Here is a 284,700-nt window from a genome sequence, read left to right as displayed (position 1 = left end):
AACATGTAATGTTTCAGCTGTTGTGAAATAATCATTTTTTACCACCTTTAATGTTTATCTTCTATACTTTAGTATATATATTTCAAAAGTGACTATTGAATAAGCATACTTCAAAGTTCAAATTCCGTTACCAAGTGTCTCAGGAACTTCTCTACTACTCTAGGAACTAACACCTTACAAGCTCTAAACTAATATGAACTTCAATAGTTCACACTCAAACCTTCAAATTGTTTAAAATTTACCATTATCCTAGTAATCTTAGTAACTTCATTAATCCATTAATTTCCTTATTAAGGTGCAGTAAAATCGTCTTCTTACCTTAGACAATACTCCAACCGATCCTTTAACCTATGAATAAAGTCGTTAATTGTCATCACCATTTTGTCATCGTTCACCACCGAGAATAATTTATCAGACAATATCTGATTTCGGTTATAAAATTGTATTTGATCACAAGTGTCTATTTTTGTCACAATAAAATCCATTTTGACACTTGTACTTTTTCAGATGCCATAAATAGAGGGTATTGCCCATTATTATTAACACGCTGTTATTAGCTTGGGTTGTATGTAGGTATGTATGTATGTATGTACGAAACAGTAACGGAATCTTTGAACTCGATTTCTATCCACTTTGAACGTTCAGTTTAATTCAAAATTTTGAAGAATTATCAAAAGCCGATGACAATACACGATTTTAATAATTTTGTACCCTTGTTTAATAATTTTGTGTTGTCCTTATTAACATCCTCAGGATTAACGATTTTTAAGGCGAGAGAAGGCGCCTTAGGGACAGTTCAGGCAAAGTTACTAGATTGATTTTTAGTTTTGAAAAATAATAATGTTACTTCCCTATAACTCAAATGTACTGGAACATATCTATAATGCCATCTTGTAGAATGATTTTTAGGGTTCCGTACCGGCTTTATCTCTTAAACCGTAATAGATAGACACTTGATTTTTTTACAGACGATGCATAATAATGGTCGCTAAAACAACAAATACTAAAAATTAATAAAATAAATATAGTTAAAAAAACTAAAAAACACGCTTTTATGATAAACTCAACTAAAAAGTCGAAAATGATTAGTTTTTGATTTTTATTGGTTTGTTGTCTGAAGGTGGTAGAACCGTTTGTGGTTCGACTCCGGCGGTACCACCGCCACACCTATTTCTACCTAATAACAGCAGTGTTAACCGCTGCTGCGTTCCGGTTTGAAGGGTGTGGTAAGGGAGACAGACTTTTCCCAGGTGTTCCAGCTTAGTCCTCAGGGGTAGCGGCGCATCTTTGGCCCACCTCAGGTAGGAATATGTAATCCTATCTGAGGTTGATTATAGATGTCCATGGGCGGCAGTAGCCTCTTACCATCAGGTGGACTGTATGCTCGTCTGCTACTCCTATATTATAAAAAAAAGTTAATGTGTTTATGATAACAGCGTGTTTTTTAGTTTTTTGGACTATATTTATTTGTAACAATAAAATCCATTTTGACACTTGTACTTTTTCAGATGCCATAAATAGAGGCTATTGCCCATTATTATCCTTAAAATACTTAAGCATATTCTCTCAAGAAATATTTATGAAATGCAAACAAGCAAATATTAGACTAACGTTATGTTAAATCTACGACGTATTAGTAATTTGGCGTATATAACAAGAAATTCCCAAGTGAGATTCAGTGCAACCTCTGAGGACTGAAATGTAACGGCTTATATTATGTACCTTATCATACAATTCATACTAGAATATACTAAGGCAAAGAAAGCTGCTTCATGGACTTATATAATCACCTAAAATAAATACAGAGATCTAATTGAGATTCGTCGTAAGTGTGTTATGACACTTGAGTGAAGAGTTAAAAGTCCTAGTTTAAATGTATTCTCACTGAACAAACAAAAAAGCTAAAGCTTTAAGTGAATTATTAAAACCGTAGAAATAAAACTAAATATAGCCAACAAAACAATAGATTAACATTTAGCTGCTAGTGAATAAATAAGCAAATATATACAAGAATCAGATCCCAAGTTCCAAGAAGCAATCGATCGGCTGAAACGTGTAACTTCGGCAACACATCGTTAGTGTGATTTATGTAAACACTTCCTCGTGCTTATTTGCACTCCGGTTGGGAGTAGTTTGTGGTACGGAGTTTTAGCCAAGTTACTCCTGGATATGTGTGGATACAATAAAACGGAACGCAGTGACACAAATCTACTTGTGCGCTGTTGTTGTAGCTTTTGTCCTATATTTTTTTCTAAGTCTATCAAGACGACTTTTGTAACCATTCACAAGTAAATTTTACCATTACAAATAATTATAATTTAGTTTTTTCAAATTTGTAATTATTTTTGTTTTTATGATTCTTTGATATGATAACATAGTGTTTTGTTTCTTTTTGATATTTACGACAGCAAGTTTTTGAATTTCTTTATTGATAATTACGATAGGTATTGTACGATGCGTACTTTTGAAAATTACTTCTTTATGCAATCAGTGTCCTCACAATTAAATATTCTTATCTATATAAAATATCAACACACTAGACAATGAAACTGAAAATTATATTAACGAATCTATTTAGTTACTTCGTCAATGGTAGTTTATTATCTTAAGTTCATTCACTTCAGATGTTTAAAATCTTTAATAATGTCAGAACATAAACTTAGAAATACACGAATTTTCAGAGCTGGCGAGAAACTTAAAACGAAAGATAATAAAATATTTCTAAACTCCACTAAAGCCGTTGCCTAAAAGTCAGCTTAAAAATTTAACTTCTACAAGGGGAATAACCTCGACCTGTTTCTGAAAGAATTATTGCTCACATAAAATTCTATACCAATTTGAAATTCACAAAACAAACTCGACTAACATAAGAACACAAATGCAAACAAAACGTTGCATCGAAGAAGTTTACGCCTTCCGGTCGTCCGAAAGCAACGATACCCATTCGATGGAACTGCGCACACAATAATGGCTCCTATCGTCAAAGACTTTGGCTTGAAATAGCCTGAAAATCCTGGAGCAACGATAAAAATTCGGGCGAACAATGGTACTGCAACTAACAATAGGATAGATTAGTTATAAGACAGAGTAAATACCATAAAGGAAGTTGTCGAAAAAGAGCATTTCCATGACGACATGATTTGACAATTTTTGAACTGTGTTTTCCAATTCTTTGGATCCTTCTTTATACTTAAAATAGATACAAATAATTTAAAATGATAATCATATAAATATATATATTTTTTAATTATTAACCCCAAAGTAGGATTTTTTCTGTCCTATATTATGCCAATGGACGCGATGAATACATGAACACCCGGTCTATTTGTATTTGACTGTATTTGTCTGGCCTGAAATTGAAATACAAGTATATATGTCAAACCCAATGCATGTCAAACCGAAATGGTGACGCTCCCTGGGATCGTCGTTATTATTATTTTTTTATTTACAAGCTAAAACAGCAAATACATACATAAGAAAAATCTTTGTCAGCTCTATAGAAATCTAACCTGTGTCTAAACACAGGCAGTTAGCAAAACAAAAGAAGTGTAGAGCAAACAGTGCTCGGCGTGTACACGATGTTCGCGACGCTAGCACTCGCCGGCTTGATCGCTCTCAGCGCGGCGCAGTACCAGTACTCGCTTTCCGGAGGTACGAGACCTTGAGGCCTCTCTAACACGTTGTTTTAGCATTGAGTGAAGAAGTGATTGATCCTGCATGTTTGAACTATTCGTGTTTAATCTACCTTCTTGTAGCGACCACTATATTAAATTTATAATGACGTCATGAAATTTACATTGCGTTGTCATCAAACTAAATATACATATATGCAAAATTTCAGCTCAATCGGTTGGGATTCATGAGTTTAAGATTCAGTTGCAATATTTAATCCTCACATATACACGATCTAACAAAGACAGTTAAACAAAAGCTAGTTAACATAATAATAAACGAATATCTTCAGAAATATCACTGAAGTTCATTTTATTCCGTCTATACCGTATGTAGATGCATTAGTAATGTTCGCTCTGTACAAAACTAATCTGTGTCTAAACACAGGCAGTTAGCAAAACAAAAGAAGTGTAGAGCAAACAGTGCTTGGCATGTAGACGTTTCTGTTTTATATGAACAGTGTTGATGATTTCCAGTTTGAAAGGTGTGATAAGATAGAAACAATTTAATATAGGTCAATATAATGATTAGGGGTAGCAGTATGTCTCATTGTTTGATCGAGATAAGCTAAGAAATAAACGTTGGAAGCAAGCAAGCAATTCACACGATGGTATATTAATAACCATGGTTGCTTATGTACATATGGAAATCGATACTAAATAAGATTAGTGTCATATGTTAGGTACGCTACAAAAGTGTTGTTATCCCTGAGATATTAATTGGAATAATACCTACCTAACCACACCGAATTTATGTATTTCACATGCCTCTTTTTAAAATAAAAACAATCCCATATTACTCGTATAAGCTTATATCAGATTTCCGACTAACTTGAATATTTTTCAGTTATTTTCCAATGTTACCTTCCAGATATGCCCCCTTACATAAGAAAGGCATTGCATTTGAAGAACACTTTCAAAATGAAACCTAAAGACAAGAAGAAGACAATATCCAACTTGACTTTAGCAGAAGTTTTTGATAAGATAAAGGACATCACCAAAGCCTTGAATCAACACGCGACACAAAATGGATACAAAGTTGATTATAAGTTTAGGATATTTGAGAAGGGAAATTAAAATGGATGTTGAAGTAAATAAATAAATATTACATGCACACTGGCGACCTGTAAACTCAGGTTCTTTTGACACCTATCACAGGCGCCAGGCTCTCACCAGGTACATTTGGATAACTGTCTGTTTCGCTTGGTCTCCCAACTGTTGTACCTAAGACCCTATAATACATTTTATGTTATATTTCACTGTGAGGGCAAATAAATAAATTTTATTATTATTATTTATATTTTTTTATTTAAACATTGTTTTGGTAAAACTACTCAATTTCGCGGGCTTTTGGCCAAACGAATATTGAGGTGAATAGAAAAATTACGCGTCTATTGACAGAAATTTTCTTACAATCCTGCATGTATTTAAAATAGCTGCTTTTTGAATAGTTAGAAATGTGAGTGGATGAATTTGTATTGCTTTTAAACTACTATGTAAGGATTTGGGGACGACACCGGTGGAAGAAATAATGATAGGGATGGTTCTAACTGTGTTTACTTTCCACTGTGTTTTGAGTTCTATTGTAAGGTCGGTGTATTTTGTGAGTTTCTCAGTGTAGGTAGTTTGCATGTTGTGAGTGTTAGGAATGGCTATATCTATTAAGTATACTATTTTGTTTTCTTTATCGTGTAGTGTAATGTCAGGTCTATTGTAATGTATAGTTTTATCGGTGATTATTGTCCGATCCCAGTATAACTTAATTTTAGGAGATTCGAGAATTACTTGAGGTATGTATTTATAGTAGCTGTTTTTTTCAGGGATCAGTTCATATTTATATGCTAAATATTGATGTATTATGGCAGCGACCTGATCATGCCTATGCTTATAGTCTGTTTGTACAATAGATCAACAAGCTCCTGTAATATGCTGGATGGTTTCGCTGCTAGAGTGACAATGTCGGCAATGATCGGTTACTAATGATTTGTCCCTAATAATGTGTTTCCTGTAATTTCTTGTGTCTATAACCTGATCTTGTATTGCGATCATGAACCCTTCCGTTTCCGGAAAGAGTTCACCTCGTCTCAACCATGCGTTCGATGCATGTTTATCAACGATAGGGTTATTCAAATCTGTAAGATGTCGCCCGTGAAGTGACTTTTGCAACCATGTGTCTACTTTGTGTTGAATGGTGACGGTTGTGAAATTAATAGAGCTGTCTTTGAGTCTAAGTGGTGTATATTTGTTATCTGCCTGTACTATTGCCTGATGAATTAGTGAATCACGAGCTTTATTGTGAAAATATGTGCGTAATGATGTTAGTTGTCTATTATGTAGGTTTTGTATATCACTTAAACTTCTTCCTCCTTCTTGTCGTGGAAGTGTTAATCTCTGGATGCAAGCTCGGGGATGGTGTTTTCTATATTTTGTCATTGTAGTGTTTATAATTCGCTGTAGTTTTTGTATGTCTGTTCGTGTCCATTGTATAATTCCAAACGAGTAGGTAAGTATCGATATTGCGTATGTATTTATTGCTTTTATTGTATTACGGGCATTTAGTTGGGTGTTGAGTATTTTGTGCAATCTAGTCTTAAAGTGTTCAGTTAATGCTGCTTTAGTTTGTTTTTGGTGAATTTGACGAGATTGTTGGTATCCTAAATATTTATATCCATTTATTTGGTCGATAGGGTCTATTAAATTCTGTGTATCGAGTGAGTACGAGGTGTCTTCTACAACACCTCTCTTTACGGATTGCATCTTGCATTTATCTATGCCGAATTGCATACATATATCTTGTGAAAATGATTGTGTAATATTTGTTAAACTATTGATTTAATTTAGTGTACTGCCATATAATTTTATATCATCCATATATATTAAGTGCGATATTGTTTGTTGTTTATTATTATCATATTTTATTTTAAAACCTTTTTTACTATTATTTAAAAGTCTTGATAATGGATTGAGTGCGAGGCAAAACCAAAGAGGGCTCAAAGAGTCTCCTTGCAATATTCCCCTGTTTATTGATAATAATTCAGATTCTATGTTTCCTGCACTGCTGTGTAACTTAAGTTGAGTTTTCCAATTCCTCATTGCTGATTTTAGAAAATGTATAATTGTTGGGTGTATATTATAGTGTTTCAGAATGTATAGCAACCATGAATGTGGTATGGAATCAAAGGCTTTTTGAAAATCTATATACATGGTGTATATACTTCTTTTCTTCTCACAAGCCTGTTTTGATATAACAGCATCGATGGTAAGCTGTTCCTTGCATCCTTGGCTGTTTTTGCGACAACCTTTTTGCTCTTCAGCTAATATATTATTTTGTTCTGCATGGATATATATGATTTCACTTATACATGATGTTATGATTTTATAAATATTTTGTAAACAGATAATTGGACGGTACTTTGCAGGGTTACTGGTATCAGTCGGGTCTTTAGGAAGCATATATGTGATACCGTGTGTAACATAATGAGGAAGTGTGTTAGGTGATTTGATAAAGTTGTTTATATGTGTATGCAAAAGAACATGCGTACAAGTGAACTTCTTGTACCAATAATTATGGATTTTGTCAAACCCGGTTGCCTTCCAGTTATGAGACCTAGCTATAACTCGTTTTAATAAATCTATGTCGATATTTTCAAAAGGCATTTCCGACAAATCTGTTAAACTGTCCTTATCTTTTTGGATCCAACTAGCCTCTTTGTGTTCCTGTGATTTGGACCAGATATTTGACCAAAAGTCAGTTAAAGTATTCTTTGAGGGTACAGGAAGTGTAGTGGCAGATGTATTGTTTGTGTTTTGTGTAAGAGTTCTGTAAAACATTTTTTCATTATTATGGAAAATCTTGTTCTGAGTTTTTCTCAAAGTTGTTTTTTTATATCTACGTAATCGACTAGATAATGCATTAAGTTTTTGTTTTAGAGTATCTAGGAAGTGTGATAGTTGAGTATTTGGTTGTTCGTGCTGTGAATGTAATTTGTATTTACGTTTTATTTCCTCTACCTTTCTTTGTAATCCTTTACTACGTATTCCGTTATTGTATTCTGTTAATCTTCCTATTTCTGCTCTAAGTTTTCCTATCCTTTCTTCTAAAACTACCTGCCACCTAGGTTTTTGTTTATTAAAATGAATGTCTTTTTGTATATCTCTAATTTTGGTTCGATTATATTTAACAGCTGCATACGCTGCACAATATATAACTAGTTGTAATGTTTCAAAATCTGTTTCGTTATTTATTATATTTGGTATTAAAGTCTTGTTTAAATACTGTACTGCACAAGTAAGTCTTTTGGTAATTTTTTGTTTGGGCAATGAGGGTCCTAATGTAGGCTCTGAATTTTTAAATACTTTTAACGCTTCTGAAAAATATTCCTGAATTTGATTTTGTGTATGCGATGTTATTTGTATTTCTTCCTCTTCGTGTTCTAGTATTTGTATTGTATGTGTGTTATTGTCTTGTGTGTTATTTTCGTGGGTTAAGGATTCTGTATGAATGTGTGAATATGTTAAATTTGTAGAAATATTTTGTTTATGAAGTTTTAATGATACTTCTTGCCGTATCTGGTCTATTTTTGTTTCCGGCAACATTTTGTTGTACATTATTACTCTTCTTTGGTCTGCAATGCGTTGTTCTGTAAGGTGTGATAGATGTGGGAAGTGTTCAATGAATTTATCGAAAAGTTTTTTCCTATATGTTGTTAAATTTGTTTCTAATTCTGTGACTTCGTAATAGGTTTGGATAATTACTTCGTTCATCTCAGTTGTCCATATCATTCTTCTCTTATTTGTTACATCTTTTTGCGGGTTAAGTACATTAGTTTGTGTTTGGGGTAGATGATTCGTTTTTTGTATATTTAATTTAATTTCTTCTCTAATATTATCTAATAACTGTTGTGAAAGTAGTTTGTTTCTTATTATTGCCCTTCTTTGGTCACCTACTCTTTGTTTCGATACATCCATATGTGGGAATTTTTTGCAGAATTGGGAATAAAGCTCATCCAAATAACCTCTAGTACAAGCTTCTATTTGTGTGATTTCTAAATATGTACGCCAGATGAAAATATTCATTTCATTGCTCCATTTCTTTCTGGCACGTTTGCTGTCAGTAATGGGTGGAGGATTTTCGGCATATGCCTCCTGCACAACATTATCCGACAGATATGAATTATTGCTTGATGGGGATGTAACCCTATCAACTGAATATGACTCTCCCGAAGATGTGGGTGACGAGGTGATATCGATTGAAGGTATGGGTGATGACGTATGAAAGTTGATGAATGAATTATCGACTACAACAGCGCGCGACCGGGTAGTCATATGCGAAGCCTTGCCCCCCCCAGAGTACGTGGGGCTGCCCGAGCTAGATGGCCCGGGGCGGGATTCTCCCTCTTGGGTACCCGCCTGGGGTAATTTCCTACTTCTTAAGTGCATCGCATATTTTATGAATACTAGAGCTCCGTTGGTCATTGGCTGACAGCAGCTAAGTGCTGCCAATGTCCGCCCCTCACGTGGCAACAGGTGGTCGTGCCGGACGTGGAGTTAGGTTTATGAGGGGCTTATTATTATTATTATTAACATTTTCAAAATGTTAGTATAATAGCAAGGTCATAAATATATTAATATTAATTGAAAATGCCAAAAAAATCTTGGCTCCTATTTATCTTTTATGTAAAATTTAATGCGCAAATTCTAGTGCTTACTAGTAGACATATATGACATAATATAAGAGGCGAACATTTCAGCAGTGCAACCATTTCAGATCCATTGGCGGCAGTAACCACTTACAACCAGGTGGACTGCATTCTCATTTACTACTTTCATCTTATAAAAATATATTTAAAATCCCAATAACTGTTATGTTTCTAAGTAATCCCATATTTCGTCATATAACATATTTTCATTGGACATTATGTTTCGTGAATTCAATACGTGACGACATCTATTTCTTACAAGCTAAATATAAGACACTAAACAAAATCCTACCATCATTTGTAACGCGAATTCGACAGATAATCACCGGGCGTGACCCTTTCGCAATAGAAATGTCATTTCGTCTCAGTTAATGGAGTGCGAAGGTTAGACGGTAATTCCTTTACGGAAGAGTTGACTTCCGCCAAATTAGAAGTCAACCGATCTATGGAGCTAAGTGTGTAATCATAAACATCGTATATACGTCGATGTATTTGGCAGGTTATATTAAATTAGATAGTTTAGTACAATTGCCAAGTCAATCCATTTACTTAAAACATAAAGATTTTTCAAATTGATACGGTCACCAGAAGATGTTGTTAGTTTACCTAATTACGTGATAACATAAGACAGAAGGTCTCTTTAGAAGGGACTGGATATTAAGCGACATGGATTTCACAACTTTTTACGGTATAAGACTTGTTTTCTTTATAAGTTATCTTTTTGATGGCATCTTATATGTATATCTAAAGATGAGTATCTTTAAGGTTAGACCATGGTTAGACTGTGACGATTAGTAACAGCTATTTTTGCACTTTTTCGTAACTTAACCTTCAGGATAGCAACATTTTTATAGCTGATTTTACGTTGGACATAGTTAAGTCCTTTTTTAGCCAATTAAATAATACATTTACCTACCAGATAGACCGTAATAAATAATTCTTAAAGAAATGTAACTTACAAGTCTAGGTGCATCTTAACTCCTATTTTGTAAGTTTAAATTTTGCTCATTTAAGTAACTACAAATATAACTCGAAAGTTACGGCATTCCGTCAATTATAAGTTAATTTCATTATTGGGTAGTTCACTAGATTTTTTATGTAACAACAGACCTTTAATATTGTTAAAGATGCCAAAACAAATGAATTGGTAAAACAACATAAAAAAGACAATAGAAGAAAAAAACTGAAACGTCACGCGTGACGCCTGAGGGGATTGTCAGTTCTCGATATTCCTAGACAAGTTACAAAAAATACAAGAGTTCAGTCAGTTGAGAGACCCGGTCAATATTTTTTTTATGAAGGTCGGGTGTGCACGATGGTAGTTTATTTAAGATTTATTGCCTTGCAGTGTCTGTCTCGAATAGAATTTTTCAATCATTTCAGATTTGGGGGTCGCCTATCTCTAATAGTAGATTGTCAAAGGCAAATAAAAGGAACAGGTATCCTGCTCTAAGCTGAGGTCAATCTTAAGTGCGTTGCTGCTTATCAGGACGTAAGTTGTTAATTTGCATGGTACGATTGCTTACCACAGAATATGCAAGTCCCCATTCAAATTCAGTAAGTGAAAATTAACCGACTTCGTTTTATCACAAATCTGACACAAGCTTCGAAATCTTGACTTACCCAACAAAGCGCGAAGCGAGCGATCTGTCAGCCCGACCGAGTATCCACGCTGAGATAAATTCTTTTCCGGCGTGATAACGTACATTGTTAGCATGGTTGCAAGGATTTTTTTATAATAAACAGGAATAGCATACAGACCAATTTAAGCTAAATGTCTATCGCTACTCATGGACATCCCAGATAAGATTAAAGGATAAGTTTTGTACTTTCGGAGTTTCGGAGTCAAACTAGAAAGGTTCCTAGGGTAGCATCGCACCTGTCATTCCTGACTTGGTAGAATTTGAACTTTTTTTACAAGTTTTTATTTAACTTATCCTCCCTTCTTATAAATCTTGTAACTGAATTCTAAACCAATGATTGTTTAATAATTTCATACAATGTATGATAAATTATTTGGGGTCATTTGTATGACAAATAGCTTAGTAATAGCCTAAGTGACGTCTTAGTGACGTCATAATCCAATATGGCAGATGCTCAATGAGTGCTGACAATTTAAGAACACACATACAAAGAATGCAAGAATACAAAAAAAAACGATAAAAAAAACTTTCATTAAAACAAACAGAAAAGCAAAATTGTACCAGCCACAGTTAACTACATTTTGGTTTCTTGATAACTTTCTCAGCCCCGCGGTACCTTCAACAAAGCGCGTAGCGAGCTATCTGTCACGACCCGTCGGCCTATACATGCCGAGATAAATACTTTCCCGTCGTGATAACATACTTCGGTTACAGAGGCTGTAAGGATTTGAAGATATAATACCTTTTTGTAACAGTTTTTGGGAGAAAGCTAAGTAAATATATTGAAATATTTATGTACAGTCAATCTTATGCATCACTATCTTATCCTCTGGGCTGAAAAAGTTACAAACTTAAACGTTCCTTTTAAATCGGTTCGGAAATTGAACTATTTTTTCTGAGTTTTGGCGTTACAGAAAACAAATATAGAAAAGCTACAAAATAATTGTGATTTAAGTCACAAAAATAAAAAAAAGAGTTTTTGGCTATCCTTATGTACAAATCAGAGCGAACACATTTCAAGAAATGAAAATTTTTGATTGAGGATCTTAATAATATTTTTAGCAATTATCATAGGACTCTCACTTTTAGGAATACATTTATTTTTCAGTACACAGAATAATGAATAAATATATTTTATGTAAAATTCTATTTTTATTATTATTATTTCAAAAAAGAAAACTGTTTTTATGCCTAAGATCAGATATTCCTTTTCCGGAAACTGGGTTGAACAAAGCAAGACGCGAGCGATCTGTCACAACCCCTCGGTCTATTCACGCCGATGTAAATATTTCCCCGCAAAGTAACACACAGTCATAGACGAGGTAACATATTGAATATATAGTAGATTCCCAACCATACCATGTAGTCTTATATGCATCATATTATAATATTAAGATAAAAGTTTTTAATATTATTTGTCCAATACTGTTAGTAGGTTTTCTCTTTCTGAACAATGACAGATCGTTCACCTAGCCACAAAAGTTTACCTAACGCAATTAAATGCTAGTCATTTAATTGAGTTACCAATACGCACAACGAGGAGTTATCATGGCAAAAACTGTTTTCTGAAGAACTCCATTTTTCTTAAACCTGTTAGTTGTGGCTATCATGTCAGTTCATCTCATGCTTTTAATTTATTTCATGCTGTTACTTCATCAAACTTACGTCATTCCTTAATCAAACAATCGTTGAACCTTATCATTTACACAAATATACAATACCAAAACATATGACACCTAACCACACATCAATTTGTAAAGGAAAAGAAACCGCTAAACAAACTCAATGTGACCCAGCGCAATCTATCAACCAGCTCAAAATTGGACGCAGGGCGCGCCGATATCAAAATGTAGTTACCATTGTCCCGTTTGATAAAATATGAGCTGTGACGTTGACAAATCGGCTCCACGCAAGAAATACCGAAGCTCGAAAGTCACTTCAGTACAGGTTTCTTATTGTACCTCTGATAGTTTCCTTGTTCCGAGTTGATATGTTTTTATTGTTGGATAAATATTAATGAAAATACTGTTTTTTATATATTTAAAAAGACAGTAAGAGATGTTTGAAATAAGCCATTTTATTTTAATGATATCCTAAATATACGAGCAAATGTAAGTTGTAGCTCCATCAAATATTTGGGAAGAAAGGCACAATAATCTTTAAATGTAACTTTTTAATGCAATAACTGAAATCAGACCGAAATATTCCTTTACTTTCATTGTTTTATACACATAACCTTAACACGTCATATCCCAACCACGCATCAATTTGTTAAGGTCTATTTTATAAAGGAAAAGAAACCGCTAAACAAACTCAATGTGACCCAGCGTAATCTATCAACCAGCTCAAAATTGGACGCAGGGTGCGCCGATATCAAAATGTAGTTACCATTGTCCCGTTTGATAAAATATGAGCTGTGACGTTGACAAATCGGCTCCACGCAAGAAATACCGAAGCTCGTAAGTCACTTCGGGCGTACAGGTTTCTTATTGTACTTCCGATAGTTTACTAGTTCCGATTTGACATGTTTTATTGTTGGTTACAGTTGAATCAAATATTAAATTGAATTGTTTTATTATTAATATTTTAAAATATGCCAGAACTATTGACGACGTGTACTGTGTAGTAAAAGTAAATAAAGAGGTAGAAAAACGAAATATCGATTGTTTTAACGGTTTAGACGGAAAATAGTTCAGTTAAGAAAGGTTCCCCATCCGCTTCCGTTAATCCCAACGCATCCACTAAATAATAAATGAATGTTTGTGTGTTGGCGTATTCGTTTATGGCGCCCAAGACTTGTATAGTATGAAGATGTTAGTGAAGAATCTAAAATAAGGCTTACTAAAACATCGTGAGCACGTAAAATAACTTTTAACAAGCTTATAATTATATTTCTAGCATGAAACTCCTTGCGTTTCGGTGGACGGGTGGGATAGCTACATATCTTAGTTCTCAGACGCAGCAACATATCTGTGATCGGATTCAGGTAGGACCCCTGTTCTGTATGAAATAACATACAAATTCACATGTTTATAGGTGGTATTCACATGTCATTCTAACTTATTAACTTGAGTTGTATTCTAACTTATTAACTCGAAAGCTTGAAAATTAACGTAACTCTATTAAAACGACCTTAGCTAAGTATATCAACAGATTATTAACTTGTTATCTTCCATATTACAAAATTTCGGTCTAAGGCCACGAAAATTGAAATTCATAAGGGTTCGCCATCTAAGGTTGTGGTCATATTAATTAACGGTAACGTTCACGATATTGGGGTATGCTTCGTAAACGCTCGGACACTGGATAAAGGGAATTTTATTATGATAATGCCTCTAATGACTTCGCTTTTGAAGACACACTGTTGTACAAAATGTACAACATTCAAGTGGAATTTAAGTGTATTTAAGTCAGAAGTTACAAGCAAGTGTGTCATATATGCATTTAGGATGCTTTCCCCTTACGGTGGGTAAGTGGTTACTTCCAGCCATGAATATCTCAGAATAAGTATAGAGACATTAATACCCTTGAGTATTAAGATAATACGCCTTGGATAAGTATGTCTCCCTTACCAAACCCTTTAAATTGGAACACTGATGGTATAACGCAGAATCTAATAGTTTAATTTAAAAATACTGCCCAATTTATACAAGAATTTAAAAATATTCCTTTATACGATTAGTTTGATATTTGTTATTGTTTGAAGAATTTTAAACACTTTTGAATACTCTTCATCCTTGTCGACATTGTGTCAATCTTCTAAGAAGGCAGATGGTGAGAATTGGACATTATACACCGTCCCCAGCTAATCTACTTTTCCACTCAATTAAGTCCATTATAACGCCTGTGTATTGAGGTATAAGCGCTCATTAGTACGCATTTTCCATGGTGTATAAAAATAGAAATTAACATAATGTTAAATATTTACAATTAATTTTAAAAGGTAACGATAATGATTTATATACCAAATAAAGTTATGAATATCCGAATTAATTAAACTGCTTAAAAACTTAAGTAACACGACTAAAATTGAATTTTTAGTATGTTACTATGGCTTACCGCTCCATAAAGAAAAATTGGAAAGACAAAGCATTTCGTCAGTTCGACTTAGCAGACAGATCACAGATGCGCCGCTCCCTCTGAGGACTAAGCTGAAATGCCTCGGATAAATATGTCTCCCTTACCACACACTTCACACCAGAACAAAGCTAAGCTACTGCTACTATAGCAGTTATTACGCTGAAATAGGTGTGGCGGTAGTGCCATCCGAGTCGAGCCATAGAGGATTCATCTTTATTTTTCCAGATCTAATTAAATGATAATTATATCAAATTCATGATAATTTATAGATGGAATTTATATCCAGAAAATGTAACTCTATAATAACTACTTAATTTAACTTAATTACGATGACTTTTTTTCGCGAGGGGGAAACCATTAAAATAAATAAAACATTGACATTAATAATAGAATGGCTCAATAGTAACAACTGTTGATTCAAAATATTATATTCAAGGAACGCGTTTACAAGAGGAAATTAGTATTAGAGACTTGGGGGTTACATTAGATAAAAAGTTAACATTTTTGCCTCATATAGATAATATAATCAAACGTGCATCCAATATGCTGGGGTTCGTCATAAGAAACAGTAAAATCTTAAAAAAACCAGAGACTAGAATCCTTTTGTATAATACTTTAGTACGAAGTGTGTTGGAGTATTGTCCTGTAGTTTGGAGGCCTCATTATGCGGCTCATATTCTTAGAATTGAACGTGTCCAGAAAAGGTTCTTATGGCATTTATCACACTCTGCTAATATTTCAAAAATAATGCGCACATACTCTGAAAAACTTGAACACTTTAATATGTCTTCCTTGAATAAGCGAAGAATACTTCTGGACTTGACATTCCTTTACAAAATTCATAATAACATCATAGATTGTCCACAACTACTTAGCAACTTTAAATTTAGAATACCCCGAACCGCCCCGCGCCATCCAACTTCACTTTTTGTTCCGCCGCTAAGATTAACAGTCTTAGGTAGGAATTCTCCAATACCTCGTTTAAGTAAAACCTTTAATGATTGGTCCATTGACGGACAAATCGATTTATTCTCACTCAAGCTTCACCAGTTTCGACATCATTTGCTCAAGAAAATCCCAAATTAAATTCCACCATTGCTATTAAAATCAGAATTACCCTACATTAATATAGTTATTAAATTAGTAAAACATTGTTTTAAGTCAAGCGCCTCTGTTACTTAGGTATTATGTTCATTGCATGCAGTGTTTACCTATAAGTGATTGTGCATTTAGCTATATTATAGGTTATGTTGTAAGAAGTTATTGTAAGAATGTAACAATTGTTGGTAAACCAAATAAATAAATAAATAAAAATAAATAAATAAAATAAACCTACAAATTAATCTAAATAAAACTAAAATTTTAAGCTTTACAAATAATAAGCAACCAATAAGACGATTAAACGTCAGCTACAACGGCGTAAACATAGAATAAATAGATAGAGCTACATTCTTAGGTATACAGATAGATGAGCAATGTAATTGGAAAGAACACATTCAATATGTTTCCAAAAAACTTAATCAATTTGTATATGTACTACGTCGTTTGTCGCAAACGGTCTCTTTAAGCACAGCCTTCACGGCATATCACGGGTATGTTTCCTCTGTATTAAATTATGGCTTGCTGATATGGGGGAACTCAGTAGATATAAATAGAGTATTTATTATACAAAAAAAATGCATACGTGCTATTTGCCGTCTCGCGCCTCATGAATCATGCAAACCGTTATTTAAAAAATACCAAATTCTTACTCTACCAAGCATGTATATTTTTGAAATAGGCAAATTTGTGAAAAGTAATCCAGATCAATTTAAAACATCTAAAGACATATATAACTCAAAGTCAAGGAGAATTGCAAATAGGCTAGGGTATCATAAAACGCCAAAAACAGCTTTTTATAAGAGAAATTGTTACTCTATGTGCATTAAAGTTTATAACGCATTGCCAACAGACATAAAAAACTTGAATTTTGATAATCGTAGATAATCGTATGAATCGTAGCAAGGACATTCTACTCTACAAATGATCTATTTGACAAATAATAACTTGTAACTATGCGAAAAAATAAGAATTGTAATGAATAATTGTTTTATTATAATATTAATGTACAAAATATCTATCGTGACATGAGTATAACTGTATATATTTTTTTATTAATAGATTCATTAATTATAATTGTACCTATATTGCACGTCTCAGCTTAAGGTGTGTTTATGTAAATTTAAATATTTGAATAATTATATTGACATGACATTTCCTATCTTAATACTATTAACTTTTTGATCATAGTGACTTGTACGTTATAATTACATATTACGTATGCTATTGTAATTTGCATGCCTCATTAGGTAAAATAAGAGGACTTGTATACATGAAATATGCCATCTAAATTGTACCTTATTTCTGCAAATAAATGTTATTATTATTATTATTACCTTCAAAGGGTACCCGACGCCATGTAGCGACGACGGATTATGTCGAACATTTACAGCACTAATACCTCCCAGTGACCGTCCTCGGCGTTGCGTAAAGGACTCCTGGATCTTTAAAGGAACGCAGCTGAAGTCCTCTTAGCGCGTTGCCCCGTCCGGTACCGCTCAGACGTCTATGAAGCTCGCCACTCCTTGTAGAGCGTATGGTGGTATGCAGTCACACATACCATCGTTCTTCCCGGGGCCGCTAGCCGGGCGGTTAGAGCTCCCACTCAGGCCACCCGCAACCTCAAAAGCCCCCTTTTAGCCGCCTCTTACAACAGGTAGAGTATACCGTAGCTCTATTTTGGTTCCGGAACTACAGGGACAACTTAACTATAACTAACCGCACATAAATTAAAACTAGCTCAATCTAAACTTACCAATTCACAAGTTACCATAACTGCATAACGCTAATAAATTTGATTAAACGAACGAAACTAACCATTAGATTCCACTGAATTGAGTGAGATGAACGAAACAATATAGACCGACTATATGTGAGGACGATACTAAATTTCTTTAAGCGGACCGTTGACCATGTTCATGCCTCATTCTATACCTTAACACTAGGACTCTATAGTTGAGTTTCGTACTCGTTGTTCAGTGTTCAGTGTTAGGAAATCTCAGTCGACTTTCGTGATAAGGGTCGCAGTTCCTAAGGCAGTGGTATCGCGTTTACGACTATACTTTAATTTGTACAATCAATAGTACTGGCACTGGAAGGAGAAAACAGGAGGATTAAATAAAAATACAGTTCTGAAGTTGGCTCCTTTAGGCTTTAGCGCTTAGGTAATACTCTAGTTTGTACGATTATTTTTGCGTATTTGAAGCTATGTTATCGGTTCTTGGTAACTCTTTAACATTCTAATGTATTGGCACCTCATGGTGCTTGTTTGTTTGAAGGATATGCTAAACGGAAGACACGTACATAGGGCAATACCTAATTAGCGCTCAGGCGTCTGTATCCCTTTAGGTAAGTCTTCAATTCTTTTTGGGATTACTATTTGTGTTAAGGCTAGTATGGTTGGCCTGACGAGGTCTTACCACCGCCATACTAATTTTAAATTATTTATTATTTATTTTTATACTCGTTTAAAGAAGTTTTGTGTTTTGTTAGAATAATGCCGGCTGACTTACATGAGAAATGATTATGGTCCTCAGGTCCGGCAAAGCATCTGTGATTGGCTTTAGATACAGCCTGTTATTTATGGAGTTAGACACAAATGTCAAAAATCAAAAAGTTACAATATTTATAAAAATAATTTTAAAACAATATATAAAAACTTCATTCTAATCCGGCCCTGTATCATTCTGTTCATAACAAAGTAACTATTATTTCATTATACCCTTTTTTTATTTTAACAATATAGTGCACAAAACTCTTTAATGTTTTAATGTTTTACTTACTGCATGCTCACTATTTGTTTATTTTAAATTAAGTTATCTCATAAAGTGATATGTTTATTTCTTTTGAGAATAAATGTCTTTAACCAGAAATGTCCACATGCAGTGACCTCTTATCATCAGGCGGACTGAGAGCTTACTTGCTACCCTATATTTAAAAAAACACTATTTCATATTTAAAAAACATGATGGTGACGTATTTCAAACAATATCTTATTAAAAATAAGTAACTTAATTTCCAATTTCGAATTAGAACAGAATTAGATCATGTTACGCAAGTTGTCGCTATCAGGCTGTATTGTTTCGTTAATTAACAAATGGAGACGAGGCGATATCCAATTCCGGAATGTCTCAACAGCACGTTTATTGATCGGGCCCTAATTATGAGTATTTTTCGGTTCCGGAGAATTTAATTTGTAATGATCGGGCAATGGAAATGAATAAATTAGTTTTACTGCAATATTATTTTGTATGTCGTTTACTCCTTATATAACTTTTAAAGTAGTCAAAGCTTTTATTACCCAATAAATAAGTTTGAACAATCGCCGAAAAAACTTAGTGGTTTAAAATTCGCTCTTCAAATCTGGGGTCCCGCGTTTTGAATCCAAAGCACGCTGAATCCATATCCATCTGAGTTTTCAATGTTTTGTAAGTATTAGAAACTAATTTTATCAGAAAAACATCATGCATGTAGTCCACATGTTGATAAGCTGGTACTGCTGCACATGGTCATGTGTATCAACCCCACATAAGATTTGATTCTTACACGGTCGGCACTAGATGTGCTGCTACCTCTGGGGTCTAAGCTGGAATGCCTCGGAAAAGTATGTCTCCCTAACCACACCCGTCAAACCAGAACACAGCAGCGCACACTGTTGTATATACAGAAATAGGTATACTGGTTTCACTATAGTCAAACCACTGAAGAATCACCTTCATTATTCTTAAAAAACATTACCTTACATTTTCTTAAAAGATAACAAATATCCGAAAACAGTCTCGATTGAGTTAACATCGAAGTAAAGGCAAATTAGATCATATTTCGCAAGTCGTTGCCATCGGTCCCGGATTGTGTTCCGTTTCGGGCCTTAATTAACGATGTCGTGAGAAAAATAAATGGAGGTACTAAGGGCATATCGAGTTTCCTGATTAAAGTACAGTAAATATAAATGTATTTTAAGGTAATTGTAAAATGTTTACACGTTTTTAGGGCTCCTTTCACGATGGGTAAAATGGAACACTATTGCTCAGCGCTGTCTGTTTGTCTGTCACGGGCTCTATCTTTTACGAAGATTTTTTACAAAGTATGTATTTTGTGGTCACTATAAAAATGATTAAAGGAGGGTCGTAATTAAAAAAAAACCATATTATTATTCGACATTTTTAGGCTGATTCATTAGGCCGTAAAGGGTCGACAATTTATACTTTCACAACGCATACCGTCGTACACACCAACGGTGTGGCGAGCGTCAAGCTCACCTGGGCAGGGCCCGACGGGGCAACGCGCTAAGAGGACTCCGATTGCGTCCCTTTGGAGATCCCGGAATCCTCTACGCAGTGACCAGGATGGCCACCGGGGGGTTTTAGTGCGGTAAGAATCCCACATAACCTCGTGTCGCTCCCACGGCATAAGGTACCTTTTGAAGGTTTCCCCTTTGTAAAAAAAAGTACCCTAACGGTACACATCTGAAGGTTGTAGAACCCTTTCTGGTTCGACTTCGAAGGCACCACTGTCACGCCGTTTTTCTGCCTAATAACAGTGTTACGCGCTGCTGTGTTCCTCTTTGAAGGGTGTGGTAAGGAAGTTCTGCTGTTTCTGGTACTTTATATTATTCTGAAACAGCAGAGCTTCCTTGTTACATTAGTTGTTACAAGTTGTGTATCAATTAATATACAAATTAATAGAAAATATCATACAAAAATCTTCATATTTCAATTTCACTAAAAAAGAGGTAAAATTCCAAAAACTGAGATGCGTAACAGTGTCTAATCTAGTCAATGTGATGTGTAGTCACGCGTCAGCGTCGCTTGATTAAATCATAAGCTAGTTGATTAACCGAATTAAATATGCATAGCTGTGACAAAGGGGAATTCGTACAGTATTCGCCCCACTTTGAGAATCACAAGTTATTCTGACGAATATAATTTGTGAATACATAATTCGTAATCAAAACATCGTTTTATGACGAAACACGGTTATATGGTAATATATATGAAGTGATAATAGAATAGTTTACTCATATTTATTTATCAGTAATTACCTGAATTGTACTATGACCAAACAAATTTGGTGGAGATTAATCTTCTTTCTCATTGTTCTTTTTATACAAACAAGCAAGCAGTCCATCTTAGGGTAAGTGGCTTTTGCAGCCCACGAACATCTATAATTAGACAAGATAAGAGTCCAACCTGAATTTTTTTTTTTTTTATAATATAAGGGTAGCAGACGAGCATGCAGTCCACCTGATGGTAAGTGGCTACTGCCGCCCATGGACATCTGTAATCAACCCCAGATAGGATTAGATATTCCTACCTGAGGTCGGCCACAGATGCGCCGCTACCCCTGAGGACTAAGCTGGAACGCCTCGGAAAAGTCTGTCTCCCTTACCACACCCTTCAAACCGGAACACAGCAGCGCCTAACACTGCTGTTATTAGGTAGAAATAGGTGTGGCGGTGATGCCGCCGGAGTTGATCACAGCGCTACACTTGAAGACTAATTTGGAACGTCTCGAATAACTTAATCGTATAAGAATGTCTCGGCTAAGAATCTTTTACCAAACAAGTGTGTGTGTCCGAGTGTGTCCGAAGGTCTGAAGACCTAAAAAAACTATATAGTAGTTATGATTGAATAAGATCAGCAGTATGTCAACTTCAATACTAAAATGGGCTTAAATTACTAAATATATGAATTATAGACATATAATTAGTGTAGTACACTGGAGCATCGACAACAACCGAAGCGAATCCAGCGATAAGACAGTGATGTATAGTAGCAATCAGTTTTTGCAAAATCTATTTTCTTTAGGAAACGCCTTTGTCTTGTATCGACTCATATATTTAAACTTTACATAATGTTCAGTACTAGTCGACTTAATGGCACGGAGCCCTTACTGTGGATATTATGGGAAGCACAAAGGATTTTTGATAAATCACAGAGTAATCACATACAAAGTCAAACTCAGCAACTATGACAAAAACCTTCTATATATGGGAGGCTTATGTTTTATAGTTGACGTATAAGGGCTGATAATTGGATAGAGTAGATGGCTAAGCCAGATGATGGCCAATCAAGGTGTTAGGGCTGCATAAGTAAGCAACGAAAATTAAACGAAAAATATACAAAAATATAAAATGACAAAAGCGAACAACTATATACTATACAACATACATTACATACAACTTACATTAACCAAATCATTCAAATCTTTGTAAAATATGTAGGCATTTAATCTACCGTTGATAAATTATTTCAGTTTTTTTAACCTAACAAAAACATAGAGTCAAAAATACCCACAGCGATACAAAAGAGTTCAATCGTCAATGACAATTGATGTGCAATTTCCACCGAATAGTGATTTATGGCGGCAAACGGCTTCCGTAAAGCTTTGAGGCGTCTTTTAAATAAACAGTTATTTTGGGTTTAGATTGATACAACCAATAATGTATTTGACAATAATATAATATATACAAAATGAAGAGAGAAAAAGACTGCCATAATCTGAACAATAATTAAGACATAATAAAGTTAGAAAGAAAATAAAAACAACTTATATTAAAGTATATTCCTAAGATTCTTGGCAATAAAAACGAGCATATACCATATGATACAGATATATTAGTAAATCTTTAAAATCTTTGCACTTATAGTAGTGTTAACTTTATAGCTGCTTATAAATAAACTTCTTTCGCATAGTAACACACATACATTCAAAAATGATAACAGGTAATCACACCAAAATAACCATGAGCGACAAGACAGTAATGTTCCGTCTTGAAATAACTTTAACTTTACAGTTCTAAATTTAGCAACAGCATATTTTTCATTGTAATTTTACTTATAGTTTTCTAAATTTAGGGAAATAGAAAATTATACAGCACAGATATACAGAACGGGGGATCCATCGACAATCGACGCACAGATCCACCGATAAGACAGTGATATATGGCGGCAATCGGTTTTTGCAAATTGTTCGTCTCACGTTCACTACTAGCGAATTTATGTGTGACAATAAAATTATTTTTACTGGCAGCGACAAATAAAATAGAGATAGCGTTCGATCAGTTACAAATTGTTTGGTTTAGATTCAAATGGTTTTGGCAGTTTGAAGCTTGTGAAATGAAATATTGGAAATATGTGATAGATGGACACATGAAACAGAAAGATGGACATGTGTACCATCGATTTTTGTATGTCACAGAAGTATTTAAGCCGGCAAGTGTAATCCTACATGAAAATATAAGAATAAAAATAGGAATGAGACAAAGAAAGAAAGAAACTATAATACTACAACCAAGATGTACAAAATAAGGAATAGATGAGTATGAAACAATAATAATTGTAATTCACAAAACAAAATTGATAACAGACAATTAATGATAAATATTCAGTATAGGTTTAAAGCAGAAACAGGTGTAGTACTAGTAGGCACTTTATTATTCAAACCTAAAATTCTGTCACATTAATTAGAAATATGGGGACGATTCAAACAAAATTCGTATATGAATTTCGATATCGAATAAATTCCGAAATAATTGCCAAGAGTCTGGATCTGATAACAGTTAGTTCGGTGCTAAGAAATGTACGCACAGACCATTTATTTTTATGATAATGAAGTACCAAACGGGCTAGTTCGCCAGATGCTTCGGTAGATTTGCTTTAATCTCATTCCGTGCACTCTATCTGCCATTTTTATTTTTACAATTGCTTTTATTATTATTTGCAATCTCTTTAATACTAAGAATAAAATTTAATTGTTATATTTCAGTTTCGTTAATAAGTTTTATTCATTTAGTTGCATTGTTATCTGTCAGTTTACCATTTAATTTCTAGCCTTATTGAAGAAGCTCACTAACATGTTTCTGCAGCATTACCATGAGTTGGCATAGAAACGCCACTATAGAAATAGTAAATAGAAAACTATTCTCATTTTGCTAGTGAATAACATAACTACTATCGTTACGGTATTTCTTGACAACGTCTGTCAAATTAATGACTCATGGGACCGAATTTGTATGGCAATAGATCATAATGACATTCGCTAGCGATTTGATTTCGATAGGTTTTTACCCGACTGCCAAGGAAGGGTTATGTTTTTCGCGCGTATCTTGTATGTTTGTCTTTCTTTATTTGATCCGATCTAACAAACGGCTGGATGAATTTCAACAGTTAAAGTGTCATTATATTTGTTTCAATGACCCGAGTGTCCTTAGATAGGTGTTAGTAAAAAAAAATCAAAATGGCGGATTTTTGGCGCGAAATAGTAACACATTTAAAAAAAAAAGTTAACCGAACCTATCGAGTAGGGTATCAAATGAAAGGAAATTAAATGGAGATTATAAAAACATATTTGTATATATATAAAACAGTAAGGTGACTGACTGACTGACTAACTAAATGACTTTTTCATTTTTCAGAAATCAACGTACAGCCTAAACCAAGGACCTTACAGTTCTGAAATTTTGCACACAGGTTCTCTATATAGCTTGAATAAGTAATAAGAAAGGCCTTTTGGAAATTCTACCCTTAAGGGGGTAAAATAGGGGAAAACAGTTTTTTTGAAATCCTTTAATTTTGAAGCAACTACTATAAAATTTTGTATTTGGCTTTCTGGATAGGAACAAGGACGCACTTATTTATCTCCCTCCGAAAAATCAACCCCGTAGAGGGTAAAATAAGGTTTAAAAGTTCATTTGAACTATCGTCAATTTTGAAGCAAACACTATGACATTTTGTATCAGGCTTGTTGGATAAAAATAATGAAATGCTACCTCTAACGAGGTAAAATAATGACCGAAACTTTGATTTACTGAAGTTATATATTTTATAGACCGTAAATGGTGTATTTTTTCGCGAAATAGTAACACGTTTTAAAAAAGTTAACCAAACCTATCGAGTAGGCTGTCAAAATAAAGGAAATTAAGAGGAGATTACACATACATTATATAATATATCTTATATATAAAATTCTCGTGATACCGTACTCCTCCGAAACGGCTTCACCGATTTTCACCAAATTTTATATACATATTCAGTAGGTCTGAGAATCGGCCACTATCTATTTTTTTACACCTAAGTGATAAGGGTTGTTCATCCTTAACATTTTTTTATTTATATGGCAACACAACGTTTGCCGGGTCAGCTAGTACGTATATACTCGTATATATACATCGAGATGACTGTCTGACTAAATGAGAGAGTTGATGTGCCAGAGATCAACGCAAAGGGAAACCGCTGAACTTAAGCGTGCTGGAATTTTACACATAGGTTCTTTATATAGCGTAAATGAACACTACGAGGATAAAATAAAATAGGATAATATTGTTTGAACATTTTTTGTTTTTGAAGCAGACACCTACCATGAAACTTTGTATTTGGCTTTCTGGATAAAAATAATGAAATGCCTATTTCACTGCTTTTGCAAATTCTACTTCAGCCTTTTTGGTGCAGTCGGGTTTTTGATTTTTTAAATTAATTACTTGTTTACGTATCGAGTTATGTCACTACGGATTTTAGTTCTACGAGTAACCACCAGAGGCGCTGTACAATTTTGACGTGACAACGTCTTAAATTAGGTTGCGGCTGGGAGTCACTTATGAAAAAGTGTAACGCCCGGTAACGTTACGATGAGTCACCGAACGAGAGAGAGGCCCGCCGAATGCCTTGCGTCTCTCTCCCACTCAACTATGATCGGTCTGCCGCGCGCGCAGCACTAGAGAATTAGGCGCATTGAATCGGCGCATGCTTGTGTCTCTGTCTTTGTCTTTCTCGAACGTTCTTGGCGTTGGAAAAACAAGAAAGCGTCACAATACAAGTTCACACGTGTGGTTAAAGTATCGTCAGCTGTGTCTGTAGTGAAAATATGGAGTGCTTAGATTCGTCATTTATCATTTACAACAACTACAACAATAAAGGTAAATAATTGTACACTGATATTTCATTATCGTAAACTATGATTGATTGATTAATTGTTAGATTGACACAAAAGTTGAGAAACTGAGTTTATAGGTTATGTCATACTATTGATAAATGTTGATAGTGTTAAGTAAATTATTAGTTTAAAATTAATTAATTAATTAATTATTATTTTACAAATTTCTTTTGAAAAATGCAACCATTCCATCAGTATTTTCATATGACGTTGTCACGTTCAACTATCGTCAGTAAACCGACTTTACAGACAACCGATTTTTTTTCATACATTTATTTTACGCAGTCGCTAGCGAGTAATACTTTTGTAAACTCATGGTAGTCCTACTGGTCCAGATTTTAACTTTAGTCTATCATATACCAAGCCAAGTGTTGATTGGCAGACTTCTCAGACCCTGTAGAAACTCTTTTTACACATTTCCCAGGCATACTGGTTTACTCGATATTTTCCTTCACCGTTTAAGTAAATGGTAATAATAAATTAATGAAACCGTTGAAAAGAACGTGGAAGTTGACGTGAACGTTTGCATGTATCAAGGAATTTCCATAACATTCACAAACATATGTGAAGTTAATAAACCCTAATCTATAGCATAACTTATTATTAGCTTAACCCTCTCATTAACCCGTCTCATCAGATTCGGGCATTTGAGGGATGTCAATGGGCGTTAAGCTTTAATTAATTGGCTAGTTTTAACAGAACATCCCTTTTTATGATCATCCCCTGTTTGTACCAGTATTACTGGATATCTGTGAACGTTTGTTTGTTACTTACACCGGTAAATTATAAAATTCACAACCATTAATAGTATAAGAAAATCAATTGCAACTGATAATTTGTTAAATGTACCTGAAGAGCCATACAAAACTATGCATTTGATCAAGTGGTGATCTTTAGCAAAGTTTTTGTCTATGAGCCCACGAAGGTTTCAGAGTTGGTACGACCAATTTTCGCCAGATGACGCCACTGTCATTCCAATGAAGGTACGTATTTTCAGTTAGTATGTCATATTATTTTCTTTTAAACGCGGGCGAAGCCGCGGGCAGAAACTAGTAAATAAATAAAAACAATTATTACGCTCTAAAATGTTTGCTTCATACATAATAAAAAATTGGACATAATGAGTTTTCTGCAAGTTTTCTTTAAATAACAGAATTTAGTAAATTGAAAAAAAACTCACTAGGATTGAATAAACACTTATATACAATCTCGATACAGACAAAGTCAGGAACAATAATGAACATAAGGGCGCTTTATTGCTGCTTCAGTACTTCGAACCTTAGTAAGCTTCATTCAGCAATTAAATTAGGGTTTGATACATTAGAGTTCGGCTTCCAGTGTCCCTTCATGATGTTTATACGGAATGTTTACAGCTAAGCAAGTCGTTACAATGTTTATTGTTAGGACAGACGCTGAGCCCTTGTTTCACTACCAGCGATTCGCTAAATAGAGTTAGCCAAATCAACAAAATTTTTTTTTTCAAAGTAGATTCTTCACAGAACTCTTTGAACGTCAATATATTATCTACCGCTACTTCACAAGGTGTTTGGTTATGGAGAAGAAGCGGCCAAAGAAACCTCATAACATACATCTTTTAAAAAATAAATATATCTACAAGGATGATTATCAACAATGTGGAGCTGAAGCTACTTCAGTACTTTATGTTTAAATATGTTCAGATCGAAGTTTATCTTGGGTGGAACTCTTAGTAGTTCGACTCCGGAGGCCACCACTACTACTACCACTACTACCACCACACTTCTGACTAATAACAGCAATGTTAAGCGCTAACGGCGCATCTATGGCCAACCTCAGGTAGGAATCGAATCTTATCTTGAATTTATCACGCATCTCCATGGGCCGCATTAGCCATTTACTATCAGATGGACCACATGCTCGACTTATATACATACACACAAATATTGTTTCGCTTATCGCTCCACGTACGATACTGAAACAAGTTCCTAATTTACGAGCTTAACTGGTCAATGCCACTTAAGCCTTTCAGTAAGATCTTTCGAGGGGCCTCAGGCTTAAGTCCCTGTTATTTTAGGGCTTTCAGAACTTTATGATGAGACACATCAGAATAAGGATTACAGTTTTAATGCCAATGTTAGGCAGTACTGTTATATTCAAGTACGTTAGGTATCTTATGAAGTGCTTTAAGAAGATCATTGATTGCAACTCTGATTGTGATATTCAAGTATTATGATATTATGACTTAGTAGGATTTAGTTACTCAGACTTATAGAAAAAAATAAATATATCTACAACTCTTCATTTGCAGTAATACAGTCGTAGTATAAAGAAGTATAATCACATTGTGAGACATGATTGTTTTGCATCGTAATTATACCTATTTGAAATATTAATTTCATTTTAATGATGCCTGAACAAATTAATTTTATATTATATCAAATAGAAAATAATCATGTCATCTTAATTATTTTTATTTTGGCATAAGAACTGGACGAACTATTCCGTGATTTCAATTCAATCATTCAAACATTAAGTCATTTTCTAACTTACTCCGCACAGAAAAACTGTTAACAACTACCTAACATGTGTTGCGTTGAAAAGCTATAAAAGAGACAGAATAATATATTATTTCAATTTCAAAATTTATTTTTATGGGTAAATTTGATTCCTGTTCAATAAACAAATTATTGAAATTTATTTCTAGCGATAATAAAGGAAATCATGACATCCACGTTACAGATGAACAGATAAGCGTCGATATATGGCAGCAATTTCCTTTGCAAAGGGTGAACGGAAAGGCAGAGATCGTGTCAGCATATTTTTATAAAAGTACCCTTTATTATATTTACCTAGTATGAATAGATATACTTTGACAACTTATTTCTGTACCGATTTCTGTTATATGTGTGATTTGAATATTTCCCTTATTATATAATACTGGCAGTAGCCGTGGCATCTGTCCCTGTAGTACCGGGACCAGAATAGGGCTACGGTATCCTCTGCCTGTCGTAAGAGGCGACTAAAAGGAGCTTCCGGGGTTGCGGGCGGCAAGAGTGGGAGCTCAAACCGTCCAGCAAGCGATCCCGGGAAGGACAGCGGTTTGTGTGGTCGCATATCGCTATAATCACCAGGTGTGCGGGAGGAGCGTAAAGTGCTCCCCCCACGGCAGAGCCCGACCGGGGCATCGCGCTCGAAGGACTCCGGTTTTGTTCCATCGGAGATCCCGGAGTTCTCCACCAAGCGCTGAGGACGGCTACCTGGGGTAGTTCGGTAAAAATCCCACATAAACCGTCGTCGCTCCCACGTCGTCGGGTACCTTTTGAAGGTTTCCCCCTCGAAAACAAAACAAAGGCACGGTTACCTCCTATGTAGGCTGTTTCAAAATATTACAAGGTAAAAATATATTTTAAAAACAATAACATTATAGCAATTGTTAGCTCATTATTCCTGAAATATTATTTTATATAATAAAAGATTCAATTACAACTCCATTATTTACTTTCTCTGACAATTCATTCCATTACATCTTATTTTTCTAAAAACATAATATCCTTCTTTCTTTTTATTTAGTTTCCCGCTACATTGCTTCTCACCAGCAATGAAATAGACTCTTATTAACATAAATTAACTAAAAAGTATTGTAATGAAAACATACCCTTACACAATATTACTGTTGACAAATTGTCAGAACCTATTAGTGTTTTTTTGTAAAAAAAACCTTTAACTTTCTTTTACGAAAGGAAAACATAATAACAAAACAGATAAATAAAATGACGATTCTGATAACGAGATAACGCGAAGGTAAAAAGGTAATCGCCCTTAAGGGAAGGTAGTAGGTATTTCTTATATTCAAGCAGATACTGACATTCGCTTTGTACTTCAAAGTAACAGCCCTGAATACGGTTTGATTGACATTTTTATATGAAATAGGTACCTTAAGATGTTTCTGAAATGTGCTAACAAAGGATATTTTTTCTTTGCAAATAAGGGACGTGACTGTGAAACGTGTTTTATAAATTATATCTGAAATATCGACATTTATAGAAGAGCGTATGTTATTTTCTGCCGCTAGGGGCGCCACTTTGTATGTATAGCTGTTTATAGCGTACGGGCTATTGTTATGACGGGTACATAATTGTTATTGTTGGCATAGACTATTATGGGCCTAATTATATTTTTATTCTCATAAAGTACATGTAAGAGACAAACAATTATATGGGAAGCGTTGCTATGGCCACGTATTGTCAAATGAAACCGCATGACGGTTTATATAAAGAACACTTTTTACTTGCATTCAAAGTTTGACAAAAAGATAGAAACCTAATTTTGTTCCGTCGATATTAGCACGTCTTTTATTTTATAATACAGGAGTAGCAGACGAGCAAGCAGTCCACCTGATGGTAAGTGGCTACTGCCGCCCATAGTCATCCGTAATCAGCCCCAGACAGGATTAAATATTCCTACCTGATATCCGTCACGGATGCGCCGCTACCCTTGAGGACTAAGCTGGTATGCCTCGGAAAAGTATATCTCAAAATGAAATATGTTCTATAGTTCCAATATTTGTTATGTATTTTATTATGTAACGGGTACTCACGATATACGTTTTTTATTGCGTTTTAGTTTGCGTTTTAGTACGGTGCGTAAGGATATTGTTAGTGATGTGTGTCGTGATATGAAACCTAGAAAAGAAAAACGAACTAGACGAAGGGTAGATAGATTAATCTACCACTAGTACTTGTCAACGGTTTCTCCCCTCCACCTCAGTTTTGCCGTGACCACGATCCATGCAACTGGGTCGAAATATCGGCAATAAAAAACGCATATCGTGAGTACCCGTAACATAATAAAATGTCTCAATTCCGCGATAATTTTAGTCTAAAATCATATATTTGTAATGTACTGGTAAATTAATGAACATACTCTATTAAATTCCTAATAGCTGACCAATATTAACAATTTAACCAGAAATTTGCGTTGACGAAGCAAAATTAAAATGAAATTAGCCGTAGGCGTTGTTGAATCAATTATGTTAATCGAATCAGGCTCGGCCCTTCCGATTTGGGCTCTTAATTGCTTATTATATAAGGAATTTCCGAAAAATATCATAAAATGGTACTTAATATTTATAATGTACATTATCGTTAAGAAAATTATGTGTAAGTCCGTAATTAGACTCATCTGCGGCCTCCCGGTCTTGGCTTAATATATTTCGTCTTATCAGATTTCGATAAGAATATTTTTAGACTTTCTTCACACCACCAATAATTTACATTGATTTGTTTGCTACCTCTTGAGCGCTTTGTCGGTACATATCTGACAGAATATGACACCTATTTCTTCCTAATAACAGCAGTGCTAGGCGCTGCTGTGTTCTGGTTTGAAGGGTGTGGTAAGGGAGACAGACTTTTCCGAGGCGTTCCAGCTTAGTCCTCAGGGGTAGCGGCGCATCTGTGGCCGACCTCAGGTAGGAATATCTAATCCATCTGGGGTTGATTACAGATGTCCATGGGCGGCAGTAGCCACTTACCATCAGGTGGACTGCATGCTCGTCTGCTACTCTTATATTATAAAAAAAAAAAAGAATATGCATCACGTATCGGTCGCGTTACGCAAGAACAGAAAATTATATAATAAAACATTCAACCTTTACACCTAACCGATGATACGTTAGTGCGTCGAGTATACGACGTCTGTTCCGTTTCCGTCAACGCATTATCAGTCGGTCGGCCACGCGCCACGTGTATTTCGACATTTTCGCCAATGCAACATCGGCAGAGATCGTTTGTGTACAGGCAAGACAAGACGCGTAACGTGGCAGGTCTAATTTAACCGAATAGACGCGACCGATGATACGCTCGACGCATTTTCCGTCAGATATGTACCGACCCTTAAACTTCATCATTTTGTAATCAGCAGAGTAATTAACATTTGTCTTTTGATAAGCTTTAATACTTGCCCTATTACTTCTTATGTATGATAGTAAAGTCTTGCAAATGCATTTAAGCCCAATCGTTTTTTTTTTCGATTTGTGTAGTTACTGTTTGGTCCTAGCGACCTGTACAGCTTCACCGGGTTTTGGAGGCGAGCTTAAAGCTCGGCTCCAAAACCCGGCAAAAAGCTAAAGGCTGGAAGGGAGGGATGGCTTTGGTCGCCGTTACCGGTTCCCTCGACCGTCCCCCTTCGCTAGAGGGAGAGAAGGTTGCGGACCCAGCTACTGCCGGAGTCCTGACCATCCACCTCTTGTCATATGGGGATTGCGGCTGACCCAAAGGCACCTCCTGTGAGGTACGGGCCTCGGCTTAGGTCAGTTACGCTAATATGGGGCACAGGGGCGACACGACCGACCACGCGGGGATACCTTGTGACGGTTGTACTGTAGTGGGGTCCTCGTCTCCGCCGGCGGGGACGGTGTGTGTAAAATCTGTTGTTTTTGAGTGTGTGTGGAGGCTGAGGAGAAGGTTCTCCTTGCCGGGGGGCGTTTTCTGATGTGATCTTATCATCAGGGTAGTCCCGGACATGTTTTGGGCGTCTGTGTAGGGCCTTTGCATCCTTATCAGGGATGTAACTGGCTGCCTTGACAACTAGCTGATTCGGGTGGTCGATAGCTGTATCAAAATAGCTTTTTGAAAGCTGCTTCATGTATTGAGCGATGGTGGGCAGCTCAAGATCTCTATGGAGGTCTACATTTCGCACATACCAGGGACAGCCCGTGGTCATAAGCCCAATCGATTGAGATGTAATGTTTTATACACGTTTGGTTCTAATTATTCTTAATCAAATGTGGTGGTGGAGATGGTGGACTAATCGTTTTATGTGTCCCTATTCCCTGAGATATAAGTATCAAATAAATGGAAGAAAAAAAATTTAGATATTGTAAGAATACTAAAAATAAGAAAAAATACGTTGCTGAGAATTGGTATGGATTTTAATAATAAATATAAATGCTTTATTAAAATTCAAACTACTCTTCTTATTAATGAAGCCGATTAGTCAATGCATCCTTAAGAATTTCACAAATGTACAGTACGTGAAAGTATTCCTAACGCCGTTGATCAAACTGTAGATATTTCAGCGGCTGTCATCGGCTGGCTCACAATACTGCACGAATACTTACGCCCATAAATCTACGGAACGGACGTTCAGATGTAGAGGGCGTGCCGGGGAGTTTGTTCGTACTATTGCGCTTTTCGGATGGATCTGGTATAGGTATACTAAATATATACCACTGGTGAAACTGGTCTGTTTTACCAGCAGGCGTCCTGACTGTGGATTTTACTGCAATCTATTTTTTATCCTGCAATATATATATACTCGTAATAGAAAGAAAGAAAGAAAGAGAGAAAGTAATAGGTAGTAATCATAATCTAAAATCTAATAACGCTAAGGTATTTTATTTCTGCCTAATAACAACAGAGTTAAGCTCTGCTATGTTCTGATTTGAAGGGTGTGGTAAGCGAGACATACTTTTCATAGGCATTCGTGCTTACGAGTACATTACAAATATTGGAACAATTGAAAAAAAAAATCAATTTCATATATACTTTTCCGACTCGTTCCAGCTTAGTCCTCAGGGGTAGCGCCATATCTGTGGTCGACCTATAGTAGGAATCTAATCTTATCTGGGTTTGATTATAGGTGTCCATGGGCGGCAGTAGCCACTTACCATTAGATGAACCGCTCGCTTGTCTGCTACTCCTATGTTCATTTTGTTCAGTTCTTAAATATGTATATGTTATTTACTTTAAAAAAAAATTAAAATGGAAACTCAATTTAAAATACAAGTAGAGCTATGTGCGAAAAGCCATTACAAAATTAATATTGGGAAGATAGAGTAACTTAAATTGAATAATAACATATACAATTATACATACCTATTGTTCTCACCATGTTCGCCATTCACAATATTGTCTTTAAATATAATCGTAACGTATTTTTATTTTCATGCTATCCTATTTTTGAAAAACTTCCCAATGCGGACGAAAAACAGGACTGCGAAGTTTCTAATAAAGTTATTTACACTACGAAAATAAATCAGACACGACAGGATCGGTGGAGATGAAACAGTTGGAAACAAGTAACATTTTGTTCAATATCTAATAAGATTTAGTGTAGTTCACTTCGCCTCATATTAATCACAATAATAGTTTGTTTTAAAAATAATTTAGTATTACGGCAGTAATTGGAAATTTTGTTTGCAGATTTGATTCATCATCATCATCCCATTACTCTCCCACTGCTGGGCACGGGTCTCCTCTCAGAATGAGAAGGATTGGGCCATATTCCACCACGCTGGCCAAGTGCATATTGGTAGACTTCACATACCTTTAAGATTTTTTTTAAAAATCTCTCAGGTATGCAGGTTTCCTCACGATGTTTTCCTTCACCGTTTAAGCAAGTGATATTTAATTTCTAATACGCACATAAATTGGAAAATCGAAGCGCGTGCCTGGGATTTGAACCTCGGACCCCTCGATCGAGAGGCCGTGTTCCTTAACCACTAGGCTATCACTGCTTTTGACGTGACAACGTCTTAAATTAGGTTGCGGCTGGGAGTCACTTATGAAAAAGTGTAACGCCCGGTAACGTTACGATGAGTCACCGAACGAGAGAGAGGCCCGCCGAATGCCTTGCGTCTCTCTCCCACTCAACTATGATCGGTCTGCCGCGCGCGCAGAATCGGCGCATGCTTGTGTCTCTGTCTTTGTCTTTCTCGAACGTTCTTGGCGTTGGAAAAACAAGAAAGCGTCACAATACAAGTTCACACGTGTGGTTAAAGTATCGTCAGCTGTGTCTGTAGTGAAAATATGGAGTGCTTAGATTCGTCATTTATCATTTACAACAACTACAACAATAAAGGTAAATAATTGTACACTGATATTTCATTATCGTAAACTATGATTGATTGATTAATTGTTAGATTGACACAAAAGTTGAGAAACTGAGTTTATAGGTTATGTCATACTATTGATAAATGTTGATAATGTTAAGTAAATTATTAGTTTAAAATTAATTAATTAATTAATTATTTTCTTTTGAAAAATGCAACCGTGTCATCAGTATTTTCTTATGACGTTGTCACGTTCAACTATCGTTAGTAAACCGACTTTACAGACAACCGATTTTTTTTTGCAGATTTGATTAGGTATTAGCTAATCTGCCCTATGGAGTCACTGTCAACCAAAGCTTTACCGTACCAAGTACATTCTACCTCTCAGAGTGGGAGCGGTTTGGACTATAATCCATGGCGCATTTTTTTAAGAGCTTTGATGCAGAAGATTAATCAATTTCGAATAAGAACATACATATCTTTGAAAAATCAAAACATGCCTGGATTTTAACCTCGGATTTCTCTATTGAGACGCCAAGTTTAGTAACTATGCAAGCACTAGCAGTGGGCTGCAAAATATTCCATCATAATATAAAATGTTATGTAGCATGATATCATAATCTTTATATAAAGTAGTAAGACGTCTGACTTACTACTTTACATAAGGGTAAGAATTACACAGCTAACAGCCAATTGCACTATGCATATAATTCGCTAAGACGATAAAAAGTAAAGTCACGAGCATAATCTAGCTACGCAATAAAACACGAAATATGTACACACGTATCGGAGAGCACAAATAATAAACTGTACTACCAAATCGAGTGGCTTGAGTTATGTGAAAACTTGCCCGATACAGCTCGAGCAGTTTGGTGTTTTGATTTAAAATTGTACAAGAAGTGACATACATGACTTTAGGTATAAATTTTTGCATTTCGAATACGGAAGAACGGATTATCGTGTAATTGGAAGGTGATAGAACCCTTTGTGGTTCGACTCCGGCGGCACCACCGCCACACCTATTTCTGCCTAATAACAGCAGTGTTATGCGCTGCTGTGTTCCGTTTTGAAGGGTGTGGTAAGGGAGACATACTTTTCCGAGGCGTTCCAGCTTAGTCCTCAGGAGTAGTTGCGCTTCTGTGGCCGACCTCAGGTAGGAATATCTAATCCTATCTGGGGTCGATTACAGATGTCCATGGGCGGCAGTACCCACTTACTATCAGGTGGACTGTATGTTCATCTGCTACTCCTATATTATTAAAAAATCATGACTTAGGTTTATTTCAGTTTAAATATTATGACTGATAAGTAAATAATTTTGGTTGAAAGAGCATACCTGTAAATAGTATTTTAAGTGGCTGTTATCGTTACCTATGTTACATTATGTAATTTAACGTCGGCTACATCAATTAAATTTTCAGTATTGAAGTGAAAGTACAACGTTAGCTATTGGATATAACTATTTCAAACAACTCCAATGATCGTCACTCTAAAAATCAAAGCAATTTTCACTTACTATTGAACTACTACTTTAATAGGACGCAATTCGACCATTGTGCTGAACAAATGTTTCAAAGCTTTGGTAGTTTTACACTTATTAAAAATAAAGAAACATCAAATTACTTAGTAGCTGACAGTAACAATTCACCTTCCCGGCGAGCAATAGTTATCTTCGTCAGAATTCGTCAGAAAACTTCCCAATGCGGACGATAGCAATAGTTATATTCGTCAGAATATAACTATTGGTAATCTAATACCTGATGATTACGTAAAACTATTTCTGCCACATCCAGCCCCACACGATCCACGATCTCGCTACATTTGCCGCCATAAATAATAAGTGAGCGAGCGAAGGCGCCGCGGATCCGTACAAAAAGTAACAAACAGATCTCTTAAATAAAGAAAACACGGGCATATGTTAACATCTGTCGGTGCGTGGCAGTGCATCCGATGGAGATAAATCGACGATTATACTACTGTTTGTCTCTTTTGTACAGAATAGCTAAGTAGCTAATGTGTAGTAATATATGAGGATATTTACACAAGGTTAAACTTAGGAAGCTAATAGGCGGGCAACTTTGCTGAGGCGATGTTTCATTTTGACGACTGTCACTGCCTGTTGTTTGTGACTGACGCTAAAGAACCTCATTTACTGCGGCATGCCATCAGCTACCATCGATTACTGCCATCGACTTCACCGACTGTCTTCACTTGGCATCAGCAAATTCGCTGACATCTTGCGCCTGTAAACGACAGACGCTAGCGGCAGCGAGTACAGTCGGCAACAGTCGCCGACTACCGCTGGCGACAGACGGCGACAATAGGTGACGATTACTTACAGATTACTTACGAAAGTAACAAACAGATCTCTTAAATAAAAAAACACGGGCATACGTTAACATCTGTCGGTGCGTGGCAGTGAATCCGATGGAGATAAATCGACGATTATACTACTGTTTGTCTCTTTTGTACAGAATAGCTAAGTAGCTAATGTGTAGTAATATATGAGGATATTTACACAAGGTTTTACTTAGGAAGCTAACAGGCGAGCGATTTTCCTGAGGCACAAGCGACGTTTCATTTTGACGATTGTCGCTGCCTGTCGTTGTGACTGTCAGCAACCGCCCTAAGTTTCTGCCAAGTTTCGTCAGCTACACATACCTTAACATACTGCCGTCGACTTTACCAACTGACCTCACTGGTCGTCAGCGAACGTGGTCGGTTGTCGGTCGCTGACATCTTGCGCCTGTAAACGACAGACGCTAGCGGACGCGACTACAGTCGGCAACAGTCGCCTATCGCTGGCGACAGACGGCACATACACATAACTTAGCTTACTGCCGTCGATGTCACCAACTGTCTTCACTTGTCGTCAGCAAACTTGGTCGGTTGTCGGACATCTTGCGGCGACTGAAGACGACAGACGCAGCGGAAACGACTACAGACGGCAACAGTCGCTGACAATTGGTTACTATTACTTACAGTCGTTGACGACAAGCGGCAACAATCAACGACAGCCGGCGAATAATGCTCTATGTTCATCGATTTTTGGTAAATTCGAATTATATTCAGTTTCAGAGCATTTAAGGGCTGCATGAACAAACATCCGTGTGATTCTTCCGTTTCGGATCGCTTCCAGTAAACAATGGGTTGCGTTGCTCCGAGCGAGCCCTTTGGATGTTTTGCGATCTTAGAATCGCATTGTCTGAATACTTTGACTGTTGTTGTGGAAATTCCCAGGAAAAAGTAGGAGCTTTGTTGCTTTGTCGCAGAATCGGGGAAATGAGAAAAAAATTGAGTATGTGACCTGTATGATAGTGGTGTTTTTTTTAACTTAAAAGTACGCTATAGGATATGTGTTGTGAATGTGGATACATACAAAAATAAACTCCCAAGGTCATTTTGTGTGTGCTTGCTTGGGGATAGAACCTTGGACCCTATGTGTCACATATATAGTGACCACTGTGTCATATACGTTGATATTCCCATACAGTAGTACTATAATATATATAGTAGTACTTTGGTAGTAATATAGTAGAACTTTGGTAGTCCACTACTTCATTAATTATATTACTTAAATAAAGACTGTTCTTCCAATAACTTTCAAGGAAGCCCTACCAAATTAAAATGTAGGAAACACGTTTTAGGATTACTTCCAAGGTCAAAACAAAGACAAAGCCCGACACATCTACTGTGTCGGGCTACTAAGATAAGATCAAAGCCCATGAGATAGAAATTGAATCTTTGACCTTTTACCAGATTCGTTGTATTCACTGATGTATCTATAGTCTCTGAATTAAAAAAATCGATACTTCAACTTTTTCTTCCAAAAATACATAAACTGCGATTTTTTATATGATATTTTTTTATAATATAGCAGTAGCAGACGAGATTCCACCTATTGGTAAGTGGCTACTGCCGCCAATGGGCATGTGTAATCAACCCTAGATAGGATTTTACATTCCTACATAAGGTCGACCATAGATGCGCCGCTACCTCTGAGGACTAAACTGGAACGCTTCGGAAAAGTATGCCTCCCTTACCACACCCCTCAAACCAGAATACAGCAACGCTTATCACTGCTGTTATGAGGCAGAAATAGGCGTGACGGTGATGCCGCCGGAGTCGAACCACAAAGAGATCTACCATCCTCAAAATTCCTAAATTCGTTCGTAAAAAATACATACTTCAACTTTTTCTTCCAAAAATATATAAACTGTGATTTTTTTCTACGACTTATGCAGACGTTACCGCGTGTTTCAGCCAGTCTACAATAATAACGAAATGCATTAAGATAACCGTTTAAAACTAACGAAATTACACACAGAACACGTCAAAAATAAATAAAACCAGCACAAAAAACGAAATAAAACACGTCTTTAAAAGTTTAATGTTTCTGAGAGAATTTCTTAGCTCAATCATGTTGCAACAAACTTTGAACTCAGTTACAGGGGTTTATTCTCATTGACTGGTTAAAACCTTTCGCACACACAGAACTCAAAGGGACAATGAACTCGAGATCCATCTTACAACTCAATCCGACGACCCGAAACTGCATTGTTCCATTTTTGGAACGAACTAAACACGAAAGGGTTTGGAGCTGTGGTTCTCAAACTTTTTGATTAGAATCTACGTATCGTAGTATTCGTAGTACAAGATAATATGACCCCCTGCGCATTAAAAGAATAAAATATGATAGCAATATACTAATAAATAAAATAAGTAAAAACAAAATATTATTTAAAAACAAAACTTTTTTATTGGTTAAATATTTTAATTAGCTAAGTAATTGAATTTTTATTTTATACTTTGAAACATTATACTTCTTATTCCCGTGCAAGAATTTATAGGGGTCCCTTAAGAAAGCAAGATTCTTATGGAATAAGATACGGTATGTTTATCCATTTACATTCTATAGATCACTAAATGTCATGTTCCTAACTCCTTACCCCTAAAATACTCAAGTCGGAAGTGACACTTGTCGATGTACCTATATTTCTTTTGTAATGAATTAGTTATAACTCTTTCTTCTGTTAAAGGTCTGCCTGCCACGTGGAGGGCATTAATTGAAATAGAAAATATTTGACTTAAATGTGGGGGATCAACATGATTCCTGCTTCGTTTATTATTCTTTAGGGGGTCATACCGATATAATGGTTGAGAACCAACGACCCAGACTAACGTATACAAGTTATATGGACGCACTTAATGAGAGTAGAAGCGTTTATTGTAGGAAACAAAATCCCAAATAGAACGTATAAACCAACATTTATCGTCTAATGATTTGTGGCACGCGTAAACATGATCCTTGGCGTAACGAACGCGGATTTCGACTGCAATATCATTTGAGTAGAGCACAAAGTTGAGAAGCAATGGACAATTGCAGGCGGATCGAAATAAGATAAGTTTTACTTTACACATTGTGTTAGTTTTTTATATTTTATCCACAGTATTAATAAACTATTGCAGGAAAGGTAGTATGTGTGAATATTAAAAAAGAAAATAGTTTTTGGCCAGTATTATTCAATTTGTTAAATTATATTCAATTTCTTACATGTCTTTTATCAAATTATATTTATTTTTTTATTACAAAACATATATGGTTTAAATCGGGTATGTAGGTAATTAACTATTTCCATTTAACCGATTAATATGAACGTTAGAATACTAAATTAGGTAAGTAACTGACAAAGCACTATATGACATTATTGAGTTCATCTGACGGATTTCGGGTGATTGGTTTTACTACAAGAATTAATGTTTTCAATTTATGAAAATTTTCTTTTTAAATTATGGGTACATTTATTTTGACGACCCGCTTAGCGGAACGGTCACCATACCGGTCTGACGCGCAGGGGGTCCCGGGTTCGATCCCCGGCCAGACAGACATCTAAATGATGAATTTAGATTTCTGTTTTCTGGGTGTTTGTGTATTTGTCTTTGTGTGTGTCCATGGCACCCACGACACAGTGAATCCAAGTGTGGGGCTGTGAGTGTAAAATGTGTTATTTTTTATACTACTACTGAATCGAATTTATAAAAAGTAGAAAAAGAAAAATATGTTATTCAGGAAAATGGCAACACGCAGTGCGATTGTCATTATCATTTAAGATTCACATATAAGATCCAGAATATCTCACACTCTTTAAATGTTTACCACAAGCGGAACTATCTGAATAGCTGACCGGAATATACTTTTCTGCCAAACAGGACGTCATCCATTTATGTCATATCCATGTCATAAGAGTGTATGATTTTAGAGTTTTTTGACATATGTCCCGTCTTCTATATTTCTTTCGTTTTAATACTGCTGTGTTCTGGTATAAAGGAATTAGTTTGGCTGCGATGATGACACGAAATATTCCTTTGTGTTTGTGACCGATCTTAGTTAGAAATTCAGTTCTTTAGCAATGTTCTTATGATCATTATTTTATAGAAGAAATGAGAACGCTGGTAAATGGCTTCTACCGTCCATGGACGTCAGTTTGTCATCAAATCTAGTTAAGATTAGGTTCCTACCTGATACCACATACATGTCGGCCACAGTGTTGTTACTACTGAAGACTAAGTTCGAACGTCTCGGAAAATTGTTTCCCTTCAACCTTCAAACCAAAACACAGCAGCTTAACACAGTTGTTATTCACCCGAAATAGACATCCTTAAACAATGTCTTAAAGCTTATCTTAGTTGATAAACTTCAGGACTTTGCCACGTTTTTCCTCCTCCGAAACTAAAGAGAGGTCAACTTTAATCCGTATCTTGATAAGAGGATTTGTAGTCTCATTAATTGGACGTAAATCTAGAAAAGGTCAGATGAATCAATTGGTAAAGGAAATTCAATTTATCTGTCCAAATGTTCCGGTTGGCTTAGCACGTTTATAATTACTAGATTCGATCCGCTTGTTAGGTTCGATTTTAGATATTTTATGTAGATAAAAATGACTGGTATAAATAGTAGGCATTGTTATAACCTTATTGACGACCCGCGTGGCGGAGCGGTCACCATGCCGGTCTGACGCGCAGAGGGTCCCGGGTTCGATCCCCGGCCAAGACAGATTTCTAAATGATGAATTTAGATTTCTGTTTCTGGGTCTGGGTGTTTGTGTATTTGTCTCTGTGTGTGTCCATAGCACCCACGATACAGGGAATCCTAGTGTGGGGCTGTGAGTGTAGAAAGCGTTTTTTTTTTTTATTTTTGGTATTTACCTTAATACAATCATATTAGGAATAATTTACTAGCTACAACGGCGAAAAAAATCGTCGCGAGGAAACTACACGTTCAAATTCTTTAAAAAGGTGTGACAAGTTAGACAATTCTAATAAAAGGCAATAATTATTTCGTAGGAAATCTCCTTTAATTCTGGAAGGAGAATGGTGTCTAGCATTGAGCCAGTAATAGGTTGGCTATTATCACAAATATAAAAAACCTAATATATCCTATAATTCGACCAATTAAATTTTTGACATACAAAAACATTACCTTTTTAATGTTCATAAAAATATGTTTATGACGCGTCTTCCTTATAATATATTCGTATGTCTTAAAGAACATTACTGCCCTAACTGCCTCTTATGTTCGAGAGCGCTTCTCCAAATAATTTCTTTACCAAAACCGAAAACCGTGATAATAAACTGTTGGTTTTACGGCCACCTCTCACCTACTAACATATTAAAATTTCCACCGTAGGTTAATAGAAGCGACAAAATACGAACGGACCTTTCCAGACCCCAACAAATTTAGTCCAAAGAAAATATTGGACAAGCAACGTATTAAGTCTTGGGGCAAATTGAAAACGGCGCGTTTCTTACTAGAATGAGAATCGATGTGGTAGACAATGCAATTATGGTTGTTTGTTACTGTGTATATTAATTACATAAAAATAATTATTCCATTATAAATACGTATAATTTGTTTTTTAATTCATTGAACAATTATGTTAGCCAAATACAATTTGTAGGTAATACGAGTAGAATTTACGTTATGGGGCTTTATAATGACTTCTTTTCGATGTTTTACTTTATACCATTTAAGTTATTATAAGGAACTTAAAAATTTATACCGACTACACAATTACTAAAATTCGTTCGGGATTCTTGAAGTGTGTAGTGTAGAAGTGCACTGATAGCCTAGTGGTTAAGAAACTCGGCCTCTCGATCAAGGGGTCCAAGGTTCAAATCCCAGGCACGCACCTCTGATTTTTCAAAGTTATGTGCGTATTAGAAATTAAAAATCACTTGCTAAAACGGTGAAGGAAAACATCGTGAGGAAATCTGCATACCTGATTTATAAAAAAAATCTCAAAGGTATGTGAAGTCTACCAATACGCACTTGGCCAGCGCGGTGGATTATGGCCTAATCCTTCACATTCTGAGAGAAGACCCGTACCCAGCAGTGGGACCGGGAATAATGTGTTGATGATGATGTTCGGGATTCGAACACCGGACTTTCTACTAACACGAAAGCACTCTCGTGCTATTCTATAATTCGAGAATTCGAGAAATTCTAATTTCGAGAACTTAAACAATGAAAAAACCTAAAATGAAAATGGAAAGACTTAAAAAAATAAATTGGATTATTTTAACGTCAACAACGAAAGTGAGGGTCTCGCAAAGGAAATCTGACATTAAATGAAATGTATATAGCATTCTATTAAAATATGACATCTTGAATGTAGGGTTTAACTGTTTTCGAAACACAAATTACTTATGTTTAATTTTAGCTATCTCAAAGTAATTAAGTCTTCGAGTTACGATACACATACGTATTAGTATTTTACAGAGTAAATCTACACTCGAAGCCACACTACACTAAACTATGACTGATCAAAAAGCAGATAGTTACCCATAAAAAATACTGCCACATATATTAGTTCCCCTATTGTAGCCCACAAACGAATTAAAAGAGCAATTCCGGTTGAACTAGGTAACGTCATTACGCCACCTAAAGCTATTACCAGAAGACAAATTGGAGAATTCTGTGTAAAATTTATAAATAGTCGAAATTCCAACAAATTCGACTTAAGTCCCCATTCCGACTTAAATTGGAAGAACTAAAATAACACGTCAAAGTTACAGGACGACGTATTTTTAACTTTACTTTTCTCCCCTGTTCGTTTTACATTTAGTTGGATGTTTCGCATTTGTCTAGATTTATGGGTAATTTGTTTTGTACCCTAAGAAGTGTACATACGTAACAGTAAACTATGTAAATAATACCTAATAATGTATCTCATAATTATCATACGGTAGATTTTTATCCTTTTTCTCAAAATAAAAGAGAAATAGTAAAATAAAATAATTTTGAAGGTGGTAGAACCCTTTGTGGTTCGACTCCGGCGGCACAACCGCCACACCTATATCTACCTAATAACAGTAGTGTTAGGCGCTGCCGCGTTCCGGCTTGAAGGATGTGGTAAGGGAGACAGACTTTTCCGAGGCATTCCAGCTTAGTCCTCAGGGGTAGCGGCGCATCTGTGGCCGACCTCAAGTAGGAATATCTAATCCTATCTGGGGTTGATTACAGATGTCCATGGGCAGCAGTAGCCACTTACGATCAGGTGGACTGCATATTTACGGTGCGATATTTACGTTTCTTTTTTTTTTAATATAGATTAAAAAAAAACAAACGTAACCGTAAACTATGTAAATAATACCTAGTAATGTATGTAGGTATCTCATATTTATCATACGGCAGATTTTTATCCTTTTTCTCAAAATAAAAGAGGAATAGTACAACATCGAAGTATCTACTGCTTTTCTTTTATTTTTACCTTTTCAGCAATTCAGTCCGTAGGGGATAAATTTTTAGAATTATTTTCATGTCAATAACGTTTTATACGAAACTTTCGAAAAATCATTCGCCTTAGTTCTATAAAGATCTCGAACATTCTTATCTTCGAAATAATTACAGAAAACAGTAAAAACGACCATTACATCCGCAAATAAAACGTTCTTACCTAGTCCTAATTTAAACTGCACTAAAACACAAAACACTAAAACTTTTAAGACAACAGTCATCAAATCGTGACGTTAATGTCAGTTGTTGATTAAAAACAGACGATTAATACATTAAATTCAGTGATTTTTCTGATTTGAGGGGTTTGTTTCTTTCGATCTTTCATACAAGTAATCGCTTTCAATCAATAAGGGAGGTAGGTACTCGTAGAATCATAAGCTGCTAACGAAATTTAACATACTTATCAATGTAAATTTTTGACTTCCTGACAGTACTCTATAGTTATATAAAGTATTCCAAAGTACAGTAAATACAGTCATTTTGTGTGACTCTCTAATTTCAAGGCGGCAAATAGCTAAGGTCAGTTAAAAATAAGTTAAAATCAATATACTGATAAAAATAATAAAAAAGTAATAACTTCAGATTATCATTTTTAGACTAACTACAGTTCTTAATAAATGCAATGCGTGAAACGGCCTTATGCTTCTATTATGTTTGGAGCTAGTTGCTAATGCATATACGAGTAGTACACCTTATACACGAGTCCCTAGAGCTTACAGTCGTACACATCCGCGATATCGCGCACCATGAGAAGTCACCATACGGTATGGTCGTTTCGTAACCCTGTCTTATAAAATACAAAACTTTATAACATATCTATTAAAATACGACTTTCTCTTCCCGACAGAAATAAATAAAATGACAATAACAACATAAATCAAATAAAATACTATGAAAATATCTAAACCGAATACCGGAGCACAAATTTCAACCCAATCCCACTCATAACCGCCCTTGCTATTAAGAAATTTTATCTTTCGAATGGCGTCCGAATACGACAGTTAATTTCACGTGACATAAATAAAAAGGGAACGCGAGGGCTTTCCCTCGGAGGGAAAAAATAACAAACATATCTCTCAAAGTAAGAAAACAAACAACGTATGTTAACATCTGTCGCGGCACGAGTCTGTACAGACGCCGACAGAGTTGTTAAAGTTATAGTTTGGATGTGTTTGGACTTTTACGGGCGATGTTAATAATCAAACTATCCTATGTTTTACCAAAGACCGGCGTTAGACAATTTAAATTTTCGATCTTTCGTAAAAAGTGATAGAATAAGCTTAATAACAATTCAATTAGTTTCGATAATTCTTTTGTATAAAAATTAATTGTCACTAGCTTGAGCGCCGAATGAAACTTCATAGTAAATACATGATTGACAATCCTGCAAAAAAGAAATCAAAGATGTGGAGTGAAGTGACGTATGAAATTAAGTGGAATAAAAATAGGCGGATAACAATGTTGCAGTTAAAAATGTTTAAAATAAAGTTAAGATAAAAATTAATTCAAATGAGACTATACTTCTGGTTACATGGACTGCTACAAAAAAGAACAGTTATTTCCAAATATTTTCAAATAATAAGTTAGAACGCCTTGTGTTTTGTCTATGCATATTTCTTACATTTCTTTTAGTTTTAACCTCTGAAAACTATATACTGATATACATAAATCACAAACGTAATGTATAGTGAAGAGCCAAAATAAATACGAAACGATATTTTGGTTGTTGGACAGATAATGGTATAGAAAAATAAAATCCACTCCAGAAAAATATACAACGCACAAATCAACCAAACATTTATCACTAGATAAACACGGTTGACGCTACGAGAATTGCGAAGACTATAAATCTTGGAACTCCATGGCCTTGAAAACGTGTTAACGTTTTTTCCGCGACTGTCCCACCCACTCGAAATTCTATCTGTCAGTGTTGATTGCAGTTAATTATAAATTCGTCTCCCTCGTATTGTGAACTATTTTCGGATCTTCTTCCAATCTTGATCCGTTAGACACCCTTATTTCTTAGACATGGAGTTCGGAATTGTAAAGCAAATTATATGACGATCGTTCTTTTATCTGTACCGATCCTAAATCAAACCGAAATCAGTGCTCAAAGCTCTTTGAAAGCATTACTTCCGCCAATAAAATACTTCGCCCTGTCCGGTTGGTGTCGTTGAACCAAAAAATCCTCTCTTTGAAATTGTACGAAATTTGAATTTATTAATCGTTCGATTAGTCCGGTGACTGCTCTGGTACGAGGGGAGTTTTACAATTGGCTGTAAAAGTTTATGTCACGTAAAATACTTTTTTATTATGATACCTATCTTTTTCTTAGGTTTATTTTTATTGAATTTCAAATTTGAAAGCTATTTTGTAATCACTCATGAATTTTATTAATCATAATAAGTATGATATTTCTAGCAATATTTATGAAGAAGTGCGTGGCATAAAATTGGGTTTCTCTCGTTGTGGTAAGCAGTTTCGAATCCCAGATTCTGATAAATCATTTTATAACAATCCATTCTTTCGTCTACCGTTAAACTACCGATTAATTGCTACAACGTGGAGTCGACTATACAATAGAAAAATGAATATTGCAGTTGCAACAGACACCACTGTTGGTTGTGCATGTTGGAAACAATAACTAACTTTGCAAGTAAACAGTACTGCATATCTACCAGATAAAACCTATCTATCTACCACTATTGGAAGAAAGGGAGTGATGCAGTTCTATGAGTAGATCTTCATTGACGTAATCATCATCTTCGGAATTTATTTCTGTAGTTTGTTCTACGGTTCTTACGAAAAAAGTGAGTAGTGACAGTCATCATCACATGTTTAACATCTTTTAGCGTGCATTTTAGTTTTCTATAACATGTCATCTACACCTGCGTATATATGAGTGCCTTTACAAATGAGTCCGTGAACGACAGGCTCTTGAAAGACATTCATAAATCCCACTTGACATTTGACGGTAGGATAAGATTTCATTTTAATGAAGACACGTCACTCTTACGTATAAATTGTGTTGGAAAAAGTGGAACAGAAATTAGAAAAAATATTTTTTTATTTTCTAGCAAACTATTTCCTTGTGACATATTTTTTGGAATTGAGGCTAGGTTTTTTTTATTATATGTTGTATTTTCGCCAGAGGTAACAGTAAGAAATTAGAAAATTATGCTTTAATTTTCACCATAGATACTATAAAAGAACTAAAACTTTACTGTATTGTTTTACAATATCTGTTTTATATCTTTAAAAAGATTTCTTTTTCTAAAACATAGCAAAGTAAAGTTAAAATTGTATTGAATATCGTAAGAACTTCATGTCGTATTAATATAATAGCTAAAACTAAATGAACATGACGTAGACTTAATACACTTACTTCTATTATAAATATTATCTAACAGTAAACACAACCTTTTAGTTTTCAATAGAAACCGCAGACGCATATGGAATATTAGAACTTCGCATACTTAATAAACTATTTGAAAGGGTTTTACTACACCCTTCGTATTTGTTTGTCAGTCAGAATATAATACAGACCAACAACCTGAACCAATATTATAGAGACCCTTGGTCTTCCGAATAAACATTTACCTTCCATTTTAAGAGGATTTTCGACCAAAGGTAAGGTCTAATTAATTTTATGCAAAACCTCAATTCTTGTGTTAGTTTACTTTGGTCACGAATGTCACTTCGAGATAATTAAAATTCAGGTTCTTTGTAGGCACTTACTTAGGTAGTAAACTGTTTTGATAATAAATTGAATCTACGTGATTTTCCATTACCGAAACATTTGCAAAAGGCAACTGACGTGTAGTCTGAAGAACGCTGGCACGACACGACACGGCACGGCGTCGGCATGGCATCTCCGCGACATTACGACTCCAGCAGCAATTTTTTCACATTACATCGACACCACCACGACACGACTCTACAATACTCTACTCTTCTCTATTTCAAATAATTTAAACTTATGTATTTATTTAGTGAAGGATGAAACTTAATGTGAACTAATATCTTTACAAATGGAAAATTACTTGTAAATGTACACAACACATAATATGTAAAAATGCCGTTGCCACGCGTAGTAAGTCGTCGACGTCAACGGCAAAGTCAAGCAACAGTGAGAATATCTTTCGGGAAAGTCTATGTACTTTACTTGCTATATGGAAGATTCTAGGACATGCAAGAGTAACAGTTAAACTTATACCGCATTTGCTGGTTATTGATTATTAGCAAAGCTTTAAAATACTTCTTTTATTTTTATATTTCTGGAATATTCAGTTTTACATTGTTATGAAATGCCATCTGATTTATGTCTTTTGAAAAAGAAGTGTTATAAATTAGTCGATAAAGATGTATTGTTAATGTTGATGATCATGGAAGAATATATTGTATTTTTGGTATCCCTTCAGAGCGTTCTAAAAGTAGCATGTACCTATATTATACAAGGGAAGCAATATGATTTTCACATACATTAAAATACTATTGCTAAGAGTCTGAAGCACGTACATTGCCGTTATACGTTAAAACTGTTCGCTCAACTGCCGTACATTTTCATTTGTAAATTATTCATGAGCCCGCCCCAAATGGCCGTAATTAAGAAGGGAACAATTGCAAATATTGTAAGAGGAGATAAGGCTTTGATCTTTCGATTCTACCGTTGTTACGTAAAAATTGAATGTTAGTTAAAATAAAAAGATTTTTGAGACATTAAAGAGTACATTCATATGGACGTTCGCAAGGTACAATTATGGTGGAAATTCCGTGTTGGAAATAATAACAATCATGTTAATAATTATTACAGTTATAATGACAAATGATTCCATTATTATTACTCTTACAAGTACATTGTAACACAAGAACTAACGCTGATTATGCTTACGTGTAACCGTGTGTATGTGTGAATGTGCATGTGATGATGTTAGAGTACAACAATGTTTACTTTCATAATACCACAATAATTATAAAAAAATATTTTCGTCTGATCCCATATACATGGGTTAATTTGGGATATATTATGTAAACCTATTTCGGAAGTACCTCAGACAATAATGTCTGATTGTAAAGTAATGTTTTGAAGGTGGTAGAACCCTTTGAGGTTCGACTCCGGTGGCATCACCGCCACACCTATTTCTACCTAATAACAGCAGTGTTAGGCGCTGCTTTGTTCCGGTTTGAAGGGTGTGGTAAGGGAGACAGACTTTTCCGAGGCGTTCCAGCTTAGTCCTCAGGGGTAGCGGCGCATCTGTGGCTGACCTCAGGTAGGAATATCTAATCCTATCTGGGGTTTATTACAGATGTCCATGGGCGGCAGTAGCCACTTACCATCATGCTCGTCTGCTACTCCTATATTACAAAAAAATGGTGTCTTGATTTACCTTCAAATACCGACGGTGCATATCATATAAAAAATCCAAAACCATACTTAGTAATACATGTAGAAAAAGTGGCTCGGATTATCGCTTATAATAAGTTCAGGTACAATTTCTTCAACGCCATTCCATCGCTTCCGCTGAAACATTTCAGTTCAAAATTATTTTCGGCCCACGTCGTCAAAGTAAAGACGCCGATTTATTCGGAAAATAATGGACTGGCTAATACAAATCCGAATTGAGCCTTTCTGAAGTTGAATGATTAAACGATTCTTCACTTTTTGTTTAATGCCAAGGATTAAAACAGTCGAACTGGGCTTACAGTTCAGTCTTGGGTTTGGTCAAACGAAGTAATTTGCGAGGAAATTGAAATATTTAGCAAGGTTTTATAAGCTTTTGAAGTTTTATCGCTTAGTTTTTGGATTCATTTATAATTACAGACATTTAAGACTTACTAGTTCCTACAAAGAGACAGAGACTATTTATACTTTCATTGCTTTTGTGTTTGTATATTGCAATGAATTGACTCTTTTCTTTTTTTATAATGTGGGGGTAGCAGACGAGCATGCAGTCCACCTAATGTTCATTGGCTACTGCCGCCTATGTACATCTGTCATCAACCCTAGATAGAATTGGATACTTCTACTTGAGGCCGACCACAGATGCGCCGCTACTCCTGAGGACTAAGCTGGAACGCCTCGGAAAAATATGTCTCCCTTACCACACCCTTCAAACCAGAACACAGCAGCGCCTAACACTGCTGTTATTAGGTAGAAATAGGTGTATCGGTGGTGCAGCTGGAGTAGAACCTCAGTGGGTTCTGCTACCTTCTGAAATTAAATAGTTCTAACTTTACGCAAGATACACATAATCTTTATGAATTTTATGTGTTTTGTAATCTACTTCAAAATTAATATTAATTTTAATTAACAAAGGAGATTTACATTTCGAAGCCACTTATTTTATTATTTGCGAAAGGACTTCATCTGTATTCACTGACCGTTTTCTTGTTATTTCAAGGGGTATAATCCCAAGGTAGTCCCTTAGAATAAGTATGCCCAAAAGTTATTGATCAAAAACCCTTTCTTTTCATACTTTAGGTATTTATTAAATGGCATGTTAAAATAAAGCAACTTGTTGAATAAAAATTCAAGTCCAAGTAAGTCCTTTATCCAACCAACCCAATCGACCTACGTGACGGTGGTCATACCGGCCTGATGTAAACGGGTCCGGGTTCAATTCCCGGCCAGGCATCACCTTAATGTTGAATTTATTTTTTTGTTCTGAGTCTTCGTGTTGGTGTAAAACCCTTTGTATATGTACATGGTAGCCAAAAACTGGACTATCGTGTCCCATAGCTATGAGTATGGTAAACAGTTGTGCGATATTTTTGAAATAAGCAATGTTTCACCAGAAATAAACACTTTAAACGCTTAAATGCTTCCTACACTCACAACCCCACACAAGGATTCCCTGTATCGTGGGTGCTATGGACACACAGAGACAAATACACAAACACCCAGACCCAGAAACAGGAATCTAAATTCATCATTTAGAAATCTGTCTGGCCGGGGATCGAACCCGGAACCCTCTGCGCGTCAGACCGGCATAGTGACCGCTCGCCGCGCGGGTCGTCAATGACATTAAACATTAAACAATATAACGCTTTAAAATACGTGTTTATTTGATCATCGATCGCATTACAAATAAAACATTATTGGAACGCATGACACAAATAATATGAGCAAATAGCAATTCCAAAAACACGGTCTAATTTTATTACCCGTCACCAATTTTATACTAATTACCAAATTTTACATATTGTGCTTTGAACAATTTTCATTCCAATGCGTTTGAATTTAGAAATCGAATAATTATTGCATGGTTATTGCTTTTACAACTAAAATGATACCACAAGTGGGCTTTAGTGTAAATTGGTTAATTATGACTTTCATTGCTTATAACGAAATAGCGTCATTGTTTAGTTTTATAATGTAGATTTATTTAAACTGCTGTACAATAGCATCTGAAGGTGGAACCCTTTGTGGTTCGACTCCAGCGGCACCACCGCCACACCTATTTCTACCAAATAACAGCAGTGTTATGCGCTGCTGTATTCCGATTTGAAGGGTGTGGTAAGGGAGACAGACTTTTCCGAGGCGTTCCAGCTTAGTCCTCAGGGGTAGCGGCGCATCTGTGGCCGACCTCAGGAAGGAATATCGAATCCTATCTGGGGTTGATTACAGATGTCCATGGGGGGCAGTAGCCACTTACCATCAGGTGGACTGCATGCTCGTCTGCTTCTCCTATATTATATAAAAAAAGAAACATTTTAGTGTATGCTCTAAATTCTATCGTTTAAGAGTAAAGATTGCATTAAATCCATAAACATAGGGATTGTCAGGCGCGTTTTGTGCGAAACAAAAATAAGTATCCTATACAAAGTGTATTGAACTATTTTTGTCTAGCGTAATCAGCCGTGCAAATGGGCCATGCCTGTCAAATATTCTATGGAAAAATATGATAAAGTCTGCCACGGCATTTTCTAACACGTTCAATATCTGATTCCTAAGACTTGACTTAACGCGAGATGTACAAGATCCAATTTATGTAGCAAAAGTATATTTTTTTATAATATAGCTGTAGCAGACGAGCATGCTACCACCTGATGGTAAGTGGCTACTGCCTCCCATGAACAGTCGATTACAACCCCAGATGGGATTATTCCTAACTGAAATTGGCCAAAAATGCGCCGCTCCCCCTGAGGGCTAAGCTGGAACGCCACGGAAAAGTATGTCTCCCTTACCACACCCTTCAAACCAGAACACATCCACGCAGAAATAGGTGTGGCGGTGGTGCCTTCTACCATCTTCAATATCTATAAGGATATCAAGAAAGGAATTAAAAATACATCTTAACTTAAGAAAGTCTCATGGGCGGTAATTGAACTGTAATAAAGCTGAGTCTAAACTCTATCAATAAAAATTCTCAGTTCTGCAATTTGTGCAATTTTGTAACTCATCGTCAATAGTTAGAGGAAGCAAAAAGATTGAAAAGGGAGAAAGGGAATTCGCTAAAGGTGAATAGAAATCAATACTCGGTTTTACAATTCTCAAGGGTTGTCACTTGATTGGAAGAAATTAATGATTTTGCCGACTTCGATATTTTGTGACCGAGTAATGTTTTAAAAAAGGCTATTACTTCAATTGATTGTAAAATCGGATTACAATCACAGTAGTGAAATGATAATAAACAAATAAATTTGGTTGATATTGTGTAGAGGGACAATAATTCAATTTTGCTTTGACCAGAATTAAACAATGATTTTAACGATCGTTAATTTTAGATTTAATAAAAGCACACACACTCACACAAATAACATTAACGTGATACTGTTTTACTAATATCATTTTACTTATAGTTTTTTTGTTGTCGTGAAAAGTGTCAAACGTACGTACGCCATGTTCCATTTGATGTCAAGTAGTTTTTGCACACGGATACCTACTCAAACTGAAATATCATCATTATCAACCCACTACTGTCCCACTGCTGGGCACGGGTCTCCTCTCATAACTGAAAGATAGTTGATATTTATTTCTGGATTTTAGGTAAGCTTTATTAGCTATAGCAGTGATAGCCTAGTGGTTAAGAAACGCGGCCTCTCGATCGAGGGGACCGAGGTTCAAATCCCAGGCACGCACCTCTGATTTTCAAATTTATGTGCGTATTAGAAATTAATTATCACTTGCTTAAAACGGTGAAGGAAAACATCGTGAGGAAACCTGCATACCTGAGAGATAAAAATCTTAAAGGTATGTGAAGTCTACCAATACGCACTTGGCCAGCGCGGTAGACTATGGCCTAATCCTTCTCATTCTGAGAGGAGACCCGTGCCCAGCAGTGGGACAGTAATGGGTTCATGATTGATTGAGGTAAGCTTTATTTACATTAATGAAATAGAAATAGCAAAGTAAGATTGCATACCTTATATCCATTGGCACATTATAATAAAGCAGATACAAGTAAGGAAGTATTACTGCTGTCGGAACACGAATTATACTACTTTCAAAATTTATTTCAACAAATTGTTCTCACTACAAGCTTCAAGATAGAACACAGCATCATACACAATGCTAACTGGTGATACCAATTTTACAAGGAATACAGTGAATATAGCAGATATTTTACAATGCTACAGTTGTTATTTCGTCTAGTCAGCAAAACTGCTAGTCCATCTCCACAAAAAGTTAATACGAGCTCCAAGAAAATTCTATCTGGAGATCTTTTTCAGAACAAATTGTTCGTATTTTGCTGATACTCGATATTTTCTGCTATGGATAAATCCAGCTTGTCCATTTCGACTTGAAAAGTGAAACGGTTTTTATGGATTTCAAAAAATGAAAAATGAATTTCATGTGTGAATTTTTTGCCGCTCCTCCGATTTTTACTTCTTTCATTTACGCTGGTTTCTATTTCATTTATTTTATAGTCAGCAAAGGTATAAGTATCTACGTTGGTTAAATTATTCCGTGTACGAAGTTACACAGAATTATTGTATGGTGACAAGTGGATTGAGCAAGGATATCAGAATTTTGATTTTACTCTTGCATGTCCCGTACTATCGATATTACATAGACTTAAAAAATATGAGTCACAGTAATCGCATCCACTCGCGGTCTTACGACACACTAATTGACTAAATGTCAAAATTGACGTAAAATGTACTATCTTCATTGAGGAACAACAAAAATATAAAGCGAAAATTAAAAACATAAGTGTTACAAATCATATAAATAACAAAGGCAAATTAGGTGAAATGTAAATAATTCTGTTGCGTACATAAGTGGACTTAATCCACCTCAAATAAGATTAAAGTATATTTTGAGGCATAAAAACTAATATAAAACGCTCCTACTAATAAATAACTAATATAAAACTAATAAAAAATATGTTAATGTGCCAACCAAATAATTGAGTCGGAGAAAGCATTCTTACTAAATAGTGATATAACTACGAGTTCATAACAGATGATCTGTAAACTTTAGCAATAAATAGTAAAGAGCTTTGTGAATTTCTATTAACGCCATTTTAAATATGCTTACGACTAAAATTCGATATCATTACATTTTTGTTAACAATTGTCTGCCGCCAGAATTAACCTAAATCCTGTCTAACTCCGAGCTTATTACTAGCACTTCTCATAACTTGTAGTCAAGTTCTTAATTAAAATTCAGTGTAAGTTACACGCTCCTAAAGTCTATATACTCGTACAATGAGACCAAATGTTTACTAAACTCCTATTTACATGTATCTTACAGCTTATGTATATTTTAATTGCTTCTTTACACAAGATTTCAGCGTTAGGTTCCAGTGGTCCACAGTTGGATGCGAAATTCTTCCATCTCTATCCACTCATAGAACAACCTTTGCGAAGGAATTCGCCGTCTCTGTCCCGCGGAGTCTACGCTGGCACAGGACGGGTCCCTTATGTAAGTCAGTGCTTACCATCCCGTCGTGGAGGAAGGACGTACGCGTTGCTTCCGAAAAAGCATCGAAATGCCGAACTGTGCTTTCATACGATCGGACCTTCCTTCGATATTCGTGTCAGCAAACTCGATCGGAGCGTGAAATAAAATGACAATAGTGCAGATAGTGTTACGTCCGTGGAATATGGGGTGCCAAATAGATATTTCTTTGAAAGTCGCGCGCTAAAAATTATCAAGAAAATATCTGTCTTATTTCAGCTTATAAAGCAGTATGTTAGGGAGTGTTATACTCACACGCGCTCGCACTAAAGTCACTAAACGATTTATGTATAATGATCCCTTAGAAAATAAAAATAGCTAAACGACATCCAGTAGAGGCTTATAATATATGAGCCGACATTAATTTTAAAAGCCGAAACTGTCGCTTCGTCATTTGTCACCGAGTTGATTAAGAACTAAAATAAATGCTGACAGATTTAGTGGAAGGTAGAGTTGTTAGGATAAGTTGTGACAAGATGCTGTTAGAACATTTTAAGTCGACGTGTATTTTGATGTAGTTGTAGACTAATTAAGAGTTAATCAAATTATAACAAATTGATATATGTAAGTTATATTAAGTGACGATGAAATGAAGAAGAGTGTAAAAATAAATAAAAATAGTTTTGTTAGAGTGGAAGCGAATAAAGTTGTTAAGGATAAATAAATCAAAATGGCTGAAGAAGTGAAGATGAAGAGGCATTCGTATATCTTGAATGCGATATTGCTGTTCATCTCGATGATATACGGTAAGTGATTAATTAGTATTATAGATCTAAGTAAGCGATAATTAGCTGTTATTTTGATTGTCACTTTTGAAATATTCGGGTGTATATTTTTATAAGTATATAGCCGTGACCTGGTATTTTAATGGGTAAATAAATGTTAAATCAAAAAAATATACAACAGGGACACGTTCATTTTTTTTTTAATTTACATGAAACTTATTTACATGAAATGTTTTATTAAAGTAAGAATTAATGATAGTCTAAAAATCCTATATCCATTATCAGTCATACTTCAATTATTTTTCAAATTATTAGAATTTAGCTTTAACTATGGAAGACTAGAATCTTGGAAAAACTTTTAGCCAAGATTGAAGGCAAACAATCCATATTTCGCCAACATCATGGACTGTGGCCTGATCCCTTCTAATTTTGAATACTCGTGCCGAGCTTAGGGATGGTACGAGATTGATGGTGACAGCTAATAACAATAATTATATTTTTTTAAATTATAAAATTTGACAACCCTATTTTACTGGGCTGTCCGGTATTTAATAAACGTGTCTAAAGCATTTATTACATACTATATCACAAGCCCAATCTCTGATCTCTTGAGCAATAAACAACTTAACGCTTCAACTGTGCTACAATTAACATTACAATAAATTACTACTGTCATATTATCTATGATTATACAGTGTACAAATCTAGTCAATATTGCTTTGAATTTATTGCTATTTATTTGTAATACTGTTATTACTTTATGAGTTTATATTTGAGAAAGAACTAAGATATGATTTAATAAATATCAACCATAAATTAAATTATTCGATAATTTATTACTTAGATCCACACACGAGTTTCGATAGTAATGAACGTTGAACTTCAAATTACCATTAATCTTAACTAAGAGCAAGTTATATGTACTTTATCAAACCAAACTCATATCTTCTTAGTAAAACTTAAACACTAATTAACAGAGACCGTCGAAAAATATAAAAGTTCCTTAATTAACATTGATGAAGACTAAAAAAAGATTTTCGAAAGTTTATCGCCAAAGGAAACTAAAACGAAGATCAAAGCGAGTACATACATATAACTTTTATACATTTCTGTAACCAATAATGAACTTAAGTTATAAATATAAGAAGTAAAAGCAGCAGACGAAAAAATAATGAAACCAAAATAAGAATTCATAAAATATGGTTTCCTTTTATAAAAATAAACAACCCTTGTTTACAAACTTATGATATATTCGAGGAAAATGAAATTAGATTTGATTTATGCACTCGCGTACTTAAGTCCCAATTTTTGTCCTGTACCGGAAACATTTCAATCTAAGGAAAAGGTTGGACTCGTATTACAGTAATTTAGGGTGGAAAATGAACTTTATAAACAAAGGGTTTTTCATTTAGAAGAAAGGTTTCGCTTTTGTTACGATAGTTTGTGATACATTCATCGGTTCCTTTTTTTTTAAACGTGATATTTTGTTCGTGACAATGATCGTAACTATAATGATGATGGTTATTTAGAACTGAAATATAAATATTGATTATGCAATAACTTTAATAAACATAATCCTATTGGAAATCATAGTTAAGTACAACATTTTAATGTTGATAGTAGTAATAATTTACAACAACATACTTATTTTTTATTTAATTTGAAGTAGCAAAAATGTTTCTTTCTTCTTTCTTTCCTTCAGTCCACCTGATGGTAAGTAGTTACTGTTGCCTATGAAGTTTGGTCACGTTATGAGAAACGATTAATATAGAACACTCCAACTGATCATCCAAGGAAAGATCGCGGGAAAGGAAGTGTAGGCAGGTGCGGCACTCATGATTGAAAAATCTTAGAGAATGGTTCAAAGATACTTATGTACTTACACGTAAAACATATGTACTTTACAATACTGGCGATAGTTATCCAAACCACTTTGAAATAAAAAAATATGTATATCTGAGCTAGAATTTGAAGTGAGATGAATTTGAAGCTACAATTTTTAGAAGATGAAATTAGTAAAATTCTTAAAAGGTATCTATGAAATACAATTAATTGGAACATAATAATTCTTGAAATGAAGTTTAACAAAATTTTTAGTTAAACGTAAATCCACCCAGCTAGTATTCCCAGAATAAAACGAATGCCTATAAAAAGAAAACGAAGGGTCTACTTCCTACGGACAAAATCCGAACTTTCGTCCGAAGTTTCGAGCGCCCACATTGGATTACACAATGATGTCTGTGTTAGACAAGCTTCATTAAGACTGAATAATGTTTAATTTTAATTAACCTCAATGGTTGTCATCGTACAGTTTGAAAAGTGTTAGAGCCAGTATAGCCCGACCGAGGCGACCGAGGAAATACTAACCATTAAGCGACGGCAGACTCCCATTTCTAGCTCGAAGCGAGTCTGTATGTCAGTGGAAGGTTGTGGTGGATGCCAATTAACATACATGACATGTCTTCATTACCTTTCATCTTAGTCCTCAAGAGTGGCAATGCATCGGTGATTAACTTGAAGTAGAACTTGTCATGGACCATCATCCATCATCTCACCATCAGATTGAGTGCAAGCTCGTTCACTTCTTAATACTTTTAAAAAATAATACGAATATTCAAGCAGACTTTTGGCTGGAGTCGAAACATCATATCTGTCGTACAGAGCCGGCCTCCAATGTTTAATTAATATAAATTACGTAGGAGTAAAATAGCGCGATAATAGTAATGTAACAATGGACGAAATCAATTTCGCTGCTAATAAAAGAGTTACTGACATTACTTAATTATCGCGACCCTTTTTCTGTCCGAGGCAATTAATTGTCGGAGAGAATGAGCGAAGTAAATAAAATAATAATATTATCTCCAGTAAATTCGTTATATTTGTACGTCATTGTTTTCTCTTTGTTTCTCATGACTCCGTTATGGATGACATTATATAAGATTGTATTTCTAGTGAAATGAGAAGACATAGATACTTCGATCTCACACATAAACATCTCAACATCTCGTATGTTTCCGGGTATCGATGCGTTGTTTATAATATGTACCTAAGTAGCAAAGGAGCATGCGGTCCATCTGACAGTAAGTGGCTGTAATCAACCCTAGACAAAATTAGATTCCTAACCGAGATGAGCCACAGATACTGATTTGCTACCCCTGAGGACTAGGTGGATCGCCTCGGATAAGTATGTCTTCCTTACCATACCCTTAAAACCAGAACACAGCAGTAATTGACACTTTACTCAAAGAGTTTTGCCACCTTCAAAGTAGACGAGGACTTAGACATGGTCTAAAAGTTACAGTGATGTTGTGATATGAAACATGCCCACATAGTCTTCAGAGACAGCAACTTATCTGTGATTCATCTCATTTTTTTATCTACGTTAGTTTTATAAGTATTAAATAAGCAATGGCAACTGGTAATTGGTAATTTTATTGAAAATTATACAGATGAACTACTTATACTCCAATACCCAGAATTTATATCCCAAATTGAATTTCACCGATTCTTCGGAAACATTAAAAGCAAAGGAAAAATGAATAAGGGAATTCTGCGAATTTTTACAAGAAGACAATAAAGTAGACGGCGATAGGTTATTGAATTCGACAGAATACAACACCTGCTGTATTTTTGGAATTTGAAATGGGGAAATATCTTCCACAGTAGCCAAAGTGCCCTTAAATCTTTGAGTACTGAAAAAATAAAAGAATAACAAATTACTTCCATTAAATGAGTGATAGCCTAATTGTTGTAACTCGACATCTCGATCGGAAGGTCCAAGGTTCAAATCCCAGGCACGCATCTCTGATTTCAAAAAGTTAAGTGCGTAATAGAAATTAATTTTCACTTGCTTAAATGCTGAAAGAAAACACCGTGAGGAAACTTGCATAGGTACCTCAGAAATGTTAACATAAATTCTAAAAGGTATTTGAAGCCTACCCATATGCACATGCCCAGCGCGGTGGTTCTTAATGACTGCTAGGACACTTGTCGACTGTCTGTGGCTCATAAATTAACTTACTATGGCTGGTATGGTGGAACGAAGTTCCTTGAGTGGCGTTTAGACAAAAGGAGCACAAGCCGTCCCCCGACCAGGTGGATCGACGACCTGAAGAAGACTGCGGTAAGCCGCTGGATTCAAAGGGAAAGGGACCGGTTGAGTGGCGGTCAAATAGAGGAGGCCTATGAACAGCGGCGGACCTTAAAAGACTGTTGAACGGATGGATGGTTTGTCGAAATAGAGGTAGCAATCTCCCTCAGCGACAAGGGATGCGATTTTTGCCGTTCTTTGTTCCCAGCGCTCTACGGACGTACTTCATATATTTTCATACATTTCTATTTATATCAATTTGTTTTTGTCGCTAGTAAATTTGTTGCGTTGAGTGCGTGACCAAATAGTAACGTAGCGAGTTAGTAAAAATGTATATTTATCAATATTTCTGAGAGGGAATCGAAGTTTGGGAACGAAATTCATTTCGCTTTTCATCCTTTGTCGTTTAGTCGGTTGCGGTCGGCAATTCAGTTGAGCGCTTTTTATTGTAACGATACGAAATCGACGAAGCAACGTTACCGCCAGTACGACATCGGCAGCATTGTGTTCATGTTTGGTCGCACCAATTGAAGAAGCCAAGGTTTTGGACTGTACTATTTTAAATAATTAATTTAAATATAGGATGAAGTATTTATTAACTAGTATAACACATAGAGGCTCAGGCTTAGCTGTTGGACTTGATCAATAAGATAGCGGAAAATACAATTTTCTAGAATTACGCGTCCACTTCCGTCGTTGCTGTTGCCGTGCCGGTGCCGTGTCGCCTTAACCAAAAGTATGTTACAGACGAAGGCTTATTGTGAAATACCTTCCATCTCATGGAATATAATTTTCATACCAGTTGTAACTGAAAATTAAGTGATGCAAATTGTTATGGATTATAAATATCTTCTCATTCTCATTCAGAAGCAGTAATTAAATTCCTTTATAGCTAATTGTATGGTTGAAAGGATTTACGTATTCTCCGGTATTTACTTTTGATTGTAAATTCGAAGATTTGTAATATTGTAAACATAAGTTTCAGTAAGATCTTATATAACTGTGCTATAGGTACATCTAATAGATTTTTTATTGATTTCATTTTATAGTGAAATTTGCAAATATAATACTAGGGTTAAAAAGGATTTTCGAAAGTAGTGAAACCCCAGATAGGATTAGATATTCCTACCTGAGGTCGGCCACAGATGCGCCGCTACCGCTGAGGACTAAGCTGGAACGCCTTGGAAAAGTATGTATTCCTTACAAAACGGAACACAGCAGCGCCTAACACTGCTGTTATTAGGTAGAAATAGGTGTGGCGGTGGTGCCGCCGGAGTCGAACCACAAAGGGTTCTACCACCTTTAATGTACGTACTACAACACATACGCTCGAAAAATAAAAAAACTCTCGGCAGCCTGATAAAAATGTAAGGTTGAACAAGTTCTTCTCTACGTCAATTCATTACGCAGACTAATCTTCTTGAGTTTGTGTAATTAATGACGTAAACAATATTGCTAAACATTCCGGCCTCAACAATTCAATAAAAACAAATCTTCTGGGAAATCGATCCTTTACTCGCATGAGAATTTGCATACAAAGAATCACTCTTGGTAATTCGTAATTAGATAGAGTGGTTACATCTGAACAAATTTTCCCTTGGCAACCGGTTGAAGGGACTTTACATTGGAGCACAGACATTTTACTTGGTTTTGTAAAGCTTCGCCATTATCATAAATGTTCATGACGAAATTTCATTTTATCCAGGGCTTTAAGTACAATTATTTTGTTTCTTTGTTGGCAATTACTAAAGTTTTAAATGGCGCTGTAAATTTCGGAACGGTTTGTTTGACATTATTCTGTATGAGAATAATTTTGTTCAACTTTTTCTTGGATGCGATCTTCATAAATTTTGAAGCATTTTTTCTCTCTGTCGCTAATAAGTTAAGTTTTAATAGTAGAACAAGAAACCTTGTAACTTTTACAAGCAAGCTTTTTTTTATAATTAAATGTTATCTATAATTGTCTTAAGTTATGTGTTATTTTTAGTAATAATACAAAAATATCACAATTATTATTGACGTTATAAAATCACCAGCACTGAACGAACAAATATTGGAAGCATAATACAGTTCACTCTAGTCCATCTATAACAATGAAACTTTCTAGAAGCGAAACAATTATTAGAATAGATTCTCTGGTTTCCCGAAGTGCTCCCGACATATAAACAATCCACTTCATAATATTTGTAAGGGATTTTCTGGGAACTAGCTTGCTCCAGAGTTTACTGTTCATTAAGCTTTCCTAAAACACTTTCAGTGGGATTTAAAGTGAGAATGAAAGATATTTCAACATTAAAACATTAAACACATTAATATTTTAACATCTATTCATCACGAATCAATCTGGGTCAGAGCTTCTGCATTTTGTTATTGCAATCTTTTATAGCCTATCAAAGTTGGGAATATCTGTCATTAGTCACATTTAACTTTTATGGCATATAAAATTCTTTATTGATATTCTGTTTATTGCTCTTTTGATGGATCAGCGAAGAGTAATATCATGTTTGTAATATGTAATCGATGGAACTTTTATTTCATCCTCAATTTTATGAGTAAGTATTTCATTGTAGAAGAATTCATTTATGATAAAAATTATAATGGTACTGTTTGATATGGATGTCCATCAACTAAGTATACTGCTAGCAAATGTAATGCTAGAAGTAAGAGGTGTGGTCGGTAATAAACTTAAAAAATCGTGCTGATTAATATAGATTTCGATGGATATCCAAAGCTTGTTGCATGTTTGCAAATTTCTGCAAAACATACTGTCGTGATTAGCCTAACGAAAATTGATTGCCATTGATTTTGCTTCAATTGATACATAGGCCTAAATAAATGTATGATCACTTTTAACAGAAAATTTTACCTTCAACTACAAAACTACTTACCTTACCTGCTACAAAATACATATTTAAACTTTTATATGAAATTTCTTGTTTATATCATTGATTAAATTTTGTAAATGTTACGCAGAAATCAGCTTTCGCCACGAAATACATAATTTGAATAGTTTCCAGCTAATATGTTTCATTGTACTACCACTTTCTATTTCTATGTTGTTATTGGACTATATTGTATTGTTCTATTTGTATGTCTGTTATATTAATGTTATCAACAATATCAAATTGCTGTTGTTATTTGTTGTATATACCTATTACGTGTTGTATGTATTTATTAGAGGCACAATATTTGATTTCTCTCTGGACGAGAGAAGTTTAAGTAATAATTTACCATGTTGTCCAAATGAACGTACATTTGACTTTGATAAACATGACTTTAAGATTACTTTAAGATTAAGGTATTTCAGCTTAGTTCTCAGGAGTATTTGAGGGCGACCTCAGGTAGGAATCTTATCTTGTCTGGGGATGATTACAGATATTCATGGGCAGTAGCCACTTACCATCAGATCGACTGCTTCATCTACTACTCTTATATAAAAAAGGAAATAGAATTTTCGTCCAATTTACGCTATAGAGACCATTTTTATTTGTAACGCAATATTTTTAGCTCATTCCATAAAACGTAGCCGAATGGTTTTTATTTTTATAGCATGATTCATGGGCTTCCGCACTCAATGTGTAAACAATGTAATTATATGAACACACAAGTTCGTGCAACGCTTGTGTGTGCCAGTGATTAATGTCGATGATGCACATGAAAAATGAGAATGGATTTTTATGCATATGGTTCAGTAATTCGCGTTTGAGTGGCACCTCACACTACCTTTTATTATGAAGTTTTTTTTTATAATATTGGAGTAGCAGACGAGCATGCAGTTCACCTGATGGTAAGTGGCTACTGCCGCCCATGGACATCAGTAATCAACCTCAGACAGGATAAGATATTCCTACCTGAGGTCGGCCACGGTTGCGCCACTACCGCTGAAGACTAAGCTGGAGCACCTCGGAAAAGTATGTCTTCCTTACAACATCTTCTTACGACTCATAACAGCGCATAAAGCTGCTGTTATGAGTTGAGAGACATAACTGCAGCGCTTAACGCTGTTGTTATGAGGCAGAAATAGGTGTGGCGGTGGTGCCACCGGAGTCGAACCACAATAGTACATTACGATACGCGTTACAAGTATCGAATACTATTTTATAGCTCGTGTGACATAAACCCGCTTATACTTGTGAAGTAATATGAAAAAATATGATAATTATTTTGAAACTTATAAATGATTGAAACTAAAAATTATGAATTAAAAACACAATAAAAATGTGACACAACCAAAATTATTGAAATTTGATATGAAGAAGTCTTGATTTAGAAAATTTAGTAATTATTCTGCTCTTGTGATAAAGACAAATCTAACACCACACATACGTCGAAATCTATCAAGCCATTTAGGCTCCATACAGGCGTCTAGACCAATGACTTATAATGGGAACTCCACCTAAACGTAAACATGATAAGCAATCACATAATGTACTAATACATGACTAATACTAGTGTTACAATAGAAAATCGATTATCCGGACCTCAGTTATAAATATTCGCGATTATTCGGATTGACAAACGTGAATAAGTAACTTTGTAATAATCCTTGCAAATGAGCCACATTTTGTGTGACATGTGCATTTAAATTCCGGAAAGTCGCCAAATCGCAACTAAAAAGTTACTGTAAAAAACAAAAACCCGTTTGCTAAAAATATAGCCTAGTTATGTTATCTCCACAATTTAAAGGAACCAACGACACATCATATGTCCAAATTAGTGAAGTCGTTTGAGTTTGCCAAAGAATGAAAAATACATACGTAACAAACATATAGTCGAAAAACATTACCTTCCTAAATCAGTTTAAATAGCTTTTCTTCATAAACTCAATGATCCAAATTTTCGATAATCCGAATGCCACAAATACGACAACAAATAGGTCGCTTAGTCGAGATTCTACTGGAGTAGTATTATGGCTAATTTTGATAATGAATCCTAATTTAAATATCTCCTACTATGGTGTGTAGCGACAATACACAGTCAAAACAAACAATAAAACTCGATAAAGCCCAACAGTTAGTCTTATAGTGATGCTATTGCTTAGTATATACACAATGGCAAAAACATTTATAAATACGTCCAAAATAAAATATTAACATAATTATAGCTTTAAACAAAATACTCATTACTCACTTATAATTTTTAAATAGCATTTTGCACTTTTTTCATTTTTTATTTCATTTTGGAAAATACTCTATCATCTGTCAGTAGCTTTAACGAGAGGGCATTGGACAATAAAAGTACTGACAACATAACTTTTTACCCCGAAAATATTTAATAATAAAGGATTTATGGGTAAAAAATTAAAATACATGCACGGGCGTGCACGGCCACACGCTCGTATTTTAATATAATATCGCTTACATTTACGGATCGTTTTCAATAATTCTTTTTTATCTGACAGGTCATAATCCCACGGAGGTCCCGTATATCCCATATCGTAATTTATTTTAAGTCCTGTCAGCAGTTTTCATGAAATCTGTGTAATCCACAAAAAATATCTCCGTATGTTTGTGTAACTTCAACATAGCCATATCTCTATACTGAATTGGCAATCTAGTCATACGATCAAACTGTTCCCAGTTTGATCGTTATTTGGGTTTAAATAATGGGCCCAAATAATAAATAATTGTTACTTAAGTAACTTTATTTGATAATTTATCGTGTGTTGATGATTTTCCTGTTTTACAAAATGAGTTAGAACGTACCTGTTTTCATAATTTTTCAGTAACAATTACCGATTTGAAGTGCAGCTATTTTCGGAACTTTCGGGATTTCCGCAGGATTTCATGGCGCTCTAAACTGACGAATAAGCAGCTGAGGTTAGACAGATGCTAATATTTTTCTTTTTGGTCATACCATTGTCATCCTCTGCTAGAGAAAGGCCTTTTGACTAGTCTTTTACAAGATACCTCTCGCGCTTTCCTAATACAATCTATTCCGTCACTCGTATGCTGTACATCTTTTGTCTAAGTATGTCCTCCCAACCATCCTAAAGTAAAACTAAACAGCATTTTATACCATAATGTTACCGGCCAAAACAAGTATTTCGACGATACTTCCTGAATTAATCCAGGAGGGATTCTGCCTCTAATTTCACCATTCATAGTCACAACAATAGAGTTCGTTCGACTTCCTTCTAGAATATACCCTATCGCTAATGTTATTACGCCATATTTATGTAGATTATTCCACAAATTTACCCCGATTTGACTTAATATGACACCCGGCGCTCCAATTCCAACATGTGACAGTAGCAGTATTTCTCAAACACGTCTGTTATTATTAAACTTTCTTGAATTGTTTGTTCTCTTACCGTCTGCTACATGTGAATTTATATTTGTTTCCGGCTTCATTGTGAGTCTTTGTGTATTTGTCACGAGTAATAATGCTAAACGAAGTGAATTTGGAGTTTTTACTGTTCACTTAGTGTTAATCAAGGTTTGGGTAAAGTTAGATTGGGGCTGAAGCTCTACCACACTTTTCTAATGCAATTTATTGGAGGAAGATATGGGTAAAGTAACTTATAGAAGGAAGATGCGTGCACCAATCTGTTTCTAATATTTATTTATTCGTTCATAGAGGCTTCGTGTTGTTTAAAGAATTCGTTTGTTGTAAGACTGCGGTTAAAAAAGTGATAATCAATTTATAAAACGCACGTTGAAAAGGCTGTGTTTGTGCGCCTGGGATTCGTACCTTGGACCATTCTGTTGAGAGGACGAGGTTCAACTACTAAGCTATCACCGCTAAACATAACTTTAGATCAGTTACGTTTCACTCAAGCCGGTACAAATGACAAAGCCACAATCGTGACAAACATTAAAATTTCGCATACGAAAACATCGTGACCTTAATAAAAGGCCAAACTTATTATTACCAACGATGTCGACGAAACTTCATCCGATAAGCGGTTTGCGACAAAGTTATTCAATCTCAGACAAACACACGACAAAATATCGTAACATGCAAAAGTTTTACGTCGCAGATGTTTGAGAATACGTGGAGAATAGCGCTAAGTTGTAAAGCGTAGCGGATTATGTCGTATATTATTATGCGATTTTTAGGGTTCCGTACCAAAAGGGTAAAACGCTATCTGTCCGCCTGTCCGTCTGTCACAGGGCTCTATCTCCTGAACCGTAATAGATAGATACTTGAAAATTTTACAGAGTATGTATAATGGTGAGCGCTATAACAACAAATACTAAAAATAAAAAGAAAAGTTGAAAAGAAATGGGGGCCGCCACACAAGAATCCGCTTTTTATCGACGTTTTTAGCTTCTATTGAACTGTAATAGGTAGAAAGTTCAAAATTTCACATTACATGTCCTTCAAGGGCTGCTTTAATAATAATAAATAGGTACTAATTATTTAACAAAATAAATTGGTGTACCGAATTTCCCGGATGCAAGTTCGACTTGCTCTTGGAAAATTATTGTGTTATACTTACTTTCGCTTAAAATTTTTTCGCTGGTGAAAAAATCTCTGTAGTGGTTACGTTAATCAACTATGACCAATATATTATATAGAAACACATTCTCTATTGTACACCAAATTGCACAGAAATGTATCCTTAGTGTTCTTATCATATTGAATCTAATAGGAATCGAGTCCATAGTTCCTATGATAAGTGATTACTTTCGCTCAATATGTAATTGGCCAATAAATAAGAATTTAAATCCTAACGGAGCTTAGCAACGTGTATTGCTAGTCGTAAAGACTAAGATGGAACTCTTTGTGTTTTTCTGCCACACACTCTTAGAAATAGAAACAGATTAGATAGTAATAGATTTAAAGGAGGTAGAACCATTTGTGGTTCGACTTCGGCGGCACAACAGCCACACCTATATCTGCCTCATAACAGCAGGGTTAAGCGCTGCTGTGTTCTGGTTTGAAGGGTGTGGTAAGGGAGACATACTTTTCCGAGGCGTTCCAGCTTAGTCCTCAGAGATAGGGGCGCATCGGTGGCCGATCTCAGGTAGGAATATCTAATCCTATCTGGGGTTGATTACAGATGTCCATGGGCGGCAGTAGCCACTTACCATCAGGTTGACTGCATGCTGCTACTCCTATATTATATAAAAAAAGATTAAGATGGAACGCTTTGTGTTTCTTTGCCACACACTCTTAGAAGTAGTTGTAGTAATACAGCAACACCTAATTTCTACTGGAATTAAGTGTTGCTGTACTATTTTGTATACTACTGTTCGATAGCTTTAGACGTGGTGTCCCCGTAGCCTAATTGCGAAACTTTTAAAAACCCTCATATTTCAATAAATTCATGTACGCCTTAAAAAGAACTTCTAAGCAAAATTACAAAACACTAAACTTATTAAATCATTTCTGAATAAAATTAAAAAAAAACTAGACTTAAAGTTATAAAGAGGACTTCTAGGAAAATTTCAATGCTCCTAGCTTTATCGGTACAGACTATAAATGCGTACTAAGTATACTCATTCAATATACAGCGTGTTTTAAAAACCTTTTTAGATTAATGTAGATACATTAGTTCACCTTTACAACATAAATCTTCAAAATTAACATTTCAAAATTTATTTCAGAACGAAATTATCTCTAAAAGCGCTTCAGTTTCCATAATCAGAAAATTCAAATCGGGTTTGTGTACTTTTTTCGGCCATTTGAAATGCAAATTCGTGACGGTGAAATGTTATTAAGGAATTCAAATATTTTTAAACAAGCCCGATGAAATATAACGAAATTGTGAAGTTTTGTTATTCGTGTCGAGTTCTAGAGGGTTGTTAAGATTAATCGTTCTATTTTACGTCATAATTATGTGTAGGACTCATAGTTATATAAGTTAGGTTAAGTATTAGGACAGTTATAATAAAGACATCAAGTAATCAAGACGCCTCTCAATACAACACGAGCCTGCTTCTTCTCTACATATGTAAACTCGTCACAGTCAAAGTTCAAAAAAGAACGACCTTCAGATGAAGGTCGTTCTTTTTTTAACGTAGATACGTGTCTCAATTTAATATTTATCATTATTAATTTGCTTATTTTTATTCTTCATGTTTAGTTCTTTATTGATTTTATTTATATAAGTAGTATTTTAAGTTTTCTTGCTGACGTATTCGTTTAGTACTTTTTTGATAATTGCTATTTTTTAATTTTGAAAGAACTAAATGAGCAAACAATCCGGGTAGTCAGAAGCTTTAAAAAAGGCAAAAATAGAAGACGTTAAAAGGCGTTTTAAACAAAATATCTCATAGATTATTACGTTAACTATAAAAGACCTGTGCTAGCGAATAAGGCTGAAATATCAGTTTAAAGATCCTAAAAACATTATAAACGTAAGGAAATCTTTAACAAGGCTACGAAACTTGTAAGCGACAAATTAAAATGTATAAAATAGAACCCCTTTTGTCAGTAAAATCGCTGACATTTCAGACCTTCAAATCAGATGTTAAAAATGAGCTTAAAATTACACTCGACACTAACGACAGAAAACGAAAAAAATGTCATCTTGCCTTTAATTAAAGTTCAAAAATGCCAAAGGATTATTCGGAAATAAAAAGCATTATCTTTAGCCGCCTAACCCACTTGCCCCACTGCTGAAAGGATCGCGAAAGGCGATAGAAAGATACAATAGAGCGTTATAAATAAAAAAAATGTTATGCCAATAATTTTTACTGAATATAATAGTAATGTAATTTCTAAGCTAAACACACGTCGATTTTAAAGGGCTTTAAAGGGCAAAGGCACCGAATGGTCTATGTGGAAAAAACAGACAGTTCTTAGACAAATAGCGATAGCGTTGATGTAGCGATAGCATTACGTTCGATAGAGATGGGAATGACGTCACCCAACTTCCGTACATACTAGAATCAATTTCCGTACATAATAATAATGTTTTACACTTACTCGAACCTCCTTGCATTTCATAATTTATTCACTAAACACCAACGCATTAAAGCTTCTTGCGTCTTCTTTTTAAAATGAATAAACGCAAACGCCCACTGGACTCGTGTCAGTCCTCCACGGTTCAGGTTGTACTTCCACCTGATGATATTCTTGAAGCGCTCTGACATAAGTCGAAAAAGGTGTCTCTCCTTCAAATCCCGTATTAGCGACTCTTCTGATGTTGTAAATATCCATAGGCCAACTACTTACCATCAGGTAGCTCGCGTGCCTCATCGTTTAGGTACAACTATAAAAAAAAAACATCTGTTAACAATCTACCCAAATCCTACAAAAGTTAGCAACTGTATCAACTTTACAATCCCTTCTAGTATTTCCTCGCTCATCATGTCTCGTTATGGGTTGTAAAGCAAGTCCCTAACGGGGTCTTGGCTTCTATCCAGGGGCCATTTCAATCATTCTTAAGAACGCTCAAACATTTTCAAAGTGTATAAGTGCTCTCACTTTGAGAGCTACTGGACCGATTTTATTCTGTACTAGATGGCAATGTCCCCAATCTTATTGTAAAACCGTGTTATAGCGGTCGAATGCTAGCCGTTGGTGTATCGAATGGAGTAAAATGACCGTAATATTATTGTAGAAATGTTTCAATTTACTTGAATTGGCATATTTGGCGTAATGTCAGTTCGGTAAAGACTGTGAAAGTGAATTGGTCAAATTGAGTCAGATTAACTACAATCAATCTAATCAATTTTGAAGCCATTTAACAACTAATAACGATCATAAGCCTTCATTAATTTACACGACATATAACAGAACTGCTTTCTAAGAATTGAATAGTTTTCGTTCTAGTAGAGGGTACCCTGTTCTTAAGTCAAGGTTTGATCGAATAAAAATTAATTTACTTGTTAATTGCCAAAATACCAGTTCTATTTTTTATCACTAAAAAGTGTATTAATGATTCAATAAATAAAGTTTTTACCGGATTGAAACATGCATAGCGGCACAGTACATTAAAATAGTGTCAATAAAACTAAGTATATACAAATAAAAACTAAGTATATATAAATATATTACAGGTATACCTTCAGTTATACAGAACTATCCTAATCAAAATATCCATTCGTTTTAACATAAAAAGACAAAAACAAGTCCAATCATCATAATAAAGCGATAAAACCTTACAATTAAAACACGAGAACTAACTGAGAAGAGTCGAGGAAACTAAGGAAACCGAGGAACTTTAATGTTGACAACCAGTTAAGGCAGACGGACAGAACTCCAATTAGGAGACTCATTTCCAAGTGAAGTCAACGCACTGGACAAGTTTCGAGACCCGCTTTGAACAAAACTCAATTTGAAAACTTAAACACTAAATGTAAAAGAAAAGTGTCATCTGACCTTATGGATGCAAATTTCTTATTAAAGATACAATTATAATATATCACAGATATTATTCCCATTGAACCGCGAATCAAGTGTAACAATCAGTCTAACAGTACAATACGACAGTCGACAATCATATAGACTAACAGTACAATATAACAATCAGAAAGTAAATATTTATTGGAATTCGCTACCAGACCTAAGTAGTCTGTGTGTGTGTTAGTATGTGGACTGAACTTCCTCCTGAAGTATTCCAGGAGCGCTATGACATGGGACTCTTCAAAAAAGACGCAAAAGTAAAGCTAGCGATGCAATTTCTCTGGTCGTGTAAATCTCCATAGGTGATGGTGACTATTTCCATTAGGTAGCCCGTCTGCCTAATTATTAGGCTTAACTATTAAAAAAATCAATCAACACAGACATTTACAATCAAAACACTATACTGCAACTTAAAATACTTTCATCCTATGCATTTACTTCCTTACGAATCTGCCTTAGCGAAGTTCCCGACTTAAATATGTAAAGTGTCACAAGGAGAGATTAACGACGGTATTTGGTACAATGAAACTTGCTTAACTCTTGAGTTTCGTCGTTCAGATTGTACCTCTTGATTACTATGACAAATGCTGGTATGTTTTACTGATAATCTTGTTCATGTCTTCTATAAAATGTGGATTATCTTTAGAAAAGGTTAGCATGTGAACTGTAAGTTCTTATGCTGTTACACGTAAAAAACTCAGTATGTTGTAACAAAACCTTCAATCTTTATGATGTAATAATAGATTAAGGTTAAAGTAGGTACTAACTGTAATAACTTTAAAATATGTATTTTTAAGAAGCTTTTGAAGTAAATACAACTTGTTTGCTTGGATATTCATTTACATTATCCGATTTCAGATTCTATAACGATATGCCTATTTCGGTCCTTTTCTGCAGGTTTTGCTTATAAAACAATAGAATATGATGTATTTATTAAGTGAATCTAAACGTTTGCTCAAAACCAATTATATAAATAGGAACACTGAAGAATTTACAACTTATAATAAACTTTCCATGTCTTGAAACAAAGTTCTCGTTTAAAAGATGTAAAGTGTCACCAGAGAGATTAACGCAAATGTTTGGTACAATGAAACTCGCGCGGACATCTCTAGAGTTTTGTCAGTCTTCAGGTTTCACTTATTTCTCTTGAAGTACTGTGATTTATTCACTTTTGCCTTACAAGCATTAACATTTTCTGTTACAAAGTTGCAAAATAGTTCATCAACAACTGTTAGTTCTGACAGTTCGTTATGATATGAGTTCCGAAGCACCATTTTTTTTTGTAAGAAAAAAACATGTTCTCTTTTTAAAGGTGATCATAGTGTATAAAATAAAATATTAGCGCGCCCACCTACTTAACTTCGAACATTGAATAATCTTAACAAGCCGCGCTATTCACTTTAACATTAAAGCGACTAAACTTGATTTGAAAACTTAAGCACTCAATGCGGAAGAATCGGTGCGTATTACAACGAACTTTCCTACCTCTCGGATTTCAAGTCGGGAAACTCACGTCTCAAACATGTAAAGATTAGCGTCAGCATTCGGTACAAAAGAACTCTTAGTGTCTTGAGAAGTTTTGAAGTCGTCTCAGATTGTAGCTTGATTTTTCTTCGGGTATCTTACCTTCATTTAATACTTATTCTTATCTACCCTACTGACAATTCCACATATCTTTTATTCAATAAATTTTTGGGAGTTTCACTAATTATTTAAAATGATAAGATTCAAATTATTTTTATCCACGTTAATGTTCCAAGAGTTTTAATCGTAGTCCATCTTGGCAGCAAAGATTTGAAAAACCTTCCATAACTTTTCTTAGGATTATTTTTAAAGACATGATTCATATGTGATATTTTCCTACAAGGTTCAAGTAAATCAGAAGTGTCTTCATGAGAATCTAAGTTCAAACTCCAAGCATGAGAATCTAAATATCAAAGAAGACATTGACATTGCTTTTATCTTCAAGTATAAAGTAGTAACAAAACCTCGCAACATTTATTTCGGAAGTTTGGAAAATGTTTACTTCATTTTAATTCGTCACAACTTCTTAAGAAATAAATTACTTTGTTTCTACAGAGAAAATAATGTACATAAAGTAAGTAAATAAATGAGACTTCGAAGCAAATTAAACTTTTTTAATAAACCTGGAAGCATACTCGTGAAGAGAACTTTATAGAAATGGTGATACCAGTTTTAATATACGTTCTTTTATTAAAACACATAATTCGAAAAATGAATATTTTGTACGAATTTAATAATTGTTAATGAAGACTAAGTTGAAATACTTTTAAGTATCCCTGGATTAGAACACTTCAAAAATAATATCACTGCAATACATACCAGAGCAATACTTTTTACTTCATAAAGAAAAGCAATGAAAAAATCGTTTAAGCATGTCATTACAGTTAAACACAGATTACTCCTGATGATGAAGTCGAATGACTCGTATAACCTCATAAGAGGTTTGTAAAAGGCCATACATTATTAGTTTACGTTACTTCAATAATTCGAAGGTATTTTGCTTTTACAAGTTCTCGTAAATTTCGGTCACGTCCAAACCTCGATAAAGTCTTCAAATTGTATCCCGTCCTTTCAACCAGAAATGCAAGTTGTAAAGAAACTACTCACATACCGAAGATGCCTTGCGAAACTCCAAGCGAAGCTTTTAAACTGCTTTGAGGAGGAACAGTAATGGAACATTATTGTAAGCGTTGCAACGTTTTGTGGTATTTGTTTGAGCAAGTAAATTGTGAGGCTTTGAATGTGTGTGTTGAATCCAATGCTGTGTATACTGATAGCATACACTTAAATTCAGTGACGTATCGGGTGTAAATACTTAAATGTTTTGTAGTGAACGAAGTATCAAAGGAGCATGCAGTTCACCTAATGTTAACTGATCAGCGCCACGCAAGGAGATTTGTAATCAAAATCAAATAGGGTTAATATCTTACTAAAGATCAGCAACAGCATGTACTACTCATAAGTTGAAATCTCTTGTTTAATCTTTAAATTCATTGGAATATCATCTTCGATCTCATTTCAATTGTCTCGTCTTAAGGATATGTCCCTGTAATCAGAACTATACAGAATATTACACTTTTTCAATATTAGATTATATTATGTGACGAAAAAATATGAGAAAATTGTAAGAGAAACAAATGCAACAAAATATAGTCTGGTGAAATGTTACAGCGCTGTATAAAGTGCTCTGTAAATTATGTATTCGTTATTGCTACCCGAGGTAAAGTCCCATATCTCGTCCCTGACCAAACATTTACATGATGTAGAACATGATAAATATTTCATGTTTTATTCAAATGCTTTCGGTTATACTAACAACTGTATACTGATGTATGAATGGCCCTTCGAACTTGTTTGAGTTTATGTTATGGCTAAAGTGTATAATCGGACATATTGTAATGATTAATTCGATGTTGTTGTTTACATAAGTTATGAATTGGGTTATATTGTAATGTGCCTAAATCGAGGAGTCGGAGAATTTCATGAAATTATTAAAATGCTATACAGTTTAAAATAACTTAAAGTACATCTATTTTAACATGAGACCATTGGTCTATAGATGAACTGAATAAGAAAGTAAATTATGTGACAAGGCAAGACATTAATGATGATTTTCTGAACTGTAAAAAGCTCTGTAAGCAAAGTTAAAATCAGTAACGCATAAAAGGATCGCAGCTGCACTATCAATATTTTCCGATCAACGTAGCAATTGAGATGGATGTCCAACATCTCGATAACACTGTTTGATTTTGGTTACGTATCGACTTCGAACCGCAGAGGCGTTTGTGTACAGAACATTTGTACACGATGCCGAGATATCAGACCGGCTGGTATTTTGATTCAATCTGAGCTTCACTTTGTTGATACAAACTAACTAACACGACATGTCACACAGTGTGGTGGTTAGAAATACCCTAACAATATTTTACCACATACCTAAGATGGAGTAGGTATAGTTTGAAGAATACCTAAAGGAAAGGTTATTTATAGGAGCAAGATTTATACTTATCAACTTAATATAGAAATGAAATTTTTATATCAATATGAGCTTGTTATAATTGACATAGTATAAGTGGAGCACATCATCATCAACCCATTACTGTCCCACTGCTGGGCACGGGTCTCCTCTCATAATGAGAAGGATTAGGCTTAGTCCACCGCGCTGGCCAAGTGCGTATTGGTAGACTTCACATACCTTTGAAATTTTTTTTTTTTTATAAATCTCTCTGGTATGCAGGTTTCCTCACGATGTTTTCCTTCACCGTTTAGCAAGTGATAATTAATTTCTAATACGCACATAACTTTGAAAAATCAGTGGTGCGTACCTGGGATTTGAACCTCGGACCCCTCGATCGAGAGGCCGCGTTTCTTAACCACTAGGCTAGTGGAGCACAGGAGATGCCTATCCAAACGCCTTGAAGAAGAATGGATATTAGTGGAATGTAAAATACACATAAACGATGCCCAGTGACAAATAAGTTTGATGTTCAAAAGATCTATAGATCTAATAAATTATCTTTTATACAAAGATGGTTTTACAAGAAATATCATAAGTATACCTACTTTTAAACCTACACCATATTAGATGCAAGAAATTGCCAATCCAGGATAAAGGTATATATTATACTCGGTTCTCCGAATGTGTATAGTAAGATGACCATACAAACACTGTAAACATGTATACATGACTCTGGCATATCAGACAAGCAAATATCCCCCGGTCCGTAGATACCAACTAATAACATTGCATTCAACGGAGCGTGTAAGGTTTAGAGAGTTAGGTCGGAGGAGCAATTCTCATGCACGGGAACGCTTTCGATTAGAGTTAAAGTGATAAATTCATACGGTAGGTACTACTCGTATTGCAGAATGTTCGAGCTTATGTTTGGAAAACGGAAATTTAAGAGCAACTGATTGTATTAAAGGATTTATTGATAGGAAAGACATCATTCTTCACTGGTTAGCATTAGAGAAACATGGTCGGTTACGTAATAAAATTATTCCTTTGAAGCTAATAGAATCCATTGAAGCACCATCGACATTCCTAGATTTTATTTGTAACAATAGTATTAAATGCTACTGTATTCTGGTTTGTTCTGGATAAGGCAGAAACATTAAATAAAGTGTTCGAAATTATGCTTTCAGGGGTAACTATGTCAGCTATGATATATTTTGAAGTATAGAAATATTATTTTTATACCTATATTTCATCGAACTTTCGAACTCAAACAAATATAGTATCAAAACGTGTCAAAGCGTTCCATATTGATCCGAAAACATCACTGATCCCAATATAAAATGGATTGCCACTAACATATTCGCAGAGATCCTTCGAAATAGCGAGCACGTGAAAAATAACCACTTAGGTACATTTTCATCCCGCGAAAGCCTCTCATATTTTTTCTAGATATCCATATTGAGAGAACTATTTGGAGGTTTCTTTTCGGCCGAGCTGCCTCTAAAGATGACAGCGTCCATTTATCCTCGACACTTGAGGGTTATATTTCGGCCTGTCTTTACCAGGCGCGGCCTAATTACTGGAATATTTTTATGTTATTCACGAAACTATGATAAGTTTACGATGAACAAAGTTTCGTACCCTCTGCAGGATAGAAGTTGTATTTGCCTGCTCATTTACTCTTTAAATTTTGTCGAAAGGTTGAATCTGGGTAACGTATTATATATAATTATATATATATATATACTCTATATATATATATATATATATATATATATATATATATATATATATATATATATATATAAAAACGAAAAGTTCCATTATCGTCAATGGTAACTATCATGACGATAGTGCGCAAACTAAATGACCATTGCTTCATGTATTTCCATTGCGGTAGAATTATTGCTTAGGACAGGAGCATAGTGTTGAACTAAGGTGTAGTAAAATGTTATATACTGCTGATAGTATATTGATTCTCGTTAAAGACTCATTCTATCAGTACAATCACGCTGTAACATCGATCTATCGGAAAGAATATGTGCAGAGAAAGCGAATAGACTCCGATAGTGTAAATAGTTCCTTAGTGTCTCGCCACACAAAACGAATTGCTACACTGCAACATTACGGCCAGTTTCCGCCCACTTCCGGTGCTATTGTCTCATCTCATACATCTCTTTCTCGCACACCATCTTCGCTATCCATCTCTCTTTCTGCTCCTATTTTAAACTCCATATTCATTGAACTTAATTCATTTCCTCGAATGCTTTAGTAAACAGGTAGTTTTTCTTCTTAGAATTGTTTGAACCGGAATTTCTTTGCGCGGTTTCTAAAGAAAGATACATCAGCCCCATTAATATGTATAGAGTAAGGAGAACACTGTTTTTCTTTGGTCAGTATAATTAGAGGAAGAAATTCAAGGATTTCTTGCAACGGAACTGTTTTGCAAGATAGATGTGTTTTTAATTTTGGTGCTTGAGCTACTAATGTACCTATGGTTAATTTTAAACATGATATTGTATTCAATTTTCTTATTATTTTTAAATGCGATCTAATTTACGGCAGTCAATTTAAGACATCCAAAACGAATATTTTGATTTGAACTAAACATTTTAACTGTATATATACATGGTAATTATTGCTTTACATCAAAATATACTCCAAGCTTGCTTTCTTCTAATTATACGAAAAAAGATTTAAAGTTCTTAAACAATACAGCTCATTAAATAGAACATGGACATCATAACGAGCTTCCTTAAGAAACCCTGTAAAGTATTTACGTTAGCAATTTTTGAAACATTTTCGTTGTACAAAAATACCTTCACAAAATTGTCTTCCTTATCAATCTACAAAATTGCCAGATCAATAACTGTCATCCACCTCCATGACATCCAATCAGCCAAAATGAAATCCTAATGAGGAACGAAATCAGAAAATTAAGCTTTGAGCGTAATTACAGCCACATTTTTGACGGAAATTCATTAAATCACCTTTAGATGCTGACACGTGTTCCGAGCCGGAAAGTGGAGCATTTTCCTCTTAAATTTTACAGTTTACTGCTTTGCTGCATCATAGTCGATTAATAGATAAGCTATAAGCGATACGATTAATGAAAGAATATAACAGATTGTAATTATAAAACTTATTGTTTTTCTAAATCGGGGGCATTACCGATACCGATACTCTATACATATATAGAAGTTATGTAGCTGGACTTAGAACCAATCCAATCAAAGTCTTTTAAAAAACTTTGATTATTTTTAACTTCATATAAAAATGTCAACAGATGGCAAAGTATACAGAAGTACTAACCATCAAGTGGACTGTATGCTCGTTGTTTATTTCACTTTTATTACAGATGTCAGTAGTCGATCAAAGAATGATGTGATATACTTTGCATGTGATTTTCAAAAGAAAGATAAGAGCTTTGAAGGGAATTTGGCAAATTGACATCTCCGAAGTGCATCTATTTAACGGAGATTCCATTAGAAGTATCTTTAATTAGTAGCTAATAATTACGACTTAGTTTCATCTAGCATACGATCTCGACCCTCAACCGCTTTATGCTTTGCTAGACACAAATGGAATACCAATAGACTTCTAAGGTTCAGCAGTGCGACAATTATGGCTTGCAGTTAATCAATTGCCTTTATTCTGTCTCACGCTGGTTTTGTCTGTTCCATTCCCAGTTCCTACGACAGGGTTAAACCCTCGTGAATAATGAGAGTATAGGTAGTTCTGTCTCTGAACTAGACGCATTTGTGTCTTTATGCATCGTTCAAATTTAAACGTTTAACTCACGTGTACATTTCTCCGAGTTTCACACGATTTAATCCTCTTGAATTTTAAACTTGTCATTAGTTATTCGCTAGTGGTCAAACGTATCCAGTTTTCTCTTTACGGTTTATTCCGGTATTAACCGAATTATTTGAGGAAATTGCACGCTTTAATTCTACGTTTATTTCATTGAGGTAAATGTCCTGAAAATTGCGGTAATGGCTTCGAAATGTACTTTTGAACGAAAAAGTCGATAATAATTTAGTACAGATAGTGGTGGTAGAGTAATTTAAATTCATTTTCTCATTTATTTATGAAAAATTATGTTTTACGTGACAATGTAGGTCGATTTTTAGGATTTTTTATATCAAGAAGTTCGAATAAGATGTTTAGTAGATCAAGTAGTTCAACAGTTTTTATTAACTATCTTTCCTACTTTATTAATTTCTACTGTATTATATACAATGTTCTATTGTAAATCAATTTTCCTGCTAATATGGCCATTTTTATGAGGATTTAGATGTACATAACATAAATGTGAAATAATGCATTTTTTAAAATTGTACATCAGATACTCGGATACAAAATATATAATATATATGATATGATATAGTGTAGAATGTGTATAATACCTTGTTCAAAAATAAAGTTAAGTTTGTCGTTTGTCCCTAGAAATAAATATACTTAATACGCTTTTTAAAATCGTTTTGTGCTGTAACAGAATGAAAATTCTCAAACAATTTTTCTCACGCATCACGTAATCTTTTAAAGAACGATCTCTCTCAAGGCAATTCGTCCGTAAGTAAGTAGGTTGAGCTGACAATTTGCTTCATTGAGTTCTATACACTCGTGACGATCTTTAACACATCATTCTTAATATACCCCTATATTGAACGTGGTTCTTCTTCAATTTCGCACCACCTATTTCTATCTTACAATAGCAGTGTTAAGCGCTGCTGCGTTCCAGTTTGAAGAACGTGGTAAAGAAGACATACTTATCCGAGGCTTTCCAACTTAATTTTCAGAATTAGCATCGCATCTGTTGCCAATTTCAGGCAGATTGATTACAGGTCTGCATGGACGGCAGTAGCCACTTACCATCAGATATAATTAAAAAAATAGATGAGTCAAAGTTTTGACTAACGACACCAAGTGTTTCCTCGCGTACGTTGAAAAACAGTTGAAAATTTCCCCATTTCACAAAAACATCCAGGTAGGGGGGAATCTAGGTCAGCCGGGAACGTTTTAAGGATTTTACTTTAGGAACTTTCCTCGGCCTTTTTTATTCGCTAAGTTCTTAAGTGCTGTAAAGAGAAACTTATTACGGTATGTGGAAATCCTTATTTAAGAGTTTTTCTGGTTTGTGGGCCTGAAATCTTCTGGAAATTAAACCTTTGCGTTCTTCGCGCCCATGCAGATATGTTTTGTTTTTATGTGAGCTTTTCTTGTGAATATATTTTGTTTAAATCTTTTTTTATTTTGTGGAGGATAGTTTAGGCGACTGATACATTTTCTTAACCGATCTTTATTCCGTATAGAAGTCCTTCATTCATAAACACGTCATTATAATTCAATCGCTATTCTAGCAATAAGATAAGATTTTGACTTTACCTACAGTTGTGTTTTTTTATGATTATTGATTATTATTTGTATTTTATTGTAACGACAAACTTGGTATATGTCATTATAATAGGTAAGGAACTTTATTTGAGAATATAGCTCAAGCATTACAAATTCTGCTGCAATTTGAGGTTTATTTGTATAAACGGATCTTCCGTCTTAGCTTCTAGTCATAACTAATACCTAATATCAAAATGATACTCCTTTAGCTAGTTCCTAGAAATTCCCAGGAATTTGCAGAGGTGATTAGTGTGAAACCTAAATAATTTCGTAATTTGACGAAGTTGAGCGAAGTAATCAGGACTCGTTAGCGCTTTCAGCGCTGAATCCAGCCACTCGAAACTTCATTAGCGTGAAGTGAAGTCGAATTAGTGTGAAGTGAAATTATTTTATTTAAATCAGAATATTTTAATATGTAGGTATAATTTTATTCGTAATTTCGAGATAAAATTTCGTAAAGCTATCGTGTTGGAAACTATAATTATGATGGTACGTTATGAAGCGCGGTCAGGATAATTACAGACAAAAAAAATACAAAAAAATGTCCAGACATTTTTTATCTTCAAATATATTTCTGGAAGAATATACTAATATAAATGTGTTGCAGTTTTGTATGTCAAATATAAAAGTTAAATTGTGTAAAGAATCTAATATAATATAGAGTAAATGATAAAGTTTATATATAAACCAAACACAGTAATAGTACACTTATAATAAGTTTGAAACAGATATATTTCCCATAATATGAGTTCCTCCGAACGTTTCCAAGCCCGCACATCATAATCTAAATAGTTTCGATTAGTTTAGCTCGGGTGTACTTCGTTCTTAATAACTTAATTTAGGTCCGATTAGTTCAGCTCAGGTTAGGAATATCCTCGAACTTTACGAAAGTTTTCAAGAGCAGGCACTTTCAGCTCTGTATCCTCTTGGAACTTAATTAACGTGCCAATTACTGCCGTGAAGCTTGATCGTTTTCTTTTGATCGTATCATTTTATGAATCTTTAAGTTGAAACTCTCTAAGAATTTTTTTCACAATATAGAAGTAACAAATAAGCATGCAGTTCACCTGAAGATAAGTAGCTACTGCCCATGGACATATTCAATCAATCCCAGATCACATAAGAGTCCCACCTGAGGTCGATCACATCTGCGTTGTTAACCCTGAAGAGTAAGTAAAACGCCTCGGACAAGTATATCTCAATTAACAACAGTGTGATCATCATACTATTTTTACCTTAACCTATCAAACTGTTGATAAACTACTGTATTGGACTTTTTACCGTTACTTTTATTCTGTAGATGAAATACTGGGATTGGCTCTATGCTCAAAAAATAGTTCTCCAAGTGGTCATCGATAGACTTCGCATACCTTTCAGAACTTTACGAAAAACTGTCAGGCATTGAGGCTGTACCATATTTTTAATGCACATATACCTTTGCCCAAAAGTCCTAGGACTCCTAGGATTTAGAGTCATACAAATAAATGGAGGATCATTAATATTATACTATTAAAAATATCTGTGTAACTCTTAAATTATTCATGACCTATCCTGATGTTGACGTTGAAGAGAATCTGATAGTCATTCAAATATGGCTATAAATTGTACGACGTGCATCCTATATTTTGATCCATCATTTTGACTCAATTGTAACATCTTACGCATGCAGAGACACTTGCAAGCTCAACTTCTTACTCCATTAGGCTCCATTTGATCCAAACAATCAATATTGATAGAAAGCCTGCTAAGCAGACGCACTGGTCATTAGTATACCTGATCATCATTACCTACGCTATTCAATTTAAGCCGCACAAACCTATATGTTGACATCGGCAAAGTGACCAGAGCGACAAAGGCGAGTTTACACTTGATGGGTGTTTGTAGGGTTAATCAAGAGGAAGCGAACTGGTGCCAACTTCATGTAATGTATGCTAAATTTTGTGTGCTAAGGCCGTCGTTAGTGTTGAATTATTATTCCTGCGAGAGGTGAGATTTTTTCTAAGCTTCAATGTGCGAACATCACTGCAACACCTTCTGCTGCTTATGTTTTCTGGTGTCGTGGGTATTTTTAAGGTTCTTGATAAAAAGCATCTTTAACTAAAATAATACGCATACCAAAGATACGTAATTGCTAAAACTTTGAATAAATAAGTTACCATCACATTCGAGAGACCTTGTTTAGTTGTTCGAAAGTACTTTAAATTCAGGAAGTTTCGTAGTCAAAGGAACCATGGCAATTGTTTACTGTAGATTGCACATCCTAATCTGCATTAGGTGGTTCGGTGATTCGTGCGAACTATAAGTATACGGAAACTAAGCAAGTATAGAGAAACAAAATATTTAGAAATTGCAAATTTTATCAAACATAGATTTCGACTTCTAGAAAAGAACATGCAAGTGCTTTTATAATATATCGTTGTTCTGTTTAGTTACAGTACAACAAATACAACAGGTACATCGCTAAAATCAAAGTTTCTTACATCTCTTGGTACCCTGAAAGTAATGTTAAAGGAAAACATCAATAAATACACTCTTTATCCGAAGAAAGAAAAAAGAGTATCTGTTTTCTATCATTGATGGATAAAGTTTAACGGAACTAGAATTTTCCCTTATTGTTTTTCATCTCGAGACAACGTTCCATTAAATAATGCTGCTCAATGATATGAAAATGGACTTAGTTATCTTTAATCTCTAGACGGACAATTTATAAAATGCTACTTAGTTGTTCAGCTCGCATCCAAATGCAGGAAGTTTCTTCGTCAAAGGAGCCACGGCAATCGTTTACTGTAGATTGCACAGCGCAAACTGCGTTGGAACATCGAAGTTTGTTACGAGTTGTTGTTGGTTAATCACATCGTTTATGCGAAAAGCTACTTTGGTTATGGGGTGGAACGCAGAATATATGTACCTTTCATCAATTTAAAACATATAAGTCATTCGCAAATCGGTAATTTTATTAATCAGTATGAAGTCGTAAAAACCTGTTATCTCATTATAGATTATTTATACTACTAAACCGACTTCGGGAGGATTTGATACAACTGGTACCTTTGAGGTAGGGCTATCGCAAGACCTGAAAATAGGAATAATTTAAAATTGCTAACGTTGTAAAAATAAATGATCTAATAATGAATTATTTTGCTAGAATATTAACATTAATACCTTTCGGATTCCAACAAAGCCTATAAAGCATTTTAGTAGGGCTAGCTGGGAGTTTACTAGAATCCTTACTTTTTCCAAAATACCACCAAATATTACTTCAGAAAGTTCACGAGACAATATTGCATTTCGCAGTTGGTTAGATCAAATCCAGACACATTCGTATTCAGGAGCGGTTCCCAGTTACATGGCAAAGTTTCTCTCATAGTTGCATCGCGCAATCATTCACCGTAGATTAAACAGTCTGGGACAAACGTTGCAAGACATCAAACTTTGTCACGAAGATGTCGCAATGTGGAAGTTGCTCCCAGAATTGCATCTGCGATGAGTAACGACTGTGAAATGTTACATGTTCCAAGGGTTACGCGACTGTATAATATATGATAGTTTTATATTTTGAGCACAGACAAGTTTTGTAAAAAGTATTTATCGTGAGAGGGTTAAACGAATTTGAAGTCTTTTATGAGAGTTCATAGTGTACAATGTTAAAAGCATTAAAAACAAACTAAAAACGCTAGTATAGTCGTGGCTAGTGTAGTATTTAGCAACATTGGAACTAAAACCACAGCCCGTGATAATTAACGAAATTGAAATGCATTAGATGTTAACAATAAATAATAATAATAATGATCATTAACTATTTCTCTATGAAGGTAAATTTTTGAACAATGATGAATATTGGCACGACAATCTCTCATAGATTCCAAGAAAATAAGTAGAATGAGTATATACAAATCTTTGTGAGAGAGTTGAGTCCGTACTAAGAAGCTAGGTATACAAAATCTCAGAACTAATTAGAAAATAAAACCATTATATCTTACCTCATAAATTCATAATTTTCAAGGAAACGTCGTGAGGCGTTCGCTGACCTGTTTCTCTTTCACCGTAGGTCGTAATGACGTCACGGCTGCCGCTCTTCAACGCACTTTCAGTTCAACTTCTCTTACAATCTGACACTTGACTTATTATAAGATTGACGTTGTGTATCTTAAGTATCCTACTTGTTAGGTGTTTACTTATTTTTTATAGAAATAATCACTAAATTGGTAAATGAATTTCATAAAATAAGGAAAATGTAGGCTTATGTTAGTGAAATTTTCAAATATTTGTACGTGGAAAAATGATTAATGAGATATATTTTGAGTTATTTATTATGATAAGGAAATTTTCATTAAAAATGTTTCAAATGAATGTTATTAATTTAAACAGTTCTGAGTCTGGTTCTGAGTCAGTTCTGAGTCTGGTACATAAAGCTGCAATCAACGCCGTATAGATAATAAATATATATTTAGAGAATAACAATCTCCCTATAGGGAGTATATAGGATATAGGGTAGGGTATCATAAAAAATCCCAAAGCTAATATTATAAATTAGTTAAGAAACACTAAGAAAAAGAGGTAAAGATTTAGATGCAGTTCGAGAAAGAGGGAAAGTGATAGTATTAATATTAAACTCTCTAAGGTTTAATTAGCTATTTTATAAAGTGTTATTAAAAACTACGAAGACAATATCAGAATCAAGGTCATGTATGAGAAAAATAAGTCCTACCGTATTAATAATAAAAAACTGCAATTTTATGAAAGCAATAATTAAAAGATCCAAATTAAAAGAATGTATCATTTACCTTAAGGTTTCTTACGAAGTCATTGAGGTACGAACTGGCCAGATTTCCAATTAATAGCTAAATGAAATGTATGTAGCGAACTTTAGCCATTACAACCCACCTTTATGGCCTGTTGTAAATAATGGATGAAACTTGTAACATTGCTATATTTCTTTATTAGGAACTTGAATGGCTTCTTCCTTTTAATTAATGGCATAAGTATAGGTGATGTAAACGAAATTTTGTACGTAGAAACAGCTGATTGGTTTTAAAGGACGCATACATGGATTTAAGGGAAATACGAATAGAATAACTATCGTACTGAAGTCTTGATCACTATACCAATCTAGTTCGCAAAAGGTTTCGGGTCTGATCCTCAAACACACATTTATAATAAATATATATTTCAGATCTTAGTTATCAATTTAGATTTCAGTTCCTAATCTGGTTGTATAATCAGTATGTACTCATATATATGAGTACATACTGATATTTGCGTACACCTATAAAACAAGAAATTTCAATGTCACAAATCTAACAAGTTTTATTGTTGTCGAAGTTACAGGGCTTAAAGACTTTTTGGGATGAATTTGCATATACAAAAAGTCCACACAAAAGTAAGAATTTATAAACTGGTTTTATGTTTATTTATATTTATTTATGCTATATAATTATAATATATTCAACACAGTTCTAACATAGTTATGTAGTTTGAAACCTGAATAAGGTCGTCCTGTAACCCAATTGGGCAGTCAGAACTGTGTGTCACTCATGATTAATGGAGACGAGGTAATGTAGCAAGTTTACGAACAATAGGGGAGTAAATTGCATAATCTGACAAGATTAATAATATAACAGACATAGATGCTGAAAAGGATTTCCTTGTATAAATTCATTTGAATTTATAATAGAACTAATTAATAAAGACAAGAAACCGAAATATATAAATGAAATACGTGAAAAATATGTATAAACATAAGAATATTATTAACCAAAATTCGAAAGCGCTTAAAATAGAATACATAAAAACAAAAGACATTAAACGCTGTAAGAAAGATAATGTGCAAATCAATTATTTACAAAACGATACTACTATTTTATATCAGTGACCATAAATATTAGCAATCTAGAAACGGTAAAGATAAATACGCAAAAAGTTTTCAAGATTGTCCAAATATTTTTTCAATAAACCAAAAATGCACAATAAAAGTTACAAATACTGTACCCAATTATATGAAGATGGCCTGTAACCATAATTACAACACAAATTAGAAGTAGAAGATTACTTAAAAGAAAACGAAGAGTCTCCATGTCATCGTTAAGAAAAATGTGAGTTCAGACATACTTTTATAGTTGTAAAAAACTTGCAGCTTCCAATTACGTGAAGACGTAGTAAATATAATACATCAGTGTTGACATGAGAGAGTACATGGACGATAAAAAACGGACATGAAAGAGGGTCTGGGTACAAAGAAAAATATCAACCTGTCAGCGAGTCCGCCGGCTACGTAACGCGTGGTTATATGAGTGGACGTTTATAAAGTTAAATCGTCTTGTATTATTTATTGTACTTTTTGTTTTTATGAAATAGAAGAAGTCGCAAAGGATCCTAGTCCATCTAATGGTGATCTATGACTCATGCACCTATAGAATTTTCTTCTCCCGAAGACTAAGTTAGAATGCGTCTTTGTCTTATTCATTTCCGAAGATTAAGATTGAACGCTACACGAAATTGTGTCTCTTCACTTCATCCTTCGAACCTGAACATAATATTTATTTATAAGGCTATACGCGTGATCATTCGCAACGACAAAGCTACGAAGACCTACCTGCACAATAGAACTTTTTTACCAAAATTGAATTTTTATAAGCACGGACAAAAGGTAAACGAAATACAATGAAATAAACAGATACCAATAGGTCCTTTTCCGTAAAGTACCTACGCAGACCCAAACTAAATATCATTCATCTCGCCAATAACTGAAAAAGTCAGGCAAAACGAAAAAATCGTTTCTCGATAAATTGGACCGCGTTGTCCCTTGAACACATTGAAATTTCGTTCACGTGGCGTACTATCCCGTAGTGAATAGATAGACATGTTCATTGATAGAAGCATTCAGGCGTTCTGGAATTGACGGGGCTTGACGAGGTAGGAGCTCCAACTACTGTTATTTTATCCAATATTTTTTCGTGGATCAATTTAAATTTTACCTCAGCTTTTTTTACTCTCCTTTCATAAAATGTTGATTTTGTTGGAATGTTAACACTAATGTCTGCAGATGTTTACATTTATGGAACTGGCAGAGGCATTATTGTAACTAAAAATAACTAATCTACTCCTAAAAAATACTAATTAGTAAATCAAATACTATCAATACTAATTAGTAAATCAAATACTCTAATGGATTACTCAAACTTGTCAATATTTTGCATAAAATTGAAACATTCATTGAAAAATACATAAATGCACGTCAGTATTGAAAAAATACACAACTGGAAATTATTATAAAGGCAGAAGAATCACGACTGTTTAAAATTATACCCTGTGTTGTTCCTGCAATTTAGACCGTTTTGGGCTGGAGAGCATATTAACAGAGACATAGGTACGCTCAAAAAACAATACTATCCGCAGTCGGGTAAAAAAAATCCTGCGTCAAGTCAATCACAGTTCTATTGTGAGATTATTATCCTCAGAACAACGAGTTAGACCTTAAAATACTCGGCTGTTACTTTGAAGTATTAAATCTTTGTCCAAATTCAAACAAGGTTGAAGCAATTTCGTAAAATTAGTGCTCCAAAATGTCACCAATGCATGGATGAGGTTACATGTTTGCTACGATGATTACTGGTGTTAATAGCGGAGCAAGTCCAGTGAAATAGACCTCGGAGAATTTCGAAATCAACAAAGCTTGTCCGATATCGACGCGAGTTTCAAATTTCAAATATGCAAAACTATGGACGAATTTCGGATTTTCGTTTATCAATAAATAATTTTAGATAATGATTGTACATTTTCAAATTAATGAGCTCCCTTGAGTTTATCATCAAGCTTTTGAATTTCATGTATAGTTTAAATTAGTAATGATTTTAGTTACAAGTATTATTTTCGCAGAAGTATTGATTTTCATGTAACGGATGTTGTGTTTCTTTTCTAGCTTCATTTTAAGGTTTATCTAATGATAAATTTCTTACTTGTGCTAGATTTGGGTATTTGATTTGTCCCTGTAGTTTCGGGACCAGAATAGGGCTACGGTATCCCCTGCCTGTCGTAAGAGGCGACTAAAAGGGGGCTTCCGGGGTTGCGGGTGGCAAGTGTGGGAGCTCAAACCGCCCAGCCAGCGGCCTCGGGAAGGACGGCGGTATGTGTGGTCGCATACCGTCGTACGCACCAGACGGTGTGACGAGCGCCAAGCTCACCTGGGCGGAGCCCGACGGGGCAACGCGCTAAAAGGGCTCCGGTTGCGTTCCTTTGGAGATCCCGGAGCCCTCTACGCAGCGCCGAAGACGGCCACCGGAGGGGTTTTAGTGCGGTAAGAATCCCACATAACCCTACGTCGCTCCCACGACACCGGGTACCTTTTGAAGGTTTCCCCCTCGTAAACAAAAAAGAAAAGGGTATTTGATATGACGAATACTAATGAAAATTAAAAACACATTTATTTTTACACAATACCATTTTTATCATATTGCTGTTGCTTAAAATTAGAAAATCGTGCTACTAGGTTTTTTATTACGGATGTTTTAATTTAAAATAATGTAATTAAATCAATTCGATTAAAAGGTACTAATTGGCGAAATTCACAAACATCGATGGAGTACCGCTTTGAACTGGTTCCAAAATGTGACGTCAATAAATTAATAGGTCCATACTTCTAGTTTTCAGCTTCCAATTTGGACTTCGTTGCTAGCTCGTAAATTACCGTCGTGCATGAATTTTGCAGTTGAATTTTCAAATTTTCTAACGCGAGAAATATTTCAAGGATAATTTTATTAGAGCTCATGAGAACATACAGTGATAATTGTTATTTTACTATCTATAATAATTTCCTATGTCGTTTCTTAACTCGTTTGATGTAGAACATTATCTATAACAATGTTCTACATCAAACGAGTATACATTTATATCGTTTAAATTTATTATAATGATGAAGAGGAAAAATAATTCAGTCAAGTTTAAATTTTCACTACAGTATTACTTTCGTTCTTCCTTATAACAACGAAGGTAACGTTCATGGCGGTAGTGACCACTAACCATATGGAATCATTATTTAAGTTAATTGTGAATTTTAGAGAACCTATGAAACTATTTCACGATCTCTTAATGAAATTCAACTGATATAACTTAAACAATTTACGATATTGTAACATAAAATAAATCAGTCTTCAATCCAATTCTACTGAATTCAATAAATCACATTCCACGTATCAGACATTAAAGACATAGTATGTACAGTAACCAATAATCGGTAATGCCAAGTCAAAGATAATCTGATAAATTTCATTACCGATATTGGTACGACAAATCTTTCGTTCGAAGATCGAGATTTACATTCTATTACAGAAATTTATGTTCCTTTTCTTCATCTCTGTTATTACCCGAATTCGTATAATTCAACGATTGTGAGTTACGTAGATCGGTAAAAGGTGAATTTTCAATTTATTGGTGCCACATTTCGGTTTATTCATCTTTTATGTTAGCACTGGGTTTAGTTGTTTAAAATTAGGGTATTTGCTACCATTGTAACGTGTTTTGTTATGTTAATTAGATTATTATATCTTTGATATTTCTTATTTTATTATAGGTAGTAACGCCCGCCCGCATATGAGTTGTAGTGAAAATTTATACTACGGCTCTTAATAAAATTTAAACTATAATAAATTCTTCAATTAACATATATTTAATTCACTCTCTAGTATAATGGGTAGATGAATTATAAATTGAAGTACACCAAATTAAAATAATTATATAACAGAACATAATTATATTATTATCTCCAAAGTAAAATAAAAAAATATCAATTACCGATCTACTGGCCTGGATCCGAAACACAATTCAATTATGAAAGTGGAAACCCTAGGGCAAATTGTAATATCAAATAAATCTAGAGGTATCCAATATAATAATTAAATTGGGATTGTTTAATTACTTATTGGAATAGTTGAAAACGTTAATGATATAAGGGTAACAACGGGCTACGCAATCATAGAACTTATTAGTTGTTTGCTTTAGGATATTTATAACCAGTCTCAAGCTAAACTGATGAAATCAGAAATATGTGTTTATGCCTAAATCAGGGACAAAAAAATGTACCTGCTGCTATTCAATTTATACACATATTAAATCAAGTTGTATTGGATATTATAACATTTAGCAGATCCCTTATTAAGAGCACAGTGTTGGATGATCTCAATATGTATCATTCTGATGGTACGTTAAAAATATGTAAGTATATTTATTAACATGTCGTTTCTGGTTAGTGATGTAATGGTTTTGGAATGGGTGGATGGGTGGGAAACAAGCCTACAAATCTTTTAGAGTTGTAGGCATTGAATGAATACTAATCCTATCATGTACGCTTTTATTGTACATAAAAGGATTATTGATCACAATCAAAATGCATCGTAATGCAAAGAATTTACTATTTTTTGCATAATTATATCACCGTTATCCATTTTATGTTGAGTATTATCTCTATCAATTCGAAAAGATTTCTAAAATGAATTATGTCATGTAGATGCGAATATTTGTAACAGACACAGTTTTAAGAATTATTATATCTAAATTGATTTCTTTCTTTGTCTTGTGCAATATCTTTGAAACTCCGCCACTTGTCTCTTTTTATTATTAACTCAATTATGTTGTATTTGCATGATCAAGCAAAGTCTGTTCAGTAAGTACGTATAGTCGTATAATCTTAATATAGTTAGTGCAGGTACTAATTTAACTTTGGCTTTACTTAACGTCTTGAAGAAGCAACACCAAATCACGCAACAAAGAACATTTCATTAACAAAATGTTATCCGCAATTTGGATTCATTTAAATCAGGATTTCACCCACACAAAGAAAATGATCAACAACGTATCAAGCAATCGCTGGCACAGACCGTCGACATTATACAGTACTTTGTCAACAATCACAGTAATTGCAATATCATATTGATCCTCGCATTCAGAACACAATGCAAAGTTATGCGAGGGATTTAATATGATTGATTCGTAGGATTATACCGGTTCAGCGAAAGTATCCCGTATGTATGTACGATAAGTCGGATAATGGTGCAAAACCCAGTGGCATTCACTCAGTTTTACAAAGTTATTAAAATTATTCGATTTCTATTTTGCTCTTGCTCTTCTTTGATTTTTATCAAATATGCAGAAATTAGTTAAAGTTAAAATATCCTTGTAATAATGTGTTTGAACTCACTTAATGTTTTCATGTGCCAAAGGATTATGCACGTTTCTAATGAATACCTGTGGAAATTTAATCAAATATTTTGAAAAATCATAAATGTAACAAAAATATGTAGATAATATACTTTTAGCAATCAATCAATGAGGAATAATGTGTGATTAATAAATAACGCTTTCTAAATTGATTTTCACTAAGACTTTGAATTGATTAAATTTTAACTGCTTTTATCTATTAAAATTATAAGACGTAATAAAGTAGAAAGTATAATTCCAACAAAATCACACTCTCTCTTAGACCCACTAATATTCACGTATCTACATTTCTGAAAATTTATTTATCAGCCTTCAATAAAACTAATGAAAACAGCATGAATTGAACATTAATTCTATTGCACGTGCAATTTCACAAAATCGCCTCTTACGTAGCTGTTTAAAGGAAAAGAAATTCTCTATTCCTCGGTAGTGGTGCTAGCAACTAAAGTCCATCCGCAAATACTTTGAGCAACAAAGCCCACATCAAAGATCTGCGTGGATGACCCAAATAGAAGAGCCAAGTTGAAATAAAAGCTGAAACCAACATTACGTCACTTAAACCCTGTTTTGCCAGACGGCCATTGATAGCCGAAGTAAGAAATGTTTTATATGGCAGTGAAGTGCCAAGTTGTAAACAATGGATGGAGTTATGGGGCTCTTAAAGCGCAGTATTTATTGAATAACCAGTGACGCAACGTGTATTGATTAAAATCTGAGAGACAAATGCATTTGATGAGACCCTGTCGCTCGATAGGTGTGATGGGTATGACGTTTGAATCCCAGGCCACTGATTTTTCAAAGTCGTATAAGTAAAGATGATTATATAATTATGACGTGGTTGTCACTCGAGGAACGGTTAGGTCATCCTGAAATTAGCCGACATACAATATTGACATTTTAGCCTACTAATTTTAGGTGATTTGGCAGTTGCGTTTGAATCCAGAGTCTGTTGTTATACATTTTGTCCTAATAGATACGATTAAACGTTCAAACCTGATATCTAATAGGAAATACCATGCTCACAAGCAAGACCAATTAACGAGACTTCTTTCTCCAGAATGAAAGAAAAGGGACAAAAGGCTATTTATTACATTATCTATTATATGGTGCTGTATATTTCCCCTTTAATCTCCAACGAAATAGAATTGAAATAGCAATACATGCATCTATTAAAGCTCTTATTTCCGTCTATGAATAACTTGGCTCCCGAGGGATTGGGCGGAGCCACATGACTCGTGATAAAATACTGCTTTACGATGCCCTAGGAGAATAAGATGTGATATATGCTCACATAAAATAATTTATGTGTAATGGTACGATGATAGCCGTTAGAATAATATGAAAGAGGCGGAGCACAAAAAATAAGCTATCAAATTACAATAATGTACATGTTACATTGCTATTGGCTTAGTAACGAGGCTCTTGAGCAAACGGATATGAGGGGATAAGATTGGACTTGAAACTTATCTTAGTAATAAATAGTAGTTTTTTGTAACGATAATAGTAGTAAATTATTCACTACATCCAATTAATTAATTACTACAGTCCATATGATTGTACATTAGCTCATGTACCAATTACCTTTTATAAGTACTTTAATAAGTACCAATTAATCATTTTAAAGTGCTGCACACCGGGACACATGTAGTTTAGTAGCGTTAGTTAATTTAAAGTGAATGAGAAAGTTAATCTTCCGAGAACGATAAAAAAATCAAAGAATAAAAATTCAAGCAATATTTCAAAAAGTAGTACATATAATTATGTTGGCACTTATAAACCCGCATATATTTTATGTTGACACGAAATGAACACGAGTGTAATAATTATGATTTAGAATCAATCTCAGCATGAACATGCAACATTAACTTTAATAAGAGGTTCAAATGATCCCTCGGGTGAGTTATTGTACGTCTTCTCTCAAATTATTCAGAGTAGCGCGAGCACAGTCAATTTTACTTCGCTAATAGACGGAAGCAAAACTTGTGATAGCTTAGTTATAAAAGCTCTAGAGATGTGTGAAACTTTTAAAATGGTTTAAGAGAAAATAATAATATACTTAAAATAATTACTTTTAGTAAGCAGTTACATAAAGTGAAACAAGTAATATTACAGGAACTGTAGATACTGTATTGTGTGAATTGTGTGTAAACTTTAGAAAAGCATGTACAGGATTAAAATAAAATACAACGTAAAAATGAAAAATTAGCTCCAAAAGAAAAAAATGAATTAAAAAGAACACAAGATGCGAAAAGAGTTTCAAAAGAAAAGGAAACAAAGGCAAACGAGTAAATAAAAGAGGATAAAAGAGCAGAAAAGACAACAGCCTTTTATTGTCTAAGCTAAAGGCCTATGTTCCATAAACTAGGATTTGGAGCACGACCCACTCCGCCCTACTCGGTTGAGGTTAAAATTATGCAACAAAATTGGCAGGTACACCAGGCTGATGGATTTTATCTTGACTGCAGATAGTAATGACAGGTCTCAATATTTTTACAAATTTAAAATATTTTTTAGGTTCTACATTATTTATATCGTAGCCTCACACAATTAAAGGAATATTTAGTACAGATTGGAATTATAATCAAACAACCCATTTGAATCAACACAATCGAAGTAAGTTAAACTCAAGACGTGATAAATTTTATTTTGAAAATAATTTGTATGTAAATATTTTCTGTTACTTTTTCTTGTAAAAATTTGAATTTAGGAAACACTATAACAGTCTTTGTTAAGTTCAGACTTTGTGGAAAATTTAGAAATAGAAAAAAATCCTGAATCTAACGACTATCTTACAAGATTTAAAAGAGACCAGGTTTAAGGCGAAATTCAGGTAAAAGGATGGTCTTTTGAACGGAATCTGATTTCACTCTGCAATTTACTCTTTTCTTGAAAAATTTGTGTCAGCATTTTTATTATAACCGAAACTTAGTTTCCCTCAAAATCCGTCTTGCACTAGAATACATTATTCAGCTAAAAATTGTTATGCATAAACTAAACATAAATTAAAGTTACTCTTTTGATATCAGCGCATAGAAAAATGCGCACACATGAAGTAAATTAAATGAAATTAAATGTACAAAAAGACTAATCTTTGATAAAGAGTATAAAATTATTAAAAGAAACGTAAAGTAGCAAAGATTTGTTCATCTCTTTGATACAACATCATCTGCAATAAATCATAAAGTCAGCATGAGGAATTAAGACGATTAATCTTAATTAATTTCCCTCAACAAGTTTTCTGTCAAAAGAAGCACGATTAGTATGTTAACGGAAGCTGGAGACGTGGCCATTTATATCGGCGACGGGACTTTTAATTTTGAAAGCAACACTCATAGCATCAATGACGAAAATAGCGGATTGATTCACTAAAGAAAAGTACCGCGCACTAAATAATATAAAAATTGCAGAATCTAAGATATATAAGAGATATAAAGTGAAACTAAATTACTTGTGATAAAATTAAGGATCCCGTCAAAGTAAAAAAATATTATCACTTTTTGGCAACTTACTGGTAAAAGCACCCATAGGGTTTACGTTAAGAGACCCCCTTAACTAAAGTACTTTAGTTTTACTCATAACAGGGTCCACATTATCCAAAAGTAAAAGGGTATCCAAAGTATCCATCTATTTTTGGAATAAAGCCCTTTTATGGACGGATAGACAGCGTAGGCTGAAATAGGGTAACTTTTTTATCTTTTGGATGCGGAATCCAAAATACATTAATAACAGCTATCAACAGTAATCTTATAATTGTCAATGGAAATAATTTATAATCTTAACGGAAATTCTAGAAACATCCTCTTCCTACAGGAAGAGATAAAATTCAACGGCAATCGGCGAGCGAAGATTTTATTGAGATATTTTAAATATTTTTAGTGAGCCAAAAATAAAAATATTGTTTTTTGAACGAACGAAATTTGTTACTCATGACATAAAACATTTTGTTATATCAATACATTTTCCACATTAAGAAAATTTGTATACATAATATAATTTATATATATAATTTGTATATTTTATATATTATATTTTTTATTTGTATTTATATTATATATATTTTTAAATTTTTAGTGTTAATTGTATTAGTTTTATTTTATTGTAAATAGTGTTAAATTGTTTATTGTTAAAATTTATATTTTTGTTAAATCTAATAGTGAATAAAGTCCTTTCGAATAACTTTATAAGAATGTAAAAAATAAATATGCTTGTAATTTGTATACGTATTTTTCGATTTAATTTATTGTCATCCAGGTGGAATTCACCTATTATTCATTCTAAAGTTTTTCAGTAATTTATAGGTTGGACATGTACTTCCGAGATACAGCTGAGGACTAACTTGAACGCCTCATATAAGTCTACCACTTATGACACTTCAAACCAGAAGATTAATACTACTGTTATGAGGCAGAGTTACGTGACGGTAGTGGACGATGGTGCCTCCGAATTTATTTGTATTTTATTAACACTATATACTATTTTCCTTAAACTGATGTCAAAGTTAAAATACTTCTTAACTATCTAGGACTGCTTAACGTGCGCTTGCTGAGTGTACATATAAAGTAATCAACATCAACTCAGAAAGCAGGAATCAGCTAAATGCACTCAAACACGATTCACAGAAGCAAAGCTCGGCACATTTCGGAGTTGCATCCACATATTGCCACATTCCTCGCATCCGTTTCACTCCGTTGCGGCCTCAGATCAAAATAATAGACTCGGTGCGAATATTGAAGTGTACCAAATTATGCCGATTGTGTTCAGTGCAAAACTGTTGCTTTGAAACGTTCCACGTTGTATTAAGATAATGAATTCTTGAAAAAATCCTAAAATCGTATGTTACTATGTGCTGATATAATTTGAAATAACATGATAAGCTTACACAGTCATTCCCGGAACGCTATGACAGGGGGCTCTTCAAAATAGATGTAAAAAGACTCAGGTGTTGCAAATGTTCGACTGCAAAGATGGAACCTTTGCAGTCGAACATTAGTCGAACAGTTACCTCGTCTAACTTATCGTTAGGTCCCAGTATAAAAAATCACATTCGGTGGGTCCACAAATTCTACATTAGCACTCAATTTCACTCATTTACGTGCAAAATTTACTTCAATGTAACGTTCCCGGTCGCTTTGTCTTTTGTTTCTTGATCAAAGGCCGTGGCACAAACAATGAGGTTGCATGGATTTAGCAAATGCTAATGCATGCTTGTGAACTAAAAGCACAGTGCCATGAATTTACTGTGGTGTCGGTTCAAATCCAGTGCTCTGATTTTGAAGGTATAACGGCGAAGAAGAATAACATAGAGAACAATAAAATCTAACGTCCTCCATAGGATTCAAAAATTGTGTGTATCACAAGACTTGATGAACTTCTCAAAAGATAGCCTAGTAGTGCATTTATTAATTTTCCTTTCTGATGGTAGAATGTGTATGAAACTTGAATAAAATCTATTTGTAATATCTTGGGCTGTATATGTGGTTTATGTCCTTTTAACTCCAATCTTATGAAAAGTGGTCGTCATCATCATTACGGTGAAATTAACTGTAAACCTTTTATTTAACATGTAGTACTTTAAAAGTACTACATGTTAAATAATCATAATGCTACGGTAATATTTAATGGATGCGGTCAATTTTAATGGTAAGCACTAAGCCAACCCAAACTTAATAATTCATTTTCACAAAAGCATTGTATTGCATTTACTACGAAAGTTCAATGTTTTATTGGTTTCCATTTAAATCATAGCTGAACCTCTTATATTGCAAATGCAGATGAACATAATTATAATAAGAGAATAGAATTTACTAAAACAAAGATTTCGTCATTCATTTATCGCTCTAGATTGTATTGTTCTATATATAAAGAGAAATAAACAAAATTTAGGCCCAGAACAGAAATCTGAATTCATCATTTTAGATATCTGTCTGGCCGGGAATCGAAGCGGAACTGGGATTGCTCCGCCAGGCGGATCGTCAATTGTTCTATAGAAAATAATACAACCCAGACAAAAATGGATATCCAGCATTTATTCCACATTCCTAGTAAACGCTTTAAATTTGACACGTCCAGCTTAGAACAAGAATGCAATGGATATGAGGAAATGCTATCAATGTTAGTTCCTAAAATACAAATCGGAATTACAGGGTCACATAATAATGTGAAATCACTTGTAAGTGTAACACATATAATTTTAAATCTGCTCTTTGACTAATGGTATATTCTGAGAATTATCTTTATTTATTTCATTATTATCTTATTACCTTAAAGACATGATTTTACCAAGAACGATTTTAAATATTTATGCTATCTTGACCATATTCTTGGTAGTCTCAGAAACCAATCTAATTATCTTCAAACCAATAACATTTTATATGAAGAAGTATAATTAAATTTACTTATTTCATGAATTAAAAAAAGATAATGAAATAATTTAATGTATAGTAATTAATCGATTAATAATTCCTTTCTCTTTACTAATATTGATATTATTTTTATAATACTTAGTTTTAGTAGCTATCATTTTCGAAACGTTTACTCACAAGCAAAATATATTTATGTTGCTTTCTGTAACATGCCCCTTCTACATACATTTCCCCTCCACCTATTCTTTTTCGGTGGCGTTCTCGAAATGCTTTCAGGACTTAAAAAGATTCCTGATGATTTGTGGCCGTGAATATTTCTGGCGAACAAAGCAGCCACTTGGCTTGGCAAACATTAGTCATTATAAGGAGACAGCTTTATCTGCTGAGACGCAAATATGCTATCCACATAAACATATTCAATTGTCATCTCTGTAAATATAAAATAAACATAACTTGTTTGCTCGTTTATTTCTCTTTTTACTGGATCTATTGTATGGTAAGCTAAATGTTTTTATTGGATATGATAACGATAGCAATTTGTACGAGAAAATTGTGAGATATAAATATTTCACTTTTTTTATTATAGAAAACCGCCCTCGCTTCGCACAGTATGTCTTCATTGCTGCCATTTATTGATGCAAAATGTTTGTAGATGTTCATATAAAATAAACTTAAATTTTAGATCAAAAAATCTAAAAATTAAGTTTTTTTGATAAGGATGACCGCTATAGTTAGTTAGTGGGATAGCGCGAGGACCCAAAACGAGTCTTGGCCTCCGACAATAAGAGCCTCCATTTCGGTCTGTCCTGCGCCGTCTCCCGCCAATCGTCCACGCGGAGGTCGCACAGGTCCTTCTCTACTTCGTCTTTCCAGCGATACTTGGGGCGGCCAACCGGACGGCGCCCACTCGGCACAGCCAAGTACGCTCGCTTTACAGCACGATCCTCTCCCATCCTTTCAACGTGGCCCAGCCAGCGGAGTCTGTGTGCTTTTATCTCACCGATGATGTTCGGCTCGGCCACTAGATCTTCCAACTCCTTATTCTTTCTTCTTCTCCATATTCCTTCTTCTGTTTGTGTGGGCCCTAGGATTTTCCTTAGGATCTTACGTTCTGTCACCAGGAGTTTGTTTTCCTCTTTTTGTGTGAGTGTCCAAGCTTCACATCCATACAACAGTATAGGTCGTATTACTGTTTTGTAAATGCGGAGTTTAGTGCGTTTACTGAGAAGCTTGGACACGAGCACCTTGTGGAGTGCAGCACTACAACGAAGAGTATTTTGGATCCTGGTGTCTATTTCCTCTTCCCTGGTGTTAGTGTCCGTTATAATGCTGCCCAAATATTTAAATTTACCCACACCTTTGTATGTGACAGCACCAACTTTTAGGTTTGTCCTCGGTCTCCTGGTGTCTTTGTGCCGGCGTATATGTAAATATTCCGTCTTGTCGTGGTTAATCCTAAGGCCCACCTTCATTGCCTCTTTCTCTAGTACTTGAGCTGCTTGCACTACTTCTTCCTTCCTCTGTCCTAGTACCGCAAGGTCGTCTGCGTAGCCTATCACCTTATGTTGACCATTGAGCGTTACTCCACCATCGAGCGCTAGGACTTGTCTGATGATGTGCTCAAGTGCCAGGTTAAACAACATAGGTGCTAAGGCGTCCCCTTGTTTTAGACCGGTAAGTACTTCGAACATGTCCGTTAACTCTGCCCCAACTCGAACTGCTGCCCTACTTTCCTGTGTTACTATTTCGATCATCCTGATGAGCTTGGATGGAATTTCATAGTTTTTAAGTATATTAATCAGGCACTTACGGTCTATGCTATCATATGCCTTGGCAAAGTCTACGAACAGCGAGTGAATGTCCTGTGCATACTCCCATTTTTTCTCCATAAGTTGTTTAAGGAGGAAAATTTGGTCCACAGTGCTACGGTTGGGCCTAAAACCACACTGGTAGTCGCCCACTAAGGCCTCAGCGTACGGCTCCAGTCGTTTGAGCAGCACATATGATAAAACCTTATACGCCGTCGGTAGTAGGGCAATCCCACGGTAGTTCGTGCATTTTTTCCTTGAGCCTTTTTTGTGTATTGGGCATATGACAGCAACGTTCCAATCGCTCGGTATTTGCTCCTTGTTCCAGATTTGAAGGAGTAGGTTGCAAAATCTCGTGTGCAAAGTATCTCCGCCGTACTTCCAGAGCTCACCTGGGAGGTTATCAATTCCTGGTGCCTTATTGTCTTTTAATCTGGATATAGCGTATCTTATCTCTTCAAAGCTTAGCGGTGGTACCTCTTCATTATTCTGGGGGGCATTGACTTCCATGGCCTCTTGGGGTGATGGACAAAGCGGTCATCCGTCATCTGAGGATGACCGCTATAATTTATTTATTTTAGTTAAAATTATATGACTATATTCTTATACTAGTTCCCATAAGACATTCAAAAATGTAAATCAAATTACTCATACCCACATGTTTACTTTCTATACTACTTCCAGTTCCATTTAAGTAGAATTTGAAAACAAACATCTCCAAGACAAGACAAATAGACTAGGCCAATAAGAAAACAAGTTCAAACATGAAATTATCGTAACACATATTTACTCAATAAAAGATTGGGGTTTTTATGGCATAGCGTAAGAGGCTATACCAATGGAAATATTCACCATCACTCATTTCAGAAGCGCTTCGAGCAAATATAAACACATTAGCAATCTCTTTGATGAACGAAGGTGGTTCTCCTCAGTCGTGCACAAATAAACAGTTACTGAAGTAATCTTAAGTGTTTTAACAAACACGCGATGAGTCTTTGTGGACTAATTGCCGAATGTCAACGTTTGCTTTGAAGCTCTCATGCTCTGTGGCGCCATATCTTGAGTAGGGAACTTCTCGTGTTCATGATTTAGAGAGTGTACTTAAAATGGTCTGATTTTAATATTAAACGTATCACAATGTAGAACAAAGTAAATTCCAATGCCTTTAGTTAGAACTTCAATATGAGGAGAATTAGTTTATTCTTTTATAATATCCCTTTCGAGACTGCTATCTGAAAAATTCGTATCTGTCTATAATCTATAAGACCTACTTTTGCTCTATACCTTAAAAAGTCTTTCTTTGTTCTAATTGTTTAATAACGTACCGGTCATAAGAAACAAGGAAAGTTAATTTTATCATAATTCATCCACTACTTTTCGACAACTGGATTCGGATCCTAAATAACGTGAGGCAATCTTAGTTTGATATTGGGTTGCAAACCTTGGACCTCCATGGATTTTTGTGCCAATACATTACGAAAGTATTAGCTATAGTATCTATCAAATGCGCAATATAGGCTGAACATTTATCTACCCTATAGACCCAAAACATTCGATTTAAAATTTTGTTCCCCTTTTGTCCTTTGTAAAACCCCGCAAATCGTGAAAAAAGCATCATTTTCTGGAACCGTTTCAAAAAATTCATCATAAAGTTCAGCTCTCCGGTGGAGGACGTCCGAGATGGCAAAAACTCTGTTTAAATTTAACTAAACGTCGGTTGGATTACTTTGCTCTTTCGGAGCGCTTTTTAAACTGCAACGGTGTTCCATTTCAAAATAAAGTTATCGGCGCAAGACGGCTTGCAAAAGCTTGTTTAGCCATTTAGTTATGAGGATATTCCGCGCGGGTTTAGTTTGATAAAATTGTTCATTTGGCTCGCTTTAGGAGACTTCAGGTAGTTATCTAAATTAAGCATGACCACTTAAAGAAGTGAGAGTATTTTTTATGGAGTAGAAGTAGTAAGCGAGTGTGCCCTCCTGATAGTCAGTAGTCTCTGCCACTTTGGCGTACCACCTTGTTTACTATCTAAAATCGAACTCAAATAGGATTGAAAATCTAAGGTCGGCCACAGATACTTGGGGACCCATGGGGACTAAGTAGAAACTCTTCGTGTTAGTGTCTCTGCCTTACGACACTCTTCAAACTAACAGAGCAACACTTACTCTTACAGGCAGAAACACGTTTGGAGACGGTGACTCCAGAGCCGATCTACTTGAAACCTACATATTTAAAATCTTAACTGAACGCAAGTAAAATAACTTGTAAATTATAATTATATTAAAGTCTGCAAGTGAATGAAGGTAAAGTAAATATAAATAAAAATTTATTAAACTCTCAAAGATCAATTCTAGAGCACTATCTTGTTTTTTTAACATAGTTAAATTCTGAAACTTTGCTTTCTCTAAACTTTGATATAAAAGCAAGTTTAGTGCCGTGTAAATAGTCAAGTTGACGTGCACTTTAAGGTAATGCCGGTGTTGAGAATTAACCGGAAGTTGTTAAATGCAAAGAACATTACCGTTCGCTATTACTTGGAAGTACTTGTTATAGTTCCAAGGCTTTGTTGCATAAACTTAAAGGAATTGTGTTAGGATCTATATTGGAGCAGCACTTTTGAGTTCAGGAAGAGGCAAAGGGTAGAATAGCATTAACCCTAATATAGTTGTTAATATAAACGTTTTATGTTTGTTATCTTTTAAGGAAAACCATATTTCGTAATCAGTGGTAAGGTCAATGTTTTAAGCAAAGTAAATATATAAAGGAGAAGAGTCATAAATAAAATTGCATTGATTAAGATATTATTCGATTTTAAGACAAGTCAATAATGAAAACAATATTTTTCAGAAGTGATAATTTTTTCCTTTGTAGTAGCGTATTTATTTTACCTCCTACATTATTTTTAATGGTACAAAGTATAAACGGATAAGTGTTGTTAGTTAGTTAAAACTTTTTGAAGAAGAGAATTTAAGAGCAATTTTACGACAAAACTACGGAAAGTAAAATCAATGTACGTGGTAGGTAAATTTTTGAAAAGATATAAATCATCCATAAAGCTCTTTAGGATCTTCAGAGCAAATATTTACTCTTATCGCTATTGCGGCTTCTTTACTACAATTGATGTAGTAGATACCGGTAATATTAAAGGCACGTAGTAAATTATAATATATTCCTTTGTGTTGAATTACTTGCAATCATTTATCAGTCTAATATATTTTGATTTTACTCTTAATTTAACGTTTATTACGACTTCCTTCTTACATTTACATACCTATTTCAAATTTCCTCGTTACTCATTTATGGTCCCGCTATTACACACACGATCTCAGAACACGGGTTACTTCTATAAGAAGTCTCAGGCAAAACATTTGGTTCATGAGATTTTCTTTCGCAGTTACAGCACATGATAACTAATTTGTTATACGCTCATGCCTATGAAAAATCCTTCGAACCACGCTTCATTTCTCGCTAGGCTATCATTTCTTTTTTATTTTCAAAAGTATTTTTTTCAAATCCTATAGTTGTCACCGAAGCGTTCTTTCAGTGTGAGTTCGTCCTAAATCCAGCTTTCTTCCTTCTGCATCACAATAGCTTTAGCACCGACACTCGACAAACGGATTTATCGGCTGACTAGTCAGACAGGATTTCGGAAGTTCGCGTTATTTATAGCGCATTTTGTAAAAGTTTCAGCTTAAATAGGGTTCCTCAGGTTCTGCCTGTACACGAGTTCATTATTTTGAACAAAAATAATGTTAACGGATTTTAATGAACTATCATTGTATTTAATATACAATCCTCAAAAATTAAAGAAAATGCTTCAATTTAAGAAAATTTAACAAATATTAAAGAATATTTATTCGTTTGCATGCCAAATCGTGAAAAGATACCGAGATAGAATCAAATAAATACAAAATAAAATGAAAACAGCAAAACAGTGAACAAAAACAGGTGGAAACACAAAACAAACAACAACATAATATATTCCTTTGCAACAACGTTAAAATAGCAATCAAATACCGTACAAACATACTGTAAGCGAACAAATACCACAAAAAGAGGAAACACCTATGTTTGCTGTTTAGTGAACGTTTGAAGTGGCTTTGCAAAATTCCACTGATGCTTCGGAACTACGGGTAATCAAACATACAATTGTGATTCTAAGTATGTGTTTATCCGCAACCGAACAAAGTTAGGCTTTGTAACACTACTTGCTTTATCCAACTAATGTTACATACAATTTTGTATCATTGTTTACTTATAAATTTACTGTTGACACGATTATAAAATTCTCGTGAAGCGTTTTAATTAAAAGATGAAATATCATGGCAAAGAAAGCAAATTTTAAAATTTTTTCAACTGATTTTATGGTTGCCTGCAACCACGGATCAAGAAAAAAAATAACAAGTGTATTTTATCGTTCTAGTCCTGTTGTTAGGGGATGTATTTTACATTAGAATATAATAATGTTTATATATAATGTTTTACCACCAGTAGGTACTACTCTAACCATAGTTAAAAACCGACGTGAAATTTTAATACCTATTGATAACAAGCTGATTATATTTAAATGAATTTACCGACTACTACTAAAATCGTGAATAATTCCCTTAAATGAAACAATAGGAGTAGAACTAATCCTAAAATATACTATGTCAGTATATTATTTTCCACATTTAATCGATACATTTTACATTTACATCAATCGAATAAATAACACTAACAAATAAAATATGGATAAGCAAAACTTAATTTACCTGAAACTTCTGTTTTTGGCAAATTGAAAATTTTAAATATTCCTTTTTCAGTATCGGCACTTCAGTCGGTCCCATTCCGAAATTCGAAACTTCAAAGAACTTCGCTGCTATTGGCAGTTTGCAAAAGCAATATAGTTAAATGAAAAGTACCGGAACTGGACGGTGCAAAAACTTGATGCTGTGAAAAATGTTTTGAACGTCTTGATCAAAGTATCTGATTGGAATTAGCTTCAGTTGAGATTGACCTCGCATTCTGTTGGTTTGAAAACAACATCAACAATGTTATTTATAAAAACTCTTTCTTTATTTTCTTAGAATATGCACAATTTACCGGGATTGAAAGTCTTACGTTAATCTTTGTAACAAAGATTACACCTAAGTCTGATAAAAATGAAGAACAGTTGATCCGTGAAGCGGAATAAACAACAATATATTGCAATATTTATAACAAAGTATCAGTAAGATATGAAATCTTGAGAAAGTCAAATAGAAAAAATGAAACACAAATAAAATGGAGGACATTAATTATAACAACAAATATTTCGGGGTGAATAATCTATTATTTAAACTGACCATTCTTATATTTTAAAATCTGACATCGAAATTTTTCATCGCATTTTTTGCATTGTCTCTAATAATATGTTCTTCTTATTCATTTACTAAAGTATTGTTAGTGTAATTTTTATGAAATTATTATTTTTCTACTTTAGAAACTTTTCGAAACTTTATACTTAAAGTTTCGCCTGCTCACGACAGTTTGAGAAATATACTTAAATAGAAATACAAAGTTATAAAAAGTACTCTTGCTATTTAAAATATTTTTGCCAGTGGTTATAGAATTTCTAAATGTCATCTTCAAATTAAGGTATTAGATTAATAATTTGAGAAGGTACGTACTTTATTAATTCTTTATAGACCTATAAATTAGTATTTTTTTTAACAAAAAAATAAAAACGACTTCTATGTCACTACAAAGTAAAAAGTAAAAAATAATTGAAGTAAATGTTGGTTTAGTACATATTTCTGAAGTCGGCGCTCAATATATTTCGTTGGATAACGATGTAAACAGCGTGTCTAATATGAGCGCCGACTTCAGAAATATGTACTAAACTCCTTTTTGAAGTCGGTTAAAAAGTTAAGTAAATCAATACGTGCTCAGAAGTTGCTCGTTTATTTTCATCAATTTTAGTATCATATTTGAAGGTGTCAGTTTTGTTTTACAACATAATTTTGAATATATTTCCTCACATTAATATTTAAGTCTAATGTTATAAGCGTTTATTCTTTTCGACCGTCATCAACTCATTGTCCTTCTGCTGGGTAAATGTCAATTCTCGGAGTGAAAGATTTAGGCCATAGTCCATCAGACTAAGTGCGAATTGATAAACTTCACACGATTTAGAGAACTATTTAAAAAACGTTGTTTACGATGATCATTGTTGTAAGTGATAGTATTAATTTCTTATACGCACATAACTTTGAGAACGTACAAGTCTCTAGAATTTGGCTTTCAAACCCCCCGATTGGGAAGCAGAGTTGGACCAGAGAGGGACCATAAGGCTATCACTGCATATATTATCTCTATCTCTCTCTATCCCTTCCATTTGCGCTGGCTAATTCAAGCAATTCGCCAAGTTAATCAACATCGAGAGCGGCCGGTATTTGGTACGTGACGTGGCACATTTTTGGCGCTTTTGTGCTTCGGAAAGCATGTTAAGCAGTTGGTTCTAGTTAAAAAGTATTCGACGGTGCAATTGGTCATTAGCCTTTATCTTCGCCAATTTTTAGTGGAGTAGCAACTACGAGGTTCGTGCCTAGTAGTAATATGATGATAGGTTATGTGGAACACTACCGTAGCGTCGTCTAAATCTAGTGTAGTTTCGTTGTAGTCAACCCATTACTATCCCAAGAGCATGGGTCATAGAGTGAGCGTTGTGAGTGAGAGGTTTCAGCCATTATCCACTGCGCTGGCCAAGTACGTATTGGAAGACTTTACACATCCTTAAGATTTATTAAGGAACACGTAGGCGCGCAAGTTTCCTCACGAAGTTTTCATTCACCGTCCAAGTCACTAATCATTAATTTCTATACTATTTCCACTTCTTTATTTTCTCGATGACAGTTCTTTGTAGAGTTGTGATAAGCAATGATATCGATCGCGTATATTTATTTTAATATGTATTTTGAACGAAGACAAATACAACAAATCTTACGCCTTAAGAAAAATAAGACAATTTACTGACTAAAACCTACTTATTTTTCAACAGCTTCAAAAATTTTAAAGAAGGCATTATCAATCAAAAATGTATACGTGTAACATCTTTGTAAAAAAGAACGGGTCTGTTATCGTGATACGTTTATCGTTATAGCTCCTATAGTAATAATTATGTGTGGCACATCACTACCTGTCCATGAAGTACAGTATTATCAGTGTGACATTTTAACGTAAACAACACAAAACTACATGGGCGAAGATCTGTCATCGAGAAAATAAAGAAATGGAAATAGGAATAGGAATATAATACGTACATAACCCTTGAGTGAAAGGCCGTTTCTAACCACTAGGTAAATACAAAATTTGTTATAAACACACTGTAATATATAACTTTTGGGACAATGATTTTCTGCTCCTTTTTCCTCGTTAAGTTGGAGTACGTTAGAAAGGACCACATATATTTATATTTCTTGGTGGAATTGTTCTAGCCATCTTATTGTTTTCATTTGTTACGTACTCGCATATTGCAAGCGAGTCGCGAATCTCTCCTCCGTGCCTGGCATTTCAATTTAGCATGTTCATCTTCAAACATATTTACATTTAGTTGTATGTTATGTTTGAGGTATTTTTTTCGTTTAAAGCCTATCGATGTTGTGTTTTACGGAGAACTCAGGCAGAATATGTTACATAAAAATGTTAAATTATTTTACAAATGCTTGTACTGTAATGTATGGAATACTTATAATGTACGCCACTTGTGACAGTGTAAATAACATAAAACAAAAATTTACCGCAAAAAATAAACTAAGAGAAATGTGATATTTTGAAAAAGTGCATAAAATATGTGCCACGTATAAACAACAATAGGATCGTTTGAGTCACTCTGAAATGGGGATGAACAATATGGTGACTGCTCCGTTACGTGGATAGTTGAATGAAAGAATATATCAAAAAGCCCCAAGAATAAAACGCAAACGGATATTAGTACACCGAACAAAACTAAAGAAGAAAAGATATCATCTGGATGTAATATAATTAAGATCTAAGACGCAAACGACACGCGTGCGATATACGCCACAAATAAAATATATTTTTCAATAACCAAGAAAAGATACTACAACAATAGTTTTCCTGGTAGCTTTCTATGTGCGCTCAGTGAATGGAAGCAAAGTAACGGAAATGATGAGGTAGAAGCTAGTAATATAGAATATAGACGGTGGGAGTAATAAATCATGTAGGTTGTGATATAAATAAAGAAAAAGAAAAGATGATAGATATCAACAGCTTTATCACAGAATGCCCGTTTATAATGTTGCAAAAACATTTTATCCTAGGATGTTGACATGAACGACAATTTTCCTAAAATAGATGGATGATTATCAAAATTCTATGATCGACACAACGTGAACCCACCGTTTCGTTAGTACCTTTCCCGTACATTGTAAGACATTTCAAGATTGTAGAAGCATTTGTGGTTCGATTCTGGAGGCACCACCGCCACACCAATTTCTGCCTAATAATAACAGTATTAAGCTGTGTTGTGTTCCGCTTTGATGGATGTAGTAAGGAAGACATACTCATGTGAAACGTTCCATCTTAGTCCTCAATGTCAAAGGGAAGACACTTCAGGCGTTTCCAAGATTATCAGGATTGATAACGAAAACTTACAGAAATATATGTTTTGCGTTTTATATGTAAATAAGCGTTGTCACATTTAAACACAGATGGACTTAACCAAATAATAACATCTGTTGAAAATAAATTGCTTGTCAAGAAGAAAATGTACTAAATTGAAATGCATGACGCACGGCGCACCCTCGCGTGTAAAACAACGAAAACAATGCAATCGCTTCAATAATTCCACGAAGGAGATATAGAAATACTTTCTCTGCAACAAAGACGACGTTAGTGTTGATGGAACAGCGGGCGCTGTAGCGGGAGCGATTTTAAGTCTTATGGTAGTTTTTATCAACGATTTTTGGGAAACATTTAGACGTTTGTTTAGGTAATCGGTATTTGATTTTTTTGAGGATTTTAAATTTAGTAACGGCTGTACCTATAAGCAACGAGTTCTTGCTATATGTTGTGACTTTTTACTTTTAAGTGATCTATTCATTTTTAGAATAATATACATAGCTTAAAATCTCGCTATAAATTGAAGTATTGAAAGTACCATAGCAATTTAAAATAAAATATTGGCGCTATCATATTTATAAATTATACTAATTTAATAAAGAAAATTTTACTATAAGAGGTAATATTTTTTTTTGATAAAGCAGACCCGAGCTCTAATAAGTGTTTGATAGATGATAGTGACGATACATTTGTAATACAAATAAAAAGCAAATACCGTAGTGTATCTACCGATAATATTATTATCTACTAAATTTTGTTTTCCAGGCAGTCAGGTTAATTGAATTTATTTTATTACGCGTACATCGAACCTTTGATATTTTTCCACTGCATACCTATATTAATTGCTGCAACATTTTATGCAAATATTTTTTGCAAATATTCTCCGTTAAAAACATAAAATTTATGCACAATTTCAATCTTTTGTCCGTTGAAAAAATATTTATTTTACTGAACAGTTTTCAATTCAGCTGCCAAAATCGGCGATAAATTGTATGAAAAATTATGGCTATGAAAATTTCAACGGGTATAAATATTCATAGCAATTTCGGCTAGAATAACATTCACTGTTTTAATTACGAAATTAAATTGCATTGTTTTAATTATAATTAAAAATACCTTTGTTAATCACTGCCTCCGTATTACATTGCTTTCCCACAGTTGGGCAAAAATTACTCTTCTAATTGTAAAAATATTCAATCTATAAACCGTTATCGATGCCTTTTTTTGGTATTTTTAAGGATTATCTATTTAAATTTTTACTAGGTAAAATATAAATAATTTTATAATATAATACAAAAATGTATCACGTAACAATTTATCTATCACCACCAAAAAGTTATACACCCCAAAACTGTTGTTACAGCCCAAAAGGTTCGACGGATTTTAATACACGAGTACATACGAGTGTCGTGGGATTTTAAATTACAGCATGACAAAGACTTTACTTCCTTTGTCAGTAATTTTTTTAAACAGTCGGAGTTTTTGTAATAATATTTTTTATTTATTTATTTTAAATTTATTGCATTACCTCTACCTGGGTGGATGTAGTGAATTTGCAGCAGGTTTTACTAAAGTAAAAAAGCGACAAAAAATAATAAAATAGCAAATACATTCATGCATATAGGAAAAATAATAACGAATGTACATAGTTTAATAACAAAAATAAATACATATATGTATGTACAAATACACACATAATATTAGCTTATTTCAAGCTACCGCTGCTCTTCTCACAAAAGCATTACCTCTAAAACAAGAAAACAGTGAATGCAGACAACGAAATATTGCGCCTCGGACCGGAGCAGGTGTGCGCACCAATAAGAACTCAGAAAATGCCCCGGACTATATTTGTAGCTCGGGAAGGCGCGTAAACTAACCGATTTCAACCCTAAGAGTATATCGTTAAGAACAGAGAAAGTTGAAATGAGCTGAATAAATTGAATATTAAGATACATGGGCTGAAAAGGTACGGATAGGGAAGGCCGTGGCGATAAATATCGAAATATCGATACAGTACTATACAATATAATAGTCGATTTATAATTCGATATTTTGCTAAATAATGTTTCGATATACCTAATCATCGTTTTTCTACGAAAATATGACACTAACGTATAGTTAAAAAAAACAATGATACATAGGTACCATTTTTTTATTGGAATTGATTTTAAATTTCGCCTGACATCATAATAAAAAGATGAATAACAATGACATTAAAACTGATCGAAACTCAAGTGATACAGTACCAATACGATATTACGATACAAATATATGCGATAATATCTCGTATCGGCACAAGAGCTGATACTTATGCCATATCGATACAATTCTCTTTCATGAGCGTCCCTACCAACTACATCTGTTGAATTTCGCTATTGTACAGGAATTAAAGCATTTTGAGTCTTAGAGGTTCGTTATAAGCCTCATCTTGTGTGTCGTCGGTAAATTAACCAGCTGCATTGAATTAAGTTATGGTTATTGCCGTGTTATTGGTTGGAGGAACGTTTAGTGGAGGATTTATTCGTTTCTTTATATTCCGTACTTATGACGGCACGTGTGGACCATGTCTGTTTCTTTGAAGATTTTTGGAGTTATTAGTACTTGTACTTCTTTGAACGTGTTAAACTGAATAGAGGTATAAGGTTCATATATGATTTTAGACTAAAACTATCACAGAATTGAGACATTTTATTATGTAACGGGTACTCACGATATGCATTTTTTATATTCAAGCATTGTCAAAGAACAATGACGGGGTTGAAGATAATTATGAATCTATTACAAAATTCATGCAAAAAACTTATTATAAAGGAAATCACTATTTTAATGATAAATACGCATCGTGTAACAATGTCAGCGTAAATTATTTTTTTATTAATGAAGTAATAAATGAATTAAATAATTATTTAATAAACGCTAATTTGCACTCGCTTTTTCTTCTTAATTGCGAAACACCTCCAGAAATTATTGACGTTCAAAAAAGTTCTATATGTATCAATTCTGAATAAATTAAATGACTATTTTAATTTGATATAGACTGCTTCTAATTTTATTATTTGCCTTATTTTAAGAAACATGACTTCTCATGTCTCCTGTGAATGTAAAAAGACGCTTTCTACATTCACAGCCCCACACTAGGATTCCCTGGGGGTGCAATGGACACACACATAGACAAATACACAAACACCTAGACCCAGAAACAGATATCTAAATTCATCATTTAGATATCTGTCTGGCCGGGGATCGAACCCGGGACCCATTGCGCGTCGGACCAGTATGGTGACCGCTCCCCCACGCGGGTCGTAATAAAAATAGCATTTCATATGGGGAGCCCACGTAAATAGCTATTTTTATAGGTATGTACTTAGTAACTAACAAGTGACACATGATCGTATTATTTGATAACGTTATACAAACATGGAAAATTATGAAACCTGATATAAAAGGTTTTTAAGCGATAACACAGTAATGTGAACTTTATTTTGTACTTGAACTGGATCCAAAGGGCATTTCACTTTTGAGAGTTAATTTTACTATTTTTCACATGATTGTTCCTAAATAAAACAATAAATCTTATATATACAATTCTCGTGTCACAATTTTAGTTACCGTACTCCTCCGAAACTTTACTGATTTTCACCAATATATGCATATTCAGTAGGTCTGAGAATCGGCTACTATCTATCTTTCATACCCCTATGTGATAAGGGTTGTTCACCCTCAATTTTTCTTATTTATATGGCACCACCACGTTTGCCGAGTCAGCTAGTAAACAAATAAAAGAAAGGCGTGTGGCGGTAATATCTCCATACTGGTTTTACCTTTGACATTTCTAATAAAATGTACGTTTTCAAAAAATTAAATATGATCAGATAAACTTGTTTTATACGCACCGAAGTCTATAAATACTACCTAACAAGTACAATTACTTACAAAATTAATCTGAATGGGCCTCATTTGAACCTAACTTAATGAGTTTTGGATTCGAATGTAGAATGCTATCTCCCAGGGATTAGTCTTATTGCTTTCACAATGATTTAAACCTTGGTTCATACAATCACTTGTCTGACGGCGCATGGATGAGCGACAAGCTCTGAACGGCTTGCTCGTAAAAGATCAAATTAAAGTACGAAATCAGTATACGTGCCTACAAACATGAAGGTGAACTACCTGATGGAGTGGCCACCACTGCACATGACCATGTTAACAAATCCCAGATAGAACCGGAGTACTACTTAAGGTTAGCAATAGATGCGTTGCTACCTCTGAGAACTAAATTAAGTTGGAATGTCTCAAATAAATCTCTCCCTTACCAAACCCTTCAAATCAGAATATAGTAGCGATTAACACTGCTGTTATAAGACAGAAATGCATAGGTACGTTGTTGTTAAGGAGTTGAACCACAGCAGATTCTACCACTTTTACTAAACATGATTTTAAACGTATTTATCCTTGAGGTCTGAATTTTGGAACATGAAACAAAGACGTTATATAAATTAAACAATTTAGTGATACACATCCCTGATGCAAACTTCTGACTTGAATAACTAATACTGACTTCTGACTTGAATAACGAATAATATTATAACCCATATTCCTCGTACAACAGTAGCCTATCTGGAGCATAATCCCCTAGGTTTCTCAGTGGTTTTGTAGGGATGAATAGAAGTGAAAGTAAATGATAAGAAAATAAATTGAACGATTGAGAATATCTGTAAGTATATAAAAGGAAAACACTATTTTATTCGGATGGATTAAATGGATATAGATATTCTGCAGTATACAATTTATTTTGTATTGGTGAAAGAAGAATATTCAACACTTTCATATGTTCAGATATTTTTTACCTTTTCTAAAAGAATGAAACAGCTTTATTGTCGTGTATTTTTAGAAATAGCTGACTAGTTTTCGCCTCTTTGCTACTTCCCCCAAAGATTTGTTTTTTAACTAGCTAATCAAGAGGATATTATTGATATAATAGGAGGAGATGGTCTCATTTCCCGTTTTAAAGAACATTAATGATGTATTGTGCTATCAATTTCTGACAGAAAATTAATTGTCCTGTATGTGCCTTTTAACTCAATCCAGAACGGCGAAATAATTGCTTGGAGTTTATTATTACTTTATTGATGAAGCACTTATTGGTTAAATTTGCATTGATATCAAATATCCGTTATTTAAGCAATTTTGAGTAAATTTTCATTTTGGGGCATTTCTTGGTAACAATACATAAATCAAGTGTAAAAGGTCGTTGAAAATAATAAACCTGATATTTCAAAAGAAAGACAAAGAGACTCCTTTTAAAGGACAAATTTTAAATTGAACAACATTAGGTCGTATAGAACTCAAGTTCACAATAGGAAACATGAAGTATGATTGCAAGCGGAAGTTTTATCGGTATCAATTTAAAATTGTTGTGAATGTTGAAAACGTTCCAAACTCAACACATTGGCAACACACCAATTTGATGTTGTTGGGCCTTTGTTGTTGACGTTTGTTGACAACAAATACATTATCGAGACGTTGTGTTGTAATAAACTTGGCGTATATTGTTACTTTTTTTTATAATATAGGAGTAGCAGACGAGTATCCACCTGATGGTAAGTGGCTACTGCCGCCCATGGACTTCAGTAATCAACCCCAGATACGATTAGATATTCCCACCTGAAGTCGGCCACAGATGCGCCGCTACCCCTGAGGACTAAGCTGGAACGCCTCGGAAAAGTCTGTCTCTCTTACCACACCCTTCAAACCGGAACACAGCAGCGCCTAACACTGCTGTTATTAGGTAGAAATAGGTGTGTGAAATAGAAATAGGTAGACAAAGGGTCCTACCACCGTCAAAACTTACTTGTAATTACTCCACCCAACTCCAGAGTAATGTTTTTGGTGTGTAAGTCTGTCTCATTCTTTATTTCGTCCTGCTGCCCAAATGGCTTGGTGGATTAACATTTGGATTTACCTAACTTGTGTAAGTGACACAGGCTGTATTTTTACCGGTAGTGTTTCATAATAATTATGTCCATTCATTCATTTTTTCTTGTGCTTTGTTCATCATTTGAGCAATATGTTCAAATGTTCAATTATTTTACAAAGTTTACTTACTATCTCGCAGTGTATCAAGTGATTATTTATTATTAAATGTTACATGGATAAGCACTTTTTAGTTAGGTTGTTAAGCACTTACAATTTGCAAATATTATAGTTAACGTTCATAATAATTATTATTACGTTATTTTGAATTACAAGGCATTTGGCAGTTAATCCTGACTTCATAAAATAAGACCATTTTTTAAAGATTCTTAAATTAGTACTTACATTATTTATTACAGATTATAGGCCATTTCCATAATCCATATTCAATGCGTACCAAATTCTTCCTTAGAGGCACACTAGAGACCTTGCTACCAAAATATAATTGTCTCATTGTAATGCATTAGATTTTATGAAAATCTTTCTTACTGTGCTCATATAGTGTATACGATAAGCGACTTCTTCATAATAAGATGAAAGTATTGAAGAAATGTAGATCCTCAATCAGGATTCAGTGAAGCTGAGATCAGTATCAATACTGGTAACTTTGAGAATCAAAGGGTACCTATTATCAAAATCAGGGTGCAATGTTAATTGTGACTTGATAATTACTAGTAAATTGGTAATTACTAGTGACTTATGAATTGTGAGGAAAACGAACTGAACCTTTTAAAATAAATTTTGTCATAAATTGGCCACTGCGATAAAGGTAGAACGTAAAATATATTTATGTACAATATCATCGCCATAACTGGTTCTAATACATTCTGGCAATAAAACAATTTTCATTTAATTTTTGTGTTATACAGTCGAATTCTGACTCAAACTTACAAAATACTACAACGTTTTAAACAAATAAAACTTTTTTCATCACCACGTCACTCTCTCGGCGGCAGTGAAACAAGAGCCTAAAAAGAAATTCGTTTTAGCAAAACGAGAACAACAATAAGAAATAGGGGATATAGTAGAATTACTTTTACTACGGAATTTGTGGATATACGAAGAGAAAAACTTTTACTTAATAAACGCTGTAGAAAGAAACACTGCGGAACTCTCAGGATTCTTCATAAGTTTTCTTTCGAGATAGAATATTAAAATATATATAGGAACTTACTTCTAGGGCTTTTATATATTTAGTTTACAAGTAATTGTCGTAAATTTATATAATGGAGTTGTTAAATTTTGTTTTGCTATAACTGGCTTCAGTGAGCGATGAAAAACAAATTTCGGTTTCTTAATTATAGCTCTAATATTTAGTTATTTAGTAGTCAAATTTGTATTGATCTGACTGGAATTCCGTTAGTTGTAATACCGTAATGTATATTCTTAAGAAAATGTTGCGTAGGTCATTATCTTATTTTTCATTGTTGCAGCTACTGACGAGCGATGTATATTTGATGTCTGAATTAATAAAACAATCAACTAAATAGTTGCCAAGCAACTTTTGACAGTAGCGTTAACCACTATTTAATTCCTAAAGCAAATAGTTGCTCAAGCGACTAAAAATAGGTACTTGATTGAGATACAAGAATCTTTTTTAACGTTAACATATTTAAACTTGTACAAGAATTATAACATAGACTATCAAAAAATACGCGAAGTATCAAACCAATAAAAACACTTTGAAACTACTTTTAAATATTGAACTATTTCTAACATTTCAACTCTCTTTGTCTACAGAGGCAGGCGGGCTCCGGACGACAGAGCTCCACATAATACCGAAAGTGGTACAGCGGGGCAGAAACGTCACGATGGCTTGCATGTATCAAATACATCCCAGTGATATATACTCCGTGAAGTGGTACAAAGGAACTCAAGAGTTCTATAGATATTCACCCCTGGAATCTCCTACTACTAGAGTTTTACCTGTAAATGGCATTAAAATTGATGTAAGTATTTTTCTCTAATGAATTGTATTAAAATTAACAAGATTCAAGAAATAGTTTTCGCTAGAATTACTGAAGCATTTTATTTATTTATTTTACAGTTCACTTGAGTTAAACTCCAATTTAATTTACATGACAAACCTTAGTATTAGTAAATTATGAAACGTTTTACCAACTCTTTAAGTTTCATTTGAGGAGTGTGGTAAAGCGTATTTAAAACTTCTATCATATCTTAGTCTTCAGGGTACTATCCTTACACGATTCGATCCCATTAAAAGTCCCATCTGCACTCACGACAATGTTTCATGTGAACCATTTATCACCAGAAGAAATGATACTGGTTAGTCCGGAACTTTGTTGTCAAAATACAATTTATTTAGTAAACTCATCCTTTATAACCTCAAAATATAAGCACAAGAGACTGCAACAAAATTTCATTATCATCAAATTAGAAGCTACACCACATCCAGGTAATATTTTCAACGATGTTAAAGCAACATGCCCTCCAAATTAATGTCTGGAGTACAATTTCTTTTGAGTTGACGAAGCTCCGCTGTCTCAATTTGCGAGGCGAGCGCTTGTAATTAAGTTAGTTCGTAATACTATAATAGTGCTTGAGCTCATTTATTGCATCTATTTTCTGTGTAAAGATATGCAAATCGGGAGCTCGGAGACATAGAAATGATTTAAGTAGACTGAATATAATTTCGACTAATGAGTAGGCGTGTTGAATAAAATTAGCAGTAAGACTGTGATAAATTAATTCGAATGCCATTTCTTCGACACGTAAAATAGGTTTTACCTTATAATAAAGTTAATTTTCTGTATTCTAGTTCGAACAATGTTATAAGGCACAAGAGGCAACCAACCTTATTCCTTAAAGATATTAAAATGACATTAGCCAATCTTAAATATATCTCTCCATCATAGGACTTATTACAAATGTCCATTATCTGATAATTAATTGATCAATATTGAAATCTGTAATCAGCCCTAGGTCATAATTATGCCTCTTAATGCAACTTATACTTTACCTTACCCATTGGGGAAGGCATACACAACGGCGTATACTTTTCCCAACAGCTAAATTCTGTTTATTTTCCAGAGGTTAAACTCAAACGAGACCCACGTGGTGCTACTTCGAGTGTCATCGATCCTCAGCGGGAACTACAGCTGTGAGGTGATACAGAATGCTCAAACCTTCCCACACTTCACCGCCACTGCAAGGTTGGATGTTGTTGGTAAGTTCAACGAATACTTCTTCTTCATCAAATACTAGCCACAGCATTATATGCGCTAATTTTGTGAGGTTGATATATCATCTGTGCAATTTGATTCCGAAAATGTTTAATTGTTGCATATTTAAATGAAAAAGCCAGACCTATTTTTAAATGTAGCAGGGCAACGTTGCTGTCTTTTAGTGTGATGGCGGAAAGCAGATTTGTATTTTGTATTTCCATCGTAGATTTCAGCTGTTATGTCTGTTACATTAAAAATGTATTTTAACGCGGTCCCTGGTACTTCAAAAGTCACTACTTATTTTTTAAAGGCATTCCATACTCCATAGAATGAAACTAATTTTGTGGTCCGATTGGTACTTAAAGATTTCGGTTTCGATCCTTAAATCTTTATGATTTTTTTTTAAATTCAGGTCCTTATTTCGGATCGGAGACTTTTATTACTGCATTTTGGGTGTATATATCACCGACGTAATAAAAAGTTTTAATTATTTACTTGATTAATTTAATCTTAAAGTACACACTATCAGACACTTCAATTGTATTTAATTTTATGGGTGCTTAAATAAAGGGCTCAATCCATTGTAGAATCGTTTAGTTTTCCTTTTCCTTCCTTTTATTCCATCGCTCTCAAAAGCATTCTAAAAAGCTGGCCATTACTGGGAACTAACAAAGTTTCTGCATTTTACCTGAGACACATTTGCAACTCAAAGCGCGTCCTCTCCGAAGATACATCGCCAAATGAATTCTATGAGTATCTTTTCTGAAGATACGGCATATAGATGGAAAAGACTTGATGGATTGTTAAATTTATAATGACAATACTTATAAGGATGTTGACTGACAGTACTTATAAGAATGTTATTTTTTTTTTGACGAAAATGAAGTAGTAAACGAGCTTGCAGTCCAACTGATGATAAGTGCTGAATAAGTACATTGTGCATGTACATGTGTAATTATAGATACCTATATTGGAATTTGGTTGTCAATTACTTGGTCACAGATACGTTATTGCTTCTCAGCAGTACGCTACAATTACGATTAATTGGAACGCTACAAGCAATAGCAATAGTAGATCTAATCGATATTATATTATTAGGTATTAACGCTATAATTAAAAGACAGAAATAAGTGATAGTAGTGGTACTGAATGACTGATAGCCGCTGACGGCCCAGTAGCATTAAATTTTGCATAATACTTAATCAGATAACATGGAAATTATTTCGAAATATCATTTAAAATTGGGGCTAAAAAGGGTACTAAAAAGTTGGTCAATTTTGGTTCTCACAACAACACATTTCCAATTATTTTGATTAGACTAATCAATTCCTTTTTAAACCAGGTATAGGCGGTCTGCGGGCTACAGAGCTGAGGATATCGCCCTCAGTGGTACAGAGAGGGTCAGACGCCACACTGGCTTGCCTGTACGAGCTGACAGACGCACCCCTGTACTCCGTCAAGTGGTACCGAGGCAGGCACGAGTTCTACCGGTACTCCCCCACTGAGACACCCGCCACGAAGATTTTCCCATTCGCCGGGATTAACGTCGATGTGAGTATTTTTTTGCTTTTGTCAACGCAAATTTGTTGTTGCTGAATAACTTTGTATGAGATTTAGTGGTCAATTTCACGCAATTCACAAAGTTGTGAGTGGTCTATACTGCTCATAGATTTTTATTGTCAACTCCAAGTAAAAACTCAATCCTATTGTGTTTTTACGTGAGTTTGGTCACAGATGTTATCCGTTAAACTAAATTGGAAGACCTCTAACTTACCATTTCCTTGAAATCAAAATATAATACTATTTCAAAGCAAAAAATAATGAAAACAGACGTAACGTTCTACCTTTTATAGTATTAATTGAATTCAGCTGCACAATATTATACATACATATCACGTACATACATACAGATAACGACAGTGATATGGCTGATACAACAGCGAAGTACATTTTACTTATATATAGACGTATAGATAATGTCATGGATAAGAACAAAGCCGAAGTAGGGCATGTGGGTACTGGTCTAGACTTACTAATCTCATGTACTCTTTACAACACAATCACAACATTAGGGCCAGCGAGACGCCCTACAAAAAGGTCACATCTCAGACTGGTTGCCCCACAAAAAGCAGATTGAAGACAAAGCCGTTGTCAACATCTAGCTTATCCTGTTTTTGCTAGGATTACTGAATAATACCCTTTGTCTATCAAATAATGAGTTGATAAAAACGTTTAGGTAGTATGATCTAGTAATCTAATTGTATTAAGTCTTAAGGTCTTGTTACCGTGTGTTGTCGGCCTAAATAACATTACTTTTGGTAAATGGATTTTATAAGAGATTAAATTTAGAAGAAGAGGTGTCTGTCTAAGAAATCATTCACCTATAGCGATCTTCAGTTCAAACGGAAATGCGATATTTGACGTAAAAGAGAAACTCTAAGACAGATTATAAACGATGTCTAGCAGTAGACTTCTAAGGATTGTAAATGGATAAGGTCTGAGTCTAATAATACACTTAAAGATAATCTAATGTAGTAATCTCGATCCTTTTGAAGTAGGCTAAGACGTCTTCATATAGGCAACTGAAGCCACTTAAGGTCCAATGAATAGCAGCACTAATGTAGCTGAAGTCTATTACAGATACGTTGCTTCCCTTTAGAGCTATGTCGAATGCCTCAATTAACACGAGACACAGTAAGACCATCGTTTTCTCTTTTTGTTATTTCAAAAGACCTATATAGACACAGCATGTAATAGTATGGAAAAAGTGTATTTCTTTCAAAATCATGGCTGAACAAGCAGAAACATCCTTAAATCAAAATATAAAAGATGCATTGAAAGTCACGAACTGAATCAAGTTTGGTTTAATATAAAACCTCAATAGAAGGACGAATCGACACTCTTCGCCAGTATGGTTTCCGTTCTTTGAGGAGTTCGGGGAAAATGCGTGAAATATTTTATGTAGTAGTGACATAGGAGTGTGTCTGATCGAAAACGACTGATAGGCGAATGTGACAAAACTATACAGGAGTAAATATTATCCAGCACTTTGGTCCTTGCATAGGAAATCATAAAATTTCATAGATTTTCCCGGTGGTGTGTGAAGTCTACCAATCTAAGTGCACATTAATATCAATCCATAGGGCAGCATAGCTGGCCATAGGGCCAGTGTGATAGACTATGACTTAAACCCCTCGCGCTCTAAAAAGAGATCTGTGCCTACCAATTGGTCATTTATAGATTCACGACGAGAAGAAGATTATTCTTTTAAAATTTCATCCCAATTGCCTGTCACTGTAGTGTATAACTGTAGTAACAATTGCATAATAAGACGACCTAATTTCACAAGGAGCCCGTGTCAATTTATCTGTACTAATACCTATTATAAAGAGGAAAACTTTGTTTGTTTGTTTGTTTGTAATGAATAGGCTCAAAAATTACTGGACTGGTTTTAAAAATTCTTTTACCATTCGTGAGCTACATTATCCACGAGTAACATAGGCTATATTTCATACAAAATATATTTGATAAATAGATTTTGAGGCGGTACAAAGTTTGCCGGGTCAGCTAGTTTTGTATATTTTTCTTATTAATATGTATTTCGTCCCGGAAATATGTATTTGACTTTTTACTGTTTCCATCATTCTTCTATTTTCACATTGACATGAATATCTTTAAATTATTTTGTTATTGTTGAGAACAACTTTTCCTTCCTATTGTCTATGTATCTCTAACGTTTACTTATCTCTATCAGACAAGTGTCTTAGTTTCGACCGAAAAACCTTTGGTAATACGAAATCTCCATAGCCCGAAATGTATCTCCGCTGGGTATTGACTTGAAGTTACCATATTTTTAGATTTATCACGAGAAAATATGCGCAGTCCAGATATACTCGTATTTCGAGCGCCGTATTTTCCTAACCTTTCCCGGTAAAAGCTGCTTCAAGAAAATTTATACCATTTATTATGCTCTGACTTTCTGGCCTTCGGATTTGGGATTATTATGCAAAAGAGCGATTGAACTTCGATACAGAACAACGACTTTTGAAGCTACTGTTTTCTAAATTGCTCTCTTTTAACGTTTACAATGGAGTGCTCAGAAAACATTTCACTTCATCTTTAGAGCTATATATAAGGCTTTATACGTAGGTTTTTGTATTCACAAGACATAAAAGTGACGTGTAATGTACGTGTTGATTCTTAATTTAAATTTACTTTTGTACTATATTCCGCCTCGATCTGTTGAACAGTCAAATCTGATTTAGTTACAAAATGAGATATACTATTGTATTTTTCTTCACTTTTCAACCGTTTTCGTCACACTAATTGTATATTAAGCAGTTTACAGACATAAGATGCTGTGAAGATCAAGTGGTTTTACTCTATAATAGATACGCTCTGAAACGAGGAGATGGAACTATTCTAAAAGTAATTTCGGATTAGCACTTATCTTACTTCTATTGTAAATAATCCGACACTAATTGTTTTCGGTCTGAGTAAGAACGTTCAGTTATTTCAGTGTCTTAATTATTTTTTATGAGTAACATACGCATGGATTGTGTTGGATCATGCGTGCATATTTCGGTCATAAATCTCATGTGAAATCGCATCGAAATTGGTATCAATTAGCATATAACGAAGCGACAGTAAAATATGTAGTAAATGTATACCATAATCCCCCAATTTTACATAATAATATGCCCCTATTTACATAATCCGATGATGCTCATGGAATTCAAATTTCAATAATATGGACCACGATTTTTTAAACATTTCCACGAATAGTAATTATGAATTAATTCTGTAACGGGTATTTGAGTAATAAATACAGTAATTATATTATTACATACTAATATCTAAACGGATGATTTTATTATTGTTTGATTGAAATTTATATTTAATATAAACGTTCCATTGCTAATTAATCTCATCAAAAACGTCAAAATAAATATTGGTCAGCTGAATTTTGCAAAAGACCTGCTTAAATAAAGCAGTTGAGCAATAAGAAATGTTTTTTGAAAATTCAATTAGTAGAGAATAAAATCAAATACTTTCATTTCTTTTACAGCATATTCAAATCAAATCAAATCAAATTTTTTTATTCAAAATAGGTTTTTTCGCACTTTTTGAATGTCAATACAATTACCACCACTTCACAAGGTGTTTCGTTATGGAGAAGAAGCTTTAAGAAACTTCGTCTTTACTACTTAGTCAATATTGAATTTTTTCCGCTTAATTTCCTTATTATATGTCTTCTCCGGGTTAGTCCATAAAACGGTTGCTTTAACTTTAGCCGGAATTTTAAATAGACATATAAACTTAACAGCATCAATGTTTAACTAAGCCCTACAGTAAGATTCCCTAAATTCTGGGCAATGGACAAATCCTAAGACGTAGAACATTTATCCTTAACATTTCCATCCGGTCTGGAATTTCGGGATTCACGGGAACAGGACCTTTGCGAATCGCTGGGCATTTTGTAAAGATTTGGTCCAATTCACTGGTATTTCAATCAACATAAAATTCCACATACCTCACTGAAGGAACAACAGTCTAAAGAAATTACTTCCGACGTAAAAGTAAAAGTAGATACTTACATAAAAGTAAATGTCCTAGAACTCTCTGTGGTTTGACTCCGGCAGCACTACCACGTCTATACCTGCTTAATAACAACAGTGTTAAGAGCTGCTGTATTCGTGTATGAAAGGTGTGAAAATAAGACATACTTTGACGAGACATTCTAGCTTAAAAGTGGTAGAACCTTTTGTGGCTCATCTCCTGCGGCACCACCGCCACACCAATTTCTGCCAGTAACTGTACTAGACGCTGCTGTGTTCCGTTTTGAAGGGTGTGGTAAGGGAGACATACTTTACCGAGGCGTTCCAGCTTATCCCTCAGGGGTAACGGTGCGTCTGTGACCGACCTCAAGTAGGAATATCTAATCCTATCTAGGGTTGTTTACAGATGTTCATGGGCGGCAGTAGCCACCATCAGATGGGCTGCATGCTCGTCTACTACTCATATATTATAAAAAAAGCTTAGTCCTCAGGGGTAGCGGTGCGTCTGTGACCGACCTCAGATTCTGGTGAGATTCTGGTCCTGTCTGGGGTTGATTACAGATGTCCATGGGGTGCTACCCTGATGTCTATATTAAATAGTACTGCTGTATTTGACATTAAGTGGACTGCATGCAAAGACTTGCATATGCAAAGACTTGCATTGCAAGAGAAATAATGTATTTTATATCTTATGAGCAGACGCTCATAAGATATAAAATACATTATTTCTCACGTAAAAGTAGGTAAAGGAAAGTACAAGCCGTTTAATATTATTCATAAGTTCTTCGGAACAGCGTGTTATAATAAAAGTGCAGAAACATCTCATAATTGGGATCTCTTTGAGATCGTGAAGAAAATGTCTCTTGAAAAACTGAAATCCCTCTTTAAAACACTTTTTAAAGTTTCTTTGAAAATTCTTTCAGCTTAAACACTAATAGTACGAAATCTAATGATTTTACATCTTAAGTATCATAAGTAGTCACCATTCCGCCACGTAGTATACTGGTCAGACGTGGTAAAGGTCTCGAATACGTTAATATTAGAATAATTATTTTTCTGTATTATAGCAGAAAAATAATGAGTTTTGTCTATCAAAGCAGTAATAGCTTTTTGTTTTGTTTTTTATGTTAACGAGGTGGGAATGACACGGGTGGGATTCCTACCGCATTAAATTCCCCCCCCCCCCCTCTGTGACCGTCGTCGGTGCTGCATTGAGGACTCAACTGAACGCAACCGAAGTGCTCTAAGCGAGTTGCCCTGTCCAGCTCCGCCCAGGCGAGCATGAAGCTCGCTACTCCATCTGGAGTATACGACGGTATGCGGCCACACATATCGCCGTCCTTCCCACCACAAACCAAACAATATTAACCTACATTTCCCTTTTAAGGTCCTACCTAAAAGCCCTTAATCTATAATTACTTGTTGCTAGGCCGATATAAGCCTATATTAATAGAGAATTGAATAGGATAATTATAGAGTAAGCCATTACCAGGCGATATTGCCTATAATCACTATAAATAAAGATAAAAAACAAAATAGACACTTAAATTATTCTGAAATTAAGACTACCCTTTTGAACTCAATAATTCCAGAGACTCGACCTGACTACTAATCTGTAGAATAAAATTAATCTCGGTAAATAATTAACTGGAAACTTAAAACAGACTGATAACCATTTATCATTTGCATAAACAATATTTACCTACGTTTCCCTTTTGAATTAATTAAATAATTAAATTCCTAACTAAAAGCCCTTGATTTAGCTATAGGTTACAAGAAGAGCGGACGAGGAAGCGAAGCGGATTGTATGTTGGTTTCGCTTCTAATTTGAAATGTTACAATAACGGAAATCATTTGTGACGTCACATGAAACATATATAGTTTACAGTTAATAATTTTCAATACTCGCTAGCTGACCCGGCAAACGTTGTGTTGCCATATAAATAAAAAAAATGTTAGGTTGAACCCCTATCGCTTAGGGGTATGAAAAATAGATAGTAGCCGATTCTCAGACCTACTGACTATGCATATAAAATTTGGTGAAAATCGGTAAAGCCGTTTCGGAGGAGTACGGTAACTAACATTGTGTCACGAGAATTTTATATATAAGATGAAACTTCACCATTAATAATTTACATACTCATAGTCCTCTAATAGCACATAAATATAAGTACACAAATACCCAGACCCAGAAAAGAAGAACAAATCTATTATTTATATATTTGTCTAACCGGGTATTGAAAACGGAACGATTTGCATGTAATATAAGTTTCTTTACTTGTTAAAATACTTGAGCGAGTCCTTGTTGTAAAAAATATAACTTTTAATTGTAGCTGCACTCGTATATATTTCTGCTTCTGACACAAAAAAATTACGTATTAAATTTCACAATTATTGCGTAAGTACTTTTTTCACAATATAGGAGTAGCAGCCGAGCTGATGTTAAGTGGCTACGGCCGCCAATGGACATCTGTAATCAACCCCAGATGATATTCCTACCTGGAATCGGTCACAGATTCGCCGCTACCCCTGAGGACTAAGCTGGAACGCCTCTGAAAAGTATGTCTCCCTTACCACACCCTTCAAACCAGAACACAGAAGCGCTCAACGATGCTGTTATGAGGCTGAAATAAGTGTGGCGGTGGTGCCGCCGAAGTCGAACCACAAAATATTCTACCACCTTAAAAATTAATTATATTCTTATAAATCAGATCAGAAGGGACTTTTTTTAAAAAGAAAAAGGCTTTATTATACACGTTTTCAATAATCGATTTAATTAATTTAACAAAAACCCTAAAATCTCACAAGTTTAATCAGCAAGGTTTAATTAACAAATAACTCTAATCGTATTAATTAGTACAAATCTGAACCTAACAACAAGACAATGACAAGCGTAATAACAATTTCTTAAGAACAATACAAGGGAACAATATATCGCACAGACCGACACCGAACCGAACGAACGCAAACAAAGGAATGAGCCCCGGCTACCGCTTGTGATCGCTTTTATAGCATTCCTCCCACTACTACCCTCATATCTTCCAACAATATTATAATTTAATTACACAGGAACAAGTGAACAGATAAGATTCCTTTCTGCTTACAATGAATTTTTACATGTAAAACTTTGCAGTTATTGAATAACTACTTAAATTAACACAAATAATAATAATAATAATAATAATTTCTTTATTTCAGACCTTTTTTTTTTACAGTCCATAGATTTGGTTAGTACATATTTTCTTAAATCTATGTTAGTGTACAACAAATAAAAACACGTAAAAAACACGGGGGTTAGTGTTAAAGACAACTTAGCCTATGTTAGTAAAGACAAAACAAAAAACTTAAATTCTAAGTACACACACACTTGTTGGCTCGCGTGTGTACATCATTCCAGCGGGCCCAGAGAGGGCTGTCTGGTTTGCATACCAATGTGCTAAGGAGGGCGTTGGTGCTCCCCACAACCCGCTTCATCATCGACGCCATACGTTTGCGGACGATTGCGTAAAAGTCATCGATACGAGCCTCCGCAAACATGGCAGACGCACTACAGAAACGCGGCTTCCCCAACACCACCCTCAGCACATTGTTATACTGCACACGCAGAGCTCTGAGGGTCCGCTGCTTATAGTTCGCCCACAGACTGCAGGTGTAAAAATTTTGGCAGTAAGCTCTAAAAAGTGACAGTTTTACCTGTTTACTGCAACGCTTAAATCTGCGGGCCAACATATTGCCTCGGACCGACATCGCCCTCCTCTCTCTTTCTATGTCCCTGTCGTCCCCAAGGCACTCGTCAACTATGTGGCCGAGGTACCTGAACTCAGCCACCTGCTTCAGTGGGAAGCCGCATAGTTGAAAGGTGGGTTTAAAGGTGGATTCTTTGTTTCTCCCCCTGAACACGAGAATCTCGCTCTTTTTCGCGTTATAGCTGAGTCCATTTACCTCGGCATACTCCTCACAGATTTTTAACAATCTCCGGAGGCCACTGACCGAGGGACTCAGCAGAACCATGTCGTCAGCATAACTGATGTTGTTGATAGAAAGTCCATCAATCGAGCATCCGACACCCGCCCCACTGAGCCTCTCTATCAGCTTGTTGACGTAGAGATTGAAAAGCCTCGGAGACGTCAGCCCACCTTGCCTTACTCCACAATCCAATTTGTAGGGGTCACTCATTGCGTCTCCCCACCTCACTACATTTGACTGATTGCCGTACCAGTATTGAAGCAATGATAATAGTTCCGGCCGTAGCCCTGTTTCAGTTCTGAGTTTGTGCCATAGAACTTTATAGGACACCAGGTCAAATGCTTTAGACAGGTCCAAAAAACACGCATAGACCTGCGTTTTTCTGTCAGTGTAGTACTGGACAGTCTGCTTGAGACACATAATCGCACTCTCAGTTGACAACTCGGGTTTGAAGCCAAATTGCGCGTCGTGGGTCTTCATAGATTTACTCAATTGTGTATCGAGCAAACTGTCCAGCACCTTCGCAATAATAGTCGCGAGGGAAATGGGCCTGTAGTTGGATCTGTCTGCCGCATCACCTGTTTTATCTTTTAACAGGGGTACAACCACCGTCTTCATCATTGCTTCCGGCAGATAACTATGGTCGATACACAGATTGTAGAGCTTAGCAAGGACCCCTGGAAGGTGCACACCCGCGTGCCGTAAATGCTCGACACTCAAGCCATCGTGACCCGGCGATCTCCCGCGCTTCATGTGCTTTAGGGCGTCATTTACCTCACATACCGAGAAACGCAACCGTTCACGTATGTCTACTGCGGTGCAAACGACATTCTCTGCTTGACAACATGCACTCAGTGGCTCTACTTTAAGATAGGACTTAAACATATTCGCTATGTTCTGACATCCCCTCACTTCCCCCACTTCCACAGGAAGGCTCGACCGTACATTTAATTTATTTGTCTGATGCCAAAACCTCCCGAAATCTTTGTTGTCATGAGCCGTAGCTAGCATATCCATTTTAATCTGTTCCTCGTGGTCCTGGCACCATTTCAACTTGCTTTTAAAGCACCTACGTGATTCACACATATTGTCATACGTGATTCCACTACTTGGCTTACCTGCATCAACCCATTCCCGGAAGCACAGACGAGCCCTCGCGTGCAGTGGCCCCACATATTTGTTCCATCCGATGACATACCCTTTTTTATTTCGACAAACAGCCTTGTGGCTTAAAATAGCCCCCTTCTGCAGTATACAAACTATCTCAGAGTACATGTTGTCAATCATTTCATTATGGTCATCTCTATGGCAGTTTGTGTCACAACATTCCATGAGTTCAACTGGGAAATTAATATTACCTAACCTTTCATTACAATAATCCGTAAAAAACATATTCTGATTACCATCCCTCTGTCCCCAAATTATCTTATTATTGATAGTACCTTTTCACAAAGGAACAAATTACACCAGATAAGATTTATTCAACAAATATTTAATTTTCAAAATTACGATAATAAGCAGCAGTCAAATTAGGGAATTCAAGTTAACCTATAAGGGGATCCTTATCAAAATGGCGTCTTATCGCGAATGCTTTCCGTAAAAGTGTTTCATTACCATTTCGGGATTAATTGTTCAGTGCCTTGCGGGCACCTCGGCTGGCATAAATAATGGACTGTATCCTATTTCCCTCCCGTTTCACACGTTAAGACTATTTTCTCGTGCTCGTGAATTCATTTATTTCCGCACCATTCTTCTCGTTTACTAGCGTTCAAATTTATGTTAACATGCGAGTTTTATAGGATTAATCGTAACAGTTTCGTTCTTAATTAGCTGAAGTAGAAACCGTCTATTATGTGTTCAGACACACCACACTGGTTCATGTAAAAACAACATAATTGCTGGTTCTTAATTATTTTTGTCACTTAGTAATTACTTTTTCTATTTTATGAATATTCGGTCTGGCTTTGAGTTATGAATATTCAACGGATTTTGTTCAATGTATTTTATAATGGAGATGGGATAAATTAGTGGATTAAAATGTATTATTGTAAACGTTAATGATTATCTATACTAATATTATAAAAAGGAAAACTGTGTTTGTTTGATTGATTGTAATGAATAGGCTCAAAAACTACTGGACCGATTTTAAAATTTCTTTCACCATTCGAAAGCTACATTATCCACAAGTAACATAGGATATATTTTATATGTTATATATTTGATAAATAAATTTTGAGGCGGTGCAAAGTTTGCCGGGTCAGCTAGTGGAATATATATTTATATTGTATTTCTGGAATTCTCTCTGAGTGTTTCCAAATATATTATTAAGATATACGATTTGTTCTTTACGCCTATTACCGTGTTTCAGATTGCCTATTGCCTATTAGATGAATACTCGATTTTATCTAATATCCACTGAGCCTATTCATTAATTATCATTATGAGATGGCAATGTGACTCGTGTAAATGATTATTTGTTTTGTATTAGTACAAAGACATGTCCTAATTTATTTTAAAGATATAAGAAATATATGGTCGTTATTTACCTATTTATATTTATTATGAATGAGTGAAATTTGGATTTGAATTTTATTCAAGTTTGTCGTATTTGTTACTTAATTATGGAGGGTAATATTTTTCGGTCCGTTCATTGATTTCTTCATTGTCACGACCAATGGAATCGTTGGGGTATATAATAATATACGATCGATGGGAGGTGAAATATGTTATTGAAAAATAAGATATCATATTTTATAATATAAATTTGTTATTATAGACAATAGGCATGACTGAGCATCACAATATAATAACAAATTTATATTATAAAACTAGTGGTGCCCGCGGCTTCGCCCGCAATCCTATGTGAAACATTCCAAAATCCACAACTACTTACGAATTAAAGATTAATTAAAAAATCCTTTTCCCACGGACTAAATTGTGAATCTAAACCATTCTCAAGTCCCCTTGAACACACACAATCAAATTTCATCAAAATCAGTCCAGTCGTTTAGGAGGAGTTCAGTGACATACACACGAACATAAGAAATATATATATAAAGATATGATGTTCTATTTTTCAACTATTCCCCTACTAATATAATTTCTTCCGCTCTCTTTTGCCGTCAAAACCAAGCCTTACGCTACACAAAGCAACATCGCTTCGTCGCCCTCGAATAATATTCCATAATACACCATAATTGTTATCTTTAAGTCCCTTTGTTGCAGTGACGTCAGAATTAAACAATTAATTGGAGCCCATTCTGAACGTAACACACTTTTCGGGGAAAATAAGATTTAATTTACAAGCCTATTATGCCAAAGGCTACTGAAATATTCATGTTTTTAACGATTAAGATTTTGGATTTGAAATATTTAGTTATTTATCTTGTTTAATTAAAAGAGATCAAAACAATTTAGTCCATAACACAATAATACTCGTACCTAAAGCTCTTTGTGAAAGACGAAATGTTACCTCAAAATACTGGACTAGAATCGTAATTGAATTCGGTCACAGACACAGTGGTGCTTCTAAAACTGAATTGGAACATCTCGTATGCTAGCTCGGGTTGATATCTATAACATTGTGACCTGCAGACACTTCAAACATCAACTGAGAGAGAATTTCAAAACAATGTGTTACAACCAACATTTTTTGTGACTTTAAAAATGGAATAAGATTCTACGAGTATCTACCATGTTATATTGTTCATATAAAGTGTCTTTATTATAAATCCTCTAGTAGCCGAGAATCAAAGCTTCCTATCTCTATTCATATAACTTCGTAGTTATACGTGTTTTGTATTAAGACAAAACTTATCAGTGGTTTTAATGAAACGAAACGTTGAAACATGAAAAACCATTTACTCGAGACATTTTCAAAGAGTTTTTAAATATGTGAGGAGCTTTACTATTACCTGACTAGACCGATGAAATTAATATCTAAATCACTCATATGATAATTGATTAGAAAAGGAACCCTTACCTCTTTGTTTCTTTCTATCATCGAATTCAAATAGGACGAAATGGGTGTAGATGTTACGGTAAATGTAAGCAATCGGTAATTATCTATAATTACCGGTAATTATAGATAATAACCAACTCACATGGTAAATGTAGTGAATTATCCACATTTACCGGTAATTATATAAAACTTCCGCGGGACCGTGGTAAATGTTGACATAAGCTTTGGAATGAAGAGCGAACGGCGCGGGCGGGGCGATAACTATTATCTCTGATCGCTTATAAATATTTTAAGTACATTATTGACTTTACATGATTTGGACCCACTAGCTCGCAGGGCGCTGCCGCGCCCTGCTCGCTTACTTTTATATTTTGTTTTATGTTCCAACCTAACCTAACCAATCCTAAAGAACTTCATACCGGTTTGGTATTGGTTAGGTTAGGTTGGAACATATAAGAAAATGGAAAACTCAGCGAGCAGGGCGCGGCAGCGCCCTGAAAGCGGTTAAGTCCAATTTTCGATAATTCGGACCTAAACTGTATGATTCATAGTTACTGTAATACAAACAACCAAGGTACAACATAATTCATCATTAATATAATGAATAATAGTAAGGAAGTAGTAAGGCTCTTTTGAGTTTTATTTTAATAAACATTTGATTCCGATGTTTGATTTCATTATTTACTACATTTACTAAAGGGGTATGGTAATTTTATATAATTGCCGGTAAATGTGATTAATTCGAATGTTTTTACAACCTTTACCACGAGCACTGGTAATTATGCATAGTTCCCGGTAATTATACATAATAACCGCACTATCCACATTTACCGTATCATAGATACTTACATAACAATAAAAAAGTTTCTGTTGTCATAAAAAAAATGTTGATACGAACGTAAACTTGGTCGAAATCTTGATCTATATCCGAAACTAGTATAAACAACAGCCATATTTCTAATTTAACTGCTTTCTGAAATACCAGGCGAACAGAACTGAATAGGAGTAACAGTGATGAATGATAATGGAGGTAATAAACCATGTTCGTGGATATGCATCTTCGAAATGTAAAGCAGGCTTTCCGTCGTAAGCCGATGTGTGTTTTGCTACCATACCTTTGTTTTATGTAACTAATAGATACATGCTCCTGGTTTTAAGTACGGAATTCTGTAAAGATGTCGAAATAGAACCAAATCTACGTTTAAGAAATTTTCGGCGTTGCTACACTTAAGAAATTATAAGACGCAATGCCTCGTGTAAGTCTCCCTTACTCACTCTTCAAAATATAAAATCATAAGAGATAGTTTTAATTAAAGTAACTACCCGTAGTACAAATTTACCAAATTATTTTGAATGTGCTACAACTGCTACACATTATTTTTACCACCATTGCCACTTTATTATTATCTATAAATTAATTTGATATCCAATTTCTTTTTAAATTTAGATTCAGAATTCGTAAACATAAACCTAATTAACATTTCGTTCCTAAATAAAAAAGGAAACTCTTTTAAAACATTCTCCAAGGTACGTTTTAAACGCCCGTTGTTAGCAGCTGTTCATAAATACCCCCTTTATCTCTAACCCGTTCTCCAGTCTGCGCGATATTAACCTGATGGGTCATTTTCTCCCCTTTTGTATTATTCCGTTGAACTGGAGCAGGGTTAACGGCTACATTCTTTGAAACAGCCTGTAATCTTCTGTCTTTTTTTACTTTGTGTTTGTTAATTTCGTTTGAAATTTGAAATTGAATCGAACGTGCCTACATCTCATAGATGTTAATCTTCGTTCTGTCTTCTATCCTTTTATATCACTAGTCTTGGTATGTGCGTGTATTCACAATATGTAAAATCATATTATATCTTTAGTATCAGTCCCGTCTTCAAGAATGCCACTATCTCATTTTATTTATCATGAACAATATATTATTTATTCCATAGGAACAGATCCATGCAGAAATAAAGCTGTGGAAATGTGAATTAGTAGACTTTTTACACATTTGAGATCTTTATTACTCTTAGAAACTTTTGTAACAATTTTTTCCTTCGATGTTAATGTAAGAAGACAACAATTTCTAACACACACGTAACTTTTCTATATTCATAGTATAGATTCCTTGTATTGTTATGTGACGCGGAGACATGAGTATAAACGGAGACATTTTACTTAAATATAACATGAATAGACAACTAAGTTGATCTGCTAAGCCCATAAGATTTTTGTGTGACCTATGAGATTTCATATAATTTTCGTCCACAGCTAGCCAGATCGAACCAGAGCCAAGTGGTGCTGACGAGGGTAAGCTTCGGGCTGTCAGGAAACTTCAGCTGCGAGGTGACGGCCGACGCGCCTTCCTTCGCCACGTCTATAGTCTCTAATAACATGGAGGTTGTTGGTAAGTATCACGTAGAAGCTAAATACTAGTTTACATGACTCAGTGCTTAGTAATGATGAAAATCTACCATCGATTTTTAATAGAATACTGGTTCTACTTGATCGGACTCATAACTTTTCCTTTTGGATGAATTTGAAACGCCTCGTTTAAGAGTCATATGACCAGGGTGCATTTACAAGAAAAACTATAAATGTGTCACTTTTAGACGAAGACATAAAATGTTAATCAAAATTTATTCAAGCTGTTTTGAGACAAAAGAAAATATTTCTGCGGTTATCCTTTACAGAATTCAATTCAGCATAGCACATTGAAGTTTATTTAAAGAACTACTTTCTAAGTATATTTTTTATATAAAAAATACATCAACGCTGAGAGTTATGACGAAGTTAAATAACTTCTGTTTTCTTCTCTAGTTAGTTTTAGAACTCTCTGTTTTGAAAGTTAATTTAATAACATTACTATTTTCTTAATCAACTCGTTCTCATGGCATGTTCTCAAGCTGGAATGCTTTCTAGTATTACTACTTTTACAATTACAATAACGTTATTATTTCAATAATAATAACAATTATTGTAATTAATAATAGTAATATTTATTACATTTAATCTCAAATATTTCTTTGGTTAATATTTATCATAAGGTTTCTTCAAGTTTATCTAATTAATTCATGTTTTAACTTATTTTTTATTTATCTAAATTTTTATTAAAAAATTGTGTTCTTTTATAGGATTTATCGCTGAACATAGACCGTTTTTGTCCACAGTGATACCACCAACATCTCCATCAATATACACAACGCAGCATTACTACATGCCGGGGGATGTTTTAAGAGCAAACTGCTCCTCCGGCCCCAGCCGTCCGCCGTCCGAACTTACTTTCTACATTAATGATATCCCCGTGAGTATTATTATCGTTAATTACACTTGTTTTAGTATCATTAGTAGTATTACTTATAATTTTACTATGTTATATAACAATAACTTTACAAAAACCATTATCTGAGACTTAATTCTGATTGTTACGGATGATAAAGTACTGTAAAATAAAATCTATTTTGAATATATTATTACGATTGATATTCTGTATCTATTTACACATTTACTGCAATTAGCATTCAGTGGACGGTGGTTTAATATATTTTTAGGGCTTATACCTTATTTTTTTTTGCCATATTCCTTAAGAACCTTACCTTACTAATCTATTTTACGTATTAAAAACATTAAAACGCAAATCTTAACCACTTACGAAACTTCAACAAGAATTTGCGAACAACAACCGCCATAATAATTCCAAAGCACCTTTAGTATTAAACGAAAATAAACACTTAAGAATTAATTGTTCCAACCGCAAAGTTTTCAATTTCGCATTTGCCTCCACTTTAATGTCCAATTCAAAACTCGGTTGCCGTGCGCGTCCAAGTTTCAAACCAGTTTCTAGAACTTATTCACTAACTTGCAACTTAAAAACAACATTTAATTAATACTTTATTCATGTGCATAAACGAAGTCCTGAATTTAAAGCTAGTCGCTGGAACGGAATTTCTGTTCCGTAAGTTCTACCTTTGTACTGTCTGATCGTTGAAGAGTGTTTCATAAGCGATAAACTATTTTAACAAAACCTAAATTGTTTCTAGCAAAATACCAGAATTAAGGTATAAATATTTATGGTATTGTCATCATAGTACTTATACGATGGTCCTTTCTACTTTTATATGTTTTTATAGTGTGTACCTTTTCGAAATTTGTGAATGGTGTTTTGTGTTTTAATTTACCATAACTGTTTAAGTTTTGGTTGCAGCGCACCAGCGCCATCTATTCTATAATTTAATATTATATTATTATAGTATTATTCATTAAAATACGAAAAATTAGTTACAATGATGCTGCTCTGACTTACTAGCACGACTCACATGATCATATCGTTATTGAATAATAAGTGTATTTCGCTTCAAGCAACACGCCAACGGTCGCACAATATCCTTAATCGTTCGTTTATTATTAAATCTTTCTTGAAACCATTCGAGATTTACGCCGCGGACCAAGTTTACAGCTATTGTTCTTGTTGCAAACCCAAATGGTCTGTTTCATTAGCGAGCACGGAACTAAAAACTACTTAATGAGGTGCAGAGTTATATTTATAAACCATGCTGTTGTTACCCCCATACATATAATTATGTGATAGTTACAGACTTACACTAACTGGAGACCACATATTAGTAACTTCACCATTTCAATGTGAATTTAAAATAATATAATTAAAGTTTATATTAAATTTAACTGGAAGCGGGTCGGACGTTACTCGTTAACCATACAGAGGGCGCTAGTGACGCCGGAAGTGTTCCGAAAACTTCCCTAGTGTGTAGTTCGCTTTGAAATTATTATTTTAAAACATATCTCATTATTTATAATTTGTATGTGAATGAAATATGTATTTAACGATTTACACAGAGTTAAACTAAAATGTGTTTTAACTTTATAAAGTAAAATTCTATAATAATTTTAGAAAAACATAAATAGACGTTTTCTACTTTATCTGTATCCACTAATATTGTATGTCTAGTGGATCACAACACACACACAGATAAAAACCTAATTAAGACCTTAATCCAGTAACGTCATTCACTAATTCACGTTACTCTTTGACTTTGTTTTCACATAATTTCAACTGTGTTATGTTTTTTTAACCTAATTCTACATACACGTGTATTTATGCATTTACGCACACACACGCACGCTCGCATGCACATATGCGTGCATATACACACTCGCCTTTACTATTACTTTTTTATGATTTAAATAATCACAATGAAAATTATCAACAACTTTTATTTTTATTGTGTTAATTTATTTTCAACACAATAAAAATAAAAGTTGTGTACTGTGAAATGACTGTCGTTCGATATCCAAAGATATAAAGAAATACAAAAATTTAATTAAACACCCATCAGTTCTTTTTAATTGGCACAAAAAGATACGCCACGCCGTCAGAAATAACTCGAATCCCGGTAAGTAGAGCGAGCATTATGTGAACTGGTTCAAAAACAACACACTTCACTTTTGGGTTAACGTTTGTTCAAGTTTAGCTCCGGCTTTATAAAGGACTTTCCATTGACGGGATGTTTTTCGTAATTCCATTGACCTAGTTGTGAAATTTTGGTGTAAAAATGACAGAATTAAAAGTGTTACAAGGGAAATAGTACTACAGGATGTTCCTATCATTGTCCCTAGAATAGACGAACATTTGACAGCAGTGATAGCTTAATGGTTTGAAATTCAACCTCTCAATTCGCGGTAGACTATGGCCGAAGTTATTGTCACTTAGAGAGGACATCCGTGTCCAACAGTGGGTAATACAATAATGGGTTGACGGTGCGACAGACATTAATTATATTGTCCCTGTAATTCCGGGACCAGAATAGGGCTACGGTATCCCCTGCCTGTCGTAAGAGGCGACTAAAAAGTGGCTTCCGGGATTGCGGACGGCAAGAGTGGGAGCTCAAACCGCCCGGCCAGCAACCCCGGGATGGACGGCGGTATGTGTGGTCGCATACCGCCATAATGCATACAGATGGTGTAGTGAGTTTCAAGCTCACCTGGGCGGAGGCAACGGGGCAACGTGCCAAGTGAACTCCGGTTCCGTTCCGTTGGAGATCCCGGAGTCCTCTACGCAGCGCCGAGGACAGCCACCGGGGGGGTTTTAGTGCGGTAAGAATCCCACATAACCCCGTGCCGCTCCCACGGCATAGGGTACCTTTTGAAGGGTACCTTTTTGTTCCCCCCCTCGTCAACAAAAAAAAGACATTAATTATATAAATTAATTGTGTTCTAACCTGGGAGCTTATGTACACTCGCGTTTTTATGTGTTCATAACATCAACCAGGTAAATAAACCTTCTATGAGTATGAGAGGTATAAGTGTAATTTCTTTGGACAAGTTCAACTAACAATAGCAAACTTATAGTTCAGCAGACTACGTTTCACTGTAAGATATATTGAATTTTTATAACAAATTAAAATAATAATTTTATATTAACTACCTACCTTTTCGCAGAAACAATACGAAGCCTTATTTTAAACTCACAACTCATTAACACAAACATAATCACTCACAATTTTCTCAAAATAATTAAAAAGCGAAATTTAATTATGAAATAAAATAATGGCTATAATTTCAGTGCGAGAATCGAACTGCTCTGTGCTATGCACTTTTAATTACGGGAATTAAATCTGAGCATAATTAATTTAACGGGCTACATAATTAAAGATTAAACTTTAATAATTGCACCGATTTAATCTAGCCATTCGACATGACTAACATTACGTAGAGATAATTGTTAATTTACATTTATAAATTGGTTCCATCAAGATTGGAATCGAAAATGACGGTTTTACTTGCATGTTTTGAAGAAAACAGGAACAGGAAAACAAATTATAAAAAATTGTATAATTTCAAAAACCGACATCTGACTTCTATATCTTCTATATCTCTATCATGACACAAACTGTGTCATAAAATACATATTAAATATGGAACCTTCTCCTTTTTGAAAGTGATTTTAAAACTGATTTTAACAGAAGTGCTCAAATGTAGAGTTTTACTGGCAACTATTTTTTTCTGAATATTTAGAATACTTCCCTAAAATCAGTAAAACATGACCTTATAAATTCAAGATTCTAACGAAAGGTACAAATATCGATATGCGCTGTCCTGTTGTTTGTAAAAACAAAGTATACACAAACAAATTTTCTACTTGTCTCCACTCAACATACATTTCCTTGGAGCGAAAATAATAAGCTGTAACTCCTACTAATACAATTTTGCAAAGAATGTCGTAAAACATGACCATATATTTCAAACATAACGAAGTATTCCGCATACCATCAGCTTCCTGTAAAGGGAACACAACACTCTCGTTCGAATCTCATAACAACAGCGAGGCACCAAAGTTATAAATAATTCCTTTGTAAAATATATCTGCGTTTGAAGGCACTTACAAATACTGAAATTGGTATGTTTTCAGTACAACGTCGTATAAAAGTAAATAAACTTACTTAAAACTTACTGTTGACCAGATCATGAATTCTACACATTTGTGTCATAGTTTTTTGTTTCTTCAGGGGACTAAAACTTAATGAAACAATTTGTTGAAGTCATAGATTAGTAAAGATTACTCATTCCTAACAATAAAATGTACCCAGTTTTGAGAATTGAAATAGTTGCGTAAAAAAGTTTTGCCACGTCTCCGTTCTAAAATGTCCTTTAAATATTTGATATAATTATTTATTTATTATGTAAATTACGCAGTATTAGTTATTTATTCGTAAATTTTCTCTAAAAATGTTTTTCTTTGTCAAGAATTCAAAAAAAGAACTAACTAATAAGCCATTTGTGGCTTCATTCAATTTCAAGGCTGCAAAGTATCTTTACTAATCTATGGTAGAAGTATCTAGAAACATTTTCTTTTCTCTTCGATGTCATATGGCAAAAGATTTTCGACGGCAAGCAAACATTAAGGAGTTATACCATTTTTTAAAGTTCCGTACGTAAAAACAAAAAACAGAACCTTTATTCAAAATTTATAAGCATATTTCTGATGCCAATTTGTTACAAAAATATTTGAATAACATATGACATACCTGGCTGTCAAACAAAAACAAGTAGGTATGTAAAGTACGATCCCCGTAAACCTGTAAAACGAGAGTCTGCGACAGTCACAAAACGTGTAATATAAACAACAATATTTATTCAATGTATGCTTTGTTGATATTAATGTACACTTACGGTGGTATTACACCCGCCGTAAAGTTGTGGTTCGAATTTAGCGGCACCACCACCATACCAATTTCTGCGTAATAAAACCAGTATTAAATGCTATTGTGTTCTGATTTGAAGAGTGTGGTAAGGGAAACTTACTTTTCCGAGGCATTCCTTGCGAGTAGCGGGGCATCTATGGCCGGCCTCAGGTAGAAATCTAACCTTATCTAGGGTTGCTTGCAGACGTTCATAGGCGGTAGTAGCCACATACCTTCAGATGAATTGCCCGCTCGTATGATTTATTCGTATTAAAAAAAAATGTAAAGTACGAACCCTTTAAACCATGAAACGAGAGTGTGCGACGTTCAGAAAACGTGCAAAATAAACAACAATGTTTACTCAATGTATGCTTTGTTGATATTTACACTTCACGGGCAACAGCGGTCGGATTAGAGGTCCCCTCGCTTTAATTGCGTCATCATTTTCTTTAACATGGACATTTTTATGGCTTATGCTGACTTTTCAGTTGGAGGAGTTTTGGGTCAGACAATTATTTTTGCCATGTTCCTGCATTATTGGGTGTTTGTCAACATTTGTGTATTAATTTTAAGGTGGCAGAATTATTAGTGGTTCGACTCGCTGTGTCTGTAATGTCTGACTTATGATTTCTGGTGGTAATTGGCTACTGCCATAGACATCTGTAATAAACCCTAGATAAGATTAGATTTCTACCTATGGTTAGTCACAGATGCGTTTCTACTTCTGGGATCTAAGTTGGAACGCCTCGGAAAAGTATATCTTCCTTACCACACTCTTCATATCACACACAGCAACTCTTAACACTGCCTCTTGGAACTAAGGTGACCATTTATCAGCAAATGGACTGCATGCTCGTATACTATTCAATTCATAAAACAAAAACCAGTTTGTGAGGTTTGCTTGAAATTTATATTTTACCAAATTGTTGAAACATAGTAGTCATTTATTCTGTTAAAAACGCACCAGCAGATTTCAAACACACACATATTTAATTTAAAACAAGTAGAATGGGTAACATCACTGAAATGCACAAAAGATGGCGTCCTTGTAATAATGAAACACACACATCCACACTGACATTCAGAAAATATCACGTGATACTTTGTTTTTACTCCTTTGTTGTTCTCTTGCAAGGTGTTTCCTCTAAAACTGAATATTCTGAGCGTAGCGGACGAATTGGAGTAAAATTTAAGAGACAGGACGCATCATAGAAATTGTATTAGTTTTGTGGAAGGATCCCGGTTTATATTATCTGGCTGTTTACTCTTTGCTTTGTTTGTAAAGAAATTGGGGATTTATAGAGGTTTTGTAAAGGAAATTTATAGATTAAGAACGTGTAATTTGAGTGTTTCACGCGATTGTTGTAACGCTTGGAAAAAAAATTGCACGCCCTTAGGGTATACAGTACACAGAGGAACTACCATTGTAAACACTATCATTTTAAGTACCTGTTGTTTTAGCATTAAATTACTGGTTACTGATTACTGCTTCTTAGTACTACTGCAGAAGAACACAATGTTTCTGAATGTAGAGTAATGCATGTCAAGCTTTTGATTTAAAGGGTGTAGGAACGTGAAGATATTAGATCACTAGGAATTCTATTTTTGAGTTCTGACGTGAATGTATATATGACCGACTGCAAGTCACGCGGACTCTTAGTTGAAGTGATATTGACGTCTATGGAGTACACGGACCATTAAACATCAGATAATCTGTTCACATTACAAATAAAAAGTTATAAGCCAAAGGAGTCTCGTAAGAATTAGTTTCAGCTCGCTAAGCTATATTTATTTATTTATTTATTTCTTAGGGATAACAACAGCGTACGCCAATTACAGTTATCCACAGATTAACATACATGTAGTAAAATAGACTAATATTAAATTATTTTTACCTACATACAATTGTTTTCATGTGGGTAGACAAAAAAGTAACTTCAAGACATAACTACGACGTTATATGAAAATAAATAAATCTATCAAATACAAATAATAATTATTAAATATGTTTTCCATAAATAGCAATAATAAGGTATATATATTAATATAAATAAAAATATACGTATATACATATATGAAATAATTCGAAAATTATTTTCATTGAAACATATTATTATCATTATATTATATTATAAATGACATCATGAATTTAATATTATTTTTACTACCTCATTTTTGAAAACATCCTTAGTAACTAAGAATGGGTCAACTATACTAAATTTTTTATTGTAAGTATTGAGCAAACGCGCTAAAACACTATTACTTCCATACCTTGTCGTGTGAAAAGGAACATGAAACATAACATTACTAGTGTGACGGGAGCGATATTTAGGGACGTTAAACCTAATACAAGCTAACAAATCGGGACAATCTATGAACCCTCGTAGAATATCATAAAGAAATCCCATATCCAAAAGAACTCTTCTTTCTTCAAGCTTAAGGAGATTATAGTGTTTACAATCATCATCATAAGATGAGCTTGACCGTTTAATTTTATGATTTAAATGAGAGATAAACCTCTTTTGAATTCTCTCAATGTTATGCACATGGATGGCATAGGCTGGTGACCATATCTGTGAAGCATATTCCAATATGGATCTGACGTAAGCAAAATAAACAATTTTTAGGCTTAATGTATCATTAAAAGGAAGGCAAGTTCTCACTATAAATCCCAGATTACGAAATGATTTACTACAACTGGAATTAATATGATCGCGCATGGTCATTCTGGAATCCAGTAAAATTCCAAGGTCACGAACAATGTTCACTCTCTCGATTACAACGCCATTGAAAGTATATGGGAAAATTATAGGACAAAATTTACGCGTAAATGAAATAATTTGACACTTACTGATACTTACAGTGATATTATTGTTTATGTAATACTTATATAACGAGTTAAGATCCTTTTGTATTAGCTCACAATCATTAGTTGAACGTACTCGCATATAGATTTTTTTATCGTCAGCATATAATAAGTGTCGAGCATTACTTATATGGTTATTAATATCATAAATGTAGGCATTGTAAAATAGAGGGCCGAGGTGAGATCCTTGTGGAACGCCTGACAAGACTGTAACAAAGTCTGATCTGTAGCCACCAAGAACGACAGCTTGAGAGCGGTTAGTTAGATAAGATTTAACCCATCTTAATAAATCACCATGAATACCAAGTGATTGCAGCTTGTATATTAGAATGTTATGGTCTACCCGATCAAACGCCTTCTCAAAATCGGTGTATATTACGTCGACTTGACCACCACCCACCATATTATTAAGAACATACTCAGAAAAACATGCAAGATTAGATACGGTTGAACGTTTCTTTAAAAACCCGTGTTGTGTATCAGGGATTCCACTTGAAATTATAGGATATAGGTGATGAAAAATAAGTTTTTCAAAAACTTTAGCGAGGCAATTCAAGATTGAAATTGGACGGTAATTATTTATTTGTGATTTGGAACCCTTTTTATGAATAGGTATTAAATGTGCCTTCTTCCACAGCAACGGAAAAACACATTGTTTTAAGGACAATTTGAAGAGTAACATAACAGGATAGCTAAGGCTTTTGGCACAGGATGACAGGAAAATAGGAGGTACACCATCACATCCAGCCCCTTTTGATGTATCAAGACTTTTTAATGACTTTAATATAAATTCCTCAGATACTAATATTTTTGAAATACCATCGTTACCCTGATCATCCATAGGAATACTGTGTGAATTATTTGATTTTGGAGATGTAAAGACACTCTTGAAAAAGTTATTAAAGGCTGAGCAAATATCTTGGGAATTGGTGTAATTAATATTATTATGTGTGAGGCAACTTGGATAATTGGATCCACCCTTTTTTGATTTGACATATTTCCAGAAATATTTAGAACAATGTTTAATATTTTTTTCAGTGTTACGAGTGAAGTTTTCGAAGCATTGTTTTTTAACTCGATGATGTCTTTCGCGGAGTAATTTAAACTCATCGTAGTCGCGAGGGTTTTTAAGTTTTTTCCATTTCTGATGAAGCTTAAATTTTTCTCTTGTAATTTTAATTAAAGCTCTGCTGTACCAAAAAGGGTAATTATTATTATTATAAGACACTAGTGGAACAAATAAAGCAAAACATTCATTTAATTTATCGTAGAAATTTTCGACAGCCTGATCCACTGTGTCCGTATGTAAAATCAATTGGTCCCAATCCACTTTATTCAAATAATTATTAATATGTTCATAGTTGCATTTGTAAAAATTATATTTAATATGAGAATTTTCTTTAAAAGGTTTGATAAACAGGTCATGTAATTCAATTGAGAACGGAGGATGTAATGAGTCTAACTTAGAGAGTGGATCTGATTTTGCAATTACTAAGTGTAAATTCGAAAAACATAGGTCAAGAATATTATTGCATCGATTTAAAATTAAATTAAACTGTTTCATACCCCAGAAACTCATATCCTCTGCAAATGCACAAGCAGTTTCTTGTGTAATAGTTCTACCAATATGTGATAAGGACCATTCCGATGTGGTCCACTGTAAACAGGGAAGGTTGAAGTCACCAACTACTAGGTAACTGTCAGTGGGTGAAGATTGATAAAACTTTTCAAAAGTGTTCCTAAACTCATTAATGTACTCCGATAACATAAGTTCATCTGGCGGTATGTATACTAAAATTATATTTAAGTTATTATACGTTCCAAGTTTACGTGACGACAAAGTCACACATAAAGATTCAAAATATTTACAACTCCACTCAGATCGTTTCCAAGCGCCTAGCTCACGACGCGCACAAACCATCACCCCGCCACCTGCATTCTTTTTTGTGGCTGCGAAGTCGCGGTCACAACGGAATATGTCAAACCTCCCGTCACACAATTCACTATCTAAAATATCGCTTTGCAACCACGTCTCAGTCAGTAATATTAAATTATAGTCACATGACAAAATGTTGTTGTATAGGTTTAAACATTTACTGCGTAGGCCCCGAACATTTTGATAAAAAATGTGTAACTTTTTGTTATTCATAATTATTAAGGAATAAATATAAACTTATAAAGTTTTTTCTTTAATTTCCCATGTATAGGGTCATTAATAGCATAAAACAAAAACAAACATTTAGGAAGGATTTCAAATATGAGATCACACTTATATTTAAGTGATATAATATTGTATTTTGTATTAGATGTATAATATACTACGTGTTTAAAATTTGACTCAGATAAATAATAACAAATTGTATGTATTTTTACATTCAGTACAATACAAGTTTTGGTTGAAAACGGTGCTAGGTAATTAAAATAAAATAAACAAAAATATAAAACATACACTATATTATTATAATATATATGTACAATGTCGCCCATCGACAAGTGACCGCCCGAAATATTCTGAATATTCATGAAAAATGATGGAAAATAAACTTCAAAAGGGGGGGTCTATCTTTAATATTTTTGAAGTTATTCAATTTTTTACTTTTTAAGTAGCGTTTGTGACCTTGGTTTACATTTTTTACCATATCTCCTACGTTTTTGGCTCGATTTGGATTTTGTTTATTGTTTCTAAAAGCTGATGAGTTACTTTAACGGATTTAGTAACATTTCTTTCAAAACTTTATAGACTATGAAAAAAAAGGGACGTTTAGCCTTTTTTTTTCAAAAAAAATATGTTGATTTTTTTTTAAATCAAGTGGAACTCCATAAAATGTCCCCATAAGAGTACTTTTATAACCATTATTTATAATTTACTACATAACAGCTACAAATTCACAAAACATTATTAATACCTATCTATTAAAAAAATTTAACAAATAACTTCTTGAACATTTGGCATGATTCAAATAAAAACGGTTCCTAGAAACAGTTTTTTAACAATGGGTCCACACCACGTGCGCATTGTTGTCGACTTATCGGCTAGCGTTACTTCATTTAGTTGCTTGTTAACTGTTCCTGTGACGCTACGTATTTTTTTATTTGTGCCCTATTTAATTTAGTGAAGAAAAGTTAATTTTAAGCTATTGCATAGCTTTTATCGCGGGCTTTAATTTTGGCTTATAATCCGTTCGGAAATCTTAAAATTGTGTGAAGTACATTTTATATTCCCATTATAAAATTCAAAATTATATTCCCACATTATCCAAATAGTATGTTCTATCAACATAAGCTATATTGAATTCTGGATTAATAAAATAACGTAAAAGAATGTTTGTAATTTTTAAACGTATAATTACAACTGACAGACTTGACAGTACAAAATCAAAACGCCATTATGATTTTTGGCGCCATTTTTGTTTGTTTGATAAAAAATGCTATGCAATAGCTTTACCGCGGCAGTCTCCGAGTGCCACACGTATTTTTTTATCTCTACAATGGTTCGATTGTGTGATCTACAGCCATCTCATGTGGCAGATATGCATTTTATTTACGGTGTTTGTAATGGGAATGCACGCGCAGCTGTCAAAGAGTACAGACGACGCTATCCAGATAGACCAGCACTTGGGTACAGATCTTTCATTGCCGTACATCGTAATTTTTGCGAAAGAGGATTATTTCCACAACAAAATGAGCCCGGCGTGATTATTGATGTAGGCGTGGAAGAGGAAGTGTTACGTTTAATACGCGCTAACCCTATGCTAAGCATTCGTCTCCTATCGATAAGAGTCGGTATACCGAGAGTAAGAATATGGAGAATTCTCAAAAAAGAAGGCCTGCACCCTTATCATTTCCGACGAGCACAACGTTTGGAAGGTATCGATTACGGTCCGAGATCTGTTTTTTGTAATTGGATACTTGCACAGCAAAGAACTTACATCAATTTTATGAGGAAGATTTTGTGGACAGATGAGGCCACTTTCACAAGGGCGGGTATAACAAATCACCGCAACCTCCACGTATGGGCCACTGAAAATCCACATGCCATTCGGGAAACCACTTTCCAGTCACAGTTTTCCATAAATGTATGGGCTGGAATGATAGACGATCACCTAATTGGCCCATTCGTATTACCAAACAGGCTGGATCAACACGCGTATTTGGATTTTTTTAAAAATACGTTACCAATGCTTTTGGAGGATGTACCGCTGGAAACAAGAAGGCGGATGCAGCTGCAATTAGATGGAGCTCCAGCACACTTTGCGCGTCTAGTTCGTAGTTATTTAAATGAAAATTATCCGCGGTGGATTGGCCGAGGAGGTCCCATTGCTTGGCCGCCGCGATCTCCCGACCTTACGCCCCTAGATTTTTATCTTTGGGGCTACATGAAACAGAAAGTTTATGCCATGCCCATTGAAAACCGCGAGCAATTATCAACCAGAATTTTTGCTGCTGCTGCGGAAATAAAAGAAAAACGTGCAGAATTGCGTCGTACTACCACAAGTGTAGCCATAAGGGCTTTAGTTTGTTTACAGGAGGGTGGGGGACATTTTGAACATCTAATCAACTAACATTCTTATTTTTTTATGTTCGTGTGTTTTTTTATGTTTATGTTATAAAGATATTTTTATTGATTGATTGTTTTTAATTATCATCCTCATAATTATTTTAAGCTTTTAGTACTCACTGCTAAGAGCAGGGATATTAAATTGACTCCTATTTTTTTCGTAAATTTTACTATTGACAGTAAACTGACAATAAACTCTAATAGTTTATCATTGGATTTTGTTACAGGTAGGTATTAATGATGTTCTGTGAATTTGTAGCTGTTATGTAGTAGATTATAAATAATTATTTAAAAAGTGCTATTATGGGGACATTTTTTGGAATTACACTTGATTTTCAAAAAAAAACAACATATTTTTTTTGAAAAAAAAAGGCTAAACGTCCCTTTTTTTTCATAGTCTATAAAGTTTTGAAAGAAATGTTACTAAATCAGTTAAAGTAACTCATCAGCTTTTAGAAACAATAAACAAAATCCAAATCGAGCCAAAAACGTAGGAGATATGGTAAAAAATGTAAACCAAGGTCACAAACGCTACTTAAAAAGTAAAAAATTGAATAACTTCAAAAATATTAAAGATAGACCCCCCCTTTTGAAGTTTATTTTCCATCATTTTTCATGAATATTCAGAAAATTTCGGGCGGTCACTTGCCGATGGGCCACACTGTATATATTTGAAAATATGAAGATATAATAAATAAGGTCATATTATTATTACTATAAATATATTGAAAAACATGATATATTATAAAATAAATAATCAAAATATAACATAGCAAAATTATACGTTTTACAAACTGATTGAAGGCAACAAAATACAGATTTAGAACTAGTCACATAATTTTCTCGAGATCTTTACTGTCTTTTATGTATATAGCAGGACTTTTATCATTTCTACGTACAAAAATCTTGCCATCCCGTATCCAGATAAACTGATACTGAGCGGCTCTCACTTTCTCTTTAGTATTTTTATACAGTAATTTATTATCTGGAGTCAGGTGTTCATTTATGTAGATCTTCCTCTCATCTCCGGGGAAACCAATGTCACATAACCTTATGCCTTTCTTAGCCCGAACTGCAGACAGAATTGAGTCTCGTAATAAACGTGATTGTAACTTCACTACAATTGCTCTCGGACGGTGTGTGACCGTATTATATGGACGAATCCTTGTAATATGTATGATGTCAGCTGGTGATGATTGTACCTCTAATGAATTTGTTATGTTATGGAAATGAGTGGATAAATCTTCTTTTAATTTTTCGGGGATACCACAAATCTCAAGATTATTAAGCCGGGATTGTTGTTCTGTACTCTGTATTTTCGCTTCAAGTACTTGTACTCGGGTGACTAATTCTGTGCATTGAGAACTACTGACTTCAAGTTTCTGTAGGCTATATTCAAGTTCTTCCTGCCTTCGCGAGTGAGTGATAAATGTCGTATTAATTTCACTTAGACGTAGGTTTGTATCAGATAGTGATTTCTTTATAACGGTGTTTTCCTCCGTAAGTGCGTTTAACTTTGAATTTATCTCCAATAGGTTAGAATTAAGTTTAGACAGTTGATCTGACAACGCAGTAGTAACTGCAGCCGTAACACTGGTTATGATTTTGTCGTTAAATATGACCATTTGCTGTTCAATCTTCTCTTCTAATGTAAAAAGCAAACTATGATATAGTTCGTCCTCGGGTTGCTTTCTTTTACGTGAATTGAAGTTTATATCCTTATCTGAAGACATGGTACTTATATCAGGGGATGATCCGAATTTACTGGGCGGTGTACGTTGCAAAGCCATTTGTGCAGTTCGTGTTTTCTTGTCAGAATGTCGTAAACGCCTTAGAGAATGTGTCACTTACACCTTTGTTCAAGTTCGTAACAATTTGTAACTTTGTTGGTAAAATGTTATGTTTAGGTTAACACGTAAAACTGTTATTTCACTCAATTTTAACATGCACAAAACGTTTTTCGTATTGTTTAACACTACTTTCACAACTTTACAGTCCGAAATGCGTATAATTTACCACTAAAATTGAATTAATTAGCGAGAGTAAATACTGCTGCGTCTACCCGCCACAAGATGCAAGGATATTTGATTTAGATATTTGATTATAGATAAGAAAAAACTTAAAGATAAGTTCCTCGAACAATGACAATATTGTTAATAACAACAGGCTTAAGAAAGAGCGCGAGAAAGTAAAAGCAGAATAAAACAAAAATGATGGAGGTGGTGCCAATTAACTTACCGGCTTTAAATAGACTTTTTTTGAAAAATTCGACTTCGCCTCCGCAAATACTTTAAAAAGAAATTCATAATATCTTAAAACGGCAGAAACAAATAAACCAATTCGAAAACTGAGACTGGATACTTTAAGCTTGTTTACAACCACGGTTTTAAAAGGAAATGTTACCTAAAAATAAACTCGCTAAATATAAACGCAATAAAGTTCAAAAGTGATAAACCAACAGAATTATCGGAAGTTCCGATCGGAACAAACAAGTTCGGTAAACAGGTCGTCGTGTAGTCTTTTGTACGACTATAATAAATTTCTGTACACAAAGACGCCCTGGGTCGCACATCAAACATTCCGCGGCAAATAGAGCGAATTGGTGGATTGGGTGCAAATAGCCGTTTTACGGAATGTTTATGACATAAATAATCAAATTATTGAATGTTCGTTCGCAATGGCCCGCTGATTTATATATCGGTATTGTTTAGCCCGAATACTGGATTTGATGCGTAATCGAAGCAATTGTTATTAGAATAATAACAATAAAGAGGTTTGATTGTCATACAAATTGAAATTGTGGCGTAATTATAGCAATAGTATTGTATAGCGGGTAATTTACAATTGTACTTATAATATTTTATACGTGTAATAATGAAAGAAGTTCTAAAGCGGTGAGAGAAAGAGTTCTATATTAATCAATTTAAATTTGAATTTGAACGATGTTATATATTTATGCGAAATTAAATCAAGAATCCTTTTATCTAGGAGATTATTGTAACAACTCTATTGTCGTAACGATGACATACAAAGAATCTCTAAAAAATAAAAGGTCGGTGTCATTCCAGAATTAAAGTTTCCGAAGCTAGTTGTATAATTTATTAGAACTTATGAGATTGACTATACGGCTGACTGGCATTATACTTTATTGGAATTTATGCTCACTGACCCAAGAAACTTGAGACGATTAAAGAAATTTGTGCATTAAAGCTTTGGTTCTCATTGTACACGATTACGTGATGGACGAAAGGTATAAACCGAATCTGATCATAAACCTGAAGAATCATACTAAATTAAGATCATTTTCCCAGACTGAAATTATACCAAGTCCTGAAGAGCCGATTTTTAGTGACACTTGTTTTACTAGCAGGATTAAAAAATACCTTCTTTAGATTAAATAATACCTTCTTCTTCTTTTTCTGGATTTAAAGAAATACCTTTTTTTCCTAAATATTTAGTCATACTGCTGTGGATCAAGTTAATTTTCCCGAAGACTTTATATTTCTGCCGATGATCTGTAATTAAACTTAAATTGCTGCCTGTTGATGATCATGTGCTACAATCACAATATGTTCAGATGCATTTTTAAGTTGGAAAGCTAAGATGGAATACGAAAGAAATATAACCAGTATGGCTCGACCAGGCAGGTAATAGGTGTGGAGGAGGTATCCTCCACACCTACTACTAGCATTTCCGTGGCAGGTCTTGAAAGCCAACTGACTTAACTGATGTGGAAACCTACAGATAAGATCGGCCTCAAGTAGTTCTACGTGTTTTAAATTATAGATGTCCATTGGTGGCAGTGATAAGTCACCAAAAATTAAACAAGGGTGTGGTGCACCTGATGATAAGTCATCAGTCGCACCACACCCTTGTTTAATTTTTGGACCTTTAAATAAAAAAGTAAACGCCATACCATCCAGAAAACAGCAGCGCTGCATTGTTTTTAGGAAAAAGAAATATCTGCGGTGATTTAAATTGATTTACAACTAGGTTTACATAAACGATACAGAACCAAGGACTAATAATAAGATATGCGAATTATGGTAACACAGCCATATCAGTTAAATAAGTCTACTGTATGTTACGACTGCAATACTCGCTTTAGTTCCATTCTGATTTACATGTGACTCGTGAACATCTTTGCTTAAGCATGTTTAACCTAGCATGCTTATCTTATATACGTACGTGATATGTCTCTGGCCTTATTTTATAGTTTGAAGGGAAGGTAGAATACATTATCTTGTATTTTTTGTATATTTTTGGGGTTACAATTATTTTTGTTATTTTCGTGGTTGGTCTTTTTGTTCTTTTGTATTTTCTACACTCTTAGAATACCCTATTTTATAGGATAACAGATAGATAAACAAAGGTGAAGGCACAAACCCTTAGATCGAGAACAGAAATCTAAATTGGTCGTCTCGGTCGTCCCGGGATTGAACTTTGAAGGTTCTGTTTCAGACTTTTCAAGTCAATTTCTTTTACGCTGTCCAGCGGTCTTTTCTACCTCGAAGAATATTCGGTAGGCTGTGTTCCCGTATTGTATTATCTCATACTGCATACTCGACTGTTTTCTAGTACCGTGGTGTATGTTCCAGGCTTTCCTTAATCGTGGAAAAAATCTGCACTCAGCTGTATTATTGTATACTTTGTACCTTATCCTGTTTAATAGGAACTAACAAACCAAATAATTCCAGGTGAAACCAGGCATCTACACGGTGCACCCGGCACCAGAAGGCCTCTTTCGAGCGGAGCACTTCGTGCAGTTCCAGCTCTGGCCAGCGCATTACGAGAGGGGGGCACCCATCCTCCGCTGCGAAGCAAAAGTTGGGGAGCTGTACAGAGAAAACTCGGCGATGGCACTCTATTCCGCGAATAGCGATCCGAAGATAGAACGTGGTGAGTATCTATGACATTGTTACAATGTGAATTGTGAAGGTAAGTGGTTGGTTCTCATAGATTTTAGAACTGAACACAAAATATAATTTAAGTTGCAAGTAACAAAGTATCACTTTCCAATCGTAGATTCAAACTAGGATTCTGTATCTTCGTTACGACAAAGGCGAGCACACCAAAAGCAATATCTAAGACGGGTATCTTAATTTTTAATCAAAATGGTATTGGAGTTTTATCTTTATCGATCACAAATATATTTATCCCTTAGGACTTTCTACTTCTCTAAGTTTTTTGAAAGGCAATATGAACAGTATGACAATATCTTTTAATTTTTTTCTTATGACGTATTTGTTAATTAATAATATAAAGACCAAACTAATATTAGTAAATCATAGCACAATATATATTAAATACAATACAAAACATAAATTACTTTAGTTATTAATCTATTCCACGGCGTATGACTAAACTAATTAGTACTACGTTCCTTTAGTCAATGTGTTCAACCAGCATGAAATATTACTCGAGTATGCATCAGGTACTTTGACAAGGAGCGCGTGTAATTCACCCCGCCTGCCTCTAAGCTAGGGTATGAGTAACTAGATTCGCCAGCTCTTTGCTCACATAATTGCTCCATTAAAGGTATCATTGAATTGTCTGCGCATTTCTTTAATATTCCCGCGGATATAAATGTATTACAATACACGCACTAAATAAAATGTATCTTATGACATGGAATATGGAAATTAGTACAAGTTTCTTTTCAAATCAAATTAAATCATTTTTTTAAAATTCAAAATAGGTTCTTTACAGAGCACTTTTTGAATGTCAATACAACTACTACCACATAACAAGGTGTTTCGTTATGGAGAAGAAGCGGCGAAAGAAACTCCATAACACACGTCTTTTAAAAAAACGTTTTTTACAATGTTAAACTTAACCTAATGGTACATGTGGAGCTGGAACTACTTCAGACCACACCGCTTTGTCAGTCAAATAATCACTTAGTTTATAGTACGCTTTTTTACATAGCGTTTGTTTAACGACATGTTTGAACTTTTTTTCTGTGAGGTTCAAGATGTGGTCGGGTATTTTATTGTAGTAGCGAATACAGTTACCCATGAAAGATGTAGCCACCTTTGGCCGCAACATTGCGATTCAACTTCCGAAGCGGTGGTTGATTGTTAACGTTCAAAAATAATTCTGTATGAATCAATTTAGAATAAAGGGGATTTTAATTTGAATTTGACTTTACAAAAGTGACCAGTACCCTTAGTATGAGTTTTTACGTTTTTACAAAAATGACTGTTTTTGTATTTGTTTACGTATTTCTCATACATTTCCAATCAGGCCTGATACAGTCCGCTAGGGACACTCATACTCCTTGGTATGGTAGTACTGTAACCTTGTGCAGTACCACCTTATACTATTTAATTGAAGTGAGAGGTAGGTAACTCTACTCATAAGCTTTTCATATTTCTAAGTTTTATCAAAACTCAAGCAGCGGCTCAAGAAGTTTAGTTTCCTGGTTTTCTTCCTTATTTATTATTTAAAAATTAACTTAAATAGAAGAGAGTTTACAAAAATTAAAAATATTTTATATTATAGCTACTCATAGAAAAATTGAATTCATATCGTGCTATGACGTCTCAAGGACCTTAGTCATATTTCCGTTTCGTAGCGGAAGTAGGTGTCATCACTATTCACGGTAGTAAACGGCGACACAAGCTCTAAAATACAATGTTGCAAACAAGTTACCGTGAAACATGTTTATTATTGGAAGTTCATTAGTTTCTGGCAACATTGTTACGGCTCGTCAAAGCATGAAGCTTAAGGCGAAGTAGCTAATAGTTCTAATAGAGGGTTGGGAGGATTATATGAGGCGATGTAATGTAATATTCGTAACTGTTTGTAATATATTTACTGGATTTAGCTTGGTGTAACATTGGTAACTATTACGAATATACTTATGGCTTATATATGGAGTGATAAGAAATTCACTCATCATAGGCTTCACGCTTCTGATTGTTTGAGGTTATGTGCTTATTACAAATTAACTAACACTTGCTTAAACAATAAAGAGAAACATTTTAGGGAGGTTGCGTAATTGACAGATCTGAAAAAAATCTCAAAAGGTATGTGCAGTCTACCAATATCCAATACGTACTTGGCCCACGCGGTGGACTATGCCTAATCCTTCTCATTCTGAGAGGAGACCCGTGTCTAACTGTGGGATAGTAATAGTTAATGACGATGTTAATGCTCATTGGATTCGACACATTTTAAAATTTTATACATGGTCAGTTGAAAAAAGCATACATCAATCTTATATAGATGAAGATGCCTTTTTTAATATCCTATCCGTCAGCACACCGCCTTAACTCGAACAAAGCACCTCTGACCCGCAGGAAATGGTCCTCGCAAATGAGTCGACGAGTAATAACTCAGTGGCCTGAATGAGCTCTTTGCTCCGAGTAATCTTATTAGCCCGGTTTCCTCTATACATTACGTATTGGTTAAGCGACTGCAATACTTATTGCGTATGGATACAGTAGTTATTACTCCGGAGTGCCAGATAATGGTCCTTGTTGATAAAATATTCATTTGCGTTCGAATCTTGGAGCTTAAGATACGCTACGCAATAATTCGATTTCATGGTTTTGTTACTGTTGCTAATTGCTTTTATGTTTAATGTATTTAGAGAACTTGTTGTTAAGGAGTTACTTGATGTGTTCTTAGAATAAAGACTTGCTCTAAGGATAGTGAGGGTGGTTCGACTGCAGAGGCGCCATTATTTCACCTATTTACCTAATTAGGGATTGTTGTGTTTTCTTTTGAAGTGTTTGGGAAACAATGTATGGTTGATTATGCGGAAGTTACCCTTTATCGTAAGAATGGAGTAGCAAATGCAATCTACCTGATGTTAAGTGGGATCTGCCATTATTATCTGGCGCTATCAGATAATATAAGAGTCCTATCTGAGATCAGCTACAGATTCGGTGCATTTCTGGACTAAGTTGGAACGCTTCAGCCCCTTATTACCCTTCAAACCGAAGCACAGTAGCGCTAAACATTCGTTATTAAGCAGAAATAGGTGAGGCGGTTGCCTATGGAATCGAACTATAAAGGGATCTATGATATATGTAAGCTCATGTGTTATGTCTCAAGTTCAGGTAACAGCTTCCCTACCACACTCCAGTAGGACTACCATGAGTTTACAAAAGTATTACTAGCTAGCGACTGCGTAAAATAAATGTATGAAAAATTGTACAGCGCCTCTGGTGGTTACTCGTAGAACTAAAATCCGTAGTGACGTAACTCGATACGTAAAAAACCTATCGAAATCAAATCGCTAGCGAATGTCATTATGATCTATTGCCATACAAATTCGGTCCCATGAGTCATTAATTTGACAGACGTTGTCAAGAAATACCGTAACGATAGTAGTTATGTTATTCACTAGCAAAATGACAATAGTTTTCTATTTACCATTTCTATAGTGGCGTTTCTATGCCAACTCATGGTAATACTACAGGTCTTCACAAATTACCCTATAATAAGGTACTCTCAGACCACCGGATTCTGTCATGATACGTCATGCATTGTACTCCGTTGTCATTTAATTACGTCTCGTATCCTATTGTACTAGAGATGATATCGTTGGCTATTGTGCGGCGTCATGGCGGTCGCGGATTTTGAACCCGGTGACACGATGGTCTAATTTGATACTTATTTGGTGTCTACGTAATATAACTGTATCATTAACTACCTTAGCTTATTGATCATTATCGGTATGATAAATCATGGGAATGTCTAATTATAGATCGGCTGGCCAAAGTAAATAGGTGTAGTACCTATTTACTTTGGCTTTTGGATTTTATTTGATTTAGCTCTGATCATCACCACCATCTATTTGCAGAAGACATAAATCATGAAATTCAGTAATATTGAATGTGAAAGGCTAAAAACACGAGGTTATGAATTCGCCATTGTATAAATATCATCCCACAAAAAGTGTATTATTACATTTACCCTCCAATCGGCTGTATAAAAATACTCATATTAAAAGACACATTCAAATAATATTTTAAAATACCAAATATTATACCATATTAATTGCTTGTCAAATAACATTAACCTATCGACATATCAGTTAATTTATATCATTCTCGTAATCGAGTCTTGGGATATGCTATTGTTGTAGATAATACAGTTGCTATTGTGTGACATGGTAACGCTTGTGGCGATCTGATTATTGACCCGTGAGATGATACTCCGATGGATTTATGTGATATGAACTGAGTTACTGAGCTACGTGTCCAAAATGTTGACGTAGTATTAAATCTTGAGACAGATTAGGTAATGAATTATGTTTTGTATGTTTCTGAAGGCGGGGTTCGACTACGGCGAAATCACCGTTATTCTTATTTTTGCTTACTAGCAGCAGTGTTAAGTGTTGTTTTGGTCGGCTTCGGCGAAGCTATCATTACAGGTCCTTTACTTCCCAATGCGATGGTGTGGTTCCTTAATTAAAAAAAATGCACAGTACATACAGGGTCGTATTTGTAAATTCATTCAGAGAGCAAGAGAATATATAAATTAAATCTGCAACGAGGTTTAAAGTACGCAAGGCGCGTGTGATAGGCGCTTTGTTTAGCACGTTATTTCGCCCGCTGTGCACCGCTAATAAAGGGGACCGTCGCCTTCGCAATACGTAGTTGTCAGGCACATTCAATAGCAATTCTTTTAGTACTACCGGATTACAGACCTTCCCTTTCAATAAGTTGGCCATATACGTAACCAATAATGAAATATCACATACATTCGCTTCCCATCCAACCATATTGGCTGTCCCAATTGTGTGGCAAATGATATTGTTGGGGTTTGTGGCAACATATCGCTTGCGGCAGTTTATTGGTTTGTGACGTTCTGTTTCCTAGAATATTAACTATTAACGTTTAGTTCCACTTATACAACTAAATAGGTTATTAATTTTGGTGGCGATAAATCAATAGGAACTTATTTTATGTTATGCGCCCATCATAAACAAAGTTATAGAAATATGGTAAGGTTGAAAAAATACTTTCAATGAATTGATCGCTGAGGAAAGAATTGTCTTTCCTCACCATTTTATTACATTGTACTCGTACTATAAATAATGAAGCATTACATGAAGAAGTACCTGCACTGGATGAGTGTGGACAGCAGCTGATATTCATATTACGCAAACATCTTAGTCCTCGGGAATCGCAAAGCATCTTCAGGTAGAATCACTGTTCTATATGGAGTCGATTCCAACTCCCCTTACCATGAGTTTGACACTTACCATGAGTTTGACACTTACCATGAGTTTTGAATCCATTATTCTGTAGCACTACCATGAGTTGGCATAGAAACGCCACTATAGAAATTGTAAATAGAAAACTATTGACATTTTGCTAGTGAATAACATAACTACTATCGTTACGGTATTTCTTGACAACGTCTGTCAAATTATGACTCATGGGACCGAATTTGTATGGCAATAGATCATAATGACATTCGCTAGCGATTTGATTTCGATAGGTTTTTATACGAATCGAGTTACGTAGTAGCTCACACTACGGATTTTAGTTCTACGAGTAACCACCAGAGGCGCTGTACAATTTTTCATACATTTATTTTACGCAGTCGCTAGCGAGTAATACTTTTGTAAACTCGTGGTAGTGCTACTGTTCCGTTTGCTTCAGTCGACTGAGTAAACGTAACAATAAGTAAGTGCCCATGTCTTTTTGTCTGCCTCACATGTTCGCAAAAAAAGAGAGACGAAACATAAAGCGCCATTTTGTCAATTTAGACATTTAATGTTACGTTACTGACTCTATAGTTCTGATACAAGCCGCAAGAGGCGTTGATTGAAATTTGTATGGGCAAATACGTAAACAAATACCAAAACAGTCATATTTGTCAAAACGTAAAAACTCATGGTAACATGCTCGTTTGATACTTCAAGGACAAGAAAAAGGAACAGTTATCGGGGCGGCTGAAAATTGTTTAAATCCTAATATGTATTCGCACATTTCGAATCTCACAGACCCAGATATTCAGAACCATCTTTGTTAGTTTAGCTAGTGTGCACATAAAATGCGTCTTCTAAACCAACTTTAATTCTTTCCACATCCTGCTTAAGTCAAAAACAAAGGAAGCAAAAGCGATAAGGGTTATTTGGGGAAGTTCGGAGCCAGGAATGCAAATTTTATGGGATATCAGCGCAAACTAGAGTTCTATGGAAATTCCTATCACCGCATTATATAAATCTGTTTTCGTATGGCAACGCGGTTTTGGATCTGTAACGTGCATTAGATTCTTTCATGGTTCCCCGAAGCGCGCTTAATGTTCTTGGTCTACTGAGGCTTGTAGGGAATTAGTTTGGTTTATGATTTGTTTTCATGTCTTTCGGTATTTATTATCAGGAATATTTTGAAATTGAACAAAAGTTTTGCTTTAAATATATGCTAAGTTAGAAAGGAATGTAGGAGAAATGAATAATGACATGTTATACTTTATTGAAAACTGATCCATACGTCTGTTGGATGGCAGAATGGTCTATAAATATTATTAATTAAATATATCATAATTTCTGTCTACTACGTTAACGCTATGGTTTCGGATTAATTTGGTTTTGGGCATAATAATCAAAGCATCAAAGCGATGGCTTACTATAAGATTGATTTTGGATAATTAGGTGGAGTATTTTTTATTAATTCGATACTATTCCTCATTTTGAAAATATATATATTTAATTGTGAATAATCCCCTACTAATATGTATGATGTTATATATTTTAAATAATGCATTGTGGGAAGGAGGGTGGTACATACTGCATGGTTTAAATAGTAGCGGAATGTTGCGAAGTAGTTTTAATACTAACTTAATGACATTTTATATCTCAATTATTACACTTTTAAACTCCATAAATTGTATCTCAATTTGTCCACTAACCGAAATCATGTAATTTTACAAAGAGGCAGAAAGATTTGGTGAGATCCATTTCCGTGCGAAAAAGGCAAGATTATGCTGTTCTTTGTTCATAGAATAATGTGGAAGTAGAGGCTTCGTAAATAAGATTACTCGGAGCTAAGAGGCTATTTGGACTAATTAATAGATAATAATGGAACCACTCAGGAAGGTATATTGTTGGTTATAAATTGTATAAGGAGGTAAAATCAAAGAGAGATGAACTATGTTGTTTCTAAAAAGAGATCATCTATATATTTTATGTGCAGAAAAATGACAAAATATAATCTCTACTTGCCTTACAGTGCGTAATTTAGATTTAAGTACAATTATCGATTGTCAGCAGAGCAAAAAAAAAATAAAATAAATTATGACCTAGAGAAAAACGGAGAGAAACTAAAGCTATTTTGCTACTAAATTTTAAGAACTTGTTAGAAAAATAACCATGGAAGATATTAAACAAAAATATATTCTGAAAAGCATTTTAAAATTACTATAAAAATAAATATAACACGTTTCCAAATTTAAATGAGACCAATAAATATCCAATCAAGTATACCGAAACGTAATGAACACTTTCATAAATAGGTGTTTTAGTAATATTACAGTGTAATAATCGTTTCAATTAATATACTGCTCGTAGCTCATAGTTGCATTAAACGCAACGACCATGGAGAGCTAATGAATATAATTACTCAAGTTGTCTCAGACGGTTTGAGCTCTAAACATAACATCAATAATCTAAATTGTAACTATATATGTTTCATGGCTATCAAAACTGCATTGCTAGAAGAAATATCTTAAGTTTTTCAGAAAAAATTGCAGTCGTGAGCTGTTTATTAACAGCCAAGAAAATATATTAGAGATTATTTGTCCTTTTAATTTGTTTCGATTCGATATTTTACTGTGAATTTTAATCCAATCGTCAAATTCATTTGTTTCTTTATGAAACATTTAGTTAAAATAGCGATTATTATTCAAACAAAAATCTGACAGTTTAAAAATGTAAGTTACTCCCGCAATTAAACAAATCCAACGATTCCTCATATATTAAAATCCAACAAGCATTTTGGGCTTTAGGACGTGCCAAAGAATGAGACATACATACATACCCTCGAAATACATTACCCTCCACAGTTGATTAAAAACCCATGGGCGGTAGTGAACGCCTACTAAGGTGAATTGCACGCTTGTTTGATACATCAAAAAAATACTTAACTATCAATAAGTGGTATACGTGATACATATTAGCTACGAGGATGTATAATATACTACAACGCGGCTGTTGCAAGATACACATATATAACATTCAAGCTAGCGAATCAAATTAGCAGCTAATTCCCTCAGACGTAGTGCTCGGATCTCACGCATCCCTTGTCAAAGTACCTGCGTCAGGCACGAATCGCTTCTGACGTCACGATTCCCTGACTGTTTGAAATATTTCACTGAAAGTTTGTTCGATTCGTATCACAGCTGGAAGTTGGCTTTTACAGCTGACTTTTATGCTGATAGTTCGTCTGGAAATTTTATTCTGACTGATGTACGAATTATTATTAGTAAACTAAACACAAGTGTAAAAATTTGTGTTATAAATTGGCGACGCTTTTTGATACGTCTTTATCTGTGCGTTATTTTAATTGTCGTTTCCTGTTGGATAAACAGATTAAAATTAGGCCAAAACGTCATTTATTTATTCATTACATTCGAGGGATAACTCGGTATTGTAGAGAGTTAGAATTTGTAACTATGTTTAAAAGAAAATGTTGTGTAATTAATGTTTTAAGTTAGTCAATTTCATTGTTTGATTTTTTTTTTAAATGTGACACGTATTTTATATATCGAAAGCAAGAATAACAGCCGGAATTATATGCCGTATGTATTCTATTTAGACAATATACAATTTTTACATAAAAGTAAATCCGACAAATTACTTTCACTATAACACTAAAATTCAACTTTTCTATTCCCTATGTTATTTATGTTTGTAAATATATTAAATCTGACTATAATAATAGATGCATAACTCCTGTATTTCAGCAGTTTAGTTTCAAATTCAGTTAAAAGTTGTTATACAAAAAGAAATATTTCGAGTCGCGAGTGTAATATTTTCAAACGTAAGTGCAATCGTACGAAATGTATTTCACGTAATAAAACTGAAAACAAGAACACTTTTCACACAATTCACTTGTTGGTCGTTTTGTATAACTGCGGCCGGAATTATTTACATTGTTTCTTTTTGAATTGTTTTAAAGGTGTATAGAGTGTATATTTCAACTACTAAGCTATAGTTACTAGGTATGATTGGAGTTGTGATACGTATTTTTACTCACGTAACATATTTTTCTTGTGATTATTAGTAAAAATTATGTTTTTGTCATATTGTGAAAGTTTAGCCATTTAAGCTAAACCAGTAAGGTCAAATGAGTTTTTTTTTTTTTTAGATTTTTTTAAGGATCTATAAATAGTCACAATTAAAAGGTACTTTACTATGTATTACTGCATTTGTTCGTTATTTTATTAACCTTTACCTTTTTCATTTAACAAACACATTTATTGTTCCTAAAGCGATTTACTTAGAATCGTTTTACGAAAATACAATATTTCGAGCTTCGAATGCACTACATTTCAAACGCAAGTGCAATTATAAAAAATGTATTTCACATAAAAACTGAGAGCAAGAACACTCACAACTCACTTGTTGTATTTTTTGTACTGCAGCTGTAATTATGTCCCGTATGTTTTCTCCAGGCTTTCCAGGTGTAGATTTAATGTTTCCAGGTGTAAATCGGGTTAAAGTATTTTTACACACAAATTCGTAAGACCAACATTTTCTATTAAAATTGTTTTACAGAATGTGTAAAAGCTGTATTTCGTAATGTTTGTCAAAGATGTGTTGATGCAAGATGATTTACATTTATTTGTCCATAGACGTTATTTCAATTGATGTTAGAATTATTGCGGTTTCAATTTTATGCTACTTTTACCAAACCAAGTTTTTCCTATAATGGAATTTTAACTGTGTTATAAAGACACGGGGCATTCCAGCGTAGTCCTCTGAGATACCTGATGTCGACAATAAGTACAATCCTATGTGAAGTTAATTATAGTCCGCATAAACCTGCTAGTCCGCTCTAAATAAAGAAATGAATCGCGTCGCCATAGCAAATTGTATGACTACACCCGCTCGCAACAACTTCAGAGCGGACTAGCAGTTTGGCGATAACTGTACCTATGTCCATGGACTGCAGTTACCACGTACCAACAGGTGAACAAGCTCGTTCGCAATTGACATGACGACAATATTAAAAAATCGAAGAATTAGTGATTTAAGTAAACACAATATATTTAAAGGATTCTCAAAAATGACTCGGCTTTAATAAAAAGTTTAAGATTTACTATTTTTTCAATGAAATAAAAGTATAAAATACTGCAGTCGGCCATCTTGTTTGAAACGCTAACGGGGCGCGACTGACGTAATTTTTGGGTATGTCACTAAATTGCTTGAAATTTTGTATAAGATGTTCTAACGTGACGTCACCAACGGTCGCCATGAAACTCGCGAGCGTTTTGGCGCTTAATTCAAAAGGGCTATAAACAAATGCTATTATTTTCATTAATACTGAGTTTATTACCGAAATGTTACGATTTTTGGAATCGGTAGACATGTACCTACGTTATCCAAGGAGTTTTCAAAATTTGTCATCATGCCGATTCAGGCATAAAGCTAAAACATTTGACTAAATCAGTTTTTTCTTCCACAGTGACGTCACCGGGATCCGGAGCCAAGTTGCAAGTGTGCCAAGTTCTGCTACTGCTGCACATAATAGTTTGGACAAATAACACATAGGCATATTGTATAAATATATAGATATACGATAGTTGTATTCAATTGAGAGGGTGCGGGAGATGTGAATTTAAGATAGTTAATGTACCTAAATCGAGCTGCTGACTTTACCAAAGAATGTAAAGACTAAGAGATATTGTTGATTTAATACAAATTATATGTCGATTTTTTGTTTTATTTTGTATCCCATACAAGTTCCATACAAGTCTGGCCTGAGCTACTACGCTTTAGGATGGTGGTGGAAAGGAGAGTGCACAGGGAGTGTGGCTAAATTGGATGAAGAAAATGTAATTCCCCAAAGATTTCTAATAACAACAACTGGTACTGATATAATACATAGACTTTAACATAATAGTCTGAGCTCTGGCTCCGAGCATATATAACTATTAACCTGATTATCTTAACTTGATTAATTCTTAATATTCATCATGATTTTATAAATAGCGCCTTAAATAGAAAACAGCGTTTGCATGCCAAATGCAGATTGGTAGACTTGAAACGTCTTTGATAACTTTATTCTAAAGAACTCTGAGGCATGAAGGTTTCCTCACATCACTGGCCTTTAACGCTAAAAAACTGAATAAAGCATGTCAGAATAAATTTCGAAAGCATGTCAGAACTAAAATTGAAATGACCGCTTCAGATTTGAACCAAACCCACAATATGAGAGGACCAAAATCACGTCAAAGCCCAAATCAATCAACTGCTCTTTCCTACAAACAACACAACACACGCTACTCTTAATTAAAATAAAGCTGTTTTCAGCTGAAACAAAACAACGAGCATTGAGCTCAAAGTAGCCAAAATTGTCTGTTTGGTGACGCGTGCAGACAAAGCCGATCACATGTTTGTGGCGCGGCAATAAACTTGCCCGCAAATGAACTTTTTAATTCCTTTTACTCGGACCGAAATCTGTTTGTATTTTCAGACCAACACATTTTTGGGACTCTATTTGATGAGATATATTATATAAGGCCTATGTATATAGAGCAAAAATCCCTTTTTAATTATAAATAAATAAATAAATTACTTTTTTTGTTAAAACCAAAGCAATAATCATAATTTCAATAAATGCATTCGATTTAATTTTTATTACTAGTTAATGGTCCGGGAAGACAATGTTGCATCCAAAAAATGTTCTTGACAAAATTGCTACCTATCGGGTTCAAATTTACATTATCTTTTGAGCTGAAAACAGTCTTATACACTCACAAAACAAAATTAAAATTGGAGAAGCAGTTTCAAAGGTTAACATGTATCTACAAACACATTGACACAATATTTATTGTAGTCAAATAAGGGTGTCAAAAGCATCGAGGTCAAAGTAGCCAAAATTGTCTGTTTGGTGATGCGTGCAGACAAAGCCGATCACATGTTTGTGGCGCGGTAATAAACTTGCCCGTAAATGAACTTTTTAATTCCTTGTATTCGGACCGAAATTTGTTTGTATTTTCGGACCTTCTGTCCTATGTCACTTCGCAGAATCTATTTTATGAGACATAAAAGGCAAAGTACATAAAACAAGTAAATATCTTCCAATATTTTTTTACTAATACGATAGCAATAAATATAATTCCAATAAAAGCAATCGAACCATATATGTAGAAAAAAAACTTTTTCATTACTATTTCTTGCCAATACAATAACAATACGAATAGTTCAAATAAAAGCGATTTGAATTTTAATATTATTAAGTAGGCTCGGGAAGATATTTTTATATCTAAAAAAAAACTTGCCGCCCAAAGACATCTGTAATCGACTCGAGATAAGATAACATTCCTACCTGAAATCGGCCACCGATGCGTTGCTAACCCTGATAACTTAGGTGGAACGATTCGGACAAGTGTGTCTCCTTTACCACACTCTTCAAACCAGAACAAAACAGCACTTAACACTGCTGTGATTTAAGTTTCATTTTATATTTTGGTCTGATTCACACTTGGATCCCACTTCCCAGAATCTGTTTGACGAGATTTACGATTTGGAACAAAAGCGCGTTTTTCCATGAATCCCTTTATCGCAATATGAAAGCATCGGGATAACTTCAATAAAAGAAATCCATTTCTACTTTATGAATAATTTCCAGAATCAAGTCATTAAGGATTTTGATGTAATTATAATATTTTACGCCTTTTATTTTGTTTACGAGGGGAACCTCCAAAAGGTACCCTATGCTGTGGGAGCGACACGGGGTTATGTGGGATTCTTACCGCACTAAAACCCCCCCGGTGGGCGTCGCTGCGTAGAGGACTCCGAGATCTCCTAAGGAACGCAAACGAGTCCTTCGGACACCCGTTGAGGCATAATCGTTCCACATACGGTTGTAAGATCTTTAATTTAATCAATATAATTAACATATACCTCATAATTAAGGATTATGTTCAAGTAATCGCCCCGTAATCACATGTTCCGTGAATTCGGTAAACCCGATATGTTGTAATTGAAAAGCTATTAGTGGTTTATCTCTGTTAATAATTAACTAATATATTATATACTTCAATTTAAAATGTAGTTAAGTTTATGATATACTTAAATATAGAATTCAATTTCCTATTGATGTTTTAAAAATTAATTAAAACTGCATACTTAAAAATACATAATTCATTTGTGTAGTACCTTTGTAGTTCCTATGTACCCTGATATTTTATATAAAAATTGTAATAATCAAAATTAGTAATTAACTTTTTAACACAATATTTTTGTTAATGTAAAACACTTTCTGCACTAGCTGCCACATTGTGCTGTGGACACAGACAAAGACGAATACACAAAAACCCAGACCCATAACAGATATCTAAATTCATCATTTAGACATCTGTCTGCTAGAATCAAACCCGGAACCCACTGCGCGTCAGACTGGTATGACCGCTTCGCCCTGCGGATCATCATAATAAAATGTATATGTCATGTGTAATTTTGTCAAGGTGGTAGAACCCTTTGTGGTTCGACTCCGGCGGCACCACCGCCACACCTATGTCTGCCTAATAAAATGTGTTAGGCGCTACTGTGTTCCGTTTTAAAGGGTGTGGTAAGGGAGACATATTTTCCAAGGCGTTCCAGCTTAGTCCTCAGAGGTAGCGGCGCATCTATGGCCGACCTCAGGTAGGAATATCTAATCCTATCTGGGGTTGATTACAGATGTCCATGAGCGGCAGTAGCCACTTACGTACCATCAGGCGGACTGTATGCTCGCCTGCTACTCCTATATTACAAAAAAAAGTTTTCTTTAATCCTAACAAATATGCTATTCTTGTTCACTTCTATGTTCTTAAAGAAGTTTAACTTCAAAAATGCTTTAAAAACCTCATTAATCAACGTGCAGATTAAGACGGAACAACACTAAGTGCTCATTAATCCACGACAAGCCAGCAATTAGCGTTGCAGCCAGCCGCAGCCACGATTTATGGAACGCTTTATCTATACAAACAAACTAGATTCGGAGTTATTTCCAAATAATAGGAAGTAATCGGTGTAGTAAACTACCATGCGTTCCAACTAATGGTATGTGGCTACTGCCGCTCATAGATATCTGTAATCAATCCCAGATGAGATGATTTTTATACCTGAGGTCAGCCACAGGCACATTACTACCCTTAAGGACTAAACTGAAAAGCCTCGGAAAAGTCTCCATCACTACACATTTCATAACTTCGTTCAAAATCTTAAAAACCTGTGTGCCAATTCGCATTTTACCAGGGCAGTAGAGTATGACCTCATCTTTATCAGGAACAGTAATGAAATTAAGATGAAAATCATCATCATCAACAACAAATTACTGTCCCACTGCTGGGCACCGGTCTCCTCTCATAATGAGAAGGATTAGGCCATAGTCCACCGCGTTGGCCAAGTGCGTATTGGTAGACTTCACATACCTTTAATTTTTTTTTTATAAATCTCTCAGGTATGCAGGTTTCCTCAAGATAAAAATAATAATTAAATATTAGTTGTTAACGAATAGCAAATCGCAATTAATCAGTAGTTTTTGAAAAAATCGCGGAAAAAATCGAGATACACATAGCGGTCGAAAGAATCTTGTTTTTTTTTGGAGTTGTTATAATGCTTTTTGTAAATAATAAAATTACCTAATTACCGCAACCGCAACACTTCCTGTATTTTGTAGAGCTTTTAATTGATCCGCGGTGAGGCCATCAATTTCATATTATTAACAATATTTCCATTATCATAATAAACTTACTACGTTTACGTTTAAATGATCTACTGGTTAGTTATGTGCGGTTTTCATTATTCCAGTTTTAACAAAATCGGCTTCGTTATTATAAACAGTAATAATTTGCGCTTCTTTCATGGTAAAAATGTTTTTTTTTCTTTATTTACTATTTCTTTGTATTTTGATGAGAACTGTTATAAGTTATTACAATTATAAGAAAATATTACAAGTCTGTATTAACATTTTACTTGATCTATTAGCTCAGGACTAGCAATAATGATATTAATCTCCTCTTCAATAAGGCCATGGATGTAGATACACATATATTTGTATACGTAATATTACGTACCTAAATATATGATATTTTCTCTATTCTTTGACTCATTCTTCCTTGATATTATTTCCTATTAATCATCATATTCTCTAAAACATCTCTTGGTATAACAATAGATAATAAAATGTCGAACATCCCCAAAGTCATAATAAATAAGCACAATAGTTACTTATCCAGATCAAGCAAACCATTATTCTCGGAAACAAAAAGAAATCCTCGTCGACAGACCAAAAATGTACAGCGTAAGATTTTATTCACGTCATTACGCTGATATGATTACGGTTACCATTGCGAGTGGTATCATTATGCGAAGAGATTCCCAAGTGGGGCACGTCTCTCCAAATTTACAGGTTCATATGCAAAAAAATATTTCGCAACACGGCCGCCTGATATCACAATGTGCCTGTAAACGACCATTTGTGGTTCAGAATGGATCGTAAAATGGCTTTAATGGGTGGACACGTTGGAACCCACTTCGTCCATTAATCGCTCGTTTTTGGACGAGAAATTAAATTAATCGTGCGAAATTTCGAATCTGAAGTGAGTGAATGGGTATTGGGTTTAGTTGAATTGTTTTCGCTCCCCGAAGTTTCCTATTCAATTTTATTCATACCTATAACTTTCGTGTTCTCGTCAGAGCGAACTTTTGATCGATCTGTAATCTGATTCTCATCAAGATATTATTAACTCCAATATAAATATTTGGCTCGTACCTAGAGAATACCTTTTGGAGTAGTGTTAGCGTTTAATTCAGAAAGTGTCCTATATTATAGACAAATGTTAATAATTAGCTTAAGTCTTTCCAATTCAAATTATTTTGTGTAAGCGGACTCTGGACTATAACTTGCTTTTTAAAACCAAATCGGATGGATTGATTATCAATAACGACGTTACATATGTAACTCCCATGTTAGTCCTCAAAAGCATCTGTGATCGGCTTGAGATATAATCCCTTCTATTTGAAGTTGGTTATAAATGTCTTGTTTGAGCGGCAGTGATCACTTATTATCAAGTCTATCTAAATACATGTATCGTTCGATATTTTAATCTTTTAAAACTATATCAGTTCTGAGAATACAATAAAATTATCAATGAGTACATTAAACAATTTCTTCTTAAGCTTAACGTCCATGTTAATTCAGTTCTCTATCTAGCTTATAGGTAAATCATTCGACTTGTACCTTAATGGAGAGGGATTAATACTGCGTTAATCAGCCTGATGGCCTTTGCTCCATTAATTATCAGATCACGGGTACTCGCTAAGCTAATGGCTTACAGATATGTCCAAGTCTCCAATTTGCCTTTGGGTATCTTGTGACATTGCATAGATAAACGTCTTATAACTGGTATGGCCATAGAACTGGGTATAAAGTTAACTTTCTCAATAATATTTGGGCATTTATTCTCCATGCCTTTCGGTAACCTCAAATATAATTTTGTAATTCGTATATTGTCAAACAATAAGAGAAGTAGTTTTATCAAAGTGGTGAAAAATGAAAAATTGAATTTAAAATTATTTTATTTGGACTGCCAGTGTTTATTACACCCGAAAAGATAAGTTAAAACATTGTATCTAATAAAAATTGAGACAAATATGGCATTGTAATTGTTAGGAATCAGTATTTCAGCGCTGATGTTTGCCAGGTTTCTTGTAATAGCCTCAGTTAGTGATTTAAGTTCACAAAGTAAAAAAAGAATCCGACGAATTCAGAAAACTCCTCTTTTTTAAGCCAGCTAATGAAAAAGAAAACGCAATGAAAATAAACAAAGTTGAAGTTTTAGTTAATTAGACATAACACGAAAAAATATTTTTTTTTGTAATACCTTCATGCAGTTAAAACAGTCCCACCGCATGAACTCAAAACTGAATTTAATCGGACTTTCGTGAACTGGGCTAAAGTTAATGCGCGTCGGAAAAATAATAAACAATATTCTCTTTAAAGTTTTCGCATTGAAATCGCTTTATTATTCACGAAACGACGAGTTTGACCGTTTATGGCATTAAGAATGCAAACCGTGTGGCGTGAGCGTGTTTCAATTATACGTTACTCTGGAATTAAACGGCAAACGAAAACAGAGGTGGGAAAATAAAGGCTAACACCGTTTTTATGAGGGTACTCTGAGAAAGTGTTAGCTTTACCCGTGGGTCTGGTAACTTAACCTTACTGTAATGACTTTTGCGGAATTTTAAACATTTCAAAATGGTCAAATTCTTTGTATTTTTGGTCTATAGTGACTAGATACTAATCATCCTGCGGCATACTCAATTTTTGCTTCCATTAAATAAAGAAACTAAAAGATATATATTTTTTTGCGAAATTCTTATTCGTTTGTATATAGTTATAAGTATTATATTAGTATGTATGTTAGTCTGTAATGTATATATAATATAGACCTGTGTATTCAATTATACTTTTGTATCTTTGTTTATATTGTCTGAAATAAAATATTTTATCACAAATATTTTCAACGCGTTCAAACAGACACATTGCAATTATTGCATAGTATAGATAAATGTGACATTGTTAACAAATTATTATTATCAAAATTAAGCTGGCCTTAAAACATTCATTTTTAGAAGATTAAGCTAGCAAATGTGCATGCAGTCCACCTTCCAGTAAATAAGATATACCTTAATCGCGAGAATAATAAGAAGCTAGCATTTAGCAGCACAAAATCATTTAGAAAACAAACTCCTCAACATAACTGGGGTGGTGTTCAAGCGATCACACTTGTATTCATCTCTCTTACATATTCAGTATATGCAAACCATCCATGAATCGATCTCCATTGTATATTTTTCTCGATCACATCTTCGATCGTAGAAGCGTGCTTAAAGATCGCAATTGCTAATGACATTAAAGTGGGCAGATCTAGAAAAAGCGAGATCTCGTTGAAGCTTCAAACTTAAATTAAAAACTTCGAGCAATGTTTTGCCGGACGCTGTTCAAAACTCCAGTTCCGTATCGGGAACACGTCGACATTCCTCGAAGCTGTTCTTGTTTTCTTCGATTCTTCGATCCACTTCGTTGAAGTTGGGAGAATCCGGTCCGTGTCCAGGTTCGACAAGTTTATAAAATAGTGCACGTTTTAGCTTCTGGGTCACTATTTTAAGTTAGCTTATAAATAAGGGTGAAACTAGTTGAGTATGGAAACAATGAAAAGTTTTCTTGAACATTTCTTTTAGGTTTTTGAAGGGACGAAGGGTTTTTTTTTACTTTTAACCTGAAGTTTTTTATAGGTTTTCCATTTTCAGCTATTGCACCTACAGCAGTACAATTATCAAAAGTTAAACAACTGAATTATAATGACGATCATACAGCTACTATTTGAACTGATACCTGCAAGCCACAAATAATGGGTAATATGCAATTCAGTATTTAATCCCTACTAGATAGACATGTAAATGAAAAATTTAGATTACCAAACTTTTTATCGCCTACTAAGGTAACTATTGCATCAGCAATTACAATTTGTACACAAATATTGTAATCGTATGACACTCAATTAATGACGGGTAAGGCTCTTCTTTCTTAATCTTGATAAGGATTCCTGAACGAATCGGATCGATGATTTAGTTCTATGACGATCTTTGAATCACAACTTCTTAGACTGTGAAAGATATTAAGACTGAATAACCGCTTAATGCTCATTAATTGTTCATTTCCCGAGAAACACGTTGAAAGTTTCCACAATAGCACTTGCAACGATGATTAAAATCCCGTGTTTATGCCGCATTTAATCTCTGCAAGTCCCGGTCCGGAGGATGGATCGCGTGACGGGATCGCGTGACCAATTTGATTTAGTTCCACGATTTGTAATCCTTTGTGCCATTTGTTTGTACGTAATAATAGATAGCTGGAGTAAACCGATGTACATATAAATTGCATCAGGATAATGGATGTCTGATTTGATGCTGAATTAACAGTGGAGATACGAGCTGTACAATGGATTAGGTGTTATTATTAATGGAATTTAACGTATTTCAATCAAAATCTGTAGATGCTTCGAAAAAATCGAATATGGTACAGTAAGCTACTATCATATAACTGATTCGTGTTGCGCTGGGATTAACTCATATAACGGCGTCATAGTCATGCGCTGGTTGGTAGACTTCATATACCCGCAAATAAATATTAATTTTGACAACTCGCGTGGCGGAGCGGTCCCAATACCGGTTTCTGTTTCTGGGTCAGGGTGTTTGTGTATTTGCCTCTGTGTGTGTCCATAGCACCCATGATACAGGGAATCCTAGTGTGGCCTGTGAGTGTAGAAAGCTTTTTATAATATTTCAAAAACCTTGTGGAAATTCAGACATGTATATAATTCATCTTCATAACTAACATCTTCAAAAATAACAATAAGGACAACTGAAAATCCTACTTCCGCTATGTTATATTACTGGCAAAAAAGCAATAATATTCTGGTTTAAGATGTACCTATGCTCCTTGGGTCATGAGCAGTTTAATGGAGTAATAGTAAAGAACATTAAATATCAACAACAACCCATTACTGTCGCACTGCTGGGCACGGATCTCCTCTCATAATGAGAAGGATTAGGCCATAGGCCACCGCGCTGGCCAAGTGTGTATTGGTAGACTTCACATACCTTTGAGATTTTTTTTTAATAAATCTATCAGATATGCAGGTTTCCTCACGATGTTTTCCTTCGCCGTTTAGCAAGTGATAATAAACCTCTAATTCGCACATAACTTTGAAAAATCAGAGGTACGTACCTGGGATTTGAACCTCGGACCCCTCGATCGAGAGGCCAAGTTTCTTAACCACTAGGCTATCACAACATTAAATATATCGTGTACCTATACATTACTATGTAACTATATTAGAACTGCATCAACGGAGATTCTAGTGTGCTCGCGTGTCTCACTACATAAGGCTTTAACGGACTGGCTACTTTGTATTTTATAGTCATAGGTTATGTTACAAAAGCTACCAACTTTCTTCCAACGTCTTGCTACATTGTTTGGACAGTATAACGTAATTCTGATGTGATATTCGATAAATTTACTGATAGTATATAAGGGTTGATTTGCAATAGTTTCAACGGTCTTAATCTGTATGTTTTAGAGCAATATTTTTATTTTTTTATAATATAGAAGTAGGAAACGTGATCAACTGTAAGCTACCCCAGATAAGATTAAAGTGCTACACGAGGTCGGTGCGAAATACGTTACTATGCCTAGGCACAAGGTGGAATGCTTCGGACAAAGATGGCTTCTTTACCCCACTGTTCAGTGTAACTGTGTCTTTATACAACAAAGACTTGGATTTGATATAAATAAAAAAAGCAAACATGATATGTTAAGTTAAGATGTTTATCGTCTTATTTTGTTTGATTATATTATTCAACAAATTGATAGTATCTTTGACATTAAATTATTATTTTAATTTTCATGTAAATTTAAACGACTAAACTACCAGGCTAGTTTAATCGCAACAATGTCGCCGGTTCGTTTACAGCCTTACACCGATGTCGGTAATTAGGGTCCCTTATTGCGTGCTCGAGAAACTCAGATGTGCCGCAGCACGGAAACAGAAGATTTGATTTGGTTTCCTGTCGTGATTCCTTTCTGTTCCTGTTCCTGTTAGGTAATGTTGTATGAACGTTCCAAGTTTGTTGAACTTTGTGTTATCCTTTCATTTTATAGTATAGAAGTAGTGAGCATGCAGCCTGATGGTAAGTGGTCACTCCCATCCATAGACATTTATGCTCAGCTCCAGATGGGATTCAAGTCCCACCTTGGGTCAGCCTGAGAAGTGTTGTTTCTCCTTAGGACTTAGTCGACTTCGAATTAAAGTGTCACCGTTACAACCTGCAAACCAAAATAGAGCAGCGATTAATAAGAATAATATCAAACAATTCACAGGATATAAGTCATCTTGTTACTCTCCATTACCCTAAATTCCCTACGTATTTATAAAACGTTAAAACTTGTAAAATATTGTAAAAAAAATTCGACACTAAATATGTGACGTTGACAACTAATAATAAAACATCAGAATTTCTTAGCCTCTTGTAAGTACTGTTAACTCATAATTAAATTCCCTACGTATTTATAAAACGCTAATACGTACACAATCGTACCAATAATAACCACATCGTCTGAGCGGATTGAGCTCTACGCTCTGCTGAGCTGCAAAACTACGTACATGACATTTTAGCTAATTAAATTTTAATAAAGGAAATGAAGTTAAAAGCAACGTATGGTTGTTTCAGTTTTATTCTCATAAACGTACATAAATGTGTTTGAGGTGATTGCAAAGTCTTGTGTTGTCCTGTATTATAAAATGACTAGCATTTTCCCGTGAATTCGATCGCGTAAATTATAACATAAAATAATACAATTTTCAGCCCATATTTTTACCCCAAGGGGTAAAATATCCAGCAACGATTATTTTAAACTTTACTATGACGACTGTATAGGGAATAGAGTAACAATAAAAATTCTGAATTTCGTCGCTATGAAAGGTGCCAGAGGGAAGAGTTAGACCGAGAAGTACCATCACTACTAACTACAATTATAATGGATGTAATGGCCAACACCATTCCTTTTATTGGAGTAGAGGGCGCCACAGCTCTAACTGCGGGTACATTCAAAATTATATTGCCCCTCACTATTTTCAAGATACTTTCTTAACACCAAATTTTACTACCAAGTGCCAGCCAATCATATCCGTTAGTGTATAAAAGACAAACTCACTGAGTTTCTTACCGGATCTTCTCAGTAGAGGTCGCGTTCCGATCCGGTAGTAGTTTAAGAAAAATATTGTACCTGACAATTTGTAAGTGCCGTCGTTGGCCTGTACAATATAAATATATTTCATTTCATTTCATTTCACTGTCAGTTACGCGATCTTCAAACACAGCAGCCAGGCAATCTTGTGGGAATTATTAACAAATACCACAAATACATGCTTACCAACAAGCCACATATGGGTATTGCGTTTTGTTTGTTGCTATGTGCGTAATTGCTTTATATATACTCACATACTGTATAAGGTTCTGCTCGTGACTATACGCTCGTACCCGGTGCCGTGGGAGCGACACAGAGATATGTATAACCTAGCCCGAAATCTACCTACCTACCACCTAATAACCTACCACCCGTGCACAAGCTGTTTCGTTATGGTAAAGGAGCGACGAAAGAAACTCCTATAACATTTTCTTATAAGTCTAGTCTAGTTCTAGACTTAATCTAATTAAGTATGTGAAGCTGGAGCTACTTCAGACCACACATTTTTATCGTTCAAGTAATCGTTTCTTTTATAATACGCTTTTTACAGAACGTTAGTTAAACGATCTGTTTTTAACCTTTATTTCTGGAAGATTTGCGATATAATCTGATAACCATTCATCGTGGCGGAGTGTAACCATACCGATTTGAGGCAGAGGGTTCTGGGTTCGATCCCCGGTCAGACAGATCTCTAAATAATTTAGATTTCTATTCTAGATGTTGATGTTTGTGTATTCATGTATGTGTTCATGGCACCAACGACACAGGAAATCTGAGGACTATGAGTGTAAAAAGCGTCTTTTTAAAATAATTTTAAATATGACAGTTACCAAACAAAACAAGAAAAACTATCTAACTCCACAAGAGAAGAGTATTTAAGAGAAAACAGCTGACTGATCCCGCAAAGCCAGTATTTTCAACTTAAATTTATAGCCGTTGAACCAGATTCCATACTTAAACCATAAAACTTTACTACCAACATAAAATAGTGGGCTAGTGATTTGTTTTGCACACTAGAGGAAACTGAGGCACATGGCACGAATAAAGTTATGTGTGAAGGGAAATTATTGGTTGAAAACTTTATTCTTGACGTAAATTCGTCATTTTCAGTTTATGCTTACCTATGCTTTACTTAAGGTTATGCGGAAAATGAAGAAACCGTGGATAAACTTTGTAACTTAAACTTTCTTTGACAAGAATTTTTGTTACATATATTTACCATTTATTATAATCCATGTTGAAACAGTTTTTTTATAAGATTTTATTTAACTTGCTTTGTTGGTTTATTGGTTGTGAGGGGCAAATGTTGCAAATGAATTTTAAACCAGCTGACCCTAACCGATTGACCGATGGCAATGGTGATTAGTTATGCGACGTCATGCTAAATCGAATATTGCAGTCTCCCTAAGATTGCGGACCAATTGTTTTTTATGCTCCCCCATAATACGGGTTTAATGAAAGGTTTTTCTGAGAAAAATGTGAGAAACTAAATGACGTAACTTAAAAATACTTGTGTTAAAAGTTTTTTTTTAATATAAATATATTTTCATCACGTAGTGTTTTCCGTTACATGAATGCGAATTAAGCCTTTCGTTTTTACAAATTTTGTAAAACAGATTTCGAAGTATTTTTGGACGTCGTGTAAACTCTGTGGTTGAGATATCTCGAGGTCGAGTGGACCAAAGCTGTAGGGTGCTCGCTGCGAAAGATTTAAACGTTCCACAACCAACAGCGGTTGCACTCACAGTTGAGAACCACTTGTGTATCGAAAATTACGTTTAACGGTAACTTTCAGGGACATTATGAACGAGGTATTTTGTATCCAGGTATTTTTGTTTCAGTTCAGGAAATGTGGAAAGGTATTATAGAAGTTATGTTACACTAAATTTGTGAAATACGTAATCCCAATGGGTTTGCAGTTATTAAGATTAAAATAAAGTAGGTAGAAAACCCATATTAAACAAATTTATTCTTCGTCATCAGCCCATTATTGTCCCACTGCTGGGCACAGGTCTCCTCTCAGAATGAGAAGGATTAGGCCATAGTCCACCGCGCTGGCCAAGTGCGTATTGGTAGACTTCACATACCTTTGAGATTTTTTTATAAATCAGGTATGCAGATTTCCTCACGATGTTTTCCTTCACCGTTTTAGTAAGTGATTTTTAATTTCTAATACGCACATAACTTTGAAAAATCAGAGGTGCGTGCCTGGGATTTGAACTTCGGACCCCTCATTCGAGAGGCCGAGTTTCTTAACCATCAAGCTTTCACTGCTTATTATGCTTTAGTATTAAAAAAATATATTATATTGTATAAATAGCAAGTAACCAATATTTTTATTAGATACTAATACGTGATAAGATTAACTTTTTATATATTTATCTTGCTGGTGATAAATTTAAAAGTATTTTAGGATAAATAATATCCTGCTTTAAGTGTACAAAACTTTTCGACCAGAATTGAGGCTTTCCTGTAGCATTACCATGAGTTGGCATAGAAACGCCACTATAGAAATGGTAAATAGAAAACTATTGTCATTTTGCTAGTGAATAACATAACTACTATCGTTACGGTATTTCTTGACAACGTCTGTCAAATTAATGACTAATGGGACCGAATTTGTATGGCAATAGATCATAATGACATTCGCTAGCGATTTGATTTCGATAGGTTTTTTACGTATCGAGTTACGTCACTACGGATTTTAGTTCTACGAGTAACCACCAGAGGCGCTGTACAATTTTTCATACATTTATTTTACGCAGTCGCTAGCGAGTAATACTTTTGTAAACTCATGGTAGTCCTACAGGTCTTAGTGTGTTTACTTAATATTGGGTTATATTAGATATCTTATTTTAACATACTTTAGACAAAGAAATAATAAAATCTTCTGTAAAATATCCATATATTTGAGTGAGAAATCGCTTGTCGCTTCTAACTTTTATCCAAGAAAAGCCAGTTACTCTTCAGACAAGAATAACAAATTAATTGAGTCACCAAGTCGGGGAAACATTTGAAGGCAAAGATTACGCAGTATTTTGGTCTGATATCTGTTTTTCAGAGAATTTGCCAAATGCCTGGATGATCGAGCTCTGAACCGATTGGGTAAACAGGGGTTAGTTGGGGGGAGATCTGCGAGAATCAAAACTTGGAATTGTTTAGACAATTGTTTGGATTTTTAGGGAACTGAAATGAGTAACATTTATTTTGTATAGGCCTGTGGAGGCACTTGTTAATTGTTAGATACGTTTTTTCTTATGGTACTACCTGATCAGAACGTGAAAACGGAGTTCACTAGTCCTATATCAAATAAGTGATTTAGAAATCAGAAATAGGGGCGTATTGTGCTTAGAAATTACTACAGACCATAAAATATATTTCATCGTCAGAAGTATAACTATAAATGAGCTAAGTATAAACAACTTGAGACTTTGAAATAGTTACGTCTCAAGAATATCAAGAATGCATGAATTTATTTCCACAACAATCTGGTCTTAATAACAATTATTCAAACAAGGCTTTAAATCAAAATTTCAAATTATGCTACTCCGGCCAGCCAGGGTTGTATCCGTGAAATCGCATTCATCAAAACTTGGGAATTAGCTCCCTTCCCTAATTAAACCTGTCGGTTGTTAACGTCGGCCCAACCTCCCCAGGGACCTCGAATCTTACGTAAATATTGAGTTTGAATAAAACTTTTATTATTATAGCTTTATTGGCGCCTAATATCCTTTTGTAGAACAGAAAAGTTGATTTAGAATTTGAATTGAGGTTTCTGAGAAGTTCACCTTACATAATTGTTTGCGAGATGAAGGGTAGGGACTTAAATATTTGAAGGTAGTCGGATTTTCAACGAAGTTCCTTTGTAAAGGGCTGTAATCCTATCCGGAACCACGGACGCGTTAAGTTGAAAAGTATTTTAGATCAAAACCTATCTACGGAATATTGTGGTGAAATGTCGTGTTACAAACAATATCATGTTTCTGATACGCTCAGAAAAACAAGGCGTCTTAAATATCATATCTTAAATGTCTTGAAGACACGCGTCGTTACCTCATAATCCCAACGTATGTCCTTTCTTATTAAAGTCACTGACATTATGTGTTACAGAAGGACACGCGCCCTACAATGCTATATTTCACTCAGTAGATACTTACATACAAGGTGAGTATGAATGGATCATAAATGCGTTGCTGCCCATCTTCATGATCAACCCATTGTCGTTCCACTGCTGGGCATGGGTCCCCGCTCAGAATTAGAACGATTAGGCCATAGTCCACCGCGAAGGCCAAGTGCGAATTGGTAGACTTCACATACTTTTGAAACCTTTTTTTATGATTTCTCAGGTTTCCTCATGATGTATTCCTTCACCGTTTAAGCAAGTGATAATAAATTTCTAAAGTAGCGTTGCTCCCAAGAAGAAAATTACCTTCCCAATATTTCTGCTTTACATTCTTCAAACCAGAATATGGTGCGGCAGTGATGCCGCAGTCAAAATATAATTATACAAACTTAACATATAATGATATACATACTCGTATTTCTTGTGTATTTTACTGAATGGAAAGTCTGTACGTGATATTTTGTAAAGTTGTTCTCGACCTATCAAAATAATCGCGCTTTTGAAAACGATTCAAAAATGTTGCATTTTAATTCACTAAGTCACCGTGCCAGCGTTTCTGCAACTAAGTAAATTTCAAAATGAGTTCTGCATATGCAGTGACCTAATTTTTAAAATTCGTTTACCAAGGCTAAACATTTACCGCTTACTGAGACTAAATGCATGGAGTATTTTTCTTAATAGCAACCGTTAGTTTGCTTAGCACAAACGGGTATAATGAGAGAGTTTCTAAAGAAGGTAAAATTGTTTTAAATTGAATTTTTTGGATGAATTTTAATTTTAAGATGGTTAACTCTTTGAGGCTCTTTGTACGGTATCGTTATACTCGTACTTATTTCGGTCTAGAGTAGCGTGGGTACGCTCCTATATTTTAAGACATATTTTTCGATTAAAATTAAAATAAAAATAAAAACCGCCGTATTAAAATTTTATCGTCCTCAAACTTTTGAAATTAAATAATTATTATGTGTAGATATGGGGGATCAAAAGTGTGTTTGAGCCTGAACACTAATTTTACTAATTTTGTCCCACACTCTAAGAAAATTAAGTAAACATTATTAGAAGTGAATAAGTAATTTAAACTCACAAATTATAAAATACAAGCAAAAGGCAAAGTGTACATAAAATGTATTAAAGATCCTTTAACGCGTAATTTTAAAAACCTTTAACAACAATATAGGGACATTAAATATGGTTTGATATTTATGAGAAAAATAAATATCTATTCATGCTTCTTAATTGGATGAATCATAGAAGTATAAGAATTTCGGCTCTTACTGAACATAAGTGTTACATTACCTTTTCATAAGTATTGCCGTATAATATATAAACTTCTAATATCAATAATGTATAAGGTATGAATCTTATTTTAGAAAAATAAGTAAAAACAGCAAATAAATAATATTAGAAGTGAATAAGTAATTGTAACTCACAAAATTTAAAATACAAGCAAAAGGCATAGGATAAATAAAATTTATTAATAATCCCGAAATATATAATTTTAAAACCTCTAACAAAAATATAGAAACATTAAATATATTTCATATTTATGAGAAAAAGAAATATCTATTCATGCTTCTTAATTGGGTGAATCATAGAAGTATAAGAATTTCGGCTCTTACTGAACATAAGTGTTACATTACCATTTCATATTGCCATCTGTAGATATAAAAGATTTTCATATCAATAATGTATAAGGTATGAATCGGTTCTTGATACAGAATTGTGATCAGTTCTCTGTGCTTCATACGATTGCTCGTAATGAAATATGTAATAATGTGTTCGTGGAAGAAATGTATATATCGCGGGTATTCATAAAATAGAAATCATAGGTGGTTGAAACGTTATATATCTTGTAATATAGGATGGTATTTCGGTCTAGTCTCCAAGCGATGTCCTTAGAAGTGACATTGAAATATTTTTTCAAGGACACTTCGAAAGTGTTATAATTATTATCATTGTCGTAGGATTATTGTAAACCTTTTTATCAAGTGTTAAAGGTCGCAGAACCAGTATGTTTTTCAAAACAAGAAACACGGTGAGTTTCTAATCAAATCTTCAATGTTGAGATTTGTTTTTCTAAGAAACAACATTGTAACTGACAACTTAGAAGTCCCCGCAGGACTTTATTTAAATAAATAAACTTTATTTACTTTCATACACAGAGCATTTTTCGTTGATAGCATCAATGTTTTGAAGGTAGTACCCCTTTTTGTCCGACTCCGGTGTCACCTCTGTCACACCTGTTTCTGTCTAATAACGCTTCTACGTTAATCTTTGTAGAGTGTGATTACGGCGACATACTTATTCGAGGCATTCCAAATTAGTCCTTAGGGGCAGAAACGCCGAACTCAGGTAAGAATCTAATCTTATCTGGAGTTGACGGTACATAGGCGGCAGTAGCCCCTTACTATTAAGTTGTTTTCATGCTCATTTCCTACTGTTTCTTATATTGTAAAAAATGTCCTTTTATCTACCTTTAAATACAAGACAAACTCAATAACTTATAATACAATACCCATAAGTCATATTATTTCACGAGGATCGCTTCCAGAAAATATGAAATTGTAATCTATAATTGGAGTTGTATTATTGAGAAAGATTTGTCGCGAAGCCAATATCTCGACCCCGTCCAATTCTCGCCTCTTGGAGCACTTTGTTCTGAAGGATAGAGCGGGCTCGTGTGTCGAATACTAAATTTCGCCGTATGATTTCGAAAAGTTCCCTCTGTTCCAGATCTTATTGTAATCCCCTGTTTTGTTTTGTGCATTTAGGTCGCACTAAATTCTTGCTCCATAAAATTCTTACTTATAGCAATTTACTTTTAAATTAATTCAATATTCCGTATGTTAATATGTATTTAGAAGTGATTAGAGTAGCAGACGAGCATGCAGTCCACCTGATGGTAAGTGGCTACAGCCACCCATGGACATCTGTAATCAATCCCAGATAGGATTAGACATTTCTACCCGAAGTTGGCCACAGATGCGCCGCTACCCCTGAGGACTAAGCTGGAACGCCTCGGAAAAGTATGTCTTCCTTACCACTCTGTACACCTAAAATTATCAATTTTCGTTAGGTTTGCAAATGCTGCTTCATCTTGCTGGTATTCATGTTTAAGCCCTTAGGGTGTTTTAACGATTTGATAATAAATGCGATAATTAACACAAAAGTAATCCATAGCTACAGATTCTATTGAACATCCATAACATATTCGACCGAACTCCATTAAACACTTTATTCGCAATTTCTTCCATATTGGAAAAATTCAATTTCATGCGGTTGTAGCAGTAACTCAGATCGCTTTTAATTTCTTTGACCAATTATATTGGATTAAAACATAATAAGGTTTTAAAATATCCCGTAAACTTTCGTCACAATGCAATTACGATCGCTGTTCGCTGAATGTCCAATCATTTAATAATAAACTGTTACAATGTACAATGGGACTGTTTCGTGTCCAATTTGACGGTGGATGACGTCAATTTTTCCAATAAACGTCATAAATGCGGGCAAATGTTCAAAATTGTCTGAATGGGGTTCAATGTTTATTGGTTTAACATGTTTTGGAATGGCGGTTAACAAATGTTAATTTAACGAATGGAATGGAATTGATGGTTATGTTTCTGTGATATTGTTTTTATTGTGTACGCCTGTTTGTCGTGGAACTGGTCCGGTAATTGGTATAGCTAAAAATTTCATAAAAGATTTAAGTATTTTATTGCTAATACTATCCGTACCGCTTCCGATTGACTCAATTTATGAAATCTTGACATTCCACGTTATTCAGTATTCAAATTCATTAAACTTTACGTGTTGCTAAATTTTACATAAGTTATCTCTTTACATTTTTATTTCTCTTTGAACACTTTTCCTAAAATAAGTAATTGTTCTTTCTTTTTTTAATATATTTAGTATGAGTTTAGTAAGGTTACTTTAACATTACGTATGTCCCTTACATTATAAAATTTCAATACTTCTTTTCCTTAGTAGCAGGATGCCGCGCCGCATACTATATACGAACAACCTCTACTTTCCATTCAACCCTTACCTTTACTACACCAAACACTTTACTATGATACTACTAGGACAAACAAACACCCTAAACTGAATCATTTTGAAAGAAACACCTATTTAATTATATATATTTATGTTATGTGTTTTGGGAACGCTTCCAAAGGACAACAGCTTAGGCGAAGCCTTTATTTAATTATAATTATTATTTTTAAGTATATAATAATTAATGTAGTTTAGGATAATATGTATAGCTTAGTTTAAGGCTTTTGTATTTAATGATGCATTTATTATCATTATATTTGAAACCATAAGCAAACAACATAATATTTTACAGACAGTATAAAAAGCAAATGGGCATTTACTGAAAATGTGCTAGTTTTTACAGTTTCAAATAACGACTGCGTAGGTGCACAGTGACACTCAAAAAGCTGATTTAGAAGCAGGTACACAGAAAGCGCATTTGCTAAGAAGCCAGATGAATAGAACCTGCCAGTATCGATATTAAACTCGGGGTTGAAGCTTGAATAAAAGGAGATGTTTTAAAAGAAAAGAATAAGCGCCATAAAATAGCAAAGTGTTCGTCATTAGTTATAAGAAATGAAGAAATATCAAATTGTGAAATATCTAGGTGGAAATCACAAAACTTTTAACAAATTAGGTCATAAGAAAACACTGATATTAGAATAATAGTGTAAAGCTTTACAAATAGTTATCGAACATTTACCATATTATTATGGGATAGTGTACTTCATGATCGTAACTCTATTAGAATATGGAATATTTTTTCATTATTACGAAAATATATTTACAGTTTTCATAGTACTTTTAAATTATTTCCACCTTATATGGGATTTGGAATCGCCGACGTGAATTGCTTAATTTTAATTTCACTAATTATCTCTGTATTTACAACCATCAATACTTCATCAGCATCGACATTATAGTAAACATGAACATCATTTCCATCAACATCATTACTCTTCCAATAAAATAAACAAACAAAAACTGGAAATAACCGAACGAACCGCCTGTCGGTAACCCCTGTCACGGTCCAGAGGACATTTCTGGGTATTAATGTCCCTCATTTGTCCCGCGCAGGTGTCCCCAGCAGGATTAGGTTCTTGCGGTCAGCCCGGGACAAAGACAAGCCTTCCCTTGTTCGGTCTGAGAAAATTCAGGGCGTAATAAGGAATTGGATCGTAATCGTCTTTTTGAAATGAATCGCGTCGCCATAGCAAATTGTATGACTACAACTGCTCGCAACAAATTCAAAGCGGACTATATAAGTACAGTATTAAGAAAAAGTGAACAAATTTAAATCATCGTAAAGTAAATTTGAATTCCAAAAAATGTTAGTAAGATAATGAATTTGCATTTTCAAAATAAACGTTTGCGCAACCCAAACAAATGAAGAGGAACTTGGCCGGTTTATCTTACGTGATAAAAGTTGGTCAAAAACTTTCTAAAAATAGACCGCCTGTCACACCGAATATTTTTGTAAGTATATTATTATCACTCAGCTTGTTTACAATCAATATTTCTAATTTTTTGCTTAGCAAATATTTGCCAATGTCTGCCTACTAGAAATTGTGAAATTTCGTTTCTTGATAGAAAATTTGAATATAAATCAAAAAATTGATTTTTTTTTCGAAATAGGTTCTTTACAGAACACTTTTTGAATGTCAATACATCTACCGCCATTTCAGTAGAAGAATACGTTGACTATGCATTAATAATGGGATATGATTATGGGTATAATTATTGTATATGCATTTATAATATACAGATAAATGATAGTAGTTAAACTATGCCTGTTAAATTGAAACCGACAGTTTATAAAAGCACTTCGAAACATAAATTCATATGTTATACGATAACAGTCGCCTATTACCAATTTGACCACACGTCGTGTAACTCCATAAATCGTTCCTTGGCAAGTAAATGCATCAAGTTACAACTATTAACCTCACGTATCTATAACTCTCACTGGTTCTATGTGTAATTAGAACTGCCTCTTTGACTACAGCCTTCTTATAGAACTGCCCGGAACGTGTCACTCGCTCATTCTTCATTAGCGGAAGCATGGAGCATACTAGAACATGCTTCTAGTATAGTAATTACTCAAGAAAGAATGAAAGAAAGAAAGAAAATGTTATTAGGAATTAAGATAGGAAAATAATATTGTAACGCAATTGAATTACAGACAAGAAAAAACATATAAGAAACAAACATGCCACAAAAGGACAATAATCCTTATCCTTACTAATATTATAAATCCGAAAGTAACTCTGTCTGTCTGTCTGTCTGTCTGGTTGTCTTCTTTGTTCTAGATAGCGATCTTAGATCTATTAATCAGAGAATCGATCTTTTTGACGAAAAAAAGTCTATTTTTTTAATCGGTCTCCAGTAATGGATCCTACCCACGTTTGTGGGTCTTTTGGCATACTCTAAGTAACCATGAGTTTAAAAATATCAATTCTTGCAATCGGAGACAGTTGCAACTTTATTTGTTTATATAGATTTATTGGGATTATATTAGGGGTGGCGATTCTTTCCGAAAAAGATCGTTTTTTGAATCGATTCGAATCGAAGTGCAATAAATCGATTCACAAAAAAAATTGAGGCCCTAAGAACCGATTCTATCTTCGATCTTTTTTCGAGGATAGCGAAAAAAATAGGTTATCAGGATCAAACAAATTATGTATCCGTCAGCAAATCCTTACTTCCTTACTAATCCTTACTAATATTATAAATGTGGAAGTAACTCTGTCTGTCTGTCTCTTCTTCACGGCTAAACCACTGAACCGATTTGAATGGAATTTTGTACAAAGATAGTCTGAGACCCGAGAAAGGACATAGGATAGTTTTTATCCCGGAAATCCCACGTGATCTACAGATCTGAGATCGATTAATCGGAGAATCGATCTTTTGAACCAAAAAATCGATTATTTTAATCGATCTCCAGTGATGGATCGATTCAGTGAGTCGATCTTTCAATCCAGAAGAAGAAATTCGATGTTTTCATAATTTACCTACAGTTACTTTACTTATCCATGTTAGTCGATCATCTAGCTATTTATAAAAAATGAATATTTGTCTATATACATTTTATAAAATCGGAAACTATGCATTTGATCAAGTGAAGATCTTTTGCAAAGTTGTTGTCCAAGAGCCCACGAAGGTTTGGGAGTTGGTAAGACCGACAGATGGCACCACTGTCATTCCAATGAAGGTACGAATTTTCTGTTTTATGTATGTCATATTATATCTTTAAAATGCGGGCACCACTAGTAATATATACTACTTAAATCATTACCTTTTCCAAAAACAAGTTGAAGCAGTTATCCGAAAAATATGGCGCTCACATTACATGAAATATTACAAAAACATGTTACATACAATAAAATTTAAAATAAATGTTACGTTACGGTGTCATAGAGAACTGTGTAAGGCGGCAAAGCGTTCAGCGAACACACTGCCCTGTGCAATCGAAACTCACAATTCACTTTTATTTAACTTCTAAATCTATGCATCTAAAGTAGTTAGTGGATTTTGTGTATGACTAGATGGGAGTACATATTATTATATATTTTACAATAACGCTCAAAAAATAATCCTCTGCAGTCGGAGAAAAATTAACGTTACATTACGGTGTAACAGAGAACTGTGTAAGGCGGCAAAGCGCTCAGTGAAAAGACTGCCCCGTGCAAACGAAACTCACAACTCGCTTTTATTTAAATTCCAACTGTTTACATCCGAAGTAGTTTTGCGGGAACTTTTTGTGTATGTTCAAGCATTAAATATTAAATTTTGAGCAAACTCGCCATTTTGCATACCAATTATTTCGCAATACGAATAAAGTGTTTTTGTTTACTTGCTTGGGTATTATAATGGGAATTATTTCGAATCTCCTTATAACTGACTATGTTTTTCTAGGTTCGATATCCTGGTATACAACTGAATGAGGAATTTACACATCTACTATGGGTCTGGGTGTTTATCCACTCATCTTTGTATGTATCAGTGGCCTCACAAGTATTCCTTGAAGTGTGCAGTTATAGGCCAAATAAGTGTCTTTAATTTTTTGGTTCAACTTCGATGATACCATTATCATCCTTTTTTTTCTTTTCGAGGCGGAAACCTTCAAAAGGCACCTGACAATGTGGGAGTAACGCCAGGTTATGTCAAATTGTCAAAAGGTTACATTTTCTTGTTAGGAGCGAGTAATCTTTACTAATCTATGACCTTAATCAATAAAGGTAGCAACGTAAACAACAAACAAACAAACGTAAATCGTAAAAACATTGGAATTTATAATATCAGAAAATAAATGTGAATAATTTAATAAGTGAAACGGAGAAATAAAATAAAAATATGTTTGCCTTAAAATTTACAAAGCAAAAATTCATATTTAACTAGAAACAATTTTATTTATTGAGCTTCTACCCTTTACATATTTGCATAGTCAATATGCAAAGTATGAAAAATATTATATGAGAAGGGATGTGCGGAAAATATAATATGTACATATTTAAGTAATAAAAATAACAGGAATTTATAACTTTTTCATTTTAATGTCATTACTTTGGTTTAAAAAAAATATCATATTTGCAGGAAAGGTGCAAAAAGAGTTCTCATTCAACGCCGGCGATGCATGGGAGACTCCTCTAGTGTTTTAAATGTGACGGTGACTGATTTCCACCAGATAGTCCGTCTGCCTTATCGTTAGGAATAAATACACAAAAAAAACAATAAGACTGAGTATTTTTTTTTATATTTTGTTGTAAGTCAAAAGCCTAGAATATTAAGTTTTATATGAAGTGATTACTACAGATCGTAACTTTTAAACCGTAAGCCAAAAAAAGCACATGTTTTTATATTATTTGCCGACACGAAAAACACGAAGAAAATTAAATTGAAGCGTCCTAGAGGATCCTTTTATTACGTTACAAGAAAAATAAAAAGTTTATTGTCGCGAAACTGAGCGTCACGATGTGTTGTATTTATGAGCTGTTTAATGACGCCCGCCCAAATGTCAGTACCGTACTATATGACCAGTCTCTTCTTCTGGGACGACAACGGCACGACGCGGCACTGGTCAGAAGTTCTGCCAGTTCAGTGGCGTATACACAAATCTAAATAGATAGTTCATTTATCACTCACTATCTATTTGAAACTCAGCGTGTTAGTATTTGATCTACAAAAAAATCGATATTAAGACCAAAACTAAATTCGATTTGTCTAATATAATATTATGTTAGACAAATCGAAAAGTTGAAATCGATATTCGATAATTAATCGATCTAGCGAACAGTTTTCTCAAGTTTTATCTAATCACCTAAATAAAGAAATACATAGAAATGCAGAAATCCGGGAACAAAAATTGTGTGGTATGCTTTTTTTCTAGTTTAAGTTACGTCAATAGCACTCGTAAGTTTCTCACCGTCCAGAGGAACAAGCGTACGACTACTTTAAGCTGGTTTCTCAGACCAAAAAAGATAGACACACATTTACCGAACATTTCATTGGACTTAAACTTATATGAATGACTTCACGGTAGATAACACGAAAATTGTGAATGTATTTTTTTATTATCGGTACAAAACTTTCGGCCACTTTGTGATCCAGGGTTGCCCTTTTCTGAATTTTTAATGTCTTGCAACGACGACCCAGTTACTTTACAACGACTAAAGATTTATCGTAATTAAGACGTCTGAACATAATCAGCATGATTTGTATGTAAATCTATGTATAACATAATCATTATTTTGAGCATTGACATTCTAACCAAAATAATTAGCAGAATTTGTTACACTTTTAATTTCGTTCAAGCAGCTTTATCTATTTTTTTAGTCTGAGACTAGCCCATAAAATTTATTTACAACTTCCTGTGAGTCGTAACGCGTGTGTCACGTTTTATTATTTATCGCAAGACTTCGCACCTAGTTCTTTAATAACTCCACGAATAGCACAGGATTATGTCTGTTTAATTAAATATTAAGTAGAACTCTTCTGAATATGAAGATGAAATAACGACCCAAGTGGCGAAGTTCTGACGCGCAAAGGGGTGCAGGTTCGATCACCGGCCGGACAGATATCTGAATGATGAATTTAGATTTGTTTCTGGGCTTGGGGGTTTGTGTATCGTCTGTGTGTGTTCATGACACCCACGATACAAGGAATTCTGAGTCGGAGGTCGTGAGTGTAGAAAGCGTTTTTTACCCGACTGCCAAGGAAGGGTTATGTTTTTCGCGCGTATCTTGTATGTTTGTCTTTCTTTATTTGATCCGATCTTAAAAAACGGCTGGATAAATTTCGACAGTTAAGGTGTCATTAAATTCGTCTCAATGACCCGAGTGTCTTTGGATAGGTGTTAGAAAAAAAAACAAAAGGGCGAATTTTTGGCGCGAAATAGTGACACATTTAAAAAAAAAAGTTAATGGAACCTATCTAGTGGGGTATCAAATGAAGTAAATTAAACGTAGACTATAAAAACATATTTGTATATATATAAAACAGCAAGGTGACTGACTGACAGACAAATTAAATGACTTTTTCAGTTTTTAGAAATCAAACTACCGCCAAAACCGCTCAAGTTAGAGTTCTGAAATTTTGCACAAAGGTTCACTATATAGCGTAAATAAGTACTAAGAAAGGCCTTTTGGAAATTCTTCCCCTAAGAGGGTAAAATAGGGGAAAACGGTTTTTTTGAAATCCTTTAATTTTGAAGCAACTGCTACAAAATTTTGTATTTGGCTTTCTGAATAGGAACAAGGACACGCCTGTTTATCCCCTTCCGAAATATTAACCCCGTAGAGGGTAAAATAAGGGTTAAAAGTTCATTTAAACAATCGTCAATTTTGAAGCAAACACTATGAAATTTTGTATTTAGCTTGTTGGATAAAAATAATGAAATTCTACCCAATACGAGGTAAAATAATGACCGGAACTTTGAATTACTGAAGGTATATATTTTATGGAGCGTAAATGGTGGATTGTTTTTGCGAAATAGTAAGATGTTTTAAAAAAAAAGTTAACTAAACCTATCGAGTAGGATATCAAAATAAAGGAACTTAAAAGAGATTACACATACGTTATATAATATATACATATGTATAACTCATCGAGATGACTGTCTGACTAAATGAGTAGTGTTGCTGTGATAAAGATCAACGCAAAGGGAAACCGCTGAACTTAAGAGTGCTGGAATTTTAATCATAGGTTCTTTATATAGCGTAAATGAGCGCTACGAGGACAAAATAGGATAATATTGTTAGAACATATTTTGTTTTTGAAGCAGATACCTACTATGAAACTTTGTATTTGGCTTTCTGGATTAAAATAATAAAACGCCTATTTCTCCGTTTTTGGAAATTCTACTTCAGCTTGTATAGTGCAGTCGGGTTTTTAGATTTTTTAATTAATTACTTGTTTTAACTTAGTTGACCCTACTCCACTCCTTTTGCCTAATGATAATAGTAGTGTTGCTGTGTTCGAAGGGCACGTAACTTATTAAAAAGAAGCATACCAATTATATCACCAGTGGTAGTTACTTGGTGGTAGAAGCCTTTATGGTTCGACCATGAAGGCGCCGCTGCCATACCTATTTCTGCCTACTAACAGCGCTACTGTGTTCCGGTTTGAAGGATGTGGTAAGGAGATATACTTATTTAAGACGATCTAACTTAGTCCTCGATTTTCCTTGTGCGATTTTAGCGTGGTTTTCATTTTTTAAATTATAATTATATAGAGTTGATTACAGATGTCTATGGGTAGCAGAAGCCACATACTATGGTGGACTTTATACTTTCTACTTCAATCTTACTAAAAAGCTCTAAGTATGTCATAGAAAAGAAAATAAATGAAACAAAAATATCCCATATGCTAAAAAAATTAAAGTCACGACCATTAAGAGAATTAGTTCCACACGATTTCCTTGTTTAGATGCCGTCAGGTAGAAAGTTCAGGATTAGTACCAGCCTATTTCACAGCCTCATAAATCATAAAGGAGAAAATAGGTTTCTAGTTTCTTTAGTATATATCTTAACCTTTTAGGACAAGTCTTTACGGATTGTAAACATCATTTAAATTTTAATTTCTTCATTTTATATCGATACATTTTGTTTATTTTGAAGTTCATATTTTAATTGCTTGCAAATAATTATTATTCTTACTTTGCTGTTATCATCGTCATCATTTATAGGTATCATTTGCACATCCTATACTATATTTAGATTTGATTTTTTCAAATGGGGGGCCAAGATTCCAATCCGAGACTTCTCGGATTTTTCAAGTTAAGTGAATTTTAGCTTTAATAGGAGTAGCAGACGAGCATGCAGTCCATCTGACGGTAAGTGGGTAGTACCGCCTATGGAAATCTGTAATCTAGCCTAGATATGATTCCTACCTCAGGTCAGCCACAAATGCGTCGCTACCCCTGAGAACTACTTGGTTCAAATGCTTCGGAAAAGTACGTCCCACTTACGACATCTTTAAAAAAACCAGCAACGCTTAACATCAGAAAATCATTGGACAGATCAATTATTAATAACAGGATAAGTCACGATCCGTCACTGTCGATCAGCGTGTAACGATCGTGTAAAGTATTCACAAATGGATTGAATTGGATTCTTTCTGTTTGCAATCTTCAAAAGGATTCGATGGAATTCGAAATGCCTACGTTTCGGAATAAACAGGTTTTTACTTCATTCTGTTCGAGTATAGATAAATGTTTAAGAAGATTATGCTTTCGCTCCGATTCTGCGCAAATAACGAATGGTAATAACATTGACTAAGAAAATACGATCAAACAAAAATTGCTTGTATATTTTTTGCAAATGTTTTACACAGTCTAATAGAAAAGTTTGGAAACTAAGCTCGTAAAAATAGCGCTCTAATAAATATAAAATAAAACAATATTCGTGTCTGAGTTTAGTGAGGTTAGTTTTATGTATTAACTTTTCAATATTATTTATCATGTAATATGATTTTAGATAACTCATAAGTAGATATTTTAATTAACATAGACATAGTGATGTTCACAGGATAGCCGTGGTTATATGCCATGTTTTTATACATTATATTGAAGTAGTAGTAAAAGTGGTAAATTGTCAACCGATTTTGTGTCTTGTTTTATATTACTATTTAATGGGCGTCCTTAACTTATATTCCTCATAAACTGTTAAATTTTCTATATCGTTTATCATATAAGTTAAATATTGACCAATAAGTGACAATGAGTTTCTTAGGTTAGGTTACGACTTATGGTCCTGAAAATAGGCTTACAAATTACAAACGACCTAATTCTTTCCACTCATCTCAATCACAATATTCATTTACGATTTCCATATCTACATGAAGTGACTTTATTTAAGATGTTATATAAAGTTACCGGCATGAAAATAAAAAAAAAACATTACCTTAATTACGCAGTGGCATTACGTTTTTACGTATATTAGGGTATCGCGTAAACGCATCGTAAACCCCTTTTACGAGTGTGTGAAAAGATTTACTGTTCCGTACATAGAATGAACGATGGATAGAAGTTCCAACCTTTTTTATGTGTGAGTTAAGTCTAACGCCATAAAACATGGCTACTCAAATAAACTAAGTAGGACTACAAGTCTCACTATACCGTAAGAAACCCAGCAAAAAAACGTTTCAAAAATGCATAATATTGACTCAATATCAATCATATTTTATTACTTTATTCATAACTTACTACTTCAATAATATGAGAAAATAATCTTTTTTTTTTAGTCACATGACTTAAATCTAATCGTTAGGCTTGTAAGGAGCTATAAACATTTTAATTGGCCTTAAAATTAGGTACCTATGTCGAGATTTCTTATCTCTTTTATTATATAAACCAATTACAGCCACTTCTATTTGCTATGTATTCTTTGGATCTCGACAGGTTTATTAGAGCGTGGTTTAGAAAATAGACAATTTACTAAAAGTTAATCACACATTGCTTCCGATAGATAAGCAGTAATAGAACGAACAAGCCAACTTAACACATCTGACAGATTTACATTTTTTGTATAAATGAACACCTTTTCACTCTCAAGAAAATAATAAGCAAATAGTATATTGTATTATTTAATTAGAACTTCGTTAAACTAGCAACAAAAGGGAATAAGATAGGAAATATAACACCTTTTTTTAACGAGGGGGAAACCTTCAAAAGGTACCGGTGACGTGGGAGCGACACAGGGTTATGTGGGATTTTTACCGCACTAAAACCCCCCGGTGGACGTCCTCGGCGCTGCGTTGAGGTCTCCGGGATCTCCAAAGGAACGCAACCGCAGTCCTCTTAGCGCGTTGCCCCGTCGGGTTCCGCCCAGGTGAGCTTGGCTCTCGCCACACAGTCTGGTGCGTACGACGGTATGCGACCACACATACCGCCGCCCTTCCCGGGGTCGCTGGCCGGGCGGTTCGAGCTCCCACTCTTGCCGTCCGCAATCCCAGAAGCCCCCTTTTAGTCGCCTCGTACGACAGGCAGAGGATACCGTAGCCCTATTCTGGTCCCGGAACTACAGGGACAGGGAACAAGGGACAAGGTGTTCCAACTTAGTCCTCAGGGGTAACAACGCATTTGAACCCGACTTCAAGTAAAACTAATCCATTTCGGGGTCGATTACAGATACGCGCAGAAGTGATCACTAACCGAAACGCTAGTTTACTTCAATTCTATAAAGAGATATAAAAACCTGAGAGTCAGCTTTACGGCTAAATAAGAAATATAAAAGCAATATGGCGGTAAAAAATATTGGTGAGATAAAAACAAGGAAAATAGATCACAACGTATTTCTGTAACCTGTCCTGTTTATCTAAGCACAGTAAATCTTACAAAACGGCGAGCTTTCATCCCTTACATAGCTCTTTTAGGGATGAATTAAAAGTATATTATAAGCCAGCATAATTTTAAACATTGCGTATAAATAAATGTCAAGTTTTATCAGAGATATGTTTAATTTCATAAAAACAATTCGCAAAATAAAAGTCAAAATCAATGTTCCTCAAAAGGCAAATGTAGTTATGCGGTGTATAAAAGTGCAAAAGGAAGTCAAACTTGCTACTTGACGAAGAAGAGGGCTAACAGTACCTCAGCTACACATCTGACTTTACATCGAACTCACTGAACTAACAGAACCGCTCTACTTATTAATTAATTGAAATTTGATAGCGAGGCTTGAGTCCGGCGCTCGCAACCGCCGGTCTTCTCAGTAGCAACGGACTCCCCGAGAGATTGGTAACCGATCGGCTATATATATGATAGGTTTTAAAAAATGTTGATACCGTGATTCAGGTTCTCGACGCTGATTGGTCGGTTTGAATGAAAGCGAGCGTGTTCGTTACGCTCAGTGCTCTTGCACGCAAAAAGTTGTTTCACATCGATTGATTAGTGGTTTCATTGTGTGTACTAGAGCGGTAAGAGTTTTTGTGTAGATTGTGTTGATAAGTAGCGTCTTCGTTCGTGACTCTGCATTTTAGAAACGAGTAGGTATCTATTATACTGATAAAGTGATAACATTACTTCGTTGGTTATATTTACAATATTATTTTCTAGTTAGAATTTTATTTAAGATTATTTTTAACAAAACTAACAATCCGGTTAATCGTATAACGGCAATAGATTTACTATTACATAGGTACTTCAAGTTAGAATTTATTTTAAAGGTTTTTTAACACAATTAACGAACTTGTTAATCGTAAAACTACACTAGCTGAAAATTGACAATTTGTACATATTGAGACAGAAATAAAATCATTGGATTAGAAATGTTCATAAGCATTAACACTTAATTGTAAGAATAAATTAGTCCTAACTTTTTTTAGAGTCGTTACTTTTTGATCAAGTGAATTTTTGAAACGGATAGGCGATAAAAACAAATTGTTTGGTAATTTTCTTTTAACGATACGTAAACACGAAAATGATTGATATCGGTGAAAACCTTTCAATGCACAATAACAACCATTTAATATTCTATCAAAATCAATTTCACGGGCACAATACGAGAAATAACAATTTGGTATTTGGTTTTATTCATAGATATATTTTGCAAAACAAACTGTTGTTTTGAAACGTGGTTTTACAAGTGATTGAAATGTTATCTATCTTCTTCTAAATATGTATAACTCAAAGGTGACTGACTGACATAGTGATCTATCAACGCACAGCCCAAACCACTGGACGGATCTGGCTGAAATTTGGCATGCAGGTAGATGTTATGATGTAGGCATCCGCTAAGAAAGAATTTTGATCAATTCTACCCCCAAGTGGATCAAATAGGGGATGAAAGTTTGTATAAATCTTCTTAGTTAATAATATTACTTCGTAACGCGAGCGAAGCCGCGGGCAAAAGCTCGTTAAGATATAATTCATGATGATAATTTATTTATTTGGGAAACAACCAATGCATAAAAGGAAGAGAAACACATACATTAAAATAAGGCATAAAAAATTATGTCAAAATCTATTTAAGTTTTTGTATTATCTGTTGCACGGAGTGTCCTGTAGATACCTTTCGAGTTACAGAGTTACAGTTACATAATTTCGAAAACGTGAGAAAATTTCACATCACGATGTTATCTTTCACGCTTCGCGTTCACAAGTGATATTCAATTTCCAACGCACATAACTTTAAAATCAGATCTTTGATTGAAAGATCTTATTATTATTATTATAAATATTAGCATCTTGCATCATGCGCGCGCTTCCTATAATTTCAATTACATTCATTTCATAACACTTAAAACTGTATAACTTCAACAAACAGTTGCATTTAATGCAAATCTTATTGGCACTCCGGCTAAACCACTCATTCCAAGAGTAACAATTAAAATAAAATCGATTCTTTCAATTAGCCAGCGCTTCTGCACCAGTTTTATAAAAACTCTCCGGCGAAGCGTAAAATAAAGCTGTCGATATTTGATCAATTAAATGTTTATTATAGTCTTTCTTGGAGTTACATTTACCTTGATCTAACTGTTAAATTTTGGACTGTATGTATTAGGATTCTTACTACCAATGTAAATAAGAAAAACTCCGGAGCAGTAAAAGGCGTGTATTCATTTTTTCGTGTCGATAACGGAAGGGGCGAGTGTTGCCACCTTCATTCCAAAAATTGAAAATAATTAGTTTACTGTTGCTAACAAATATTGCTAGCCAACAATAAAATAATCGTTTTATCATTAGTGCGACTACATTTTATCATTTCCATGTAATGATGATAAATGTTCAAATATTTAAATGTAATTATTTCGGTTTCATTATGCATCTTACATTTCTAATTCTAAGAAACACAATCAGACAATATTAGAGGAGCTGAAAAAACTGATTAATTAAATACGATTAGTTACAATTTGTACATAATTAAAACCAAAATCTCTTATATCTGTTTGGAATATGAGTTCAAAAATTAGCAACAACTTAGTACATATTTTCTAGATAGATAGTTCGATAGTTCTAAAATTGAAATTCTCATTTTAATCCCTACCAGTTGTCCAAGACGGATTAAATTAAGCCCGTTATTAATAATGAATCTATCCAATATATTTGCTATTTGTTTTCACAAATAACTCCAATCATTTATCAAGGTGTTGAATGATTTATAGTAAGCTAAAACTGCTGAATTTTGGTAATTGAAAGGCAAAAAAAGGATAGATAGATTAATATATTATATTAATTTGTAGGTGGTAGAACCCTTTGTGGTTCGACTCGGGCGGTACCACAGCCACACCTATTTCTACCTAATAACAGCAGTGATAAGCGCTGCTGTGTTCCGTTTTGAAGGGTCTGGTAAGGGCGACAGACTTTTCCGAGACGTTCCAGCTTAGTCCTCAGGGGTAGCGGCGCATCTGTGGCCGACTTCAGGCAGGAATATCTAATCTTATCTGGGGTTGATTACGGATATCCATGGGCGGTAGCCACTTACCATCGGGTGGACTGCATGCTCGTCTACTACTCCTATATTATAAAAAAGAAAAAAAACTAAAAGTAGTTTTATACAGATTGTCAGGACTTCGAGCCTAATCAAATTTGTCCTAATCACAAAGTAAACGGAACCCTTATTACTTACTCGACGTTCATCAAACAACTTAACGATAATCCATTAAGTCATCAAATTAAGTCGTTAAAGTTTTACGTCCGGCTCGTTTTGACTAAACTGTCGTTTCGATGATTGCGTTCGGTGGCGTTTGTTTTGATTTGAAAACTTACCAAATTACCTACTTTACCATTGAAAATTTACCTATAACTAATATCGTCAACGTGTAATATTCATTATTTAACAATTGATTTACCTTCAACTTATATCGTCAACCTGTACAATTCAAAGGCAAAATAATTAACAATGTAAAATGTAGCTTCAGATACTTTCTGAATTAGCAAGATCACTTCATACGCTATCAAAATAAATTCAGTAAAATTATGACATTATTAAAAATAGGTTAAAATCACTTTTATTTTACTTTATATCAACAAAATTTAATGTAGTAAAAGATTGCAAATATAGGAATACAGTTATTTACTTAACTCAATAATAATTCAGATCGTTAATCAAACATTGTACTTGTATTACAGTTGGTGTTAATTATTATCTTATATATAAACCAGTTTTAGTCTCGCTCAATTCTATGAAATTACTTATTTCGCAAAAACAAGTAAAATTACCAGGCATGACCTAGAAACACCTATATAGTAGCAATGCGTATTCGTTTCTAGTAAATCATCCACGAAACGACCTCTGCACTGAACTCTGAAAGCCCCTTAACGCGTACAAAACGACTATTCATTTGGGAAAGCGAGAGAAATCGACGCGTTAAATAACCATGTACCGCAGAAACCTTTACTCGAAATCGACAAATGGCTTCACGTCAAAATTTCCACACGAACGAAGGTAAAAGAAACGTGTAACCGCGCAACTGAATTTGGTGGAAAAAATGCTAAAACCACCCTCCGACCGCGAGGGCGGCCCGCAATATGTTCCATCGAAAGTCACTTAGGGCGCGGGTGAGCCGCATTGAGAGGTGAGGAATCACTAAACGTTACGTTACTGGTATTGACGTATTGAATTTTTTACATTTATAGTCCTGCGATAAGATATCTACTTCAATTATGGTGTGTTGTGGTGCTAGATATTTGACTTATTAGGAACCCTCAGCATGTCAGATCGGTGTGGAGGATGATGTCTTACTAATCTTTGAATAAATTGTTTTCAATAACTACTTTGAAATAATACACGGAAGTGCTTTTGAATTAAATAATTATCATTTAATTATATTTATTTTCTATTAAAATTTCATGTTTGTTTAAATACGTTCAGAAAATGTATAATTTGAAGTATTGAATTTCAAATGATAATAAAATGTATAAGCATCATAAAGATATTTATTCACCAAAATGAGCTATTTTTAAAATAGTAAAAACTCGGTATGTGTGATTTAAATGTTTTATTTAGGTTATTTAAAAAAGCACATAAAAGCTTCTGAAAATTCACAAATTTGTTTTAAAATGAGATGTTTAATTAATTCTATGTTTGCGGGAAAAGTAAAATATTCTGAATTAATAAAATGGCTTAAAATATTTATCACAAAAGTTTATTCAATGTACTTGTATTGCTGACGCTGTATAATGTCAAAATTGTCCTTCCATCTGACTGCGTCATATATGTATGTATGTATGTGCGTTCTTCGAAAGTATATATACACATATAGATGTGGATGCCCCGCATTCCGTATTCTTTGGTATACCCCGCAGCCCAAATGCCTTGATGGATTTAAAAAAATGAGATGTAATTGGGCTCGTCTAAATGAGTAGCATAGACTGTATTTTACGGCAGTTGGAGTTTTTTGTGTTTGTAATAATTCTCTAGTTTATAAAATTGAAGTAGCAATCCAAATCGTTTAACTAGAAGAATTCATTACATTCATACTGATACCAGTGACCTTGAGTCCCTAGCAAATCAATAACAGTAACCTAAACTCGTTTAGTAATTCCTCACTTGCCCTCAACTACTTAATGACTTAGAACTGAACATATTGCGGGTTTTGCAAAGAGCAATGTCGAAGGGTGAAACCATTTGTCATGAACAACTTTCATATTTTTCACGACGGCATAGTTTTCCACAGAATTTTTAATACATTTTTTTATATAATTATACATATAAGTGTACTTACTGTAAATATAATTCGACTTATTTATAGTTCTTTTTTTATACGCTACCTTGAACAAGAATCATTAATAAATAGTATGTATTATATTCATATCTAGGTAAAAAAAATAATAAGATAAAAAATACTTTATTTAAGGCTATTACTCTACAAGTAAGATAATGAATAATCACTAGATTAAACAGTAAATAACTTTAACATTACGTTAATAACTTTAAAATCAAAATAAAAAGTATGTTAATCATTTTGTCATACGTCAACATTGACTACCCTTGATATAGATCCTAAACCATTCGTCCAAATTTAAATCGATAGCAGTAACCCAACGTTTAGTGATTCCTCACCTCTCAATGCGGCTCACCCGCGCCCTAAGTGACTTTCGATGGAACATATTGCGGGCCGCCCTCGCGGTCGGAGGGTGGTTTTAGCATTTTTTCCACCAAATTCAGTTGCGCGGTTACACGTTTCTTTTACCTTCGTTCGTGTGGAAATTTTGACGTGAAGCCATTTGTCGATTTCGAGTGAAGGTTTCTGCGGTACATGGTTATTTAACGCGCCGATTTCTCTCGCTTTCCCAAATGAATAGTCGTTTTGTACGCGTTAAGGGGCTTTCAGAGTTCAGTGCAGAGGTCGTTTCGTGGATGATTTACTAGAAACGAATATGCCTTGCGTCTAAAGATTCTAGGCGATGTAATTGTGTTAGTTGGTACGTATGAATGTACTTGGTTACTTCAGTAGAGTAAATAATGGATAATGTAGCGATTCAAATTATTTTTATCCGACTGTAGAGGGTAAGGTTTTTCGAGCGTATGTATGTATGTGCCATTCTATAGCACTCCATACAGCCCAAACAACTTGACGAATTTAAAAATATGAGATTTCGTTGGATTTATCTAAATTGTGAGAGAGACCCATAGACAATATTTTTAAGCAGATGGTTTTTTGTTATTAAAATAATTGCTATTAGTATATCGCTATCAGGTCTATTAAAATATTCTTAATTGTGTGGTTAGAATGGTGACCTAAAAATTACGAATAACTGGAACAAAACGCCCACATTTAACACAAAATGCTTTTGATTTTAATACGATAACTTTGTATTTGTGGGAATTTTCGCGAAAAATAAATCGAAGGTGATTTAAAATGCACCAAGACAGAAAACTATCATTAAAATGTTAGAAAAACTTCAATGGTCTACGATTGAAGTCATATTCGAGTGACAATTTTCTCGCAAATGTCGCAAAAAGTAACAGAGTGCTTCCGAATTCACTATTGAATCGAATAAAAGAAACTATAAAAGGAGTGCTCCAGTCGTTAGTAAAAAATCCTAATATTCACGCCTTAAACGTTTTAGTGCATACGATCTTTTTGTCGTTATATGTTAGTCATGTCGTCTGCAGTAACACATCTATTGCAGTAGAGTACATATTATTTATCGGATCCTTTTTCTTTCGGTTATCTATTTATAGTTTGGATGGACAAAGATTGAAAGGAGCAAAAATACAAAGTACATTACTAACTTGAGAACAAGAATAGAGTAATATTCAGAATAGACTCCAAAAATACAAAGATATCACAGACAATAGAACAGATAATCAATAATCAAAAGCAGCACAATAGAAGATTAATCAAAAACAAAGAAGTTATAATTTTCTTCTATTTATAACAGTAAAATTCCGACTCATTGAGTACTTAGTAAAATGGTGAATACTTTAAATTGTTCTACAAATAGAACAACTGTCAATAAAATTAGCTACAAGTTGGAAAAAAATAGGTCCATTTATTCAAGTTACTCTAGCAACACTAAGCCGATTTGTTCCAATTTTATTCTATTTACTCCATAGTCCTAGCCATTTGCCTTACCGCTAAATAACTTATGAGGTAAGAGCTAAGTCGACCCAAGCTGTCAAAGTGCGGACTGTCAAATGATAGCGATAAATGTTTTATCACACATGACATGCTGAATAAAAGCTGCACTGCTAGACGGATGGTAGGATTCTTTGTAAAAGTTTTTTACATTATTTATGCTATAATAATGAATCTATTATCCCGACTAAAGATAAAAAACTTGTCAGTTTCTTATACGCAGACATTGTCAATTTTTCATCTATGACGCAAGGCATCTGCCATTATAACCTTAAACTTGATTGAGGAAATTTCAATAACTTTTATTTTTTCTAAAAAAAATAGTTCATTAAATACGGTTATGATATTTAAGCTTTTCAAGGTTCAATTAAAACCCTTATAATTATACAACCTTATCATATTAGTCTGTCTGACGTCAAAGCTATTTTAACCAAATATCGATACTAGCTGCCGATATTTTTTATAATACAGAAGTAGCAGACAAACATGCAGTCCACCTGATGGTAATTGTGTACTGCATAGATAGCTTGTTTTATTATTTGTAATCTTAAATCAGACATTGCTCGCTTCTCGCTCACAGTAGAACAAGTGCCGTCACCTGAGAGACAATAGGATTGTAATGATGACTGCGTAAGGCAAACTGCTTGTTTAGGGTAAAATATGGAAGCCGCCTTTTGTTACGCGTCTCGTTTGGGTAGATAAAATCTATTTATGTCCTAAGTTAAATGAAAACACAAAGGAGTAGCTTAATGAACGACTATGTCAACACCTTTGTTAATTAATTTTGATAATCATTCTATTATGCTTCTTATAAGTCCTAAATTATAACTTTAAGTTGTAATTAGCTGTAATGGTTAAGTTAATTTGGACACGATCATGTTTTCTCTAAATGTTTCTGGTTTAGAATGAAAAATTTTATTGTTGTAGAATTTAAGGGTGCAGGAAGCCCTATAAAACAGCTCAATTTATCTCATAGGAGTTACAATGAATCTATAAACGATTTCAAGGTATTTTTTATGTAATTTAGTAACTAAGCGGTTTTTATAATCGAATTGATACATATACATTCTCATAATTATGCTATTTAGGTGCCTTACATAACAATAATTCACACAGTACCTAATATGAATAATAATTCACATACAAATGTGGAGTAGAAGCAACTACATTTTTCTATGAGATTTCTTAGCAAGGACTTTTGCTAACAAGTATCGTAGTCGTTGTGTCGGAGTCGTGTCGTGAGTATTAAAGGGTGAAGTCCGATCTGCATTCGGAGTTCAGATAATAATATCGATGATTTTCAACGTTAACGATCCACTTGTCTCTGGAGTGCATTGTCTCCTAGCGAAAAGTAATGTGGACATGCTTATATTTGTTTACAGCTTTCATCTCTTATTTAACCTTTCACTTTCAAACCATTATTATTCTTCTATTGGGAAAAAGTCTACACTGGAAATAACTTTATGTGTCTGTTACTTAGTTACAGGGTAAACTAATATAAAGTGACGAATTGGACAATTATTATTAAAATAAAAAAGAGACTGGTTAAAAAACAACCTTTGCTACTCTCTCAATATAGATGAACCTAATGTCACCTCATATGTGAAAATCCGTCAAGCCATATCGACATGCCAAAAAATGAGACATACATTCATTCATAAATACATACATACATACATTATATATACATACGTTCGAAAAAAATACCCTCCGCAGTCGATTAAGAAATCGAAGCGTATCCACACAATTCTGCCGTAGCTCTACCAGCGAGGTGCTGCCTATCGAAGTGAAGCCGGTATAAAAATCGCTCCATCCCGTTTACGAGCGCAAATGAGTTACGAGCGGTCCCCCGGGAGCCGCTGGCGTACGCTGGCGATAGTCTGCGATGCCCAGGCTATATTGAAAGCATTAGGTTCGGTATCTGAGCATTAAATGAGCTACGGCGAGTTTTTGTAATGGGAATAGTATAATAGTTCCTTTGTTTGCAGAATATCAAATTACTACCTTATTATATTTGCCACAAACCCATTACAGTATCGGGCCGTATGTAATGTGTATCGACCACTTATTCGTTGCTACCCCTGAAAACTAAGTTAGATCGTCTCGGATAGGTAGGTCTGCTTTACCACACCCTTCTGTGTTGACATATTTTATGAAGCAAAAAGGATATGGCGGTTGTATCTATGAAGTTGAACTACCACTATGAGTTTACTATGAGTTGTGCTACCTTCAAGACTTCATTTCATTATGGCATTGAGCTCGTTTGTTAAGAGTGATGCTAATTTAAAACGTCTAAAAAATTAAGCGTATCCACACAATTCTACCGTAGCTCTACAAGCGAGGTGCTGCCTATCGAAGTGAAGCCGGTATAAAAATCGCTCCATCCCGTTTACGAGCGCAAATGAGTTACGAGCGGTCCCCCGGGAGCCGCTGGCGTACGCTAGCGATAGTCTTGCTCCTGTTATACTGTACAACGCCATAACGCTCAGGATGTATCGAATGCGTCAGGTTAGGTAACTGACGGTAGTAGGTACAAACGGTAGGTTTGGACAACATTTTTTTTATTGTAGTAGCAAACTAGCAACGAGCATGCAGTTCCAATTAATGACAAGTGGACACTGCCTGAAATGAAATGAAATATATTTATTTTTGTATAGGCCAACGGCGGCACTTACAAATTGTCAGTTACAATATTTTCTTAAACTACTACCGGATCGGAACGCGACCTCTACTGAGAAGATCCGGTAAGAAACTCAGTGGGTTTGTCTTTTTTAATTTTAAAAATAATTATTCTCTTTTTTTTTTTTTTTTAAATGCCATTATTTATACATATGCCTCGCAAGGACACCCGTCGTCAACCCCAGATAAGATAAAAGTCCTAACTGAGGACAGTCACAAATAATGTATTTGTGACTCTCCTAAGGACTAAGGACTAAGCTACCCCTAAGGACTAAGTTGGAACTCTTCGAATGATTATGGCTCCCTTACCACGCCCTTTAAATTAGAATACAAATTGACTAAACACTGCTATTATTAGGAAAAAGAGGTGTAGTGGTGGTCCGAATTCGAACCTCAGGATTCTATCACCGACTTATAGTGGTAATAGTTCCTTTTAATATATTCCCATTACGTTACAGTGCAGCTTTATTATTACTACGGGCTTGAGAAACATTACCGGCCATAATCGGATATCTTCGGATTTCTATTATTATAGATACGAATTATCCGCTATAGAGTTGATACAACATTTTTTTTAATAATTAAGCAAACAAAATTATTAGTTATTATATTTTTTCTATACAAATTATTTTATTCATAATTTCATTCAATGCAATGAAATTTATTCAAACAACCAGGTACATGTTATTTGAATAGAAAAGTCTGAAATCTAAACACAAAAGCATTGTTCACGCTACATGAATGTCAATTATCCATTTGTTCAAAACTGTTTAAAATTTCCGAAGCGTTTTATTTTCATCATAATATTTTTTTTTAACATAAAATGAAAATATTTTAACAAAGAGGCGAGATTTACAATGATTGTAACTATATTTAAAGCTTTTATTACTTGTCTAACAATCGCTCAACGTTAATTAAATATAAAACGTTTATTAATTTTTCCAGGAATGAAACAATAACTGAAAGTAATAATTTGTAATAATTTCTACAATAAACGAATTCCATAGAATTCGCTATATATTTACCCGTAGAAAGTTATATTTTTACATAGTATATGTAGGTATGTGTATCTATTTCTATAACTTTTATTACTTTTCTAACAATTACTCAACGCGTTAATCTAAATATATATAACTCAAAGGTGTCTGACTGACATAGTGATGTATTAACGCACAGCCCAAACCACTGGACGGATCGGGCTGAAATTTGACATGCAGGTAGATGTTATGACATAGGCATCCGCTAAGAAAGGATTTTGATCAATTCTACCCCCAAGGGAAGGGAAAAGCGAAGCCGCGTGCAAAAGCTCGTTAAACATAAAACGTTTATTAATTTTTCCAGGAATGAAACAGTAACTGAAAATATTAATTTGTAACTATTTTCACGATAAACGTATTCATTGGAATTCGTTATATTTTACCCGATTATCGAAGGTCATACTTTTATTAAAGAGCATGTGTATGTATGTCTGTGCATGTATTTCATATGTATGTATTTCTCATTTTTGGTATATCCTGAAGCCTAAGCGCAGTAACGGATTTTTTTTATATGTGAAGTGTCTTATTTTTTTATAGTATAGGAGTAGCAAACGAGCATGCAGTCCACCTGACGATAAGTGGCAACTGCCGCCCATAAACATCTCTAGTCAACACCAGATAGGACTAGATATTCCGACCTGAGGTCGGCCACAAATGCACCGCTACCCCTCAGGACTAAGCCGAAACGCCTCGGAACAGTATGCCTCCAATTTGTATTTGTCTAAATTATGAGAATGACGTAACATAGAATTTTAGGCAATCCAGTTCTTTCCACATTACATGGTTCCTACTTTATAAATTTCATAAGTTTGTTTAAGCTATTGCATAGCTTTTATCGCGGGCTTTGAGCGCGGCGACCGAATCGAGAAATTCCGTAACCAAAATTCCTAACACCTTAATTCGTCAACTTGAAAACAGATGGCAGTAATACACATTTTTTTTTAAATTTTATATTTTAACAACAATGTTGATTAAGACTGATGTTTAATATGTTTATGCCACTAGTGGTCACCCATCTAACATCCGACCTCGACCAACGTTGCTTAATTTCCGTTTTAGTAATTTGAATGTTGATTACAACTGTTATTTTAATGGTTTTGTCACTAGCGGTCACCCATCCAACATCCGACCTCGACCAACGTAGCTTAACTTACGTTTTAGTAATTTGAATGTTGATTACAACTGTTATTTTAATGTTTTTGTCACTAGCGGTCACCCATCCAACATCCGACCTCGACCAACGTTGCTTAACTTACGTTTTAGTAATTTGAATGTTGATTACAACTGTTATTTTAATATATTTTTGGCACTTGCGGTCACCCATCCAATTTTCGTCCGCACCCACCGTTGCTTAACTTACGTTTAAGGAATTTAAATGTTTATGTTTTTAAGCTATTGCATAGCTTCTATCGCGGGCCTTGAGCGTGGAGACCGAATCCAGACATTCCGTAACGTACAAACCTAACACCCCCCACTCCGACCGGCACAGCGGTGATACTTTTTAGTAGCGATCTGTGCGCCCCGGGGCGCACACGCCAGTTGACGGGTTAATGACTTTTTGAAATATCACGCTTGCAATTTATATAAGTTGATAAAAAATGCTATGCAATAGCTTTACCGCAGCAGTCTCCGAGTGCCACACGTATTTATTTATTTAATACCAAGTAACTAAGTATTTTTATTCCTACTCGTTCCTGCCTTGTCTTTGAACAAATTCATCTTTATGCACCCTGAAAGGTTAAAATTGAATCAAAGCTCGCAAGAAATTAGTTTTAGCACATAGTGGCTAGCAAAATAGTTTATCTACGAGCGAACAATGCAATTAATCAGGATAGAACTTGGAGACCGGAGCCACACCACCGATTACTCGGCTCATTAAGATCTAGTAAATAAATAAAGCTTAGTGATACATGGGAAATCAGAAAGGAACTATGCAGTAATGACGGACTGCAGTTATTAGTTCCTAAAGTTCAAACAAAATTAAGTATTTAAGAGGTAAGTATAATGTTCTTAAATTTTTTTATAACTTACTCCATCATCAACCCAGCGCCACGCTAACTACACGCTCTTACAACTATATTAAGGGAGAAGTAAGTGAGAAGATACCATGGCAATGTTTTGCCATTTTCAATACAGTGTCTATCTATTATTAGTCTATACTCATGTAAGTATGACCAATTAATCTCTTTACATAGATATTGCAGCCTGACAATTTAGATATTCGATTAATCATCTTCTGCGAGATCATTCATCTGCAAGCCTCTATTTCTAAAAGGGCCTTATGACGTCTCTTAGGACATCTTATGACGAGTATATTTGTTTCGACAGGTGTTAAAAATATAGCTAGGCATATAAATATAGCTAACCCCAATTTTTACCAACTAAAGTTCATAATTTGACAATTGTTAGTATAAAAAAATTATCAAATGTCGATCTTTGGAAGACAAAACATTGGATAGATTGATTAATAATAACGGGCATAAACAAACAGCCTTCCTCGATTGCAAAACCGCGCCACCATCATTTATGTGACCAATACATACACGTCACATAGCTTTTAACTTCAGTTTCGGTTTCCAAAGTTTGTTAATAGGCCAATATCCAATATGCCCATAAGTTTTGTCTTCGGCCTCTTACGACACCCACGGGACTACCTTAATTACGTATCGGATATTGGGACCCTTAATTCTAATATACGGGTAGTTCTGCTATACAATACTCAATCAAAGAATTAGTAGGAATAGTTATTCACACATAGGTACTTTATGTTTTGATATTTTTGAATCTGTTTCATCATCGTCATTCCTAACATATTACTCTGACGATTGCTGGGATTAGGCTAGAAATATATTTTACAAGAATCTTTTGGTATATAAATGTATTTTATTATCATCCCGATATAGGTATTACTGATGTTTTTTTTTTCTTTCCAATAAAAAAGACCTCAAAGAGAAAGATCTCAAGTCCACCATTCCTAACCTGAACTATTTGATAAAAACCGTTCACGTTCAGAATAGTAGACTTTATTTTTGAAAATATTATGTAGACGCTTTCTACACTCACAGCCTGATTAACTGTACCGCGGGTGCCATGGACGCATACATAGATGAATACAAAAGGTCCCAGGCCCAAAAAAATCTGAATTAATTATTTATATATTTATTTGACCGGAGATCGAACCTGGGACCCACTGCGCGTCAGACCAAAGAACTCTGAGAAAGGTTTTCTTTGTGTTATCTCCGACGTAATTGCAATTGTTAATGAAAATAGAATTTATGTGATAATGATTAAAAATAAAAGGTGCGTGCCGTAAATTGAGCAGCTAAATTATTGAGGCTACATGGGCGATCGCTTAAAAAGCCAGCACCACGCCACCGATTACCCGACTCATTTAAAATGATACAAGCCTCTCAGCGCTCTTGCCAAATACTCGTGTTTCCTGCATAGGACCCGAGGGATTATTCCGGTATCTGCAACGAAAAAAAAGTGCTATTTCAAAACTATCGTCGCTAGTTTTCGATTTTTCGAATAATTGCGCTATTTTTCTGATCTGAAAACTGTTGGAAAATCGCTTGGAATTTATAATTGATTTGCTATTTGTAATTGATAGAAAACGAGCATGTAATCCACCTGATGGTAAGTGGTCACTGTCAATTTTGAACAGGGGTTCCAAGTGAAGTCGGTCATAGATGAGTAGCCACTCCTGAAGTGTAACATTAGCCGGGGCCCACACACTTCCACCTAAACAGAGAACTGCTGCATCATAGAAATTGCTGTTGAATCAATTTAATATATGTTAATTTATGGATAGAAGAATTTGAAGGTACCTTTCATATCTTCTTAAATGTTTAAGTCTAAGCAGAATGCAGAAAGCTATGGCAAGTAGAAAAAATGTATTCATCAACTATACGAATAAAAGGTGGTAGAACCCTTTGTGGTTCGACTCCGGCGGCTCCACCGCCACACCTATTTCTGCCTAATAACAGCAGTGTTAGCCGCTGCTGTGTTCCGTTTAGAAGGGTGTGGTAAGGGAGACATACTTTTCCGAGGCGTTCCAGCTTAGTCCTCAAGGGTAGCGGAGCAACTGTGGCCGACCTCAGGTAGGAATATCTAATCCTATCAGGGGTTTGTTCCAGATGTCCATGGGCGGCAGTAGCCACTTACCATCAGGTGGACTGCATGTTCGTCTGCTACTCCTATATTATAAAAAAAAGATATCCAAAACAGCCAAAAATACGAAAGTACGAATGAAAAGGAAATTCCTTCCTCCAGAATAAGCCAGTCAGTTTGCTGGTGAGTTTAACCGAATGCATAAATAACGAACTTAATTGGGAGTGAAATCACGCTGCAGTTTTGATGAAGCGCTTGCATTTTTAAGTTACGCCATTGGGTAGTTGGCGCTGATTTACAACGTCGTGGTGTGTTGCGCTTAGTGGGTGCATTTGGTAATTGAATTTTAAGATATTGGGCTGAATGTGGTAGAATTTAGCTGCATCTATTATTTTAGAGTTACTGAGTACGGGCTTGAGAGGTGTAGGACTGCAACTCTCTTTCTGTTGCTCAATTATTCGTATCTTTTTTTATATTGGGTTATGCCAGTTTATTTCACTACAATGCTGCAATGGTGGAAGAAAAATAGTTATAGATAAGGGACCACCAAATCTTTTCAGCCCGGCGAAAAGCCGGTTTTTTTTAAATATAGGAGTAGTAGATGAGCATGCGGCCCACTTGATGGTAAGTGGCTGCTGCCGCCCATATGGAAATCTGTAATCAACCGCCTTTAAGATTAAATTTCTACCTTAGGTTAGTAATGAATGCACCGCTACCCCTGAAACTAAGCTGAAATGTTTCTAAAAAGTATGCCTTCCTTCCTTGAAAAAGTATTTCTTAATACTACCGTTATTACGCATGTGTGGCGGGGGTGCCACCAAGGTCGAACTAAGTATAGAAGGTTTCTCTATCACCTTCAACAACTTTAACGGCTACTGTCAAATGACAGCAACTCTTGATCGAAACCGATTTCTTGCTGGTTACAATTTGGGACTTAATTTGTTCATCTTACGCAAGTTTAACCATATACACTGCACTTTTCCAGCCATCCACTGTAATAAAATGATCATCAAATTTTAGCACTGAACTTGCCTTAATACTGCGTTAGATAGCTAGCAACTTTTTGAACTAGTTTCAGACAATGGTCCATAGTGGTAACATTAGGCTTGCAGGAACTTTGCACATGCGGTTTGTGGTTCAAGTCGTTTAGAACGTTGAAACTCCAATGAGGTTTCAATACAATAGTATCAAGGACGATTCACAGTTTCATTATTGACTGAGAACGAAGAGGTTAGGTTGTGGTTGACTTCGGGGCATTACGGTTCTCCAGGATGCTGTTTTTTAACATAGGAGTAGCAAACGAGCATGCTGTATACCATGGTGGTGCCGCCGGAGTCGAACCACAAAGGGTGCTACCACCTTCAAGATTTATGCTTTTCTTTCAACAGAAATGTGCAAGATGTGAAACAAATTTCTTCCTAAGGTAAGGTATTCTTGGAATGGTATGAAATATGATTCAAAAGAGCTATTCTTTTGCTAGCGATGTAATGAGAAATAGTGAAAGAGAATACTTTCGATCAAATTGTTTCAAGAGGAAATACTTATATCTACTATCATGTGCAATATTAAAGTAAAGCACCAATTAGTCACTGATGATAATAAATTCTGTAAAGTAAAACATTTCAGAAATCATGATGACAACTCAACAAATAGTCACTCACTCTGCAAACATGCAATTATTGGACAGTGATATTACACTGACTTCTCATAACTCATACATATTAATTACATATTGGTAGAACATAATCACTTTACGTCAGTCTGGTAAAAAGAAAACATTCTAATGTTTTTAAATGCTTTTAAAAGCGATGCAAATATGGACGTTGAATCAATAAATCATGGCTGAGCTGCTGACAATGACTCGTTTAACTTTATCCATTAACTTGGAACTTTTCTTTTTCTCATATAAATTCACTTTAACGTCGCCGGCAACGGAGTTAATTAAATGTTCAAAAGTTATCTTAATTAGTAACTTACAATATTCATTCTGTTTAGTACGAGGTAATAAAAAGATTGGAACTTGAAAGAAGTTATAGGTTAGGGGATGATTTTTTTCTCCCGTTTGTGTGATTTTTCGATGTTTTGTACGTGACTGCACTTTTTACGACCTTTAACGTCATCAGATTGTATGAGATTTTTACTTTACTGCCCATTCTTTCTTTTGTATGCTAACGAAGAATGCAATGACATAAGCCCAGGGCCTTCCTAGGATTACTGGTTGGGCAGATTGAGCTTTTACTCTTATAGTCCGCAGCTCCGGATGACCCCTTTCAGTCTCCTCTCACGACAGTTAGCTGGCGTAGGTTTATTTTAACACGCTATTTTAATATAGATGGACAAAGGTAAAAATAACCATCGAACATATTAGAATATAATAATATTATAGAACTTTATACATTAGGTACATAGATTCCAGTAAAAACATTATAATATCCTAAAATATATAAAAATCGGTGCGCCACGTCACACATGTGGGGAACGACGTCACAAATTGTTTTATCGAAAATTACTTTCCGAAGCGGTAGCGGAAAAAATCCATTTTTCTAATGGAATCCAACATCGAATGAAGGAAATCGTGGAACGAAGGATTGAACATTTAGGATTTCGTGATAGGAGGGAATGGTGTGAAGATTTAAATATGATTAGTAAAATAATTTCGGATCTCTAGCCGTCCAAGAAATCGGCAACAAGGACCAAAAGCATAAAAAATCGGTGTAGCTAAAAATGTCACTAGGCCAAAAAGCAACTCATATCGGAAAAAACAGTTCGGACTTTTATTAAAAAAGATTTTGTAAGTATTCAACATACGACTGACAAAATTATAAGTATGTAGCAACAAAGACACAACAACTACGAGTATCACACGCTCTATCATTTATTCCCAATCACATACACAGACACACTTGTACACACACGTAGGCGTACACGCACTCATGCACGTACATATACACATGTATTCACAGGCAACACAAATTTGAGTGGCATTTGTCGCTTTTTTCATAATGATTCCAACTTTCAAAATAATAACAAACAAAAAATATGAGTAAAATAGCTAATAACCAGTTAAGTGTAAATGGAGCTTGCACTACGGATCCCGAGATATTTTTTTTATATAAAGTGAAAAAAAATATATTGCTTGTGCATGGAACCTTTATTCGCCAATTCGACGGTATAATCAAGTAATATGTTTTAAAGCATAATGAAATAAATATTTCAAACTAATTATTTACTGATTTATAATTGAAAATAATATAAAACGAATATTAAAATTGGAATCACATTGGAACTACAATTCTCAAGTAATTAAAATGTTAAAACTTAATTTTATGTTTAAAATTCAGTTTTGAGCGCGCTTACAGCGCATTTAATTGTAAATTAAAATTATCGTGCCAATTTTGGGGTTCCGTACTGAATGGGTAAAAACGAGACCTTACTAACGAGGTCTCCGATGTCTCTCCGTTTGTCAATCTGTCGTTGGTAGAGCCATCATTCAATCCTCATGGAAAGACATTCCAATTTTTTACAGAGTACGTACTTATTTCTTCTTTTGGTGACAACAGGAAAAACTTTTAAGGTACTAAAAGGTACAACAAACTCATGGGAGAGGTACCGGATTTTATGGAATTCTTACCTCACTAAAACTCTCTTAGTGGCCTGTCTCAGCACTACATAGAGTTTAGAAAGCGTCTTATTTATTTATGAAAGGCGTGGTAACGGACACTTAATCGAAGCGTTCTAAGTCCTTATGGGTAGCATCTACAGCCGATCGCAGGTAGGATTCCAATTTTATCTGGGATTTATTGGAGATTACCCTGAGCGGCAGTGACCACTTACCATTATGCATATTTACTACTTCTTTAAGCATAATAAATTTTGTTTTCTAGAGGCATCGCTATCACGAGTAGTAAGTACTTAGTCCAAGTATCAGATATTCAAACAAAAACATCAACGTCCAGAAATACGAACAACAAAGTTAGGGAATCGATACAATAAGCGTCGAGTGGACGGCAAAAAGAACTTTGGGAATCGCTATGTTTTTCTTTCGCTGTCCAGTAGGTTGACAATGTTTTAAGGAAATCAGGAATTATTCCAGAATAATTGGTTTGTTGCTAATAAATTTGTATCGCAATTCAAAAGAATAATTCCTTTAATTAAATACTGTTTAATGTAACTGACAATTTAAAGCTATATTATATATACTCTCGTTTTCTTCTGAAAACTTGTAACTATAATGGTAGAAAGATGTTAAAGATAATATTCTTTAAAATTATATGATTATAATGCAATTTTGATAAGAAGTTTTATTATTGTTTAAAGGTCAAAAAGTATAGACAGACTTTTTCCAATAAAAAAAATATTTTCATGTATTTAGATATTGTATTACACTTTTTTCATTTAATATTTACCTTTTGAAAACAAAATAGAATTCTGAAGCAAATATTTTATAATTAGTGGCATTCTAGAAAATAAATTATTATTTACGTCCTCAAATGAAGATCTACATTTGTAGCTATTTATACAACACTAGTAAATAGTAATCATTTTTCAAATTGTCAACTATAATTTTATTTAACGTTTACTATACAATATTATAAATGGTTGTCATAATTTTACAGGATGGATTTCCGCAAAGTAACATTTCATACTGTTACTAACATTGTGTCCTGTTATCTAACTTTATTTATGGTAACCGTAGTCCGAGAAAACTAAAAAGTTATAGTTACAACTTTTATATGGCTGCCAAATCGTGACGCCGAACTATCATCGGGCGAATGATTGAGTATGTTTGAGTTTCTTCATGAATGGAATTTATTTTAGCAAGAGACCTACTTTTCAAGTTAACGTTATGTCTGCATATAAATATGTTTACAAGTTATGAAGACGGTAGAACCCTTTGTGGTTGGACTCTGGAGGCATCACTGCCACACCTATTTCTGCCTCATAACAGTAATGTTAAACGCTGCTGTGTTCCGCGTTGAAGGGTGTGGCAAGAGCGATATATTTGATCGAGGCGTTCCAACTTAGTCAACCTTAAAGAAAATTATAATATTATCGGGGATTTGGTACAAATGTGGCAGTAGCTATTTACCATTAGGTGGACTGCGTGCTCGCTTGCTACTTTAATAAATAACAACGAATAACGCATAAAAATAATATATAAATAATTGAAACAGTTAATAAATATATTAATAAAGATCCATACGATAAAAAAATGTTACGTCTATTTCAAAAATGTCGATGCCATTCACACATATCACCGTTACCATAGCAAATAAACTCTTATAACCAGACGCCCACAAAACAAATTAGAGCGTCATCGCGTTGCTATACTCGTACATATCAATAAGCGTTGCGCCCGTCTATATACATTAAGGGAACGTAACGCGGTCCACTGGCACGCCACAAATTCACTAAATCACTTGAGAAGGAAATTTGTGTGGTCAAGACTCTGAAGACACAACTACCACACCCAATAGCGTATAATAACAGCAGTCTCTAGTATTGCTAGGTTCCGGTTTGAAGGGTGTGTTAAGAGCGATATACTTGCTCCAGGCAAGCAACGAATCTGTGGCCGATCTCACAGAGGAAAAAATCTTATTTTATCGGGGGTTGATTACAGATGTCCATGGGCGGCGGTAACTTTTTAACATCAAATGGACTACATGCTCTACTACATGCTCTTTTCTACTTCCATAGTATAAACAAGTAGTAACATAGAAATTGAATAAATTAATAAATCGACAACGATCCATAGTCTTACATCTGGATTGACTTAAAAAAACTACACCCCTGTCAACAATGTCGATGCCATTCACACATATCACCGTTACCATAGCAAATAAACTCTTATAACCAGACGCCCACAAAACAAATTAGAGCGTCATCGCGTTGCTATACTCGTACATATCAATAAGCGTTGCGCCCGTCCATATATATTAAGGGAACGTAACACGATCCACTGGCACGCCACAAATGTCACTAAATCACTTGAGAAGGAAATTTGTCTCGTCAATTTATGCGCGAAGAATAAATCTGGGGGCTGGGTACGGAGTTCCAATAAAATGCGGGCATAGATTAGAGGATTGTGCAGTAGTGCTATTTATAGATTTTTAATAGTTGAGAAGCAGACGGGAATGCAGTTCACTTGATAGTGAATTGGTAAGTGGCTACTGCAGCCCATGGATCATCTGACATTAATCTAAAAAAATATAAAGGTTCTACCTAAGGTCGATAATACATGCATTACTACTGGGGAGTACCTAAGTTAGAACGCCTCGGACGAAGTAGTCACTCCTGAGTCCTGACCACGCCAATTGTTTTGAAGATAGTCCATTTTTGTGTGGATGGACTTCGGCGGCATCGCTACCTTATTCCTACCTTATATACTTAAGCGTATTATTTTATTTCAGAGTGTACAAAGATAAATATTCAATTTTTGCTTTGAGATTTCTATATATTTATACAGTCAGATGTCCATCGTGGCAATGACCAGATAATATTTCATATTTAATACTTTTATTATATGAAAAGTATAATCGAATCCTTTGCAGATTATGTTATTTTTAAATAAAGTATTTTTAGTAGCTTTTGTGACCTCCAAATCAAAGAAAGCTTTAAAATAGAACATCATTGTATTACACCAATGTATTTTACAAATACACAAAAGTATTCAAATATTTCGTGAAAAGTTTTCGTACATACAACTAATAATATTGCCAACGTAAATAAGTAATTCTAAAAAAACGTGTGGTGTAAATAATCTAATTTATAAGTAAACCACATATTGGCAAAATTTTGAATAGTTCCATTTAATTCTAAAGGCCTAATCTAGAATGGTTCTGAATGTTGAGTGAAAGCCCATCAGCTCGTCCAGCTGCCGCGCACGTGACCCGAATACCACTTACTCCAAAATTGGAGTTTTTCGATCAGTTCTACCGAGAACGGAGAATTAGGTTTAAGATTACTTTAAGATTGTGAGAATTCGTATTATATTATATGACACGTATTTAGCAGTTTACTTTGGTTAGATTCCGACTGAGGTATACATATATTTAGAATATAACATTTTTTTTCAATCTACTTGTATGAATTATGGTTGTAACTGAAAATGTGGGTAAAATGTGAAAATTGTTTACCACGTAAAATGTTTTTTTTTTTCTATTGAGTTTTATGTAATTCTTTACATTTTACTATATATTACCGCTACATTGGAAAATAAACGTAAGAAGTGATTGTAATTGATAGTACTTACTCGTATATTTCCACTGAGCTGTATTATATTTCTTTCAAACTGAAAAAAGATGACGTTACTCATTAAAATGAATAATCATGTTAATGAATAACTTAAACTCGTTTGGATAAACGTAGGCATAAAACTCCATTTGTGATGTATACCCTCATTCTCTTAATCTGTGACAGTGAATAAGTGTGTGTGCGTTTCGACATTTCATTACGGAAACGGGAATCTTTCGGAGGAAGTCCTCGTGTGAATTCGGGTTTGATTTCGGGAGGTTTTTCTACCTTCACTTTTTATGCAAGTCTATAAGCAAGTTTGTTGGATCGATAACGCCTTATTAATAAACAATCTACCAAAATATTGTTTACCAATGATAAAAAAATGATAATTTCTTTTGTAAGTGCTCAAAATGTGAACTAGCTACTAATTCGCAGTTAGACGTAAAAAATTATATATTTAAAATTCTGTTCTAGGTACGGATGTTTTTTGCAAGTATGAGTGTAATTGCAGAAAGCATTCAATTCTTAAGATATATTGTTAATTGTGGTAACTTTTTGAAGGTACTTACTCTATTTACATAACACGGATTATACATCTGCGAAGTACTTTTATTAGTTCAGGCTTAAAACACTTTCAATATGTACATAGTACAAAAATAGTACATAATATATATCTACTTAGTAACAATAATAAAGGTTATTCTGAACACGATCAAAGGAACTATTTATTTGCCGGTTTCTGCTCGGCTGTGCAACAATATTTGGTCAAGTTTCGGCTTTGTTTGATGTTGATAAGAAAAACGGATTACTTCCGGTCGCCGTGTACACTTGTATTGTAAATAATATTGAGTTATTTTTAGGGTTCTCTGTGTATAATAAAATAGTGATCCTTCATTTTAAACATTTTAGGGTTTTAATCATCCGAATTCGGTAAAGTGGTCAAAATAAATGTGTTACCTTTAAACTTAAAAATGTAGTATGTAATTTTCTGATACTAAACTACCCATTATGGACTAACGTAAACAGTATCTCACCTGTATGTTAATCGGATTGGGATTCACAGGTTTTAATTAATGAATCCTGGCGTTAATTTGTGGACGCGTCGGTCCTGAATAGTTGGTCATTGATTGAGTGCGGTGTTGCTAGACATTTGCATTCAATACATTGCAATTTTCGGTAATATGAAAATAGTGTATATTTTGGGATATAAACCGAGTTTAATACGCATTTTTTTAAATAAAGGAGTAGCAGACGACCGCCTATTAACATCTGTAATTACCCCCAAATAAGATTAGATTTCTACCTGAGATTGGCCACAGATGCGACACTACCCCTGAGCACTAAGCTGGAATGCCTCTGAAAATTATGTCTTCCTTACCACACCGTTCAAACCAGAACACAGCGGCACTTAACAATTCTGTTATTAGGCAGAAATATGTGTGGCGGTGGTGCCACCGAAGTCGAATCACAGAGGTTTATTGTACTTGGTATTACTTCAAAAAAATATTGCCAAATTGATTTGTATCATTGATAGTTGTCGGCTCCTTTTTACCCGACTGTCAAGAAAGGCTAATGTGATTCACGGATGGTTTTAAAATGCCTTATGTATTTTAAACATATTATATTAACAGCGCTTAGCACTGTAGTCGTTTGGCACAATTATATTAAGTTTTTAATCGTAGCGTTCAGTCGAAATGTTATTAATATATATAAAATTCTCGTGTCACAATGTTAGTTACCGTACTCCTCCGAAACGGCTTTACCGATTTTCACCAAATTTTATATACATATTCAGTAGGTCTGAGAATCGGCTACTATCTATTTTTCATACCCCTAAGTGATACAGGTTGTACACCCTTAACATTTTTTTTATTTATATGGCAACACAACGTTTGCCGGGTCAGCTAGTATGTTATAGATTTTATACAAGTTATCAAATAGCAATTTCAATTCATGCAATTCTGCCTTGAGTTACTAATAAACTGAAATATCATTATTTGGTAATAAATACAACTTAACAAACAATATCCGTTAATGATCAAAGCAAACAGGCCCTCGCTAATGATACATTAATTGGATCGAGATTGACAAGTTTTAATTAATGCACGTAGCCGATTTGTGGACGCGTAGATCGTATATGAATTTTACTTATCTAATTTAACGTTAAATACTGAATAGTTTCTGAGAATATGGAACTATTTTTTTTTATAATATAAGAGTAGCAGACGAGCATGCAGTCCACCTGATGGTAAGTGGCTACTGCCGCCCATGGACATCTGTAATCAACCCCAGATAGGATTAGATATTCCTACCTGAGGTCGGCCACAGATGCGCCGCTACCCCTGAGGACTAAGCTGGAACGCCTCGGAAAAGTCTGTCTCCCTTACCACACCCTTCAAACCGGAACACAGCAGCGCTTAACACTGCTGTTATTAGGTAGAAATAGGTGTGGCGGTGGTGCCGCCAGAGTCGAACCACAAAGGGTTCTACCACCTTTTTTGATTAGATTTGGTACATTAAAATAATTACACATAATTTACACAAAGCTTTCTGACGTTTTCTGTCCATCTGTCCGTTAGTCACATGGCTTTATCACTTGAACCGTTACAATAAACACCTAAAGGTATTACGACCTACCTAAAGGTCGACTGAAAACTATAGATAAACTAATAAACAACAACTTACTACACTACATTGAAAACAAATCCACTAAACACAGAGTAAAACGGTCTAAATCTAAATCTGTGGTTCTACGGGGATCGAACCAAAAGCCCTTTGCGTATGGTAATCACTGTGCCACATGGACCGTCGATACGAAAGCATTACATTTAAACATTACACGAACTCATTGAGTTGTAATGCTTAAATAGCACCAATTAATGATTAAAAGTAAACAGCCCCTCACTAATGATACATTAATCGGATAGGGATTCACAAGTTTTAATTAATGAATGTCCGCGTTAATTTATGGATGTCCGTCGTTAAAGTTTGTCATTAACATCGAAGCGAGGCGTTATAAAGTAATTGACGCTTCATTAACATGTAGTTGGTTAACAAAGTCATTATCAAATTAATATTACTCATTAATGACCCGCTGTGCACAAGGTATATTAAATTGATATTATTTTAACAGACCAGGTTTTTACCGACTTTGTAAAAGGAGGAGGTACTGTGTTAGTAGTTTTATTAAAGCTGAGTTTTATGGACCTTTTAAACCAAGTGTTTGAAACGCTGTGTAAAATACTATTTCACACAGTTATAAAGAAACAATTCTACTGCGGCGGCACCACATATTATATTTTTAAGAAACGAGTATACAGTCCATCTGAAAATAAGTGGCTAATGTCGAACCCATCAGGGCTATGCACACAGAGAGCAGATTATTTAGCTGTTTAAGCAAACGTAGAATTACTCATTAGTTAATACTAAGATAAGTATTACGGACGCTAGGTTGCAAAGGACTTATCGCTCAGTCTGTGCATACATACAAAACACTTGCTAAAACGGTGCAGGAGAACATCATGAGGAGGCTTGTTACGCCTAAAGAGTTCTAAAATAAAAGTTCTCAAGGTTGTATGAAGTCTACCAATCCGCCTTTGGCCAGCGCGGTGGTCTATGACTTAACACTGGTTTATGACTGTTGAAGGTAGTAGAACCCTTTGTGGTTCGACTCCGGCGGCACCGCCGCCACAACTGTTTCTGCCTAATAACAGCAGTGTTAGGTGCTGCTGTGTTCTGGCTTGAAGGGTGTGGTAAGGGAGACAGACTTTTCCGAGGCGTTCCAGCTTAATCCTCAGCGGTAGCGGCGCATCTGTGGCCGACTTCAGGTAGTAATATCTAATCCTATCTGGGGTTGATTACAGATGTCCACGGGGGCCGTAGCCACTTACGGTCAGTTGGACTGCATGCTCGTCTGCTACTCCTATATTATAAAGAAAAAACTCTGAGGGCAGACCTGTGCCCAGCAGTGGGACAGTATTGGTTGACAAGTGTTCGTGAGAACTGGCTTCTAATTACGTACTCATTGGTTCTTATGTATAAGTGTCTTTAATTAACACCAACTCAGATAGTATAAATCCGATCGGGCTTCACAAGTTTTAATTAATTAGTGTTGTCCCGTTAATTGTGGACGGGCCGATCAGTTAGTTGTGACTAATTGAGTGTGGTGTCGCTGTATAACGGTTCGTTAGGTTGTTTGGATTGCAAATTAAAATATGTTTTTTTCGATTTGCAAATATGGGAATACTTTTTATAGTTAGTTATGTTTCTCTCTTAAAATAGTTGCTGCCTATATCATAAAATATTGGTGAAAGTTCGTTGCCACATAAATAATACAAATAAACAATAATAAAAAATCTTGTGACTTTTTTAATTTTTATCTGCCTCTCTTTCTACGAGCTTTTTTTCTTGGGGAATCACTTAACGGGTTCCTCTCAGCTGCGAGGGCAGTGGAGAGGATATGCCGGACTCCTACCGGCTAAAACCCCACGATGTTCCTCTGGACGCCCTTTGTTGGAACCACGGATACCGTCATAGCCCTCATCTGCATATAGGTATGGGCGGTACCAATAAAAAATATTTGCGTTGCGTTTATGTTGCCATTCTTGGGGACAAATATCGCCACCTCATATGTAAGTTAGCCGCAAAGATCTACATCTGCTTAAGGCCGGCCACAAACGCGTTTTTCATAGTCTTCAATTTAAAAAATATTATTTTATGTAAACAAGAGGCTTACTTAGCAGCTTAATTCTATACGAACGTACTGAATGCATTCATTATGTAATTTTGTATTTTATTATGCAAATAACGTGTATAATATTTCCGATCAATCGGGCCACACAACTGACTACACAATGAATTTCAGATTATGTTTAAGGTGGTGACTGACTCGTGCTATTTAACTGTAATACTACCGCACATTGGGATCCTACCAAAGGGTCACATTAATAATTATTTCTGGAATTTTATAACGTAAATGTTCGTAGAGATCAATGGAAAGATAATATGGACTTGATTATTACAAGTGTTTGAAGATTTTCAGGAAACCCTGTGAGTATTATTTTGTGAAAATAATAATGTCTTCTAAAGCACCTATATTGCATTATAATATAATATAATATTATGCAATAATTCTTTTAAGGCATTGCTACATGCTATTTTATTAATTAGCGACTTATTAAGCGGTTAAACGTAAATAGTCTTATTGCATCGGAAGCACCGCAACCACAAAAATGAAACGCCTGCTAGGCACTTGCCTTATTTATTTATTTAAACTTAATTTAGTGATAATAAAATGCTGCTACTAGTTAAACAAAAATCGCTGATCGGACACATTTATGCGTTCACTATTCCCCGCATATTACACCAAAGAGCACAGGTCTTACACCAACCTTACGGCTACTATATCGTGTTCGCTTTGAATCGTATTGATTAAACCAATCGCACGCTTCTTCAGCTTAATCATAATATTAATTACACATTCATACACTTTTCTACAAGCAACAAACACGTATGTTACACCGAACAGCACAGGTCTAACATCACCCTTACAGCTACCATATCGTGATCGCACTGAATCGTATTGATTTAACCAATCGCACGCTTGTTCAGCTTCGTCATAATATTAATAAAATTACACATTCATACACTTTACTACAAGTAAGAAACACGCATGTTACACGGAACAGCACAGGTCTATAACCACCCTTACGGCTACCATATCGTGATCGCACTGAATCGTATTGATTTAACCAATCGCACGCTTGTTCAGCTTCATCATAATATTAATTAAGGCAAACAATTCTCATAATATGGATACCGATATTACGTGTAAATGGAAAATGTTAATAATATTTATGAAATTAATTTAATAAGCGGTATTATAATAATTATGGGTTTTTCGCACGTAGCTCAGCTTGTTTTGTTGGGAATTGAACCAAAATATAGAATAAGGTCTTAATTATCGTTGTGCGATTTAAAAGATAATCGAAAAACTTTGGTAACTTTATTTATTTACTCTTTATTGACCATGTTAAAAATAATGTGGTACAAAAGGCGGACTTAATGCTAAATAGCATTTTCTCCCAGTCAACCTTAGGGATGTTCAGAAAAACTTCGTACTTTAAAACTCGCCCATCGAAAGGTCCGAGGTTCGAATCTCAGGCACTTTTGTCTTTTTCTATTAGAAATTAATAACTACAGGCATAATAGTCCTTAGAAAAAAGGTACTCAAAAATAAGTGAACTCTATTTATATATGGCCTAAAGTTCTCTCATTCTATGAGGAGACTTGTGCCCAGAGGAACACAATGGGTCCTTGAAATAAAGCTAGCTTTTGAAGCTTAAACCCTTTTCATAAAGAGACCTATGTCCGGCAGTGAGACTCTGACAACCTATCGGAATTATGAAGGTACAAAGATAACAATATTCAATCGATAGTAAATAGCTTTAGTGTTAGTAAAATAACTTGTGAGTATTTTTTTATAATACAAGAGAAGCAGTCCACTTGATGGTAAGTGGCTACTGCCGCCCATGGACATCTTCAATCAACCCCAGATAGGACTAGATATTCCTACCTGAGGTCGGCCACAGATGCGCCGCTACCTCTGAGGACTAAGCTGGAACGCCTCGGAAAAGTCTGTCTCCCTTACCACACCCTTCAAATCGGAACACAGCAGCGCCTAACACTGCTGTTATTAGGTAGAAATAGGTGTGGCGGTGGTGCCGCCGGAGTCGAACCACAAAGGGTTCCACCACTTTCTGAGTATCGGAGTAAGGTAAATATTTTCTGTTTTTTTTACCAGACAGCGGAGGTAATGTTTTAGAGCATGTATGTCACTACAGCCCAAACGGCTTAACGGATTTAACATAATATGAGGTGTCATAGTATTCGTTTTAATTGTGGGCGTAGCAATGTTGGCAGGGTTCACTGTTCATATCACTGATATTATAAATCCGAAAGTAACTCTGTCTCTCTGTCTGTCTGCCTGTTTGTCTCTTCTTCACGCCTAAACCACTGAACCGATTTTAATGAAATTTTGTACAAAGATAGTCTGAGACCCGAGAAAGGACATAGGATAACTTTTATCACGGAAATCCCACGGGAAGTAGAAAAGGCGATCTAAGATCGATTAATCGGAGAATCGATCTTTTGGACCAAAAAGATCGATTATTTTAATCGATATTAGTAAGGATTGAATCGTAAACTATGCATTTGATCAAGACTTGATCACTTAGTGATGATCTTTAGCAAAGTTGTTGTCCATGAGCCCACGAAGGTTTCAGAGTTGTTACGACCAATTTTCGCCACATGGCGCCACTGTCATTCCAATGAAGGTACGAATTTTCAGTTTTATGTATGTTAGTATGTCATATTATTTTCTATTAAACGCGGGCGAAGCCGCGGGCAAAAGCTAGTAGGCTATATTTTATGCAGTCAGTTTTTTTATAATAATTATTGCCTTTCATTCTTTCCTTCCTTTTAACTATCTATCTTTGACTACTTACTTCTTGTCTCCACGTTCTTTCATTATTTCTCTTTTCTCTTCTCTCTCTTCTTACAAAGACATTACGTCATACGTCATTCTACGTTTAGAGTCTACATTTCTCCAAATAAATACTAAATAGTGTAGTATCAATCTAGGATCGCTACACTTATCCCTCACCCCGGGTTTACTTGAATTAGACCGCCAACAACTGAAGCGCTGCTAAATTGCTGTGGTGCGCTCTCAGCTTAATACCCAATGTATGTCTGTTGTGATAATCTCGGAAATAGCTGTGATGATTTTGATGAAACTTTCAAAGGGAAAAGATTTTAAAGAGAGCGACATTGGTTGTATTTTAACTTAATATATTTTATAGTTCTCGGCGTAGACAAAAATTTGTAGGAAGGAGCACCCACGCAGTTTTACCAAGGATGTATCATCTAAACCAAAATAAAGATGTACACGTCATCAGAAATCCAATCTCAACCTAACCATAGTTTCCCAATTTCACGAAATAGATACTAAATACTACAGTATCATCTAGGATCGCTACACTCATCCCTCACCCCGGGTTTACTTGAATTAGTCCGCCAACAACCGAAGCACTGCTAAATTGCTGTGGTGCGCTCCCAGCTTAGTACCCAATTTATGTCTGTTGTGATGTAGGTGATAGTTGTGTTGTTGTTCTTGAGGTGCTTGTAAACTTGCAATATATGTCGATCTGGTTGTAGTTTTGTTTGTATCAGGAGAATTCTTACTAAAGTTCTAATAACCACATCGAAAGTTTGAGTAAAGAAGTAGAATTTAAATTTTAGGTAGATTGTCATTCACTTTTTAGTATACGTTATTACCCCTCTAAAGTATGGCTGCACAGATTTTGATTAAACTTTATCTTAAAGTCGAAAGAAGAGAGCTGCATTGGTTATATTTTACCTAAGCATTTTTTTTATTTCCGAACCAGAAATCAAACCAAAAACCTTCTGATATACAGACCAGTATGGCGACTACTATAGTAGGGTCCTATCAAAGGTTTAAAAGTGGAGTTTAATGAAAGTAATTATTAAAAGTTAAAAAATTGAATTCAACCGAGAAAATAATAAAAACAATGACTCTTTATCGGATAATAGGATAATAGCGAAGAAATAAAGTAAAGAACAGAACAAAATTTTGTCCAATTGTGCGCTGAATCGAATAAAAGCAAAGGCGAAAAATTAAAAGCAGCTGGTTAAATGCGATCATTATTACCCGCTTCACGTGGATAAGGCGATTTACACACGTTCAGTGCAATATCTATATGTTCATCAATACATGCTCATGATAATTAGAAATTACATAAATTGGTACTTAATAAATAAAGTACATAAAGTATTTGTTAGTAAAATTTATTAATAAATAAGAGGTAGATGTCAAAACTCATTACGATCTTACACAGATTTAGAAATATGAGGGACGATTTTTTTTGATAATTTCACAAAATTATTACTTTTCTTGGCTGAGGATCCCAAAAGACCTGCAAGGCACAGGTATGTAACGACAATATGAAATGCTGCTGTGTTATGGTTTGATGGGTTTTATACGCAACATTTTTACCCGATATCAACTTTGTAGCAACGAACTTATTGGGTAGTCCGATTAATTGCATGTGTTTAAGAGCAGCAACACATTATTACGCGGACTGCGGGCTCATTTGCTAAATTAATACCATTAAAAAACCAAGCAAGAAGAAATGACAACTATCACCGTAAATAAAAACTGAACGTGTGTCAATCGCCTTACGATTTCCAAGCAAGTGCAGGGTTAATCAACTTACCGAAACAAATGGTATTGTTTACGTTTACCTCTTTTTGTTACGTATCGCTAGATATAAGCCACCTGTGGGTCTTAATCAGTGTTAAGTGACTTGTAGCGAACGAACATGGGTGTCTATAGGAACTGCATTATCCATACGATGTTCGTTATAGTTTGTGTTTATGCTCAAGATTACTTTGAAGGTGAGTTTGTTAAATAAATTTTAATTTATCTTTATTATATATAACGGTTTTATTATTCCTATTCTAGGATACCTTGGATCGTGGTTTAACACGATCCGACACGACACGAGTTTTATTTTATAAATGACAAAGACATCATCATTTACCATCAAAGAGCATACATGTTCGATGTTCGTTTCTATTACATTACAATTAATTAATTAATCAATCAATTAATTTTTTTGAGGCCCCAATTCCGATTACAAAGTATCAGGCATCTGACAGTATATACTACTTTCATTGAGGTAATAATATAAAGGGTTCTAGAATTAAAACTGCAAGAGAGCAATCGAATAAAACCGCACGCGAAACCTCGCCCTTTATAAAAATGAAATATCCATTAAAGTACATCCCAAAAATACCTCTCTATTCGTTACAAGCATCAGAATAAAACGCAAAAAGGTTGCAAACCACGTCGCAAAATATTGTCGACGTTTTATTTAACAAAATATTTTTCCGCTCGTTACCGCTGTCAGTGGCCATGCAACCCGAAATTCTCCCGCAAAATTAAAGTAAAATATTACAGCGATAAGACCCAAATAAGTGTAATTAAGAGTACAAAAACATCTACAAATTTTCCTATTCCTATTTCAGACCGACATAAATATCAAATCGCGACACAAATGGGGCATCTTAAGGAAATACAGAGACGATTCGAGGTCAAAGGAGAGAATGCTGTCGCCGAGTTCAAGAAATACATTAACGACATCCAATCGCTCGCGCGGAAGGAAAACGTGACGATATCTTTCAAGATAAAAGTCGAAGCGTTCTTCCCGAAGCAGAAGTTTATGAAGAAGGATCTACTGAAGAAGATTAAGACAAAAAAGTATAACGTGCCGTTGAAGAAGAAGAATATGAAGTTATCGAATTTCGAAATAGTATTGAGGAAGCGAGCGAACGAGTTTAACACTCGACAGAAGACGTTTGAGGTAGAGCCGGTGACGACTGAAAAGCGACCGTTATATTTCTCGACGAGATCGCCGTCACAAGGGAAATACAGACCGATAGTCAGCCATGTTAAGACGAACTACACCAAAATTGTCCGGCCAGTCAGAAACAAAGTTATCACCCTGTTTGTATAGTACGTACGAGTATAGTATTTAAATTTATTTTTGTATATTGATATTTGATACCTGTAAATAAACTTTGTACAAAATCTTTTTTTTTTTAATAAAAATCATATCCACAAAATTGGAAATGTTATATATTTAGGATTGTTGGTGTTTATAAAAATCACAGAACATTATTTCTAAATTTATGAAATCGAATTAAAAGGTCCATTAATAGATTCCAAAGTAGTAATTACATTTTTACGATATCATAAGAATATTTTTTCTCTTGCATATAATAATATTTCATTGCTAAATGGTAATTAAACCACTAAATTTATAAACGTGCCATCAAATATACACTAGTAATAGAAAACATTTAAAATTGACGAAGATTTTAAAAATAATTTATCTTTTCTACAAAAATTTTCTCTCTATTTTATTTTTAAAGTGCAAATTGTAATAGCAGTTAGCTTGTTCAAATATAGAGCAACTTCTGTAAGTACAAACACTGTAATGACGACAACGTTAAGTAGCTTACCGACGAAGCATTTCACTTGTTCATAAATTAACAGGTGTTCTTCATATTCTCCGACGATGCATTCAACTTGTTCATAAATAAACAAGTGATCTTCATATTTACTGACGAGGCATTTAACTTGTTCAAAATAAAAATGTTTACAAAACATTATTTCTAAGCTTATGACTTAAAAGTCCATTAATGGATTCCAAAATAATTACATTTTTACGATATTATAAGAATATTTTTTTCTCTTGCATATAATAATATTTCATTGTTAAATGGTAATTAAACCACTAATTTTATAAACGTGCTATCAAATATACACTAGTAATAGAAAACATTTAAAATTGACGAAGAATATTTTAAAAATAATTTATCTTTTCTACGAAAATTTTCTCTCTATTTTATTTTTAAAGTGCAAATTGTAATAGCAGTTAGTTTGTTCAAATATAGAGCAACTTGTAAGTACAAACACTATAATAACGACAACGTTAAGTAGCTTACCGACGAAGCATTTCACTTGTTCATAAATTAACAGGTGTTCTTCATATTCTCCGACGATGCATTCAACTTGTTTATAAATAAACAAGTGTTCTTCATATTTACTGACGAGGCATTTAACTTGTTCAAAATAAAAATATTTAGATATTTTTTATTTCTTGCATGTTCACGTCTCATTTGTGGGAGGGTGAACACGGTCTGGTTTAAAATATATCACCTATCGAGTACCATCATGGATATTCGTAGACGAATTTTGCGAAGTAGTTGTAATCCTAAGTTTATAGCATGTATTTCAAAATAACACCTGATACAATTAACTATATGAAATATTTTCAATAACTAAAAAACGTTTTTATCAGTATAGAATAATTTAAAATAAACATATCCAAAAAAACTTTTCACTTCTTTGAAGTTTCATTATTTTATAATGTATCGTACGTAATAAAATCGTGTTTTCTAGTTATTAAATCTAAATATTATTTTTAGTCTAACAATAACTTTAACATACATTTAAATCTCTTGTTATTGCCAAACAAGTTCGTTAAAGCAAAAACAAAGCAATTTTTTAGAGAAAACAAAATTACCATTTACAATGTCAGAGTAACAGAAAACGTTGAACATTTAAGCCGAAACCTCAACTTCCATCTAATACCAGTTACATCCGGCTTAACTTGCATGGATGCATGGAAGCATGCATGCAAGTCACGATGCACCATAAAAACTGTATCCATTTTGTTTCTCTTATAACGAGCGCTTGGAATATGAATATTTCAGTAAAATTACTGTACACGGACTGAAAAGGGTTTGCTCAAAACGGACGTGGCATTTAATATTGATTTCTTTGCTTATAAACGATATTTTTATGAACTATTTTATAACTAATTTTATGAACTATTAGCCTCTTTATCTGATGGTTAGTGACGGGTTGTTATGCCGAAGGCTATGGCTTCAATTTCTGCTCAGTAATTGTATTATAACCTGTTCTGAGTTTAAATTTATTGTAAAAACTTGAAGAAACGAAGAATTTAACTGTAGTATGTTTCTAGCTGACATCGGTGTAAAGCGCTGGTGTATTAATATGAAGGCGTGATGAAATTTCACGATACCCTTCATACCATAAATACATACAGTATTGCTTAACACTGCTGATCATCATCGTCAACCCATTACTGTCCCACTGCTGGGCACGGGTCTCCTCTCATAATGAGAAGGATTAGGCCATAGTCCACCGCGCTGGCCAAGTGCGTATTGGTGCTGATATAACACTGCTGATATAAGACAGAAATAAGTTTGGCGGTGGTTAGTTAGCTCTAGTCCAACCACAAAGGGTTCTACCATCTTCAAAGATTTAGTTATCATGTTTTTCGATATCCATTATGAATACTTGTAGGTACAATACACATAGGCACATACTTACATGGACGAGTTGATAAGGACCAAAACCCCAAACAGAGTTTTTAATCATCTAGATATCTGACTTTAGAACTTATTCTTCGGAGACTGGTAGTGCCTGGCGAGTCCTCAATACATTGATCTATTGCGTCTAAAATCTAGAATATTTTACCAATAGTGGCCTTAGCTCCAGGTATCAGGGTACCTTGAGACATGCAAATACGTTCAGCCTTCAGATCATTTGTATTACAATTACAAATGAATGCTAAGCCACTGACTCCAGACTTAGTTCTGTCTTGTTTGTGAGCTTAGTGCAAATTGTATTTGAATTCATTGGAATAGTTTTTTTTATCGTATAGGAGTAGCAGACGAGCAGCATGGCTACTACCGCCCATGGACATGTGTAATCTACCCCAGATAGGATTAGATAATTCCTACCTGAGGTCGACCACAGATGCGCCACTACCCCTGAGGACTAAGCTGGAACGCCTCGGAAAAGTATGTCTCTCTTACCACATACTTCAAACCAAAACACAGCAGCTTAACACTACTGGTATTACGCAGAAATTGGTGTGACGGTGGTGTCGCGGGAGTCAAACCACAATGGGTTATATCACCTTCAAAGTTTATTTCTACTGTCATTTAAAAAAGTGGAACATCACTTGAAAGTAATGCCTTAATGTATGAGAAGTATGTTTCCCTTACCACACACTTTAAACCAGAACACAAAAGCGCTTAACTCTACTGTTAACAGGCAGAAATAGGCGCAGTGGTGGTGTTGCGAACTCCAAAGGGTTCTACCACCTTATTTAGGAGTATATTGTGTTTACTCTTCGACCAATAGTTGAGTTCGCCCACGACGATTTCCCAGTCTTTTATACGAACTTGGCGATTCTAGTCCACTAAGGCCTTGAGGTATGTAAATTTTATCAGCTGCGGGATCATTCGTTTTACAATTACAAGTCAATGCTAAACACTGCGGGCTTTGCGGGTTTCTTAGTGCCAATTATGTAAAAAATCCTCGATGTAGTTTTTTTTACTTTGTTTTTACAATGTAGAATTTGCTAGTTTATTAATTTGCATTTAATAAACCAGTTACAATGTATGTGCAAATAAAACATTAAAAGTAATCATTAATTAAGCATAGATTAGTAATGATACTTCGCCGCCTTGAAATTGAATGAAGCCACAAACGGCTTATTAGAAAGTTTTTTTTTTTAATTCTTGACAAATAAAAACATTTTTATAGAAAATTTACGAATACATAACTAAAACTGCGTAATTTTCATAATAAATAAATTATTATTTCAAATATTTTAGGGACATTTTAGCACGGAGACGTGGCAAATAGTACATTACAATACGAGGACGAAAATAAACTTTTTTACGCAACTATTTCAATTCTCAAAACTGGGTACATTTTCTTGTTAGGAGTGAGTAATCTTTACTAATCTATGTAATTAAGCAAAAATAAATTAAACTATATACTATTAAAAAAACGTAAACTTTGTATTTTATTTTTAAATATTTATGTAAACACTTTTACCGAACTTACTGAACTATTGTTTCAAGGTTTAGTGATTGGAAATTCGATCTTTCAATATTTTTTCCCCTATTATGAAATAACAAATTATTTTTATATGTAGGGACATTTATAGTACGATCGGTTTTAATTACATCCATAGGGATAAACAAATTAAACAACCGACTCAGTCAATCGCAAATACTAATCGTGGAAGCAAATATTTGTATCAAATGGGAACAGAAGTCTATCTACAGCTGTTTGTTTAAAAAGAGTTAATTGAAATAGTTCGGCTGATACCGACCCGAAAATAATATATATCACGTCATAATAATTTTAATAAATAATTACAGAACATAAGTTACCAGATAAAGTAAGGCCTATTTTAGTCTCACGTCCATTTTTAATAATCAATCTTAAGCAATGCACATATAAATGAAAAAATCAAATACTTATTGATTGGCAAAAAAATCACTGGCACGTGTCTTCAATTTAAAGTGGTGACATCATCTAACTAAGATTAGTGTATTTCTAAACTTAATTTTTAAGGCTTAAATTAATAATATGAATATGAATATGACATCACAATTCAGAAGTATTTTTTTATCTGAACCTTCAAAATGGGGTTTCAGATTAGAGAACTTATATGCGAGCGACAACCTATCACCAGCGACTCTGTGTTATAGTTATCGCCAAACTGCTAGTCCGCTCTAAAGTTGTTGCGAGCAGGTGTATTCTTACCATTTGCTATAGCGATGCGATTCATTTCTATATTCAGAGCGGACTAGCACCCTGAGTCTTTCGAGTAGGGAGCGGATTTATGATCGACCTCAATTATGACTATTACTATTCGCGTTCAGTTAGAGATTATGAATGGCTTTAGAATAACAGGCCGGCGTCAAAACCGTTACCAATTTTGCATAAAATAAATATCACAATAATTGACAATAAACAGTTTGCTAAACACGAACACGGTTGTCAATAATTCGCAAATAAGCCCCCAATCATGAAACGGAGCGTAGAACGCAAAACACTCGCTTATTGATTGTACAAGCAATGAATTACACGCACTATACCGTAAATAACGGGACAAATTGAGTGGAAAGCTATCAAAATATAAATTATTACAATTCTGCCATGAGTTGTTCGTTTTTGCATTGTTAAAAACAACATTTGTCACTCGTTTGCTCGCTCGAGTAATCACTTAACGGTTGTTAAACTTGAGCTTAACGGGTGCATTGCATGCGATATTTTGTAGCGAATATAAATAAATGTTACAATTATCATCAAAGCTGCTAATGAACCGTTAGTTATAACTGCTTCAAACTGAGTTGGACAAAATTGACATTTTTCATTAATTTCAAGAAATATCTACACAAATAATAATAAAAAGTAATAATAATAAATACCCATTTTTCAAAGTACTCCTAAGTAACTTCGCTTTTCATTGCAGCAGTACATATTTTCTGCAACATTAATTGAAACGAGCAAAATGTAACGCTTTTTACTCTGAATTGAAACTCTTTACTCTTAAACTCTTTAAAAAATATTTTCCAGTTTTTAGTTCGATTTGCAATAAAAGCGTGTTTTTTTAGTTTTTTAAACAATTATTTATTTTTCATTTTTTAGTCTGTGACAAACTCATAAATTAGGGAATTAATTAATCTATTAAGGGTAATGGAAAACAGTTATCAAATTATTCCATTGTCATCGGTCCTTGATACGTATGCAAAGTTTCACATTAATCAGGCTAGCGGAAGTTGGTGAAAATTATGCTCAGTTTCCGTTACATACATACATACATACATACCTACAGACATAGATACAACCCAAGCTAATAAAAGCATTTTAAGTAAAAACTGCATAAACACTCCAAAGGAGTTGAAAAGGTTAATTCACATAATTAATGACTGAAATGAATCTGCCGTATAATTCTTATCTGATGCCGTGAATGCAACGCTCGCATAGAGACTTTAGATGCGATGACCAAACGATAAGTATCAGCGTAAGCCAAGCACTTGGTACCAGTTAAATAGCGACTAAAGAAATTCTAGGTACGCTCTATGAAAGCATTTCAGAGATTTTAAAACTGCGTATTAATCAGTTCCTGGATTGTTAAATGTGACCTTTTTCTAAGTAATTCCTATTATTAAATATTGGAAATAGACATTTCATGATTTTATTCAATGTATATTATGAACAAAATTCTTTTTGAACGTCAATAACTTAAAATTTCTTCGCGAGGTGTTTTGTTATAGAGAAGAATGGGCAAACGGAACCATAACACTAATCTTTTTAAAAAGCTTCATATAAAATGTCTAATATACAGATACTTCAGACTACACAATTTTATCCGTCAAATAATCACTTGTTGTGATGGATAGTGTCTGAACATGGATATTAATTTCAAAATGACCATTTGTCAAGCTTATTTCTGAGGTACCAAAACACTAAAATGGACATGTCGAAAAGGGTTGATCGTAGACAATAATAAGTAACCTTTAAACTATGTGTGATGTTGTTAGACCTGTTGAATGGAAACTTCATAGCGTGTTTAGAATTCGTGTTTATATTAGAATTTATGGTTCCAGCTACCCGAGTAATAGTGTTTTGTTTCAAAACTTCAAGCTTCGCTGTTTAATGGAGTGTGTATGCTAATCTTACTAAACTAGCAGTATTTGTGTAAATGTTTTGGTTTGTTGTAAAGTTATAGTCTAGTCAATTTTGTTCAGACATAAACACTAAATTAACTGGTTTATGTCTGATCATGACAATTTATTACTATTCATAACAGTTTTATAATTGGGAACTTGGGAACCTTAGGTATTATGGTAATCATTTTAAGAAAACATTTTAAGGAATCTTTAACATTTTACCTTTAATATGTTTTGGAAGGAATTTTTAAAAACAAAATAAGAATAATTATAAAAACAAAAACCTAACTGCTAAAGGATATAGCTTATGCCACTTCCGTAAGTTAGATGAATCCAACGACATCGTTTATGTTAACCGTCAAGTCCTTTGGGCTGTAGGCATGCCAAATATAACACATAGATCATCTACAGACATTCGCTTAAAAATATATATTTCTAGCATATTTTGGTTGGTAGCATATTTTGATTTTGGATGCTATTTATCTCGAACCAAAAAAATGTGCTCCAAATACCTGTACTAATTTCAAATTCAATGCTAAGTATTTGATATAAGTGCCAAAAATATTTCGAAATACATTTTGAAATAAAAAATAACCCTTAACAGCTTTAGGTAACACCAAATGTAAATTTTGCAATGCAAGAGATAAATAGTTACAAATCTCAATTCTAAACATTGCGAGCGAATTCGGAATCCCGATTAAAATGTTACAACCAACTCGAAGTCGCTTAGCGATCTGAACTTTGATCTCAACAATTATCAACTTGCACTATAGAGAACGAAAAGAGATATGCGATTAACGTCTTAATGATCTCAATAGCATAATTATCTATTTGAAGGTGGTAATACCCTTTGTGGTTCGGCTCCGGCGGCACCACCGCCACACCTATTTCTGCCTAATAACAGCAGTGTTAGGCGCTACTGTGTTCCGTTTTGAAGGGTGTGGTAAGGGAGACATACTTTTCCGAGGCATTCCACCTTAGTCCTCAGGGGAAGCAGCGCATTTGTGGCCGACCTCAGGTAGGAATACCTCTATCTGGGCTTGATTACAGATATCCATGGGCGGCAGTAGCCACTTCCCATCAGGTGGACTGCATTTAAAAAAATAATTATCTATTATAAGTCTTCTTCTTTGAAGGTGGTAGTGGTCCCTTTGTGGTTCAATTCCAGCGGCACCTATTACTGCCTAATAACAGTAGTGTTCAGCGTTACTGTGTTCTGGTTTAAAAGGTGTGGTAAGGGAGACTTCCGAGGCATAGTAATGCATCTGTGGCCGCCCTCAGATAGGAATCTAATCTTTTCTGGGATTACAGATGTCCTGGGGCGGCAATAGCCACTTACTATCAGGTGGACTGCATGCTCGTCCTATCTCCTGTAATATCATAAAAGTCATGACCTCTTTTTATTAACAACTACTTTCACGGGAGCAAGATAAAACGATTACTCTTATTATTTTGAAAGTAGTCTATGAATAGTAATAGAAGTACTGTTTTTCACTTGAATTTATCCGTTGCTCGTCTCCCGTGAGACACGACCATTAGTTGGCAAAACCTAGTTGGGCAATTGTCGCTCTCAAATAAAGTTTCTATTTGGATTCGCTCACATTTACTCCACAGCGACCTCATATTTGCGATCCTCTAATTCTTTAGGGTCATACACATAAGGTTCATTTCATCTAAATTATGTGTCATCAGTTTGGATAAATTTGTATCTCAGCTTAAGGGATTTCAGATTTATACTTGATTCTAAACAGAAACGTTTTCGATTCGGTTAGCGCTGGTTCCCAAACTACTCGTAATTTTGTCTACTGGCCTCTTTTAGAATAAATTATTTCTGGCGCCCCAAATTGTACATTTCCGGCCTTTGTGAATAGGTCGGCAAGAAATAAATAAAAACAATTATTATCGGTTTGAGATATAAGTTGGCAAAAAGGAAGGTCCAATAGAAAATCAAATCACCAATAGCCTCGTACAACAGCTACTACGTCCTCCGATTTTCACTGGCCCCTATATATCTGCAGCTCCCTCAAGAGGACGTTACCATCCAATTTGAGAAACACTGGGCTAGAGGAAACTTATCTCAAAACTACCGCTGAATAATTTGGATGGTCCTCTGTGATCGATGATTCCTTTTACATCTGGTTCGTTTATCAAAACTCTGTGAAGTTCGCCTTTGAATTGAAATACAGAGAGTCCCAGAGGAATTCCTAGATTGCTCCTTGCTGCGTTAGTGGATAAATTAAGCAGAATATTTTATTTCATGGAATCGTTACAATTTGTTTTTGATGTAAATAGCGTAATATAAACTATTTTCTAAATAATATGATCCGATTAGATCTGATCCACTAGTTTGAGTTATTAACGGCCGTTTTTAGTAATCAATCTATCTATTTATTTTTTACATACAAATAAACGAAATTTGACATTTTATAAAATTTTAAAATTAAATAAATTGTTAAATTTTTATCTTTGGAAAAACATAGATTACATAAATATAGATTGATTTAATTAATGCCGGGTGCAATTTGTGTACAATATATATTTTATAGAAACTACAGATTTTCACAGCTTTTCCTTTGTAAACGAAACATTCGTTATTAAAAAAGAACTCGATAAAGAGTGGACCTTAGGTACAAATAAAATTTTGAGCATACAGAGCGAGTGTTTTCACTACTTTATGTTAGAAATGTATTTACATAATTTAGGCATTCAAACTGAAAATTGATATTTGTATTCTTGTATTTTTGGGCATTTTTGACACTTGAAATTCTAGACTGGGCCTATTATTATTCAAACTTGGTCCTTAATGGTAATAACGAATTTAGAACTAACCGCAGGTCTGCGGTAAGTACTAAATTTGATGTTACTCTTATAATAGCTATTAACATCAGGTCAATTTGTTGCCTAGACAATACTTATGAGTGTGTTCTTAACAAACTTGTAATGTATTAAACTGGATTTAAATGGCAAATTATCCCCAACGGATCAAGTTGAAATTTGTCAAACACGTTTCGTCTAGATGATAATGCATAACTAGCTTAATGACGTCATTCTTAATCTAACTAGCGAACGCTGGTCCCTTAGATAATAATTAATAAATGGTCCAATTGTTTTACGCGCCCTATGAAAATTATATCAAGTGAAAGGCTTTTCGGAGAAGAACATGTAGAACAAATGATGTTTCTAGGAACTTTTTTGGTATTTTTTTTTTTCTCCGGCTAAAGGTTGTCGGATTTAGTCCATGGTTATTTGCTGTAATTAAATATATGTGATACTGTCGTCAAAATCCCGTGTTACATATTTTTCTCAACCATGTGTTTTTTGTACACATTTTAAAATTTCCCATAAAAACCACATGACTTAAAGTTTCAGTCTTTTAACAATTCTCATTATTTTTTATACTTTACTTACCGGTCTGCTAGGAATACAAAATCAGTATTCATACATTTTACTGTTCCAGTCTCCAAAACGAATATTATTTCAACAAATCATATAATAAAGACATAGTCTAACATCAAAGAGACCCACAAAGAGATATCATCTCCCACATCAATTGGCGAACTCTGAACAAGTATTGCACGCGAATATATCCTAACAAGCCCATACAAAATCAAAACTTTCAAAGAACAAATCCCGTGAAGATTATTTCCAATATAAAACTCTTTCGAGCGCACAGTGCCATCTTTAAGCGTCTGTTTCACTACTTACGAGTATCGCTTGAGTAGGTTTGCGAATAAATTAGAAATGGTAAGAAAGTCTAGCTTGAGTTCTATTTTTCCATTTAATGGGCTAAACTTAAGTGTACAGACCACCCTGACGTTAACATCATTACCACCCATGAACATTTGCTACGAACTAAATTCAAACTTGATGTCTTATATATCCTTAAATCATAAATTCCTCTTACCCTTTGTGGACAATACAGAAGTGCAATATTACTATTAAAGGCACCGCTGTAACTGTTACCGTCAAAGTAAGTAACAGTACCAGCGTATACCAGCTTTATCTAATAGGTTATCATTCGTAAATCGTCAAATGGATGGCAATAAATCCTAACCCATAAATTGTTCTTAAAGTTGTAAATATTATATTATGTTAAGTTACGAGTACTATACGAGTAGTACGAGTTACGAGTACTACACATATGTTACCTAACTTACTTTCTAGTCTTGGCTTACTTTACTATCTACGTATCATAGCTGAAATTAGTATCTCACGGTGGAACAATATCCTCTAATTTTGTACGACTTCTTGGAACTTCCCACACTCGATAAGAGTTGAAGCAAACAAGTTTATAAATTAAATCGAGAAGTTTCTCTGTTGGAATCAGGCGCCCCTTGTGTTCCGTAAATATGGATATCGAGTTCGGTCTTTTCAGGGATCGGTAGGATGATTATACGAACGCTAATTTATGTGGTTCAATTCTCAATTTATATCGAAAAGCGGATGAATTTCTTTGTTTTTGTACTGGCTGTAATCTTGTTTGTACTTGAAATTTTAGCCTAGTAAATTTTTGAAGACAGTGATGGTTAAGAAGCATTATATTATTTGACCCGTTTTCGGTAAATATTAAAAATTGTGTCAGGTACAACTTAAAATACGACAGCATAAAATATGATCAAAAAATCTAGCAAGCTCTAGGAGATGATGATGCTAGAAAGCAAGATCATCTCGAGATTTTCTATTGAATACATGACAACATTACTGTATTTACTATCATGGAAACTCTGCATAAAATTTACCAAACTGTTTACTTGCTATATCCTTGAAAACATGTGAATTTTATGAAATTTATTTATTTATTCATGACAAAAACGCATTAAAATTATTCTGTACCTTAAACTTCAGCCTTGACTTTCCAAAACCTCGCTCAGAGACGTAACTCAATTTTTGTTCAAAATCAATAACTCCATAAATAATCCTTAGGCACTTTACGAAAGTTGGCTACTTTCGCCATCTATATTTCCCTTGATTAAATTAGTTGTGGGCTCCAAGAGAGCAATAGATTTTCCCAAAACTGCCTTTCAGTAAAGGTCAGCGCCAAATCTGATCGTTTATTGAGTGTGAAGACTGCGTGACTTTTGTCGGTAATTCCCTAACTTTGCTATTATGGCTATATTACTCTTCCAAAAATAACCTCTTCCATAACAACTGAAGACAATTCCAAGTCACTAGAGGAAAATCAGAAATACTTGAAAAAGTCAGCTTGAAATCACTTCCGAGAAGTTGATAGTGATTTCTACTTTTCCATAATCCTTTTTATGTGTTTTATTTTTATGAGAATGTTATATGATTTTTATTTGAATCAAATACTACGAAATGAATAAAGTAAATACTTGATTAGATTAGAAACTTGATTAAACTTGAAGCCATAAATTTAAGTTATTATAGTTCTGGACACTTTGTATTACTTGTGGGTTTCTCCAACCGACCATGAACAGAACCACTTCATCACTTCACATGATATAGAATTTAGGAGATAAGCGATTAATGAAACCCACGAAATACACGCCATTGTTTCGGAGCGAAATTAATTTTTTATTGCAATATCATACCGCCAATCCTACTAAGTATTACAACAACCGTTTTTAGGGAATGCATGTGAGCTAGACAAAAAGGTTTGATGGTATCCAAAGCATTGTTTTATAAAATTGGAGTTGCAAAGGGCATCCTGTCAATGGTTACCGTAGCCCACGGTCTACCTCATTCAATGTGCGTGGACACTTAGGGCAAATGGTTGCCTCATATAAGTCAGCCGGCATCAAATAGCTTCCACCAAAACCCAGAACTACTCTCCGTGCGAAATATGTTAAGCAGTGGTACTTTCCTGTAGAACCATACCAGTTCTACCAAACCTTTACACTAAATGCAATCCTAGTTATGAATGTTCAATTAAATAATAAAAATGATACGGAACCTCGATAACATAAACTACACATTTTTCATAGCAATAAAGATCTGGCTTCATCGTATGCACAATCAACGCATATTCAACCTCGGGACTGCGCTGGGGACCCAAGTTTGTTTGACTTCGTTTGACACTTGGTAACTCAATAAGGAACATGTGACGTTCTGTATTAGTCTACTTGAGACTACTTTTATTTGATTTCCTTCTGCAAAGTTTACAGTTCTGGAGATGTGATTTTAAGTGACACTTTTCTTGTGACCAATTTGATATTTCTATTTGCTTTTTACAAAAGAAGTTTCAACTGTTGAATGAACTGTGAAAATGTTTACAGCTTCTTGATAAAAATTCTAAATCCATGCATGAAAGTGAATTCAAACCGGTAATGACTATATTATTTACTTAATTTCATTTCTAGTTTAAAGACATTTATTTTAATTTCAAAAGAAATGATTTCTTCTCACCAATTTGTATACACACGTCGAAAGACTAAATGTACGAGTAGTTAACGCTGTTAATATTCTCAATCTTAACTAAACAGATTGTGAATATTGCCAGTCCCCAAACCTGCGCAACCAACCGTTCAGTACACATTAACACTATGCGTTGATTGGTTTGGGACCTTACCATAATTTGCCCTCACCCTGCCAAGAATTTACATTATCGATCCTGTTACGCCGGGACCACATTCTACTTAATGATATCAGTGACTGATACGCATAGCGTGAGCTGATATGTTTCGAAGTGGATGGAAATATTTTTGAGATTTTTGATACCTTGATGATTTAAAACCTTGACTTAACGTTAATGTATTATATTAAATTAACACTTAAGATTTTTGAAATATTCATTATCATCAATTTCGATTAAGATGAATCCAAAAAAGAACAATTATTTTACCAGTCGACCATAATCCATAATAATAATATAGCTGCTATCAAAGGTGGTAGAACCCTTTGCGGTTCGACTCCGGCGGCACCACCGCCACACCTATTTCTACCTAATAACAGCAGTGTTAGGCGATGCTGAGTTCCGGTTTGAAGGGTGTGGCAAGGGAGACAGACTTTTCGGAGGCATTCCAGCTTAATCCTCAGGGGTAGCGGCGCATCTGTGGCCGACCTCAGGTAGGAATATCTAATCCTATCTGGGGTTGATTACAAATGTCCATGGGCGGCAGTAGAAACTTACCATCAGGTGGACTGCATGCTCGTCTGCTACTCCTATATTATAAAAAAAGCTGCATCAGATTTGACAGTATCAAATATTAATTAATATTTGTGCTATATCCATATTCTTAGAAGATGGATATTACAGCTTCACCTCTTTTTTATAAGCCTGAAATAGTTGTACAGGTGATGCAGCCGCTGTCGAATTATTAAGAGTACTACCTTAACTTAATATCTGACCGTTTGTTAATTATATTTTATAAGACATGTATTTCTCACTAAGCATCATTGCAGTCAAACTCAACTACCAAACAAAAAATATAAAAATATTTGTCCTACACCATTAGAAACTTCCTATATGGACCCAGCCTTAGGGTCCTCCAAAAGAGATTATATGGGACTTCGCAGTACTTAAACGTAGTGCTACGTAAATTTTCCACCGTCATCGAAATTTGGGAAAAAAACACTTTTTTGGAACAAAATATTTCACGCTCCTTACTTTATGGAGGTCAGTCCAATAATTTGCCGGAAAGCTCTCTGATTTACTAACTTTTTGCCCTAGTTTTAAGTAAGTTTATTGGCAGAATATTAATTTGATTCAACTTGGGGTGCTTCAATGGCATTGTTTGTTATAATGTTTGACATCCGTGAAATATTATCTTCATCTATTATTAAAGTTGTTACATATTTTCTATTCTAATTGATCAACAATTCTAAAGCGAATACGAAATAGATTCCAACAAACCAAATAAATGAAGTGACAATCTTAATTTTGCAACATATAAAAGTAATAATACATACTTTGCACGATAGCATTTAATACAAACTTATAAGGTGTAAAATAAACTCCTTCGATATTCCCGATACTCGAGCTCTCCAAAAAAGTTGCATAAAAAACTCTCCTTCGAAGCCGAAGATACATTGACGACTCCTCTGGTGTTGCAAAGGTCGATAGAAGGTTGGTGTTGCAGTCATAAACTTCCATTAGTATACACGTTTATACGTATCTTTAATTTAAACAATAAAAATAATCTTATTGAACAAGTCTTCAGCTTTCTTAAGTTTAATCCAAAAAATAATTTTACAGTCCAAACAAGTCATATTCTCACTTGGATTTTAAAGTGTTCCCGAAGTGTTCAGACGTAAAACAAAACTGGCTTGTTTAGTATCGTAAACTGGACAACTTTTGTTCCGTGGCTTTTCAAAATTTGCAATTCAAAAACTACGAGTAGTTTTCCCAACTTCCATCTTTAGGCAAACGCTTGTCGGAAAACAGAACTTTTCAAAGGATCCCACTCAAGAACTAGTTCCTGCTTTTTAAGTTGTTTTTTAAGATATTAAGTCGATCATGCAACCATTGCTTTCTGTGTCTTATAAAAATCAATGTGGATTATACCAGATATGATTTATTTCTTAAGGCGGTCCGATTAATAGAAGGGGAATAGTTAAGACTATCACAAAGTATTTGTTGTCCTGAAGATAAAGTAAAGAAATATTTATATAAAAGACGCGAAAAAAGCCATTTATTAAAAAAGACACAGAAATTTCACTGAATACAGTGTTTCCAAAGTTCTTGTTTAAGTTTACCAAAATATATTTATGTAGACATTCCGCTGTTGAATAAAACAGACGGTAAACAAAATTCTAATCTCATCAATGAATCTTAAAAACAGGTAAACAAACTGATGTCACTTTTAAGTTAAGCTTCAGAACTTATTCTGTCTTATCTGAATTCGTGTTATCGTAAATCACAAAAAAATGTATCTTCAAAAGCTACAACAAAATTATTCCAGCTCAAAATATTAAGGAGGTAGATTTTTTTTTACCATAAATATGATTAAAATCATAAAGTAGGTTTGACTCGAGTGTCGCCGCCACTCCTATTTCTGGCATATAACAACAGTGGTACGTTGTAGTACATATTTAATGTCATTTGAAGGATATGGATTAAGAGATACACTTAAACCAGGCATTTTAATTTACTTAGGGGCAGCAACGCAGCACCCAACCTCAGATATGTCTCTAATCCTATCTAGACAATTGACAGCATGCTTTATATTTAGAAGTTATGACAAGTGATAATTAATTTCTAATACATTAATATATGTGTGTACTGCACAATTAAATAAAATAATAAATTAAAATAATTTCTAATCCTCAAAATTATATATTTGAAAAATCTAACGCCTGAACCCCGAACCTCCTGATTGAGTGGTTGAGTATCAACATATTGCTTACTGGCACAGCCACTTGCCAAATATATATATGTATATCTGTAGATATAACTTATGATAAGTAATCTAGCCTTACGAATGTTCCGAAACGGTAATACCACATGAATCACAACATGTTCAAAGCGTACGACCTCCCGGCGTTCGGGATTAGCTAGAAATTTATCGTACCGACGTTAGCTTAGCTTTGTCCTGTTCGCACTTACCACCATTGAGATTGTGGTACAAACTAACGTTGTTATTTCACTGCTTATTTCTGTTGCTACTGGCATGGAATGGGTTGGGGAAATATGAAGGTATTGACGATTCACGTTTTAAAGGTCTGCCAACTTCTTGTATTGTAAAATATTATCATTATCGTTGCTTTAGGTAGGTAACACGAGCGACAAGCTAATACGAGCTAACACAAGCGACCGTCGTCGCAGTCGCAGATTATAAGCGACGACAATCTGTAATAATCTCCGGCGTATACTGATGATGAGTGACTGATATTAAGTAACTACTTCCTTGCAATGTCCTCGTTCAGCTACATAATATAAAATTGACGTCCTTAATGAAGTTGATACCTCGCTGCTCCTGACAGATGAGCTACATCAAAAAGGGAATCCACTTAACACATCCTTCAATTGCAAACAAGCACTACACTGCTATTAAGGGAGAAATAGATAATAACACCTTAAGCGAACGAAAAATACTTCTTTCACTGGAACATTATAATCTCTTTAACCTTTTTAGGGATCCGTACCCAAAGGGTAAAAACGCAACCCTATTACTAAGACTTCGCTGTCTGTCCGTCTGTTACAGGGCTATATCTCCAAAACCATAATAGATAGAAACATGTTTTTACAGAGGATGCATAACGGTGTCCGTTATAACAACAAATACTAAAAATAAAATAAAGTTGAATATTAAAGGGGGTCTCCATACAACAAACCGGTATTTTTCGGCATTTGTTAAACCGTACTAGGTACTAAAGACGGTTAAAATTTTTATAATCCGTACACAGGTATTATAATAAATACAAATAAGAACCATTAAACATATTTTAATTTTATTATACTTTGTTTACGTATCATTCATTATCACCCCAACGCCATCTTTTGTTGTTTCATATAACTAGTAGTATTATTGAAAATAATGAAATGAATAATATAAGTAAAAAATAATGTACGTTTGGTGGTACAGAAACCTCAATGTGCGAGTTCGACTCGTACTTGGCGAATTATTTCTTAGCAAACGTACTTTCTACGTTTTTATTTACGTGGTATATTACTTTTTGCTATTTAACCTCATTCTTGCAAAATGTAGAAATTGTCCTCTACCTAGAGATGCAAATGAAAGTCCGAATATTAGACGCTAATTACAAGGACAACGCTAAATGAAGAGAAGTTAAATAGAGCGAAGTCCTTGTCCACTTCAAACTCGATCTAACGCTTTTGGGGGTATTGTTTCATCGCTGAAGAGTTACGGTAAGCTAGGTATAGTCCGCGTGTGCCTGTAGTTCCGAGACCAGAATAGGGCTACGGTAACCCCTCCGAAAAAAATGTATAGTCCGCGTAAAATTGCTAGTCCGCTCTAAATATAGAAATGAATCGCGTCGCCATAACAAATTATATGACTACACCTACTTACAGTTTGACGCGAACTATACAAGAAACCAAAAAAATAATAGTATAGGCATATCATAATACATAGCAAAATTCAACACAAAGCAATGAAAATTTATTCGTTCATTGAAATAGTAAAACGCTACATTAGTATGTAAGTAATCGAAAAAACATCAAAAACATTATTTACACATAAGTAATAATTATGATCATTTTGCATAAGAAATACGCCACAGAGTGTACTTTTAAAAATATAAACAATGAATAATTTGCCTGTGTCATTATGTATCATTAAAACGAAATCGAACAGTATTGAAATAGCCGTCGACAAAATAATAAGCATTGGAAAATTTCAACGTAAAGTCATAAACTGTCACTTCGAGTCCAGTGTGGCTTAACACCCACATAGTAAAAAATAGGGCAAATTTGGGTCAAATTCGCACCGGATACATATGGAACTATGTATACTAATAGATACCGGATACTAATAGATACATAAAGAACCCATATGTATTTATTAGGGTTCAAGAGACAGAGCCCTGTAACAGACCTGTCTGTAGTCAGACGGCCTGGCGGAGAGGCAGGGGAGACGTACTTATGGGCTCCTCCCGTTTTACCCTTTGGGTATGGAAAAATATCATCACTTAGGTATTTTCCTGTCCGATAGAAACCAAAACTCTGTGTAATGTGATCTTGTTATCTACACCTCAAAATGTAACTTATAGTACGTTCCTTTATTTTTAAATAGAAAATCGTTTCCAATTTTATCGCTTGCATCGGCATGTACAGTAGCCGGTCTGCGGTAAGACATCGGTAATGCAGTTCCCAATTGTGTAGCTTTTAGTGCCGAACTGAATTTAGCAACTTTGTAGAGGATAACTTTGTTCTCAGTGCAGATGGCCAGCGCCAGAACTGTCCTTATCTGAATGCTCTTGTGTAGGAGTTTCTTGTTAATATGCCGCTTCATTACTCTTTACCGTAGCTGTATCAACGGAATTTCTAAAATAGTTTGATCTGAATAAAATCCTTTGATTTATATTATTTCATCTGTCTATTTTGTTAGAAACAAATAAAGGCGGATATAAAGAAATAGGCATTTATAATGCTTCAGCGATTTGGGAATTATCTTCAATCAAAAATTTTGGAGTGTGAAAGAAGTAATTTACGTACGATATTGCGCACAACAAAGATAAATATTATTCCGTGCAGCTTTAAATCTTTTAAAAACGACTACCAGATAGGCATTTCTTAATTATCGCCACTCTATTATTAACTAGCAGTAATTATAAAAACAAGAGATTCCACTATTTTAAAAGCTATGTCACGATTTAGTCGAATCCAACGTCACCTCATATTTCAAAATCCGTTAAGCCCTGTTTGTATTAGAGTAGCGTTCCTGGCAGTTGGACAAAAAAATTTAAAGCAAAATGTACTAAAACATATTGTAAGTTTCCCGGAAAACCGAGTACCGCTAAATTACTAGTTCATATGAATATGTTTGTTGTTACGGACTAAAGTAGGTACACGAACAAAGGGACTATGCTTGGAAGAAAATAATATTGGCTTCGGACTTGAAGCGGATCGGTTTGAATGTTCTGCGGTATCATCCTCAACTTCATAACTGTTAAGGTATGGTTTGACTGTATCAGCGAAATAAGTCGTACGATTCTAACGTTGTTTCTGATTCATTGCCCTTTACCTATTCTGCCTAATAACAGTAGTGTTAAGCGCTGCTGTGTTCTTGCTTGAAGGGTGTGGGAAGGGAGACATACTTTTCCGAGGCGTTCCAACGTAGTCCCAGGGGTAGCGGCGCATCTGTCGGCCGGCCTCAGGTAAGAATCTAATATTAACTGGGGTTGGTTTCAGGTGTCCATTGGCGACAGTAGTCAGATACCATCAGGTGGACTGTATCGTCATCTGCCATTATAAAATTAACAAAATATTATAAAAAAAACTGAAAGACCTCCAACAAAGTTAGTAATCGTATTGGGTGGCGCACGATACTAGTGATCAACCATCAAAATGTTGACAACGTCCCGTGTTGCCTTATTTTGTATAACAAAACAAAGTGGGTAAATTTGTGTAAATCTTAATTGATTACTTTGCTTTCTTGGTATAGTAAAATATATGTCAGATTTAAGTCGCCCATGTCAGATTGATAATTTATATAACAAACATGTTTATATATATCTCAATATATTCTAAAAATATTGGTAGGATCTTAAATACACGAAATGGGACTTATAAAAGACAAAGATATTAATAATCTAAAATTTATTAAATACGAGTAAAATATAAGATTCCTAGAGAAAGCCTCAGAACAACATATCATTTTCATATTATTATGTTAACGCAATAAATTTATGATTCGGACCTGAGTCAACAGTGACTTTAGCAAAGATGAGGTAGAATTTTCTTTCGCTCTTAAGGATTTATTTGATAAGCCTGTAAAAGAATTTCTGCTGAAGTTTTCTACGTTTCGGTGAAATACATTTGATACATAAGTGAACAATAGTCCAATAGATCTATATAAATCATATTATATAAAAATAAAATATTCTTTGTACACTTATAATTGCATTGTTCTAATACAAATACCTAAATAAATACAGCGTGTGTCCATGGAACAGAAAATTGCTTTTCTGTTCTCTTCTATGGTTCCGATACATTCGCTCGTACTCACCATTTCTACTTGGTTTCTCTTCTATGCTTCTATCTATTTTATATATTCTATCTGTATGTATTACTATAATTATATTATATGCGCTTTATTAAATAAAATCGTGTTATACTCGTATGTATAAGACGGCACAAACTTCAATTTCATTCAACAGAAATTAAATATTGCCGAACGATAAATTCAGTATCGGAGGTTGTCTGGAATGTAAATTGTGTTTACACTCGATATGTCGTCAAGTGACTGTCAACATCGACAACATTCAGGGGCGTTGGTTCTATTTAACACCTAATTTACTGTTTTTAGAATATCAGCCCTTAACGGATGAAATAAGAGCTTGAATTTTTTTTTTGTAAGAGTTTGAACCAAACTATGAAAATTTGTGTCTGGTTTTCTGATTACAAATATTAAAACACCTTCTTCACGATTTTAAAAGTCAATCCCTAAAAGTGCAAAATAGGGGTTAAAACTTTTAAAAGTCTGCCAATTTTGAAACAATTTCCGAACTACACAGACATTTAGACATGATGAAACACCTATACGAAGTCACGGGAAAAGTCTAGTATTATGTAATAGGGCACAAACTTCAATTCCATATCAACAGAAATTAAATATTGCCGAACGATAAATTCAGTATCGGAAGTTGTCTGGAATGCAAATTGTGTTTACACTCGAAATGTCGTCAAGTGACTGTCAACATCGACAGCATTCAGGGGCGCTGGTTCGATTATATTCCTCCGCCAAAATGCTGATAGAATCAATTCAAGCGAAATGAAAATTGACGTTGAGGGCACTGTTATTTTTACCATGGCTTCCGAATTCCCTCGGAATTTTCCTCCCAATCGCAAATCGTCATATTTCTTCTTTTATCATACAAATTTTCGACGGCTTTGAATATTGATACATTTGAATCTGTTGGTTTGGTATGTCTCGCTCTGATTTTATTTGATGCTGATAAATAAAATTCATATAATTAATAAAAAAAGTGATTAAGAATTAACTAGACATTTCTAAGAAAATTAAAATGTTTTTTAAACACAATGTTCTATTTCAAAATATTTAATTAATTTGTTAGTTCATGTTCTTTAAATTGTATAATTACAAAATACTAAACAAAAACAAAAGAAATTTTCTTACAGCAGATTAATTTTACAAAAAAGATTGTTTTATGTAATAGCACATACAAATCTACATATAAAGAACGTAATAAGAAAACGAAATGTCAGATATCATATCTGTATCAAATATTAACTCTCAATAAGATAAATAAAACCGAGGGAATATGTAAATATAAAAACATCCAACGAATGCTATATTTCATAAAGATAACAGTTTACACAAAAGCATTAATACACATTATAATGAAAGATAATACAAATAGGCTGGATACAATAAAACAGTTTCTAAAATAGGAAATCCTATAAAGCTTGGTTTGATAATAAAAACATAACGTCCATTTTGCAACAGTTACATAATTAGCCAAGTTGTTTCTCACTATTGTGATTCCAACGATTTTCCTAAGAACATATTCGCACCAAGTAAAGACTTCGCAAAAGTCTGAGGGAGCATGTGCGAATGGTCAGCAAGATAAGACGACTAATTTATAGCGTTTCGATACCTTCCTACAAGGATGTCTGAAGGATAGAAGGAACTTATCATAAGTTATATCTCCAAAAACATGATTGTAAATTATATCCTTCTTTATTGTATTCAGTTCTATTTTGAAGTAAAAAAAAATATGATTACCTACCAAATTTCTTAAGGTAGTGTCATATTTAAGTAGCAAACAAATATGCAGTCCACTTGATGGTAAGTGACTACTACCACCATAGATTAGTAAAGATTAATCACCTAACAAGAAAATGTAACCAGTATTGACAATTGAAATAGTTGCGTAAAAAAGTTTTGCCACGTCTCCGTGCTAAAATGTCCCTAAAATATTTGGAATATTTATTTATTTATTATGTAAATTATGCAGTATTAGTTATTTTTTCGAATTTTCTCTAAAAATGTTTTTATTTGTCAAGAATTAAAAAAAATAACTGACAACTTTTGTGGCTTCATTCAATTTCAAGGCGAAGAAGTATCTTTATTAATCTATGTATCTTTATCTATCTTTACTAATTTATATCATTCTTCAAACTATAATTTAGCAGCTTTGGACACCGCTGTTATTAGCCAGAAATAGGTGAAGCAATGGTTCTGATAAAAACCACAAAAAGTACCACACCACAGCAAATAAAATTGGAAATTTCAATTACACTGACTGCGCACTACTATTAAATATAAATTTACCATAAAGTTTCGGCACATCCAGCCCTTCTACATCTGTGAAGGAAGGCCCGAAGCAGATGTTGAGTTTAGTTTCCCTCACGTGTTGTTGCCTCGCGAGTTATTTGTTCCATGCTCCGGGCGGAGGGATGTTTATATATGTTGTCTTACTTCTTTCATGTGAACTGTTCAAATACGCTTAGCTGTAACTAAGCTTCTCGTTTTTAAAGCAATTTCCTATATAAAATAGTCGAGTCGTAGCTAAAATCTAGTACACTTATATGTTACATTGCTATCTTTTAGAACTCACGAACGCCTCAAAAATGAATATAATTTTTATTTAAATCCGGCAATATTTATAATTTTAAGTCGACCATCTTATTTTTCAGATATATAACATGTTTCAGTGATCGACTTCATGTATAACATGATACTATTTAGAATGGATTATGCATATTCATGGTTACCGCAATGACCAGTCTATTATCTGGTAGACTTCGTGCTTGTGTAAAAAAAGTTCCCATAGTTTTTCCTTGCATGTTGCTTATGTAAGAAAATTATTACTTTTATCTTTTTTAATTAAACAGAATTTAAAAACATAGTTTAATATACAGATAGTTTTAGTAGTCGGATTAAGCTTTATGGCTTTTTAACTTTGACCATTAAATTACGACTTACGAGGTAATTTAAGTTAACTTTATAGTATATAAAAGGATATCCTTTTCATAATATATTTTATTAAATATAAACCTCGAAAATTAAGTTAATTATATTTTGTCTATATTATAAAGCTCACTAAAAGAAACCACCTTCTATAAAATAAACCTATATCGTTGCATTATCGGTCAAATAGTGACGTTGTATCCTCACGACATATTAAACTCAAAGACCCAATAAAAAATATTATGTATAGGTATATGTAATTATTTATAAGCAAATATAGTATATTCTTGGATATTATACTTGGAGTTCCACAAGCACAGAACTCTTGTAAAAACTCTACAACAATGCCGCTACGAGCGGTGGCTTAAAGCTCTACATTTTTTATACACCGGAAACCAACAAACTTGCTGTAACTCTTGTTAATTTAAACAGCATAAACTCGTAATGGAGAGAACTTAACTCAGTCGAATTCGTTAAAAATAGTTTTTGCCCAATAGTAACGGCATTTCAACAAATGAAAAAGTACCACATTATCGGGTACAAAATTATGACTCGACGCGACACGTAACATAATGTATCACATAAATATCTATTTCTTTTGCATCGTGGACGGGTTATTCGTGTCGATTTTTTAAATATGTTCGTTTGAAATAAGCATTCTTATCATTTTCTTAAATGCCACAAAACATGTAAAAAAATAACTTAAAAAAGAGAAGAAACTACACAGGTTCCGCTTCAAGGTCTACTCCAAACAAACATGTTTTAGTATAAAAACATCCGGCGGCTGCATAATCGCTCGCTTCTTTCATAACATAAAATAAAATGAAATCAAGCAAACGAAAAAAGTTTTATACAACCAAACCAAAGTCTGTAAAAAGTTCGTAAAAGTGCCGCTCGTAAAATGAGCCTCATCGTATTTTTGCAGAAAATAACTTAAATAAACTTTACTGAATATTCGCTGAAGAGAAACGGTGTAAAATCAATATTTTTTAAACGTTCGCTATGTTTTGCTTTCGTTGGCTTTATTTTCATAAATAAAATTGCTAACATTAAAATTAAAGGAATATATTTTTTATAAATCGAGGTGTTTCTGCCCTGCAATGTATTTTCTTAAATGTTATGGGATTGCCTTACACTTATATTTCAGACTTTAATTCTGATACTAATTTTGATACTAACTTTGTTGTAGTCCGCGTAAAACTGCTATTCCGCTCTGTATATTGAAATGAACTAGCAGTTTGGCGCGGACTATATTTGATTCAGGGTTACCAACATATAGATCATCTTAAGAACTCTAACCACTCTACTTCCATTCAAGTCTGGAAGTTGTCCTAATCTTAATCCTTCGACCAAAATCAGTGAGCGTAACCATCAAAATATATAATTCAAAATTTAAATTCATATTTAAATAGTTTTCATTCAAATGTGTATTTATTCATACATCTACTATTATTTCCCTTTTATCCAATCTCGTTAGTTTTCCTTTCTGATGCTACCTTTAAAATCCTAATCCCCCGGGATTAAATACGGATATCAGAGCTTTATCCTAAAGGGATGTCCAACTACATTAGAGAAACAGCAGCTTAATTAAACTGCCGTCCGAGGAATGTTCCGAACTGCCAATAATGCTTAGCGAATGTACCATTTAGCGCAAAGGCAATATATTGTGCCATTTGCGTAAAATTGTATTTCTAATTGTAATTGCTTGTTGTATAACATATAATATATGTTTTTGGTATTGTGTGTTTTTCGAAGCATCAGACTAATAAAGAGCGGCCGTAGCTACATACCATCAGTTGGATTGTATGCATCTATGACCAATCCCTATTTCTGCCTCATAACAGCAGTGTTAGGTGCTGCTGTGTTCCGTTTTGAAGGGTGTGGTAAGGGAGACATACTTTTCCGAGGCGTTACAGCGTAGTCCTCAGGGGTAGCGGCGCATCTGTAGCCAACCTGAGGTAGGAATGTTATATCCTATCTGGGGTTGATTACAGATGTCCATGGGCGGCAGTAGCCAATTACCATCAGATGGACTGCATGCTCGTCTGCTACTGCTATATTATAAAAAAAAAGTAAAAGAAAATCGGTTGAAAAAGAAAAGAAAAACGCATTCTTAAATGTTTTATCTAGTCTATTTGCATAATGATTAGACTCTAGACACATAATTTCACGTTCACTGTGAGAATTTCATTAAGCGTAATAAATAACTGTAACACATTATTTTTGTTATTTTATTTGCTAACAAGCATTCAACTACATGTTTTATAGTTAGTTTATCTTGTTCTTTGAAATTTATTGGTAATCTTATTTAAAGCGATCCAATTTGTATTTTTCAGTAAATTAAATTGATATTCATAAAAAAATGTTTTAAACAAACTTTTTACACTAAATTAGTATGTTGAAATCGAATTTTAGTTTTTTTTTTTATTATCATTGCATACGATTAGTATAGTTTTTTTGATGTGAAACATCTATAGCCGCACGTAAAAAAGATTTCTGGCGTGGCGACGATTACCTTTAACTACATAGACAAATGTTCTATAAGGGACAGAGCTATTAGAACAATGTGATAAAAAAAGACAACTAGTGTTTGACCTTGCGTTTCAAGTGTACGCAAACGTAAATATTGACCATGGAATATAGTGACCAATGATTACTTCAGTCAAAACGGGACATCGATTTTTTTATGTCAAATACTTTTTACTTGAAAAAATATAGTTAGAAATAATAAAAAACACGCTTTTATGATAAAATTAACTAAAAAGTAGAAAATAATTTTCAATCTAGGAATCATTTAAGGAAAAGTAAATAGTATAATTGTGCAAAAAATGTGGGGCGCTTTATGAAAACTGATAAATGGAGCACCCCATGTTTTTTTCACAATTATAATATTTACTGTTACTTAATTGACAATGGCAACGGTTCATTTCGGAGACAACGGCACGAAGCATCGAAAAAAGGGACTGTCCCGTTAAAAACGGGACGTATGGACGTATATTTCTCATTGATACTCATGCTTGTCAAAGACAATGAAATAATGGAACAGAAGGTAAAAAATGTCCAGAACTGTCGATAATAGTTTTAGTACATCGTTTACGTAGAAATGTTATAGTACAGTTTAACTAAATAAATTATTATTATATAAATATACTAGATGACCCGGTGAACTTCGTACCACCTAATTATGAGTGACTATCTGTACCTCGTGGTTTCACTCGTGTAATTTATGTATTATGTCCATAAACTACTGGTAAATATTAGGAAATGGCCACAGGAGAACAGGAAAATAAAAAATACAATTAAATAAAATTCACTCTACCTCTCTGCACTCTGTTATTTTTTTACCGACTTCAAAAAGGAGGTGGTTATCAATTCGGCCGGTATCTTTTTTTTATGTATGTACACGAATTACTCCGCCGTTAGTGAACCGATTTTAATAATTATTTTTTTATTGTGTTATTTTTTATTGTAGGTTCTAATGAAATTACAAAGTCAGTTCATCATTGACTATTTAAGGGTCTGATAATGTGGCTCGGAGACAAAATATGTAACTCCTCAACCGATGGGGATATTTGAGTTGTGTTTGAAGATATTTGGTGTAAGTTCTAACGAAATTGCAAAGTCAGTTCATCATTGACTATTTAAGGGTCTGATAATGTGGCTCGGAGACAAAATATATAACTCCTCAACCGATGGGAATAATTGAGTCGTGTTTGAAGATATTTGGTGTAGGAGGTTCTAATGAAATTGCAAATCATTGACTATTTAGTTAGGTTAGGTTGGAACACATAAGACAATATAAAACTAAGCGGGCAGGGCGCGGCAGCGCCCTGCGAGCGGGCGGTTCCAATCAATGTAAATTCAGACCGTACCTTAATTCATGATCACGTTTATACAATTTTATATTGTATTAATATAAATGTTATTATGTCATCACTAAAAAGGGTAAAAAAAATTTTAAGAAAAAATACAACCGACTTCTTTGTCACTACATACTCGTAGTAAAAAATAATTCAAATAAATGTTGGTTTAGTACATATTTCTGAAGTCGGCGCTCAATATATTTCGTTCGAATTATTTTTTACTTTGTAGTGACATAGAAGTCGGTTGTATTTTTTGTTATTTTTTTTACAAACACGCGAAAAGAAGTACCTATAACTTCAATAACGGTTTTTTTAAAAGAAAGTTTATTTACTTATAGTACTCTAATCGGGTTGTTGAATAGCTAAAAATGCTGAAACAGGTGTGTAAATAGAAAGGCGATTTATAACAGTCTTAAGGGTTGATCTAAAAAAACAAACAGTGACTCAGATGCTTCATTATGTCTTATGATAATTTTCTTAGTGCTCCAAATTAACGGATATTAAATTAAAGTTCAATACCCGATTAAACGACCCTAAAGGTTGATTTTCCAAAAACGGTGAAAAATGTGTTCTATTGTTTTGAATCAAAAAGCTAAATTCCAATTTTCATAGACTTTGCTTCAAAATCTGCCGATTTCTAAACGTAGTGTCTTCTAAAGCCAAATGCAAATTTTTATAGTTTTTGCTTCCAAATTAACGGATTTTAATATAAAATTCCAACCCCTACTTAACCAACTTAAGGGTTGATTTTGCAAATATCGTAAAATAGATATTTAATTACTTTCTATCGAAATCCTATCAAATACCAATTTTCATATAGATTTGCATCAAAACTGGGGGACTTTAATACAAACTTTCAACTCTTCACGGAATTTTTAAATTTTAAAAATTTATTCACGGGAACGCGGTCGAACAGGATAAAAAGTATCCTATGTCTGTCTCCTGGTTCTAAGCTACCTCTCCACCAATTTTCAGTCAAATTGGTTCAGCCGTTGTTGAGTTATAAAATGCTTCACGAAAACGCGGTCGAACGGGATAAAAAGTATCCTATGTCCTTTTCCTGCTTCTAAGCTACCTCTCGATTAATTTTCAGTCAAATTGGTTCAGCCGTTCTTGAGTTATAAAATGACTTCACGGAAACGCGGTCGAACGGGATAAAAAGTATCCTATGTCCGTTTCCTGGTTCTAATCTACCTCTTTACCAATTTTCAGCTAAATCAGTTCAACCGTTCTTGAGTTATAAAATGACTTCAAGGAAACGCGGTCGAACGGGATAAAAAGTATCCTATGTCCGTCTCCTGGTTCTAAGCTACCTCTCCACCAATTTTCAGTCAAATCGGTTCAGCCGTTCTTGAGTTATAAGTGGAGTAACTAACACGACTTTCTTTTATATATATAGATAATTTGATGAAAGAATGTATCTATACAGATGTATCGACTGGTTTAAAATATACGATTTAAAAATTGTTTATATTTATTATCGTATATTAGTAAAGATTACTCACTCCTAACAAGAAAATGTACCCAGTTTTGAGAATTGAAATAGTTGCGTAAAAAAGTTTTGCCACGTCTCCGTGCTAAAATGTCCCTAAAATATTTGAAATAATTATTTATCTATTATGTAAATTACGCAGTATTAGTTATTATTTTGTAAATTTTCTCTAAAAATGTTTTTATTTGTCAAGAATTAAAAAAAAACTTACTAATAAGCCGTTTGTGGCTTCATTCAATTTCAAGGCGGCGAAGTATCTTTACTAATTTATGTTTATTATTTTCAGTTTTATTTTACACACGACCATTAATTGCAAAGTTGTGTACATTTTATAAATGTACTAGCTGACCCAGCAAACATTGTGTTGCCATATAAATAAAAAAAATGTTAAGGGTGAACAACCCTTATCACTTAAGAGATATGAAAAATAGATAGATAGTAGCCAATTCTCAGACTTACTGAATATGCATATAAATTTTGATGAAAATCAGTAAGAGCGTTTCGCAGGAGTACAGTAACTAACATCGTGACATGCGAATTTTATATAATCTTACCGTGGTCTTTTTGAGGATTAATTTCTGGCTATACAAAGATTGTTTATTAAATTATGTTTAGGTTAATTTATTCAATTAAAGAAATTTTAAAATACCGTATACTATCCTATATAAATTTTATGGTAATATTTTTTATTATTTACCACAGATATCGAAGAAAATTTAGAGATTAGGATACAGAATTTCCCATATATCGATTTTATTTTATTAAAATAAACTATAAAAAGTTATATTTTGACTAAAACACACTAATATAAAAATTAAGCAGTGGGATCTTAAACTATAACATACACGTATGAACATCGTGAGCTTCAATAAAATGTCACTTCTGTTCTGTTGATCTATGGTCATAGATCAATGAAAATTTTTTCATTGATCTATGACAGTTCAATTCAATCAATGAAAGTTTTGGCAATGAAAGTGATAAAGACGCAAAATGCATGGTCATGCATTTTGCGTCTTTATCACTTTCATTGACAAAAACATACTTTGTCTCTTTCTGGTTACTCATGTAATCATGGCGGATCGAACACGAAAAATAAACAAAATTTAATAATTTCTCTTCATTTACGTGTGATAGGTGATTCCATGAATCTTGTTTCTTTTTCGAGCATAATTTTTGCATTTATGCATTGCACAAGAAGGCATTTTGAGGCTTAAAATTCAAAATAATGACGTTTAACGTGTTCAGTGACATTCGTGTGTATTACTACGCCGCGCGAGAGCGACTGGAGTCGTTTTAACTCGTTTTACACCACTTGACGTATTTTGTATGTTTTAAGTATTGCCCGCTTATTTTTCTGATAATAAAATGTCTGACCGTGATAATTTAGAGAGTGAAAGTGATCAGCCTTCTGCAAAGAAAGCAAAATCACACTATGACACACCATCAAGTCATCAGTAAGTTAATTATTTTTTTATAATTAAAGTATGCATTTATCTGTGCATTAAGCACGCGTATATTTGGTGTGTTTTGAGCGCCAGCAAATGTAAAATCTACTATCTTGGTAGATTAAAATTCACATAAAAATCATTGCATACAATGTTTTTAAATTATTAATTAATTTTAATGTCATTCTTCTCAGAGAATAAATTTATTAAGACTGACAGAATTGTATTTCGAAATCAGCTGATGGCGTGCAGCGCACGAAAGTTTTTTCTTATTTGTTATAAATATGAACATTAAAAAATTAATTAATTTTTCTAATCATAGTGGCATTTATTGTGAAACATTCATTATTGATACTTATAATTTACGATTTTAGTAATATATTGAAATAACTAGCTAAGATTCTTGAGTTTACTAATATATTGGAGCCAATTTATTTTTTTCTGTATATTTTAATAACATATTTTTTATAAATATTTCAGAACCCAACAATCATCACAGGGGTCACAAAATATTATTATTGAAACTGGACGTCACCAAGATCAGTTAAACACAAGACATACTATTAATGTTATGTAAGATTTTGTAAATCTAATAGTACCAGAATATATTGAAATAGTCATCGTTATCTGGAAAAAAATCGTAATATTTTATTTTATCATTATGACATATTTAGTTTCTATCACAAAATGTTCTTTTCTGCATATTACTTTTACAAAATAATGTCGATGTTTCACATCTGCCAGGCGTCCCGTGACGGCTCACATTTTTTTTTTTAATCTAAATATATTTTTCTGTAAAAAAGTATAAGTTTTTATATATAAGTATTTATATCATATAAAAATCATTTAAAATAGAATTAGAAAGATCCTTTCCCTTATTAATTCCTGTCGTCCTTCTCTAACACGTCGTCGAAGAGTAACTGAAGGATGGACGGCAATGAACATTGATGAACATGACATGGCGTTATATGCGATTTGACCCGAACTATAATACAATTGCCCGTTAAATAAAACTATGCACTAATAAAATTTTGCTTTTGCAGATATTTTTTCTTCAACTTTTACTATTAAAATATATACCAAGTGGATACGCGTTCAAAGGTCATTTGCATTAAATATTTACGTATCGTAGCTATAACCTTCGTGACTCGTTTCTAAGCCGCATTTTCTTAAATCGCACGACTTACATATCGAAGTGCCCTTTAGGACGAAATTAACATTAAATAGGCAGTCTGTTTGCTTTTCAACTTAATCCTTTGGATGAATAAAATGTATAGATTAATCACTATTAACGCGAAAGTGTAACCAGTTTTAAAAAAATAAATTGTGTGCGTAAATAAAGTGTTGCCACGTCTCCGTTCAGAACGTCCTTAAAATGTATGAAATACTTATTTATTTAAAATTTATTGCATCACCTCTAAAAAGAAATGTACAAAAGGGCAGACATAATTCCTGATGGCATTCTAATTAAATTACGTAAATACTACGTAAGTACGTAAATTACGTAATATTATATTAGTTTTACGTAATTTACGTACTATTAATTTTTACGTACCTACGTAGTACTTACGTAATTTATAGGTAAATTTTCTTTAAAAATGTTATTTGTCAAGAATTCAAACAATAAATGATAAAATCGTCCTTTTATGGCTTTATTCAATTTGAAGGCGGTGAAGTATCTTTCTATTTGTCTTTTCAAAGCTTAATCTAAACAAATTAGGTTGTGGAGGTGTTATTATGAACTAATGTTATCCTAACCTTAATACAGGAGTGATTTGGTTTAGTTTACATTATGTAAATCAGAATGTAATTTAGCGGTATTGATTACACCGTAATTGTGTTCGATGGCTGCTACTAATTAATATTTGAATTGACCTCTGGATCCATATCCAAGTGCCATCACTTATTACCCGACCTCCGATGGTATTTTTTTTATTACCGGCATGTTTATATAATTTATTCGAAGGTGGTAGAACCGTTTGTGGTTCGACTCCGGCAGCACCACCGCCACACATAATTCTACCTAATAACAGCAGTGTTAGGCGCTGCTGTGTTCTGTTTTGAAGGGTGTGGTAACGGAGATAGACTTTTCCGAGGCGTTCAAGCTTAGTCCTCAGGGGTAGCGGCGCATCTGTGGCCGACCTCAGATAGGAATATCTAATCCTATCTGGAGTTGATTACAGATGTCCATGAGCGGCAGTAGCCACTTACCATCAGGTGGACTGCATGCTCGTCTGCTACTTCTACATTTAATGATATTAGTTTATTTCACTTAAAGTTTCGTATCATCCAATTAAAGTATTTATTAATTTATTTAAATCACACTCCGCCCTTAAATTTTAATTAACCACTATTGCATTACACATCCATATGATCTAGTAAAATTGGCTAAATCCGAAAACCATTTTGCGGATATTGCTAACAATCCGAACTTTATTACTAAGGTCATAGAGCTGTAAGCTTAATCGGTACATTTCTAGCGGACCTTCGGCCCTAGCAGACTAGCTACTTGTAGTACCGGCGATTCGCCGTTCGCGTTTTGGCGATTACATCAATGTTTCATAAGTATTGGTGACTAAGTTTTGGCGTTTGGTTGTATAAATATGCGCGTTTTAGCGACTGCATTAATTCTGAATCGCGTTTTTTGCATTGACGCTACTTTTAGTATTCGCGATTCGCGTATTGGGAATTGCATCGATGCTTCATCAACTTTTAGCGACAAACTGCATTTAAGGCACTGCATTAATGCTGCATCGCGCTTTTCGAATTGAAGTTAGTTTTTGTTGCTATCCATGTATTGGCGATAACTTCAATGCTGCATAACGATTTCGCGACTACTTGCGTTCCCTGGTGATATCGAAAACGCACGTTTTATCGACAGCTAATGTCGCGTTGCGTTTTTGGCATTCAATTGTTAAGTATGCAAAAGTCACTGTCATCAACGTTCAAGTGTGCAAGGTTCTGAGAAACAGTTAAATCGTCTATACTAAATATAAAAGGCGCTAGTCTGTTGTGGCCCTTAATTAAGCTGATGTGGTGTCTATAATATAGGTGGACATCCTTTTAGAATTAACACTGATGGTCCTCCTTATATTAGGATTAGGGCATTTTTGGGCCATTGTCAATAAAGGCGACCGCTATGAGCCCTTCAGTATAGCTCGTTATTTTATAGTCCTATTTGTCAAGGGTTAAGTAATTATCAACTTCTGTTAGGTACTTCGCTTGTTTAAGAGTAATTTATGTGTGCTTTCGTTTCTGTCACTTTGACATTTCTAATCATGTTTCGAATTTATGAATTGAGTCAGTTGATTCGCACCTGCGATTTTCTAAGATTTTCGGTTTAGCTGGAGGAGAGACTATTAATGATTAGATATAGTTTCCATCATTTAATATGTCAACGGTGTTTCAAAGGATTGACCTGCCTACTGTGTTTCAAGGGACCGAAGCACCGTTTATTTTTTTTTCGAGGGGGGAAACCTACAAAATGTACCCGAGGTCGTGGGAGCGACACGGGGTTATGTGCAATAAAACCCCCACGGTGGCCGTCCTCGGTGCTGCGTAGAGAACTCCGGGACCTCCAAAGGAACGCGACCGGAGTCCTCTCAGCGCACTGCCCCGTCGGGCTCTGCCCAGGTGAGTTTGTATCACCACACCGTCTGGTGTATACGACGGAATGCGACCACGCATGCCGCCCTCCTCCCCGGGGTCGCTAGCCGGGCGGTTCGAGCTCCCACTCTTGCCACCCGCAACCCCGAAAGCCCCGTTTAGTCGGCTCTTATGACAGGCAGAGCATATCGTAGCCCTATTCTGGTCCCGGAACTACAGGGACAAGGGACCGAAGTATAGAAGAGGGGCACTGCAGACGAATGCAGAGACAAATGCAGGATGGCGTAGTTGTCTCTTAAAAGGTTGAAAACGAGTGGAACTTATTATAAGTTCCAAAGCAAAAAGTACTATATTACCAGGCAATTATAAATGACCAGAAAAATTAACAAGAATTACCAGTTTGTTGTACTAAAGAATCAAGCTCATAACGGAATGTTGGAAGTTTTTACAGCATTCGTCCGTTGCGGTGGAGTCCAAAGTTTCACACTGAGTTAATTAACATTTATATTTACTTCCAGTTATTTACGGACGGTTGGCTTAAAGTCTTAAACGTACCGCTCACTGTAACATTTCTGCGTGAACAAAACAAATTTAAATTTCGAGCTATTTTGTATGGTAATGTAGTATTATAAAATAAATCATCATCAACCCATTTCTGTTCTATTGCTGGATACAGTACATTTAGTGTGAGTTTTTACAAAAATGGCCGTTTTTGTATTTGTTTACGTATTTGCGCATACATTTCCAATCAGCGCCCCTAGCTGACTGTATCAGAACTGATTGGAAATGTATGGGAAATACGTAAACAAATACAAAAACAGTCATTTTGTAAAAAGGTAAAAACTTATACTAAGGGTACAGTTATAGTTTGTAGTGTATATATGTGTGTAGAGTTTATGCCATTGTATTAGATGACCAAGTGTGGATTGATCTTAGGAACATACCTTTGAGCCCCTCTTTCTTTTCTCAAAAGAGTTTGTTTCCTCAAAAGTTTAAGTAAATACAGGGTAATAAAAAAATACACAATTTTTAGTTATTATAAAAATTGCACGTTATTTTTGCAAATAAAGATTATAAAAAAAAGAAATTAAACGTAATGTAACGAAGATTAATTACGTACAAAATATATAAAGCTATTTATTATACTTAATAACGTATCAAAATGTGCATTTAAATCATCACTTATCGAGTATGGTATGACAAGTAAGCCAAGCACGATTGGTAGACTTCACATCTTCAGAGATATTATGAAGAACTCTTAAGCACGTAGATTTTCTTCCATATAAATGCGACATCAACAGCATATTGAGAATCGAATCCTTAACTCCTTCACTAGCATACGCTGAACATAAAAATCCGCTTGTTACCCACAAGCTTACGATATTATAATACTATACTTATACTATAATATTATATTTCTTAGTATTATATTATACCAGGAAATTATACCAACTTATTCATTATAGAAAAGTTGATTATTTTTATTTATAAACAAACTAATCCTCCAGTTCTCCTCTTGAAGGATTAATTTCTAATAGGTAATCTTTTAAAGGTAAGATAAAATTCTTTAAGGGTAAGAAAAGATAAAAAAGAAACAATATTTTCCTTGTTACCCACAAGCAAGCTTACGATGCTACCAGGAAAACATAACTTGTGAGAACTAACACGTGAACGAAACTAGACTCCGTCTGCGGAACCTTAGCGCGGATGTGTGCCGTAAATGGGTTCACGTGTTATCTATCCGCGTAAATATGTACTAGGCGCACAGAAATGATAAATATGTATCGCACAGAAATAGTGTTTTTGTTTTGAAATATATTCATAGTGGAGTTACTGTTAGATACTGTTTCTACTTAGTCCTCAGGGGTAGAAAATAGTCTGTGGCTGAGCTTAACTGGGAATCTAATCTTGTCTGAGGTTGATTACAGGGGTCCATGGGTGGCAGTACCCACTTCCTATTAGATGGTCTGCATGCTGGTTTGCTACTTCTATATTATAAAAAAAAGAAATAATATAACAATGAATATGAAGATAATTCTTAAGTAAAGCTTTTAAACAGATATCAGTTAAAACTAGATAAACTTTGAGTGTTTTTGAGATTTTAGCGTCCTCCAAAATTTTGCCGTAAGCCCGGTCTTGGTTGGTATATATCTCCACACGTAAACTACAGAACTACTTCACTTCCTTGCTTCAAAGTTCTCACTAATTTGCGGCCTAAACATTTACATAGTAAGTCCAGTTTAAAAGCAATTTAGGTAGGTAACGTACAATTAATTGCTTATTTGCACGGTGATCGCGACTAATTTAATACCGTTTTGTGGAAGCGAGTGCAGAACTAATCTAATAACTAGTTACAATACAAATAGCATAGTTGTGACTTGAAATTAATTATCGTTTTCTGTTGTGCGAAGAAAACATCGCGAAGAAACACGTATGCCACATAGGGTGTTAATATACGAACGACAACCGTTGACCGCCACCCACAGTTGACGGTAGACGTCGCAGGTGACCATCTCCGACATTCGACGACCATCATGTTGGTCGCAGTCTTTTTCTGGCAACCGCTGAAAGAACATGATTGGCAGCGACAGCCGACGACTATCAATGGCCTTGCCGAGCTACCACGCGTTGCTGCAGCCTTCTCCAGTCATCGGCGATAACCAGAGCGGTCTGTAGCTCGTATAACAGCTTATTATCTCTCGGGTGTTACCTCCCTTAAGGTGATTTACAAATCTACAACAACGAAGTTACTTAATACCGAAATAAACTGTTATCTTTTGATTTATGTAAATGACATAAAATCAGTACATAATAACAATGGAACATTTATTAGACTAGCATTTGAAGATGTATTAAATTCGATCCCTACAGACTAAGGTGGATATTACCTAACGCACTATTGTATTCGTCTGCCTAAAAAATGTAGAGAAAACAGAACGTCCTATAAATATGATAAACTCGACATTCTCGTAAGAGAAAATGCCTATTACGACGAAAATATAGTTTGAGATCAAGTTATCAAAAAAATCTTATGTAATTGCGCCTAACACGGCTGTTATTAAATAGAAATAGGTGTGGCGGTGGTGCCGCCGGAGTCGAACCACAAAGGGTTCTACCACCTTCAAACCTATCTTTAGAAGAGGAAGGTGAAGGTAGAGGTGGTTAAGTCGAAGTAATAACCTTGTATTTTTTAAATAGTGAACTTATGGTAAGTGATGACTGCCGCCTATGGACACCTTAATTCACCAGATAAGATAATAGTTCTATCTGAGGTCGACAACAGATGCCTTGCTAGACCTAAGTTCTAGGTAAAGATGCCTTGGATACGTAAGTCTCCTTACACCCTTCAAACCAGAACACAGCTGTTATTAAGCAGAAAATAATATAGAGAATGGTATCGAAAATGGTGGCTCCGGGGTCGAACCACAAATGGATATACCACCTTGATTAGTATTTTTGCTTGAAACCGATCCTTCTATTTATTCTAAAATCTGCGTGCAACATTATCTACAGGCGAGCTCGTATTTCAGACTGGATTATGCGTGTAATAAATTGTTGTATTAGCTTTGTTCAACTTTTTATACTTCAATACAATAGCGGTTTTCGCGTGATTTATTTAATGGCGCTGGTTTATGTTTTGATGATATATTATGGATACTGTGATGGCTTTTAAATATACAGCGATAACTCAGTTGTATACAGGTAAAGGTAGCCTAGAAGTTAAACTCGGCCTGTCGAAGGGTCCGAGGTTCGAATCCCACTGATTTTCGAAGTTATCTGCGATTTACAAATTAATGATTACTTTCTTTAACGGTAAAGGAAAACATCGTGATGAAACCTGCATATCTAAGAGATCTTAAAAAGGTATGTAAGGCTACCAATACGCACTAGGCCAGCGCGATGGACTATGGCCTAATCCTTCGCATTCTGGAAGTAGACCCGTGCCCAGCAGTGAGACAGTAATGGGTTGACGATGAATTCAGTTGTATGGACTTCAAATACAATTGTTATTCTACATGATATCGGTCATCTGTCTGTTCCTCTAGGGATTTGGTTAGATCGCCTCGTAAAGTGCTTCTCCGTTACGTCGCCCTTCGAACTACAACACAGTATCCAGGAATCGAAATATGAACTCTAAAATATTATTATCGATATTCAAACATTTGCCGATACGATATTACCAAATCAGTGACACTTATCTAAATTTTTAAATACATTTTTAAATTACTTTTTATAATGTTTATTAAAGTTATAATCGATAATATTCCTGTAATACTTTCGTTATTATTAGTATGTACATTGTAGATCGATATTATAGGCCGCCAATAAAAATATCGATATGCATATAGTTCAATTTTCTCTTATCCGTAACAACATAATTTTCTAGTTAACATTTATTATTAGGCAGAAACAGGTGCTACATCACAGTTCAACTACAAAGAGTTAATCAGAATCAACAAGTGCCTTCCAGATATAAATAGACCTTAAAGAAGTTTTCCCTCTAAGCGGATTTACAATATTGTAATACGCAGATGGAGATCCAAAGAATAAAAAGTGACATTCTTTATGTTCCAGCTGATCCCCTATTATCTTGGAATGAGGATAACGAAAGACAAATCCTGTCGGATAGAATGATTAAATCTGATCTGAAGGCAGCTAAAGGAAAATGCAAGACAAGTTTAATCAACTCAAACGCTATTGTGACACGAGGAAATTCACTAATAATAGAGCAGTACACTAATATAATCGCAGTCAATTAATTAGCCGTCGAATACTGGGTATGGGTCTTCTTTTACAGTGAGAGGGATTTAGGCCTTGATCTACGGCGCTGGTAAAGTACGTATTGGTAGTTTTACCTTTGACAACTTTTTTTAAAGAAGCCTTAGGCGTCTAGCTATCCTCACTACGTCCTTTCCTCCACCTTTATCCTAAATGATAATTGATTTCTACGACTCAAATGATTTTGAAAAATCAGAGGTAACAATCCGAGCCTTGAATGAACCTTCTCTGACCTCCCTGATTGAAACGCCAAGTATAACTATTAGGCTATAAAACTCTTGCTGCAATAACTTAGGATTAATTATAGATATCTATAAATACATAGCAGTTACTTTCGTCTGCTGGTCCAACTTTATTACAAGGAAAAATAGGTATAATGAAAGCCGATTCCGATGGACAATATTAAATCGCATTTCCGAATCTCCAATATAAAACCCAATTATCACTGTGATCGAAGTACATCAATCTCAAACTCGATTTCGATATCAAACAAAAAATACAAAGTGATAATAACGTTCGTCTTACCAACCTCGTCTCTTCCGTATAAATTGTTTCGGATGAAGCCATAAAAATGTATGAGATTAATAACGGTATTATCATGGGCCATCGTTGACACGGCTCCTCTGTTGGGATCTTGAGCCTCGGAACATGCGCGGAATAGAAATACGAGGCTCTCGGAATAAACTTGTCACCGTTTAATGTTTCAGTGTCAAAGGATAATACCTTCGTGACAATACTCGGATGGCAGGCATTTATTGTGTCCGGTTTTAGATTACCGGGATTATAAATTTGGGTTGAACACTATAGTGGAAATGCTACCTGTCAGGTTCCGTTTTACAGACGTTGAACGTGTCAGATAAATCATTTTTTCTATATAATATTTTGAGAGACACGGCACGTGCTTGCGCGGCTTTGTTATGATATCATATAAATACGTTAAAACACATTGTGTAAGAAAAATACTTTTTTGTCTGCCAAGACACGTGTCTGATACGCTCCATGTCTGTAGATGTAAATTAACTCATATAAACAAAATTTATGTCTTAAGTCAAAAAGTGTTATGATACGGGTTGTGGTAGCTATGGATAAGAGTTTTAAGAGAAAGTCACATTTAATAACTGTCAAACTGTTTAATCTGTGAGATTAATAACAAGTTCTGTTTTAGCTACAGATATTTAATGTGTCAGATAATATCATTTTTTCTGTTGAATATTTTGAGAGACCCGGCACCTGCGCGTACGGCTGTGTTATGGTAGGTTACACACGTGAAATCACATGTATGGGAAAGATGTTAGGTGGTAAAACCCTGTGTGGTTCAACTCTGGCGGCACCGCCTTGCCTATTTCTGCCCAATAACAGCAGTGTTAAGTGCTGCTGTGTTCTGCTTTGAAGGATGTGGGTAATAGAGAGCGACACATCTGTGGCCAACATCAGCTAGGAATCCAATCTTACCTGGGGTTGATTGAAAATGTCCACGGGCGGCAGAAGTCAATTACCATCAAATGAACCTATATAGTCTAAATAAAAACTCTGAGAAGGTATTATCAAAATGGGTACGATGATTGTGGTGTCGGCGTTTGATGAGCGTCTAAAAAAAGACACATAATCTGTAAAATCGAGAATCTTAAATATAAGTTTAAATAATTTATCAAAAGACAAAGAGGCTTAGCGGCAGCTTAGTAATAACTGGGATACTAAGAAATGCTAATCTTATTCTACGCTATTTCGTTCAGCTGGCTTATCGGAGTGTGTTTTAGTTTATTTGAAATATATTGATCCCAATCCACAGCAATATAGTCATTATAAGTTAGATCTAGACAACGAGGACATATAAAAATCAACAAGCCTTTTTCATAAAAAGGCGTTGTTACGAAATCAACATGAAGTATACGATATTGTAGAAGCGTTAAAAGTAAATTTATATTCAAATGGATTAAGTATTAAACCCTGCAATAATAAAGTCTACTTCCATACTATCAATACATTTTCTCTTTTCTATATACACAAATCAAGCAAATAAGTGATAAGGTTCTCGTCGATACTTTATTATTAATACCGTTTAACATTTTATGCGGGATTCCCAAAATAAGTCCTTTCCACGCCTTCAGCAAATCCTCAAAGGACGGAACAGAAAATTCTAACTCATCTTTGCCGTCACTGTTGACTTAGGTCCGAATCATAAATTTATTATGTTAACATATGAAAATGATATGCTGCTCGGGGGCTCCCTCAGCGAAATCCTACATTTCCATCAGGTCAGTATATGCCAATAGGTTTTGCTATTCATCTTTGGTTTTCACGAATCCCTTCGTGTTGATCTAACAAACTTCTCGAATGTGATTGTGCTCTGTAAGCTTTCGCATGAGTGAACTGGATCTGATTTATTCTATCCTGCATAACCTAAATTTATTATTGTATTGGAATAGGATATATTTCTATGATAGCTTTGACCTTTCTTCCAAGCCTGAGTATTCTGTTTTTAAATCCACCTATCTACCGTACATTTATCTATAGGAATAATCCTTTGAGTATCCTTTTTAGTCCTCACAACATCGCTGATAGACTTCAAGTGGAACTCTAATCATATTTGTTGTTAATTACACGTCTCCATAGAGGAAAATAATAATATTGTAATGAAAGTAAAGTAGCAAATAAAATTGCACTATGTAATCTTTCTGTTGATTATTTTGATTGTTTTTTTCTGTTCTGATTGTTATTCTGATTGTTCTGTTGATCACAGACTTATCAAGTGGTAGACTACATGCTTTTTTGTTACTTCAATTTCATACTACCATTTACATATCAATAATTTGAACCTTCAAGCCAAGCTTCAGTATTACCCTACCGTTCTTATTATCGTCTTAATTTTTAATTATATTACTTATCTTCCATTTGTTGAACATACTAAAATTTGTATCTTCTGTATTGTATCCTGTATCCTTGTATCCTGTATCCTTATGGTTGGTTCTTACTAGCCTCTCATCATGTAAATGTATGCAAATACAGAAGCTAGCACAAAGACACCTAACAAGATGTCACCAAGTTTAACAATGCAAGTCTTCGGCCACTCTCAACTGCATCTAACCGTCATAATGCAGATTACTATGCAGATCTTTACTACTATATCACTGGAGTTTACGATGTTGTTATCCAAGTTTAATTTATTACGAATTACCTCTCCTATTATTAAACCAATTTCAACATCGTTTGGGGACAGCAGCACTACCCCTATACCAATTTCTATCCCATAGGTATTGCCATGTTCTAGTTAAAAGGCTTCAAAAATACAAAATTAAAACACTTTGCACAGTACTACTGTACAAAGTGTTTACTACTGTATAATACTACTGTACAGTACTTTGTAAAGTATTTACTACTGTACAGTACTTTGTACAGTACTACTGTACAAAGTGTTTTAATTTTGTTATTTCACCACCCATCTGTGGCCAACATAGGATCTGGGCCACAGATGGGTTAATATAAAATAATCGTTTAATACTAATTAAATAGGCTACAAGCGGTAATTATATAAACAGGATTTTCTTATCATGACGAACTGACACATGTAAATTTGGATTTGAAATATCGTCAATGTACCACTTAAAACATGCAAATATGAGTACGAATATTCAGAACATTTTTAATAAGTGGCCGAGTGCAAGTCGAGCTCGTACACGGAGGATTCCGTACCACCAAAATTTTGATATTTTTTTTATTTTAGTATTTGTTATTATAGCAGCCATTGAAGTAAATGCATTGTGAAAATTTGAACTGTCTTCCTATTACTGTTCAATTGGTAAAGCAAGAAACGTCGAAAAGTAGCGGTTTCTTGTATGACGACCCCAATTTATTTTATTTTTATTTCATAGTATTTATTCTTATACCGGCCATTCTTATACATACTATGTAAAAATCAAGAGTCTATCTATTACGGTTCAGGAGATAAGAGTCCTTTGACGGACGGACAGACAACAGAGACTTAGACGTTAGAATAGGCTTAGAATAGTATTAGAATAGTATAGTATAGAGTTCCGTTTTTACCTTTTGGTTACGGAACCCTAAAAGTTAGGTACCCAAAACTGTAAGTAGGTATAATACGAAACATGTATTCCATATATTCATAACTTTCTCGGCATACTGAGCACCCGCTAAATTACTTGTTCACGTTCAATTTCTATGTTTGTTGTTACTGCCTAAACTTGGGAACTTCGGTTTGTTCTTACCCAAGAATATATTATTGGCTTCTCGTGTCTTCAATTTGAATATTTGTAATGCGTGCTCCTTTCAATTTTGAGAATACTTTCAACCTTGTAAACATATAAAGATTGCGTATTTTTCAAATGATGTGGAAGGATTTGGAAATATAGGATTCAGGCTACATGTTTAACGATTTCAATCCAAATGACGTACATGTAAATTCATTTACAAAAATCTTTAGAGACGAGTTCATCAAATGTAGTGGAACTGTTTTTTTTTTGTTCACGAGGGGGAAACTTTCAAAAGGTACCCGACGACGTGGGAGCGACGCCGGGTTGTGTGGGATTTTTACCGCACTAAAACCCTCTGGGTGGCCGTCCTCAACGCTTGTTGGAGAACTCCGGGATTTCCGACGGAACACAACCGGAGTCCTCCAAGCGCGATGCACCAATCGGGCTCTGCCCTGGGGGAGCATTTTTTGCTCTTCCCGCACCAAGTCAAGAGTTTCTAGGAACTCTCATTATTTTGATATATAACGCGTAATTGAAACGCAAAATACCAAATATATATTTAAATGAAATCAGGGACTTTTAATTACTCACGTTTCATACATAGCTCATGACAATACTCGTAGATGTTGTGTTCGTAGATGATGAATACTTGTCTTGAACCTATTACTGTCCCACTGCTGGATACGGGTCTGCTCCCAGGGTGAGGGGGATCTAGGGAATAGTCTACCATGCCAGCTAAGTGCGAATTGTGATATGGAAAATTTTACACACTTTTTAGAACTTTCTTTAAAACTTTCCGGCGTGATTTCCAAACGATATTTTCCTTAATCTTTTAAACAAGTGATAATTATTCTCTAACACGAACATAAATTGATATTCGCAAATGCGTGGTTGAGATTCTAACCTCCTACCCCCGATTGTGAGGACCCATATCTAAATACTATGCTATATAGGAAAAGTATGTCTCCTTTACTACAAAGGAGACATACTTTCCCGAGGGGTTCCAGCTCAATCCTCGGGGGTAGTGGCGCATCTATAGCCTACCTCAGGTAGGAATATCCAATCCTATATGGGCTTGATTACAGATGACCATTGGCCGCAGAAATTATTTACCCTCAGATGGACTGCATGCTCGTCGGCTACTCTTATATTTTAAAATATCGTTCTTACACTCACTGAAGTTTCTCTGCTTTGCCGCAAAGTGAACGCGTTGATTCATACGAGCGTGTGGGCGTAGCACGCGTGGCAGTAAAGCTCCGGCGCCAGTCAAACCATATTATCCTCTGATTTTATACGGAGCGAAATGATTGAGCTGGAATTGAGGTTACGATTTCCAATTGACAGATATGTGAGAGTCAAAGATAATAAGCGACATTCCATACGCAAATACCTTCTATTCCTGCTCCAGTTTTCAGGGAAATAATACCCGAATAATGTTCTGACGAATTCTGTGAGGCTTGATATTATTATAGGCGAAGTAGACAATGATTGAACAAAGGTCGCAAATTTATTCATTAGCTATTTTTATACTGTATTGTTTTGGATGGATATTTTAATTCGATGTACAGTTAAATTATCTCGTATATCGTAGTTTTTAATTATATTTAGAGTAAAGGCATTAGACTAAAATCTTTGATGAGTAAGTAGGTGGTGCATGAGAAAGGTTTTTCTATAATATTGAAGGTAGAAACGTTTGCAAACTACGCCCAAAAAATCTTTAGCTAACTTCATGTAGAAGAAGATGATAACAGATGTGTCGCCACTCCTGAGGATTTAGTTCATTTAAACCAAATACAGATTCAGAAGGCAGAACTAAGGAATCAGTATGGCCCTCAAATAGTCCGTTTTTTTGGTTACGTTTTTTGGGGCAGTCACCCGGTGCCATGGTAGCGACGCAGGGTTATGTGGGATTCTTACCGCACTAAAACTCCCACGGTGACCGTCCTCGACGCTACGTAGAGGGCTACGCGATCTCCAAAGGAACGCAACCGGAGTCCGCTGAGCGCGTTGCCGCTTCGGGCTCCGCCCAGGTGAGCTCGACGCTCGCGACACCATCTGGTGCGTACGACGTCATGCGACCGCACACATACCGCCGTCCCGGGATTTTATTACTGTTTATTGTTATTCTGTGTTAAACGATCCATAAATAGTTCTAGCGCCGCAAAAAAGTGATTTTCAAAAAGTAGAGGTAAATAATATTTCTATTATCAGTTTTTAACTCATTCATCCAGTACTTTAATTTTTATTTTAAAAGCATATTAAAAGCTTCAGAGGCATGTTTTGTTTTAATAGAGTACGAAAGTCATTGGATTAAATATCAACGCACTGCATCCAAAAATACCTACCTAACAGTAATATTGGATTAACCGAATGGCGCAAGTATCGATACCGGTATTACATTTTATTTCGTTTTTATTTACAATTACTTTATAGTATTTATAATCTTATTAAATTTTAATATCGTATAGTCGTGTCGAAATGTTTATAATTTTTAATTGTTACCATCTCTCTCTTGTTTAAAAACGTTGTGCCATCGACTCCTCAATACAAAAAGTTTATAAGAACTATGTGCTCATAGTATCCTTTGTATGTTTCCTTGCAATGGTTTTTGTTACTGATTATATATATGTTTATTCTTTTTCCAATTTTACTTATAATGGTCTAAGATCCGAAGCTAAATCGAACTGGACCGAGCTGATAATAGAATGAAACTCATTTTATAATGAAATTAGTACATTGGGTAATACATTAAAAATGGGTTTGCTAAAAAAATCCTGGACAGGATAATTTTAATTATTTTTTGAAAAAATAAAATTTAATTGAAAATTAAATTTTGCAACATCAACATAATAAGAAAATTCTATTCTGAGTGAATGTTAAAAACATACAGAATGTGCAGGCTTTGGGTTGCCTATTATTTACGTGGACGAACTACTGGGTTGTCAGGTATAAACAGGTATTTCGCTGGCAACTACTTTCACTCATGATGATAATAGATAAAAATTTATATCAGTAGAAGCGCTGTTTTATTGTGAACACGTTGATATAGGGTTGTCTGCAAAATGAAAATTAATTTTTCAAAAAATAATTAAAATTATCCTGTCCAGGATTTTTTTAGCAAACCCATTTTTAATGTATTACCCAATGTACTAATTTCGTTATAAAATGAGTTTCATTCTATTATCAGCTCGGTCCAGTTCGATTTAGCTTCGGATCTTCTACTATAATGTCAAAATGTCATAGATGTAAGGGTTCAGAGTTTCGAGTTAAAATTCATGAATGAAAAAGTCATGACTGCTTCGAATTGCTTTTTCGTCAATTCTCTCCTACTCCACATTTTTATTGTTTTTTTATGAAATTGCAGTAGCACAAGCGTATGGCCACTGCCACTCGTGAACATCTGTAACCAAATCCATGTGAAACAGAAATTCTACTTGAAGTAGATCATAGATGCGTTGGCATCCTGTGGAATAAGATGGTTACCTCATATTTAGGCAGCTCAGACAGACAGTCAGCCGGCATTCAAATGTAAAACTGCTTCAAGGTAAATATTAAAAAATAAAAAAAAAATAAAAATCGAAAATATTTCTTTCTTTAACAATAAATTGGTTTACATAATAAGTGATTTGGAGCCGCCTAGTAAATGTCTGTGTTAGGCGGCTCCGCTCTTCTATAACTAGACATCATATATAGTTATAAGAAATAATAAAAACAAACTGTAACAAGTAACAAATTATATTATAATTATTATAATATATATATATATATATATATATATATATGTGTGTATATAATATGTTGGTGTGTGCGTACGTATGTATGTAGTGTTTGTGTGTGTGTGTGTGTGTGTAATATGAACGGAATGGTACTCCCTGATCGATTCATACTGGTTATATCACTTTGCAATCGAATATTAGAAAGCGTCCCAAAAATCGAAATGCAATTAAAACACCAAACAGTCGTTCACGGTTCCCGAACTAGGACTAGTTTTATCGCAAAAACCCTGTTATCCGCTATTCGATCGAGCTTTGTCTGCCGAATGGGTATAATCTATTAAAACAAATGGATGTTCGAACAGATTTCAAATGGAGAGCGATGAGTCCATCGGGTTTTGTCCCGGAGCTATGCGTGTCGATTTTTAGATCGCGAAATTTATTGCGTGCAGCTAGCTTATAATAAATAGTGATTAAGGTTCTATCATCGGTTATTTTTTGTCTTGGGATTATTTTAAGCCTTTCATCTTCTATATAACCATTGCTGTTCCGTTTATTATGTATCAATGCTTCTTAGGAATATCGTAATTGACTTAATTGACTTCCCCCCGCTGCAATACGAACTAGTAGTGGGAAGTACAGTTGAATTATATCAGTGTCAATTGCTTAAAACCGCCCAATAGGTTTCTTAACTATTGGTAGCCAAGGATCACAACAATTACCAAAACTAAGATTAACAGCAAGTAAGTGTAACATGTCCTCACGAAGTACGAAAGTACACATTAAAATTTAGCTTAGGAGTCAATCATCAATCAACAGACATATTCCATTGCTAAGGTTTTTAAATCCGTTACGAACTTTAAAAGTAACGGGCATACCGTCGTAAAACCGTTTTTTTCCCAATACTGAGCATTAGTTTCCTATAAAAAATAAAAGTTTGAGAACATAATATCAGCAATCTGGTCAGGTAAAATCCAGCTAGGTGCGAGTGAGTGTCAAATTTCGATGTTTGGGAGGCAAAATTTAAAAACGGGCTTAAAACTACCAGTTGCTTAAGCGATAGGTGTTTTTACTATATAATAGTAGCAGACAAGCATGCAGTCCACCTGATGGTAAGTAGCTACTGCCGCCAATAAACATCTGTAATCAACCTCAGATAGCACTAAATATTCCTACCTGAGGTCGTACCATACTTCCTTTCCTACCATAGATGCGCTGCTACCCCTGAGGACTAAGCTGGAACGCCTCGGAAAAGTATGTCTCCCTTACCCTTCAAGCTAACACAGCAGCGCATAACACTGCTGATAATGGGTAGAAATAGGTGTGGCGGTGGTGCCGCTGAGTCGAACTACAACGGGTTCTACCACATTAAAATCCAATAGATAGTACTCAATGAGTGGTCAGCTTAAGTTTAATCAGATAGTTGCTGATCACCCAACATAACTACGTTCGATTGGTATCAATAAATTTCAAAAGAAATAACAAGAATAGGCAAGGTGCTTTAGTTAATAAAAATTCCGTGCACATCGCAACATGGCCCAATATCATCATGCGAGTGACTGTAATACGTTATTCGTAGGGATGCAACTCTGTGAAATCATCGATAGATATACATATCAATATACCGATAGTATCGATTTTTTTAAGTCAGTATAACCAATGTTTTTTTTTATAATATAGGAGTAACAGACGAGCGTACAGTCCACCTGATGGTAAGTGGCTACTGCCGCCCATGGACATCTGTAATCAACCCCAGATAGGATTAGATATTCCCACCTGAGGTCAGCCACAGATGCGCCGCTACTCCTGAGGACTAAGCTGGAACGCCTCGAAAAAGTATGTCTCCCTTACCACACCCTTCAAACCAGAACACAGCAGCGCTTAACACTGTTGCGCTTAACATGTATTGATAATTCAAAATAATGAAATAGGAGAAAGTTTTTTTATCGAGTTTTAAATATTATTAATTTAGACGACTTATTTTTGAACTTAAATATGAATATACCTTCACAATATAAAACATTTAAAACTTTTTAATATAGATATTTTTATATTTTTTCGATATGATAAGATCGTATTGGCGATGATTCCTGTATTGACATTGCTATATCTTTTTTGAGTTCGATATCATCGATATTAATAAAATGTCGATATATCGTCACATCCCTAGTCTTTCGGCCTCGAGCGGACCCTCGTTACGGGCGTGTGACTCAAATATCAGTGTAATACTAAACTGATTGTTGTTTCCCATTACAGTTTTTCTTGTTTTGTCAGAAAATATTTTTAGCTAACACCTAAATGCAAGACTTTGACTAGAATTTGCGCTAAGACAAACAGCGGAAACAAAGATGTGTTGTGTTCATGAAATTTATATAGATTTTATGACATATGAACGGTTGTTTTCATCTGAATTTCAACCCAAAACATCTATGTGTTATAGTTCGTTGTTTTGGGTTATTACAACCTAGTTAGTGGATGTCAGTGACTACTTCACGACTACCTTCATTTTCCTACCATCTAAGAATTTGCTGTGTTTATATGTAATAGTGAGTTTTAAGTATTTGTTTACAGGGTTCTTTTTTATTTACTTATTTATCTTTTGTCCGTCTGACCGTTCCTCGTTTTCTTTTATATTTTCTTTAGAGGCCAAAATATCAATAAGTTAATTATTTACTTTGTTTTAATTACAATAAACAGTTTCTTTACCTTGATTTTTGTGTGCATATTCCTCTTGACGTCAAAAAAGTGTTAATTTCACGCAGTGCACACACTTGATATAATTGTGCTGAAAAGACCATTCTCACCGAACATATTCAGGCTTGTTTGCTCCCGTTAATCCCGGTCGCCCAATGACATTTTATACTAGACACGTTATACGTCCGCTAACTTAAGAGAAAACTTGAGCGAAACTGCTTTGATAGCACACATGCACGTTTTTTATTTTACTTACCTTTACTACATAGACAAATGTTCTATAGGGGACAGAGCTATTAGAACAATGTGATAAAAAAAGACAACTAGTGTTTGACCTTGCGTTTCAAGTCTACGCAAACGTAAATATTGACCATGGAATATAGTGACCAATGATTACTTCAGTCAAAACGGGACATCGATTTTTTTAAGTCAAATACTTTTTACTTGAAAAAATATAGTTAAATACTAAAAAACACGCTTTTATGATAAAATTATCTAAAAAGTAGAAAATAATTTTCAATCTATGAATCATTTAAGGAACAGTAAATAGTATAATTGTGGAAAAAATGTGGGGCGCTTTTTACAAAACTGGTAAATGGAGCACCCCATGTTTTTTTTCATAATTATACTATATACTGTTACTTAATTGACAATGGCAACGGTTCATTTCGGAGACAACGGCACGAAGCATCGGAAAAAGGGACTGTCCCGTTAAAAACGGGACGTATGGTGGCTATCCCATTGATCCGCATGCTTGTCAAAGACAATGAAATAATGGAACAGAAGGTAAAAAATGTCCAAAACTGTCGATAATAGTTTTAGTACGTCGTTTACGTAGAAATGTTATAGTACAGTTTAACTAAATAAATAATTATTAAATAAAAATATAATTTGAAAGAATGTATCTATACAGATGTATCGACTGGTTTAAAATATATGATTTAAAAATAGTTTATATTTATTAGCATAGATTAGTAAATATTACTCACTCCTAACAAGAAAATGTACCCAGTTTTGAGAATTGAAATAGTTCTGTAAAAAAGTTTTGCCACGTCTCCGTGCTAAAATGTCTCTAAAATATTTGAAATAATTATTTATTTATTATGTAAATTACGCAGTATTAGTTATTTATTCGTATATTTTCTCTAAAAATGTTTTTATTTGTCAAGAATTCAAAAAAAGAACTTACTATTAAGCCGTTTGTGGCTTATTTCAATTTCAAGGCGGCGAAGTATCTTTACTAATCTATGTTTATTATTATCAGTTTTATTTTACACACGACCATTAATTGCAAAGTTGTGTAAATTTTATAAATGTACTAGCTGACCCAGCAAACATTGTGTTGCCATATAAATAAAAAAAATGTTAAGGGTGAATAACCCTTATCACTTAAGAGATATGAAAAATAGATAGTAGCTAATTCTCAGACTTACTGAATATGCATATAAATTTTGGTGAAAATCAGTAAAGCCGTTTCGCAGGAGTAGGTACAGTAACTAACATTGTGACATGAGAATTTTATATATAAGATTCTAATTTTACCGTGGTCTTTTTGAGGATTAATTTCTGGCTATACAAAGATTATTTATTAAATTATGTTTAGGTTAAGGAAGAAATACGACCTTAATGATTGAAATATTTATTCAATTAAAGAAATTTTAAAATACCGTATACTATCCTATATAAATTTTATGGTAATATTTTTTATTATTTACCACAGGTATCGAAGGAAATTTAAAGATTAGGATACAGAATTTCCCATATATCGATTTTATTTTATTAAAATAAACCATAAAATGTTATATTTTGACTAAAAACACACTAATATAAAAATTAAGCAGTGGGATCTTAAACTATAACATACGACATATGCACATCGTCAGATTCAATAAAATGTCACTTCTGTTCTGTTGATCTATGACCATGCATTTTGCGTCTTTATCACTTTCATTGACAAAAACATACTTTGTCTCTTTCTGGTTACTCACGTAATCATGGCGGATCGAACACGAAAAATAAACGAAATTTAATAATTTCTCTTCATTTACGTGTGATAGGTGATTCCATGAAGTTTGTTTCTTTTTCGAGAATAATTTTTGCATTTACGCATTGCACAAGAAGGCATTTTGAGGCTTTAAATTCAAAATAATGACGTTCAACGTGTTCCGTCACATTCGTGTGTATTACTACGCCGCGCGAGAGCGACTGGACTTGGCTGGAGTCGTTTTACACCACTTGCCGTATTTTGTATGTTTCAAGTTTTGCCCGCTTGTGGCGGATCTTTATATTTATAGATCAATGCGGTCGCCACTCATCGGATATTACCATTCGAAAACTCAATACGAGTTGAAAGGGCCGTAACTCCGAAATGACAAATAAAACACCACACTTGAAATAACATTATTTATCTGTAGCTAATTTTATCATGCAGAATAGTATTTTGGTATAATAAATGATCAAATGTTATTTTAAATATTTTATGAGATTAGGCTTGATGTTTAATAAATAAAGTTTAAAAAATAAAGTATGAAAAATAATGCAACGGGATGGAATGGGACAATACGAAGCGGGACGTGATGTAACGAATCGAAACGGAACAGGGTAGAATATAATGTGAATACATTCTTTTGAATTTCAGTATTGATTTCATTAAATTTCAATAAATTTAAATTAAATAAAAGTAAATAGAACAATTAGGAGATGGATTATGTTGACATAATACGAGCAAATGCAATTTTTCCTCTCAAACAATTCTGATAACAGCAGAAAGTTTCAACTTAAAAACTACCCTAAAAGTTAAATTATGTAGGTGATGTAAATCACACTTCTATTTAACTTTGTCATTCAGCCCTTGACTCCGAAGTGCCGTTACGAGATCACCCCGAGACCGCGACTAATTTAAAATTTCATTAAAATTGTTATAATCATCCATCTTTAGCACTTTGTCTCAAGGTGGAGAATGTAAAGTAACTTCTCATCGTTATATTTTTAATTGTACATTTTAATAATTATAAAGAAGCAAACTTGCAGTCACTACTGCTTACGAATTTTTAACATCTTTAAATTTCAGCAAAAGCTACATGTATATTCTAATTTATTTTTCAAAAGACCAATCGATCATGACAGGAAAACTTGCAAAATACGTATATTGATATGCAGAATCAAACTACCTACGATTTTTTCTACCGTCTTTAATGTTTTTAATCAAAACGTGAGTGCGGCTTCTAATGTAAGTATTTAAGACATTTTAGCCTTGATTTCCTTTTGGATATCCATAGCGATAACACAATAGATTTAAGTTATTTTAAAGTAATGTTATACTTACTGTAGGTACTAGTATATCTTGAGAAAGCAACTCCAGTGCGTAGTCTTGAAAGTTTTAAAAAAAGTAGATATAATATATTCAAAGCAATAACGAAATGGAATCTGTGTTAGATTTTTTCTTGTAACTGTTAGGTAATTGTTCCACTGCAAGTTTCAAAGATTTTTGACATAAAACTGTATGAAATCCATTATATTTAGCAAAAATACCATTAGAATAGATAAAAATTATCTTTACCACCTTCCTCATTCCCAGATATCAAGCCATCAAAATAATAAAAGACCACCCACGAGTATTTTCACGTATGGGAAACTGGGGACACTTGATCCCCCCTTTTGTTTTTTGACCACTGTTTGGTAAATATTGATCCGATTTTAGATATATGGGTACTGAAATACGTGGAATTTTATTGGCTATACTAAGTATAAAAGCTAATGAAATCGGTACATAAATTTTGTAATTAGCCCACAAAAACTTCGTATAGGGAATGATATCATGTGTCCCATATATATGTATGACTTGATCCCCCCCCCCCCCCCTTTGAATCACTTGATCCTGGGGGAAATAAGTCTCCGTTATTTTCATATGATACTAAAATGAAAAAAGTATATGTTAAAATTGATTTATCATTGATTTATTTGCTTAGTAGAAATAAGAACAACATATCCACTGCTTTGATTCGTTACATATACGAGTAACTATGTTTTCAGCTAACATTACTTAATGTTCCTATTATCACAGAATCTTATGGTTGATATTTTTTTCTTGCACCTTCTATTATTTTATATACTCTGGGCATATTGAATCCTGAAATTATTAAAAAATAAACATTAATGGACGCATGATCCGGTGGGATCATATCTCCCATAAGAAAGTGTACCATGTGTACCCTAGCTATACTGTGGTTATAAAAATATATTGTAAAAAAATCTACTACTATTAACACTATTCTATAAAACAGACGATTAAAAACATAGATAATGAATAGTTTAAAAGTGATACTTACCCAAAATTAGTTTACTAACCAATTATTTAATCAAAATGAAAACTTACGAAAAACATTTTCCTGCGACACGAAACAAACAATCATCCGTCATCTGCTTAAATATCAAATTGGACAAGAGTACCAACTTTAGAAAGTTATAACGTATCATAAACAACTAATGTTGCCACACTACCACTAACCACATATAGTGTTAGATATTTTTTTTTCTTCTCGAGGGGGAACCTTCAAAAGGTACCCGACGACGTGGGAACGATGCCGGGTTATGTGGGATTTTTTACCGCACTAAAACCCCCAGGCCGTCCTCAACGCTTGTTGGAGAACTCCGGGATCTCCAAAGGAACACAACCGGAACCCTCCAAGCGCGATGCCCAACGGGCTCTACCCTGGGAGAGCAGTTTTCACTCCTCCCACACCATGTAGTGTTTACGACGGTATGCGACCACACATACCGCCGTCCTTCCCGGGGTCGCTTGCTGGACGGTTCGAGCTCCCTCTCTTGCCGCCCGCAACCCCGGAAGCCCCCTTTTAGTCGCCTTCTACGACAGACAGGGGATACCGTAGCCCTATTCTAGTCCCGGAACTACAGGGACAAATCCAGTGTACCTAGTCTCCCGTAAGGATCAAGTGTCCCCAGTTCCCCCTAATAGATTACTTTAGCTATAACAGTCGCCACATCACATTTATTGCAATAATAAGGTCGAAAATGTTTTTATACTCTAGCAAACGAGCATACAGTCCACGAAATCTATGTCTCCCTCACTACACCTTTCAAACCAGAACACAGCAGCGCTTAACACTGCTATTATTAGGCAGAAATAGGTGTGACGATGTTGTTGCTGAAGTCGATCCACGAAGGATTCTTCCACTTTCATGTTCCTTAATGTGTATAAAATCTTCTGGTCTACGACCGCGGTGAGACAAGTCCATAACGCCTCAATTGTGAAAACGTGTAACAGATGAATTGAAGTACCAAGTAACCTTTCACCTTGACATGAACTTCGTCTGGTCGAACTCCACATTATCGTTGCAGTCGGTAACTACTTTCTTATGGCTGTAATAAATGTTTTTGCGATTACTCGTATCGTTTTTATATACTACATAAGTAGTGTTCGTAAATACTTTTTCTATTTCTTCAATCATTGTAATGTCTCCACTAATTATGTTTTACTCTTAATCAGATGATTATTTCAACATAATTAACTGTATGCTTTATATAATTACCTGATAAAGTTTATAAGTTTACGCATAATATATAGTTTATCTATTTAATTAACTAATAAAGTTTGCAACTTCTTATGCTTCTTGCAATAAATCCCTATCTTTTAACAATTATCACCAAAGCGTGTTTCACAACAAGCGTTGAAAATTTTAAGATAAATTATTTGGTAGTACTTTCATTCCACAATGCGTATAAGATTGGGCTAAGTCTACAAAGTATTAAACGCATTTGGTGAATGAAAAAGAAAAATCTGTCAGCGGCTCAACTAATACCGCCATTACGGAGACGGATTGGGACCGTATGTTTGTACGTAGTTCGCGAATTAGAGACGAGCGCAGTGCGGGCTCTGATTGATCGCGGCTCATTGAGCATCCGTCGCTAATAGTTCAGTCGAGATAATATTATAACTGTGGCTCTTACGTCAGCAAGTAACATAATTAACTGGCATAATTGCAGGTATTAAAGCTGCCTAAGCCATAAAGTGTTTAGATAAGAAGTGTGCACTAGAAGTCTTTAATGTTATTAATAAAAACAGTTTTAATTAAGTGAATGAATCGATGTTTATTTCTATAAAATAAGACTAAAATTGCAAGAGATTAGTCTTATAGCGTGAATAAAAAGAAAAATCTGTCAAGAGCTCATTGCTCAGTTAATACTGCCATTACAGAGACGGATTGGGACCGTATGTTTGTACGTAGTTCGCGAATTAGCGACGAGCGCAGTGCGGGCTCTGATTGATCGCGGCTCATTGAGCATCCGTTGCTAATAGTTCAGTCGAGATAATATTATTATTCATATGGCTCTTATGTCAGCTAGTAACATAATTAGCTAATATAATTGCAGGTATTAGGTGCCTAAGCTCTAATGTGTTTAGATAAGAAGTGTGCACTAGGATTCTTTAATATGACAGAATCATTTACTCGTAATTCAGTTCATTTCATTTCATTTCATTTATTTCATTTAGTTCAATCTAGATAATGTTATTCCTGTACTCATTTATCAGTGACAAATGTAATTGAATGTCACAAGTGTTTAAAATCTTATGTATATTAGTTTTCAATATTTTTGATATATTTCATATACTCCTCTAATTTTTCTGTTAAAATAAACTCGGTACCACACTTTCTTACATAAAAATGACAAGCGCATTGCAGACACAATACCGAACAGACGGCATTACTTTTTCGAGTAAAATAGTTACAAAAACGTTATGCGTTAAATTCATTAAAATCGCCCATGGACATCTTTAATTAACCCCAGATTATTCCTACCTGAGGTCTGCCACAGATGCGCCGCTACCCCTGAGGACTAAGCTGGAACGCCTCGGAAAAGTCTGTCTCCCTTACCACACCCTTCAAAACCGAACACTGCAGCGCGTAACACTGCTGTTATTAGATAGAAATAGGTGTGGCGGTGGTGCCGCCGGAGTCAAACCACAAAGGGTTCTACCACCTTCAAATTCAAATAATTGTAACATAAACCTACACGTTGAGATAATTATATATATCTAAAAGTCAATCCAGTTCAATGTTTTTTCTACTACAGTTTATATTCATATAAATTCTCTAGAAATCTAAATTTGTTTGTAAAAAGCTGTTAAAATAAATTACCAACATTTTTATTTGCCCCTTTACGTTTGTATAAAACTTTTTTCGCCAAATAAAAATAACGTTAACAGCAGCAATAAGTATTTACTTAATAAACAATAACATATTACGTCCATCAGAGACTCGTTTCTCAACTAATATGGCCATTACAGAGACATATTGGGACTGTACGTTTGAACATTGTTCGCGAATTAGCGAACGCAGTGCGGGCTGATACTAATCACAACTCATTGGGTTCATGTAAGTAAATGGTACTTTTCTGCGGATGAAAATAATTATTAAAAAGACAGTATATGAGTATATTATAAAAGCGATTTAGTTTTAGTGTGTTTAGTGAACATAAGATTTATTCAATTTATGAGTTATATTATTAATGACTAAACATGATGCCAAATAAAATGTAAAGTAATATAATCCAATATTTACGATTTTTGTAATCAGCATTTTTATATATTATCACAAATAATTATTTCAAGCTTTTGTCCGCAGCTCCAACCGCGTGGTCCAATTGAACCATGGTAAAGTGTGTAACTCTGGTTATAATACTCTGCCGTCGGGATCGCGGTGGAGTGCTATTAGCGTACCCGTGGTTTCGTCCAGAGGAACACCGTGGGGTTTTGTTAGGAGTCCGGCATAGCCTCTCCGCTGCCCCCGTAGCTGAGAGGAACCCATGAAGAGATTCCACACGAAAAAGAAAAGTTATAATACTCTAATAATAGGATGATGAAGCTAAGCTAATCATGCATTTTCATCCATGTACATAGTAAAGGTGTACAAAAAATTTCAGCTCAATCGGTTGGAGATAACTGGTTTAAAACTCAGTTGCAAGATTTCACGTCCCATTCTAACGAACTAAAAAGACAAAATAAATAAAACCTTCTAAAATATACACACCATCCGATGCTAACACCGCTGCAGCAATCTATGACGTAAACAAAATCACAGCTCACATCACCCAAACAATAGACAAGAACTAATTCCATCCATCAGTACATTTCAACTAATGTCACTATTAAGCGGACAAATAGATAGCAATTCCGCGAATAGTATGTTTGACTATCGTTGCAAACATGTAACTGTCTCTCTTCGACTCTTTTACGAAGACAAAGATAGATAGGTGTTTTATGGTGCGTCTTTTGCAGTGATGGACAGTCAGTATGGGTCCATTTCGATACTACATATTCTAAAATGAATCGTGTTAGTTTTGTACTACGTACTAAAACGTCATGAACAACGACATGAAAACGACATGTCTTTCATTTTTTAAAAAACATTTAAGTATGATCATTAATAATTTAAAGATTATTTAAGCTTAACATTCATTGTTTTCGTATTTATAACCATACAAAAACTCTATGTATATCAACGAGCTTACTAAATCAGGCTTTAACTGATCACAACCTTTGTGAATATTAAAATTATATAGCCATTTGGGCAGGAAAAATATAAGCACAAGTATTCCAATTTATATTTCTTAAATAAATTAATTTCATTTTTCATTTACTTACAATATGGAATAACACATTATTATTTCTTCACTCAACGTGTTAAATTTTATGACAATAGCTTATGTAGTTAAGGCGTGAAAGTGTAGCAAACAAACAAACAAACAAACAACCCAACTCACATTCGCATTTATACTATTACTAGCTGACCCGGCAAACGTTGTGTTGCCATATAAATAAAAAAATGTTAAGGGTGAAAAACCTGTATCACTTAGGGGTATGAAAAAGAGATAGTAGCCAATTCTCAGACTATTCAGTAAGTCTGAGAATTGGCTACTATCTCTTTTATTATGTATACAAAATTTGGTGAAAAACGGTAAAGCCGTTTCGGAGGAGTACGGTAACTAACATTGTGACACGACAATTTTATATATAAGATGTACTAAGCACAGTCGTGAAGTGTGTGTTATGCCTAGTATATTCGAGCACTGGTACGGAAACGAGCATAGTTCAGGCCGTGATCGATCACGCCGTTTGAGCGTCCGAGAACAGATGTAGAAGGATGGGCCGAGGCAGACAAATCGGGGTCGATTATGAGTTTTGTTGGAAGTTTAAGGATCAGTGGTATATGTGTGTGAAGGTGGAACCCTCTATGGTTTGACCCCTGGGGCACCACCGCAACACCAATTTCTGCATAGCGCGCTGCTGTGTTCTGGTTTGTAGGGTGTGGGAAGGGAGACATACTTTTCCGAGGCGTCCCAGCCTAGTCCTCAGGGGTAGCGGCACATCTGTAGCCGACCTTAGGTAGGAATATCTAATATATCCAGGGTTGATTACACATGTCCATGGGCGGCAGTAGCCACGTACCATTAGATGGACTGCATGCTCGTCTGCTACTGTTATATTATATAAAAACATTAGTTCGGATAGGGATAAGTGGGTGCTATAGTATATTCGAGCACTGGTACGGAAACGAGCATAGTTCAGGCCGTGATCGATCACGCCCTTTGCGCGTCCGAGAACAGATGTGGACGGAT

The 284,700-nt window shown here is 34.6% G+C and overlaps 2 protein-coding genes across 2 annotated transcripts; both read left to right on the top strand.

Moving 5' to 3' along the window:
* Positions 1-55,613: 55,613 nt before the first annotated feature.
* LOC140757911 (uncharacterized) lies at positions 55,614-163,260 on the top strand. The gene is made up of 9 exons (XM_073093786.1): positions 55,614-55,782; positions 56,212-56,378; positions 116,820-117,028; positions 118,131-118,266; positions 119,607-119,815; positions 134,009-134,144; positions 134,908-135,041; positions 152,057-152,258; positions 163,013-163,260. The coding sequence occupies exons 2-9, from the start codon at positions 56,303-56,305 to the stop codon at positions 163,096-163,098; spliced, it is 1,188 nt and encodes a 395-aa protein (XP_072949887.1). The 5' UTR covers positions 55,614-55,782; positions 56,212-56,302; the 3' UTR covers positions 163,099-163,260.
* A 61,715-nt stretch (positions 163,261-224,975) lies between these two features.
* Positions 224,976-226,189, top strand: LOC140757739 (uncharacterized). Its single transcript, XM_073093616.1, has 2 exons — positions 224,976-225,067; positions 225,701-226,189. The coding sequence occupies exons 1-2, from the start codon at positions 224,992-224,994 to the stop codon at positions 226,186-226,188; spliced, it is 564 nt and encodes a 187-aa protein (XP_072949717.1). The 5' UTR covers positions 224,976-224,991; the 3' UTR covers position 226,189.
* The last annotated feature ends 58,511 nt before the right edge of the window (positions 226,190-284,700 follow it).

This window comes from Epargyreus clarus, unplaced genomic scaffold (genome assembly GCF_041222505.1).
Source record: "Epargyreus clarus isolate Ecla_fem2 unplaced genomic scaffold, WU_Ecla_fem_2.2 ptg000005l, whole genome shotgun sequence".
Lineage (NCBI taxonomy): Eukaryota > Metazoa > Arthropoda > Insecta > Lepidoptera > Hesperiidae > Epargyreus > Epargyreus clarus.
This window is presented reverse-complemented; position numbering and strand designations above follow the sequence as displayed.

What these genes read in the sequence shown, in the direction of transcription:
- LOC140757739 (XM_073093616.1), top strand. Translation starts at nt 224,992, where the DNA reads ATGGGTGTCTATAGGAACTGCATTATCCATACGATGTTCGTTATAGTT. An exon ending in TGCTCAAGATTACTTTGAAG is followed by an intron (nt 225,068 to 225,700) that starts GTGAGTTTGTTA and finishes TTCCTATTTCAG; the next exon opens with ACCGACATAAATATCAAATC.
- LOC140757911 (XM_073093786.1), top strand. Translation starts at nt 56,303, where the DNA reads ATGGCTGAAGAAGTGAAGATGAAGAGGCATTCGTATATCTTGAATGCG. An exon ending in TAAATGGCATTAAAATTGAT is followed by an intron (nt 117,029 to 118,130) that starts GTAAGTATTTTT and finishes TTTATTTTCCAG; the next exon opens with AGGTTAAACTCAAACGAGAC. An exon ending in TGCAAGGTTGGATGTTGTTG is followed by an intron (nt 118,267 to 119,606) that starts GTAAGTTCAACG and finishes TTTTTAAACCAG; the next exon opens with GTATAGGCGGTCTGCGGGCT.